At 40.8% G+C, this 288358-nt stretch overlaps 1 protein-coding gene across 1 annotated transcript; it reads right to left on the reverse strand.

The window, feature by feature from the left end:
• Nucleotides 1–9698: 9698 nt before the first annotated feature.
• On the reverse strand, nt 9699–125869 carry RET (ret proto-oncogene). The gene is made up of 20 exons (XM_030570942.1): nt 125540–125869; nt 60987–61238; nt 59638–59931; nt 58281–58522; nt 54561–54762; nt 53192–53391; nt 44625–44883; nt 40867–40992; nt 39812–39922; nt 35730–35843; nt 34183–34439; nt 31821–31968; nt 27597–27704; nt 23472–23686; nt 23228–23350; nt 20523–20593; nt 17633–17770; nt 14504–14603; nt 12667–12814; nt 9699–10731 (listed from the first exon to the last, which is right to left on the reverse strand). The coding sequence occupies exons 1-20, from the start codon at nt 125583–125585 to the stop codon at nt 10574–10576; spliced, it is 3312 nt and encodes a 1103-aa protein (XP_030426802.1). The 5' UTR covers nt 125586–125869; the 3' UTR covers nt 9699–10573.
• Between the last annotated feature and the right edge of the window lie 162489 nt (nt 125870–288358).

The raw sequence follows: 288358 nt of genomic DNA on the forward strand, positions 1-288358 counted from the left end.
AGCATAGACTTCAAGACTACACCAGGAGACTGCTTGTTTCAGTAGTTAAAAGTGCCGAGGATATAGCTGTATTGGCAGAGAGAACAAGTCAAATTTATAACAGGATGATGATGCAACTAACAAGGTTTTTCACTACTGGAAACTTCAAACTGATTTAGAATCTTGAACATACACTTCCTAAAAATAGCATTGTGGTAAAAAGGATTATAGATATGCAAAATATAAAGAGCTCAATAAGAACTCCTGCTTTAGGATGTACATTAAGCTGTTCCCCTGTTGATATCCAGGAGATATTTGACCCCATATAGACCCCACAATTGGCAAGGTGCACTATAGGGTACTTTCCCCCTCTTTTCCTTTCTCTTGAAGCATAAGTTATTGGCCACTGCCAGTGGCAGGGTATGGGCCTACATGAGCCATGTTCTCTTCTTGTATGGCAATAGTTACATTCCTACAGTACTTTAAAAACATACTACAGCAATAAGGCTTGTCCGTAGCTATTCTTCTGAGTGTCAAAAGGGCAGTAAAAGTAACATGTTTAATGTTATATTCTTAATGGTAAGAAACACTACAAATAACTGTCCTAGTTATCCATTTAAAACAGGCACATTTTTCAGTCTTCATAGACAGAGGCAATTGCTTTTGTAAAACAAAGCAAAGTCAGTTGAGCTAATCAAAATGATGTAATAAAATTCATTTCAGTTAATTATCTGTTAATCAAATAATTAACTGCTGTAAAATTAATCCATGAATTTTTTACAGCAAGAATGCATTTTTAAAGGCTTGAAATGTAATTTATTACAAACACATTTGTTTATAAGTGTGAAAAATTGTCTCTCTGTTATGAAAATGTGCTCAGTAATGTTTGTACAAGACCTGCATTATCCTTATTCACTCAAGATTTAACAAATTTGTCACAATTCAGTCTAACACATGGTACTGGGAAGGCAGCTTTCTATTTTTCATAGCAGCATTGGATGAGATTTTCAGGTCTCATTCGTGATAAAAAAATTATAAGTATAAATTAATTTCAATTATCTTTGTTATCCATGAATTAGGCCCCAGAATATCTATTCAGGGAAGCATTTATGCAAGAGCTTAAGTGACTTCTTGAATCAAGATCCAAATCCCTAAAAATTACAGAGGAGAGCCAAATCTCTTCCTTGTGAAATTGTGATTGGCACTGTTACTGAAAGGTCCCTCAAGAGAGCATTGAAATATTTGCTTGTGTCTTTTTGGTTGGTTCTCTGAATCCTTAAAATCTATTCAATTTTAAAACAAAACAATTATCTCACTTCTTAGATATAGTTCTAGTGTGTTTAAACTTTCTGCTTCTTACACTTATCTCTCAGGGATTGATACAAAGCCCACTGGAGTCAATGGGAATCTTTCCATTAGAGCATCCCTTTACTTACCTCTTTGTAGGTTCACTATGATCTCGTTCACCTTCCATGGAGTCAAAATCCTTACCGGCAGCAGTCTGCCAGCAACATACCTACACCAAATCATTTTGTACCTAATCCCACTGACCTCAAAGGGAATCTTTTCCCTGAACTTTGATGGCCCTACGGCTTTTTGTGAGCTCACTCCAAATCTCTTACCTCCTACTGTATTGCTAGTATACTGTATATAAAGTGTGTGAGTATTATTATTCACAGTGAATTGCTGGACACCTAGAGCCATATCTTGAAGCCTTACTGTCTTGATTAATCTTTTCTTGAACCTGTAGTTTCACTGATTTCAATGAGTCCTTAGGCATGTAAGGATTTCACAATCAGACCCTTTATCTTTTAAAAGGGGAGGACAATTTTTCACACCTCCCCAAATAACTTCTTAAAAATTATTCCAAAGTTCAGGTGGCGCATCAAGCTTTTTGGTAAAGCAAACAATTGTATGTAATTATTCAATCAGTTCTGTTTATCAGTTAAAAATATTTCAGGTGTAGTAAATTGTACACAGTGAATTAGAAGAGAACTGTGAAACTGGCACTTATTATGACTGTTAGGAAAAAGAACACAGCAGTGCTAGTCTCATCCTCATTCAGAGGAAGTGTAATGTCAAGGGGAAAGCCCCATTTTTCTATGTCTACATTACAATCACTATAGTGGCACAGTTGCAGCACTGCAGCTATGTCACTGTAGCACAGACACTACAATGACAAAGGATTTTTGTGTCAATGTAGTTAATCCACCTCTCCAAGAGGCAGTACCTAGATTGATGAAAGAATTCTTCCATTGACCTACTTTCCTTACAGTGTGGGAGTTGGGAACCTAACTCTGTCACACGAGGCATGAAGTTTTTCACAGCCCTGAGTGATGCTGTGAGGTCAACCTAAGTTTTAGGTATAAACCAGGCCTGAAACCTAAATGTCTCATTTATAATGCCCCTCCAAAACACAGATAGAATATAACATCTTGACAGTGAAACGATGGAAGGGCCAAAGAAGTAGGGTTTGGGTCTATAGTAGGTTTAGATTGGGATTAAATTTCATAGCCAAATCAGGGCTAAAATCATGGGTTTGAGTATGACAGTCTAAAGTTTCACAAATTGTTCTAATGAGATCTTTACCAACCTGAGCCAAAATCTTTGAGAATACATATCCATTGCATCCAGATGCAAAACCAGGCATCTTCTAGTTGCAGTTCCAAGCCAGAATTACAATCAGAGGTTCAGATCTGGGGAAGCTCTCCTAAAATTCAGAGGATTTCTTTTGGTCTATCAAGAATGTTGCACGGGATCCAAGACAGCTGTGATTTTTCAGAGGTCTATTTCATAAATTGAGACTGGCACGCAGCAAGGACCAAGTCCTATGATGAGTTAAGCACTCTTAACTCATATTGAAATCACTGGGAGGGCACAATGATCTGCCACTTCACAGGAACAGGTCCTTGATGTACAAAATAAGTCAGCTGTTTATTTTATAGGAACACTTTTGGGATGCATAGACATGCTCATCCTATGCATGTGTTTTGGGCCACTGTATCTGTGTAAGTGCACATCTGATGGTCCCTCCCGGGCCCCTAGTGTTCCATTCTGCTCTGCCTGTTTGAGGATCAGACAGCATTACCCTCTTGTTGCACATTAGGGTTGAAATCAGAACCTGAGAACTAAAGCAATGCCTAGGCCTCATGCTCGCCCTCTGCATGGGGAGAATTTTACCATGAGTGTGGAGGTCTTCCTATTTGGATTTCAGTGGGAGCAGAGTTAGGCCAAAACTGAGGGCTTTTGAAAATACCATCCACATTTCGGTCTTTTGTATGTGGGAGCCAATAAAAACCAGAGACATACAGTGTAAGCTTCATTACTTGTATTCAAAATATGTACATCACTCTCTCTCACACACTATTTGTTTAAGCTTCTACAGAGTACTTTTGAAAACATTTTTCTGTAGTATAGAATAAGGAAATGATTTCAAAATATTTATTGTTTGATCTTTCCCTTAACACACTGATGTATGTTTCACCAATTATTTTGGAAAATCACCTATTAGCTACAAATCCATTTCAGCATGGATAGAATTAAGCACTTAGTTTGATACAACAATGCAACAATTGTTACATTAGGTGAGATCACTCCTTTTAAAGGCTTTTATGACTACTCAGACACACATTTAATGGAGAAACTTTGAACATTATTTCCCCAATATCAAAAATACACCTAAAGAATATTTTAAAATGTTCTTACCATTTGTGATTAGCACATCGTTCAAACATGACAGCTGGTAACTCATACAAGCAGGCTGGATTTTTTAAAGAAATGTGCTGTATTAGCCCCACTAAAGGAGCTAAGTACTTCAGGTAAATTCAAGGCAAAGCTTAATTGTTTTAACTTAGCTAATGGATGTGACTGTGCGTAATTGCAGAAGATCATTAATAAATGGAAATGCCACAGCACAAACACACATCTCTTAGCATGAAAAGGTGTTAAATTAGAAAAATCATGTCATGCTACAAAAATAAAGGAATCATGGCCACTGTTAGAAAAATATTCTTACAAAAACATATTTGCTGTTACTGAAAGTCATAGTCTGGGATTCCTCCCCACAAAATTAGTAAATAAGAAATATGAATAAGATACAATTTATATAATGGATACTATATTTGTAAATAATCCAGCTTTACTCAAGTAGTTCTTGATAAGTATTCTTTTCACTTTTGTACATGTACAGTACATTTATCTATGTTCTGTCTCTGTATGTCAGCTGATAAGGATTTATTTTTGGGGTGATAGCAAAATATTTTAGGGCTAGAGATACCTAGATCAAAGCTACTATTTCATAGGTTATCTTTCCTAGCCATATTTTTCATACCTCTTGCCAGGGGAATAAAAATCATTATTTAGGGCATGATCCTGCAAACATTTATGCATGTATCTTCACTCACATGAGTAGTCCCATTGACTTTAATGAGACTGCTTGCATTAGGTAAAGCTATTCACATTGTGTTGTCAGGATTGGGCACTTAGGTTTATTTTTTTATTTAAGCACTCTTCTGTGCTTTTAAGTGAAAGTGATGTTAAGGAGAGTTTTCTGGAAGGGAAGTTTATGATGAAACTGTCATTTTGTGCATCTAATATACAAGGCACGTTGTTTTTGTGGAGCCTTGCCTGGTTTTTAAAGTATGGCTATTGATTAATCCCCTAATCATTAATTGTGAAAACACAGAAAATTAATTTTAAAATGCTCATACATGTATATGCCTGCTGTGTGAAACTACACTGTTCAGGCTTCGATTGTTTGGATGAAAATGTTTATTAGTGGTTAAAAAGCCTAAAACCTGGTGAATGTAAATAATGAACCTTCTCCTAAGTTCATTTGAACTTTGAAAATGTGCTGATATGACAACCACGTGTCTAATCTTTGCAGTTCCAGTTGTAAAGGTGAGTGAGAGTAATAATTAGCAAAATACCATCCAATTAGAAGTCATAAGAATGGCCATGCTGGATCCATCTAGCCTGATCTTCCAAGAGTGGCCAGTGCTAGATGCTTCAGAGAGTAAACAGAACAGGGCAATTTATCAAGTGATCCATCCTCTGCTTCTTGCAGTCAGAGGTTTACGGACACCCAGAACATGAGGTTGCATCTCTGACCATCTTGGCTAATAGTCATTGATGGACCTGTCCTCCGTGAACTTATCTAGTTTTTTTTTTGAACCTGGTTGTACTTTTGGACTTTGCAACACTGCCTGGCAGGAAGTTCCACAGGTTGACTTTGTGTTATATGAAGAAGTACTTCCTTATTTTTGTTTTAAACCTGCTGATTATTAATTTCATTGGGTGACCCCTGGTTCATGTGAAGGGGTAAATAACACTTTGTTAATCATTTTCTCCACACCATTCATGATTTTATGAATCACAACCCTTCCCCACCTCTTTTCTAAGCAGACCAATCCCAGTCTTTTAAATCTCTCCTCTTATGGAAGCTGTTCCAACCTTAATATTTTTGTTGCCCTTCTCTGTGCTTTTTCCAACTCTAATGTACTGTTCTGAGATGGAGCAACCAGAACTGCACACAGTATTTAAGATGTGGGTGTATCATGGATTTAATATAGCAGCATTATGATTATTTATTATCTATCCCTTCCCTAATGCTTTCTAACATTGTTAGCTTTTTTGACTACCACTGCACATTGAGCAGATGTTTTCAGAGAACTCTCCATAATGACGCCAAGATCTCTTTCTTGAGCGGGAACAGCTAATTTAGACCCCACTGTTTTGTATGTCTAGTTGGGCTTACGTTTTCCAATGTGAATTACTTTGCATTTATCAACACTGAATTTCATCTGCCATTTTGTTGCCCAGTCACCTTGTTTTGTGAGACCTTCCTTTGTAACTCTTCACAGTTTGTTTTGGACTTAACTAGGGTGACCAGACATCAAATGTGAAAAATCGGGACAGTGTGTGTGTGTGTGGGGGGGAGGGTTAATAGGAACCTATATAAGAAAAAGACCCAAAAATCGGGACTGTCCCTATAAAATCAGGACATCTGGTCACCCTAGACTAAACAATCCTGAGTAATTTTTTATCATCTGCAAACTTTGCCACCTTCCTGTTTGCCCCTTTTACCTGACCATTTATGAATATGTTGAACAACACTGGTGCCAGTGCAGATCCTTGGGAATTAATTAATTTACCAATTCTCTTTTCTCAAAAAATATATACATTTTAAATTGAGGCCTATAAACATTTTCATACATAGAAAATATCCTTACACATAAAATCTATTGTATTTTGATTAACACCCAATCTTTGCATCATTTCTAACCTTACTAATACATTTTAGCTTAGCAAAATGATCATTAAAACAGTACAATCGTATTTTCAGATAAAAGAAACTTTCCAGTGGTTTTTTGCAATATTCCTATCTTTGCATTGTAGAATATCACAAATACTACTGTAATTGTCAAGGCTTTTTATGGTGATTACTATACTGCATTGTTGACTGGATCTATCATGTAATGCTTACACAGACACAACCTCTCGACTGAATTCAATAGGAATTTGGCCTGAACAGAATCAGGACTAAACATTTGAAGAGTACAGAAGCTGTGTATAAGACACAAGTTGTGTGTATGCGTTTATAGTATCTGTATTTAAGTACACCCAGGTCAACTGTATTTGACATTTAAGTACACCCAGGTCAACTGTATTTGACATAATTGTTCACATTTTATATGATACATTATATCTATATAGATACAAAAACAGAGAGAGACCTATATAGAGAATATCACATATGCACATGTATGCATGCACACTTTCCTACATACTTATTTGGCTGGAATATGGAAAACAAAATTTAGGGTGGATTAAAGTCAGCCAGAATAGACTCACAACCATTTAATGTATCTCCAGAATTCTGAAAAGTATATCAGACAAGTATACTTAAAAAAAGAAAAAAACAGATTAAAGCTAGTATTGTATGACTGGCTAAGCCACAAGGAAGATGGTGATATTATATCAGGGCCTCCTTGCTATTGTACAATTAGGAGTTTCATAGTGTTTTCATTATAAACCCTGTAATAGATTTAAGAATTGTGTGGACTATAATTTTGCATAGAAGATTTTAGAATGTGGGTGTTTTTTTGAATGAAAAAAGGCAAATTAGCTAGCTCATTTTGAAATCATATTTTTTTATATAAAACAATGGTCTATTTTGGAATATTTTAGTGCTTGTATTATTCAAATGTGATTGATTTAAATTTTTTAAATATAGCAAGCAATTGGTACAAAAATGGTCTTATTGTATTGCACTTGAATACTATTTTTAAAAGACAGACCCATAAGCTGTATGTATACACTTTATATTTCCAATTTAATATTTTACCACATACAATGAATAAAACATGATGCCCATCTTGGACCTTTCATGATTTAATGGTAAGAATGCATATTTGTAAAGTTGTCTAAAATATGTGACGGGCTGCAGTCTATTGTATCAGCTGCCATACATTTACATGAAGGATTTTAAGGATCATAGCTAAGAAAAACATTTGCACATAGAAAAGAAATGTACATTAAAATCAATTTCCTGGTGTCTTTATGAAGAGAAAAATGCCTTTGGATTCACCCATTTCCACAGCTGGCCACATCCTACAGAACCCCAAGCGTACAATGTTTATGTGATGTAGTTTTTGTTGACATGTCGGCAGCGGCTGGAAGAATTTTCTGTCACTGTTCCCTCAAATGTATAAATGAGTTCATGTTGGCTCTTCTCATGCTCCTTTTAAGTTTTCTGAAGGAAAGCAAGGACACATAAGTTATTGGGCTCAGTACTTGGGGAACTGGGTGAAATGTTGTGGCCTGCTAGATCATGTAATCACACCTCTCTGTATAAGACTCCTTCTGGCCTTAAAATAAAAATCGATCAAGTTATGAAGTACTTGAGTTTTACTGTCCCTAACATTAGTGGGAACTAAAACTAGAATTTTCATGTGAGTATTCATTCCAGAAGTGTATTTGTTTTCATCCAGTCAGAGAATTGAAATACCTTGCGACATTAATCACAACTAACCAATACGGAACAAATATCAAACGCTCCACGTGAACCTTTCACAATGAATCTATAGTGTGAAAATAAAAAATATCAAAAAATGAATGTATGCAAGGAAGTCACAATCTGCTTCTTACAGATATTCTGGGAACAATAAGGCAGGCTAAATTAGCTGGATTATAAATTGTTCATTGTGAATCAATCATTTAGCTCTGTTTGAGAAAGTGGGCAGGAGGGTAATTATCTATGGCATAAATGTAATTACTTTTTGCTGTTCTATACAGCACCTGTATCAGATGCTTGCATAAGGAAATTAATAATAAATGTGACTGGGAACCCCAGTTTTCATAGGGGTAAATTGAACTAACCAGGGGATGATGCTCGGAGTTTGAAATACAATGATACTCAGTGCTTTCTCCATCAGTTGGTTATTTCAATACCACTTGTCGTCTCACTCACCTGTCTTAGAATGACACTTGTCACAGGTTCTGTCCAATTAGAAACTGGAGTAAAGTACCTCTGCCTGGAGGACTTTTGTTCTAGTTTACATGTCACATACTGCCACTGATGAAAAATCTCCCTGATGCTTCCGGATTGCTTGTGACAAATGAAGAATTCAGATTTCTCACTGTTGAACTGAAATAGTGGGGAAACAGTGTATGGCCAGACTTAATGAGTAACACTGAAAGCTACCACAGCAGCTGTCACTGATTGTAGACCTCCCTTATGTTGTTATGGCATTTGTACTTACTTTCTCTCTCAGTGCCAGTGCAGAAAAAGCCCATTTAATGGGGGTTTAATTTTCCCATTGCATTTATTTTATACTTATTTGACGTGCATTGTTACAATGTATTCAGGGCTATGCCACACCTCCAGAATCATTTGAGAGGCCACTGTTGTATCACAATGAAACTCGTTACACCTTCTCTTCCGAAGCATGTCTGTATCTTTATGCTGTGCACAGAGTACCTAGTGTAGTAGTTAGCTTGCACAAAGAAAAATTCACACTGCTACTGCTCATCTGAAAACAAATACAATATTCTTTTATAAAACAGGGTTTAAATACTAACACGGTGCTTTACAGCTGTACTTCTGTTGTTTGTATGAAGACCTGTGTTAAGTTTTTGGCAATCTGACTCATTTACTTCTGAAATCACAGATTTTAATGGAAACACGTGCTGACACACAAAACAAACACATGAAGATAGCTGAACTGGAATTTAAGAGACAGGAACAAGCTTTGGTAGAATTGGATTATTTAAGAATAGCCATCATACAGGTAACAACGTCACTCTGGGTTAATGCTCCAACCTTTTTAGAACACAAAAAATATTCTCTTCAACTATATTAAATTACAAGTACAAGACAGAAAAGTACTGCCAACCTGTTCATCCCCTTCCATGTAAGCTCTATAAGAGTCAGATCATTCACCTAAATACCACGTCAATATGGTTGCACATCATTTGAATTAAATTTACCCTTAACAAAATCACGTGATTTTTTTTTTCCTGCTTGTAGGAAATAATTAACTAACTAATAATAAAAGCATCACATAAGTTATGCTGAGTAAAAGGGTTGTCTATTTGTGACTTGCAAGGTAGAAGATTTATTTGGAATGGTGTCAGTGGGATATCTTATGTTAGCAGTGTATTGGACTGTAGAATCAGATTTTGAGCTTAGAGGAAGACTCCAACTCATTGAACGTGACTGCAAACAAAATCTCTTTGCTTTAATTTAGTTCAAAATATCCTGTACAGTCTACACTGAACTCAAACAGAATTATGATTGTACAACAGACATTGTAACATTAGTAAAATGGATGTGATGGAAAATAAGTTGTGTCAGGTGAGCACTCTTGATTGACATCAGTCTATATAGTATATCTGGTATCAAATTTATCTCCATTGTGCTAAAGGTAAGAATAGTTTAAACATAATAAAACAAACTCTTTTCTCATTAAGACAAGACATTTTTACAGCTTTTCAAGACTTCAAATGTTGACTCTCAAGTTCCCTACTGAGTTACTTAATGTTTGCTTCGAAACCAAAATACAGGCTTCATTAGTGCCAACATCATGGTAACACTTCGGATTTTATAGCAAGCTCGGTTATTTTGAGCCAAATGTTTTCCCCCACCCCCACATGTACTGTTTGTGCTTCATGCTTAGATCAAGTGGCCTTTTGTTAATAACCAGAAAAGTAGCAGTTCAAGTACAACAACATTTTCCCACCCAAGAAAGCTGTAATGCAGGACAGCTGACCTAAAAAACTGTAAGCATGAAGTGTGCTGCCATTTGCAATAAACAGTTACCAAACTGGACTATTTGCAGAATGGTGGACTAAAAAATAAGTACTGGAACTACAACTTTTATCCAGTTTGATATGTTTCCTGAAAGAGGAAATAATCAATTATAGTCTTGATCATGCGTAAAACCACTTGAGAAACTACCAAAAAAGAGTTTGCCATTTGAGAAATGAATATTGGTTTAACCAGTTTTAATTGTACAAAGAATGAGCCAATAGACTTTCCATTCTTTGCATGTTTGCTCCCCTCATGGGTCCATTACCTTTCACAAAGAAAATTTTAACTATCAAACTTGTCCATAAATTTTGCCGCTGAGGGTGAAACCATCCAGTTAGCATATACACTATCATTTGCATATCTTGAAAACACAGAGTTAGTGCCATCGAATCTTGTGAGTGGAACGGGGCTCTCCTCAGGCCAGTTCGGGTATGACATGCCTAAAAATGAAAACAGATAATTTTTTCTGCACCGAAGAACCATAACTTCATGTGCAGACAGTAAGGCCCTTGGCAAAACTCCGTTCAGTACTTTAAGCCAGACCATTGTTTTTTGTCCCCAATCAATTGATATAAACTGTGTTTCAAAGCCCCAAAGCACAAATTCTGCTGAAGGCAAACACCCGGAACAAATAAAGTGCTGTCTTGATTAAAAAAAAAAGTGTGTATATCATATAATCCAATAAAAGTTAATAATTTTTCTTATGATAGCCTCCAACTTTTCACAATTTTATAGTTTCATGACAATATAATTACAAATCACTTTGTCAGAGAATTTATTGCAACTGGAAGTTCTTGCTGTACATACAATACTCCAAGCAGTAATAAGCCTATTTAAGGCAGGACCCAATGTCCATTCTAGTCAATGAAATATTTCCATTGACATCAATAGGTGTCTCTCCATTGGTTTCAATAGGTTTAGGATGAGACTCATATCACCCATCATGATCTCCCAGTAATACAATGGGCTGCAAGGTTCTGAGCACTCTGGCTCTGATCCAGCTATATATATTTAAATACTGATTTAAAGTTAAGCATTTAAGTTGTCCTATTGACATCAGTATGCTACTCATAAATGTAAATTTAAAGGTCATGCTAACGTATTTTGCTGGACTGGGCCCAGAGTGTACAGCATCTTGCAGATCCAGCACTATATGAAAAAATGTACCAAAGCCAGCGTTTTCAAAAATAGAAGCCTAATTTTGGCACCTAAATAAGTGCTGAGATTTTCAAAAGCATTCAGCAATGGGAACTTCAATGGGAACTGTTGGATGCTTAAGCCCTTTTGAAAATCTGACCACTTATTTAAAATTTCAAATATGTATTTAGGAACCTAACCTTGGGCACCTAGTTTTAAAAATCATGTCTAGGGAGCAGAGGAAAAAGAGACCCAAAGATATTTACTAATTACCAATACACAAAGTAATGAAAAAGCTTCAGCTTTTAAAATAGTTTTACTGCTTGAAGAATGGAAAAAAATATGATCTCTGAAGTTAGTAAAGAGCCAAAAACATGTAGAATATTTAATCAGAAACAAACTATAGGAGTTTTGGCAAGAACCCTTCTTACTGTCCATCTCACCACCACAATATGAAAGCACATGTTTCCTTTCAAAACACTTGCTATATCATTCAATCAGGGCTTAGTGCTGACATTTGCATGATAAACCAAAGGATGTGAAAACAGTTGAAAGTATTTTTATAGTGGCCATCACCAAATCAATTTCCAAAAGACTGTGTAGATACACTCAGTCTCCCCTGTCTTCTGTAAATTATAACCTGATCCCAATCCCATGTCACGTTAAGCAGAAATTTCTGTCCAAGGACTTAAAATATGTGAGCAGCAGCTGAGATTCAGGAATCTGTCTGAATAAACATAAAACTGTAACAAATTGGGCCTCACTATTCAACTGAGCCCCCCAAAAATGTTTAGCAAATTTTTTTTTAAATCCCTATTATTTAAATTAGAGATATAGAATCTAACGTATTTCCCAACTCCACCTCCAACACAAAAGACTATTTTAATTTGATATTCGGTTCATAGCCTTTTAAAATTTCCCCTGAGAGTACTTCCCTGATCTATTTATTTCTCTTTATCATATGATATATAGATATAGATATATATGGTGATTTTACTTATTTTCACATCCTTTTTTAATCTTTTTTTAAACACAGCTGCAAGACGCCTAAAGTATGATCCTGATGCAAAGTTTGACATTTACAAATAAAAAAAGCTTTCCAAGCAAATTTTGATTGGTTTCATTCACACAAGAAACACTCTAATGGGGTTACAGAGTCTGAAGATAGTGCAGAAGAAAAAAACAAAACACTTTTTGTGTGTGTTGCTAGAATCTAGTAAATGCATGTGAAATTCTACCATAGAGTTTGTTTTCAATCCATGTGGAGGGAAGGGTTCGAGGGAGGGGAGCATTATTACAGTCCACGAGTGGTGTCTCCTCTTCTGAGAGCCCGTCATCATAAAGTAAGGAGTCAGAGGGTGTGGAAGCTGCAAGATCTAAGTAGTCCTACCAAATAAATAAATAAAATGCTAGGTTACAATAAGCAACAAAGTCATTCCTCAGTTAGAGTTGCTAACAAATTTCTGGGTTCCCTAGGCAGGGCAACTTCAAACTTGAAATGGGCCCTTCTATAGAGAATACCAACTGCTTAATCTCCTGTTTTCTGCAAGAGTAGTGTCCTTGGCAATGCACTTGTTTGCAGAAACACTAGACATGCTTTGACAGAAACATGCTCAGTTAGTGCTTCTCCTGTTGAACGCTGCTCGCCAATGAGTTAACTCAAAAATCACACTGATAGATAGGTTTTAATTTCAGCTTTCCTCTAAGCCTAAAATTCAACGGGAGGACAGGGTGCTTAACAATACCTGGAAGGTGTTTTCCCCATTTTGTAGCATTTGGCCCACAATTCTGTTCAGGATGCTGGTTGTTTTGTTTTAAACTATGATAACCATTTCAGACAACATTGCCCAGTTCAGTGTTACTGTCCAGTCACTGGGGTTATCCCAGAAATTCTGACTGTCATACAAAGCAGGAACAACTTTTGAGGTTGGAAATTTACTTTTAGTTCAATACACTGCTCTTGTAATAGCCCTTTGGAACCTCAAAAAATAAAACTTCGCTCTTACTTTGCCTTTCACCACCACTAATTTAACTTTGATTTTTAATTTTCCTATAGAGCATAATGGCTCCCTTCTGTTCACTTCTTAATCTGTGCCCAGCAACACATGCCCAAGCCCAGAATGGGTCAGTTCATTTGTTCTCCCTCTGCCAGATTTGTAACAGAGGAACAATATTGTAGGTCTTACCTAGAGAGTAGTTATTGCTGGAGATTTCTAATGTTTTTGTAAAACAGGGATTTTATAACTATATACTGGTAAGTGCATACACACACTTATTTTTAGTCACCAGCCTCCACTTCTGTGTGCACTGATAGAATTTCCATGCCTAAGCCATATAAAATAAGTGCACATACAAATATTAATATTGGAAAATATCCATTTAGGTGGACGTATATTTGCAAGGTACTAGGGACTCAATCCTGCAAGGTACTGATGGAGATACTCATGGGCTTCAAATTAAGAGCATGCATAGGTGTTCTCCTGGATCAGGATGACAGTGCTCAGCAGTGTGCAAGACCAAGTCCTAGATGAGGATGTGTAAAGGCTCCACACTGACAATGAGGTCCTTTGAATTCCCAAGAAAATCCCTTATCAGATTATGCATTTTAAAGTAGACAGATTTGGAATCAAATGGCTTTAATATTTTGTTGCTGTTACCACATCTTTAAGACATCCCAAGTCAGAAATGACACAATACTTGCTTTGCAATATTTTAGTCATTTAATGTGCGGCTTCCTACTGCTTGGTTATTGAGCAATGCAAATTAAAATGAACTCTGCAATAATAAATTTGTTCCTAAGGAAACTAAGTGGTAAAATAATCAACCATACAACATTTCTAGGTCTGAAATCTTCAAAATCACCACACCAAAAAAAAAAAAAAGATGGAACAGCTTTTGGAAAGCTTTCTGCCATCTGGAGGAAATATGGTTTTTGGATGCCTTTAATCCTGATCAAAATAAGAACTTTACTTATCAGAAACTTATTTCTCTGTGCTACAACTAAGCTCTTTGGATTATAAACATTCCTTACTAGTTTTCATTAATTGTGCAAAACTCAGCTTGCAGCAGACTTACCCTACTCTTCACCATCATTTTCTCCAGTTCTTTGCTGATGTCAGCAAATGTTGGCCTCTTATCTGGTTCCTGTTTCCAGCATCGCAGCATCAAGTTATACCTATGAACCAAAGTAACACATAATAAAATCCTGCATTCACAAATGGTTTAGTTTTTCTTTCTGCTCAAATAAATCTACAGTACAGTGATCTGGCCACTGTTGTGAATGCCAGTCAAAGAAATGTCTCCATCTTTCCTTTTTCTTATTTATGTAGCTAAACAATTTCTCCATGGGACGAGGCCCTAATACTGCACTGAGAGTCATATGAGTGTACCTTTACTCCCAGGAGATACTGCATGTAATTAAAGCCCCAGGCATGTAGATCTCTTTGCAGGATTGGTGTCCAGGATTAAGTCTACAACTGCTGCTGGGAGGTGGGATTCCCAGCGTGGGTAGACTCTTGCCCTTGCTCAACTTGGACTCTTGTCCTAAAAAAGGCAGTGTGAACGCTGTGGCACCCCAGTGCCGCAGCCTCCACACTGCTATTTTTAGCATACTAGTTTGAGCTGAGATATGGCGAGTGTCTACTTATGCTGGTAATCAGACCTCCCAGCTGACACCCTTACACTTCTCCCTCCTATGACTTTTGTTTTCTTGGACGGTCACCTAGAAGAACAAAACAACCAGTACAGGGGGAGTTGATAGTGACACCAATGTTTAGGTTGCCTTACACTTCCCATCTGCAAGATTCTTGCAATCTTTCCTTTGAGAAACTTTCACATCTCCATTGTTTGCCTCGGGCCTTTGGTATTTGGCAGAAGAAAAGTCCTTTGGCTACAGAAGTGCTTTTTCTTTATGGTATGAAATTCCATTCAGCTTTTGCTGAGATATAAGCTTTCAAAATAATTTCCCTTCTCCTGCTCTCCTTCCTCAGGAGAATGTTGGCAGCCTGCTAAAATAATAACTGAACACATGAATATTCTAAGGCCAGGCTCCACTGCCACCAAATCAGCAGCACCACCACATTGTTCAGAGAATAGCTAGGAGCAGCTGTAGTGGTGGGGAGGAGAAAAACCTAGACTGGGCTTCCATCCTCTGGATCCAGCACCTGGACCTCATGGCCCATTCTTCCCTCTGGGGACAACAAATAGGGCAAGAGCTCTCCCAACTCCCAAAAGGGAAGAGAAAGAAAGAATTGGGCTAGGCTGAGTTCTCCCATGCCACTCTTTCTGGACTCAGCAGCCCACTCAGATAATGCAGTTAGAGCTATAGCTTAAATGACTTCTGCTGCAGTGCTAAAGGTTCAGAATTCGAACTCTGCTGGTGCTCAGCTGTTCATAAAAGAAAGTGGCTTTACCATTTATCAACACAAACAAAAAAACCATTTTGAATTATATTTAAAGAACCCTACATTATAAGAATTCTGTTTAGGTTGCAAATTCAAGCACCTGAAAGTTAAAAAATGCCAGATTTATGATTGGCTGTACAACCTTAATTCACACCCTCTCTCTTGGGCATATGCATTATGATACTATGTGATCATGTTGTAGAATCATAAATTATCAGGGTTAGAAGGGACCTCAGGAGGTCATCCTATTCAAAGCAGGACCAATCCCCAGACAGATTTTTACCCCAGTTCCCTAAATGGCCCCCTGAAGGATTCAACTCACAACCTTGGGTTTAGCAGGCCAATGCTCAAACCACTGAGCTATCCCTCCCCCCAATCATTAAAGACTATCTCAAAAACACATGTGCATATAGGCTGTCTGAATTAAGTTTGCATAGACAACCATAAATCTGCAATTTCCTAACTTTTTAGCACTTGACTTTACAACCTAAATAAGATTCTTCTAATCTCACTTTTTTTTGATGTATTCTATTAAAGATAGAGTGAACTACTTCAGAAAAGTTTGCATATCTATTAAAAAGGGATAAGGTTATGCATTACCTATTCATTGCTAGACTGGATGATTTGGAGCATGCATAGAAAAATGGGTCTGAAGTATTTCATCTTAACACAGTCTTTAATGTTCTAAGATAAACATCTACCTAGGTTGTCCATCTAAAAGAGAGACAACAACAAAGCCATCAACTGCCCCCACCCCCAACCCCTGCAAAGTTACACAGCATGAGTAACTCAAAAAAGTATAAACAATGGAACATAATTGGGGATGAGGGTGGGGTGTGGGAGAAGACATTTGAAGTGAATGCTTGAGGAAGGGAAGACAGGTGAAAATTTTAAATATTTAATTTTGCTGGGGCAAGTCTGGACCTGAGATCTTTGAATCTAAAGTTCAACAGTGTCTCAGTGGTATCTCTATGTACGTGGTGCACAGAAAAAAATGGCCATACTATTTGTGCTGCTTTTTCTCACAACACATATGGGCAAGGTCATTCCAGGTCACCTGAAGGGATCTCATTCTTGTTCTCCAAAATTCAAATGAGACAATGCAGTCTCATTTGAATATGTGAATATGCTTAATAGAGGCTGATAAACATATTTAAAGCTCTGTTTCATTTTCGGACACCATGGAATATCCAGGAAGATGAGATATTTCTCTCTCATTGAGATTTTCCTGGTTAATTGCCTTTTGTAAATAAGTCAGTTAATAACATATGAACTGTCTTACAGTCACAGATAAACTGAAATGACTCACTAAGTCACAAAATGTTTGTGTTATACAGGTGTTGATTTCTGGGTCAAGGTATCTTCTCTTTAGGGTTCTGTGCACTACCAGGAAAGTCAGACAACTGACAAACCATTTGCAGGAAGTACATGGAGCACGGATATTAAAATAACCACCTTATTTGCAGGAAAGTGCGTTCCTAGTATTTGGATGTGTTTAAACACATCTTGAAGAGGTCAGTCATAACTATGTTAGATGCTTTCCTCTCCCCTCCTCCATGTTCCAAATATTTAACCTACACTTGTTCATTAGCCTGATGAGTACTTCATCCAGTTTTCAGCAAGTACTTTGGCAATTGCTGCGGGTGCTTGAGGACTACATTTCTTTTAGTGCACATTTAACACAGATTGTCACCCCACCTTTCTGCCACTTTATGATGTCATAGTTCTTTACTTTTACTAGTGTTTCCTCCCTTTGTTCAAAGACATTTCTATGAATCCAAACAAAGCAAGAATGACTTACATTTCTTCGCTGCAGTTTTCAGGTCTCTCCATTCTATAGCCAGTTTTCAGGAGGTTAAAGAGTCTTTCAGGAGCAATTCCAGGATAAGGGTTACCTCCCAGGGTTACAATCTCCCATAGCAGAACTCCAAATGACCAACTGAAAAAGGAAGGAAGGAAGGAACCATTCACTTGAATTGCTAGGATTTAAGAGCTTAACATGGCCCCATCCAGCAAATAGTACAGTAGCACTTAAAAGGTTCCAAGATCAAGTTTCCATTATGCTAGGTGTTGTATGAATCCCTGCCCCATCTATTACATTCTAAATAGACAAGACAGACCAAGACGTCAACCACAAATCCATCCTTCTTTGCATGCACGTGTCTAATTTTACCTAAATGACCCCTTTTATTTTAATAGGCTTACTTGTGCTTGTTTAATGAATCAGGGTCTTAATTTTGTTCCTGGCCTAATACAGAAAGCAGCACTGGTCAATTCTATTTGGAAATTTGAAATGCACCAAAAAAATGATGACATTTTGATTTATTTTTAAAAAGGGAAGAAAACGGAGTCAATTTTTCTATCCACTTTCTGACCAGCTCTAGTAGAAAAGGCCCTGACTCAAAGGGTTGGAAATAAGGGTGTGTGTTAACATTCTCCCCTCCCCCCCCCCAAATGGAAGCCCTCTTTCAGAGAGAGAGGCTTGAGCAACCAAAATCTAATCCAGACCCTCATTTCACCATCCCCCAAGATTTGAGTTTTCACAATGCAGGGAGAAGGAAAGCAGGCAACAGTGCATTTTTCCACTTGGGTTTGATGGAATGCCTCTGAGACCAAAATTATGTACAAAGTGCAATAAACATTCACTTTTGCCATCTGATTTTCATGTGAGAGTTCCACCTTTAAAAAGAGACCTAGAGGAGTTAGGCCCCTAAAGTCCACTGAAAGTCAATGAAAGTGATGTGCCCAATTCCCTGAGCTCCCTTGAAAATCCCACCTCAAAATTTTAGCAACAGAAACTGCTCTCCTTCTGACTAGGTTTCACTTGTCTCCTTGTAGTTCTTTAAGTTACTTTTATTTTAAGCAAGGGAAATGGCATTCCCAGGCCAGGACATATTAAGCTCCAAGATGGCTATGCACAGAAAGAAAAACAAAAACCCAACTGCTAGTCTCACATAGCCTTACATGAAACTTTCAAACAGCTTTTTCCTGCAGATATTGCATAAGTTCATTTTTAACCAGTTTATATCTTCCTCAAAGCTCACACATATTTATAACGTTCCATTGTACTTGACTAAGTCTTTCTATTCTTCTTCATGCCCTTTATTGAGCCAATTATTCCGTGCACCCTATCAAGGTATAATTTGACCTGTAAGTAATCCAGAAAGAGTGTGTGGCATTGTGGGGTTTTATGTTTAAGAGTCTTTGTTTAAGTGAATTTTTGGAGGCTCTGTAAGAGGGTGTAGCATGTTGGTAATTTCTCAATTAGCTCCAGCTGTTTGTCAGATTTGTATGTTAGGATATTGTACCTTAGTTTTGTAATTATTATAAAAATTACCAGTAACTAAGTGTGTGAGGAGGGGGAAAATATTTTCCATTGTATAGTCTTTGTGGATGAATAAAAATGTCATCAGAGAGAGGAGGACAGGAAGACTATGGGCACTGGCACAATGTGCGTCTAGGTTCCAGCATAAAAAGCAAAGGTTTTCGCAGCAGGGTTGGAAAAAAAATTATAGAATCTGGCAACTTATACTACTGCTAGATCACTACCAACTATTGACTATATACATGGGTCTTAAAAGGAAGCAGCTGGAAAAAAAGAGAGATAGAATTTATGAGGAAAATCCAGCATTCGGGAATGGATTTTAAGTATATTCATAGATGGTCACTAGAACCATAATTGCATCACCCCAAACAGCATTAAATATTTGTAGATTATATTTGTTAACAAATGTACATTTTTAAAAATCAATTTTCCAATAAAGTAACCCTTTAATTCTTCAATGTAACACTGTTGGAGTAATAGCCTGGAGTATGGGGTGTGTGTATAAAAAGCTGCAGGAAACTAAGCGTCCCCAAATATGGCTGGCGATGCAGGGGGGCAAATGCTACAGATGTGATGCTGGTCACCTCCCCTGGAGGCGCACCGGCCCGCTGCCTTTCGAGCACTGGAAGTGAAGCTCCCTAGAAAGGGGAGGCCCACCAAGGCTCAGACTGGGGCTCCACCCATGCTCTGCCCTCAGGCCCCGCCTTCACCCAGCCTCTTCCCCTGAGGCCCCAGCCATGTTCTACCCTGAGGCCTTGCCCTTGATTGCCTATTCCTCCGAGGACCCCCTCGCCCGCCACTTGCTCCTCTCCTGCCGCTCTACCAGCCTGGGTGAGGAAGGAAGTAGTAATGTGAGAAAGGAAGTGGAAAACAAATCTGCCCATGCAATCACTCTCCAACAACAGGCATAGGTATCACGTGGCTGCAACTTGGTTGCTCATTAAGAGTCTGATCCCGTTCACACTGAAGCCATTTGGAGTTTTGTCATTGGTTTCAGTGGGATGTGACTCAGGCTCTAAATCCTTAGTCTTTTTTGCTGGGTCTGCCAACAAGAGTGCGTTCCGTGGTGTGCACACTAAAAACGGGGCTGAGACCATCAAATCTCATTCCATGCAGGCCAACAAAAGGCAATCAGATTGCAAACCCCTAAAGTCACACATGATCTAGGTTTTAATTTAATGGGTCACCTACAATTTTAAAGTTCCATGTTTATCCCACCATTACTGAGAGACAGTCACCTGGGCTCTCTGATTTTTGTTATCTTCCAGCTCAGAAGCTGTGGCTATTAAATATGTAACCATAGTTCTTTGTGAAACTCTATATAACAGACACAAACTGCATAAGACACACCACAATTTAGACTTACACATCACTTTGTGTTGTATAGATATGATCAAATAGGGATTCTATTGCCATCCATTTAACAGGTATTCGACCCTAAGAGAAAAAACAGCAACACAATTACTAAGTTAGAAGGTTAAATTTAATGTTGGTGCATTTGCTTTCACAACAGTAAGATTTACACTGCACTGTGCCTCTGTGATAATGCTTCAGTCGAATAACCGAAGTGACATTTCATCAAATAAACAGGGAGCAGTACAGGTTAGGGGGCACAGCTATAACCTCTCTTTAATCACCACTGAACTTTACCATTCATTGTAACCCAAGCCACTTAGGAGGACCCAGTTTTGAAGGGACATGCACTCAATGAACAGTGATTTTCAGACATATTACATGGTAAACTCAGACCACTGAACCCTTCTATCTCACTAAACCTATACTTGTCGACATGAAATGCTTGCCACCCATTAGATACACTTCCAGAGCCTAGTGGGGGTTGTGCAGGTGCAAAAGGAGATGCAGAATGAGGCTATAGGAGTGAGATCCATCCGAAGTGAAAGATGAATCGGAACTGATAAACTCAGGTTTTAGGACAGCTTTGGCTTCTGAACTCAAGCTTCACTCAGGCAGTTACACTTGTTCAATGGTTGCTTGACAAGCTGTGCAAACTGCTGCCTTTTGGTCTGAAAGTCACATGGTAAAATCTCAGATCATGGCTGTGCAAAATGCCAAGGTGATTTCCAGGATGCTTCATAACATCCACAATATCATTCTGGATTTGTATTTTCATAAAATTTTCAGGCAATGCACATGTATTTGGAAAATTATTCTAAACATACTGTATTTGAAAGATAATCCATTCTTTCTCCCATTCTTTCCTCCTGTTCTCTCTCTACCCAAGTTATTTTTGACAGCAAACAATTGTTCATGCTGGAAAATTGAATATGCACTCGGAGATACTATGGTGAGGCGGACTATATCAGTATCTGTTAACTTTATGGGGAAAAAATCTATGTATTAGAATAAATTGTTCTCAAATAATTTTTGCACAGAAATAGGTACAAATAGCTAGCATTCCTTCAGTGTAAAGCATACATAATAGAACTGAATGGATATTACACAGTCTCTCCTAATATACTATCTAGTTATATTTTTAATTGTTTTTGTCCATGGTCACTTTTGTATTTGCCTCCTACAAACATCATGCAATTGAGTATTATTGGCTGGAATTGTAGTGGAAAACAAATGTCAAAAAATCACAGTATCTGTGGAAGCCAATATTTGAAATTCTCATGTGTGAGAATTCATGCTGGCAGCACTTTCACACTAACCCACACAGGGAACTGAAGCAGTGTCACAGAAGATTGAATGGTCAACATCAAATAGTATTACTGAATTTCACAAACTGAGCTTGGATACTGGCCTCATTTACATGCAGAAGGCCCACTGATTTCAATAGGAGTTGCATGCATACAGGCTTATGGCAGAATTCAGCTCAGTGTGTTATGACAATATCTGCTATGATAATAAATAACGACAAATCTGAACTCGTTTCATAATCTTAAGGTTATCATAATAGTTCTTTTTAGGGAAAGCCATGATATGACTAAACAATGAAAGGAGCTCTCCTAATACCACAGGAAAGGCTTTCCATCAAATTTCCTTTGCACAATCCTACAGATGAAATGTTACCGTATGCTGAGTTCTGCCATGAGCACTGTGAGCAGACAGAACTATTTCTAGACAGCTGATAATAATTTACTGTGACAGGAAAAATATAATCGCTTTAAAGAATCCAAGGCATTTCAAACTAGCAGATGGGTATCTCTACTGTCTATAGCAGAGATGGGCCCAAGCTCTGGCATTTGGATATGGATTTTGAACCTTGTATATTTTGGAGCTGGGTTTTGGTTCAGATTATCATAGCTATAGTAGAAGCATTCATGAAACTATGATATAGATTTAGATTCCAAGTATGTAGTTTTCAGACAGAACTAGTTCTGATTTAAATGATTGCCAGCTCTTTCTGCCTACTTTTTCTTCAATCCCTTGTTTTGTGAGCTTGGCAGTTATAAAAAGAGAGGGCGAGAGAGACTAATGGCTTTTTTATATAAAGTAGCACGATGAGGCTCTAGATTTTGTACCCTAAGTAACTTACAAACTAACAGCTATAAAAAAAAATTACTATCTGAAAAATACTTGAAAGGAAATAGGATTATATTTGAATATATTTGTCTTTATTATTGATAGATCACACAATATTTTTAAGGCCCCTGTTCATACTATAGCTACAACACAAAGGCGGGAGAAATCGTGGTTACAAGATGCATGGATACATGCTTTCCAAAACCAGTCCAGGGTTTTAATCCACTTACAAGGACACAGGTGGTCCTACTGTATTTATATTATCACCATGTCCTGTGACTGGGTTGCAGATGTGGTGTTGATGAGGCATTACAGTAAAATATAAGGTTATTGCACACAGGCAGAAGAAAGAGCGGACAGAAATTAATATTATCTGCTGATGATATTCCGGTAAATAGTGTAGTCTAGTTACTTATAATGGCCCCAATGATGAAGCTAATTGTTTTGTTTAATCTTTACTTTTTGTTCCTTATTTCCTTATCAGAATTAGCTGTTGTCTTTATTTTTTGTGTTCAGGTGCTTCAGTGTAAACCCATTCCCTGGATTAAGCAAGGATTCCAGCCCTGGTTTTAACATGCACTGTACCTTGCTTCTCTTGACATAGGAATCCTCTTCATAAACATCTCGGGACAAGCCAAAATCAGAAATCTTCATTTTGCGTCCTTCTGCCACCAATACATTTCTGGCTGCTAAATCACGATGAACAAGCTTTTAAAAGAAACCAACAATCTTGGTTATTACTCTTATGGGGTAAGATGCATGGAGAAACTTCCAAATATATTTATGCCTATCACAGAGATATGTTCAGCACACTGCTGTAGCATTGTACCTTCATTTCTGCCAGGTACTGCATCCCCCGAGATATCTGCCATGCAAATGAGATCAGATCTCCCATTGTTAAGGCTCTCTCATCTGGGTTCTCCAAGTAGCTTGAATTTCTGTTGGCATCACTGCCCACATAGCTAGTTCCTACTTTCCGACTTTCCCTGAGGAAACTGCGCAAGGAACCATACTTCGCATATTCCACAATTAAATACAGAGGCCCTGAGGAAAAGAAAGAAAAATACAAATCAGGTTGTTCTGCTCTACTTTTCTAAAGATTTTTCTAGTTAACATCACAGACTGGTTTGTAACAATTACAGGCCCCAACCCTGGAAACATCCTTCCCTCGGCACTGCAACTTGAAGTGGTAGAATTTCTTGTGCATTCAAAAACCCCTAAGAGCTATGCTGGTGGGGGTTTTAACTCCCAATAGGGCCATCAAAGCCAGACAGGGACCCCATGAAAAGCAGTCTACTGGTCCCCTAGGTTGTCATTTGAGAGAGAGACTAACAACTTATCCTTGTAAAAAAGTTAAATTATAGACAAACGATAAGTAGCCATTCTGGCAAACAGCCTAATAGACGAGGGTGGCAGAATTTTCTTTGCGCCCTAACAACATCTGATGGCATGGGAAGGATTCAGATTCAGAATCTTGCAAACAGGCACTTGAGTGGATGTCCTATGGGAATTCTCTCATGCTACAAGCCCATAACTGCTCAGAGCTATAGAGGACATCTAACAACAACTACTAAAGATAAAGTTGTGAAACAATTTCTGTGTTAGCCTTGTGTTTTCACATTAGAACGTTAGGGTGTGTACCCTGTATGACTCTCTACATACCCAAGCAGTGCCTGTTTTTAGGGAAACAATGAGAAGGTACCGGTCAGCATGGCAGGCAGCGGTCTCAGCCCACTAGCTGCCTATCTGTTGTCAGGTTGTTTTGTAGGCATCATGGCACAGAGTTTTAAACAATGTCTTTGCTTGGATATGGGGAGCACGTTTACAAGGAAACAAGGTTTCATTGAACAAAAAAATGTGTGTGATATCTATATCTATATCTATCTATATATGTAAAATTAGATTGAACTAGTTTTATTCGGTCTAGCCATGCACTAAATTTTGGTGTGCTGGCAACAATTATTAAACTATAGATTGGTTCATGTAAAAAAATTAATCCAGTGCATGACACATGCCATCTTAAATACATGGGGTGAAATCCTGGTCCCACTCAAATTTTCCATGATTTCACCTGTGATGTGCCTCATTTTGTGTAGGTTTTGGAGTGAATCATAGAATATTAGGGTTGGAAGGGACCTCAGGAGGTCATCTAGTCCAACCCCCTGCTCAAAGCAGGACCAATTCCCAGATTTTTACCCCAGTTCCCCAAACAGACCCCTCAAGGATTAAACTCACAACCCTGGGTTTAGCAAGCCAATGCTCAAACCGCTGAGCTATCCCTCCCCCCATATGGTATGTTTTATCATTAGCTGTGAATTCATGTGTTTGGTTAGTGACACACTTATTTAATGCTCTTTTTGGTTCTATTGATGGAATCACACACATGTGCATACACACACAAATATTATATATTTAGCAAATATTAGGCCAGATCTTGCTTGCCTGATGCAGGCAAATAGTCTTATTGACTGCAAGAAGATAATACCTTAATAAGGTCAGGAGGATTCAAGAAAGCAAACAGAATACAATTCATTCATGCAATAAGTAGCTGCACAAAGATGTTGGGTCATAATCTGTTCCTCTCAGTCATCTGAGTTTAAATTCAGAATAAATCCACTGACATCAGTAGAATGACTCCAGATTCACACTGATGAAGAAATACTGGCTTGATGAATAGAGCTCTTTAGCTTTCACCTTTTAATTTTCTTTTAAACCTAGCTGAAAAATGAAGCCTGTATAAGGAATTACTTAAGAAACCTGATTTTAAAAAAAATCAAAAATTACTTTCTGGAGCATGTGGTATTTAGCTCACAAAGTATCTTCTCCTTCCAGCACACTAATTAAGGTGCCTTTTCAAAGCACTCAAGTATAGGTTCTCAACAAAAACCCTGACATTTCAATCCATTAGCAAGCTTCTCCTCCCTACCACCCACATGAATAATATCCACTCAGCACTACAATGCTGAGTACATTTGTCAGCTGTATCAAAGCCTCCCCACCCCAATGCATTAATGCATTACCTTCATATTTATGAGAAGCATTCGACTCACAAACAGTTGACAGCACAATGATTTTATCCCCTCTACAAGGTTCATAAAAACCACCCTGAGTTTTTCTTTAAATCTTACTGAATCTCCCAGATGCACAATCCTGAATTCTACGTGCCCCTAGAATGCACGGTTACATCATCAGGAGTTCTGAAAATGCAGGACTAAGCCTTACGAATTTGTGGCCATGTAAATCACTCACGCTCCATAACAACTGAAAGATCAACTTACAGCAGATATTTTATGGCAGAAGATGTTGCCATGCAACTCCATTCAACATTAATGGGAACTGTTCAGATAAATCCTCATGAACTGCACTGAAAGTTTGCCCCTTTGGCTGTTTATAATACATCTTTTTGAAAATTATTTCCCCCATGTATTTGCAGCCAAATACAGTATACAGGTCAGTGAAACCAATTTTTGACAAGTGTAAGCATTCACGTAAGCACCACACAACAGAATCATGCTAGGGCAGAAAAACTGAAAGTAAAATTAACTAGCAACCTAGTCAGGGGCTAGGTAGTGGGTTGTCCCTTACCTACTTGTTCACACAGAACCCTGGCAAAACGATGCCCCAATCTCTGACTTGGGCCTTTAGGGGCTACTAGAATACAAAATAATGATCATATTGAAAATCCAGTTGAGCCAAATTAGAAGAGGCTCCCTGAGAACCAAATTAGTGTTGTCATAAACAGATAGCTAAGGGTTAATGTTCTTTTACCTGGAAAGGAGTAACCTGAAACACCTGACCAGAGGACCAATCAGGAAACAAGACTTTTTCAAATCTAGGTGGAGGGAAGTTTTGTGTGTGGGTTCTTTGTTCTTTGTCTTGTGTCTGTCCCTCTCGGATATGGGAAGGATTTTTCTGTCTCCTGCTTTCTAATCTTCTGTTTCCCAGTTGTAAGTACAGAAAGGATAGTGGTTTATATGTTTTTTTTTTTTTGTAATTACATGTGTGTAGTTGCTGGAGTGTTTTGAATTGTGTTCTTTTTGAATAAGGCTGTTTATTCATATTTCTTTTAAGCAATTGACCCTGTATTTGTCACCTTAATACAGAGAGACCATTTTTATGTATTTTTTCTTTCTTTTTATATAAAGCTTTCTTTTTTAAGACCTGTTGGAGTTTTTCTTTAGTGGGGGACTCCAGGGAATTGAGTCTGTAGCTCACCAGGGAATTGGTGGGAGGAAGAAATCAGGGGGGAAAAGAAAATCTCTGTGTGTTAGATTTACTAGCCTGACTTTGCATTCCTTCTGGAAGAAGGGGAGGGTGGGGGAGAGATTGTCTCTTGGTACTTGTGTTTTCCAGGACTGGAAATAGGGAGGGTGGAGTCCCTCTGTTTAGATTCACGGAGCTTGCTTCTGTATATCTCTCCAGGAACCCAGGGAGGGAACACCTGGAGGGGGGAAGGGAAATGGTTTATTCCCCTTTGTTGTGAGACTCAAGGAATTTGGGTCTTTGGGGTCCCCAGGGAAGGTTTTTGGGGGGACCAGAGTGCCCCAAAACACTCTAATTTTTTGGGTGGTGGCAGCTTTACCAGGTTGAAGCTGGTAACTAAGCTTGGAGGTTTTCATGCTAACACCCGTATTTTGGACGCTAAGGTCCAAATCTGGGAATATGTTATGACAAGTGTAAAAAAATAGAGGCAGAAAAAGAAACTGGTCAGGAAATATTTTAAAATAGCTTTAGAATCAAAATATGTTTGTCTCTGACTATATAGGTTGTATCCATAAGATCTGCCACTAGTTTTGCTGAAATCAGGATTTCCACTTCTCTCACTCATTCTTAACACCACCATTTTTAACCAATAGCAAATTTATAAAAGGTATTTTGCAATTTAAATAGTACTTCAACCCCAAGCTAGATCCATTCCTTGTTTCTCTCTTACTAACTAGTTGCTGACACTTACCATCCTGACTGCATGCTCCATACAGTTTGATGACATGAGGGTGGTTGACCTGTTTCAAGAGATTGAACTCTGACAGCAGATCTCGCAGCTCACTCTGGGAAGCGTTTTCTATAGAAGGCATCAAAACCAGACATCTAGTTAATAAAACACTGCAAAAGGAATGTGCCACCTATAGACTAAGCTGTACATTAGCATGCTGCTACCTGTTTGAAGTATTGAGATGCGCTGGCCAAGTGATTAAGGTGCTCAACTGAATTCCAGAGGTTATGGATTCACTTCTCACTCCATCTCATACTGATGGCTAATTCACCCAGCAGCAAAATTGGCACCTGATCCATAGTGTTAGGGCTGTGAAAGGCGGTCAGCATGAGGCTAGCCACATCACTCCCTTGCGTAGTGTTGGCTATGGAAACTGACATGTGTTAGCCTGTGGCTTGGGGCAGACTTTGACTTATTTTAGGTATTTGCAGGGGACTAATCATTGTAGTATAAAACAGGGACAATCTAAGAATAAGAATTTCAGAATGCTCTTGAAATGAGTATGGAGATGAAAAGCTTCAAGTGCTGTACTATCAGCTTTGTAATGGTTTTCAGAGAAGAGACAGGGCCTTATTCTTCATTGATTTTCAGTCATTCACATCTTTGCCAAGTAGAGATGGGTGAAATTTTTCAGCTAATGGTCTACTCACTGAAAAATGCAGTTTTAGATGACCCCAAACTATTCAGGAATGTGACACAAATAGTTTTGGCCAAAAAAAATATTTTTGGAATTTAGCTATCATTCACAAAACAGCAGGAGGAACTAGAGGTCGTCATGGGCCCTCTTTATAAATTTTAGCCCAGTGATTAGCAAACTCCCCTGGGATGTGGGAGACAAAAGTTAAATTCCCATTCTCACATCCCACATCAGGCAGAAGGCTATTTGAACTTGGGTCTCCCACCTCAGCCCTAACCACAGGGCTATAGAGTCATTCTCACACACACTCCTCTCTTTCCCAGTGACTATTCAAGTGGAATAACTTCAATAGCAGGTATTGAAAGATCCTCACACCAGACTATCCCACAGCCCAATGGTTAATGTGTTTTCTTGCAATATGGGAGGACCAAGTTCTCCATTAGGCAGACGGGGCTGTTGAACCATGGTCTTGTGAGTGTTCTAGTACTGGGCTAAAGCTATAAGGAGATGGGTGGCATGACCCTCTTCCCCTGTTTTGTAAATCTAGCCTTTTCAAAATATCCAAAACAGCATGTTTCAGGTCAGAAAAAATGATTTGTTCAATGCAAAATCATTTTTTTTTTCAATTCGCTGAATTTTGTTCACAATTTTTGGGAACTGCCGGTGAACCACAAAATCGTTATCCATCCAGCTCTACAGCCACCTGAGAGTACAGCACTGCCATCTAACTTAGTAGCATTTTATACTCACTCTGCACTGGTGTATTTGACTAGATAAGCTGCAAGCACTGAAAAATCAAACCCGGAGCCTTTTGTGCCGTGTAACTGTATTGCAATTACTGCATCCCTTTTCCACACTACATACAGTAGACAACATTTAGAGGGCTCAGCACCCAATATAGCAGGAGATCTCCAATAGGCCTAAAGCTAATTTATGTGATGAACCCAATCAGGGTGATCTGAGCTTTGGAAGTTTACATAAGCCAAGCATTTCTCTTGACCAGAACTTTCTTGTTCAAACCAAGCTTACAGACACATCCATGGTTTGCCTCAACCCTCTTTTCCCCCAAAATATTTAATTAAAGATAAAATTCAGTTCTACACTTGTTAATCTTGCAGTACATATCCAGAATTCCAGACTTGGAGCTGAGTAGAGAGTTTCTATTGACATCAATACAAGATACCTTTCCAGACTTCTTTGCTGATGTCAGTGGGATGGGTACTGATTCAGTTATACTATACCTTGGCTGTCTGCCAGCATAAAACTTTTTAGAGAACATTCCAGGGTAGTGATTTTTTTTGTTATTGTTTTATTTTCATTTCTATTTGTTCATAACGAAGTAAAAACAACAGCAACACAAAAATGTTTACCCAAGTAATGGGCAAATGTTTTCCACCATCCAGCTCTCATGGAACATTTGGGGGAGCTATCTGAGAGAGAAATATGCACTGCAAAAGGTATTTATTAGAGTTCGTACTATTATCATAAATGCTTTATGAATTTATTAGAGGAGGGTGCTTAAAATAAAGGGTTACCCTTGACTGCTATCAATTATGCTCCAGACAATAGCTAAGGAAAGTCAAATGGTAAGTCAACTGGAATTAAGAATGTCACTTTTTAACAGCATATTTCGGAATTTTAGCTCAGTTACATATTATCGATGTAAAAAGTCACGAGTACTTGTAAATGTATAAATAAAATTGGCACGCTGTAAAGATTATGGATATTCCATTTATAATACCATGTAAAAGGTTATTTTAGCGTTACATGTAGAGCTATATTAGTCTTTGTCTCTGCAAGACCAAGTTCCAGGGCTCCGTCTGCATGCTCTGTCTTTGATTTCATCTCCACTGAACCCTCGTTATAAGGAAACCTTTTTATAAATGTAGACATACATTTCATAACTCATTTATTTCATCGGTAAATTGATATAATATGCAATTTCCTTGCACTCAGTGAGAGGATGATGGACTTTTTTTTAAGCTTGCACATAATAAAAATGCTAATAAGAAACCCATTATCCTATTGTAATTGTGTTTTCTTATTCACAGCAGCAATTAATGACTGAGGTCATCCAGCCAATGCTTGTTCCCCACCAAAAGAAAGAACTCCTCTACCCAGAAACATTTCTGAATATTTTGTTGCTTCTCTCATATTCCTTGGTATATAGGGACCACACACCATTATGAAGTAGTATCAGATTCTATCACAAAGCAGGGTTACTTCATCTCTGTTCTTTCCATTTCTACATCATCCTTCAGGACGATGCAGTTAAAATTACCTTCTGTCAAAACCACAGGATCAGTGCTAGGTTGTGTGGGGCCTTATGTGATCTAAAGGCCTCCATTTGCCTTCTTTGACCTGTGACCAAGGTCTCCCATTTCAATGATATGGTCCAGACGATGTAGCCATTAGGTGTGAAATGTGGCATAAACCAAAGCCTACCACTGGCTTCACTGGGAGAATATGGTGGTACTTGCTCTGGTATACACAAAGTGCCAACTCATTATTTCATTACTTTGCTCTCCTTTTTAAGGTGGCACATGTAGGAGAAAGGTAGGTATAGCTGGGTTTGAAAAAAGAAGAACATATGGGTCAGTTTCCTTAATGAAAGAAAGTACAATAGGTAGAGATAGATGGATACAGAAGCCCCCTTCTTATCAACCAGAGTTTGTCTAGTGTAAGTTTTCTTCCAACTCTGTAGCCTCAGATTCTTTGAGTTTAAAACTCAACTGGATAAAACAATAGTCTTAAATTAATAATTCTTAACACTTACATAGGGATTTCATGTGAGGTTTTCAGAAGTCGGCTCAGCATCAGCCTACCTTTGCTTCCACTGACTTCAAATGAGAGTTTTTCAAATGGACTTTAATGGTAGCATAATTAGAGCAAGGCTGAGAGCTTTTCAAAATGTCACCCTGTGTATACAAAGTGCTTTACAAACTGCCTATTTGCTTTTTTCTATAGCCGTGTTAGCTGGGTAAGTATTATTACTCACTATTACACAGATTGGAAAATTTAAGTAGAGAAATGAAGTGAATTGACCATGGCCAGCCTACAATTAGAGCTGAAGGCTTCCTGGATTTCCTGCTCCTTGCTCAAAACCAGTAGACTACACCTCTGTCAAGTAAATATATCAGATCAATCCGGCACAGGCAGGGAAGTAGATGAATAGCTTAATAGGTCCGTTCTGTCTCTAGCACAAATGGTCTACTTAAAAATATTTTAATATAAAAAGCTGTGCAAAGTTTTAAAAAGCCCTTGTGATACTTCAATCAATGACAACTTAAATGAGATACATATGCCACAGTAAATCACATTGCCCTTGTTTAGCACAAGCTAGGGCCTTTGGAAATTACTGTTTGCATCAATGTGGCACTCTCCCTTTCGATGGGAATATGTCAGTACGTAAATAGAATACTGGAGGAAATGCTGCCAAGATGCTGGCAGGGCCTGCCCCCAGATGGCCTCCTGCGTGCACACTAGACCCTTGTGAAATAGATTCAAAGGTTCCCAGATAGCTTTCAAATCATTTCAGGGAAATGTACCTTTTAGCATTTTCACTGCCACCGTGGTGTAACCTGCTTTCCCCTTGAGTCTGAACGCTGTTGCCTTGACGACCTTTCCAAATTCTCCTTCTCCTAGGGTCTTGCCTAGAACCAGGTTCTTCCGGGGGAATTCCCATTTGGGGTCCTCCTGTACGAGAAAAAAAAAAGGAATCCTATCAGATAAAATGAAATAGAAGGGGTTATCTTATGAGACAGAAAGGGCCAGCTCCTGACTGGTAACTCAAATCACAAAAGTTTAATACAATATTAGATTTCAGGGAAGACATTATGCTCAGTTATCTGATTAATTTTTGTTTTTGTTCCATTATCAGACAGAAGACCATGACTTTGTTCTTCTACAACAGCCTCTAAAAGCTCTTTCAAGCATTTTTAAATTAGCTAGAAATTTCCTCTAGATAAAAAGGCATTAGGTGCAGCCTATCAATATGGATAACGTTAACAGGCCTACCTGAGATTTTTTTTGTACAAATGAAACACTGACTGAACAAATGCTCACCTTCAAAATAAAGTATGCATATTTGATCTTGCAGTTCTGTTTAACTTGTGGGAGGAGGTTTTCCTTTAAGAGTTCATCACAGACAATAATCCATCTGTTATGAAGTGCTATTGAGCCTTACAGTTACAGAACAGTGACAAAATGTATAAACCAACCAAGAAATAAAAGCAAATAGAGTACAAGCTACTATGAACGCATCAATATCTAACATTCAAATGTATCAGATGCTGCCATATGGGTCAGACAAAAGGACAGTGTTTCACTGCACAGGACTTTTCCAGACACCATCCTGTTTGCCCCAAGTAGAAAATAAATAAAAATGCACAAACTGGCAGGTATCCTACTCACAGTATAATCAAACAACAGAAATTGCATTAAAGGGCTGGTGGGAGGGTGGAGTGGGGAAAGCCTTCCAAAGTATGCAGATAAACCCACCCCAAACTAAACTTTATAAGTGAAATCCTACTATGTAAATTAAAATTTAGTCAATGCACTAATATAAAGTCTTGTGTTCAAGCTCCACAGTACAGCACGTGCAGTCCAATTGAATGCTGGAAGATATTACTAAAACAATGACATAATTTTTACAGTGAAAGTGCAAACTGTACAGCTAGCTGAAAATGGAAGTAGCCAATAATGACAATACTAGGGAACAAAAGTAATTAGCCCCAGACTTTCCAGGGAACTAGTTTATTTGAATCCAATTGTTCATTTCAGTAGAGCAATTATTTAGTTCCATACCCCGGGGCAGAAGCTCACAATCAAACTATTGCACTATAAGAAATGTTATACAAATAAAAGGTACAATAATAGCCTATGCAAAGTTGATATCAGGCTACTGCTCCGTATTTGATAAATAATTAAATACTTTCCATTTGCAGTACATGACAATTTTCACTGAGAATTTGAAATCCTTCAGAAAGTTACCATTGTCTCTCAGATGGGAAAACTAACAGAATGATGGTGTGACTTGCCCAAGAAAATATTACAAGTCAGTAGTTGAGTCAGGAATAGAGCTCAGGTCTTCTCACTCCCAGGTCTGTGCTTAAACCACTAGACAGTGTTACCTTACATTCAAGGGAGGCAGTGTTTCCTAGTGGATAGCAATGGACTAAGACTCAGGAGACTTGAGTTCTTTTTCCCACTCTGCCAATGACCTCCTGCGTGACCTTGTTCATGTCACTTCACTGCTCTGTGCCTCAGTTCCCCCACCTGTAAAATGAGGATAATGTTACTGGCCTCCTTTGCAAAATTGATTTGAAATCTACAAGCAAGGAATGTTTTATAAGCTAGATGCTACTACTATTTATCCTCATGATAGAGATGTTGGTCAGCAAATAGACTGCAAACATTGACAATCAGTTTAACCTCAGTTAGTCTAACCCTGTACTGAAGTCAATGCCAAAAGAAATAAGGGATTAGATTGTGCCTAGAGTATTACATTTCTTTAGACACTAACAGTAAGAGAAAATGTAGTTGGCTTCTGCAGGAAGTTATGATCTAAATAATTACCATGCATTCATTAGAGATCTTTGTCTTATTCCCTCTATGTGGGTGATTTTTGTTTAATTTCATTTGAATCATAGACTGCAACATCTTTGGGGGAAGGCCTCTCTTTTACTAACAGTGAATTTTTAGGCCTGCTTAAGTCAATGGGGCCAGAATTTCAGCTTAAATGTTTATCCAGCATAATGTACCCTCAAATCAAAATGGGGGTTTGGGGCACTACCACCACATATTCAGTAGACAACACACAACTTTCCTTAGAAAGTCCAATTTGTGGCAAAATAAAAAAGCCAAGTCAAATCAGTACACACTTTCAAGGAGTAAAATATAAAATCTTACAGGTATTTTAAAGGTGTCAACAGGCACCTGGTTCTCCATAGAGTCCAGAGATGGCCGACGAACATTTGTAGAAGAGTAACTGATGGGGTAGGACTGGGCTGGGCGCCGAAAGGTCATCTCCGCTGAGGCAATTGGAGGCTTTGGAGAATTCTTGTGGTAACGGTGGATGAAATAAGAAGAGAGCAGCACGGAGATAATGAAGGAGAGAAGAACTGCCCCTGCAATCACGGTCTTGCACATGTCATCACACAGCGGCTCTGTGGGCAGAGGAGGAATTGATTACAGTTCTGCTGGTTTCGTTTTCAATTTTTTCCCATCTCATCTCTTTCCATACACCCCCTTTGGTAGCTCTTTACCATTCACAACAGCATCTACTTAGAGGTTTTGAATTAAATTTACAGTCATTTCATAAGCTATACTAAAACCCTGGATCTAATTCTCAAAGAAGGTAGAAGTGGTGCACTTGCAAATATACCAAGTGCAGCTTCAAAATCCTATATTTTCCCCAAGCTCTGTGGGTAATTGCATGCCTAAATGCCTGTTAAACTGTAACTAAATTTAGTTAGAGTCTCAAAGCCCTTAGTAATGCAGGTACTGACTTCATCTGACTTCATATATTCACTTGCTAGCATCACTGCAGACTCTGGGAACACAATCCCATTGATATCCATGTCAAATCCACTTCTGTACTAACTAACATTTTCCCCAGAAGTGTATGTTATCATAGAATCACAGAAATGTAGGGTTGGATGGAACCTCGAAAGGCCATCTAATCTATCCCCTTGCACTGAGGCGAGATCACGTATAACTTTATTTATGAGTATTCTCAAGTCTCCCTTTCCCCTTTTTCCTGCACGGGAACCCCTCTCTATCTTCACAAGGGGGGTGGGGTGGAGGGTCTTAGTTGTATTATTGCTTTCATTTTGTTTTTTGCTTTTCACTTTATAATATATTGTCAGTGCCACAAGTCCTTCATGGAGAAGGCTCATTAGAAAACAATCACTACTTCCCCTTTTGCAAGTGCTCCCATTCTCCCTTCCTTTGAAAACAGTGCAAGAGGTGTAGTTAGGTAGCAATCCAACCCTCAGGAGAATGGATAAGGTGATTCCAGCACCTTCCACAACTGTCTTTTCCATCTCTGAGTTCTGTAGTTGAGATTTTTAACTCAAGTCCAGTGGAAAGTAATCCTCTAACCACCTTTGAAAATTTCAGACCACGAGTCCATGCTACACTTCCACTGAAATGCAGCCACCTCTGGGGATTGTGGGGCAGCCAACCAGTGTATTGTGCAACACTGGATGGGAGGGGACACTATGAGAAGAACACAGGGACAAAATCCATTGAGAATTCTTAATGTCCAAATCCAGAAGCTCCCTTCTTAATGCTTTGTATGCTGGCAGGCCACGAACGTAAACATTACCCAGCAACATGTAAATGAGTTTAGATGGTTTTATGTATCAAAGACAGGAATATTCTATACAGTAGGAAAGGCTAGTGTCACAAGAGCAAGAAAACTGTAAAAACAGCTAAATAATCTTTAGACTTACCTTTAATATCATCTTTCTCACAGTAACAGTTTTGTCTTGGGAAGCAATAACAAACCCCATGTCCTGATTTAATTCCATGAGCGCCTCTCTCATGACCACCAATGATGTTTCCATCTAATCAAATACAAACACAAGCTCAGATTCTCATGCTGTAGTTAAAAGGTAAAGCTCAACAGCTCTTTCCACTAATGGGTTTTTGTGGACTTACCCTACTAAGTATTTGAAATTTGACAGTGCAGCTCAGATTAAGCAGTAAAAATGTAGATAGGTGAAAAAAATGGACAAAGGATCTCTCGGGGGTTAATGTAAAGAGATTAGGGAACTCAAAGACTGCTTGAATGATAGTTCTGGGCTCACTGATCTGATTAGCAATTATTGCTGGTATAGAAGATCCTGGTTTATAGACTTACATATGGTAGACAAGGTGGGTGTAGGACACAGAGTTTATTTTGGATTATGTCTTTACTTTGTATGTGTGGATACTTCTTCTATTTAAAATGGCCTTTAAATGTTGATAAATGTTGTATATCCATGATTTAATGTTGATTCCCGCTTCCAACTCATCATCTGACATCTGACCTCTCTCTGCCTTGTCAGGTATCCAAAATCTTCCTTGAAAATCTTCTCTTACTTAGTTTAATTTTTCTCTCCCACTGCTCCTCTGTGACTGTTGTGTGCCTTATATACGTAGGACACAGCAGTCTAGTGTTACAGCAGGGAACAGGGGGTTAAGAGACTTCGGTTAGATTCCTGGTTCTGACAAGCATTTGCTCTGATCTTGGACAAATCAGTTAACCGTTCTGCACCTCAGTTTCCCCATCTTCAGATGGAGATGACGATACCCACTTTTGCAAAGTGTTTTGCAATATTCTGTCGAGAGGCACTATATGAAAGCACTAAAAACTCTGTAAATGAATGTTTTATTGTCTAAGATAATCTATTATTTAGCATAAAGACACACTGTATGTAACCACCCTATGTGCAGAGCTAGCCTCATTTTCAATTGGCAAAGTTCCTGCGGAATCAGGCTCTTTTGAAATCATCAGTCGATAATCTATAAAACACACTTCCATACAGAAACTATCAGTAGAAATAATCTTTTTTGTCTGCATAGTGCCTTACATCCCTAAGATTTAATAGGATTCAATCAATTGTGCTCTATAGAAATTTAATCAGGTTCTATAGAGATTACGGGTATTAAAATGGAGAATGAGATCATTTCAATAGTTATATTTTTAAACCATACTATAGAATTCTATACCAAGGATATAACTTTTTATTAAATTCTGCAGGAGGATAAAAAAATCCTCTAGAAAGGTTATGATTTTCTACTAAATCCTATAAGGATTTTCCATAAGGGAATGCAGCTGTCTCTGTGATGGAGGATGGGGGGGTAAAGCAATGTGCTCCAAAATTGGGGAACAGGGTGTTTTGGCCAATGACATGAGGGCAATCCTCTAATTTGTATGGGGAAAGTGCAATGGGAATTCAACATCCTTGCAGAGTATATAGGACCTCAGTCTTAGAGATCTTTCCTCAAGGGTCCACATGTGCTAAACTGCGTGTGATTTAAGGAGAATATGTTAGGTCAACTCCATCAGAGCTGGAACCTGTTCCAGAAAACATAGGTGTTTCCAGACCTGTCATTTGGTTCCCTATGAGACCTAAATTAATTCCCCTAATTATTCCTCTGTCTTGGAGAGGTGAGCACTGATTGCTACCCGATCTTGCAAGCTCATGGCAGTGAGGGAAGATAACGTCAGATAAGTACAACTGCTTCTACTCCAAAAGTTCTTTGTGAGAGTGGAGGATGTGTCTCCTTGCATAGGACAGCAAGAGAAAAAACACTTCCACTCTGGATATAAATGGGGCTTCCCCCATTGGGTCCAATGGAGCTTATTCTAGGTAGAGCACCGTTACTAGGGAAACCCCGGCTGTCCTACAAATTACATCATGTCTCTATGCTCATCCTTTCATTCAATCAGCAGCTGTTTTTACTGCCTGATGGAGGGCAGGGACTTTCTGCCCTGCCTTCAGATCCTATAAACTGGGGCCCTTACCCAGCACCCCTCCCCAAAGCTGAAAGATGTGAGAGTTACCAGCTGGTAGCTCCAGAAGATCAGAAAACAAACACTGCAATTTAGATAGGAGCAGAGAATGTTGGATGCTTACACTACCACTGAACACTAAAGTAAGTAAACAAGATTGAATCTTGTACCCAGATTTTCTTTGAAGTTCCGGATCTGTAGAACCTCATCTAACAGATGAACCTGCAATGATTAGTCCAGTGAAAATCTTTCAGAACCTCTTAATGGGGTTCACATGGCACAGCCAGCCCTGACAAAAAACCCACCACCGTTTAGTATGATCTCCACTATTATATTTAAAGTAATTACATACTGTACTTAGGCATCTACAGAAAGGATGTGGACAAATTGAAGAGAGTCCAGCGGAGGGCAATGAAAATGACTAGGGGGCTGGGGCACATGACTTACAAGGAGAGGCTGAGGGAACTGGGCTTATTTAGTCTGCAGAAGAGAAGAATGAGGGAGGATTTGATAACAGCCTTCAACTACCTGAAAAGGGGCGTTTCCAAAGAGGCTGGAGCTAGGCTGTTCTCAGTGGTGGCAGATGATAGAACCTGAAGCAATGGTCTCAAGTTGCAGTGCGGGAGGTTTAGGTTGGATAATTGGAGGGTGGTGAAGCACTGGAATGGGTTACCTAGGAAGGTGGAGGAATCTTCATCCTTAGATGTTTTTAAGGCCCAGCTTGACAAAGCCCTGGCTGGGATGATTTAGCAGGAGGTTGGACTAGATGGCCTCATGAGGTCTCTTCCAACTCTAATCTTCTATGATTCTATGACCTTATTTAGTACGTAAATAGGTTGCCTGTGCTTGATGGTGACGACAGTAGAACCAATTGTTTTAGCTTTTTTGGAAGGGTCCCATTGCAAGCGGCATATGTAATATGTGCATATGAGTATGCATGTATGTATAATTTTGGGGATTTAAGCACCAAGTGCCACCTATCAAAATGATAGATGAATGATAAAAATAAATATTTTAGCAGCTGTCTTATGTACACAACATACTTGGCATTACAACATTCAGGATTTTATTATATGTTGTTTGCTTTTGCCAAAGAAATGCCTTCTGCCAATAAAAGCTGAGATAAGGGTTCTTGTCAGCACATCTGAACTCTTTAAATACACTAATTTCTCCATCTGGGAACTTATTGGCTGTGAGCACCAACCCTGTGTCCTGAACTGCTAACTCATAACAACATTCTCAATTCATGCATTAACAAGATAGCATACATGACATCTTGAAAGCTTGCGTTACGTGCCTGTTTCTATTGTCGAATAAGATTAATAATAAAAAAAACTCCTTTCAGCCTTCTGTCAAGCAAACTATCTGCCATTACATATGTTGAACATTACAGATTTTAGGGAGGCAGCCTCGAGCTCATCATTTGCTGCTTGTAAACTGACAGCTGATTTCACTTATCACCAGTGAAGATTTTTTCAGATGATAGTAAAATATCTATGATCACTTTAAGCATTTCTGACACTTTAAAGTTTATGTTTTGTTCACAAGCAGAATTAGATTTACCGAGGTCTTGTCTACACTGCGATTTAGCCTGCAATCAGCTGTAAATTCTAATATGCACCACCATGTTGCGCACTAACTGGCCCATGTGGACATTGCTGGAGTGCACTAAAGTTCCTTGGGCCAGTTGCTGTGCAACATGTGGGTGCACATTAGAAGTTGCTCCCCCTGCCCCTCAGCTGATGCAGGCTAAGGCACAGTGTAGACAAATCCAATCTTGCTCTGAGTGAATTCAATTCGGAGTTTGGCTATTGACTCTAAATGGTGGAAGACTGAGCTCATAACTCTGAACTTTGCACAACTCAAACATCAGCTATAACACTGTAATATAGATGTGTGTGTTTAATGTATGCACTGTTTTAAAAAGGATCTGGAAACAAGAAAGCAGAACTTGGACCAAACACAGCTTTAACATACCAATTATTATTTTACAGTATATATTATGTTTGATATTAATGTTAAAACACTCCATACTTGTGCAATCTTGGGGGCACACCGCTGGATCTTTGCTCTCTATAATGTCACAGGTGCCATCTGGACAAGTCCTGATGCTTGGGGTGCAGGTAGAATAATTTGTGGTGATTCCTATAAACATACAAGCACACAACAGTCCAAATACCAAAATGCTTTGAAGAAAAGTTCATTGCACTCTGCTGGTGCATGTTGACACACTGAGGCACAGGGAACACTGTCAATTAAAAAAAAAAAATCAAACTTCTGTCTACAAATTCTTTACCTGCTGTTTTTACAATTAACATGCAAGATGATGATAACTGAATGCGATCAAAAAGTGTGTGAGTTTTCAGTTTATCTACTTGGTGCATTTGACAGCCCTTTGTGCACTGTCAGTTTCAGCTATGGTGATCTTAGGCGTTATTTGCAACAAAGGTAGGTGAAACATCCTGAGTACAAAGTTTGGCTTTTTAAAACGGATGATCTCTCTTTAAATGTATTTTCACAAGCCTGGGATTGAACATAAGTTTACAAATAGTTGGAGGGAAATTGTGATACTTATGGAAGGGCAGGAGTAAAGCATCTAGTTTGCTATGGAATACTTAAGAATATTATCATTTGTCACATAAGCAATGTGTTGTAAGTGTTACAGAGCACACATTCTCAAGTTTTGGATAACAATTTCCAGCTGAGGCCTCTCTTGTACCAGCCAGTATCTACCGGTGAGATTTTGTAGAACTTGTGCTGTTCCAAACTCAGTTTATGATTGCAAGGGGTTACGTTGCATCCCATAGGCCATATTCTTCTCTGCACTCCCAGTGATTGCTAATTTGGTACCTGCAGGTGCTGTGATGGGTAGGCCTCAGGGACTGGATTAATGAAGACTTCCCCTTAACTCTAATCTCCCTTCTGCAGGTTTAATTTGTGTATTATTTATACCATAGGTTCTGAGTGGTTTAATACCCTGGGAAGCTCTTCAGCTGAAACAGATCAGCCCAATTACACCATAACCAATGGAGCTGTGCCAATTTAACATCAGCTGACAAGCTGGCCAATTACGCAGCATAAGTGTGTACCTTTTCCACTTCCCTGTCTCCACTGGCATTTTCCTGTTAGCACTCCTATGCCACCACACTCCTCACATTCAGCATGGTGCTTATTAATGGCACAAGATTCAGGGCAGTCCTCTTCTTTCTTAATAACTGCATGGAACAGAAGCAAGAGAGCGTGAGGCGTCACTAGATGGATTGATAGAGGTGAATACATATGCAAGGCAGCTGGGTTCCAAAATGGAGAAATTCCTTTTTCTAGATTACAAATGAGAGACCCAGGCTATGTATCTTCTTCCTATGTAGTATCAAAGGCGTGGTTGCAGTAGCATCAGGAGCAGCGCCAGAGTTTCTGGTGCCCTAGGCAGAATTCAGGGGGGGCGGCATTTTGTGCGCTCCCCATGGGGCGCGTGGGAGCTTCCGGTTCCACTCCCATCGCGCCGCCAAAGAAAGACCCTCTGCCGAAGTGCCGCAGGTGACAACGGCAGTCATTGAGCTGCTCAATTGCCTGCCACTGTTTTCCGCGGCACGTCGGCAGAAGGTCCTTCTTCGGCAGCGTGAAGGGAGCGGAACCAGAAGCTCCTGTGCACCCAGTAGGGAGCGCACAAAATGCTGCCCACCGAATCCTGGCATCCTAGGCAACCGCCTAGGGTCGCCTAATGGAAGCGCTGGCCCTGAGTAGCATTGCTCTCTCTGATTCCTGGGCATGATGCTTGGAATTACAGAAAAGCAGCATGCTGCACTAACAGACCAATTATAATACAAACAATGGATTCAGAAAAAAACAGCTGGTGAAGGCATGAACCTTGGTGTTTGGGCTGGTGCGACACTGGCCAGCAAACAGCAGGTGGCACAGAGAGGTTCTGATTGCAACTAGCAAAAAATTCTGGCGGCAGGAACAGCACTACTGATCCTCCGTGTCCATTTCCCCAGTCTGCCCCAAAACTTAACTTCTGAGGTCACATTATTACATAACTTAAAGGAATAGGGGCAATCAACTGCTGGGAGTTAACTGTTCTGTACGGACAATTCTCTTAGAGAGTACTGAATGGTTTGGTATAGTCCCAATCGGCTCTTGTGATCCAGGGAGATGTTATGCAGTTTTACTTACACAGATCTTCCCTTTTCTGTGAAGTTTGATCCCTGATGCTTTTGCTACAATGAACCAAGTGTGGTATCATATTAAATACTAGGCAAAGGCTGGGTAAAATGACTAAACCAGCAAAAATAGATACAATACAAATAGTTGTTGTTGATAAACAAGCCCATATGAATTCACACTAATATCTTTGTTCAGCAGAGTCATGGGTTACATGTTCTTAGGCTACTATAAGGACATACACAATTAAATAAATGGAAAGTACAGAAAAAGAAACAAATGGAAGATAACTTATCCCTAATATAGACTACATGTGCTACCATGCTGTCTAGTCCTGTTTTTGTAATGTTCCCTTGCCTGTCTTTAAGCAGCCTGACAATGATTAAAGTATGAACAACAAAATGAGAAAGATCTAACACGGGTTGGGCGAACTTTTTGGCCTGAGGGCCACAGCTGGGTATGGAAATTGTATGGCAGACCATGAATGCTCACAAAATTGGTAATTGGGGTGTGGGAGGGTGAGAGGGCTCTGGCTGGGGGTTTGGACTCTGGGATGGAGCTGGGGATGAGGGGTTGGGGGTGCAGGAGGGTGATCTGGGCTGGAATCGAGGGGTTCAGAAGGTGGGAGGGGGATCAGAGCTGGGACAGGGGGTTGGGGCATGGGAGGGGCTCAGGGAGGCAGACTCCAGGCAGTGCTTACCTCAAGCAGCTCCCAGAAACAGTGGCATGTCCCTCCTCTGGCTCCTATGCTCCTACATGTAGGCGCAGCCAGATGGATCTGCCCACTGCCCTGTCTGCAGGCACCGCCCCTGCAGTTCCCATTGACTGCAGTTCCTGGCCAATGGGAGCTGCTGGGGCAGTGTGCAGAGCCCCCTGGCTGCCCCTACACATAGGAGCCGGAGGAGGGATGTGCCACTGGAGCACCAGAGCTGGGAAAGCCTCAGACCCCACTTCCCAGTGGGAGCTCAAGGGCCAGATGTGGCCCCCAGGCCATAGTTTGCCCACCGCTGATCTAACATAACTTTAGTGCCTCCAGTGTGCATTTTCGAACACTTTGTTGTTTTAAACTTCAGTCCAGGAGAGTGAAGGACTGCAGTGTCTACACTGAATATTATGAGGCTGCTAAATGGCTAATTTACTGCCCTTTGTCAGAGCACGTGTTCAACTGTATGCACAAGCCTAAATCTTTATAACTCATGTTCTGCATGAGTATTTAGAGAAGGAACAAGGAGAAAAGTCTGTCTGACATGGAAGTGCTTTGCAATGACAAAACTGAAGAGGGATACATGTATATCAAATACACTGTCCAGTGTCACCATGGGTCCATGGAGCCAGGTCCATGCTCAGAAGGGGTCCCAGCCTGCTCCGGTTGCACTGCGTCCTGAGACCTCACCAGCCCGCTGAAATCACTTGCTCCTCAGGCCAAGGGCTCCTCTCCATCCCCTGGCCCCACCTGCCAGCTCCTCTAAGGCCCCTAGGTGGACCCAGTGCACCTCCAGCTCCAGGGAGCCTCTGCTTCCCATCACCTATGGCGCCCCACCTGTCTCCCTGGAGCTGAGCCACCTGGGACTGGTGCAGAAGCCTGGCAAGTCTCAGCCAGGTGGGGGTGGGGGAGCAGACAACAGTGTGTGGGGCTTAACTGAGCCCCTCTAGGCAAGTGTGTCTTGAGAGAGCCTGGCTTGGGCAGACCCTGGCTTGGCTGATTGTGCCACTCCCGAGGGGCCGGAGTGATTCCCGGCCTTGGGACCAGATCTGGATGTGCTGCTGACTCAGCCCAGTAGACACAGTCACCTCCCAGCAGGGCCAGTGAGTGCGGCCAGGAGGCAGGCAGTGGGGAGTGGGTTTCTTGGGGGTGCTGGACTGTGAGGTGGCAGGGAAGATCTGTGTGTGTTGAGGCACTAGGGAGTGGAGGTTCTGTGGGGGGTGTTGGGCAGTTGTGATGGGGCTGTGGGCAGGGGGCACTGGGCAAGGGGGGTGGCATGCAGGATGCTGTGCATATGTGGCGGGGGAGGGCGTTCTGTACATAGCAGGTCCGGGGGAGCTCTGGTTACAGGGAATTGGGGGGAGGGGTTCCAGGGCTGGGGGCTGTGTGATGCAGCATGGGCCCGCCCTTGAGAGAAAGGGGCCTGCTGGCAACACAGGGCCATCTGGGCCACTGTGTGTCTGGCAACTGCCAGTTTGTAAATAAAACACAAAGCACATGCTTTTTAGTGACTAAAACTTAATTTAAGAAAGCTACAGCCTTTTTCCTAAGCGACTTCCTCACTTGCAACAATCTATCAGTGGCCCCAGGCTCTTAGGCTGGAGGATCCATCACTCACACAATCAGAGGGTGCTGTTCCCTTTGCATTCCCCCACCCCCAAGTGATGGACGTCAAAATAACTTTTTGCTTCCTAAAACTCCCCAAAGTCAGGATGACCTGCTGAAGTCCTTCTAATCCTTTGCCTTCCCATCCTCTTGTTGATTTTGTCAATGGGGCATCCATTGTTTTGGTTCCACAATGTTTAATTGACATTAGAGACAAGGAGATAGCTGCCTTCCCTCCTGTCTGGAAGAAAACCCGTTTCTTCCTTTATTTGGTCACAGACTTTAAAGAGTAATATCAGTGAGTATCCATAATTCCTGATCCAGTGTTAATATTGACATTTCACAACCTTTTCCCCCCCCTCCACCTCAAGTACTTACTTGTTCCTTCCAGCGTAATAGTGAGCTGGGTTTTGGCATGCTTCTTACTCTGCTTGTCTGAGGCTACAATGGTGTATTGAATTTCTTTACATTCAGGTCTGAGTAGCACAGAGGAGTCATTCACATAAAGGCTTCCATACTTGTCCTCTCGGCCCTGAAGTATCCCTACAGCATAGCAGCTGGCATTGGGAGACAGCAACCTGTAGGTGATGTTTACTCCACAGAACTTCATGCAGTTTTCGATGCAGATTTTACCTATCTAGGCTCAAACAACAACAACAACGAGATCACAAACAACAATAACAAAGTGGTATCATTAATGATACTTTGTGCTCCCTACAAATCTTTCTCAATGATTAAAGCTATTTAAATACATGCAACAGTCAGCATCTCTCTGTCTACCATTCTTACATGGCCCCCATTACAATAGTATGTGAGAGCCTCAAAGCACCCCTGTGAGGTAAGAAGTAGCGTTATCCCAGCTTTACAGACGTGAAACTAACTGACCTGCCCAAGGTCACACAGAATATCTCTGGCAGAGCAGGGATTTGAACCCAAGTCTCCCAAATCCAGGCCTACTGCCCATCATCGTATCCAGTTCCATGCAGCCAAAATATGTTTCTTTCAAAGATCCTCTACAAGGAATTCACTAGAAAACACTGGGATACTAGTTATAATGATGATATCATAGTGTCTATTCACATGTAGAGCCACAAACGTCATACATTTCATCTACACGCAATTCCTATTGACAACAACAGGACTTTTGAGTGGAAAACTATGGCAGCCTCAGGCCCCAATATCTATTTCTCTTCTGAGAATCGACAAAAACAAGTTATTCAGTTTAAAATAGGTATGTTCTTTCTACAGATGAACAGAAGCATACTGCTTGTGCTAGAGTTTCTGGACCAGATCCTGCTCTTGGTTTTGCTGATGAAGTCAATGGGCACATCTCAGAGTGAGTGGGAGGCGAATCGGGCCCTGTCTGTGTTAGAAGCATGATGTGGAAACTAGAATTGATTGAAATTTTTCTAATCTTGAAATTTGAAACATTTTGTAAAGTTTTCCAATTTTTTTTTTCCACAAGCTGTAGAGCTGGTAGAAATATTTCAGGTTCCACAATTCTGACATTTTTATTTTCCTAACTTGGAAATAAACTAATAAACCCCCTAAACAAAACTGTTTTTGAAACTATCACAGATTTCCCCTTTCCCCTCTCTTTATTGCCCAGCCCTAATGGAAATTTCATGGAGACTTTTTTTTTCCCCCATCACAGTACTAAACTGCGATGACTTTATGGATGACTTAAGAATTGAAAGTATAGTGCTCGCTCTCTCTCTCTCTCTCTCTCGCACACACACACACACACACACACACAAAAAATGAAGCAGAATCAGCATAATTATTATAACGTTTTCCAGATGACTTAGTTTTGGTTTAAAAAAACTGCAGTGTGGCCAAAAAAGCAATTTTTTATTCCTTTTCTATTGGGCTTTATAGAAAGGAGCCAAATAAATGAATGTTTGCAATCAGAGCTCCCAGGAGATGTAATGAAGTTTCTATTTCAAAGTCAGACTTGAAAAGTGTCCCTGCTGTATAGCTAAGCAAATAGGTGCATGTGAAAACCCTATACAGGCATGAGGCAACTGTGTAATTAGGTTTAGTGTGCACAAAATGGAGACCCTTTCAAACAGGGCTGTGTGGTCCACTGGATAGAGTATTGGAATGGGAGTCAAAAGACCTGGATTTATTCCCAACTCTGCTTCATGACTAGAGTCAAGTCACTTCATTGCTCTGTTTCCCCTCCCACCTTGTGTTTGCCTGTTTAGATTGCAGGCTTTTTGTCTTGGGGCTGTAAGTGTTTGTAAGGATGCTTTAGAACAAAGGAACTCTGGATCTCCGTATAAATAAAATAATAAATAATAATAATGAAGGTAGGAAGGAAGAGCTAAAAGGCCACATTTTCTACCACTCAGAAGAAAGATTATAATGGATTTAAGTTATCTGACCTCAGGGCAATATATTCATCGGCAGGCGACAAGTAATTTTTTTTATTCTAAGAAAACTCAAAAGTTTCTGAAAGTTATATAACCTCAAACGTCATTCTCAAGAGGTTGAAACTTCAAATTAGACAGTAAAACATTTTTGTGCAACAAGGACAATGCAATTATTAGTCCAAAAACTGAAGAGAGAACATTCTTAATGAAGGAAGACAGAAAGTTAATGGAAAGCAATTACACAAGCACTTTTCTAATGTTCTAATTATTCACTGCTTAGATATGAGTGGCACAATATTATGGTCAGAAGTTTCTGGCCAACAGAAGCATCCCAAAGTCTCTAAAGAAAGAAGGACCTCATCTTTTTCAATTTGCTGGTGGCAGTTAAGCATTGTCATTTAAAATAAAAACAGGGAGAGGATTATTGTTGTTGGAGTTTCTGCCTGAAGTAGTATATACACTCTACATTCTGAAACTACTTATCTAAACAGCACAGGAATGTAAATCCTTATATCCTATCTAATTCATATGGTACCTGATCCAAAACCCATCTAAGTCTTTCCATTGATTTTAATTAGATTTGAATCAGAACCAATACAGCATTTGCTTTGTTTATGGAGAGAACTGTAATGGTAAGGGTGGAGGGAGATTTATGGTGGGTCATCTTAAATTTAAAACACTTTATGATGTGCTTTAAAGTTATGCTAGGTGTGCTTAGCACACACTGATAAATGCTGCTTCTAGCATTTATTTTAAAATAGATCTAAGTAAATCCATTTCCTGAAGTGAAACGTCATTCTTGGATTCAGATTAATGAGAAAGCTCCAGCAGTTCTAGGAGTGTATCTTATTATAGGAAGGTTCCATTTAACTGCTTTTACATTTCTTTATTTCAATTCATGTCACTGGCTGATCACTTAGGGCCATGTGTTTCTTTTTGGCAGAAGAATGCACAAGAGAGGAATAAAACATTCCAAAAGTGAGGCTGCTTATGATGTGGGCTGCCTTCTCTCCTCTACGCCATAGAACTGGCAAGTAAACAAGCAGGGGGTGGAGGTAAAAAGAGTAAAGGCTGAGATTGCTCTCAAATCCCTGGCTGGACACAAGGCAGCTTTAGGCCCCTCCAGTCCCCTTCTAGAACCAAGTCTCTTAGTAATGACAGCACAGCAGATGTCATATTGTACTGCCACTGTCTTAGTTTTTCAATCCCTACCACAGTGGTTCCAGAACTCAGCAGGGGAAAATTAAAGCAGCTCCAAGCAGCATTAACCACAGTTATTATATGGACTCCAGTCTGTGTAGGAGGGGACACTGAGTGTTCCTTGTCTGTTCCTCTCCCATCAAGCCATTCTCACCTTCTCCACACAGCCTGTCAGCCATAGAGATTTCCTGTGAAGGGGATGGGAAATGCTGCACAGATCATTAGGGGATGGAGAAGCACCCTTCACAGCCAGGTTTCCCTCAGTGCAGCCCCACAGCAGCTTTGGTCTCCTCTGTACCATAAAGAAGGGAAGCAATAGAGGGGCTCTCGAGGTACTTTCTCAAAGAAAAAGAAGCTGTTTCTATCTGCATGGTTCTTCCCGTGGTGTTACTGTCCCAGGATTATACCACTATAAAAATTAGTCTAGTGGAAACATTGGTGACCTTAAACATACTGCAGTGCAGCCTCACTAGACTCAGGCAGAAAAACAGACAGCACTTCTGACTTACGGGGAATGCTGCTACCTACTCAGAAAATACTTCAGTAATCGGCAGTAACGTGACCCAATATCAGGGCAGGATTCAGGCAAGGAGGAAGATGGTATTAAAAGAGGAGCCATCAATTAAGACACAAATATATTGGTTTTCAGAAATGATGGGAAGGGAAAAATTAATTTAGAGGGGTACAAGACCAGGTAATCTTAGGAAGGTTTTGGTAATGGATTATGGTGCCCCCTTCCACTGAATTTCAGTGGCAGCGGGTGCCCAACTGCCTTTGAAAATCTCAGCTTATATTTTTCATCATTTGTCTGAGTAAATGAGGACAGGGCTCTAAGTCCTTTGAAGAGCTAAATGCAGTGCACAGGTTATGTCAGGCCATGCTCCTTTAATCCATTCATTTGGCTGCTAAAATGGACAAATGGCATTGGCTGGAAGGTTAACTAACACACACTCATGTTTTCGTTAGAGTGAAAGATTTTTCAGCCTCCATATTCATTTGGCTCTGTACTTTTCCTCACTGCTCAGGCTAACTATAGTTAATTATGCATAATACTTCAATGGCATAGGGTGCCATTCTCTAGGAACTACGCTGCTAGCATCAAGTTGGGCTGATTTCACACCACACTAAACCTTCCAATCCACCTCTCAGAAGTGAGAGGATAATACCTCACTGACTGAGAAAATCATTCCCATTCTTGCTTTGATCCCCCCCCCACTAAACCTCATAACAGAATCTCTTTGGGAATTAGAATTCAGCAAGCACAGACAGACACAGCTTACACACACACACAGCTCAGAACATTTCCCTCTTACTACTGCCATCCAGTGAAACTAGACCGTTACATGTCAGGAAACGAAGCTGCTGAGATTAGAAAGGGGAATTCCATTTAAAATGCAGAATGTTCAATGGTCTCAACACAATGAAAAGTCTGCGGCTTCCACACATTGCCTTTCTGTACTGATTTGTTATGCTTGGGAACAGTGATTTTTAATGGAGATAAGCCCAAGATGGAGCCACAGAAAATAACGTTGCTGGATTTAGGAGTAGCTTGGATCAATATTCAGATACATGTGGCTCAGGTTCATCTCTAGCTATTAAGGGCCAGATTGAGGGCACCTTATTCATATGACTAAGCAGTTATTCCCCTGACTAGCCCCATTGCTTTCAATGGAGCTGCTAGTGAGAGTAAATGCTCATGACCGAGAGTAAGAGGTTCACGATCTGCCACTCCAAAAGCCAATGCAACACTAGAAGGATTGTGCTTCTTTACAAAAAGCACCAAAAGGGCAACAGCATTTGCATGCAAGTTTCTCACGGATCAGAGTCTGAAAGACTAGACCGGAAAATCTCAAGCATCAAACAAAAAGGAACAATCGCCACAAATAAAGACAACCACCACAGTCTGGACCCTGGTTGGCACTCTTTGTAAAGAGCCCAATGACTGAAGTACCCTCTACTTGTTCGGATGATAACTGCAGACCCTGCCTGATGCCCATTAACTATTACTATTATCTGTGTGCGCCTGTTCTGCAGTCTCAAAAGCTGCCAATCCAGCAGCACATTCTGTGAGTATAAAATTTGTATCAAAATGAAATGTAAAGCCAGATAACCTTAGAATTATAGGACTGGAAGGGACCTTGAGAGGTCATCTAGTCCAGTCCCCTGCACTCATGGCAGGACTTAGTATTATCTAGACCATAATATATCTTGCTTTCCTCTTTTATTATTCTCCTTGACTAACCAGAGGCTTAAAGATAAGTAAGGCATCTGATTATTAAGTTCCCTTCACAATGGGAAAACAAAACAAGACAGGTTAGTATCAACACTGCTGTGTTACAACTACACAGGACCTCTTATGTCTCTATTTGTTACAAGGTTTCAGAATATGGAAACATTTCATCTTTCCACAACATTCATTATAATGAGCTAGTTTAGTATTAACATGCATGTTGCACAGGAATTTCATTGTAATTTACCACTGATTAATGTCAATCTGTTTGAAATGTTACTAGAAAGCATTATTAATGGTGAGGATGATGATTAAACCGAAATGATGGTTAAATTAGGAAGCACATTAATTACTGACTAGCCATTATCTAGGGAAAATCCATTAACATATTGCAGTAGCAGTATCTTCTCCACTTGATTTTTTTACCCTTTTCCATTGTCATTCTTTCCTACAATTCACTTTAATTAGGGTCCAAAAGGCTTTGTCCAGTGAACAACCTAGGGAACTATTTGTTTGCTCTATTTATGTTAATATAGGGCCTTTAACAGAAGCAGAGTTGCTACGTCATAATCTATAATAATGTCACAAATACCGACATGTAACAATTTTATGAACACTGTATGTGACTTTCCTGCATGAATGCATTGGTCTAGCTTAATAGAGGACTTTGGGAATGGTGGCTTCCCAATTCAAAACATAGGCATAGTCAAGAAATACAAAGGGTCTGTTTGCTAGCTTCAAATGTCTTTTATCGCCTGTTTTAACTCTTGCTTTGCCTCTGCTAGGAGTTGCCAGCTCAAAGGGCTCAAAGGGCTAGGGGTGTCCAGCGAGCATCAGTGAGCTCTGACAGGCTGAGAAAGAGAGTGGCTCTCTGAAAGAGAGTCTATAGAGAACAGTGCTCCTAGAATGCCCATGCGGAAGATAGTTAAACACCTGGTAAGCTAGAGTGGTGTGTTTAGTTGATTTAAGATCTGTTTTCTCAAATGCTTTTGTTCTAAATAAATAAATCTTTGCTTTAAGGAGCTGTTTGGTCACTGGTTACTATTGTCATTGCCCTGGAGGGAAGACAACTGCAGGGTATAAGCCTAAGTCAGCCCTGCTAGGTAATCGTGATTAGTACCAGGGGACAGCAGCCCAGCATATCAGAGAATCAGGGGATTTCACCCTGAGCCAAGTGATGGCTAGAGGCTGAGACCTGGAAGTGGGTATGTCATAAACAGATAGCTAAGGGTTAATGTCTCTTACACCTGGAAAGAGGTAACTTGAAGCACCTGACCAAAGGACCAATCAGGAAACCAGACTTTTTCAGGTCTGGGTGGAGGGAAGTTTGTGTCTGAGTTCTTTGTCTTGTGCCTATCTCCCTCTCGGCTATGGGAAGGATTTCTCTATTTCCTGCATTCTAATCTTCTGTTTCCCAGTTGTAAGTACAAAAGATCAGATAGAGATTTATATGTTTTTTTGTATTTTACATGTGTGTAGTTGCTGAAGTGTTTTGAATTGTATTCTTTTTGAATAAGGCTGTTTATTCATATTTCTTTTAAGCAATTGACCCTGTATTTGTCACCTGAATACAGAGAGACCATTTTTATGTATTTTTCTTTCTTTTTACATAAAGCTTTCTTTTTAAGACCTGTTGAAGTTTTTCTTTAGTGGGGAACTCCAGGGAATTGAGTCTGTGCTCACCAGGGAATTGGTGGGAGGAAGAAGTCAGGGGGAAATCTGTGTGTGTTAGATTTACTAGCCTGACTTTGCATTCCTTCTGGGTGAGGGGGGAAGAGAGATTAGCTCTCGGTACTTCTGTTTTCCAAGGCTGGAAATGGGGAGGGTGGAATCCCTCTGTTTAGATTCATGGAGTTTGCTTCTGTTTATCTCTCCAGGAACCCAGGGAGGGAATACCTGGAAGGGAGAAGGGAAGGGAAATGGTTTATTCCCCTTTGTTGTGAGACTCAAGGAATTTGGGTCTTGGGGTCCCCAGGGAAGGTTTTTTGGGGGACCAGAGTGCCCCAAAACACTCTCATTTTTTGGGTGGTGGCAGCTTTACCAGGTCCAAGCTGGTAACTAAGCTTGGAGGTTTTCATGCTAACCCCCATATTTTGGATGCTAAGGTCCAAATCTGGGACTAGGTTTATGACATGAGTGTCAGCGTTTAGATTAGGAGACATCAGAGATGCAGTTCACCTAGTAACTGTGACAAGATCATATTTACTTTGTGCATTACAATAGCTCACTTCCATTTAATGTCTGACAAGGCTTTGGTTGGAGCTATGTGTATATTGGAAAACACATCCTTACATCTCTGACTTCTCAAGCCTCCCCTACCCCAAGTGCTAGGGCCATTCGCCAAGGACAAGCGCTTGGCCGATCAACTGGAAATTCTGTCCTATCAGAGCTACGAAGACCAGGAGAAGCCCACCTAGGAGGGGTGGCAATGTCCACCTGATGGGTAGAATCCACCTTTTTGCTTCTGTGGAAAGAAGTGGGAATGCTGACACTATCTGCTGCAAACTCTGGGAAGGAACAGATGCAGTGAGGATGAAGCCAAGCTTGGAAGCATTTTTTAAGACACTGCTCACTTTCAGAAGTGCCATGTTTCATTTCAAAGACTCAGATTTGATAATCATATCAGAATACTCTGCTTCCAAATTACCTGGTGCTAGTTTCTAAAGCCACACAGACTGGATGGTGGCAAAGCAGTAATCATATACAATTGTGACAGTGATCCAGAGGGTCACAATGTTTTGTTATTTAGTTCACAAACTCTTAGAGGCAGACTATCCCTTACTATGTGTTTGTACAGCACCTAGCAAAATGAGGCTCTGTAATATACATCTCAGTAAGCTCTGCTTATCTCCATTTTACAGATGGGGGAAAATGAGGCAAAGAAAGTGAAGTGACTTGCAGGCCAGTAGCAGAATCAATATGACAACCTAGGTTTCCTGAATCCCAGTCCAGGGTTCTAACTTCTAGGTAACATTGCCCCAGAGTCAGAACAGATTTGCAATGCCATCTGGTATTTGTGGACCTTTCTGAAATCCTGGAGGTTATTTATTTTATGTACACATTTCCCTCCAAGCTGTCTCACTTTTACAAGGTTTATCTTCAACAATGCCAAAATCAACAGCAATTAAGACAGTCTTTACCTGTGCAAAACGTTCAGCATTTCTGTTCACTGTGAACTGGTAAGTCATATTAGGAAACTGAATGCTGACGGGAAGAATGGAGACATTGAAGTGGAGCATCACAGATCTTTCAGGGCCATGAAACTCTGTGTCATTCACCAAAACATCCAACTGGAAGGAACGGTTCTCCGTGACTGAAATATTTTTATTCAGCATCAGCTCTGCAAAAGAGAAGATTGGCTTTTCACATGTTGATGCATTTTTAGGCAGCACAAAATCCTAAACTATAAATATCAAATCTATTCTTCAAGAACTGGCTCATGGCCTGCTACTAGGTAAAGGGAGAGATTGAATTAAAACTAAAAATATAGATTTTCTCCCACTCCACACAACAAAAAGAGCCTAAAGATATGTCACAACTAGAGCTGGTTGGGAATGTTTTGACTAAACGGTGCTTTGTAGGAAAATGTGGATTCATCAAAATCAAAATTTTTCACAGGAACGTTTCACATATCTTCTGGTCAATATGAGAGACGCCCACCACAGAATAGCCTGGTGGTTAGGGCTGTCACCTGGGATGTGGTGATATGTCTATGCTGCACAAAAACAAACAAACAAACAAAAAAACGAGACCAGCAGCAGTGACTCTCAGAGCCCAGATCAATGGGCTTGAGCTGAAGAGCTAAAAATAACAGTGTAGACTTTCAGGCTGAGACTGGAGCCTGGGCTCTGAGACCCTCCAAGCTTGCTGGGTTTCAGCACCCAGGCTTCAGCTCAAGCCTGAACATCTACACTGCTATTTTCAGCCCAGCAATGTGATCCTGAGTCAGCTGACCCACTCTGCTGTGGGTTTTGGCATTTCTTTTTTTTTTTTTTGGATGGATAGACATATATTGGGGGACTCAATGAGTGCCCTGCCCATCTGGCCAGTGGCTTTTTTGGAGCAAGTGGATGGGCCTGTCTGTTTTTTCCATGATTTTTTTCAAAATGTCTCAGTTTCTCCCCCTCCCACCCCCGTGAAACTGGAAAATCTTTTTTAAAAAATCTCAAAAATTTGTGTGGTAGAGGAAAACTGTTTGCCATCCAGCTGTAGTCATGAGCTTAGAATCACTTTCTGAAATGCAATACAATCAGAACCTCTCTTGGGTAGTCAACACATAATGCAACTGTCACATTCCTATACAGTCACTCTGTGTTATATATATGTAGGAGGAAAGAATGTAGTATATCAGTCCCCTCTTTCAGTCCCAAATATCTGTTCTGATACTGGGCTTCTCTGTCTAATTTTCCATCTGCCTGGTATTTTTCAGATACATAGAAAAGTCAAATACAATATTGGTCAATTATAAGCAAAGCAATTTCATTCTTTGTTAGAAGGAAGAGACCGTACTGTATTCATGAAGCGTTCCCCTCACTTGGCTGCCATTGGGGCTGAAATAGATTTCGTGGAAGATGTGATCCACCCGAAATGTTTCGCTAATCCATGGATCAGTTGTACTGATGGTGCCTGTGTACTTCTTTTTGCTGCTTTCAATGGGGAAAATAGGGGTGGTGTCTGCATCACACACAGTCAGTGTGGCTAGGACAGTTCCCTAGAAGAAAATCATAGACGATATGAAGAAAAATCAATGATTGCCACAATTCTTTTTTCCAGATTTGTTTTCTGGTTTACTGTCTGAATAAGTGATACAATCTGGAGACCAAAGTCCTGTCTGTATAAAGCTCCCTGACATTCTGTAAAAATCCACTTCCATTCAAAATCTTTGTAGGGCTTTGACAGAAAGGGCAAAGATTGATCATACTACTGTGTGACAAAGTTCCTCCTCTACCTTGGTGGGTCCTGTGCTTACTGGTGGATTTGCTCGCCTCACAGATTCACCATGTGGGTCGGGAAACATCCCAGAGACCTTCCCCTCTGGTAGAAGGCCATAGTCCAGGTCAATTCCTCCTGTGTCTGATCAGGAGTTTGGAGGTTTGGGGGAACCTGGGCCCACCCTCTACTCCGGGTTCCAGCCCAGGGCCCTGTGGACTACAGATGTCTAAAGTGTCTCCTGGTACAACTGCGCGACAGCTACAACTCCCTGGGCTACTTCCCCCATGGCCTTCTCCCAACACCTTCTTTATCCTCACCACAGGACCTTTCTCCTATTGCCTGATAATGCTTGTACTCCTCAGTCTTCCAGCTATATGTCTTCTCATTCTCAGCTCCTCGTACCTCTTTCTCCCAGCTCCTCATATGAATGCCGCAAACTGAAGTGAGGTCCTTTTCAAACTCAGGTTCCTTATTAGCTAGCCTGTCCTAATTGATTCTAGCAATTTCTTAATTGGCTCCAGGTGTCAATTATCCTGCCTGTCTTAATTGGTTCTAGCAGGTTCCTGATTACTCTAGTGAAGCCCCTGCTCTGGTCACTCAGGGAACAGAAAACTACTCTTCCAGTGACCAGTATATTTGCCCTCTACCAGACTCCTGTACCTCACTGGTCTGGGTCTGTCACATACTGCTTACCACCTATTTGGAGATAGATGAGCATTGTAACAGCATTTCATAAAGACCGTTGAGTTGCAAAATTATTGTAGCAGCAGTCAGTTTTGAGACCTATGTAAGGACTGCATATTTGATTCCGGCAATCCCCAACTAGTGGTCTTTGTAGACTAGTAGACTTTGTAGCTAGGATGAACTTTGGGGGAATTTTGCAACTGGGATATATCACTGAATAAACATGAGAATGACAAGCCAAGCAAAAAATATGAGACTGCCAATATCTGCTCAGGTCAGCAAGGCGAGGAGCAGCAGAGCGGATCCTCAGCGAACCAGTTATTGATCCTCATTCTCTAGTTGGCTCTGCACCACCCCCAACCTCACAGAGTTTAGGGCGACTTGAATTCTCAGCTGTGTGAATGGCAAGAAGGGCTGGAACACACAAGAGAATGTGGCCCGTATAGTGCACAGTCTCCCCTCCCTGAGACCTCCAATTCACTCTCCGTTATGCATTGTGGGATTTTTTTAAATTGTTAATCCCATATTTACAGAGAATGGCGGGGATAGCAGAGACATTTTATTCACTTATCCCCTGGGAGAGACTAATTAAGTGGCTGTGCTCAAATGTAATACTGGATGTTTGAAGGCAGAAGTAACAGGATCATACCTTGCTTTCAATCATCAAAATAAAAAATAATCCTCAATATTCTTGTTGCAGGTGAGCAACAAATCCCCATTTAAAAGTCAGGAAAGAAGAAACAGAGGCCACATGACATAACTAAGGCCCCGCAGAGAGTTAGTAACAGAAGCATGATCAGAAATCAGATGTTCTAGGCTCCAGTCTTGTGCTCATTCCACTAGATTGCTCTTTATTGACTCTATATTGGATTTCTGATTACCTTGCAGTAGGCCTCAAACTCATTTTGTACAGTTATTGTTCCATTGGCCATTGAGATTCCTATACAAATCCTCTCTCCTTTAAGTTTGAATATACTAATTATCAGAGGTATTTTGGAAGTTTTCCAAAAGAGTTTTCTGCTGGAAAACACTGAATTAATTAAATCAAAATGTTTCATGAGAATACATTGATTTTGTCAAGGTTTGTTTCAACTATATTATAGTTTTCTGATTATTTCATTGCATGACAAATACTGAGATTTCTACTTTGCATCCTGATTTGAGGGAAGAAACAAAGTTTGAGTGTCTCAGAATTTTCTATGGGAAGAGAATTCCATTTTTCAAGCAGCTCTACTAGCTATGCCCATCGGTATGTCACTGATATATCACGCCTGTAGGTGGCAGCAAACATCCAAAATTGTATGCTCTCTTTCCAGAACAGATTTGCAAAATCCAGTTTCCTTCCAAGGGAAACAAATATAGCTATTAAAGAAATATTACTGGACAGAAATCCCTGGAGGGAAGTGACTGAGTACTTGCTGGAACTTTATGCATAGCTTATGCTGAATGCACATAAGAATGGCTCAGGCATAACAACCATCTAGTAATGCTGTTGTGAGTGTTTCTTCTCCCAGAGAAAGCCCCAGCTGAATGCTATTCTACTAGTTTTATACATATGTATCTTAGTTTTCACCTATAAAGCCAATTGAGATATGGGCTGGGCCTACTTTCAAGCTGGACTCTAATCACTGTAGCAGGAGGGGTGGCATGGAGTAGAGAGAGGGTAGAGGTGATGAAGGTTGCTCATTGACAACCCTTTCACTACAGAATACCCTTGGCCCTAAATACTCTGGCATTGTTGATCTTCAGTGAACACTGCAAGAACCATCATTTTGCCTAGATATCTGAGTAAGGGTGAAGTCTATTAGGGACAACAGTTATGTAGGATGGGAGTGCTGGTGGGGAAAGTTGGTTAGCATTTGAGGTGGAGTTTTCCAGGAAGTTGCTGCTGGTTTTGTTCTGGTTGTATTTGTTTCTTTAAGTAACATCAAAGATGCTCAAGGCAGCAGACAGGTGTTCAAATCCCATTATGAATAAAAAAACCTAAAAGAAAGATCAATTGATATTCATAAGTATACATTATATGAGGAGCTGGTAGCAACCCCCATATTTAGATTATCTAAGACCTTCCATAAGAAAAGATTCCTGAAATCTTTTATTTGAGAAGCTCTCACCTTTCCTTTGTTTGCAGCAGGCCTTTGACATGGTGTATCCTTGTGTGCATGCATTATGGTACAATCTTTAATGACACTTGCTATTGTTTTCCACAGAACCCAGGCCTCAGTCAGTGTACTTGCACGAAGAAGAATCATGGGAAGAATCATAGTTGCATATACAGCTATAAATCTTGCATTTCTCAACTTCTCAGTGATTGACTTTCCCACCTAAATTATATTTTAACACAGCTTTTTGTATGTAATATATAGGCGGATACACACACCCAGTGAAATCTGTCAAATGACCACTCAGATAATTAGCCACTCAAGAGAGGTGGTCATCACATTCTTCATATTATTATTCTTATTATTCAGTCAGAGTTTTCTGGACTGTAGAGTAAATTAGTGCATATGATGCTGGGAGCTGACATACAAGGCCTGACGTTTCCATGTAGGCATGCCTAACCCACAGTGTTTCCACTGAAAATCTGAGAGTCCAAGCAGAAGAGAACTCTACCTCTTTTCTGTTGAACTCCACAACAGCATCCGTCGTACTAGTGCCATTGGGAAGGAAGGGGGCAGAGTCATCTTCATCTAACACATTGACCAGGAAAGGCACCTCGACCTGCATCTCCTTGGAGCCCTCTCTCACTGTACACTTGGCGATCAGTTCATACCTCTCTCTTTCTTCCCGATCCAAACGCTGCACAACACTCACGCCTGTGGTGTTCTCATTGTAACGAAAAGGCAGCCCTTCAACTGAAACAACACATACAGAGCATAAACTGGGATAATCCTTTCCTATTAGTGGTGTTTGATTGTTCTCCTCTTTGACATACTGGTGTGATCCCAATGAATCCATTTGGGTTGCATCAATGTAACAGAGGAAAGAAAGAATTTTACTCTATATTATGAAAATCAATCTAAGAAGAGATATGAAGGAAGGTGGAGAAGCTATATTGGGGTACATTAGGAAGTCTAAAGGACTTGTAACAAGAATGAGGAGTACTTGTGGCACTTTGAAGACTAACAAATTTATTTGAGCATAAGCTTTCATGGGCTAAAACCCACTTCATCGTATGCATGCAGTGGAAGATACAGTAGAAGAATATATATACACAGAGAACATGAAAAAATGGGTGTTGCCATACCAACTGTAATGCCCCTCTGCCATGTACATTGGCCAAACGGGACAGTCTGGACACAGATCAGACATCAAGAATTATAACATTCAAAAACCAGTTGGAGAACACTTCAACCTTGCTGGTCACTCAATTACAGATCTCAAAGTCACAATACTTCAACAAAAAAACAAACAGACTTCAACAAGAAACTGCAGAATCTGAATTAATTTGCAAACTAGACACCATTAAATTAGGCTTGAATAAAGATTGGGACTGGATGGATCATTACACAAAGTAAAACTGTTTTCCCATGCTAATTTTCCCCCTACTGTTACTCACACCTTCTTGTCAACGGTTGGAAATGGGCCATCCTGATTATCACTACAAAATTTTTTTTTCTTCTGCTGATAATAGCTCACCTTAATTAACTACCCTTATTACAGTTGGTATGGCAACACTCATTTTTTCATATTCTCTATGTATATATTTTCCTACTGTATTTTCCACTGCATGCATCTGATGAAGTGGGTTTTAGCCCACAAAAACTTATGCTCAAATAAATGTGTTAGTCTCTAAGGTGCCACAAGTATTCCCTGTTCTTTTTGCTGATACAGACTAACAAGGCTACCACTCTAAAACCCATAAAGTCTTATGTGGAAGCAGAGTAGGATAACCAACAGAGGAGAGATCTACTCTATTAAAAATCTCTTTAATATGACTGGCGACTGAATGGTTTACCTCCAGTTTTACCTGCTAGTAATTTGTAGGAAATGCTGACATTCTGGCACAGGTGATGTATTGGGGGTAACTGGAGCTGATGAAATGTGCCAGGTGGTTTATTCTCCTTGATGTGAAAGGAGAGATCCATTTCTGAGAAACAAAGCTCCCTTGACATCAGAGCATTGCAAGCTGGTACAGTGGCATTGATGATGGAGAGATGCACCAGGGCAGAAGTGGGGGTCTCACATTCCTTCCCTTGGAAGGGCTGGGGTGAAAGGTAGACATGAAATGTCACCTTTGGTAATGACATCCAATTTTTTCCAACTGCAAGAACAGAAACAAAGAAACAGTTGACAAAGAAACAAGCTAACATTCCTCTTAATAGTTTCCTTCCGTCAGCCATTATTCTACAGTAAACCAAGTAGTTCCGTGACAATACCTGATGTTTAGCACCTCTAAAATAAGGCTCTACGTGTTTGAAGTTGGAGCAAGCCACTCAAAAATTACAGGCTAATGTGGACAATATGGCTCTTACAAGTTCTCCTATTGCTTCAGATTACCCACAGTGGAACCCTACCAATCTTTGAAACTGATCCAGATGTAAAGCCTTTTCAGCAGTGCTATGACATTAATTTCTTACACCACTTTCTCCTCCCTCATCTAATGCTACCTAATTTCCTCGGGGATCAAAACCACCAAGATATAGGTTCTGTCTATTGAAAGCAGGAGAATGAAAACAATTTGTTTCTATGGTTCAATGGTACATGGTTCTTACAAGAAAATCTCAATTCAATCCCAAGCAATATAAATAGGCATCACTTAACCCCTTCATCAGAGGATCATTTACTACCCCTTACAAAAAGTGCTCCAGGTATCTGGGTCTTTGTAATTAAAGGTTTTGCTTATATTGGAAAAGTTGCACCAATTTAACTAAAATTAGTCTGTCCGAACTGATGCAGAAATAAAATTTTAACCAACACATAAATGGGTGTAACATGTTGGTAAATTACTAAATAAGGATAAACTTGCGAGGATTAAAATGGTTTAAGTGTGTCTTCTTTTGGGGTCCAGTCTAAGTTTATTATGTTCATTTAGTTAAACTGGTGAAACTTCTCTGATGAAACTCTACCATTTGACAACTAATCCAATTTCTTCTTGGCCTTAGTGTTCATTTTGCCACATGACTTTAATACCATTGTGTCTAACTGAGAGTTCTTTTCAATCCCAAAATTCATTTAATGTAAGTAAACAGTTCTTCCAGTCTGATCCCTAAGTATTCGTTTGCTATTCACATGCTGCTGGATAATTCCCATTAGATATAAGTGCTTAACTTCAATTCTGGACAGTATCACAACTGCAGCTACTCCTCTCAGACTTACACAGGATATCGAAGTCTCCTCTATCCAGACTCTTATTGAGGTAGAGAAGCCCAGTTTTTTCTTTTATTTGAAACCAATGATTTTCATAGGCTCCAACACGATAGATAAAGAGATGCTGGCACAGCTGAAAGTGGGCCACCTCCCCATGTGAATCCCTCAAGGCACGGATGTGCAGTAGCGGCGTACCCGCTGGCTGATCAATGTAGACAGTCTCAGAATAATCCTTCCTAGGGAAGTAGAGACCAAAAGAAGCTGCAAAGGAACACAAACAACAGGAGAAGTGTTAAAGCTGAATGAATTCTGGGTAGATGTTGTAAGAGGTGCATTTCTAAAGAACTGGAAGCTCCATCCAGTAAGTGCATAGGAAGATATAACAGCAGACACAGATCCTAAGCTGGTGTAAATTGGCATAGCTCTACTGAGTTCAATGGTGCTACCTCAATGTATATCAGCTGAGGATTTGACCATAATTTATGTACAAGCAATGAGAATTCCCCCTGGAAGCCAAATTGCTTAGTTGTAAACAAGACCATAGCCACAGCAGAGAGCCTAATGGAGCATTTCTTGTCAAACTTCAGATAAACTCACATCAGCAATTCCCAGCTGCTTTTCCATTCTCACACAAATTGTTTTCTTCTCTGAATAGTATCATTTATGATGAAAGCTTATTGAGGAAATAAATACAGTTAGATGAAAAAACATTAGGAGGTATTGCCCTAAGCTGAATCTCAGTCTTTCAAGTCACACAGTCCAAACACTCAATTTCTATCCAGACAAAAAATGTGTAAGTACATCAAAACTTTTCCCTAGTGTGGACTTCTTTTTAAGTAGCGATTTTTCTTGTGGACACCTCCTCACGCATACAAACCAACCAACCCACCCTACCCCTTTCCTGAAGTAAATGGTACTCCACTCCACTAAATAAATCCATAGATTATCAGGCCAGAAGGAATCAGTCTGACTTTCCTACATAACACAGGTCATGGGACTTCCCTGAATTAACTCCTGTTTGAGCTGGAGCATATCTTGTTTTTTAATTTTGTTTTTAAAATGTTCAGAAATGGAAAAAAAATCTACCCCAGCCCTTCATAAAATTCTTCCAATGATTAATTGCCCTCACTGTTGAAAATTTGCACCTTATTTCTAGGCTGAATTTATCTAGCTTCAGCTTTCAGCCACTGGATCTTGTTTTATCTTTGACCAGTAGATTGAAGAGCCTTCCATTATCAATATTCTGTTCCCCATGGAGGTGCTTAAGTAAATTTACAACTCAAAGATTTTAGGTCTCAGAGAGATAAAAATTCAGGATTGATAACACCAATTAAGGCTAAAGGAATTTACTCTCTCTCTAATGCAATGGATCTGACTGACCCATTGTGCCTCTGTACTGTTTATTTCCTCTCTCTGGTTGTAGACATTTACATTAATTAGGATGCATTCACCTGTGTCAATTCATTTGAGAGCATAGCGATTGTCTGGTTTCACCTCACATAGTTGCCATTAGGGCATTTAGTGCACTGGATGGATACAATACATGTTGTATTAGGCATGTGTAGGACCCCTGGATCTTGAAAGGTGTGTTGTAGTGTGTGTGTGGTGTGGCAGGTGTTGATCATTGTAGCAGAGGAAATATGTCTGCAGTTTTTGCATGTTGTTCTGGCAGGGTCTGGTACAGCTTTGATTTGGCCTGTCCTGGTCTGTGGGAAGCTTGCTTCTGATGATGAGCTTGGGGAGGCTGGGGTCCTCTTTGCAGGCTAGAATTGAGGCATCAGGAAAGATTTCTTTCAGGATGGGGTTCTCATTGGGTATGGCTTGTAGTTGTTTGATACTATGGGTTCCTTGTAGGGGCAGGTGACAACTAGGGGTGTGCGGTTAAAGGAGGTTTTATTTCTGTATTGAAGCAGGTTCTCTTGAGGTATTTGGGCGGGCCGTTCCATGATGTGATCTATTTTTGTGGTGGAGTGTCCTTGTTTGGTGAAGGCTATGTTGAGTGTGTCATGGTGTATATCCTGGACTTTCTCCTCACAGCATTGTGTATGGTATCTGAGTGACTGACAATCACTATGCTCTCAAATGAACACACACAGGAAAATGATAAAAGACAAACACATCACATCACCTATGGGTGAACACTTTTCACAAAGCGATCACCCTATATCTGACCTATGAGTCCTCACAGGAAACTTACACAACACTTTCAAAAGACGAGTCTAGGAGCTTAAATTCATAACTTTGCTGGACACTAAAAATCATGGACTGAACAGACACACTGGATTTATGGCTTATTACAACAATATGTAACCCACTTACAACACTTGCCCCGTAGCTGCTCCCCTCCTCTTCTTTCCCTCCCTGTGACTGGAGGGATATTAATGAGCTTCTTGACCTGGAACGCTAAACAATCTGTTCCACCTTATATTTAGCTGTGACATTCTGAGTTAGTTTCCCAGAGTCAAGGAAGAGCTCAGTGTAAGCTCGAAAGCTAGTCTCTCTCGCCAACAGAAGTTGGTCCAATAAAAGATATTACCTCATCCAGTTTATTGGTGCAAAGCCCTTTTTGCTCAAAACTGGACCCACTTTTAGTGGACATTTTCCCATGATGCCCCAGCAGAAATGAGAAGTAGGCTGCTGTCATAAACAGATAGTTAAGGGTTAATGTCTCTTTTACCTGTAAAGGGTTAACAAGCTCAGTGAACCTGGCTGACACCTGACCAAACGACCAATCGAGAGACAAGATACTTTCAAATCTTGATGGAGGGAAGTCTTTGTTTTGTGCTTTTTGTCCTATTTTTTGTTCTCTTGGGATTAAGAGAAACCAGTCATGTAACCAGATTTCTCCAATCTTACTGAAATAGACTCTCAGGTTCCAGATAGTAAGTAATAGATAGAAAGCGGATTAGATTTGTTTGTTTTCTTTATTTGCAAATGTGTATTTTGCTGGAAGGATATTTCACCTATGTGTGCTGTAACTTATACTTAGGCTTGGAGGGGGAGTCCCTCTGGTCTAGGTGAAGCTGAGACCCTGTAAACATTTTTCCATCTTGATTTTACAGAGATAATTTTTTCCTTTTCTTTCTTTAATTAAAAGCTTTTCTTTTAAGAACATGATTGATTTTTTTATTCCTGTGTAAGACCCAAGGGGACTGGGTCTGAACTCACCAGGAATTGGTGGGGGGAAAGGAGAGAAGGGGGAGGGAAAGGTTAATTTCTCTCTGTATTAAGATCCAAGGAGTTGGGATCAGTGTCTCTCTCTCAGGGAGAGTCTGGGTGGGGGAGGGGGGGGAAGGTGAATTTCCTCTCTGTTTTAAGATTCAAGGAGTTTGAATCACGGTATCTTTCAGGGTAACTCAGGGAGGGGAAAGTCTGGGAGGAGAAAGGAGAGGGGAATGGTTTATTTCCCTTTGTTTTAAGACCCCTGTTTTGGGGGACAGGGAGTGTACCCAAACACTATATTTTGGGTTGGTGGCAGCGTGATAAGATCTAAGCTAGGAATTAAGCTTAGAAGGGAACAGGCAGGTCCCCACTTTCTGGACGCTAAAGTTCAAAGTGGAAAAGAGACCCTGACAGCTGCCAAAGCATCTTCAGAATAGCAATGGGCTAACATTTCCTCAGCTGCACATTACTGAAGGATCCATTTTAAAGAAGGAAAAGGAAGATGGCAAACCCACTGTGAATTAAAGGTCTATGATGTCACTGGAAACACTACACAAGCCACAGTTCTCTCTCTCATGATTACATCAGCATTGCTGCATGGAATTACATCCTCATGTTTTACAGTTGACTGTTACTTTTTAATAAATTAATAAAGCAGGCAAAAACTTACCAAAATAATGTTGAATTAAGAAGGCAGCCAGCTGTAATCTTTTAAAAAGACCATATAATACATTTTTGGTGTGGGAGCGGGAAGCTAAAAACCAGTGACTCCTGACCCTCCATTCCCCAACATCTTTTCTTTCTCCAAAACAGTTTGCATTTGATATTCAGCACTGAGATTTTTGTCAACACACTGTTTAATAAGGACACCTTTAAAGACATACTTTTGGCCCATTCCATCTACTATTGCTTCTAACTGAAGGCCATGCAAACATTATCTCCACACGTCATTGCAACTCAGTATTTTCAGGGATACAAGAATTAAATATGTATAACGTAGCTAAGGAGAGACATACTTGTATCAGAAAGATGCAAAGAGGAGTGAAAAAATTATTTAAGGTGGTACAAGAAGTAACAAAATAGAGGTCAATTAAGGAAGATAAGATTATACAAACCAAAAAAGAAGGCAAGGTCCTTGCCTATGGTCTAAATTTAACCTGAATATTGGGGGAAAACGCCTCTTGGTGAGATCCAAATAAGTTATCCAGTAGCAGGTGGGAGGACTAAATGAGCTAATAGAACCTTTCCATCGCTAATTCCTATGATTCAATTCAAACACACGTTTGCTTTATGTACCTTTTAATCCTGTACTGAATTGATTGTTGATTAAAAATTAAAACATTAAAATACACCTCTGTGCATTTTCAACAGAGACACTATTCCTACTCAGGCCAGTAAAGTTTGTAACAAACAACTGAGCCAAATCTCATTCACCTTACAAGGAGCAGTCCTATCACAAGGAGAAAGCAAACCAGGCTTGCCAAAAAATATTAGCAATTATGATTTCTGTGTTTCAACAAGAGAATTTTACTTAATTTGAATCCTGAGGTCTATAACACTGAAGTGCTTTTCAGAACACTTTGATTACATTTAAGTAATTGAGATCTGTGCAAAAACTAATTAACATCTTTAACTTTATGCATCTGAGCAGTTTCACTGTAAAGTGACTTCTCCTATGCTTGAATTTCATCATCCGCCAGACTTTCAAAAGAGCTCAGAATTTTGGGTGCTGAGCGTTCTTTAGGATCTGGCTCCTTGAAAACCTGGCTCTGAACTCTGCCCCTAAGTGTTTACAGGATCACGGTTTTAAATTGTACAGGGACTAGTAATTCATTGTATATTTAACCTTCCTCTTTTTAAAACAAACAAACCCAAATTGTCATAACTAGCATCCACAGTAGGAACTCACATGCTAGAAAAAGACTGCAATCCAAAATCTAATCTGGCATTGGGTAATATGGAAAATAAAGCTTAGAATTTTGAAAGGGATGTTTAGGGCTCATATATAAAGCAGCATGATCAACTATTGTGAAATGTGTTAAAATATAAATTCACTTGTAAGCTGAACATGATACATTATTGCTAGTAGGAAAGGGTGATTTTTCTTCCTCTCTTCAAAACTAAAAACCCTTGGAATAGAATGTTGGCAGTGTAATTAGCAGCTTTACTGGGTCTTGGCTTTGATTGTGATTCAGGAACACATCCCTGTTTGGGACAGCACTTAAGAATATTCTGAACTTGAAATATATGCTTACCTCTCATTGGAACTTAAACATATGCATAAGTGCTTTCCTCATTTGGGAACATAATTACATTACCTCAGCTGTGGCAAAGCTAGCTACCATTTAATACAATATAGCTTTTCAATACATTAATGTCTCATGGAGATTAGAATGTTTGGAACATTACAGTACTTTATTTAGCTAATTTTCTAAGACTGTTATTTCTGAATTGTTGACCCAATACAATAACATTCGCACTTGTTAATGGTGCAGCTATCACAAAATTACACAACGCTGTTGATGTTAATTACTGGTATTGTAAGCCACCATTTGTGTACTGCTTCTGCTTAATTTAACCCATTGCAAGAGTTGTAGCTGCAACAGGTAGTTCAGGTCACAACTCTACCATAATGATTATAAATACACACACACACACACACACACACACACACACACCTCACTCTATATTTATATGCACAGTCTGTTATATGGAAGGGGAGCTTTCTCCTCATTTCTTCTGATAGGTTACATTCATTCCTTAAATTTTGATAAGTTCAAACCCAACTCAATAAACTATCCATCTGCCATCTATGCTGCAGGAGGGAGAGGCTAAGCTTCCTAAAAAAAAGATAATTCTTTTGCTGTGTTCCAGTTGCAGCATCTTTTTTACTGTCTATAATGAGCAAGAGCAGAATTTGACTTTCTGATCTCAAGTTGAGTTGGCAATGTGCCAGAAGAAACATCTTTTTTTAATTTATAAAATGAGCAAATTTGGTAGGAAATCACAGACACAAATAAACAAGGGATCCCACAAAACATTCACAGTCATCTTTCAGAGTATAACTGCTGTCTTTTGGATAACAGTTAATTGAAAGAGATGTGCTTGAAGATTAATTAAACAAGACAATTGATATCTAAACATGTAGAAAATTTGACAAATCATCACCATCACTGAAAATTCAGTTACATTGCACCCATTACTCTTCTTACTTTGCCGATGGCATTGTGTCTTGAAAGTAGGGTTGGGAGAACCAGTTTCAACAAAGAAAGAAACCCACTTAAAACTTGAAAGTTCATTTCTAAAAAGGAATAAAACAAAACTTGTTTAAGGTCTAATCATTCTGCTAGATACTTCTAGTTTTTGGCCAGGAGCAGAAGTGAGAACGTCATACATTACCACCTATTTTTCTGAGTCCTGACCTGAACGAGAAGCAGTTCAAACATCAAAGGAAAAAATCTAATCTCCAAGGAGCCAGATTTTTTAAAAGATGAGTTTTGCAGATTCAAATTGTTCAGGTCAGATTCAGCTAAGTGTTCAAATGTACAATGGATTATCTGAACCAAAGCCAAATTCCAACGTCTTCCTGCCCTACTCACAGGGTGCACAGGAACTCACTTCATACCGTTGCTTATATAACATGTATTCAACATACTTGTTTTCTCATTTTGGTTGAAAAAGTTGCAACTTGGAAAATTTCAACCAGTTCTATTTTCTCAGGTTCTGTCTTAGCTTGGAAAGCTTTAAGGGACCATTATAATCATATTGTCTAATCCTGCATAACACAGACCGAAGAATAAATCTATGTAACCCAATAATTTCTGCTTCATGCCCATAACTTCTCTTTGAGCTAAAGCATATAGTTTAGAAAGATGTCCAGTCTTCATTTAGAGACTTCAAGTGATGGAGAATCTCCACATCCCTGGGTAAGTTGATCCAATGATTAATTACCCTCACTGTTAAAAATGTGTGCCTTATTTCTTGTCTGAATTCATCTAGCTTCAACTTGCAACCACTGGCTCTGGTTAGCCTTATTCTGCTAGATGTATGAGTAATCTTACCCATCACATTTCATGTGCTGAAATATGAACTGCATTAACAGAGCTTTAATTGGTTTGAAAGTTAAAATAATAGGGAAAATGATTCTCAGCAGCAATATGGAAACTGGAACAAGAGTTGGTTTTCCTTCAACTAATAATATATACATATATGACATAACCAATTTCCTCTAGCAAAATTTACTCAGGCCTTCTCCATATTATTGGGGGTTAGTGTTACAATTTATGAGAAACAAACCTTTCCCTGATGTGGAACAAAATCCATACTGAAGAATTTACTCTATGCCTTACTGAAGTGGGTGTATGATTACATTAATAACATGCCCCTAATCAGTTCTGACTCTAAAGCCAGGACATTTGTAGAGTAGAGGAGAAAATGATATTAGCTGACGAACATGGGAGTCTGCTGTTAATATTCCACCATTTGTGGCACAGCATCAGATTTCAACAATCAGTTAGATGGGGGATTTAGCACTGTGTCCCTATTTTGACTACTGTTTATTGGCCATTATGGTCCAATATAAATATTCATCTACCTGACGTTTGACTTGGAGCATGTGGCAGGGATACACTACCAACATCTGCAATCAAGGGTCTCCCACAAAATTCCTCTCTTCCCACTTAGTCTGCAATAAGCTGTACTTTTCTGGTCCTTGCAGAAGAGAAGATCAAGGAATCTACTTATCTAAACACCAACACTTCTTCATGACCAAAAACCAAGGAAGCCACTTGGCAAGAACACTATATTGTCACATGCTGGAAATGTTTATTCCCTAGTCCCTGAAGGGTATATAGACAGTATAGAACAGAGTTCAATTCATATAGTTTGAAGGAGGGACAAGCGGAGTTAGGACCTTGCGAGAGTTATCTTTCCACAGGAAACTCTTTGAAAATACCTTGTCCATTCCACAAGTATCAAATTGCCCTTCACAAATATTTTGATGAGTCCCAGGGATATGTCATGTCTGACAGGATTGATTTAACAGTAGCCAGAGAGGGGACAAGCTGCATTTCATGCAGGGGAATCAATCTGGTGGCAGAATTTTAAATGAGGGGCTCTTTAGAGAAGCCTTCATCACCTCACTGGTGTTCAGGGGGAAAAAAGAGCAATCTCAAGAATAGAAACAATCTCAGAAATAGTCCTGGTTGAGAATTATTAGGAAATATGGAGTAAGAAGGCAGAATATTAATAGCGATCAAGAGCATATATGCTATTACGTAGACTCTGTACTATAATAATGCACTTTGAAGATACTACTAGAACATCTGTGAATGAATCTAATATACAAAATTTGGTTAAATCATAACTGTTCCATTGGGATAGCTGATATATTACAGTATGTACGTATTACAGTACATATCACTGCAGAGAGATAAATGCTTCCCTTTTTCATTACAACGGTTAGGAAAAGGAAGTTTGTTGATTATCTGTTTAAAAATTTGAAAGCAAAAAAATTCTGAGCTAAAACTTGACCCACTGTAAGGTATTACAAGGAAAATATGCATATTGGATGCTTCGGTATGCTGAGAGTTTGATTCAGCCTATAGTTATGCCGCAATAAACTAGGGCAAAGGGACTGCAGCAGAAGAAATTCTGCCTGGAGAGAGGTTGCAGCAGCTCTAGCCAGAAAGGGGCATGCGCAACACAGTTTAAGGTTTTCTGTAGCCCCAGTGTCAGTTAAAGCTGTCCTCCCCATGAACACCATCAGGGAGTCAATTCCCCCCTTACGCAGAGTAACTCCTCCTGTTGCAGAGTAACTCCTCAAGCCCTGTATGTGGTTATGCCTTGAGCCTAGACAATGTCTTATAAAGTCTTAGCCAATAATTTTTGCTTTATGAGGACCAAAATCAGATTCTGCCATTACTTCACTAAGTGAAGTTTGTGTCGTTATTGCATTAGCAGACCACAGCACCAATGGGAGAATGGGCTCATGCAGCCATGGCTACATTCTATTTTAGCACACTAGCTTGATGAGAGCTAGCCCAAGTACGTCTCCTCAAGCTGGGATTCACCCGCAGCTCCAAGTACAGATGTAGCCTAAGTTTATATCTGAACTTTAGAGAGTTCAGTACTGGTAGCCTGTCACCTGTAGTAAACATGTAAAAATGACGAAGGGATAGTGAGTGATAGACTTTATTGCAATAGCAGCAATGTAAATGGAACACATATGTTTCATGCAATATGATACTTACCATTTCTCAGGAATTTTGAGGAGACAGTGGTAGGCAGAAGCAATCCTAAACTAGAATACATCCAGATCTGTTTCTGGGACACTTTTGTTGAACTGGCCTGGTTTAATTTACTCTAAATGTATCTTTCTCTCTCATTATTATTTGCTTCAGCAGCACTCCACACGCATTCTATTGAGAAAAACCTAGATATTGTGGCTGGAAAAAAAACAACAGCCCTGAAAAAACAAAATTCATGTTAACAGGAATTTGATTTGATAAATTTCCCATTTCAAAAAAAAATTGGGAATAAGTTTCAAAATTATTCAAGTGTCCCATTGTGATATTTTCTGAACAAAGAACTGCAGTTTTTCAGAGCAAAATGACTTTGTTCTGAAATTTATTTTAGTAGTAAAGAACATGTAAAAAATGCAAAAGGTCAAAATTGAAATAAAACATTTCAAAATTACCAAACTGATACTTTTCAATTGGCTTGACCCAAGCAATTTTTTTGGATTCTCAGTTTGCAAAAATTTTGAGATTGACATTTTGTCCCATTTTGGGATGGGAATTTTTTTTTTAATCTCAAAAATTCTCACTGTTTCCTATCCAGCTCTCTTCCAGTCCCAACCTAATAAATATCAGTGAGAGATGAGTGCCTAATTCCCATTTGTTCATTTGAAAAGTTCTCTCTACAATTTGTAGTGAATTAGAGCAATTCTCTGTATTTCTAATTCATTTTAATTGCTATGATGATAGGAGGTGTCCTTTCTCTATTTTAAACTCCACCAAGAGGGCAAGATTGGGATGCCTTGTTGCTGTGAAGCATCACTTTAAAAAACAAGTGTTAGTTAATCTTAATCTTTCTCAATTTATTTTCCCAGAGATTGAGCATATATTTAGAAGTATGCAGTTTGACAGAAAGCAAATGACTATACTAAGTGCAATTTGGCCAACATTGTTTGGATATTTCATATTCCATATCCCACGTGACACTAGTCAATTAGAGAATATTATATATTCTATGGATATTGTGCACACACATGAAAGAGATAGAGATAATAGCTGTAGATTTTGGCAAGTTCTTCAGAAACCCAGATTCCTTCTTTCTTTTGGTACAGGACTATGTGCACCATGTATGAAGTGCTGCTGTAGCCGTGTTGGTCCTGGGTGTTAGAGAGACATGGGTGAGGTAATATCTTTTACTGGACCAACTTCTGTGGATCAGAGAGACAATCTTTCGAGTTTACACAGAGATTTTCAGGTCTGGGAAATTTATTCAGAATACTAAATACAAAGTGGAACAGATTGTTAGCATAAGCAGTTAATACATTCAAGGAGACCATTCACAGTGATGTGGTCTCTTAACACCTCTGCACTCTACGGAAACCATAACCTTTAAGGGCACCCTATTTTTAAAAGGTTAGGAATAATCAAATATAGTTGAACTTTTGGTTAGTAAAGATCTGCAATATAGGACAAGGGAACTGACTGTGGAATACACATTAGCACAAAGTTACATCAATAGAGCAGTTAATGGCATCTAGTCACATCTGGGTCAAATTTATAGCATATGCAAGGCAGCAAAAATCTCAGGATGAAGGTATATAAAAATGAACAATTATGTCCATTCCCATTCAGTTCTATATAGACATAGTTTATTTTGTGCTGCGCAAGTCTGGATCTCCACTGACCTGCATGTGTTTTGTTCTGGTGGCTAACCCTGGGCTGGAAGGTGAAGGGAGAGACAGGAAAAGAAAAAGGCTAGAATTCATTGCAGAAGGCTCCATATCTCCACTCTTTGCTTTGCTAACAACCATTTTCACTGGTGAAAATCATCACTTCAATGAACTTAGGTCTACGTGGAAATGATGTATATTCACTGCCATCTCTTCAGAAAATGTGTAAAGGGTTAAGTTTGCACAATTACTGGACAATACGAGATTTTTTTTTTCCTCAGCCTGATAATACTCTTGAAATCAAGAGGTGAAAGGTAACCTATATTTCTGTGCCTAATGTACAAAACTGACACTGGGAACCTCTCAGCTGACTGATCATCTGCAGGATAATAAAACCAGCACCTGGAAAGAGCAATAGAAATCCTGGTTCACAAATCTATAGGCCAGACCATTATTTCTGGCACTACCTGCTCAGGAAGTACTATCTATATTAGCCATTAGATGCTATTGAGACAATAAAAACTAGAATTAATGATTGCGTTAAATTGTATCCTCATGCATAAACCATGAGAACTCATCTAACATTCATCTGTAGGGTTAAACCTGGCAGCCTATCGACAACTTCAAGCATTGATTTTTTTATTTTTGTATGCAATAACGCAAATAGCTATTTTATAATTGAATTGCACCTATTTTTAGCACTGCAAATGATTTTAATGATTTTAAAATTCTTTTGAAAATAGTTTTACTCACATAAGATCTATTAAGAGCAATGGGAACACATTTGGAAACATGGCCATACTGAGATTAAGTTTCAGAGATTGAGTGATTTGCTTTGAAAATGACCTCTAACTTTGCCTACGGTATTTTCCCTGACAGGTTTGACTGTGTAGGTGACAGAGAGAAAAGTTTATCTTTTTTTTCATATTTACCTGTAGGCACAAAAAGATTTATTTAGCTTTGAGTTAGTGTCTGGCTGAATTTCACTGGGAGGGATGGGACAGGAAGATTTCACTGAGACAATGGATACAGTAATCTTAGTGTGAATGCACAGCTCCAGTCATGGTATCAGACAGTTCTATTTGCCTGGCTCAAGAGTAAGATGTATCTCGTGTAAATCTCTGAGTGGGACATTTTCACAGTGCCTGGAGCACACTCTGCAAAATGCACTGTAGAGGCCAACATTTTCATATCTGGATTTAGGAGTTTAATTTTAGGCACTCACATATAAGTAGAACTGGCTTGATTTTCAGAGATGTCGAACAACTCCAACTGCCAGTGAGGACCAGTATTGCTGGTGTCCCACACCTTCAGAAAAAGTAAATAGAGTGCTTATTTCTGAGCCTAACCAGAGATGTAGATGCTTAATGGTAAGTATTCAGGTTTGAAAGCTTTGGCCAGGCATACTATAGATGCTTCTTAAAAAATAATTTGTGCTTCTGCTGCATAGAATGTGACACCTTTCATCTGAGGATCTCAAAGCTCCACTGACTCTTAAAATATCTGTATGAGACAGGTAAGTATGCTATATATCAGAGTAACAAAGAATTCTTAGCCAATAGGAAGCAGAGATCACAATTCACCATATATCTAGCCATCATCAGGTTACCGTTTTCTGTACGCAACATGGAAAAAGGTGATCCCGAGGAGTGACTTAAAGGAAGTTTAACTCATAATTTTAAGGATTTTGACTATGGTAGAGGGTCTCAGATGAAAGGGGCTGTGTGGAAGAAAACATAACGGTGCTTGAAGTTCTAATTTATTTTATTCAAGAAAGAGTATGTGCTTCTAGACAGAGGACATTTAATAATATTACAAGAGCAATCACCCAAAGGCCAGCCACATTTCAGCCACAACCATCAGCCTTTGGAGACCTTAAATGAAAGTTGGTTAAAAAAGTGACTGCCTAATGGATCAAAATATCAACAGCAGCACTTTATGACAACTTTTTTAGCAAGTGACTGAGGGGTGGGAGTGAGAAGGTTGGTTGGCCAACGCAGCATCTTGACTTGAGCTGGCACTATCTCTGAACACCTCAAAAACTGTAAGCTATCTGGGGGAGAGGGAGTAGATATTATGTCCTTCCTCCCTCTATCAATAAACCAAATTGAAATGAGTTACTCTTACCCTCTGACAACCCTGGTAATTAGGAATGTAATGCAAACTACTATACTAATTTATCTGAATGATTCTTGACTCAGTATGCAATGTTGCAGCCATGCTGGTACCAGAATATTACAGAGACAAGGTGGGTGAGGTAATATTTTATCAGACAAACTTCTGTTAATGAAAGACAGAAGGTTTAAAACTTACACAAAGCTGAAGAAGAGCTCTGGGTCAGCTAAAAAATTTAGTCTCTATGATCAACAGAAATTCATCCAATACAAGATATTACCTCACCCACCATGTCTCTTGAAAGAAGGAGTTTTGAGTCTAGGGAAAACATTTCACTGTATCAGACAAACTGGCTATAAATCTAATCACCTTTCATTGGTTCTTCAAAATACTGCATGATATGTTCACTAAGTCTCATAGATATTGGGGATTAAACAAGGTTTGTTTCCTTACTTGATCATGCAGGGCTGGATGAATAGTAAGAGGCATGATTCTAAGTGGTTTGTGGTCATACCAAAGCGAGACAATGAGAGCGAAAGCCTCTCTCCAGACACAAATATGTTTAATAATAGGAAGTAGGTAGGAAACAGAGAAAGTGCTGATCCTAGGATGTGATCTCACATTCCTTGCGAAAACTTTTGGGAACATCTCCAATTTGTCCCCATCATTGGAACACACATAACCAAGACACAAGATACAATTTCCAAAATCATGGTTTGAACTTATTTCATTAAAGATAAGACACAGAGTGTTCTGCTAATTCTAAGGCCCAATATACTTAAACACACTTATTATTCCAATGGCACTCCTCATAGTAACAAGTCCTATGACCAACCATAAATTTTGCGAAATCAAAACTCATTTTTTAACCTTGTTTACATTTTTTACATTACATTAAAAATTTAATTTAGCCTAAGCAGGAACCTACATTAAAAAGAAGTCTGTATCTGTATAACTGATATTTTGGAAGAATGACGACATACTGGGTAAAATTTTCAAACACACCTAATTCTCTTTTTAAATCACAATTTCCTTGCAATAGACTTAGGCTCTTATGTCCCTTAGGTACTTCTGAAAATTGTACCCAATATCACAATGTTTTTGTGACTTCAGGACATAAAAATATTGGAGAAAGGAAATTACAGATGGTTCAGTATGCCTGAATTTATTTAACTTAGTCTTCTTTCGCCTCTTCTTATTTCTTTTTATCATCTACTTCAACTGCACCACTAAAAAGGATATGAGTTCAGATTTGGTTTGGATTCTAATCTTAAATCATCAGCGCTATTAGATAGGCATTACTGGACTGGAAATACCATGGGAAACAAGGATTGTCTCATTTCATACTTCCTTCTTCTGGTTATGCTTGTTAAAACATAGCCCTAATATTTTGGTACTTGTATACTGATTGGAACTTTGAAATACAGGTGCATGTGAAAACTAATGACAGAAACACTACACCACTTATAAGCAGCTATGAAACTGAAAAAACAATATTAAGTTTGGATTCATTTCAGAGGTGAAGAGGCGTCTTTTCATTCATTCTCCATATCAGTTCTCTCCATTTAGAAATCTGGTGAACTTATTTGTACCGACTGCACAGGTCTGAAAATTTGATGTCTGAGAAGAAGTCAACAAGCACAGATGGATTTATCTTCTTCCTGGTCTGTTACAAAATTGCCAAACTAATTATAAATCTGAAAAACAGAAGATAACTGCCATGTAGTTATGCCTACACTGCAGCTCAAGCTCCTCTTCTATATTGCAATGAGATACAAGCTCTCAATTAATGTTGTACTTTAATGAGCTTTCTCACATATTTCCTCCAAAAAACAAAGGCTAGAATCTGGGTATACATTATAGCAGCACTTAGCAGCGCAAGAAAACAATAGGATAAGTTTCACCAACTTACTGGAAATTGAGCAAGTTCAGTTGATGCACAAAAATTGAAACCACAGGATTGTCTTATCAGTAGGAGTAATGCACACATTTTATGGGATGGACAGATCCCAGGAGGTGAGAACTGGTGAGTGCAAATTATTTATTCCAGTCCTACTGAAATCAATGGCAAAATTAATTCACTTCAACGGGACAAGAATCTGTGTCATTATTTCACTAACACAGTCATGATTCATAAAACAAGAGAATTGGGAGGAAATATCACAACTGCATATTTTCTATAGATTTATAGCAAGATGTGTACATACACATATACCTGGCACAGGGTTGCATTACTATTATATATATAATAGTTTCCCTCTATTTCCCCCACCACAGTATAGTGGGACTGATCCAGCACCTTCAAATTGAATGGGAGTTTTCCCCATGGATTTTATTGAGATTAGGATCAAGCACAGTGTCATTTTCTGATCACCTCAGTGAGACTCTGGTCCAATGATCGCAACCACTTCAAAGTAATTCCTGTTTCAACAGCAGTCTACCAGGGCCAACAAACCTTAGGCTAGTTAGAACAATATTTCTCATATGTAGCTTTCATTTAATGGTTTCTGGGAGCGTGAGCCATTTGCAACCCTGTAGCAAAATGGTAACATTCTATTTTCCAAATTACTACACAATGGCCAAGATTTTCAAAATCTTGAAAAATCTTTAGCAATTTGGGGTCCCTGACTTGAGGCAGCTTACAAAAGGTCTTATTTTTCAGTTTCAGAGGGTGGTTCAGCACTTCTTTAAAATTAGGTTTCTTTTAGGTGTCTCAGTAGCTATCTGTAAAAATCAGTAGCTATCTCTGAAAACCTTAGTCTATATAGTTAGTGCCTATGTGGAGAAACCATGATCCTGTACTTCTATGGAGTGATATGGGAAATAACCCACACCACACTGTATTTTATTCCCACATAGTCTCCCTAGCTCTGTTTTCTCTGATTTGTATAGTTTAGGAAAGGCAGAGACAGCAGTATTATTACTTCCTTACAAGAGGAGGCAATCAATGAAAACTTTCTCTGTTGATGGTTGAAAATTTGCCAGGCAAACGATAATTATATGAATGTGCACCGCTCACAGGAAAGTGCTTTATTATTAAGCGATGCTATTCTTCTTCTAAACACTCAAAGGAGCTGTGAGACCACAGTTCATTTTTCAATGCAGGAAGTGGATACCATTGTAATAGTTTGCCTTTTTTTTTTTCTTTAAGTCGTGTGATTGTAAATCAAGAAAACATCCCACTCTATGTTATTAAATACCAAGTCATCTATGGGGTGAAACACTTGGAAAAGGTTTGGATAGCCTTTATTTGTACTGGTATTATTCCTATTTTAACACCATAGCTACAGGCTGCAAATAAAAAGATTTAAGATCACCTGAAAGAAAGTTTGTATAGATCTGCGTTTGCAACTGTAATATATCAAGATATCGTGGAAGACATACATTCTCTTAAGTGCACTGAAAACAAGAGATCTGGGGCTCCTGTTACTGTTCAATAGAGAACCATTATATTCTATGCCATGGTTAACTATAAATGCTACCAGTGAAGAAAGGAGAATATGTACTAACAAAGTTTGAAAAAGAGGTGATATAATATTAATTGACTAATAGCGTTGTGGCTCAGGGCTTCCCTTTACAACTCTAACAAATTAAAGATCATGTTTTTTCCCTTCCTTTCCACTAGTTAAATCAAACAAGCGAGCAGTTAAAAAAAAATAAATCCTGCACCACCTGTCATAGTAACTTGGACTGGTACATAATGGAGGCAAACTAGCCTCTCCTGCTGCTCATGCTGCTACAGATACTTCATTGTTAGCATGCTAGCCCAATCAGAGCTCACATGGAAATGTCTCTTCAAGCTGGGATTTACACTTCCAGCTCGAAGTGTAGATGTGTCCTAAATAGAGATGGGGTTGGAAAACAAAGTTCACACATGGATACAAACTTTTCAACAGTGTCAAGATCCAGTGCTTTGGTTCAGGCTTCCCCCTCTGATTATAAGCTCAATCACCTCATATAATCTCTCTAAACACACAGGAGTAATCAAATATTGTTTCAGCTAAATTCACTAATATACCCTTTACTGGAGTATTTTCTTTTCCAAATCCCTTCATGTTGGTAGTTCCTGAGTAATTTCATCTAGTGGTCATATTTCTTAATTCACATATCTAAGGAACATCCCATATTCCCTGCCCTCAACCACAATAACATCAATAGGACAAAAGAGACAAGAATGTATCATGCAAGTAGGTGTCATTGGAACGATGGAAACCAAAATATAAGCTCACAAATGTACCTTTAACCCTCCTGTTCACAGACAAGCACACTGAAATGACAAACACAGTGGCATAAACAAAATGTGCTATGGGTTTTATGCCCCAGCTGAGACTCAAACACACTGAGTTTTCCATCAGTGCTTTCCAAGAAATATAGTTCCCTTGAGGTAAGAGTGAATGACTGGCTTCGCTGGTGCTTATTTCCATGATTAAACATGCAATCATTGACTCCTAACACAGCTTGCTTCAGATGTGATTAAATGGAAATGTGCTCTGTTATTAATGGGGATGCCCAAAAAAAGAAAGAAAGAAAGAAAGAAAACAGACCCAGGATACAAACATTTATTCCTTTCGGTTATCTTCCTGTGCTATGGCTTCTGATAAAATGTCTCCCTTTCATGCATCATCTCTGTCAACTGGGACATGATTTAAGATTAGATCTGTAGTTTCTCTAAACTGGTACCAGGAGGAGGACTTGACACACCAGCTTGATTAATTGAACTCTTGGGACTTACATGCCACTGTGTTAAATGCAGGCTGAATTAGAAGTTTCAGGCAGAGGTTGCACCCAAAGTCACATCATCATATTTCATATTTGGGCCATTCATTGTCACAAACAAGCAAAAAACCCACAAACCACTAGTCTCAGTGTTTAACCAGGTTTTGCACCATTAAATTTTCACATGACAGCAGGTTAAATCAGATGACAGCATTCTTGTCTGTCTGAATTTTGGGGTGCAAAATGAAGGATGTAGTAGCTAAAGGAATCCATATAGATCAGCACTGGAGGAAGCATCTGCACTCACATTCAAACTCAATTCTGTGAGCATAAATGATGCTGCAGATGGCTTTAGCCAACCACAATGGGCAGTTTTCACATATCAGTATGCTTTCAGTTTGACAGTGAAATGCAGAGGACATATGCACACCTTTCTAAGGTGTCTGTAGCTTGACGACTGATGGCACAGTTTTGAGGGTCAGTAAAACTGGACACAGCATTTTGTAATGGTAGAAATGTGTCATAGCTTTTACATTGCTCTGTTCTGGAATAATCATCATCTGACAGGTTCTAATAGCAATCTGCGGGAGAGCCCACAAACTGGTTTATATGAATGTAATAAGGCAAGACTGGGGAGAGGGGAACAAAAACCAAAAACCAGATAAACCATTTTATCCCCTTTTTAAACACACTATCAATCTAGTACACACTGATTTCAAGTTATAGGACTGTATTCTGATTTCAGCTACAGTATCTTCAGTGGCAATGCTCTGGATTTACACCAATGCAACAGAAAGGCTGATCCCTCAACTTTTACCATACTCTGGAACAAACGTGGTTCAGCTGGCCCAGTCTGATTTGGTGTCGTATGTGCTGATAGGAATATATAGCTCTTTACTTAGGCAATTGGTTTTCTGCGCATTTTAGATGCTCATGGCTATAACTGACTTGGGGGCAGATACTCAATGTCAGCTGTCATAGCATCACTGAAATCAACGGAGCTATGCCAATTCATGCCAGCTAAGGATCTGCCCCTAAGTCTTAAAGCACCTCTTTGCATACTGCCTTTTAAACCTAAAAGTAGGTTTGTGGACCTGGAGTATTTCACTCTGACATTATGGCTACAACGTGGCAGATGAGATAAACAAGTTCCATTTGACATATCAAAGAGAAATGTTCCCTTTTCCTTCAAGCAAGACATTTTATAAAAGCAATAAGGTATTGCATGTTTTTCGCTCTCCTGCTAGTAATAGCTCACCTTAACTGATCACTCTCATTAGAGTGTGTATGGTAACATCCATTGTTTCATGTTCTCTGTGTGTATATCTATCTTCCTACTGTATTTTCCACTGCATGCATCTGATGAAGTGGGCTGTGGCCCACAAAAGCTTGCGCTCAAATAAATTTATTGGTCTCTAAGGTGCCACCAGTACTCCTGTTCTTTTTGCAGATACAGACTAATATGGCTGCTAATCTGAAACCTATAAACTGAATGAAGCTCCATCATAAGAAGAATGAAAGTCAACTGAAACACGCTGATGCAATCTGGGACTTTCACTCCACTATAAGAGGACTTTTATTATGTTTGGAGTCCACTACATCTAACTGCCAGAGTGTTGACCATAATGGAAATTATACTTCAATGAATGGCACATTGAAGAAGTGGAGAACTGTACCAAGAATGGCTCCAAATAGGCTACAGATACTTTTATCTTTACAAATGTTTAATCAAAAGACACCTGCGTGTTTGGTTATTTAATTGTTACGTACTGTGTGGCTGGAATCCCCTGGTGGAATGTGGCACACAATTTTATAATGTCTTTTTTCTCAGCATGCTGACATCATTCAGTTCCTGAAGAAATGCCTGCATTGTTGGTTTTCTGAAGCAGGTTGTTTTGGAAAGCTATGGCAAGCAGCAAAAGAGTTTGCTCTCTGTCTTAATCTCTCTAATCGGAGTGTACTCTTGAGGCAAAATTTCTCCCTGGGATTGGGGCATTGATGTTTAAGCTGAGATTCCTGAAACAAATTATTGCCTCCACGCTGTTTGTGAGTGCTTCTGTTCTGGGATCGGTACATATAGTGTAAAATAAACAAATTGCATTACGAATATCTGCAGACTCCATGTCACTGATTTCTCCTTTAACAGGACACTAACTTGGAAGGCCCTAGCATCTGTTACCAGGCCAGCAACAATAATTAAGCAATTTGAGGACAGAAAGCAAGTTGTAGATTTATTTACAAGTAACAATAAAAGGACTCCTGTACAAGAGATCTAGAGGTTCTACATTTACTTAATACTGCAACAGCATAATGCACCCAGCAGGATTAAATAGAAACATTCCAAAGGAACAAATCAATTTAACTCACCTCAGCTAGTGAACTGTTGACAAAAGCTGTTTTCCACTCTCACTGTCTCTGGGAACAGGCCCTCAACCTTCCCCTAAAACTCTCTGGAGTATGTAGCTTATGCAGAATGCCAGCATCATGACCAAATTTGGATTGTTTTAGATTAATGTGGGAGGAGCAAATTCCCGAGAAAGATTGAGATTAACTCATAGCATCGAATGTCATTGGGCACAACACTAATCTTCTTAAACCATATAATATGTTTCTCTGCAGTTCAGGTAAATAAAACAAAAAATCACAATAAAAAAATCAACCATGTCTGGTCAGATGCCATTTCCATGTAATTTGAGCCATTTATCATATTAATGATCTTGATCTGCATTAAAATTGCGAAAAATCCCCAATTCTGTATCTTTCAGGGGAACATTGTTTTATAGAAAAAGTCCAAGAACAGTCACTCTACATACATCATTAAAAATGCCATTGTTTATTATTTGCTATTATGTTAAGCACTTTGAAGGTGTGCTGATGTGGCGAGGGATTTCTAAATCTTGCCAACCTCATGACTCCCTGTGGATAGAATTTTGATAAAAGATGACCTTTCAGAAAGGCCACATGGCTTTGGCTCTTGAAGACCACTCTGAAATATCTGCCTTACAAGACAGAATAACTGCATATGTTCTCCATCTTGCATTGCTCTTTATACCCCGGACTAGAAAACTATAGGTAGGGTTTATCATGGCAATGCAATGGTGATTAGCAATATAATTTTAAAATTAGAGTTATTCATTATAGGTTCATTCATTTTTCATTAATAAAGCCAAATCAGTGGCCAAAATATGTGTCTCTTAGCCCGGGGGTAGGGAATGAACCCAGAGAGCAGACCTCTACAGTCATTATTCTAGTCTATGGTCTGGAATATAGTGGCTAATGTACCTGCATGTATTTGTGTAGGGCAATAGGACTCCACCTAAACATACACCCACCTAAATATGGAACTTGTAGTCCTTTCTCCCAATACTGCCCTTCTTGCAAGCATACTGGGGGGCTGGGGTGGAAAACCCCTCTGCAGCGAATGTGTCCATCATGGTATTTTACAGTTAAAATGACTATTAAAATAACTGAATTGCTAGATAAAATCCCCCCTTCCCCCTACACACACACAATCAAGTGTTTGTAGAGGAAAAATAATGACCAACTCACCAAGTATATTTAAAAGGGTTCTTTAGGCTTATTTTCAAAGATTGGACACTATTATTATTATGCTTGTAAGTTGCACTGACTGGTCATTTGGGTCCTGCCCCAACATCCACTGAACTCAGGGAAAAGACACCCATTGATTTCAGTGGGCTTTTGGATCTGTGCTACATCTTTAAATCGCTTAATATAGGCCAAGAAATGTTAAGGCTTGCCTGGGAGCAAGACTCCCACAATGCTCTGCTGCTAAGCACCTTAACCTTCAGCATATTTTTTTAAAAGTTCTGTTACAGATTTTTTTGCAATCTTAACTGCAAAATATGAAGATATATTTTACCATATTAACTGCAAAATGTGTCAGGAAATAACCTAGAGATAAGGAGAAGTAAGTGCAAAAAGGGAGGAAACAGTTAAGAGTTAGAATGATAAACAAGGAGAACAACAAAGGGTACAATTACACTAAAAGATCATAAGGAAATGAGATCATCTACAGGCTGGACACAGACTGTCAGAGAACTGCAGGGAAGATTTTCAACAGCTGTTGGTAACTGTATGCTTCTCTATGTATGTGCTGTCTTTACTAACCAATAACCAGCAAATAAAATCAAATTGACTTATACGAGGTTTATTATTAAACTTATCCAGACTTGAGAGAATCCCTCTCGCTAAACATATAATCACCCTTAACATTTCTATTAATGGTCAGTTATCAATTAATTGGTTATGGATTGACAAATGATTACTTATTAATTATCAAAACATGATTAATACCAAAATTTTCAGATGTGGGTTACCTTTGTAACTGTAAACACCTTGAATGTTCTGCACTTTTGATCCTTTGATCTCAGCCTGTAGGGCCTTATTTTTGAGATATTTGTCCAAGGTTGACAAGATTAGCGAACACTTTTTTCAGCCTTTTATTTTTCAAATGCCATCTTAAATGCCAGAAGCAGAGAGCACTTGCCTGGAAAAGTTTCCTATTCATCACAGTTATTTCAAGTGTGGCTTTTATTAAATAGGCTGATCTCTCTGATAGTAAATACAGTAGCATGGTAACACCAAAATCCTGTCAGAGTTTGGACCACCAGGCTGTGTATTTGATTCTGGGATATTTTAACAATATTAAAACCAAGTATATAGCTGTTTTATTTAAACAGCTGCTGCACAGCAATGTTTAAAAACAATTCTATTTCCAGGATTTTGCCTTTCATTCAACAAATGTTACCCTGGAAAGAAAAGTTACCTCACTAGAAATGTTCTACTATATGTAATCACCCATCCACCAAAGATTTAGTATTATGCTGAATAGGTTAAACGTTACATTTCTTTCATAAAGTTATAGATTTAGTACATATACACACAAATGCATCTATATAAATGAAATTAATACATATCCATATTTTAAAGACAGCATATTCAATATTGCCTAATTACAAGAAACAAAGATTTATTAAATTAGTGCCTTACGCTATGGTCATGTTTCATTTAAAGTGGGTTGGATAATAGCTAAATCTTTTAAAATGTGTAGGACACAATGTTTTCCAACAACAACAATTAATTTACCCTTCACAGCTGATAAATGAAACTGTCAACTGCTTTATAGATGATCAATCAATACCCAGTGCCATACCTGATATACTAAGAATCAAAGGGCAAGACTAAAAATTTATATTTCTAATAATGAAATTCAGTTTGAAACAATTTAAATTACTATACTTAAATGTCGTGTGGGATTACGCACATGCATAAGTGCATACAGTTGTTCAAGAACATAAATTCATCTAGGAATTTCTACCCAAAGAAATACACTAGGAATATCAACAAACAGATGTTGATCTTTTATCTTTGTTAGATAGAATTAAGAAATATTTAATGCAAGTGTTAATACATTACAATGTGTGACAAAGTATGTATTATAAATATATATACATATAAAAATACATAACATGATATAACACACTATTGTGTGTGTGTAGATATTAGTATGGATTTTCTATATATATACACCTGTAATACTTAAATATAATATATAAAACATCAGTGTATAGAAACGGTGTATGACAGTCATATACACCTAACAAACATTCTCTACACTTAGGCCAATAAATGCCCCCCAAAAAAACAAAACAAGCCCACAAACACAAGGGTAAAAATAATGCAGACAGAAGTCCAGCAGCAGAGTACAGGCTGTCCAGTTCCCTGCCTTCTGGGAAAATGCAAGCAGGTCATGGCCCTCAGAAACAGAGTACGGGCTCTTGAGATGACAGTGGCTGAACTGAAGGAGCTAAGGAAGACAGGGAGGTATACAGATGAGATTTTCTGGGACACAGTAGAGCGGCTCCAATCCCAAGTCTGACAGCTGCTGTGCTGCTGACGAGCATCAAAGGGGAAAGGGAACATCAAGCTGGAGCAGAGGGAAAAAAATCCTACAGTTGGGACCCACCTTCCAGATGATGTCACGATATCCTCTCACACTGAGGATACTCTTCCAGGGGAGGGAACCCCTGTTATTAGGAAGAAAGATTATACTCATGGGGGATTGGCTAATTAGAAAGAGAGAAATGCGTTTGTGATGACTGGATGGTGAATTGCCTGCTGAGTGTCAAGATTGCGGATCACTCGAGACATCTAAGAGGCTTATGTACAAAGCTGGGGAAGGGCCAGTGGTTGTGGTACATGTAGATACCAAAGTCTTAGGGAAAAGGAGAGAGGTCCTGAAGGCCAAATTTAGGCTACTAGGTCAGAGCTTAAAGTCCAGGACCCCCATGGTAGCATTCACTGAAATGGTTCCAGTTCCATGCACAGGGCCAGTTAGACAGGCAAAAATGCAACATCTCACTGCGTGGATGAGATACTGAGTTGGGAGGAGGAATTTATGGTTATTAGGAATTGAGGAACTTTTTAGGAAAGGAGGAGCATATACAGGAAGTGATGGGCTCCATCTAAATCAAAACAGAACCAGATTGCTGGCATATCAAATTAAAAAAAAACAACTCAAGGAGTTTCTAAGCCAAGCACTGTGAGAAAGCTGACAGGTACAGAGAAGAACATGGTTCAGGACCGATGGGGATGATTTATTAAAGAGGATATTTATATCCTAGTAAAGAGAAGATGATAGAAAGTGATAAAGTACAGGTAGGAATTGAAGAGAAACAGTCAAACAAAAAAGAGATCCATTCACTTACATCACATGAAGGCAGACAACTAAATATTGAAAATTGTTATAAGTGCTTTTATACAAATGCAAGCAGACTAAATACTAAGATGGGTGAACTTGAGGGCCTGGTATTAAGTGGGAATATTGATATAGATATCACAGAAACTTGGTGGAATAACGATAATCATTGAGTCATGGTAATACAGAGTAGATTGCACTGGGAAGAAGGAAGCATTTTATGTGAAAGAAAGAAGACACAAATGTAGTAAAAATCTTAAATGAATCAAACAGAACCATAGAATCTCTATGGATAGAAATTCCATGATTGAATAATAAGAGCATAGTAGCAGAAATATACTACCATCCACCTGACCAGGATGGTGACAGTGTCAGTGAAACAGTCCGTAGATCAGAGAAGCTATTTAAAAAAACAGAAAACCCAATAATGATGGGGGATTTCAACTATCCCCACATTGACTGGGAGCATGACACCTCAGGATGGGATGCAGAAATTAAATTTCTAGACACCACTAATGAGTGCTACTTGGTGCAGCTAGTCCTATAACTCTACAAGAGGAGAGGTTATTTTTGATTTAGTCCTAAGTGGTACATAGGATCTGGTTCAAGAGGCAAATATAGCTGAGCCACTCAGTAATAGCAACCATAATGTAATTCAATTTAACATCCTTGTAGGGGAGAAAACAACAAGAAAGCCACTCCAGTAGTATTTAACTTCAAAAAGGGAAAGTAGATAAAAATGTGGTGGCTAATTAAATGGAAATCAAAAGCAACAGTCACAATAGTGAAATGTCTGCAAGCTGCATGGAAACTTTTTAAAAACACTAGAACAGAAGCTCAAACTAATTGTATACCCCAAATTTAAAAAAAAAACAAAAAACCACACTAAGAGGACCAAAAAAATGCCACTAGGGCTAAACAGAATAAAAGCAGCAGTTAGAAGCAGATTCTTTTAAAAATTGGAGGTCAAATCCTACTGAGGAAAAGAGCATAAACTCTGGCAAGTCACAAGTAAAAGTATAATTAGGCAGGCCAAAAAAGAATTTGAAGAGCAACTACAAAAGACACAAAAAACTAACAGCATTTTTGTTTTATGTACATCAGAAGCAGGAAGACTGCCAAACAATCAGCGGCCCACTGGACAATTGAGGTGCTAAAGGAGCACTCAGAGAAGACAAGGTTGCTGTGGAGAAGCCAAATGATTGGCTCTGTATTGGTCTTCACTACAGAGGATGCAAGAGAAATTTCCACACTTGATCAATTCTTTTTAGGTGACAAATCTGAGGAACTGTTTCAGATGAAGACATCAACAGAGGAGGTTTTGGAACAAATTGATCAATTAAACAGTAATCAGTCACCAGGACCTGATGATATTCACCCAGGCAATCTGAAGGAACTCAAATATGATACTGCAGAACTACTAATTGAGGTATGTAACTTATTTAAATCAACCTCTGTTCCAGATGACTGGAGGATAGCTAATGTAACACGGATTTTTTTTAAAAAGGCACCAGAGGCAAATCCTGGCAATTACAGGCCAGTAAGCCTAACTTCAGTACCAGGCAAATTGATTGAAACTATAGTAAAAAATAGAATTTTCAGACACATAGATTAACATGATTTGCTGCAAGATCAATGAGGCTTTTCAAGGGAAATCATGCTTCATCAATTTATTAGAGTTCTTTTTTGGGGGGGAGTGTCAAACAAACATGGACAAGGGTGATCCAGTGGATATAGTGTCCTTGGACTTTCAGAAACCCTTTGACATGGTCCCTCACCAAGGCTCTTAAAAGAAGTAAGAAGTCATGGATTAAGAGGGAAGGTCCTCATGAATCAGTAACTGGTTAAAATATAGGAAACAAGGGGTAGGAATAAATGGTCAGTCTTCACACTGGAGAGAGGTAAATAGCAGGGTTCCCCAGGGATCTGTACTGGGACTTACACAGTTCAACATATTCATAAATGATCTGGGGAAAAGGGTAAACAGTGAGGTGGCAAAATTTGTAGATAATACAAAATTACTTAAAGTAGTTAAGCCCAAAGCTGACTGTGAAGAATTACAATTGGATCTCACAAAACTTGGTGATTAGGCAACAAAATGGCAGATAAAATTCAGTGTTGATAAATGCAAAGTAATGTGCATTGGAAAACAATCCCAGCTAGACATATAAAATTAAATTAACTGTTACCACTCAAGAAAGATCTTGGAGCAATTGTGGATAGTTCTCTGAAAACATGTACTCAGACTGCAGTGGCAGTCAAAAAAGCTAACAATCCATTAGGAAAGGGATAGATAATAAGACAGAAAATATCATAATGACACTACATAAATCCATGATACACCCACACCTTGAATACTGCATGCAGTTCTGGATGTCCCATTTCAGAAAAGATATATTAGAATTGGAAAAAGTACAGAGAACATCAACAGAAATAATTAGGGATATGGAACAACTTCAGTATGAAGAGAGATTCAGAAGACTGGGACTGTTCAGCTTAGAAAGAAAGTGACTAAAGGAGGATATGACAGAAGTCTATAAAATCATGACAAGTATAGAGAAAATGAATAAGGAAGCGTTATTAACCCCTTCACACAACACAAGAAGCAGGGATAACCCAATGAAATTAAGAGGGAGCAGGTTTAAAATAAATAAAAAGGAAGCACTTCTTTTCACAAACAAGTGAACCTGTGGAACTTGCTGCCAGGTGATGTTGTGAAGGCCAAAACTATAACTGGGTTCAAAAGAGAATGAAAATTCATGGAGGATAGATCCATCAATGTCTATTAATCAAAATGGTCAGGGATGCAACCCCAGGTCCAGGTGTCCCTAACCCTCTGACTGCCAGAAATTGGGACTGGATGACAGATTGCCCTGTTCTGTTCATTCCCTCTGAAGCATCGGTTTCCAGCCACCACCAGAAGATAGGATTCTGGACTAGATCAGTGGTTCTCAACTAGGGGTCCGGGGCCTCTTGGGGGGGCCATGAGTAGGTTTCAGGGGGTCCACCAAGCAGAGCCAGCACTAGACTTGCTGGGGCTCAGGGCAGAAAGCCAAAGCCCCACCATATGGGGCTGAAGCCCAGAGCTCTGAGCCTTGCCACCTGGGGCTGAAGCTGAAGCTTGAGCAACTTAGATTTGCAGGGCCCGTTGAGGCTTGGGGCCATGGGCAATTGCCCTGCTTGCTACCCCCTAACGCTGGCCCTGGCTTTTATATGCAGAAGAAAAGGTATTGTGGCACAGGTGGGCCATGAAGTTTTTAATAGTGTGTTGGGGGCAGAGGAGGCATTCAGAAAGAAAAAGGTTGAGAACCCCTGGGCTAGATAGACCATTGATCTGACCGAGTATGGTCGGCCTTATATTTATCTATTATATAATGTGTACACGAGACTACGTCCAGCAGACTGGACAAAATTTTAGGCTGAAATTTTCCAATACTAACCACACACTTTAAAGGATACTTCATATTTTGTACAGGCTCTGCTCTAGTGTAAATATTTTGCAAGATGTTCATTCTAATATGATCAGGAACTACTTGTGAGGCTCTGAATCATTTTTCAGAGAGAACTATATATTATATGGGGTTATTATAACTTTGAGCCTTTTCTTATTGTAAGAGCCAAATAAGATTGTTTTCTTCAAACAATAAGACCAGCTCCATAACAGGCATTCACTGTCTTTTACCAAAATGATCATCAGTATATCAGAAATTAAGGTGTCAAAACCTGCTGAAAGCAAAAGACATAAAAGTAGAAGTATTTCAATTTCATAGCAATTCATGTTTTGTTTTGTTTTTTTAACTATAGTATCCAATTTACAGGTAATAGACAGTAATTGCTAGCAAAATTATACTAAGGTATTTATTGTCTATTAAGCAAAAAATGTGTATACGCATCAATTCTCTCTGATGAGCAAAACAGAATTACTCAACTGCCTCATATTGCTAACAGATAAAGGAGAGTCTCCTTTAGCTCAAGTGGTAGGTATCTAGACTTTTGGAAAAGAAGAATGATTTCTCTGTCTGCAGTTACCATAAAAGCGTGTGTGGTCCCAGGACGTTGCACACTGACAACTGTGAAGTTCCTAGAGGGTCATAAATATACTTTATTTACATGCTGGTGCTAACAGAGGAAGGCAATTGAGGAACAGTAAGATTACAATGTAGAAGAGAAAAGTAGCAAATGAAAATAACTCTCCCCAATATGCTTTTCCAAAGCCCAGGAACAGATCAGACCCATATAATGTCTGATCCCTAGGCACTTTATCAAGCTTTCTTCACAGTGAAATTACTGGTGGCCATTCAATAAGTAATTTAAAAGCAAAAGCAAGAATACTGTAAATTCTTACTATAAGTATGTTGATAATGGCTGATTAACATGAACTAGATAAATGTTATTTACTGTACAAGCCACATTACTATCAACATCCTCATATTGGACTCAGACACGATATACTAGATTATATTACATGCATATTTTTTCTTTATAACGAAGACATTTTTATATAGATATTCAAATAATCTTTGGAATGCATTACAAGGAGGAGGAAGAGCATGAGGAAAGAACGACCACACATCCTACAGCCTTCAGAATGAAGGGCAAAAGCCATATCAGCTTGGCTTTACCAGAGCTGCAACAAAAAGCATGCAAGGAGAGAACTAAAAAAATTTTTAAAAACACTCCAGTAGTCCTGACTGCTACGGGGAAAGGGGAGGAAAAACAGGCTACTTGCTTATTAGGATTTGGGTTATTTAACACTCGGAAGCAGTCAGACACTAAGATGATGGGTGCCATCTTATAAGCATAACACCATCATAAGAATGAATGAAGGTTAGATAGGATAAGTGAGTGCTGAGTGCACTAGCTATTTTGGAAACATATCCATGGTTGGGAACAGAACCCAGATTGCCAATAAATGCAGAGAGGGATTTGGGTCAAAGGTTAAAGTTACATTAGCTGGAGCTGTCATTTGTATATTTACTGTAGTCCACAAATGTTATTTCAAATTAAATTCAGAACTTGCCAACACAGCTTCCTCTTGGCTCACTCTCTTTCAATATCTTAGGGCACCAACAATATCAAATACATTCTACCCCATACCATTGGTTTTGCCCTCCTCTGCTGCAATAGTGAAGTGGATTGTGACCCTCAGAAACACAGCTTTGGAAACTTAATTCTGGATGTTGGAACAGCCTCTTGTTACCAGCTGTGGAATACTGCATTTAGGCCAGTTTTGGCTGCCCCCTTCTTATGGTCCAGTTCATAGAATCTAGCTGCCTGGCCCAATGGCTATACAAGTATATGGCAGCTGGGAACTTGGGATAAGTCAGTCCAGCCTTGGGCATCCTAGAAAAGGTTGTGCTTTCTGCTTGATTCATATTTGGTTGACCAGGAGCAAATAATCAAAGAAGGCAGAGCATGAAGACTTCAGGACCTCCCAGCTCTTCCAAAAAACAGCCAGCCAGCCAGCCATGTCCAAGGTGTCCAGAGACAGCCCCTCAAAACTGCCCCTAAAATCCAGGGAAATGGTAAAGAAGGCCCTGCCCCCAATGAAGGGTTTAGAAGGCTCTCCCTGCACTTTCACTAGAGTCTGCATGAAGGAATCAGCTGGAAGCCTAGGACTATAGGAGGACTCCAGTCAGTCCCCACATGAGGACATGAAGTGCACTAAAGAATTAGATATTACAGAGCTGCTGCAAGGCAGAAGTTAATTTGCATCAAATCTTTCACCTCTCTAGATCCCATGCAGCTTCACTATCTCCTGAGCTTGCTTTGGATTGTCATGGGATCAGCATTCAAAGCCTTCCAAGGCTCATGTTAAGCAGAAAGCTCATATTTCCTTCTGTATCAGGCTGCTGGTCATCAACAGACAACAGTGAATGCATGAATGAATGAAAATTTATTATTTCCTAGAATAATTTATGGTAGCTAAGACCTCAAACCTGCAAACATTTACACACAGAGTTTAAACTTTAAGCATACAAGTAGTACCATTGTGGTCTATGCTCCAAGTTAAGCCTGTGCCTAAATATTTTACATGAAATAGCAACTGCAAGACTTCAGTTGGCAAAGTGAAAGTGCACATAAGTCCTGACTGTCAGTCATTAAATAAATAGCAATATTATAATTTAAAAATGATTTATTATGCAGATAGAGTTATTAGTCCATGTGTACTAATAAACTAAATTGGTGCCTTCTAATAAGAACTCTATAGGTAAATTTTGATATCTGCACATATTACAGGGGTGGCCAAACTTACCGACTCTTTGAGCCGCATACCACAATCTTCAGAAATTCGAAAGGTGGGGCGTTCCTGCTCAGGCTTGGGACTTCAGCCTTCTGGTGGAGTAGGGGGCTAAGGGCTTCTGTCATGTGGGGTTGGGTATGGGTGCAGGAGTGAAAGTAGTAATAAATTCTTACTAGTACAAGGGCTGGCTGTAGCGCCTGGAAGGTGCAGAGCCTCGGGCAGAAGGGGCGGAGTGGGGCTGGGGGAGTCAGCCTCCCCCACCCAGCCCATCCGTGTTGCCTGGTCCCCGCCACCTGGGGCTCTGGTGGTGATTTAAAAGGGCCCAGGGCTCTGGCTGCTACCACGGTAGCGGTGAGCGAGCACCCTGGGCCCTTTTAAATCACCAGCCCCAGGGCAGTTGCCCTTTTTCCCCTCCCCCGCCCCAAACCCATATCAGTGACCCGGCTTTAACATCATTGCATCTTTTGCCTCTCCCGTCGGCGGCCCTACTGATAGGGTCCATACCGGCAGGGCCGCCAATAGGGGAGGCAAAAGGGACAGGGAAGTTAAAGTGTTGCCACGGTAGTACTTTAATGTGGGCTGTGTAGGGGCTAGTACCAGCTTCTTACTGGTATGCTGTACTGGCCCAGACCAGCCCACTTTCACCCCTGGGGTTTGGGAGGGGTGTCTCAGGGCTTCAGCCCTGCTCCTACTGAAGCCTCGAGCCTCAGGAGGTGCTTCCCGTGGGGCTGAAGCCTTGAGACCCCTTCCCCTGCAGAAGCCACTAGCCCCTCCACGGAGCATAAGCTCCCCTAAACAGTCTGGTATGTGGAGAATGGTGGGGGGCTCCAAGAGTCACACTTTAACTATAAAAGAGCCACATGTGGCTCATGAGCTGTGGTTTGGCCACCCGTGACATATTACTTTACCACATCTTGCATTCTCTGGGCAAAAGCAGGAAGTGACAGACTGTCAAGCACAAAGCACGTCACTGGTCTATCTTTAAACATTCCCTTGAATACTGGTAAAAGACACACAACATAAGCCCTGTGTAAAAAGTGATAGCTTCTGTTTTCCGACATTTTTCTGTAGGTTTATGATGATTAACTTCCTTACAAATTTGATTTATGTAATTTACTAACTGATTAATCACTTTACTTTCTAGCAGTTCCTTCCTGCTTATTTCCAAAGAAACAGTCAATTAGGACTGTAATTAATTCTCTCTCTCATGACAGAAAAATTTGGAAGGTTGTGACCTGAATGTATGTAGACAGCACTGATGGTTAATTTATAGCCCCTAGCCTGGTGCTTCTAATGCACAAAATTAATCCAAAACAAACCAAAAACACTATCTATGTTGCTAGGGTACATAAAAAGTAATTCATAGAGGAGAAATAATGCTTAATCCAGGCAGCAACACTACAGAAGCCTCTGCTGTTCTCCAATCTCAATGAGAAGGTTAAGGGGTGATTTGATAACCGTCTATAAGTACCTACATGTGTAACAGAGATTTGCTAATAGAGGGTTTGTCAATCTAGGAGACAAAGGTAAAACAAGAAGCTGAAGCTAGAAAAATTCAGACTAGAAATGAGCTGCAAATTTTTACCAGTGAGAGTAATTACATGTGAGAACAATTTACCAAGGGCTGTGGTGGATTCTCCATCACTGCAAAATTTTAATTCAAGATTGGATGTTTTTCTAGAAGTTATGCTCTAAATCAACCACAGCTATTGGACGTGAAGGGGAATCCTATGACCTGCATTATGCAGAAGGTCAGAGTAGATAATCACAATGGTCCCTTCTGGTCTTAATGTGGTAGAGGTAGTGTTGGAAAGGCAGTACTATTAAGTTACACACCAATACCAAGTGATACATTCTAAATCTCCAGCTGAGCAGTGAAAACTAATTTTAAAAATTGCTTTAAGACATTACACAATAAGGGCGAGATTCATCCTTGTGGTGCTCCAGTCATTCTCTAAACCCCATGTAACATGGGAGTAGTGCAGTAAAGTGAATTATTCATACTATGCATTGCAGCATTTTACATATTTTCAATTAAACAAAATGTTAATTACAAATCAATTTACTGATAAATCTTTAAAATAACCACTTCAGAGGAATAATTAAATTTAACTTCCCACTAGTATTTTTTTAAATAACCAAACAGATCTCCCACTGAAATTTGCCATTAGTCTTTCCAGGAGGAGAACAGCCTTGCTTTTTCCAAAAACTTTAATAGAGTTTGTTCTAATTCCTGCTTTCCTGGACAACATTTTTGGAAAATATGGGAAATTGCTTCCTTGAACTAACCTCTTATGGGGAAAATACTACTAAATCCATGTTCTTTGATACTGGAATAACTGACCAACCAGCCACTTCCACCACTTACTAATAAATCATTCTATTCTTTGTTAATCTTAAAACATTTATTACTGTTCAGCCTTAACAGAATTATATCTTGATATGTGCATCAAAGAAATGATAGTTATAGGTGTATATAGACAGAGAGATATGTACTTACAGATATTGTCAAACCATCCATGTTAGCTGCCAAAATGAACAAATGAGCACCTAAAGTGTTAATTGCGACACAGTGCAAAACTGCAATTTTCTATCATTTAAGAAAGAAAATTTTCATCTCCACTGTTACCTGTATATCTTGGAAAAAAAATTATGGTGTGAGTAGTGCTAAACCTTTCCCAATAGCTTTTAAGTTTGATTTCGGAATTAAAGTTGCAGTGAATGTAAATGCAATGTTTGGCAGTTTTCCAGATTAGTTTAACTAGTATGGCTTTTCACTGAAGAAAAAAATTTCCAGCAGAGTTCAGACATTAAGACTTTTTTGTTGTTGTTTTAATGATATATTTTGGGTTACAGTATCCTTCAACTGAGTTGTTTGCTTGCATTTTATCAAGAAAGTGCCAGGTGAAGCAATAAATGTTCTTGTAACAACCTGAAGATCTTGAAAATCAAACCATCCCAGGAAAAACTCACATGTATGCAGGCTGGGAACATAGCAATGGACTCCTGATTTTATCGGCACTTATTGCAATTAAGGAAGTCTATCTCCTGTCAGGAAAGCATTCAAATAAATTGTCCACCGCATTGATCACCGTTCCACACCACTGATCTAACACACAATGCTTCAATAGCTAGGAAAGTACAATGTCAGCTAGGACTGCTGATAACTGCTTGAAAAACATACCTTCTGGGGGAATCTTGGTCTTCTGGATCATACTACAGTCTAGCTTTGCGACTTTAACAAACCTTGGAATTAAAGAGATTGCCAAGGAGTTGGAAATAAGACAAACATTGAGCCTCACAAACAATCTGAGACTCCCACAGAAGCATCCACCATGGGAAGACTACACTATGTTATTTCCTCCTGCAAAAGAAAGACTATTTAAAGATGGATTTAAAACTTATGAAAGAACAACATCTTATGACTTCAGGCTGGTCTTGCTGTAATAAATCATTAGAGCAACCTTGTTCTCATGTCTTGTTCCACAGGGAACACAGACTCAACTCAAAGAAATTATAAACATATCATAGCCCTACAACACATACAATACAAGCATTGTGGAGGTCATGCAATCAATTTCTTAAGATGCAGACATAACAGGTGTACAGCTACATCAGCACCAAAGTGCCCATGAAACCCCATCATATGATGTTTTCAATTCAACCCCACTTCCTACTTCCAGACTTTCCTATATGACCATTATGTGCATGTAGACTGGTTACTCACTCCTAAATTTTGATAGCAGGAGAACAGTAAGATCAATCATGATTTGTCACATTTATTTGTAAATACATTTATGAATGTATATACTGTATTTTGTACAAACAAAAACACATGGCACATTCCATCATTTTTCACTGGCATCTGTCGTTTTCCCAAAATCCCGCTAAATATTCTCGGCCAGATCCTCACCTAGTGTAAATTGTCACAGCTTCACTCAAGTCAATGGAGCTGTGACAACTTATACAAGTTAAAGACCCTTTTTAACCTGCTTTCTTTAAATTGGGGTCAGCAACCTTTCAGAAGAGGTGTGCCGAGTCTTCATTTATTCACTCTAATTTAAGGTTTCGTGTGCTGGTAATACATTTTAACATTTTTAGAAGGTCTCTTTCTATAAGTCTATAATATATTACTAAACTATTGTTGTATATAAAGTAAATAAGGTTTTTAAAATGTTTCAGAATGCGGAGCCTCCCCAGACTGGTGGCCAGGACCCGGGCAGCATGAGTGCCACTGAAAATCAGTTCGCATGCTGCCTTCAGCATGCATGCCATAGGTTGCCTACCCTTGGTTTAAATAAAGGTTTTCTCTACATTTTTATTTAGAACGAAGTACAGTATATGCAAAACTAGATCACTAAAAATTTCTACAGACAAATGTAGAGGATGTCTAAGTTACACTTTCCCGAAGAGTTTAAAATCTAATTTGAAACATGAAGTTCACATAGGATAATGAACAGAAGATCACGAGGTTATAGAGGCTAGCTATTGGACAGCCTGATAACTATTTTGTTTTAAATATTGAGAAGTGTGGTTTGGAATCCATTTATCTTAGGTACTTATATGGCCTTCATTATTGTAGTACCTATCTCTCAGTCATTAACATATAGACTAAGTGACTTATCTAAGTTCATATAGGAAGTCTGTAGCAGAGCAGGGAACTGAACCCAGGTCTCAAGACGCAGCCTAATGCCTGTGCCACTGGACTATCTTTCCAAGATCCTTCTTGTATCTTATAGAAAGTCTTTTAGAAAGGTCTAAATATGAGAGTAGATGGCTAGCTTTTCAAACATTACTCAATACCAGTTATATGATGTTTGAAGGACCAAGTGGTAAGCCACTGCAGCAGTAATAGGTCACCAAATGTGCACATACACTAGAAAGTAACTTTTAGATATTTCAAGTATCCAGCCTACTTTAGAGTCACCCTGTGGTCCAGTTCCTTAATTTGTTCAAATTTGAGTGGTTTATTTCCTCATACATACTAGGACACACATCTGACCTCAGAAATTTCATTGGCTTCCTGTCCATTATAGAATGCTCTGTAACATCTAATCTCAAGATTTACATCAATTCATCATCCAACTGTACTGACCTCATCTCTACCTAGTCTGTAACCCACTCCCTACACTCTTTAATATCGCACTTCCTTGTCTCTTCTCCGATACCTTCACCATTTACAACTCACCTCCTGCTTGAAGCTCCCTGATTATATATAAATGCCATTTCAAGACCTGTCCCTTCTTTCTAGCCTGTGACTTCCAAAATAACAAAAACCAAACCATGCAACTAGCACTTAACACAGTACACAATTTGAAAAATTACAATTAACACACATTAAATGTGTATTTTAGACATTTATGCAAGCGTCAGGGTTGAGATCACCAGAGCAATATTTGGAAGCACATTTATTGGTTAGATAGAGGGATTAGGAGTCCAGATCTATTCCCAGCTCAGTCACTGAATTCCTGACTCCTGATTAAGTAATGCAACCTTTCTGTACCTCAGTTTATCCACAAATTCTTGTATAACACTTAGCTACTCCACAGGGGTGGCTTTTTTAAAAATTTAAGTTTGTAAATAGCCTGTTTGGTCTTTTGAGCTCAGAATTATTAAATGTACAGAGAATCCACACATCACCTACACCTCAACCTCATGACAATTTCATGAGCAGAGTGAAAAATGAAAGAAATCGTGTATTCTTAAAGTTGATGCATGACAATGTTTTCTAAGTATCAAAGGGGTAGCTGTGTTAGGTTGGATCTGTAAAAGCAGCAAAGAGTCCTGTGGCACCTTATAAACTAACAGACGTATTGGAGCATGAGCATGACATGCATCCGACGAAGTGGGTATTCACCCACGAAAACTCATGCTTCAATACGTCTGTTAGTCTATAAGGTGCCACAGGACTCTTTGCTGCTTTTATAGTGTTTTCTAAGCATCTCTATGGCCCTGACCCCAAACCCTATTGACATTAATAGAAATAAACCTATTGAATTCACTGGGCTTGGGGATCAGGTCCTTGGTGTCCATGATTTCCAAGTCTTTAAATAAGTATGGTAGCATTTATCTGCCAAAACAAGAAGCTAATAGAGTGATGCATATATTATCAAATGGCCACCACAAATATCAGAAGCTGTAAACATACAAACTACTGATATGACATTTTTGCCACAGACAGCTAGATAGATACACATCACTTCCATTATTAATATTGTGTATAATGTTCTGCAACCATCTTAGGAGATACTGTACTAAATTGTCATAATATCTAGCTTGAACAGCCGAAGCCATTCTTAAAAAGACAGAAGGAAGCTGTCCAAAATCTGTCACTATATCTCCTGTCAACGTTCTACTCCTGGGAAGAGGACAGCTTTCACTAACAACTTCTAAAGTCTGTACGATGTGAACTCTGCCAAACAAGCGTCTATAGGAGCTCACAACTCTGACACCTTGCATTAAAGGTATAGGGAAGAGCGCCTCAAAAATGTCTGTACAGCCAGTTAGCTTAGCTCTCTACCACAAACTTAAAAGGAAAAAGGGCTGAAATAAAAAGATTCCCAGATCTTTTGGGAGAAAAACTGCTCAAGCAGGACAGTTGGCAGAGTGGATGAAAACAAAATTAACGTTCAGAAGAGAAACCACAGATTCTTTTGTGCACAGAGGCGTCATCAGAAAGAGGAGCATGAGGGGAATGTGGTCAAGGCCTGCCCCTAATTACTCCTAATAGGCCTACACATCACATAAACCAGGAGGAAAAAAAAAAGGAAAAAATATTAATGAATCTCACCCATCAGTTATTGCATGAGAACGCCCATGCAATATAACACTGAAATAATCAAATACATTAATTTAGCACAATTTAACCTCTTATATTTAATAATAGAGGAACAGAAACCATCATTCTTGGCTCCGGCAAATCTTCTGAGTAACAAATGAATTCTAACTAAGCAGGGCCTTCAGGATTTGGCACACCAAACTTACATGCAGTTTCCAAAGTTTACTACAGGTTATTAAATCCCTATGTGCTTATCACATCCAAGTTTTATCAATCAATAACGTCTGACACCAATCCCTGCGGCATCAGAGATCTAGCAGGAAAATCAAGAGGTCTCCTAACTGTAGATTTATCTGCCCATGCAGATGAAGAAAAATGCTAGAAGAAAGGACTTCCTTCTGTCTGGAAGAACCAATACCCCGAGATTGTAATTCTAATTCACTTTAGTCAGATCACAGATAAATAGAGCCTTGTGTGGATATAAATCAATATCTGTGGAACTGCAGAGCTCTCCCAGGAACTGCAGCGGCCAAAGGAGCAGAATGGGGGGCTGCCGCTCCCAGGAGCCAGTGTCCCATGCCAATGGCTCCTCCAGCACGGCTGTATCACCCCCTGCCCTGCCCACTGGGGTGGGCAGCAGCCTCACTGGCAGCTGTCCTTGGTCATGCTTTTGTGTTCAAGGGGAGCACATGCCCCCAGACAGGAGACGCAGACAGCTGCATGGAAGCATTGGGGGGCAGGGATGGGGGCGGTACAGCTGCTCCAGAAGAGCTGCTGGCGCGAGGCACTGGCTCCTGGGAGCAGCAAACCACATTATGCTCCTTCAGCTGCTGCAGTTCCTGGGAGAGCCCTACAGTTCCGTGGATACTGACTTATATCCATGCAGGGCTCTACAGATAAGCAGGACCCATGGAATGTTCTGTCCTGTGTAGAGAAATATACTGGCGCCCTATTTCCAACAGATAAAGGCCCTGCCAAGCCAGTAAGATTCAACTGATTGAGAGCTTGTATAGCATTCTGCTACTATGGTGGTTTGAGTAGTGTTAAAAACCTGGAGGATTAGACTGATATGGAGCTTAAATTGGATCATAAGCAAAAAACACTTCTTATTTACAAAAGGTCTGTGCTTGAGGCACATTTACTTAGATAGGCAGCTGAATCCACAGCAAAATTCCACTTCTTCGCAATATTGTTCAGAGCTCACCCCAGGACAGGAACTTCACAAAGCATGGTGGACAAGAGCAACATGGCAGCTGCAAATCTTACATACCAGAATATTGTACTTTGCACAGGTGAAAATAATGCAAAACAGAGCTCGGATATTGTTTGATTCACTGATAGAGCATGTAAAAGCAACCAATGTACATCAATTACCTCCCCCATATTCAATGACACAAACTGAGAAAGCATCAATGCCAAGACCCATTTAGGAGTGATGAAGACAAAATCTGATCTGAGCTTTTATTATGATATAGCAGTGATACTCAGACCTCAGTGGTTCAGGAGCCAAATTAGCTATCCATATTACTCAGAAGAGCCACAGTTGTATGAAACAATGAATTCACTACTATTTTATATACATATTGTTCTCACAGGAAAATGATGGACCAAGTATTATTATTTTATCAACAGCAATTGGTTAACATAGTAAAAACATGCTGATTGTTTAATAATTAAATCACACAGGTTTAATATCACATGCTGCAAAGAGCCACTGGAGACATATTAAAGAGCCACTTGTGGCTCGCATGCCTCAGTCTGAGTATCACTGTGATATAACACTAAACAAGTCAAAGCAATTTTGGGGATCAATGGGGAAAAGAATCACAGTTAAGTGAATCTGCAATTCCTCTCTGCATCAGATCACACCGAGAAAGCTGCCGTGTTATGAATGATTCCATCCTCAATCCTGCAATGTTATAAGCATATCATAATCAATTCAGAAACAAGCAACAAAAATGCTGGAAGCACACACCAGCCACAGTAACCAACTGCAATTGTCTGAAGGCTGTAAAACAACAAGAAGAGAGAAGAATTGTTACAAATAGGTATGCAGCCAGATGCAAAAGCACAAAAGAAAGCATAGGAAAATTGTTTGTTTTTTTAAATCCTTCCTTCTGGTGCAGTTTATTAGATGGTGGAGTAGCAACTCAAGGGAAGGAAGAGAAGCCCTCATAGTCTGGAACACTGAGAACCAAATTGGCCAAAGCACTGGAAATGCACACTATGGAGCAATTTTTGCAATCAGATGGATCGAATGACCTAATAGGTCTTATCTATCACTACTTTTATGCTTTTATAAATAATAATTCTAGGCTGTTACCCAATTAGATGAAAATCCAAAATACGTTATAGTTACTAATTTTTCATTAAAGACAAATGCAATCTTTTGTTATTGCAAAACTATTTGTAATGGGTGAGCCACAGCAGCGCAAAGAAACAAGATAAAGCAGTCTTATGTCAGAGCTCTCTGAGTGCTTCCGTCTGAGCATTCAGCTCAACAACACAAAGATGGCTATGCTGGCTACAGGAGGACTTCAAATGGCTCTGTCTACTAAAATTACTTTCAGGGACTATTACACATGACATCATCCAACTGTGACTACATTAAGTCAGGGCAATTACTGCTAATCAACTTAGACTATATCTATGTAGTTATTTTTAGAGGCTTTATTGAGGTTTATCCAGAGAGCATACTGTAGCACTCCCTTTGGCAAAGATAGCACGATGTTCAAATATTTCCAAGTAGAATAGCTTCTTCCTTAAGCCTTTTTGTCTTTGGGTTCATGCTTGGCTTTCCCAATCTGTTTTCCTCCTTCCTTCCACTTCCAAAGGTTGGTTTCTTCTGCAGACAGCTACCTATCCACTCACAATGAAAATGCATTAGTACCAGAGACATTTAGTTAAGTGATGAAGTACCAATCGCCAGGTGCAATTGTCCTTCAGGTATGAAGTTCCCCCTTCTCTCTCTCCACTCATTCAATTCTTGAGTAATTTACTCAGAAAATTATGATTGTATACAAACTAGCAATAACCATATTTTCAGGGTCTGCAGCTGTATGCAAGGTATACAGTATATTCACCAGTTACAGGAGATTATATGTTTTACCACCTTCTGGACACCAAGTAGCGAAGCCAGACAAAAGTTTACAGATCCTGCATTACACAGGTGGGCTGGAATTGGCAAATCTCCTCCTGGTCTCATCCCAATGCCTGACTTGCAGTTGTAATCCCAAGCAATATGTAGTGCAGGACCCTGGTGCACTCCAACTGCCAGGAACCCCGGTGCACTCCAACTGCCAAGAACCCCAAGCAGGTGATTGCTTTCCCTGTGGTTAGGGCTGACCCTTCATACCACACAATTAATTTTAGCTTCTGCCAACCATGCTGTTCCAATTAATTTTTTTATTACATTAGGATTTCAAGATGGGATTTTCAAAGAAGTTTTAAAGGAGTTGGGTGCCCATCTTCTATTCAATTTCACTGATGGAATGGAAGATGGGCATCTAACTCCCTTAGGTGTATTTGCCTATCCCAGCCTAAATGTTTTAAGCCGAACAGGGCTTTTACGTGCAACACAGTTGACTTTATTGCGGCTGCAGGCACATGAAAGTAGAGAACTTAACCCATGGACTTCTATCTAGAAACCATCTACACCAAGAATTTATGAGTGAGGGGATATTCTGAATTAACTGGTATCTGGGGGTCTGGATGTTTATCCAGACCATCTCAGAATCTCCTCCCTGAAAGCTAGGTTGAGTATCCCACCACTGCAGGCTTTTTTGAGAGATTTCCAATGCTCCAGGATTTCCAATCCACTCAAACCAAGGAAGAATAACTTTTGCCAAAGTAGATCCAGATTTCAGTTTCTGCCTGCAGCTAGAATGCTCTGAGGTACACAACAATTTATTCAAAAAAGAGTTAACCCCCAAAATCTGGTAGTTTTGGCTCATGTTCAGTTTCGATCCAGACCAGTTCTCTCACCTCTAAACAATGCATATAGTGTGCTAATAAGATGTAGTGAGCAATAATAACTACACACAAAAATCACATTAATGGAAGCAACACTGCTGTGTTATTTACTTCTGTGCTTATAACTGTTGTCACTAATGTGCTTTGCATATACTTCGATTAGTGTTTCATTACAATGATATGAAAAAGGATTTTGTTAGCTTTTCCGTAAGTCTTCTCTAGCATCTCTCTCTCTCTCCTTATTTTAAAAACATCTTCTGTTTAGCTATTCCACATGGGGCCCAATTTTCCTCTCACACCAGAATAAGCCAGGAGTACTTCATTGTTGAAAGTGGATTTAATCTAACATAAGTGGAGAGGAAAATATGGACATTAGAGTAAAGAGAAGTTACAACTCCCATTCTCTACCTTCCATAAATAAATCCTTAGACTAGCTTTTATTATTTGAGCTGTACTTATTTAGGAGTCTCTCTTGCTCTCTGTACACACATGTAACTCCCATTACTGTCAGTGGAAATTATGCCTGTACATCAGTAGCAGACCAGAACCCAGCACATTGAAATCTCTAGGGTCTCTTGTTTAAGGGGAAGAGCCAATGAACTTATTTGGATTTTTTTCCCCTTTAAACAAATATAATGTAACAGATACAGGCACTGGATGATTCTCCAGAACAGGAGTAATACCCAAGAAAGAGCCCTAATCTAATGTATTTAGAACAGTAAAACAGGGAACTAAACAACAGGAACACAGATTTTGTTTCCAGTTCCCACCATGAATTGCACAGACCCACCTGATAAGAGACTTAGGGTATGTCTACACTGCAATGTATGCCCAAGATTAGTGGAACTCCAATCACCTGACCTACATTAGGGAGCCCAGGACTTGAGTGTCGACGTTATATTTTAATCCTAGGTTACCAATTTTCTGACTCATGCTCAAACCTAGGCTCTGGCATCCACACTGCAGTGTGCAGACCCAAGTCAAAGTAATCATATCCCAGAGTCTGCAGCGCCGCTTCCCCCAAAAATGTTGCCACTCTTGCCCTAGCACCATAGTGCATAGTGGGAAAACTTTACTGCCCTCCCTTGCACATTACCAGGGCACAGCTCTCTTTGCATAATAATTGATTGGTTTGCTCTCCATTGAAAACCTATGAGGCTCTGTGATAGCGTGCTTGCAGAGCAGTGATCAGAACAGAATGGATTAACACTGACCTGAGATGCTGCCATTTGCCAAGGGAGGTGGAAGTGCCTCTGAGCTGACTGCAGATTGTTGGGATAGAGAGGACTAAGGAAGTTGTCCAATGGAATTGTGGGATACTTCCAGATGACTCCTGTGACCTGAGTCAACCAGAGCTGTTGCTACACTGCAAAGCAATAGGGCTTGGACCGCAGGTCCTGGCTTGACTTGACTTGGACTCTCCATCCCTGCAGGGTCCTGGGTCCAAGCCCTGTGTTAGCACAATTGCACTGTAGACACAAGGATGGTTAGCCCTGAGGCCGGACTCAAGCATGGAACTACACTGCAGTATAGCCATACCCTTAAAGGTTATAAACAAGAAAAATAAAAACCAACAACTAATGATGACATTTTCCACTAGATTAGATATTTCAACATTCAAAAACCCACACTTAATAAATCTTACTTGTCAGCTTCAAGTGTAAGTATTCCAACCATTTTTTAAAATCAGCTACAATAAGAGTACTCTACTTACATGCACTTTTTCCAGGTACAGAGATCAAAGTGCTTTACAAAAATGGCTATTTAGCCCAGATGAGGAAACAGATGCAGAAAGGTTAAATGGGTTGGTCCAGGTCACACGTGGCAGAGTTGGGAATAGAAACCAGCTCTCCCAATTCTAAGTGCGATACCCTGTCTAGTGGAGCACAATGTGTACAGCCTATTGACTAATCAGTTTAATGTGCCATCACAGTAACATGAATCCTATGGCAACAAATGAGTCATTCACTTCCTTAGAGGGAAACACATGCAAGTGGATGTCTGAAGCACTTATAGTCATTGTCACCCATTAAAAAGCTATCAACATATGCACTATTCTTGCAATCTTGAATAATGGGAGCAAACCTCATGTTATCTCCTTACAAGACTCAATCATTTTTCTCTCTTAAGATATTTTCCAGTACATGGTTCTCACCTGCTTCAATACTTCTACAGCTGCCAGTTATATCTAAATATGGGGCAAATACATCAGAGGCTGCTCAACTACCATTGCACCTCCTATAATCATTGTAGTGAATTTTTGTGGCAATTAAGTACTTTTCCATCCCTCTGTCAGGTATCACAGGTCTTGAATCCTGGTCCACAGGACTCTTAGGAGCTAATAAGCTCCAACTGGCCATGCAGTGACCTGCTAACAGTTGCTAGGGCAGAAGCTGAACCCCGAAGAGGACTCCAGTCCTAGAACCTGATTGGCAGAATGCTTGATGTCAATAGCTTCTATATAAACACAGCACAGGAACAGGAAGTTGTCCATGCAACTGGGATCCACCCTGCTCTGGACTGGTGTTCCTGTTCCCCTGGCTTGACTTCCTGGCATACCAGCCTGGCTTGACTACTGGCGTTTGACTTGTGGGTTTGATCTCTAGCTTGTCTCCTGCCTCGGCGCTCCTGGTATCCCAACTCAGCCTGACTCTGACTCCTGACCTCCACTTTGTTTTCTGCCTTTGACCCCCAGTAACCCGACCTGGTCTGATTTTGGTTATTGATTTGTGGTTCTGCTCTTAAGTTTGTCTCCTGCTTCTGATCTCCCAGTGTCCTGATCCAGCTGACTCTTGACTCCCAACCCGTGACTTTGGACCCTGGCTCTGACTACTAGGTCTAGCTGCCCACGACCTGGCCTGGATCCTCCTTGTGAGTGTCACATCCATTGTTTACATGGCACCTTTGCACTGCTATATCCTCTCTAAGCCAGATTTCACTGTTCTTTTTACACCCTGAGTCTAAATGCAGATATAGGTCATAGAAAGCACCAATCTATATTCTGGGCACATGCACAGATACCATATAAAGACCAACCTGTCATGGTTTCTGAAACTCTATTTAATCACACAAGCCAAGTGAAATGAATGGAAGTTTTGCCATTGACTTTAATTAGGCAAGGATTCACCCAAAGTAATTTAGCTTCTGTGTCTTTGTGGCTTTTACAATGGGAAAATTCATAGTGTTAAACAAACTTCAATCTTCCATTCAATACTTGTTTGGAATGGCAGCCTAGTACTAATAGTCAGTAACAAAATAGATTCAGACACTGCCTCTATAATATCCTTCTTTGATTCCCTCTGCTTCACGTACACCTGCATACACCAAGCTGGCTGGGTTATCTGTTTACCCACACCATTTTCCATGGTAACTTGGATATTTCCTCTACTATGAGTCTCAGGCCTTAAAACTGTTGTCTAAATATCCAGTCCATCTGTTTAACTCATATCTTGGTGATGTTACTGCTTCAGATAGGAAACAAACTGCCACTCAAAAGACCACAGGAAAGTGACATGTGGCGGTATTAATGATCTGAACAGTACAGTATGTTTTTAAGTATGCAAAAATACTACATAGAAAAGCAAGTAAATTTTCCCTAAATAAAATACGTAACCCTTCTGCCAGGTGAAGCCAGCAGCAACAAGGGCCGGGTTCAGTATCTAGGTACAATACAAAACCGGCTCGAGCCCTCACTCAATGACCTGGGACAATTACACACTATCCCTTGGGCGCCTCTAAGAGGCAATACTTCCCCTCTCGCAAACACAGAGTCTGAGTGTAGCAAAAGCTTTTAATAAAAGGAGGGAATTAACTCAGCATTAATTTGGGAAAACACCACAACTAGGGCTCATAAACACAAACCATGAGCAAAAGACCCACCCCCAAGTAAGTTGGGCAGTGTCCTTTTCCCCTCAGGGTCTTAAGTCCAGCAACCCAAAAGTCCCTTTAACTCACCACTAGATCTCAGGGGAGAGCTCATCCAGACTCTGCTTACAAATAAAGGCCCTAAATCCTGGCTACTGAATTACTATTTTATTTCCTGTATCACCCATCACAACAGGGTCTAAGAACTGCTTGATTCCTAAGTAACATTTTTGCTTCATAAGGGCAAAAATAACACGAGGTAATTCAGTCAATTTGGTCAACACTAAGTAATTACATTGGTCAAAAAATTAATTGCGTAAAGCTAAGTCTCTGTCCACCAGACTTTCCTGCCTTCATCATAAAACAAATGTCAGCTTGGAAAATAAATAGTAAGAAAATAAGTACAGCCTTACTAGAACATCATATTACTGGCTGTCCCGTCTTCTCCCAACATCATACCTCTGTTGTGATAAGGTTTTCACCTCAGACTTGTCTATTTCATTAGCATTTGCTAACCCATATTCAATAAATCTCTCTTGCATGTGGTAATAAAAAAGCAGAAACGCTTTAATTAAAAAGCTGCTCTATGCATTATTTGTACAGAGGTTTTTTTCTTGTAATGTTTGCTTTATCTGCTTGATAGAGATGGGCTGTGGAAATAGCCAGCATGTTAAAATGTGTACACAGACACACACGTTAACACATTAAGTACACCTGTCGTCATACACAATGAACATTAACAAAGTTTTAGATACAAGGATCTAGCCGTTTGTGAATAAATCAGATGACCTGATGAAGAAAAAGTGCCACAGGGTGCATTGTCCCCAGGAAATTAAAAACAGCCCGGATACAATGATGATGTATATCTATAGTTGTGAATAATTATAATCACTGCCTAGCAGAAACAATCTTAGGATTTTCTCTAGCACTCATCACTGTCATATCTAAATGTTGCCTAAGTAAATTAGTTCTGCACAGCAAGAAACATACTCGACTAAATGGAAGAGTCTGTTCTTCACACCTCACCAATTCTCGGAAGCCCTGCTGGGTTTAGGTGCCATTAACTTCAAATTTAAAAAAAAATCCTGTATGGACGGAAAGATTTAAGAAGGAGCATTCTGCAGTTTGCTCTAAAAGCAGTTAGTCTTTGGTTGAGCCAAGTCTCCTCAGACAGGTCATTTCATAGTTAAGCCTTCTTAAAAAGAACATTTTTATCCCAAATTCTCACGTGTTTCAGCCTGATTTTTGCAAGATATGTCCTAAAAAAGAGAAGTTATCTTTGGAAGTCAAGAGATACAATTGCTGATATAGCTGGATCCTGTCTCACTGGTAGTGTTGAAAAACAGAAGTAGAGCTGGTGGGGTTTTTTGTTTGAAAAAAATGACAATGCAAAGTAGCTTTTTCCCCCTAAAACTTTGTTGCAGGCATGTTTTTTGGTTTTTCAACAAAGCAGAATCACAAACCAACCCAGGATGATTCAGATTCTGTTGAGAATGTGACAGAACCGGAGAGAGGTGGATGGGAATGCTAGACGAATGGCTCTGATTCTGATCCATCTCTAAAAGAAAAATCACCTCTGTGAAACGACTCAGGAATACAGATTTTAAAATCTAGTTCTATAAGCTTGTTATTGTGTTAGATTTTCCTTGTTCTTTTTGGCAGCTGGTTTTCAGAAAAAAGCAAACAAAGGTGTTTACTCAAGGCTCAGTTCACCTGCTGTTCCACCTGGCCCTTCTGCCTCAGGAGCTGGGGCCGATCTCAGATCAGAGATAACTGTTCTTGCAGGGAGTGAACTTTCAAATCAGACACGCTTTGGGGTCTCTGTTGCTGGAGACAAGGAAACTAGTTCCAGGTAATGCCATACAGCCTCTCACATCACCCTATTGGTTACCAACCCTGTATCCTCATTTAGGCAGACAGTGCTCTTTGGATTAATCCCCTAAATCCTTCAGGCTTCTGAATGCCACGCTGGAATAATATGTGATTTGCTCCCTAGTAATGAGGGTCAGCAGAGTTCAAGGGCACTTGCATCATCCTCTCACAGACAGAATTTATTGAGGCAGAAGAAGGGCGAGAGAGCTTTGAGAGTTTGTTCTGAAATACTGAATCATGAGTTTCAATGGGGCTGATGGATTTCCAGAGGCAGAGTGGAACAATCTGCTTTGAATTAGCCATTATCCTTTATGCTCCCCCATGTTTCCTGTCATCACACAAGATGATGAGTTACCCTTTAACTCACTATAGAATAATCTCCACTACCAGGGAAAGGGCAGTTAAAAAACCCTGAGCTATTGGCAGGGAAGATTTGAAAGTGCAGACTACCCCTGAGCTCAGTTTGCTGTAAGAACCAGAAGAATCATTAAAGTCAGAACAGTTCATTCATCTTGTATATTGAGCACAAGGATGATGGGGTGGGGGGGGAGTGCCACAGCTACTAAATTTAGGGAGATGGGACAATATGATGAGAAACTGTTATTTCTCCTTCCCACTTAGAAAACATACAAAGGTTTGATGGCACTGATAAGTGTCCATCAGAGAAAGCATTAGTCAGCCATCATTACTATTTCATGATTTGTATTGTGGTGCCACCTTCAGTGGCCAGGACATGGGCAGTCATCCCAGTAGTCAGAGCAGGAGTTGGACCAGGATCAGAACTGGTGTTAGAGGCCAGATTCCAGAACCGGATGCCCTGGAGCAAGGCCAGGCAGGAGCAGGGCTGGGTCCAAAGCAGAAACAAAGCAAGGCAGGACTGGAACAAGGTGTGACACAGAGGCCCATTGCTGTCAGCTGGCAAAGGGTTCCGTGTTCTGTAACAATGACTTCCAACAAGCCTGACAAACTCACTACACCTAGCACACTGCTTTCACCATATTTATCCATAAAGAATACCATGTGAGGTCTTAAATGAAAGCCAAGATCTCACTGATCATTAATATCATTGTGAAATTTATGTATAAACACTACATAAAAAGTTATGTATGTCAGATAAAAATACATTCCTAAAGTCTGACTCAAGGCAGGATTAACAAACGAGGTTTCTGCCAGACAAAGGATGGATATTTACCTGTTTGCCTCAGTACACATGTAAATTAAGCATTGTAAACCAACACAGTGGATGTTCTGTTTGCATATAAAGGCACTGTGAAGTCAATACCAGGGAATAAACGTGAGGGTGTCATCCCGAGGCTGTATCTACACTGAAAACGCTGCAGCAGAACAACTGCAGTGCTGTAGCTGAGCTCTTGTAGCTCCTCAGTGTAGACACTCACTACATCAACAGGAGGGATTATCTCATCACTGAAGGTAATCTACCTCTCCTAGCAGTAGCTGGGCCAATGGAAGAATTCTTCTGTTGACCTAGCACTGTCTACGCTAGGGGCTAGGTCGGCGTAACTACATCTCTCAGTTTGGATTTTTCACTCTCCATAGCTATGCCAGTGTAGCTTTTCAGTGTAGATCATCCCTGACTCTAGGGACAAAAAAAAAAAAAAAAAATTGGGGGGGATACAAGGAGAAGGTAAAAGGACACCTATTTATCCTTCACCGAGGAAGCAAAAGGATAGTGCTTTTGCATTAATTAAAGAAGGATCCCTGCCATCTTGGTTGGAAACGCTGGCAGATTGCTTTAAACAAGCCTATTACATTTGCACTTGAGGAAGCATGTTATAATTTTGTTGTACAGGTAACCTTTCCGTTTCCATTATCCTGACCATCTCAAACCTTAATCTTTGATAATAAACTTCTGATGGTTTTCACTATAAATACATCTCAGTCCTGTTATATAAGAGCTGATTCACAATTAAATCCAACAAGCCCCGTGTCTACGCTGTCCAGCACACCTGATATTTTTGTGAGTTTCCAGTGACAGGATATCCCAGGGGAACACTTCAAAAGAGGCTTGGGGAACAGGGTGCATCTTTTGTTAACCTGCAAAGCAAAGAGAAGACTAGTATTGCCCGAAGGAGATCGTCTGGGCGGCTAAGAGCCTGGTGGTGTCAAGGAGCTGACTCCTAGCTAAGCACAAGCAAGTCTTTCTCTTGTTAGAGATGGGAGAGGAGGTTACAAAGTGACTCCCATTTCTGGACACCCTGACAAGTGTCATGAAAGGTTGGGAACAAACAGGTGTAGGCGCTATCGTAGCCATGGAAAAATGCTTTAAGCAGCCCCTGAACTGCTGCTACGCTTAAGAGCCAGTCTGCTGATTCTTCCAATCAATCAGATGGTGTAGGGAATCAGGGACCTACTCCAGGGCAGCTGCATTCATCTGGTTGCCTACAGACTGACACTGCTGCAGGACCAGCTCCCTGGCAGTGCCTGTGGGCCCCAGCCACAGACCAGGAGCCCATTGTTCTAGGTGCTGTACAAACAGAACAGAAAGAGAATATAAGTAAATATGCAGCTGTAAGGCGGCCCTAACACATCTTTACCATTTGGAAGGAGACTCAATTTTGAATTAATTTTAAAGCCATTTGAAAAGTTTTTTTTTAAATGAAGAATTTTTCATTTTCACTGAGATTTTTAAGACGTGTGGTGCATATTTTGCCTTTTTTTACAATGATGCAATAAGCAAGTACACTGCAGTCACTCTGCAATCTGGCTCTTACCAAACATAAGGTTTGTTTGTGGGGAAGAGGAGAGAGTGAGTTAAGTGTTTTGCTTTTCAGATTTCCCTGGCTTTGTATGATTTGTATTTTTAAAGTTATATATTTCAGGTTCTTTTTTGGGAAAGGTAAAAGAAAACTGAAATTTTGAACAGAATGGAGAATTATTTTTAAGCCAAAAAAGAAGTCAATCTAGTAGCACCAGCAAACCAACATTCATAATGCTTAGCAGCTTGGACGATGCTGGGGAAGGAATATGTAAACAAACATAAAAATGTATTGTCTAGTACAATTCCCAGTATCTTTGTTTTGGCCACAGAGGGCATGATCTAAAGCCCATTCAGTCAAATGACTTCTATGAGGGCATAATCCAAAACCAGTTAAAGTACTGACTGATGGATTTGGCATCATGCACCATGAGAATTCATCATTAACAAGAGCTGTTATACCTGGTGCCCTCCACCAGTGTTGAAAGCGAAGGTTTTGGAAACTTACATACAGTGATATGTGTACTCTACATTTGGCAGCAAGGAGTCCAGGTTCTGCTCTTCTGCAGCAGGCTGAATATGCTGCAGCAGAATTGAGCGAAATAATAATGGAGGTTTTATTTAATTAGACATGAAAAACGATATGATCAGAGTAGTCTTTGAGATAGGATTTAATTTTTAATGTACTGGTATTCACTTTATTTTAGACTTCCCTCCACTTTGCCAACAAGCTACAAATATATTGCCAATGCATCAAATATTTTGTGGAAATTCTGGAAGTCTTGATATCTGGGTAGGGGAAAGGTGGAGTTTTGTTACCCAGGAATCAATCGAGGCTTCTGGGATTAGAGAGTTGGATACATATCCAATCCTGCCCAAAATCTGAGGAGAAGGAAGTAACTGGTTTTTGGGAGGGAAAGCCTTGAATTTATTCCCTATTCCAATAATCTTGGGCAGCAATCAACTGCCCCATGCCTTCATTTTTCCACTGTATCCTTCATATTCTAATAGGTAGGTGCTATATCTGGATGGTGCTGCTAAAATGATCAGCAATGCAACAGTTGGCAATGATGACATGAAAATAATCTTTAGACTTAAGAATTATGCCTCACTGAGATAAATGGGAGAGTCCATCTGATTCACAGCTGTACTTCAACTCAACACGGCATTGGTTTACATTTAGTTCCCATTTGGGAAGATTATTGTGGCAGAAGGGATGGGTGAAGCTGTTACAATACAGTTGCTTTCCAGCAAGTACAGCAGCAAATGTAATTTCATTTAAAAAGAGACCACTATTTAAAAAAAGAAAAAAAAATTACACATCTACTATTGTTACAGGTTATCTAAAATCTGGAAGGGACTAGAGTTTTCGTTTATTTATCTTGGAACAGACTGTAACCTTCTTAAACGCATTAGCAGACACTTAGTGAATTTGACCATGTGCTAAGGCCAGATTTCCATGCATTTCCCCAGCATAGTCAGTGACTTTTCTCCTGTATATGTAGGTCTGACACCAGAGAGAGCGAGACACACAGACATGCAGTTTAAGAATAAAAAATGTGATTGCAAATCCCCCAAACTGGTAGGTAGGGTGAACTCCAATTGGTTTAATATTGGAAATTAGTTGTTCAACTCATTCTTTTTTCCTGCTGACTAGATTTCCAAGTTCATAGCTTTAAACAGCCTTAGTGGAGAGTGGTAGAACTTTGGGCTTTTGGTCAACCTAAATTGAGAGCCCATGTTTAAAAAATGGTGTTGTGTGGGCACTCTGCGTGCTAGATTTAAAAATCAATGGTGGGTTTATGTTCCACATTTTGTTTGTGTGCATGTGTGTGTCTGTGTGTGCATGTGTATGTGTAATACCCAGGGCCGGCTTTAGGCCTATTCCACCAATTCCCCCGAATCGGGCCCCGCGCCTAAGAGGGCACCGCACCCAGTGAGAATCCCTTCCCTGGCTAGAGGCGCCTTTTTAATTTTTACTCACCTGGCTGCGCTTCGGGTCTTCGGCGGCACTTTGGTGGCGGATCCTTGGCTTGCTCTGGGTCTTCGGTGGCACTTCAGCAGCGGGTCCTTCAGTGCCACCAAAGACCTGGAGCGAGTGAAGGACCCATCGCTGAAGTGCCGGCGAAGACTCAGAGCACCGCCCAGTGAGTACAAGCTCCACGTGTTTCTTTACATGTGTGTGTTTTGGTTTTTTTAGTCATCCCTGATGGGGCCCCATCGAAACTGTTCGAATTGGGCCCCACACTTCCTAAAGCCGGCCCTGGTAATACCCAGTGATAATTGGAAGCTGTTTTTAAGTATGGGCACATCTTTAGATGAGGAAAATGGTATTCTACAGTATTCCAAGTAAAGTATGCATGAATAGCCCTATTTCCTATCATCTCTTTAATTAATTAAGACCCATGATAGCAACACTTTTGTAAGGCTAGTGGTACCCACGAGCTATGCAACTCTTAAATTTTAAAAAGCATCTTTACAGACAACAGCATGTGCCTAAAAATCAGATATTCTGGCATGTAATGACACAGTCATGTAATGAGAGTGTCTGCACTGAGAAGTGAACATATGAAATTTAATCATACAGCACAGCCCAGGTGCTTAAGCACTTTCACTTTCAATGGCAGTTCCACATGTTTGTGGCTTTCTGTTGTTCTGCTGTAGGAAAAGGTGATGCAACAACAGCTCAGCTTTAAATCAAAATAAAGTAGGATTCCAGTAAGTCCTTGGGAAGAAAAAACAAGAGCCTCTGTTTCTTTCTCAGTGGATTTATTAAATCTGTAGCATTTCCCATATGCTGCCTTCCCCCTACTAATAATTCGGAAGCAGCTCATGCTCAAATACTTGTTATACAGAGCATAGTGCATTTTAAATGAAGTGCTTCCTTCTGGAGTGTCCCGGAATTAGAGGGGAAACTGTATAACGATTAAGTGTATTAGCCTGTGAAACAGACTTCCCAAAGGAAATCTAGAAGCTAGGGAAGTTTAAAACCAGCCGAGCATTGAAAAAAAAAAATACATATACATACACACACACACGAACATCCTGCATTGGTAGGGAACAATTCTGCATTAGCAAGAGGATAAATTACATCAGGGTTCTCAAAACAAGGGGTCACAGAAAGGTGAGCAGAGGATGCGGTATGGAAAGGGTTGAGCGCTATTGACAGACATCCTAAAAGGCTTTTCCTACCGTTGATTTTTTTATGATTTTCAAGATAACAAGAAATTATCTAACATCCAATCAAATGACTGATCTCAGGATGTAGATCTAAATTCTAACTCTCTTCCCTTCCTCAAAGTCTCAGACATGGTATGGCAAGTAAAGAACAGGGCTTCCCAGAGGATTCAGGGGGCCTCGGGCAAAGCAATTTCGGGGGCCCCTTCCATAAAAAAATGTTGCAATACTATCAAATACTATATTCTCGTGGGGGCTCCTATGGGATCCGGGGCCTAGGGCAAATTGCCCCCTCCTCCCCGGGCGGCCCTGGTAAAGAAAGATATTACCAATTAACCGCATCGCACCCTGTCTGTGCATTGTTCTGGGCAGCAAAGCTAAGGAAATATATGGGGAATCTGTCTCATTTACAAGGATTAATGGTAAAGCCCTTCAGCGTTCCCTGCCCTAATGATAAGGACAGTGGGAGAGGCATTGAACTCCGTCAATGCGAAGTTCCAACTCAATGGGTTTTGAGAGTGCTCAGTACGTGACAAGAATTGCTCTCTAGAAAGGCATGGAAGACTATGAAACAAATGTAGTGCAAAGTCCAGTGGTCATTCTGGAAGCTGGAAACTCCAGCAGCTTGGCTCAACATTAAAGGGATGGGGCTCCAGGCTAATTGGCTGTTGATGATTAATTATGTGTACGTATCTATCTGTTTAGATATATAGAACTGTGTCCATCTCAGGCTCTAGGTACTTTATGATCTTTTAAAAAATACAATCAGTTATAAAAGTACAAACCATTAACTAACTTCAGTGGGAACTCCACCCTCTATAGCAACACCATTCACCCAAGCTGGTCAAAGAAGTATTTCAACTTCCCTTAAAAATGCCTTCCCCCGGTCCCAGCACAAACTCAACCCTCCCCAAGAGCCTACTGCAAAAGACAGATTTTGCAATGTGCTCTGAGGGTCAACAAATTCACGATCTTTCAGACCAAGGTAGCAACATGACTTCCAAAGGGCCTGCAAAAAAAATCCCCTACCAGCAGTTCTCTCAGTTATAAATGACGGGGCTTCCAGTCCAAAGACTTTGGCGATCACAACTGTGGCACGAACACAAGAGAGGAGTGCAATGTTAATAAGGAAAGTATTATAATAACCTGTGTCAAAGATCTCTTACTAACAGAGCATTTTACGAACAAGCAAGCCTCAACTCCTTTTGACCTCAAATCACTATTATCCTATGGGTGAACTGCAGCACTGCCAATCCTAAGTATTCAAATATCATGAGTCAGGCCCCCAATAAGTCATGAGTCCAGCTTAAAAATCATTCATTGTTATATCTATCAGGCATCCACAGAGTTTATATTTCAAGGGGTCTTTTTACTAGCTTTCTGTTTTTCAGCCTTTATGGAATACTTGGGCCATCTTTTCTGCATACTCATAAAGGCTAGAATCTATTATTTCAATAAAAAGGAAACAGAGATTCCCACAATCACATGGCTCCGAGAGCCAAGGCATTATGGAAAAAGCCCCACTCAATACTGTGCAAGTTACTGAGGCACACTGAGAGCCCACGGTGACCTGGCTGAGGCAAGGAATAGAATCTAGGAGTCCTGACACTCAGTTACTTTCTTTAATCACCTATCACCTAGATGTAGAACACATCTCAAAACAGAGCATTATTTCAGACCAAAACCTAATACATATAAAAAGCCTGTTCTCCCCCAGCATCATGTGTCTTGGAAACCCCTAGATTATGAACAAAGCCATTATATATGTGGATTTTTGTTCTTGTTGGGATTTTAAGATCCCCTAGCTTGATTCTCTTCAGGTCACGTCATTTGTTGTTGAGTTGGCAACACTTACATTTCACTTACATACATTTTTCAGACTCCATACTGAGAACAAAGGAGTGTTTAAAAACTCTCTGGATGCCTGAAACAGACTCATAACTAAGCAATTTAGGACGAGTCCTGCCATCCTAGCACAGCCAGGCAAGAAGAACTGTTTATGGTACTTTCTGGTTCAGAATGCATCAGGGATGTTAGATTAAAATCTGCAATAAAATTCCACACTAAAATCATTTTCTTTTCCATTACTTGAAAACCCATGCACTCAAAATCAAAACTCAGGTATGCTCTATCCTTGCTATTCCTTCTCCCAAACCAGATTGGCGGGCTAGGTACACAGAAAATAAGCAGCAACAGCTTTTTGTACTGTAGTAGCATCCAGAGGTTGCCCAAATTGTTATAAACTGTCCCTGCCAAGAATAGGTCACAATCAATAAGAGACAATCAGGTTCTTGGTATTTGCATCCAATACTGTTTGCAGAGCTATTCTGGGAATATAACACAGAATATGGTGTGCACTATATAACTCAAATACACCTAAGTAGCGGCACAGATGATGTTAAATAATACAACATTTGCTTTGCACCATAAGTTATAAATATCTCTAGTTCAAAAAAGAACCAGGAGGCTGATACAAAGACCTTGAACCAAATCCTGCCATGTCTTACTTAGAGTGGTCAACTGGGCTTGAGTAAAAACTACCTATTGGAATAGAAGGTGCAATATTAGGTCTATGAGTGAGAGTACTCATCTTTGCTTATGCCTTGGAAACAACAATGGCCATGATTTTAAAGTTGGTCAAACTAGGGCTTGCTTTTCAGATGAGAGTGCTCAGCACTTTGACCTTCCAGCCCCTTTAAGGTGTCTCAGATTGCACTCCCAAAAAAATCACTAGTCACTTTTGAAGACCTTGGCCAATGGCATTAGTTGCACACTTATTTTGTTGCTTAACTAAGATATATTCATGCTGAAGAGCCTGAAACATGCCAATTTCCCCCCGACTCTCCATGCCTTCGTGGAGTAAAAGATTGAAGCATGTTTTTTCAATTCTATGTTTTTTCCCAGGCTGGATGCACTAAACTTGTGTGCCATCTGCCATCCTGTGCCCACTGTGCTTTGTCAGCCTGATCCCCAGAGAGATAAAAAGTGCTGCTTCTGGAACTATTGAATCTCTGTGACCAGTGGGCAGAGAAACTTCAGCAAAGATAGTTTGAGCTGTTTAAATCTTACTTTTTCCACACAAGGTCTTGCCCACTTTGGCAGCAAGGTTATTGAGTGGGATCTGGAATCAGGAATTCAATGCCAGATTCTTTCACTGAGTTTCTTTGTGGTCTTCGAGTGTATCATTTTACCTCCTGGAGTTTTGAACGGACTGATTCAGCAAAAGAGTCCTATTCACCGAAGTACTTAAGGATGCACGTAAATGCTCTGCTGACAAGTAGGACCGGCTCCAGGCACCAGCGCAGGAAGCAGGTGCTTGGAGCGGCCAATGGAGAAGGGCGGCACATCTGGGTCTTCAGCAGCAGGTCCCTCAGTCCCTCTTGGAGAGAAGGACCTGCCACCAAATTGCCGCTGAAGAATGAAGCGGCACGGTAGAGCTGCCACCGAAGTGCCACAGATCTATCTTTGTTTTTTTTCCTTTTTCATCACTTGTGGCGGCAAAAAAGCTGGAGATGGCCCTGTGACTAGGAATAAAGAACATCCTTAAATACCTTCCTGAAATATCTTCTAAGAGTACCTATCACCAAAAAGTGAGAAAGGTTAATTAATTAAAATACTTCACAAATATTCAGATACAAGAGGCGCAACAGAAGTGCCACATATTAGTATTATTAACGGAGTTAGAAGTTTCTTCTGAAAAGATTCTTTTCCCTTTTAGTTCTCACAGTGCAACTGCAGGTAGGTACATCAGACAAGGAGCAAAGAGAACTCCCTTCGTCAAGATCTATTATTTCAGTATACTCCTTAAATTAAAAGTTTTTTAAATTAGCCTGTTCCCCTGCTGGTAGTGACATTACATTCTGAATATGACCTATGCAATTTTATAAACTAGAAAAAAGGACTTTGCTTTATAAAGTGGTTTTCCACCCTCAGTATTTAGACTTCAGGAACTGTGCCCTCCTGTCTTAAAATGCTGTAGACCACATAACAATAGAAATTTCATTTATAAAATAGTTTCAATCAATTTGCCAGTGTCTATTTTTATTCTTTGTGCAAGAAGCCTATTACAGGCCTAGAGCATGCATATTTCTAACCCGCTTCTCCTTTGAAATGACTGACTGTCATAATGCACACATTAATCATTCTATATTGGATACTCCCTATCCAAACATACATAATTCATTTCAAATGGCTCCTGTTGTTTAAGGGCACAGATGGATGTCATGGACTACATTTGAGCACACTGTAGCTTCCCTTTCAAGCCAGAGTTTATGTAATACAGTTGGACATTACATTCTGTTCAGCCAAACTCTGCTCTCAGTTACTTCTGGGCAAAGTCAATGTCTTGGTCCTGGATTTACATCAGTAGAACAAAGAGCATAATTTGGCCCAATGGCTGGCACTGAAAAGAGACATAAGATTACGTTAAAGCCATTTTCAATTACAGCTTTTGCAAATGGATCACTTTTTTGATTCTCATTTCTCTTTGCAATGAGATATTAATAATGCATTACTATGTGGAAGAGGTGACCACTCTACCAGCAGATGCTGAGCAAGGGAACAGGTATACAAGATAGAAAATATTATGTAGCTAGAGGGCTGCTCTCTTTAATATTTGGACACAGCTCCCTGAAGGGAAGAGGTGTCAAGAACAGCAGCGCTCCCAAACTTGTTGGGGTACATTCATCTCTGCACTGGCACTAACACAGGGATGGAATGGAGGTGCCTTGCACCACCCCTACTTAGGGGCTGCTGGGATAGGTTCAGCCCTTGGTACAGGACTGGATAGCCTCTGCTTCAGTGGCTCCTGTGGGCCACTGACAGGATACAATTACTACAGTGCAGGGCTACCCTCTTGCCATGCTTGGGTCTGTGAAACAGAGCTTGGGTAGGAGGCAAAAGGGAGGTGCTCCAGGGCAATGGTGAGTTGAAAATGCACGAGTTGAAAAGCCATTAGATAACCATTAGAAGCACCGTACCCATTTTCTTTGTACAATCGGAGAGAAAGCTGATTTAGTTACTCAGATTCCTAAGGTAATTCAGTTGGACATTATTAAAAAGATTAACTCAGTAAACTTTTTAATTTCCTTGCTGTGTGTGACCACTGTAACTTCCCCTTAAGGCCTCTCATTAAGTTGACTGCTTTTGTGTTCCATTGCAGACGTTCTACTCAGCACCTTTTCCAGATTAAAAGACTTTGAGCCTATTTACAGACCCATTTCAAGAGGAAACTTTTTTTCCTTCCAGGAAAAAAAGATATAAGCACAGCTCAAGAGCAATTGTTTGTATTCAAGTAAAGCCTACTGTCCCCAACTGAGACCCCAGGATATCATGCGCTGCACAGTCCCTGAGTTTACCTTCTAGACAAGATGGATAAATTGAATATTATTTTCCTTTTTTATAGAAGTGAATCTGAGGCACAATAACTCATCCAAAGTCACACAGCAAATCTGTGGCACAGCTGGGTAACTAAACTCAAATCTCTCCAGCCTCAGCCCTGCACAGGAACCACAAAACCATGTTTCTTCTATTGCAAGTACTGTATTTATTCTCGTAGATTCTGGAACCAGGAGTGTGGGAGGTGCTACTGCATCCATGGGCTTGAAGTGGTTTCCATTATATACAGGGTTTACAGTTTGGTTCAATAGCTCTTAGCACTCCCACTATTGTTCCTGCACCCATGTTTATTCTTGACATGCTTCTGATGTTTCCTTTCAGAAATGGAGAGTTTAAAAAGAAGTCAGTTTAGAGAAAACAACTGGACAATAACTTGGTGGATTTTAATGCTCAGAAGCTGCCAAATCAAGAGACAGCAATGAACAAGTACCAAGAAAATTAGAAAATTCCCCCCACAGCATTGCTAATGTATCTCATTCTGAATATGCAACAACCCTTGCTAATAACGACCTTGGTTACTTCAGACCTTGTCTACACTAACACAGCTATGTTGTGCAGCATTATCACCACAATTAAAAATAAACAACATCAGGCAGAGTAACTGTCACCCTCAAAAAACCAAAATCAAATGATTCAGACCCGTCGCCAGAAAATGTCACTGTTGGCCATTCTAGTACTGGAGAACTGAAGGTCAGGATTTGACTACAGAAAGCCTGTGTTACACATTGTGTGCATAGATAGGCTGTAAGTGAACTTTACACAGAAAAGCTCTATGGAGAATACTGGCCTCCTACATTATTGAATTTTCCTAACCCATGAGATACTTTATTTGCTGCTTCAGTTGTAGGTGGAGCAGAGCAGCCAAGGACAAAGGTTTGGGGAGGGGAAGAGAAAGAGTATGAAGTCTTACCTTCAGATTATTTTCACAATATCACATACTACCATTATATATACATATATATCACATACTAATAAAGTTCAAAGAATGTTATTAAGGTTGCAAAAAAATAAATAAATCAAGCAATCAAAGAATTTACCACCCATCCAGCATCTGTGGACCAATCTCAGGCCTTTTCAAAGCCTCCAGTCACAAGTGGCAACAGGGCAGGTTGCAATCTGAACAGAGATGCCAACCATTTAGAGCGCATGGAAAATGAACTAATCTTCTTCACTCCTACAGGAATCCCTCAAGAGAAAGGGTAAGAGGCAGGGTACACTTACACTGTTGCTACCAGAGATGTACCTATTCTTTGAATGAGAGATCTTCAGACCAGCACCTTTAACGAAAAGTATGTTCACTTGAAGGGAAAAAGAAAAGTGAAATTATCTTCCATTGTAATACGACAGATAGAAAATTGGATGCTGACACCATTCACTAATATGCAGATACAAGATCAACGTTGTCATATGAACTGACTACTCATGTTAACGTTCCAAATAGCCTTTCTATTGATCAAAATCCATTGAATGCAGTGTTTAAACATAGAGATATTGTCTTTTTTAAAACCTTCCTATTAATTTCCTTCATGGGAACTTTGCTTGCAGTCATGACAAAACCCATCAATGAAGTGTCATTGCACTGTCAAGCGGGCTCCAAACAGACTAATTGACAGTGCTCGTCAGACTGGTAGGAAGACAATGTCCTTGCCCTGAAGAGTAGCACACTGAGTAGCAAATGTGTGTGCACATGTCCATTTGGGGCAGAAAGCTAGAGAAGAATGGATAGCAATGTGAATGGATTACAAAATTTAAGGTGCAATTTATTAGTCACCCATGTTTTTTTAAATGTGAACACAATTTACAGTGAATTGGGAGAACAAGGAATGGGATGGAATTGGTAGGATTCCTTGCAGAAGTTCATTTTCTTTGGGACTGGAAAGAGGAAAAAGTTGAGGCATGTGAGACCAAAGATGAATGAGGGAGGGAAGAGGTCCAGCTAGATTGGATGGACACAGAGCCCTTTACCTGCTTCCCCCTGAAATTAATGGGAGTTTTGCTTTCTTGATGTATGCCCTGATCCTGCAATGAGCTCTGTGCAAAACGGACCTCTAACATCAATAGAGCTCAAAGATCCATATGTGCAGAGGGCTCTGGGGCTCCACTGGGAGTAACACTGGACCCATGGTGCACTGTAATCACATGGCTTGGGAAGAACCTGGAAGAGGGGAGGGGACAGGGCATGAAAGAGAGTAAGGAAAAAAGTGATGAGATAAGCAGAAGCCAGGCTGTCCTATTAGTGTTGTTATTTCTGGCAATTAGGACCAAGGACATTTTGAACTTTCCTTTTCATTCTCATCTCCTTTTCAAAAAAAAGAATGAATAAGATTTTTTGAAATGACTCTTTTGGGGCCAGATTCCATTTTCTCCTGCCCTATGGTCAGGGTTATAATCTAAACAAATCAGAATGGAAATCACATATTGCCTGAACATCAGACTGCCAAAAAAAGAGAGAAACACACACACACACACACACACAGACATGCAGCCAAATATGCGTCAAGGTCCTTGAGCCACTTGATGATCTGCTCTGTAGTTCGATCTCATTAGCATTTCCTTGAACTGAAGATGTTAATGTATACTGGGTCCTTTTAGAGGAAGCTTACCGATATTCATCTACAGGGAAAACCCATTTTTCCCCTACCAAGAAGTACATATAATATAACCCAAATTACCTGAACTTTGGTTGAAAAAGTGTCACTTCTTTGAGCTGTTGTTTTATGAAGATCTGTCCTCACTCTACAAGTTTGTGCTCAGCAGAATCTACTATAAATTGCAGCCAGTCAAAATAAAGCATTAACAATAAATCTAAGAGCATAAAACAGCACATAAGAATCAATTGAGTATAGCTCAGCCCTTAGCTGAATACCAAAACAATTAAATTCATCTGTAGTTTTATATCATAGTAATCTAAAAAACAAATTATGTTTTAAATGGCTTGTACACAAGAGAACTTTCGTTGTTTCCACCTGTGGTATTCCCATGTCACAGCATTTTTTTCTTTCTATCATGAGGCATGTTTACAATGCAAGGCTTGCACAACTTAATCTGTCTATTGGCAATAAGTATCAAGATGCCCATTTCCTTCTAGAAATAAAAACTATATTCAACACAAGAGAGAACCTGAAGTGGCTAATTATGGTATTAACCCAGAGTATCCTTAGTTGAAGAAAGTCCCATTTTCCCAATTAATCACTTCAAGAGGAACTTTTAGAAACCAATCAAAAAAGCCCAGAGCAACTTGATCATGTAGCGTGCATATGAACATTCTATAGCCTCAAAACAGCTGTGGACTTGTAAAACTTTTGGAAAATATTTACAACGTACACATGAAAAAAATGCCTACTTTTGTCTTATCTGACACTGAAGAAAAACAAGTCCTAATGGGTGGAGAATCATCATCCCTATGCTATTTAATTCTAGGCCATTCAATGTCAATATCAATGCCTGCAAGAGAGTCACACCTTGCCAATTGTTTACTGTGATGCAATTAATAGCAGTTATCCTATCTTTTCTGTTTCAGAACTGCTTTAAACTAGGGTCTTCCATACTTTTCCAAGCCTAGAAACACAGGGGAACCAATCCTAATCTCTTCTGCTAGTAGGACACTCAGATTAGTTAACCCAAGTCACTTGGCAAAATACATTTTTATTCAAATTAAAGAAATATTTGGGTTAACAATTCAAGTGTGCACATGTGTTCACTGAACATCTACAAATTTAAGCTTTCAGACACTCAAAGCTATGGATAACTCAAACATGCACTAAGAGGATTGAGTGAAAGCTTATTTCTTTGTGTTGATAGCCTTGAATTTTTACACAGGTAATAGGAGATGCACTTTCTTCACCACCCATGATAAAAATATAACACTTTATTGTAGAATAGTGTCTGTGCTTATCTTTTCCAACCGAATCTGAGAGAAATTAACCAGTTTTCCACTCCTGCCCCCCAGCACGTGTAAAATTTACACAGCATCATGACAGGGGCATTTCAGCTTCTAAATGGGTTGAGGCTCCCTGTGTTACTTATGAGAAATTTGTTCATACATCCGAGACATAAGTGTTTACCACTATGAACTTAGCTTAAAGTGACATAAATAGGAGTTGATGTCACACTGTTGCACAATGTGAAACAGTGCTTTCGCTCTAGCCATAGACACCCATTTCACACTGCTAATATGCTAGACTTCTTAAGTCACAACGAATATAATTACCCTAAATTGCATTGACAGTTTTTCTGAACAAGAGTCTTCAAAATGCGTCAGTCACCCAAACCTTCCTGGGGTATTTATGAAGGAGCAAAGAACATCAATCAAAACGGAGGGCAAAAACAAACATTAATGTTTGCAATAACAAACCTGACTAAGCTTTCTCTTAATGTACAGGTGGTAACCAGCAATCTATTTTATTCAAATAGGCCAACATAAAAGAATCTGATCACTTACTTCCATGCTATAGATGAGTCCAGAAATTAGTTATTTATGGATTTACTTAAAAAAACAAACCCAAAGGGTGATTTGATATTTAAAGAGGAAATGGTTTTAAACACACATATTTAAAAAAAAATAGGAAAAAAATTGAAGGCAAGAGTAAAATACATGAAGTCACAGAAAAATCTTGAGCACAAAACTTCACAAACATTTGCTATATGTCATCGCAATTTGGTCCACCATCACATTAATGTCAGTGAGTTTATTCATTCAACTTGGATAGAGATCAATAAAAAAACCACTTTCAAATGAATACCTGAACTATACGATCTATTACCCAAAGCACGTACATGGGAAATACCAACAAGACAAAGAAAAGACAGGTTAGAATATTACTAACTTTACCACAAGTGTAAAGAAAATTGATTAGCCAGAACTAACAAAAGCTAAAAGAAAAAAAGATATCATAGATTTAAAATACAACAATGTCTAAATCTTTTCACAGTAAAATGATCTGTCCGGTGCAAGCCATTGCATTTATTTTTAAAAAAATAAAAAGCTACATGAGGTTTTGGACTCTCAGTGAACACATTCCACCCATTTTTTTCCCTCAGAAATCTTCGTTTTTAGGTACTAACAAAACTATAGGAAAAATCTGAAGACATGTAGATGTTTACAATAATGTAGGAAGATAAAAAGGGCAGGGAACAGGGTCAAAGGGTCTTCATGTTAGAGTAAGAAATAGAGAAAAAAGATGCAGCCTTTAAGTCTCTCTGAGAACAATTTAAGATGCTAAGGATGAATTTATCATAATTATTAAATTTAGCTTGATAGCAATAATAAGGAACAAGTGATACATTGGATGGAAATCACAACCACCAAAACATAACACCTCATTTCCTTCTCCTTTAAATCAACCAGTGATCTATTTTTTTTAAAAGGTGTTTTTTTGGCAAATGTGTTCAACTGTGCCCTGGCTCCCTGAGAGCACTGAAGGAGTTCTTTACAAAACAACAACTTTGATGTATTCAAGTAAACATTAGAAACACTTTGGCAAACACGACCATATGGATGGGAAAGAGATATAAGGGATTTTCTGTTTGCCTTTAGAAACTTAACAGCTGTGAAAGCATCAGCTATGTTATGAGCCAATAACTTTTCATCTTTCAATCCTTTTCATTTATCAACCCAAACCCAATTTAATTTGATGATGTAAAAAGCTTGGGGGGGGGGACAGAATGAATAATCTTTCAGAACCTTAAAATAGAAACACTTTAATATTCATTCATCTTTCACATCATAAATTTAGAGAACAAGGAAACAGATCTGCTGTAACTTAGTTTTAGAGCCTAAAACGTGGAGCAAAGATATCAAACTTATTTCTATCTTGTTTATATTTGGGGGCAGGTTGTTTTTTTTTTCCATCCTAATCAGCCACCAGCAGCCCTGATGACCCACCACCACAAACTTCCTGGAGTGATTAGTTCAGAACTACTTACCTTCACAAAGGAGGAGAAAACCTACTATCCACCCAGTGAAAGGCATCTTTGCCCCTCCAATAATCCTATTTTCCCCCCTAGAGTCTAGATGCTGAGAGTACTCCTGGCCAGGCTATTTTCAAATGATTACAATAAGCTTTCCAGTAAATTGAGAAAGTCTTTTTAGCACGTAATTCCTCAGTCGGGCTGACCCATAGTCTGGGGCTTCTCAGCTCTGTGCTCACTCTCTGTTAAGTGCGGTGATATAATGATGCTAGGGAAAGGGAGAGGGAGAGACACAGAGGGAGAGAGAGATTGCAGTGAACCTGCTCAGATGGTGCTGGGCTGTTGTCTCTCAACCTCCCGGTAGTGGTAGCTCTGCTTAACCAGATGCTGCCTGCATTTAGCTGGGCAGATTTTAAAGTCCTGCTGCCAGAGTTGTGTCTTCTCCCCTAACTGGGAGAATTGACAAACTCTGTCTCGTGGTGCCCTGGGCTGCAATGAAGACCTGTCCTGGATCTCCTATTCAGCCACTGACTCAAAGAGAGGACAAGAACCAGGCACTGGTAAGTTTCCTTCCTCCAGGGGGACACGATGAGAAACGGCCACTGATTGTGCTGCCTCTGGATGTCCAGGCTACTGATTCTCCAGAGAGACACTAAACTTTCGGCGAGAGGGTATGGCCTTCAGAACACGATGCTTAACACTCTTCACCGGCTGCGGGATCTTCACCAGTGGCAGGAGATGGCTTTTCTTCTTTGCCAGAGCCCGGCTGGTTGGGGTTTTATTGCGTGCCCATCAGCCGCATGTAGGCGAGTCGGTGCTGGAGGAGCTGCAGCCTGGGGTCGTCTGGGCTGGGTGAGCCGGGATTTCGCAGCTGGAAGTTGCGGAAAGGGTTTGCTTGGTCGTGGTGGTTGGCGGAGCTGCCGATTTCCTAATGAGCCTGCTGGTGCAGGAAGGGGTTCTGCCCCTGGCGGTGGAGCTGTGCATCACTCAGCCCCAGCAGCAAATGGACTGCCTGCTCTTCTCCACCTAACGAATAAATTGCAGCCGGCGGGGAGGAGTGTGAAAGCGACACGGGGGGTTGGGGGGGGGGGGGAAGAGAGATCTCAAGGAGAGGCTGTTTTATCAGATCCACCCACAGCATCCTCTGGGCAGAGGAGAGGAGAGGGGTAGGGTGACCACATGTCCCGATTTTATAGAGAGAGTCCCGATTTTGGGGTTTTTTTTTTTTAATATAGGCACTTATTACACCCCCTCCCGATTTTTCACATTTGCTATCTGGTCATCCTAGAGAGGAGAGGGGGGCTCTGTCTTGCCAAAAAAAGGGGAGGCTGTCAGAGGGGGAAAGTTCTTAGTGACGGAAGCAAACGGAAAAGGGATTGAAAGAGAGGACCCGATAGCTGCAAGGTAAGTAAAGGGGGTTCCAGGGGCTCGCTAGTGCCTGGCGAGTGACAGCTAACCAGCCCCTGGCGGAGTTTGGGCATGGCGGGAGATCATCAAGGAAAGGCACTGCAGGGGTGACTATGAAAGGGGAGGAGGAGAGAACAGGATTGGCGAAGGAAGGAAGGAAGGAAGGAAGAGAAAGCAAAATAAACTAACCAGGTGTGAGACACAAAAGAGGAACAATTCGCCTCACAAGGTAATGAAAATAGTGAATTAAAAGAAACTCCCCCCCCATACATTAAAGGTGTTGAATAATTAATCCTTGGGAGAGGAGATATTTTGCTTGATGGCAGGAGGATGCTGTTAGAAGCGATCTCTACCTGGCAAGCGACCAAAGTAACCCAGAACGCGCTCATCCTGTTTATTAGTGAAAAGCCACTTTTCAACCGCAAGCGAAGACCCTTTAACAACATATTAGCCTGCTCAGCTACTGCAAACAAAACGCCGCACGGAACAGCTGAGCTCCTATATTTGCTGGCTATGTTACTGCCCGACAGCACCGGGGCACCGCGCCCAAGCCCCCGTTGCAGCGATCCCCGGCAGGGGACAGACTGCCAGGACTTCTCCGCTTCAGCCGCTCGCCCCAGAGTGCAGCCCCTCAGTGACCTAGACTCGAGATGTGGGAGACAAGAAACGCAATCTGATTGCAGTCATGGCTAATTTAAAACAATCTTCCCTAGGAAAGGGGTCTCTAAAATCGATTTGCAAACAGCCGCGCTATTTCCACCATCAAAGCAGGGAGGACTTTCTGGCGGTAACAGTTTCAGTAACTTCTGGGCTCCGTTCTGGGGACTGGAGGGGGAAGAGATCGGTGTACACGCGATGGGCAGACACTTGTCCATTTCATGCCAGTACACCCATGAAGCGTTATTCAAAGTCGATTACTTTAATAATGGGGCATTTCCAACATCAAGACTATCCCCAGGTGCCAGTCAGAGAGCCGGCACTACACTTCACCAAGCAGCCGAGAGAGGCGTAATGAGAAGAAACCCACATGTCTCTAACCAGCATCTTACTCCTGGGGGTGGTGTAAATCCAGGAGAATGCTATTAACTGTACTGTTATTAACCATCAGCATCCAGTGCCTTTCAGCCCACGGCTCGAAGATTACCCCGCCGCTCCATTCTCTCTTGGGAAACTTACCTAACCTGCTGTGTTCTCGTGCACCGTATAGCTTGTCAAGAACAATGCCAAGGGACACTGCTGCTGACTCAGAGGTGATGACTACAGAACTGTCTGCCCTACCAGCAAGCTAGCATTTGCTCCAGTAATGCTTTAGCTAGCCAGGCTTCTGCAACAGTTGCTAGTTTCTCATAACCAGCATATCAGTTGGTGATCTGATGTCTATTACCTGCTGCCTTTACAGACACCCGATTCTTCATAAGAAACGTTGTGTTAATATCGCTCCGTTCATTCTTTCTGTACATCAGGGTGGTGAGATAACCGTAGAATATTATGTGGTGGATGGAGCTAGTTCCTTTTCACCAATACTGGTGTGAGAGGCCAGAGATAACTGATTTAATCTGGAATTTTGCCCAGCCACACTTCAAACACCTTCATTTCCCATGACTAAACAGTCAGTAAGATTTCTCTTTGACACTCTAGATAAGAAAAATTGACTTACCCCCTCCCGCAACTCCGGAACTAACAGATTAATGATAGCCCACTCCAATAAGCACCTACATATAAACAATTACAATGAATTTAGCAATGGAATCCTGGTACACAATGGCAAAGGGTGCAGAAATATTACACATTGATCTCACTTGGTAACGAACAAATCGTGACTACTTGTTTTAACATGATCAAGTTTCTTTCATCTGATCTGGCAGGCCATTACAATAATAATATTTCAATGTGCCCCAAAAAATATTCTACCTTTCTCTCAAGTATGGTGTTTTCCCTCCACGGTTGCACTGTTGTGAAGTGTAGGATGGGCAATAGTTAAACCTGGACCTGCAGCAAGATTGAAGAGCTGATACTTCACAACTCTGCAGAACAAGAAATGGGATCTTCCTATCACTGGAAAGGAGAGATTCTCTCTTTTCAGTGAGACCAAACATAGTAGTATAGTACTTTATCGTGTCATTTTTATGTCTAGCAAAACTATTTTCAATTAATGGTCTAAACTGATATTTATCTTCCTTTGATCTCTGCATATATGGATTCAGCAACTAGGGCACCTGACTTTACACAAGAAACTAGTCCAATAAATCAGAGGGGTAGCTGTGTTAGTCTGGATCTGTAAAAGCAGCAAAGAATCCTGTGGCACCTTGTAGACTAACAGCCTTTTTGGAGCATGAGCTTTCGTGGGTGAACACTCACTTCGTCACATGCATCTGACGAAGTGGGTATTCATCCAAGGGAAAGCTCATGCTCCAAAACGTCTGTTAGTCTACAAGGTGCCACAGGATTCTTTGCTGCTAGTCCAATAAAATTAGTGAAAGCATTTCTAGTTGTTCTTTTAAATATATGGTACATGTAGAACATATGACTTCTGGACTGGCATCGAAATCAGACATGAAATAAAAACCAACACAAACCCAGGCTCAGAAAGAGATAATAATGTAGTGGAGATCAACACTAGCCAGTTTTACAAAAGAATTGAGATTGAAGTACGGAGGGAGGGGACTTGATGGACTGTATGAGACTATAAACAAGGGTCAATCGTGCAAAATTTAAGCTTGAGTAACTTTACTCACATGCATAAGTCTGTGAAGAACTGAGTCCTTAGAGTAGCCTGACAGAAGGTAAGAAACAGTGTCTGGGAAGGATACTTGTGATGTATAGAAAACAACAAACAGTTTAGCATTAAATCAATGCTTTGAGGAGAAATATTTTACCTTAAGCTGAGCTTTACCTTAAATCATATTTTTAAAAGCTCACACTAACACAAATCAATTCTGATATCATCTAAAATAAAGCAATATCATCTGCACTGAAAAAATATCAATTACCATCCAGGACACAAAGTGACTTCCTGGAAGAATTTCAATGACTTCAAATTTCTCCTGGCATCTCAACAACTGCAGCCAAATACGCATCCCTGTGCCAGATACAGGCTCCATTTCAAAGCTGGCTGTATTACAATTCATTGCGTAAACTATCTTGATAGTCACCCAAGGGGCAGAGTTAAGGTTGCTGTGAGAATCTTTTCCCTGAATTCCCGATTTTTGAATGATTAAAATCTCATCCTGAACACTGACTCAACATTCAAACCTGTTTTAACAGGGAAATAGGCTGAATGACTTAACAGACTTTGCCCTTCTCTAATTTCTGGTTTATCTCCCACCCCTTGCAATCTAAGATAGAAATACCATCAAGTCCTTTATGAGTAGGTTAAATCACTTCTAGTACAGCCACAGTTAAAACAGGAGACTGACCCATTTTTCTGTGTACCTGATACAATATATTTAATGAAATAATGATATGTTCGAACAATAAATATTTTCAAATGATGTTTAGCACATGTAAGTTTCATGAGTTTTTATTCTAAAACATTGGTTTGCACTGTTGTGTGACCAGTAGGACTTCCTGTAAAAGCCACATAGGTGGTTTTATTACTCAGCATTGCAACACACCAACCAAAAAAGTTATCCCAAAACAAGAAGAGTTAAGGCTTACCATTGGTCCTCTGGAAACAGCTAACAAAAGCATCACATTTTACACTTCCCACAAGGTACAATTGTGAGTATAAGTGAAAGATGTCTGTCTTTCAGAAACTGGCTAAAACCTCAACTCTAAACACCCAATAGTACCTAATTCTGTGTTACTGGAAGGCAAGGGACTCTTTCTTATTTATCATAACATTCTTTTTCCTCCTGGTTGGGCTAAACTCTGCTCTCAGATACTGCAGAGTAAAGCACTGATCCAATTCCCATTAAAGTAAGCAGAGGTCTTTCTATTGATTTCAATGGGCATAGAATTAGGTCAACGACTCACGTTCAGCAAAGCACTTAACCACATGCTTAAGTCCTTCCCTATTCGGCAAAACAAAGGGTCTTAAGTACAGCTTAAGTGCTGTGCTGAAACAGTACTTTGCTAAATGTGACCAATGGAGTTACTCTACATTTACTGAGAGAGAATTTCACACTTCCTTTCAGGTGATTATTTGTAAGAAACACACCGTCCCTGCCATGGGAGATGGAAGCTGCTAGATTGATTAGGATACTCTATTCAATTCCTTCTAAAGAGATGTAGCATTGCAGTAATTCATTTTATGCTAAACAATACATGAGTAGGGAAAAGTACCCACCTTAATGTTCACATCCTAAGTTGAATTTTCAGGGCTGGCAGTTGGAACAACATTCTATTTTTGAGCAAATGGAATAGTAAGGTATGATAAATATGGAGCCCTTTGGTATCATTTTTAGTTACTTTTTCAGAACACAACCCTCCTTTTTCAAAATGCCTGAAAGTATTTTGTTGGTCATATACACATAGACATCAACAGTGGCAAAGGTGGAAAGGAGTATCTTGTATTTGGTTTAATTCTACTATTTCCTTATGAATTCATTCCCCCTTCTCCAAATACACTTACCAAGTTTAGAGCAGGACTCATACCAGTCTCAAGGGAGTGTTTGTTTTAAGAGGGGATGGCCAGCAATGGCTGAATTTACAGAGAAGGTGTTTTCTGCACAACAGCTGCACCTCTGGCTCCATTTGACTGTTTGTCTTTTCTTGTAATGGTAAAATCAGAGATTGGTGGGAGGAATGGATGGAGCGGAGTCAAAAGCCTGACACAAAGGAGGAGTCTGGTAATAAGACCAAGAAAATTAAAGTAATTCCTAGAGGCCATTACTCAGATAGTCATTCAATTATGCACTGAAAAAAGCTACAATGAACAAAGTAACCACTATAATTTTTGTAGTCCTCAGAGGTTGAACCCTCATCCTCAAAATATATCCCCAAAAAAGCCTCTACAGCTAAGGCCTGATGGTACAAAGACTTATGCATATGCTTTACTTTATGCACTGTGGGTAATTCCATTGAAGTCAATGGGACTATTCACAACGTGTAAATTGTTGCATGATCACAGTGTGGCTAAGTTTGCCAGCAGATGTTGCAGAAACAAGGTGGGTGAGGTAATATCTTTTATTGGACTATATTCTGTGGGTGAGAGAGACAAGCTTTCAAGCTATACAGTGTTCTTCTTCAGACCTATGTTTTATCCTCCAATCTGTTTAATATTTAGTGCTCTGTGAATTCTCTCTCAGCCTCTCTCAGTGGTAATGTTAGTAAGTGACCCTAGAAGTACAAAAGCTTTCTAAGTAAGCATCACTTAAACATTTTTGAAGGCGTCATAATAAAGTTATGCCCTTGAATTACTATTTGAGTCACTGTAGTGTCCAAGAAGCCGCATTAAATAATTAAAATATTAACACAAAATAGCTACTGATAAATGTGTGAAGCGAAAGCAAATAGGCCTGTGTGTACCTTCCACTGAACTCCACTGCAGGTTCTACATTTAAGAACCACAAAATTAACCACGAAGGACCATTTGAGGCACACCTGTACTTTTAACTTTGTTTTGGCAAAATGTTGCAGCACAAATATTTTATCAGGTTAGAAACAAAACTAGTGTTATCTTAAAACTATAATTGATGTTCTAGAACTTCATGTTACAAGCAGCATCTAGCATTCTAAATAACACAGCACTTCAGCAGCGTCACATGAAAGCCCTCAGTTTATTTCACTTCTTGGTCATTAATTTGTGCATTTCAGTGTCAGCACTCATTGAAACCAGCACTGTCTCTCTGATGTAAAGAATGGTTACTAACCTTTCCAGAACTACAGTTGTTCTAGATGTGTTGAACGTGTCCATTCCAATGTAGATGCGTGTGCACCCAGAGCATAGTTGCCAGAATTTTTTCCCTCAGTGGTATCCATTGCATCAGCTCCTGTGCCTTCTGGTGTCATGCATCAGTATATAGGGCACCGCCAACCCCACACCCCCTCAGTTCTTTCTTTCCAGCAAACTTTGATAAGAAAGGTAGGAGGGTGGATGTTAAAATGGATATGTACAACACATCTTGAAGAACAGTTACGGAAAGGTTAGTAAGTGTTATTTCTTCCAATGACTGCATGAGTCCATTCCAATGTAGGTGACTCCCAAGCAGTTGTACAGGTGGAGGGCTTGGATTTACTGACATGCTGACTGCAGCATAGCTTGGTGAAAATCGACATCATCCCTAGCCTGCTGAGGGTTGGCGTAATGAGAAGCAAACGTGTACCGATGACCAAGTTGCTACTCTACAAATGTCCTGAATAGGCATCTTTGCTAGAAACGCAGCTGAAGATGCTTGTGCCCTTGTGGAATGAGCAGTTAGGACAGACTGGATGGGAACACGCACCAGCTCGTAACACTTGCTGATACACAATGTGATCCATGATGAAATTATCTGAGCTGAGATGGGGAGACCTTTCAGCCTGCCTGCAACAACTATGACCTATGAGCTGGAGCTATTGGATGACCCGTGCCCGACCCTGCTTAAACTTCAGTAGGACTTTGTTCATGAGCAGAATAAGAAGGAATGCATAATACAGGTGATCTGTCCATGGAAGAAGGAAAGCGTCCATGAGGGACCCAGAGCTGTGACCTAGATGGAAGAACTGGTAACACTTCCTGTTGTACTGGCTCATGAACAGGTCTACCTGGGGAGTCCCCCACCACTGGAAAATGAGCTTTGCGACATCTGGGTGAATGGACCACTCATGGTGATCATAGAAGGATCTCCTGATGTGATCTACTAGCTTGTTTTGCAATCCTGGCTGTAGGAAGCCACAAGACAAACCGAGTGGGCTATGCAAAATTCCTACAACTGAACTGCTGGGGCCTCTATAGTGCTTTCTCGAAGGTTCTGGGGTATATAAGAGCCTAGGGATTTCAGAGTATCCCTGGAATCTTTGAGGCCATGGAGCTTGGCATCTGTTTGCTCTGAGAAGAGTGAAGTGCCCTCAAAGCAAAAGTCCTGGAGGATCTGCTGAACTTCATGTGAGGAGGCTGAGGATTGGAGCCAGGAACTTCTGTTCATAACTACTGCAGAGGACATGGACCTGACCACTGACTCTGCAGCATCCAGGGCTGCTTGTAGGGATGGCCTCACTACTGACTTCCCCAGGATGGCCCTTCGTGGAGGACGGGGTTGGGGAACATGCTTTCTCAGCTGACTTCTTCTGTTTTTCCTTTTGCACCAAAGATGGTCAACTGCACCGAAGTTCTCATAAGGCACCATGAGCACTCCTCACCAATATCAAGGTGCTCAGTCCTGAGTCTGAATGACCCAGTTCCAAGGGAGGTCTGATCACCGCTTCCATTAAGATGGACTTCAGCCTAGCATTCCTCTACTTTTTGGTACAGGGCTTGAAATCCCTGCAAATCTTGCAGTGTTCCTGAATGTGAGCTTCTGCAAGCACTTAAGACAGCTGGAGTGCGGGTCACTCAGAGGCATAAATTTGCTACAGGAGGAACAAGGCTTGAAGCCTGGCGACTGACGCATGCCTCAGTACTGCGAGTGGAGGAAACTCTGCTAAAAATGGAGAAAACTAATAACTAGAAAAAGAAGATTTAACCAACTATGAACCCAACTACGAACCCAACTACATACAAAAACAGAGAGAACAAAATCCACTGACGAAAACTTGCAAAAGCAATGATAGAGCAGTTTTAGCAACCATCACAGGCAGTAAGAAGGAACTGAGGGGGTGTGGGGCTGGCAGTGCCCTATATACCAGAGCCAGAGAAAAATTTCTTGTGACTGTGCTCAGGGTGCACACATACCTACATTGGAATGGACATGTGCAATCACTCAAAGAACTATCTATACCTGAAAATATACAGAACCACAGTCCAGTGCCTACTTCTGTAATGATTAGTGCATCTGAATAAATACATTATCTTTTTTAGAAAGAAACCTTAAGAGAAAAGGAGGGAGGGAGGATCATAATCCAGGTTATGCATTTGGCTCCTGACAATCTAAACCAAAGCCCTGACTCCTGCTAATCTAGTTCATTTATTAGGTATTTTAGAGTTTCTCAAATTTTCTCCTGCTGTGGACTACATTTTAATAGAGAGTTTAATGACTATCTGCATTCCTACTCATGATCACAAAACGTCCCTGTGGCAAATGAGTAATTATTTCCAAGAAATAAAGTCTTTGGGAAAGTATTTAAGGAGCTATTTCATGTAGGTTTGTAGCACGAAATAAGAAGAAGCCAGTGCTAGATGTCCTGTTTGACAATTTTAGGCTTATTCTGCACGCCAGCCTGGGTCAGGAACCCTTATGTGATTAACTACAGAACTAAGAACATATCAAATATTCGCATTCTCTGCTCACAAGCATGTGTCAGGTGTGCATTTAAAGAACAATTGCAAATAAAATGCCAAGAGAAGCATAATATAACTAGTTAAAATTGGATTCCTGACACCTTAGTCTGTCTCCCATTCTTCCTGAAAGATAGATAAGGTAATATCTTTTATTGGACCAACTTCTGTTGGTGGAAGGGACAAGCTTTTGAGCTTCACAGAGCTCTTCTTCAGAAGATATCCAGAGAGTCCAAGCTAACCACAAGGTAGTACAGATTGTGAAGTAGAAGAGATGCACACATGCTGTAGGAAACCACTTAAAATGAACTGGGCAGTTAAGAATTATCAGGCAGTTGTGTGTATTACAAATTAATGTATTGAGCCATAAAACCAGTGTCTCTATTAAATCCATGGTTTTTAATGTCCAGCAGAGTTATGAATTTAAGTTCCCAGGCTTGTCTTTTGAAGGTGTTCTGCAGATTTCCTTTGAGGATGAAGACAGAGAGATCAAATATGAAGTGATCACTTTGTGAAAATTGCCCACTTCATTTTACAGCACTTTAATCTTTTATACTTAATCTAGCCTACCTCGCATTTAACTTGGATGCTCCGGTTACCTTCCCCAGACCTGAAGAAAAGCTCTGTGTAAGCTCAAAAGCTTGTGTCTCTCACCAATAGAAGTTGGTTTCATAAAAAATATTACCTAACCCACCCTCTCATATCCTAGGACCAACATAACTACAACAATGCTGTGTACTGCAGACATAGCAGTCATATCATCTGTGGAACAGGTAGGATAGTTGCCATCTTGGAGGACACAAGGATTGAACCAGTCACTTCCAACACTGAAAATAATAGCCTCCACAGCCTGAGCTACAAAGCTAGACTCTGTAACAAAGACCTATAAAACTGATAAATTTTTTAAAAGTGATATATATCTGTGGATCAGACAAAGAGGGAGACATGTAAGCCACACAGCGCAGTGGGTTACACAGGCTTAAGGAGCGATATGTAATACACACCTGACAGGGTTTTGTTTTGTAAAAGAGAAATATTTTGTCCTGGTGCGATCTGTCAAAAATGTAATGCAGGGACATCACTATACTCACACTACAAGCAACTTGAGAAATATGGTGTTTCTTCCATCGGTGTTTTCTGCCCACAGGAATCATAGAGCTGTGCTCCAGGCAAACTATGGCCCTACTCGTATACACATGGGCCCCTGAATAGGGATAGTTGAATATTTTCAGCCTGGCTTTCAATGGAAAAATGGATTTTCTTCTGAACAAATGTTTTTATGGTGTTTGCTTTCCATGGCGTATGTGTGTGTGGTTGCGGGGGGGAGGTTAAGAAAACAAAATATTTTTATTCTGAAATATTGCAGTACCTCATGCACCCATTCATCTCTGTGAGCTGGGGTCTCCAGATGGACTTCATCTTCTATGATGCACTGCCTCGCCTCATCAAGAATTGTTATCATGGTGCATGATGGGAGATGTAGTCCAAGCAGGGAATCCAGCCTACATAGGAGAATGTAGGCACCCAAACTACTCCCATGAGGCACCACAGAAGCATTTCAAAATCTAAATATTTCAGGTTTTGATTTTTTTTTACCCAAAAAATTGGCCCTGGTGGTGCTGGAGGGAAAGAGGAGAGGATTCAGACCAGCCCTAACTCTGTATCTATGTGGCATCTCACTGTATTGAGGGGTGGGGGGGTCTGCCATTGTGTTTATTACAACCCAATCCCCTGACTTCCTTCTAGTAGATCATCTCTACCATAATGCACATGAAATGCAAAATACAACTTATGCTGTTCTTGATGTCCTTAAAAAACTGAAGACCTTTTAAAAACTATTAAGAAAGTCAGTGCCCTTAAATGCAGGGAAAACAGCTGTCCTTTGTTTTCTCCACAAGCACATGTGCCATAATGTTTTCCATCACTCTCCCACCAAAAATAATTAGGATAAAAATTGACACTTTCCTGCAGGCTGGTATGATTATTCAACTATAGCTTATTACTCATTTATTTCTGCTTTGCTTTGAGTCATTAGTTCGGCACTGCAGAGTGAATTAAATTATTGTATCATTACTTTGTAAAGGCACCCTGAGATGTCTTGATACGATAATGCCCCTTATAAAGCTGAAGCTGGTGATAAGAGATCTCCTAGTTTATCAGAGATCTTATGCTATGGTAGGTCTGCAGCAGGACAATGCATTCAGAGACTCTTACTTGTCTCTATTGTTTTAAATGAACATTTACAAAATATATCAGTCATCAGGAGACGTTTCCTTTCAGAAGGTGGAGATTGAAATCTGATTCTTGATCAGCTGAGGATTTTTCATTTTAATTATATCACACATTATATACACATTGTAGGGTCACATGACTATGCTGCTGCCATTTGTAATGTGCTTTGGGAGGAAAAACTGTGTTTAAAAAATACAAACAGTGTGTATAGGGCCAAATTCTGCTGTGTGTTTGTGTCAGTTTATACAGTCTTACAAATCAGTTACATCAGTCTCACATGCAATTACATTGAGGGTTCCATCAGTGAAATGGAGAAGAAACTACCCCAAGACTTGACAACAGATACCAATGGAAAGAGAGGCTGGTCAAATTTTGGTCCTGACCACCGGTGACCCCATATGTACAGACACTGTGATCTCCAACTAAGCTATTAACATACATTATAGAGAATACGTTAGACCCAGTCTTCCTGTCACTCATGGCAAGATCATTACAAATTCATTGTTAATGTGGCGGTCTGAGATATCTGACATCCAACAGAGGGCACTGATGTCATTGCCAGTATAATACATAACTTTGAAAATGTGTGTTCAGCTGCAACAATAAAATCTCAACTTCTGACCACAGGATTTCTCAGTTTCACTGAATCATAAAATAATGGCCAACAGTCAGCCTTGAGAAAACAAGCCTTCACGTTCAATGCTATCACAAACTGTTCGCAAAATAGTGATTATTTTATTGCTTTATCAGACACTATTGCACCTACTTTGACTTCACTGCTGCAAGTTGATATGAGCAGCAAAGATGGCAATGTCATGCAATTTCAAAGTAAACACATGGGCACAAGTTCTAACTCTTTACAACAGAGAGCCCTTTCCTACTCCTGTCCCACAAAGCAGCTGTGGTTGAATTACACCATACCCCATAACATGACCAAACTGATGTATTTCAGAGCGCTCCCTTGTGCTAAGAGATGGTATTGCAGGGTTGGTTCCACCCATGTGTCCCCCTGTTGTCCGGTGTTCTAGCTTTATTGAAGTCTGTGACTTCTGAGTTCCAGGTCACATTTAAAACTCAAGTGCAGCCCTCAGTCCCTCTCAAAGATTTTTTTAGTCTTTGCCTCTCTGTTCTGATGCTCATACACTCTCATTTATTAGGGATGCTGTATGGAAGTGTTTTTCAATCTTTTTTTCCTTTGCAGACCTCTAAAAAATTTCAGATGGAGGTGTATACCTCTTTGGAAATATAAGACATAGTTTGCGGACCTCCAGTGGTCCACGGACCACTGATGTAAAGGAATCCAGGCCCATGCACTTCTAGAGGGTTCCAACTCAAAGACCCTGTATTGGGCCGTTAAGTACTTCTCTTGCCAATCCCTTGCCACCTCCCTGGGCTGCTCCTACTTTTCCTTGTTCATCCTTGTGTCCCCATGACTGAAAATTCTGTGGCTCATGCTCTGTAATTTTATCACCTCACATGACTTCTTATCAGCTAGCTACTGAGTCACTTCTGATCAATCCCAGTCTTTCTGACCACTGGGTTGTGCTATATGGAATTACCCAGTCTCTATTCAGACAGGTGTTCCCAGCCCTCTCTCCTGAAGCTATACTCCAGGCTGTTAGTAATCCTGAAGACATCCTGGAGCTGGGGTTGTAGTTTGGGTCTGCTGCAGGGCCTCAGGCAGTTTCTCCTTCAGCTGGGCTCTTTTCCCCAGTCAGTCCTCTAGCTTAGAGGGTTCAGCAGACCAGCCTTCCCCAAAAGCATCTCTCTGCTACGAGGGAGAAGGCAACATACATGCCAGTTCCCTTTCCAAAATTCATTCCAATGGGCTGGGACAGAGAGGAGTCTTGCCCCACCCACTCTGTGAGGCTCCTTGTCTCAAGTGCTCCAAAGAGCAGTAACAGATTTCTCTCCACCCAAGTATTACTTACCCATGGGATTGCATCCTCTTCACATGTCTCCTACTTCCCAGATCCTTACCTACATAAGAGGCTGGGGAAGTCTAAAAGGGCCATGACTACAGGGTGCAGTGAGCTGACAAGTAGGCCTTACTACGCATAAGGGGCAACCTAACCCCATCACAGGTCATTTTAGCTCTGCAAATTGGTATGGTAAAATATTTTCAATTTTTATATTATCCTAGTAAAAAGTTAGTCTTGCATTCAGCATACTTGTTTTGATGAATCAGTTACAGAGTACAAACACAAAAGGCAGTTGTAGTGTGACTGTGCCCCTAAGGACATGCTGACAGTCTACTGCAATGCACTGGGTAGTGTCTGTTTCAAAATCAAGCCTGGAACCTAGATCCGAATGTTGTGGCTTAGGTCTATTTGTGCAACAGTAAAACATACACCTTGTCTAGACTAAGGTTTTTAGCCACTGGCACAGTTATAACAATATAGCTGCAATGTTGCAAAACCCTAGTGTAGATGAGGTTCAAAGCAGTGTAAGTTGCACAGGTATCAGCTGCCATGGTCTATACCAGTGTGCAGGACATCTATAGTAGGGGGTTGACCCCGTGCAGATACCCTGGTGGCTAGAAACCCAGTATGGGCAAGGCCTTAGGAATCAATGGGTGGAATAGAGGCCATATATGTATGTTTCACTAAGTTCACATTTTCACATGGGGTCTTTCTGCCTGGAACCACACTGCAAATAGTCCCAACAGCTCTAACCCAGAGCCACCTTGGCTTTGAGGCTCAGAATTTAGTCAGGTGATATTAGTTTCCCTGACATATTAACAGGCAATGTCAACTACATTAAAACAATACTTCTCCCCCAATCTGTAGTAGATCCCAGATATTAAAGTTCTTCCTACCTTTGACACCTCAGTTTTTCCATCTTCTAATTAAACAATTACAAAACTTGACTGGAATGCCAGGACTTTGTTTTATTCTTATCTCCCAATGGGAGTTTAAGTAGCTGAGGAGTGGGGTTGGGGAGCGTTTTTCCTCCAGAAATGACAGTACAATTGCTTACAGAAATATGTTAAAGCAGGCAGCTGATATATTAAAACCAGCTGACAAAATATAAGGCATCTTAAGGAGATTTTTTTCCCTTGTCCATTTCCAGCAGATAACATAGTAGTGTAGAATCCTGGTGATGAAAAAGTTACATTTTCTCTTTTAGGGGATAGGTGCCAGTCTGACAGCCCTGGAGTGTGACATCCTCTATCTACAGAGGAGCCAGGACCATGCCAATGCTAGCTCCCTGCCACACTGCCCCAAGCAATGCGCCTCAATACTAAGATGGAGGAACCACCTCGAGGGGGTTGAGGAGTGGGTTGCAGAGGACAATTCAGTTCAATGCACATCAAATCTGCCCACACAGGCCCACCTATTGTAAATTGTGCACTGTGTATGCAACTCACTAGGACCCTGAGGGCTGAGCCCAACTGAAAAAGGAAATATAAAACAGCATTTTTGGCGTTTTTCTTAAATCCCCTTCTCCTGGAGTTATGTAAATAAATGAAAATCTCAGTTTTCATTTATAAAAAAAATACCCAAAAGGCAAGTTTGTAGCTCTCATTGTTGCAAAGACCTGAAAGTGTAACTACAGCATACCCAGCCTCAGAAACCAGAAAGCAAATAAAAAGAACCCCAATCAAAAAAAAACAAAACAAAAACCAAACACCATGTTTGTTAAGCCATTAGCATAATTTTGAGAAAGGATAGGGGGCGGACTCATGAATCTTGAATGCTTCAGGCTGGCAGTACTGAAACTCCTACCATAGTAAATGCAAAAAGCTCATAGCCGCTTGGACATGTATCTTGCTTAAATGGTCAATGTAAAATTCTTGCTGTTTAAGCTCAACAAACCCTTAAATCAGAGCAGCTTTGTTCTGACCCTGCAGTAACTGGGAAGGGGTGACTATGGGCTCTGTTTGGGGCTGGAGCAGAGGAGCAGAATGGGCTAGAAAAGCCTACAGACAGAGACAGGGCCTTCCAGCTAGAGGTGCTGTCCAGCCACATTGCTTCTCCCTGGCAGTATGTCTCCAGCATGACCCATAATGCCTTTTACAGAATCCCCTGCATCCTCTTAATAACAGCCATGCCTGGGACTCTGCAAGAGTCTGAGGCAGCATTAATTCCTGATGGGATATCCCTGGAGATGATGCACATGAAAGTTGGCCTTCTCCAAGCCCCAAATCCTATGCAGAGTGCTGCCAGGAAGGAGCTTTCATGGAAGCAGGGAATGAAGGGTGGTGATACTATAGTTGGAGAAGTTTGTCCCTTCCATGCCCTCCCCGCCATTCCCAGTCTACCAGATTTTTTGTGCTCTCCACCTGTAGAGGCAAAGGAGGAACAATTTGGCCCTTTCTGACTCAGTCAATGTCAGGTTTGACACCTGTCATGACCTCTCTAGTGACAGTTCCATGATGGTGGATGTGTCGGATTCCCCCGAGGGGTGCCACCTGGAACTGGGGTACTACCGAGTCCCCCCAACCCCTCTGGGCTCCCTTTACACTGTATTGCTGTGAACAGCCTGCCGAGCTCTCTGCCAAGCTCCAGCACACATACAGGTAGGGACACACCCAGCTGGAGTACATACACACTATGTGATCGGCTCTGCATGGGGAGGCTACAGCTAAGGACCTGCCAGCTGCTCAAGTGCACCTCTTCCCCCAAGAGTATAAACCAAAAATTATACTGTCTTGCGCTGCACAGATGTCTCATGAAATTCACCCTCTCCCTCAATGTGGAGCTTTCTGCCCCAGGTTATGATTTCCACACATACTAGTTTCAGACAAAGCAAAAACAAGTTTATTAACTATAAAAGACAGACTTTTAAGTGATTATAAGGGATAGCAAACAGATCAAAACAGACTACCTAGCAAATAAACAAAACATGGAAACTAAGACTAAAAGAGACTGGATATGAGTAGCATATTCTCACCCTAATTATGAGTCAAGCAGGCCACAGAGATTCTTGATGGGCCAGCTGCATCAGCTTACAGCTTAGAACCCCCAGGTATTCCTTTCACAGGCTAAAAATCCCTTCAGCCTGGGTCCAGCACTTACTCCTAGTTCAGCCTCTATTCCTCAATTGTTTCCCAGAGTCTCTTTCGGGTGGGGAGTCAGTGAAGAACAACAATGATATCACTCCCCAACCTTAAATAGCTTTTGCATATGGCAGGAAGCCTTTGTTTCAAAGTTTGGAAACACTGGTATTCCAAGATGCAGTCCAGCACCAGGTGACCTGGTCACATGACCCTATAGTGTCATAGCTCCCATGAGTCAGAGGCTGTTTATGGCATCATAAGGCCTATTGTTTTCTCCTAATAGCTCATCAACCTAAATGGGCCCTTCCCAGCCAGTCATCTAGACTGAGTGTCTTTTGCCTAGTGGGCATTCCCCCGGTATAAACACATTTTTAATGCAGATACATAGTCAATATTCCTAACTTCAGATACAAAAATGATACATGCATATAAATAGGATAATCGTAGTCAGTAAATCATGTTTCCAGTGATGTCACATGACTTATCTTGCATAAAATACATTAGGATTATGCCATAATCATATCCTAATAATGTTTCTATTTAGAATATGGGATGCAATGTCACTATGGACACCAGTCCACTAGAAACTGGGCTGCAAACCCCAAACCATTTCATGCTGTGCACAAACAGCCAATGTTAACAGAGGTTTTAACTCCTCCCTAGCCCATTACCACTCCCCTGCAACATCTAGTCCTCCAAAGTCCTTCCTTTTAGGAAGGGGCCTGACTAGCCAAAAGTGTACACATATGGCAGTATTCCCATTTCCATGAAAGTCCTTCCTACTGCTTACAAAACACAATACAGTACCCGCAAGTTGTTTCTAGTGCAATGAGAGGGGCAAATTAGCTGGTATAAATTGTGATAGGGCCAAAATAGAGCTATGACAATTTACACCAGCTGTGGATTGCCACAGAAGCTTGTGGGGAGGGAGGAGAAATGGCTTGACAATCTTTCATGTCCTCATTGTGAGTGAAATCTGAGAAAGAAGAGCTGACAAACTAATCATCATTATTCAGTCATGGACATAAAGAAGGGAGATATATTAAAGTTAATAAAGGAAAAATCACATTCAGTAAAATAAAAATTAATTTGGTCACTATAGGAATTAGCATAAAAATATCAGATTCAGGACTTACAAGGGACTTCACCTATAAGTTAACCCACACTGGGTTAAGTGATCTATGCAACCTGATTTACATTCAGCACCATATGTTTCAAAATCCTAATCAATAGATTTGGAAATATGATCCTGGCCTCGTTTAAGATATCTGCATCCAGATTAAAAATGTGCCTTGAAATATATGGAGTCCTGATCATAAAAGCAAATACTTACAGTCAGGTCACACTTCTCCTTTGACATTTTATATGTGAACATCAGAACTCTGGATTCTGTTGGTATAAGAGTGTGTGTATGTATAGCTGTGGGTTGGGCAAAATGTCATTGAAGCTGAAGGGTTTAATTGCTACCCTTCACTTAGGATAGCTGTAAAACAAAAACAAAAGCCAGACAAGCTCCTTTATAGCAGCCCCACATGAAAAGAGGCATATGCAGGTCTATACTGGGATTAGAACTAGGCAGGTGGAAGGCTTCACTCTGTAACATTTTGGTAAGCATGTGAGTGCACACACATGTGGTGTGTCAGGCATTAGGGCCCGCAGCACAGCTAGTCTCCAGGCAACCAAAAGAGTAAAGCTGGCCTACAGCAGGCTTCCTGATCGGCGATGCCAGCATACCAGCTGGAAGGGCCAACAGACAGGCTCTTAAACCAGCAGCAGCTCAGTAGCTACTCAATGCCCATGCCCATCACTGTGACTGCCCCACCTTGCCTCAGGGCCACCCAAAGGATTCAGGGGAGCTTGGGTCTTTAGCAGTGGGGGCCCCCCTGCCACTGAATTGCTGCCGAAGACCTGTCATTTTGGCAGTGGGTCCCGGGGCGGAAGGATTCCCCGCCACCGAATTGCTGCCAAAGACCTGGAGTGGAAGAAGCTCCGAGGCCCCGACCCCGTGAGAGTTTTCTGGGGCCCCAGGAGCGAGTGAAGGATCCTGCTCCAGGGGCCCTGAAAAACTCTCGTGGGGGCCCCTGCGGGGCCCAGGGCCTGGGGCAAATTGCCTCACTTGCCCCCCCTCTGGGCGGCCCTGCCTTGCATCAGCTCTGTCCCTGCTTGAGACCCACCTTGGCCTTTAACCCTGCTTCGTTCTTGTGATTCTTACTCTGACCCTTGACCCTAGTTCCTACCTCCAGCTCTGACTCTAGTACCTGGTTCTTGACCCCCGGTTTGACCCATGGATCTGGCTCCTGACTACTGCCTCTGCCTCTGCCCCTAGGCCCTGCTTCCTGATGCCTGCTCCAGCCAATAGGCATGATGTTTATTCCATCCACTGGGCTAGACTACCCACATTCCAGTCACCTGACAGGGTTGGGAGAAGGGGACACACAGAAGCAGACTCCAAGAGAGAAGGAGCAGAAAGACACACAGCATGGGCAAGCACACTGTGTGACCCTAAAAGAAGTCTAGCAAGAGAGAGCTTTTGGGCTAAGCACTAGCTCAAAGATTTGGGGCTGTGAACAAGGAAACCATCTTGCGTTGGTTTGATTCCTCTCATGTTCAGGAAAATAGGTCTTGGTTCATTCTTTGTAGATAAATAAGATTTCATCTAATGGACGTACAATGAACAATTTCTCCTCCTAACTGGCACAACCTGAGAGCTCCTCAAATTTTTGACTAGCCATTTAAGCCACACCCACATTAAGTACCTAAATTTGAAAAACATTACATTTAGAAAGTCAAGCACTCAAAAATTAGAATTGCCTGAAGAAAAGATGCCCATGCAACTACAATTCTGATGCCTTCTACATAAATATTATGATAGAGTTTTGCCAATCATCACTTTGAAGGCCTGTGGAGGTACAGTAACAGAACAGTAATCTAGTCCACTCCCCACTTGGTACCCCCTTGTGGTCAGGAGTGGCATCCCAGCTCTCTCACTAGGCTAGGGCCCCCTGCCAATGACTTCTTTGGTGCTGTGGTGGTTTCTTTGCCTAGTAGCTCATCCATGACTCAGCCCTCTGGCCAGGTCACAGTCTTGAGTCCACCCCTTCCAGGTCACAGTTATTTAAACTAGAAGTCCAAAACTGTCTAACAGAAACAAAAATCCTTCCACCTTCTCTGGGACTTTTCCTCAACCAGTCCTCAGTTCACCCTGCTGAGCCCATTCTGGGCTTGACCACCACTGAATGCCCGCTCCTTGGGGCTGGTAGGGGGAACACAGTCCCATCACCCTCTATTCTGGGTTCTGGCCGAGGGCCCTATACTGCACAGCTAGGTCAGCTCCTTTACTCCTATTGCAGTTTTCCCTGGAGCACTTCCTACCTCATCTATTTACTTCCCCCTTTGGATCTCCCACGTTCTTCCCCATTGGCTCAGGGTGCCTCCCTGCATGAAGGGCTTTCCTTACTCGCTTTCTTCCCTGCAGCTTCTTTTCCTGCACTGAGTTTTAACTTGCAGTCTCTACAGACACAGCTGCAGTCTCCTTTTATGCAGGAATCACCTGATTCCTCTCAGGTAGGGCCCATCCAATAATCCATGTGGTCCTATTCCCAGGCTCTCCAAACAACCTGCCAAGATACCCTGTTACAAGAACCCAACTCTTCCTGGGTTCCAGTCCAGTGGCATACCCACAAGATAACATCTTTGTGCTTCTTACAAATCTCTACTATCCATTCTGTACACTGAAGGCAGGAGTCCTATAAAACAGGTTGTATGCAGTCTGTAATTAAAGACTATATCATGATGCAAACGCAAAAGGAGTCGAATTAAGGTTGGACAGGTAAACTTATTTCTGCCATTTTTAAACTTTAGAGCACTTGACTTTGCAACCTTCATGTTATTTCAATGTAGACTTTTTGCATATAATTTCCTTTTTTTAAAAAAATTAAAACCTTTAAACAAAAATCCATAATGTGGAACCCTATTGATCCCTGCATTGGTTATCAGCTGTAAATCCACAGTACAGACCTCTACTTGAGCTAAAGGGGTAACTGATAACAATACTATGCTGTTATTCTCTATCTGGACCAGGGGGACCAGGGCAGGGAAACTGTGACCCAGGGACTTCTTGATGCCAACTTGCAGAGTGACTGCACATAATTTTAACCCTGTGTCAGATATATGCCCCATAATTCACTAAAGAATGGCATGTGAGATCTCTAGGGAAAGCCAGTAGGCTACCGGTCATCATTATCATGGTGAAACATAGGTATGGATATTTAAGTCAGGTATCTACACTGGAAATTATATTCTTAAAACCTTGAACTTAAGGTGACATGCCTCAAATAGGTTCCTTTCAGGTAGGGGATAACAGACACATCTCTGTTCATTCATTGTGTGTCTTAAAATGCCAGTCTATTTACATACTAAGTCACTAGCTAATCAAGACTGCAAAAATTAACAAGAGATCACAAAAATCTACAGGACAGAACAAACAGCAAGAGAGGGCCCTCTTTATGAATAAAGATCAAAGGATTGTTTTAATATATCTGGGCCTGCAAAGAAGCACCCAGGATCCTTGCCTAGGAGATCAACTAGCAGTGTGTTTTGTCTCATTGTAACAGGGCCTCCTTAGTCCTGTTTCTGTCTTGTTCTACAAACTATGCAAAGAAAGACCCTTGTGCTGGTCCAACACCTTGTGCAGTTTATTTACAAATAGAGTCCCACCACCTTCACAACATATACAGCTCCTGTAAAAAGCAGGGGAGAGCAATTTCTCTCCCTTTACTGTCTGCTTCCCCCTCTTTCCACTTCCCTGCTGTGCCTATTTGTGGGTTCTGCCTAATGGCTTAATTAGCATTACTGACCTGCCCCACCCACATTAGGCACAGATCTGCTTAGTCAGCTCCATTCTGCCTTGCTTGATTGGAGCTGCAGTGAATAGAGTGCTGACTCAGCCTTTCTTGCCTGGCACTCTGTCACGCTCATGTGAAAAGGATCACAGCCAGGCCTGGCTGAAAAATGCTGGAAGGACTTTGGGGTGGGCTTTGCACTATAAGACAGGAATGTATCTAGTTAAATAAGTCTAGATTCTAGAATGCATGTTTTGATTTTATATGTAAGCATTGTTTTCAGTGCTTCAACTTGAATCTCTATACTTCGTTAAAGTACTTTGTACTTGTTTTTACTATAAACATAGCTAAGTTCTGTGTGTTAGGCAGAACGGTGATCAGAGGTAGATCAGGGCTGGACACTCCAGGGAGATGCCTGGTGGTCTTGGAGCGTGTCTATCGCTAACCTGCAGAGAGAGAGAGCATGGATGGAGCCTTTGTGCGCCTAGAGGGGAGTGCTTGTGTTGCCTGTGGTTCATGAAGTTGAGGAGCTGACCCACAATCAAGCACAGATAAGGCTCCCTCATGCTAACAGAAGGTGGTAGCAATGTGACTCACAATCGTCAGTGTCCCCAGGAAGCATCACAGGGCCATGACATACTTTGCCAATGACTTACACAAATGTTTGCTAGACAGCAATGAATAGCAAAAGCAAGAATTGTTGGGTTCTAGTCCTTCTTCTGAAGAGGAGTTGAGTCTAACGGTTACAGACAAGAAACAAGCACACAGGTTTGGCGCATTCTTTCTGAAAGGCAGTGTGGTTGTGGATGTGACACAAGTCAGCCATTTTATAGACCTGTATTCTATTTCCAAAATGGGGTGGCGGATGATACTTATCTGCCTTCTAATGTAGTGATCTGATATAAATACTCAATAATAAGAACTGTTAAATGAACAAAATTATTAGTTACAAAGGGATCTCACAAAGCTGCATACTGGGCAACAAAATGGCAGATGAAATTCAATGCTGATAAGTAATGCCCATTGGAAAATGTATTCCCAACTAAACATACAAAATGATGGGTTATAAATTAGCTGTTGCTACATAAGAAAGATCTTAGAATCATTGTGGATAGTTCTCTGAAAACATCTTCTCGATGTTCAGCAACAGTCAAAAAAGCTAATAGAATGTTAGGAGCTATTAGAAAAAGATAATCAGACTATCATAATGCCACTATATAACTCCATGGCACAGCCACACCTTGAATACTGCATGCACTCCTGGTTATCCCATCTCACAGGAGATATATTAGAACTGGAAAAAGTACAGAGAAGGGCAATAAAAATGATTAAGGGTATGAAAGAGCTTCCATATGAGGTGAGATTAAAAAGACTGGGACTCTTCAGCTTGGAGGAGACGTGACTAAAGGGGAGGTGGGGATAGGAGAGAGGTGTATAAAATCCATGAATGGTGTGGAGAAAGTAAGTGTTATTTATCTTTTTGAAAAACACAAAAACTAGGAGTCATCCAAAGACATTAATAGGCAACAGGTTTAAAACAAATATACGGAAGTACTTCATCACAAAACAGTCAACCTTTGGAACGGGTTATCAGGAGTTGTTGTGAAGGCCTAAAATAAAATTTTAAAAAAATTAGGTAAATTCATGGTGGATTGGTCTATCAATGGCTATTAGCTAAGATGGTCAGGGATGCAACCCTATGTTGCAGGTATCCCTAAACCTCTGACGGACAGACCTGGGGACTGATCGACATGGGATGGACAACTCAATAGTTGCCATATTCTGTTGAATTCCCTTTGAAGCATCTAGCACTATGCTGTCTTCCAACAGTAGCCACTGAAGTAGATGGACCATTGGTCTGACCTAATATGACCATTCTTATGTTCTAATTAATACTAATAAATAGACGGGTCTAAAAGTCATGGCCTCATCCTAGTTCCCAGACAAGCACTCAGTTATCCCTGAGCCAAAAGCAAAGTTGTTGGAGCTCAAGCTGGGAGCACATTCAGTGCAGATGGAACATTTGTGGATTTTTAGCAGCAAGCCAACAAAAATCTCTGGTAGTTTGCAAATAGCTAGTTTCAGAGGCTTATGACTTGCCCAAATGGGGGTGGATTTTAATGGAAACAGCAAAATGCACCTCTATGACCCCAGCACTACCTACCCACTCCTCTACTAAGTTTCAAGTCCCTGCTCCAAACCCCAGAGCCATAGTGGTGCCTTAAAGAAATGGTTAGGAAAAAAATTAACAGCAGCAAAACTACCTATTTACAATTCAGTTGCACATTTTGTGAGACAAGGACTCTCTCTGTGTTATGTTTGTACGGGTGTCTAGCAAAATGGCACTCTGATGCATGCCTGAAGGTCCTAGGTGCTACCGTAAAAAACAAACGGTAATAGGCAATTTTAATAGGCTCTGCCTACAATAATATGTACATTAAAAACAAAATAATATAGATTATTCATCCTTTTGTTTTAGAGTAACAAAACTGAATTACATGGAGGGGGGCCATTTCCTAGTTTAAAACTTACTGTTCCTGCTTTCATATATGTTTTTCTGCAGTGAGATCCGCTCATCCACCTCTCTTCCCCACCCCAAAATATAAAAATGTTGGAGTTCATTGCCTACATTCCTTTGGACTGTGACTTTCATGAACTTGAAGAATAGAGCAAGGACCCAAGAGAGAAAGACAAGGGGAACATTAAACGCCTACAGCAGATAACACAAAAGTAGGTTACAGCTGTATTCTGTGTCTTCATAGATTCTAATGTACATAGATAGCCACGTCTTCACCTCTCACCACTAATGGTTGATGGAAATATTTTATAAAAGTTAATGCATCATGCAGTTAAACTATAGTCACTGATTTCCTTATATTGTAGCTTAGACAAACCTACCTTGCTTAGATTCTTATGTAGCATTCATACTGATGAAACAACTTCTTGTGTATCAGTGGTGATTGTGCAACAGCTCACCATTAACTCAGGGCAGTTCTTTGCTTCAGTTTCTATAGAATGAACAGCAAGGCTTAATTAAACCAAAAAAACCACCCCTGAATAAACACATGAACAAATATGTCCACCTACTGTGTGCCCCAAAACAGGTTTAGGAAGGGAAACAATGGTGGTTCAGGCATATTGCTCATTCTCAGCACTGAGAATTTGACTTTTGGTTGTTCTTTATAAGACCCTGTGCTATATAATTTAATTGATAAATGAATATTCACCACAATAGACAATGAAATATGACCTGAAATAATTTTTCTGCCTTAGGCTAACTATATTAGAATGTGACTCCACGAGGACCCTGAAAAAACTGGTTTGACTGTCCCAGGTAACCAAAGAGCAGGTAAATCACTACTCTGTCAACATACAATCAGCACTTTTACAACACTAATATTTCTAAGTTAACCAGGCCTTTTCAGTCTTCCTATAATACCTCCCATGTAAACTAGACACAGCTGGTCTCTGCACTAACAAATCAGCTGCTGACAGAGTAACAAAATATATACAGCAAAGTTAGGGGAATAAAAAGTTGTGATTGAAAGGGAAAATGTGCAGCGAAATCAAGAAGTCAATTTAGAGACTCTTGACAAATTTTATCAGCATTTACCTACAAAGTGCTCCCATGAGGAAGGTAGCGTTTGTCTTCATTTTTAATTCTGGTTTGTGATGTGATGCCTTGCATAAGGCATCGATGAGCCAGAGACGTATGTGGTTAATAAAAGCCCGTGGCCTCTTTAAGTGAACACAAGGCCTGTAAAGATCTTAACTTTGGATTGCAAGAGATCTTATCCATAATAGGATGTTAACATCTTCTGTGATCATTGCCATGAGAGGATGCCAGCCCATCTGGCCACAGCCTCACCTCAGAGTGGTGGTGGGTTCTTGCTGGGGCTGCCTGCACAACACCACACTGACTATGTCTTTCCCACTCACCCTTCAATTCCACTTCCACCATCTCGTGAGGTACCCTCCTTCCTCTCCCCATGCTCTACTATATATCCTTGGTCCCTTCCATCCCCTTCCAAACTGTCCTGTCTCCTAGTGCCGTGTACATACACCTTGACTTCTGTCTTTCCACAATCCCTCTTCTCCCCCAGTATCCTGCTCCTCCTTTCATCCCCTGACCCACTGCATGTTTCCCACTCTCTCTCTGTTCATACAGTCACAACATCTTCTCTGCCTGTGGCTCCCCTGTGATCCTCAACCTCCTCTCACATTCCCCTGGCACCAGGTATACACACCCTCTTGCCTCGCCTGACCTTGGTCCTCATATATATCCATGGGCCTCCTACACCCCTGTTCATCCCTCTCTCCGTGCCCTCACCCCACCTTGTATGCCATCCTCTTGTCTTTCCCAGAACTCCCAGTTCCTATACTGATACATCCATCTACTTCCATGTCTCACCTGCTGTCAGGGTTCCTTCCCTACTCTGAACTCTAGCGTACAGATGTGGGGATCCGCATGAAAGCCCCCTAAACTTATTTGTACCAGCTTAGGTTAAAACCTGGTACGTTGCCACCACCAAGTGATTTAACAAGAAACAGGGAAAGGACCACTTGGAGTTCCTCTTTCCCCAAAATATCCCCCCAAGCCCTTACACCCCCTTTCCTGGGGAGGCTTGAGAATAATATCCTAACCAATTGGTTACAAAGTGATCAAAGACCCAACTCCCTCGGTCTGTGGACAATGGAATAATCAGTCAGGTTCTTAAAAGAAGGATTTTATTTTTAAAAAAAGGGTAAAAATCATCTCTGTAAAATCAGGATGGAAAATAACTTTACAGGATAGTCAGATTTAAAGAGCCTAGAGGAAACCCCTCTAGCTTTAGTTTCAAAGCTACAGCAAAACAGGAATCCCTTCCTCTAGCAAAGGGAACATTCACAAGCGGAGAAAAACAAAGATAAAGTAATAAGCCTTGCCTAGCTATTACTTACAAGTTTGAAATATGAGATACTTGTTCAGAGAGATTTGGAGAACATGGATTGATGTCCGATCCCTCTTAGTCCCAAGAGAGAACATCCACCAAAACAAAGAGCACAAACACCACCCCCGCCCCCCAGATTTGAAAGTATCTTGTCTCCTTATTGGTCCTTTGGGTCAGGTGTCAGCCAGGTTACCTGAGCTTCTTAACCCTTTACAGGTAAAAGGATTTTTGGGTGTCCCTGGCCAGGAGGGATTTTATACTATTGTACACAGGAGGGTTGTTAGCCTTCCTTTTATAGTTATGACACCTGCCCCTGCTCCCATTCTTCATACCCCTCCTAGGATCTGTCCTGCTGTCTTTCATGCCAGTCTTACACCTCCCAGGCTGTGATTTAGCTCAGAAGCTACTCTAGCATTAAAGTGGTGTGTGTATGTAAACTGTCTCTTGATATCATTTTAAGCCTCACATCCAATTTTCCCAAAAATACCCAGGATGCATTTCTCCTCAGCAAGATCAGCAGATCTAATCATCTTATTGTTACATGGCATTTCCTTCAGTTTATTTTTCACATCTAACCATTATCTTTTGTCTCATACTTCAGTTGTAAGCTGAGGGACAGGAATAGTTCAGTGGTTTGAGCATTGGCCTGCTAAACCCAGGGTTGTGAGTTCAGTCCTTGAGGGGGCAATTTGGGGATTGATCCTGCTTTGAGCAGGGAGTTGGACTAAATGATCTCCTGAGGTCCCTTCCAACCCTTATGATCATAATTTTCCTTGTGTGTGTGAACAGTTCCTAGCACAAAGGAGTTTTGGACCCTGACTAGGGCCCCTATGTGCTACATAATACAAGTAATTAATAACTATAACACAATAGTTTTGGAGTTTTAGGGACCACTTTTATGATAGAAGCCTGGCTAGAATTCAGGGGCCCAAAAAGTAACCTAAAGCCACTTTTGTTGTCCACTCCTACTGTATGCTGCACTTCCCAAGTGGCACCACTTAGAAGTGGGACCACACTGCTTTAAATCTGCTGAGGCAGGGACACCCCTGCAGCATGCCCTTGTAACCCAATGGAGCACTATTCACCCTGTCATAGTTGTGACAGGTTGGATCACAGAAACCCCCCTGGGAACTGCCAACTAATGTGCCAAGACTACTCCTGCCTCTGCTTTCCTGCCCTGGCAGTTTGGAACTTCAGTGCCCTGCCTGGTTTGAACCAGACCCACTAGCCTGCTCCAAACCCAGACCCAGGTCTGAACCACATCCCCTAACAGCTGTAAGTTTAATTTAAAGCATCTTAAGAAGTGTTCCTGTGTTTAACACTCAGATGGCCAACTCCAAATGGGGTCCAAACCCCAAATAAATATTTTTACCCTGTATAAAGCTTTTTGTTGTTTGCTCTCTATAACACTGATAGAGAGATATGCACAGGTGTTTGCCCCTCCCCCCGCTATTAATACATACTCTTCGTTAATTAATAAGTAAAAAGTGATTTTATTAAATACAGAAAGTGGGATTTAAGTGGTTACAAGTAGTAATAGACAGAACAAAGCGAATCACAGAGCAAAATAAAACAAAAACACGCAAGTCTATGCCTAATACAGTAAGAAAACTGAATACAGATAAAACCTTACCCTCAGAGATGTTCCAGTAAGTTTCCTTTTATAGACTAGTCTCCTTCTGGTCTAGGTTCAGCAATCACATACACCCTCTGTAGTTAATGTCCTTTGTTCCAGTTTCTTTCAGGTACCCTTGGGGGTAGAGAGGCTCTCTCTTGAGCCAGCTGAAGACAAAATGGAGAGGTCTTCCATGGGATTAAATAGACTTTTTCTTGTGAGTGGAGACCCGCTCTCCTCTCTCCTATGCAAAGTCCAACCCCAAGATGGCGTTTTGGAGTACATAGGCAAGTCACATGTCCATGCATGACTCAGTTTTTACAGGCAGCAGCCATTGCCCACGTTCTATCTTGAATGTCTTCAGGAAGACTTCTAATGAGGATTAGAGCCTTCCAAGATCCATTGTTTATTAAGTGTCTCTTGATTGGGGACTTAATTTGCACATTCCTTTCTCAAGAAGCTGACCAAATGCTTTACTAAGGCTTTACTTAAAAATCAAGCAAGTACACAGCCAATATTCATAACTTTGAATACAAACATGATACATGCATACAAATAGGATGAATAGATTCAGTAGAGCACAATCTTTACAGAGATATGTTACATGGTGTATGTAGCATAAAACATATTACAGTTATGTCATATATACATTCATAAGCATACTTCCATAAAGCCTTAGGGCAGGGGTTCTCAAACTAGGGGTCAGTACCCCTCAGGGAGTCACAAGGTTATTTCATGGGAGTTGCGAGCTGTCAGCCTCCACCCCAAGTCCCACTTTGCCTCCAGCATTCATAACGATGTTAAATATATAAATAAGCATTTTTAATTTATAAGGGCAGAAGGCCTCACTCAGAGGCTTGCTATGTGAAAGGGGTCACCAGTACAATAGTTTGAGAACCACTGCCTTAAGGGGTGCACCATCACAATGGTATCTGGGACAGTCACCCCATAGGGAGTCTGGGCTTTAGCTCCTCAGCTAGCTGTCCATCCCCTTGCAGGATATTAAAATCCAAAGGAATGCTAAGAACTCAAAACAGGAGGTCTGCTCTCCTTCCTGGCTAACCTCAAACTGAGCTGGGCCTTCTTCTTTTAACTCCCTGTAATGGCATGGCACCCACCTCTCATGAGCCCATCTGGTTAGGAGTGTCTCTGGCCTTTAAACAGTCCCAGCCCTGGTACGAGCCATACACCCAGGGCTTCTTCTCTGAAGGCAATGGTTTTGCACTCTTGGTCTGTTCTGGCATCCATTCTCCAGCTGGACCTCTTAACAGTTCAGTTCCCCTTCTAGAGATTTATCACTCTCCAATTTTAGGCCACCTCCCCAGTGGCCTATGTGGGGGGGGGTGAGGGGGGGAGGTGGCCTACAATCAGCAAAACTTCCTTCAGTTCCCTAGGCCACTTCCCTGCAGCCCCAGCCTTCACCAGTGCCTCACCCTTAGCTCAGGGCTCTTCTAAGTTCAGGCCCAGCAGCCAGCCAGGAGCTCTTCCTCACTCCCCTGTTCCCAGCACTGAGCTGTCCATGGTGCTGCAATTCTCCTTGGCCAACCAGGAGCACCATGTGTACTCCTCTGACTCCCACAAGGAACTGACTGTCTCTGGCTCTGCAGCTCCTTTTTATATGGACCTCCTGGGCCCTGACTGGCTGCTCCCTGCAGCCTTTCTGATTGGATGCTCTAGCTTGCTTGGAGGGCCTCTCTATTTCTCCTTTCCTGGGATGGGTGTGGCAGAACCCTGAGGCCTCCAACCTCTGGCCCTAGTCCACCCCATCACGCACCCCTTTCCATACCTGACATCTGCTGCAGGAGGACCCAGTTGGGGCCATAGGCCCCTGTTATCCCCCTTCCTTCCTAGTGTTGACACCATATGCCCCATCATGTCTGCCTTTGTTTCAAAAGGCTTTTGAAGCTTAAATCCTTCAAACTGAATATTGAATTATGAAAATTATGTCTTTGTTTTAAGAACATGAATGAGACATTAATGACACTCAAAGAGGTGAGTCACATCACTGATATCAAGAGAACTGCTTGTAGAGTCAGGCTCTTTTGAGAGCTTAAACAAGGGAATCTCCCATCAACTTCAATGGTAATGAGTAACAGCATCAGACCCCGTCTCCCCTGAGCTGAATACAACTTTCATAAACAACGAAGAGCAAGTCATAGAAACGAAAGCTCATGCTCCAAAACGTCTGTTAGTTTATAAGGTGCCACAGGATTCTTTGCTGCTAGTCCATCCCCGTGCACTGAGGCAGGATCAAGTATATTCGGACTATCCCTGACAGGTTGTTCAACTTGTTCTTAAAACCTTTAATGATGGGGATTCCACAACCTTCCCTGGAAACCTATTCTAGCGCTTAACTATCCATATAGTTAGGAAAAACTTTCTGCTACCCAACAAATTTCCCTTGCTGCAGATTAAGCCAGTTACCTCTTGTCCTACCCTCAGTGGATATGGAGAACTATTGATCACCATCCTCTTTATAACATATTTGAAAACTTATCAGTTCCCCCTACAGTCTTCCTTTCTCAAGACTAATTGTGATCAGTTTTTTTAAATCATCCCTCAGAGATCAGGTTTTCTAAATCTTTTTTTCATTTTTGCTGCTCTTTCTCTGAATTCTCCCCAATTTGTCCACATCCTGCCTAAAAGTATGGCACACAGAACTGGACACAAATACTCCAGCTGAAGTCTCCCCAGTGCAGTAATACATTTTAATAGGAAAGATTTCCTAGTTACTTTTCCCACTGGATGATCTTCAGGTGATCTTTAGAGGGGAGTGATAGCTCAGTGGTTTGAGCATTGGCCTGTTAAACCCAGGGTTGTGAGTTCAATCCTTGAGGGGGCCACTTAGGGATCTGGGGCAAAAATTGGTACTGCTAGTGAAGGCAGGGGGCTGGACTTGATGACCTTACAAGGTCCCTTCCAGTTCTAGGAGATTGGTATATCTCCAATTATAATTATTATAACCAGAAACAACCTTGATTCCAAGAGCAGAGAAAAGTAGGCAAAATGTACCTGCAGCAGCAAAACAAAGCCTTTTTTCTGGGGCATGAAACTGTTTCTAATTCAATATGAAGATGCAAACTTTTCTCATAATCACCAGAAAGTTGTCATTCTCGCTAAAATAAACACACACGTAATACAATGGTGTAAACAGAATGGTGCTCACTCGTTTCCAAATTCCTGCCAGCATTTTAAGAAGCAAACCTCAAAATAAAAAGCAAACTTGGTGCAAATATGGTACTTAGTGAACAAATGGGCCAGCTCCTTAGCTGGTGTAAATCTGTGTACTGTGGAGCTATGCTGATTTACACCAGCTGAGGATCTCGCTGATTGATTATATATTTAAGTTACAATAAGTTAGCAGGCTTTTGTGGGGAGGTTATCCACTATAAAAAACAAATATATCTTAAGAAAGCTTCTTCCTTACATAGGTGCTATCATAGATTTGAAGAGTTTGTCACCAGCTAAACAGTGGCCAGGGGGATGTGGGATTTGTCATTCATGACGACGACTCCAGAACATGAACTAAAGCACCTGCAGGGTGGTGAGTCATGATTTTAAAACATCAACTTAATTTTGAAAAAAAATTCTGCTTTCTGCTCTGCTTGGTGGATTGAGAGTTCAATATTCTGCTCTCCCTGAATGAGTCTCCCATTACCATTAGCTAATTCACTCCTCAGGAAATAGCTGGAAAACAGAAGGATAAAGTAAAGGAACTTCAATTATTATTAGAAATATAGCATTGCTTGATAATGATAACAGAGCCTAGGAAGCCAATTACATCCTGGTGCAAAGTCCTGCACAAAGACGAATTATAAATGGCTACTTTATGATCAATATGTGCACTGAAATTCACCCTCTTGACTTCATTCCTTTTTGAATTTGCATCCATCTCCCTGAACTTTCTAAAATCTTTCTCATCTGATTGCCTGTCCCTTCTTGCATTTCTCCAGGTAATTTTCCTGTTCAGTTAACGGCCATCCAATCTCCTTTGCCACACTTGGGTGACTCATGTATACTATTGACTTTATTCCAGATCACATTTCAATTGACCAAAGTTAGAATAAGTAGAATTTTAAAGAGGACTTAGCACCAGCCTTCCGCAGACTGATCTCCTGTGTGTGGGTGGGTCTTACCCTTCTGTATCATTATTCCACTGTTGGTGAGAATCAGTGCAACTATTATTACTAATTTCTAGTACAGTAGCAACTAGAGGCCCCAACTGAGACTGGTGGCTCATTGCACTAGAAACTGTTCTAACACACTGTACAAATCCTGTCCTGAAAAGCTCACAATCCAAATATACAAACAAACAAAGAGTTACACAAGGTAGAGAGAGGGGAAATGACTTGCTCTAGGTGACAGATCAAGCCAGTTACAGAACTAGGAATAGTATCCAGGTCTTCTGAATCCTAGTCCAGTGCCCTATCTATTAGACCACACTGCCTGCCTAGCAGTAGGAAGCCTAGAGCTGGATATTGAGTGAAGTCTTGTAGATCAGAGTATTCATGGGAGGAACAATGGGCTTGTAGTGAAGGCACCAGACATGGAGTCTGTAGGTTTGTTTCACAGGCAGTATGCAACCTCGTACAAATCACATAACCTGTCACAGTTACCCCCACTCTTCATGCACCCACCTCACAGAGGTTGGGCAAGGTTAACCGAATGTATGGTGAGTGCTTTAGATCCGGGGATGGAAGGAAGAGAAGGGTTCTCTCTGCATGAAATGATACTTCCAGCCAGACCTCAGAAATTATAGTTTCCCTTTAATTCATCTTGTTCTTTCAGGGGCAACTCTAACTCCTATGCCCATATGTGATCAAGAACCTCCAAAGATTTACACTACACTATTGCTGTCCTGGATCATTGGTCCAGTCCAATGGGCCTCTCTGGAATGAGCCTGTCACTGAAGCAAACAGCCTGGGTCATGGCATGGGCCAGCCCCCAAGAGGAATGGGCATGCTGGCAGCATAGGGCTGGGCAGGCCACTGTGCACCTGGCAACTGCCAGTTTGTAAATAGTGCCCTCACAATGGTCGGAGCGAGACCACCTCTGCCATGCTATGCCCCATTGCCTCTGGCTGGCCCCTCAGCCAAGGGACTGACCTCCCCATCGCCATGCTCCATTGCATCCATGGGGACCCACAAGTACCTTTGGCACCAGGCCAACAAAAGGTTAATCTGGTCCAGTGTGAGTACTCTTTGTGGGTGGGGAGTTGTTCCTCTTCCATTGTCCTCATAAGTCTGTTAACCCTTTCCTTCCTGGCCAGGGATGGATGTATATTATAGCTGGACAAATAAGATTTTTCTGCATGTTGGCAATTTCAGAAAAAAAAATCCATTCAGATTTAACCAAACCAATCATTTTTTATATTTGAGTGGACTGAAAAGTTTTAGAAAAATTGTAGGTAGAACAAAACATTTTGTTTGACAGGATAGAAAAAGTTTCATTTCATTGTGAACATTTTAAAAATATTTTTGAAATAAAATTAAAAGAAATTTTGAAATGAAAGTTCTTTTGAAGTGGAAAAAAATCAATATTTTTGTTTCAAAGAGTCAAATTTTGCCCAGTTCTGGGGTTACCTCCTCAGAGACGCATGCTGGTAGACAAGATTCCAATAAAATGCCCTGGCTGTGTTAAGAATCAAGATCATATGGGTGTAACTCAGTGCCATAATTAACTTATTTCTTTTGCCTTTAGAAGAAATTGACTCAGGTCCACAATTAGTAAATTCACATAAAAACAAGTACAAATGGAAATGTGGTTATTCAAAAGAGGAGAGAATGGGTATACAGGTATAGCCATGTCTGCTAATCAAGGTGCCATATAACCAAATAAACTGTCATGTAAATGACTCTTTCCAATTTAATAATCTCTTTAAAGCTCACTTTTCTTACCACTTATCCTGTGACTAGTTCTGTGACACATATCTGGAAGAAGTGCACCTAGTCATTTATTATTGAATGCATATAGCCACAATCAAAACACACAAAAGCTTAAGTGCTAGTTTTGAGTGTACGAGCTACTGACAACATGAACAGCATGTTTATTAAACTCAAAAAACCTGGGAGAAGTGCTCATAAGAGCCCCCCCAAACATACATAAAGAAAAGTATCCACTAGAGGCAGATGACAATAGTATTTCAAAATCAATTCCTTTGTGCTTGCACATTATTTCATTGAGCCTCTAACATCTTATCATCAAGTTTATGCTGGTGAGGGGGTCTCTTAAATGTGCTGGAATCATACCCTTGAATATCTTCCTTCTTGACAATAGCTTTGTTGAGTTCTGTACTCCCCGCCACCCTTACTGTCGCTCTCTCTCTCAAAATATAAACCCACATTTCAGTAATAAAATATTCAGTTTAAATGAAAAATTGCCTCATAATAAAGCAGGCGTTAGCCACATCAAAAAAATCAATTAGTCACTGGGGATTTTTATTAGTCAATCATGTATGTAATTAAAACCATTGATTGATAGCAGACAACACTACCACAGTCCTTTCACTCATGTCCTGGCAAAATGGTCTGCCTACATCACAGCATCAGATAAATGGCAGGGGATAAACTGATAAACAGTTATTTTGGAACTGCTTTTTATTCAGTTAATAGTGGCTTTTCCCCAACACAGCAGTTTTGATAGATCACTGCTCTGGATCTGAGATGTTTATGAACCATCTGTGTTGGTCACAAATGCAAATTTATATTTTACCCTTACTTCCCTCCCTGCAGCACGGTAGATCCAATGTATTCTGAGCACTCCTGGATTATCACTATTAACCTGTAAGAAATTCCAGCGAATGGATCCTGTGTAATAGCAAATGACCTCAAACAATTAATATTTTTCAAGTGGTTTTATCTGATTTTAGGCCAAGACACATAAATCATCATTCCAACTTTCCTTTTCCTGGCAGTGCACTTAGACATGCTGGGTCTTAAAATGACAACATCACCATCCCGTGATCCTTTGTTTTAAGTAATTAAAGTAATAATGTACCTTTATTCATGCAGTAGCAGTCAAGCAGACTTGCTCATAAGCAACCTCTCTCAGGGATAGTGCCTCAGGTGAATAAAGGGAGCAGAGGAGACAATGGATTTTGATGCACCATTGGTTTCAAGTGAATGTATTGCTTTTGAAAGGATACTGAATGTTGACATGCATGGGGACTGAATTCTCTTATTAATCCATATAGATACTGCATGATCAGCTTCCCTGCCAATGTACAGTACCTACCTACATCCTGCCAAGGCAGGAGGAAGAGGATAGTTCAATCTCTGTGCCCATTTCACACTTTGGCTCTTCTGCTGAGAAAACGAACAAGGGTGTCAAGTAGTGACAGCTGTGATTTTGTGATGTGAATAACTGCACTTGGAACTGGACTTAGACCCCAGCCCACTCCACAAAGGCTATTAAGCCATCAGATGAGTGTTCTGATTCACTATCAAACTGAACTTGATCTGAATCAGTGATCCAGACAGTATATCCCAATAGCACAGCTCACATCATATAGTACAGTTAAAAGAAATTTCCTTTGTCAATTTCACACTATTTTAACAATATAATCCCTTAAAAAAACAACAGCAATGAATCTTCTAAACACATATTACCTTTTTTTTCTGTTCAGTAAAAATACCATAATACAGGATAAGGCAGTTGACCAAGGTGTTGATACAGGTTGCTGCAACAGCAAATGAACAAGGGCTCTAATGCCACTCTAATGTACCTTGCTCACCAGTCCCTATTAATATTTCACCTCTATCCTAATTCTGCAAACTGCTCTGTGTGGGCAGATCCCTGTGGAGTCCCAGTGGGGCTGTAGTAGCTTGTAAGATCAGAGCGTTACTCTCTTTACTGCAGCCTTGTTTACACTGCAGTTTGTGTTGAAATCTCTCATTGCTGCACCACGCCAGATGCAGTTCTATTAATGGTAGCGACAGTGAGCTTGCTAGTGAAGACAAAGCTCAAGTGGCTGGTGGCTTTTGACTAGTGTTATTTAGACCTGCTCTGAGGAGGTTTAGGTGACAGTAGTAAGAATGCCAGCCCTGTCTACACACAAGCCCTGTCTACACTAGCACACCACACCATCGCAAGCAGAGTGGAAATAGTGGGAGTTAAAAAAAATAAAAAAATAAAAAAGTGCAGGCAGGAGTGTGGACAGAGCCCACTTGGTGTATAATGAGACACTGTCAGGATAAAAAAAATGTTCCTTACCTGATAAGGTGTTCTCAAAGAAGCAGGGAATTGCAGGTTCCAGTAAAATACTTTTATTTAATTAGTACAGCTACAATTTAACAGATACAATTGGATTCAGTGTCCTAGAGAATCTCTGTGGGTTAGATCGTTAGCTGTGGTGTATCAGAAAGGTGCCAGACACTTCATTGGCTATGCTGATTTACGCCACCTGTGGAACTGGCCTAGCATGTCTTCACGTCTGTCTAGCCTACTTCCTCCTGCCTCTGCACTTCCTGAGTCCACAAGATGGCACTATTCCACACCTGTGTTATTAAACGTTTACAATATTGCTTACTGAAAAAAGTGGGAAACTGTAACTTACCTTTTACCATCAAGGTTTTATGCTCATTTAATTTACCTTCACTCCATTTAGATAACAAAAGTAGATGCGAACCTCAGAGGATAGGCAGGATGGGCTGGATCGACATTTTTGGATGCACAGTCACTCTGTGGAAGTAGCCAAACGCAAATGTCTCCAGTTTTTTCCTCTCCTTAGCTGAAAATGTTAACTATAGTTTAGAGGCCCTAAAAACCAAACAAGCACCCTCCCCCGAACCCCGCCCCCCCAGAAAAAAACAGATGCTGTTCCACCTAATGAAATATGAAGAAATCCACTTGGACGTTGTCTGTCACACAGTCTTTGTGGACTGGTCATGATCCTGCCATCCTTATTTATTTTGCAAATGCATACAAGCAAGATTTGTGGCTAAAGTATTTTAAGAGCAAAAAAATAATTAAGTGATATACAAGAACTAAATAGTGGATATTTTTCAGTTAGGAGTATCTACCACAGTATTATCATATGAACAATATTTATCCATGGGGACAAAGGGTCATTTGGGATTTAAATGATCATAATGAGAATTTTTAATGGCAGGTATTAATTTCTAGATGTCTTTCATTGTTGATATCCAATGCCTACCTAGAAAACGGAGTATTTTCATAGGTGGTTATATTTCCTGAATACGTGGAGGAAAAGTTTTGCTCAAGAATGTTCTACTATTGCTGTCCAATAACAGAGATTCATTATTTATCTTGTCCACATTATGCTTAACCAAACCAAACCAAAACACCTTTTCCAACATTTGCAATATTTCTGAATTATACATACAATTATTTTCTTTTGCCTTTATGGTGAGGTTAAAGATCTGATTCTTGCATTTAATCTAGTCCATCTACCCAATAACACACATTATAAGAGAAGCCTAATTTTGGACAGTTGTGGGCCTCAGAGTGAGCTCACGGCTGTAGGAAACACATGCATAGATCATATTTAATATACATTTTCCTAATTATAGTCCCAATCCATTTTCTCTGTGTGTGTGAGGGACATGAATAAAAGGTGGGTTGATATTTCTTTGCTTCAACGTTCAGTTACAGATATGGTTTATTTGTTCAGACTCACTGACATTTCCATGGTCTTTTATTAAAGACCTGACTAACCTGCAGAAAGAGCATCATGTTTGTACAAAGCTTATGTGCTCCAGGCCCACTGCACGCCCACACATTGCCTTCTGCTAAGGGAACATTGGTAATGTCAGGATTTCATATCATATAACACCACCTTCAGAGAATTGGCCCTGTTTGTAAACAGTGTAATCTACAAAGTCAAGAAAACTGGATGCAACTAAAATCAGAAAATGTTCCTATGAGCCTTCAGTCAGCACTAGCATCACTGGTATGTTCTGGGCATGTGTGGTTCTTCCTGATATACTAGAACTAGTAAGATAATGGAGCTCTCCTGATTATATAACTGTCTACTACTAGTGCTCTGCCGCAGGGGCAAGTTAAAAGCAGTACTGCAGTGCTAGTGTGATGTAATAGCCACCATCCCTTTCCACAGTAAGATCAAAAATTCTGTTTTCCAACCTGCACACATGGTAAATTTAGCTTACAATTTCCCTACAGTTTTCAACATATCCACAACATACCACTTTCTACAAATCTCCCTCTTACATACATTACTTGTTTCCCCAGGTTTCCCACCTCTTTGTCCTACGTATGGTCTCATTGTACCGTGTGCACTGAGGGGGCTGCTGTACTGGATTCCACCAGGATGAATGCATCCAAGTCAATTACAGTTATGTAAGTAATGAAATGGGACTAGTGTTGACCTTACACCAGAGCAAAGGCCTTGTTGATCTTCTGCCTCAGATCACAAGTGAAATGAAATGTGTTAATCACATCTCACTCCTCACTTTCATCTCCATGTAACCACCAGAAAGCACGGCACAATCAAAGTGATATGCAGCAACTTCCACTCTAGTAAGAGCTAGGAGTGCAATAGCAAGGAATTCTTAGTTCAAGATGAAGGTATTACTTTACAATATCCCTAAGTTTAAAAGGCACATTACAATGCAGATAAAACCACACAATCACAATACAGAAGACATGACCCTTCCCCCAAAGTGTAATAAACTAATTTTAGCCATGATACAATGAAGGGCCAGAGAAGTACACAAAAAAGGTGGAAGGGGTTAAAATAGGGAAGCTGGGCCAACAAAATTATACAGTTACTCAGCCAAATACAGTAGCAAAACTGGACTGATGAAGCTTTATGTATGACCCTTTCCTACATTTTGTATGGCTTGAACCACGACTAATATGCACTACAAAATTTAAGGAACTATTTTGTAATCAGAGCATTCTGTTTCTCAAAGTTCTTGATGTGCATATCACTGGGTGGGGAAAAACATCTAAAACCTACATTTTTATATTATTTCCTGAGGTTCTCAATTTTCTGTAAGTGCAGATGTACAAATACAGTCAGTCCCCGGTAAGCTCATATTTTCAAATACACAAAATACCAGTTTTACACATCTGTATTCATTTTTACATCTCTGTTTATACATGTACAGAATTAAATACTCACAATTTTAGTCATGCATGAAAGGTAAGCTTGGACTTGCATGTCTGCAAACGTGCACTAAAGCAGAGACTGGAGATTAGATCCTGTATATGCATCCTGTGCAAGCCTTTTTAGTATATTAAAGAAGGATCTGAGTTGGCTGATCAATAATACATAGATGGATAACAGATAAAGGCATGTTGTATAGTAACTAAGAAGCATGGCAAAGGTTCTACATGATAGAAACGAAGTAGAAAAAAATGCATCATGCCATTCCTGTGGTTTCCATGTGCATAACTGTAACATTTGAAACTTGTTCATATTACCACAACGTACACTACCGTAGAGTCTGCTATCCTTTCTGTTTTCTCTGTGACCCAGCACCTCAGTTCATCTTCCATCTGAGTGAAGTGCTAACTGAGCCACAGAATGCAGAAGGAGACAGCAGTTTACAGAGGCCAAGATATATACTGACAACAGGAAAATGTTCCAAGCGTGAAGTTTCTATGTATGGAAAATACTATGGCAGATGGAATAAGGTTTTCTTCAAGGGTCATTAGGATAGCACCCTCCATTACCTCCTAACTGTTTAAGGATTGGTGAGTGCAAGAAAATTTAGATTTTAACAATATGTAGTACCACAGAAGTAAGAGGTGGAAATAATGTATTAGCTCTTTCAGTATGTCCCCCCCCAACCCCAAAATGTAGGATTGAGGATGCATCAGATATTAAACTGATGCTAAACTTGATCTTAGCCAAAAGGGCACTTGTCTGTACTCAGTTCTGAATAATATCAACATCAGATTTACAGTCATAGCCCATATAATGACCTTTTTAGAATTCATTGTTAACATTTTGGTTTAATGTAAGCAGGGGGAAAGATGCAGTCTTCCAAGGAGGGCTTTGATATTGTGCACAAGGAAGCAGCATACATGCACTTTCAACCAAAACTGTTACCAATGTTAAAATTAGGGGGGTTAATCTTACTTTAATCTTACAAACACTATACAGTGAGAATTTGTTCTTCTCATATATATTTACCATCAGGATGAAGGTTGGAGATGTGTTAGGGCTTCGTAGTATGCTGTACTTTGGAGTGTCCAAAAAGTGATCTGATGCACAGGTTTGTCTGAGATGATCTGTTTGGGTAAACCCCAAAGCCCACTCTGTTGCTATTATAACCAGCACCCATACTGTTGTATTTGCTACTGTTGGCTAGACCTTGTAGTAACAGTATTTGTTTATTTCCAAAATGGGTAGTTCAGGGCATTATGGATGGTAGTTGTATTGTTTTTAAAGACTTTTAATGATCACAAATCCAAAATCCTACAGAACTTCAGCATTTTGGAAAAGAACAATGATTGAATCAATTTAATCTTTGATCCATTCTCTCTGCAATTACTATATCCTTTGTTGGTTCAGGGAAATGGATGTTATCGTCCAATATGGCTTTTTCCATTTCTAAATTCTGTGAAGTATAGCTACAAAACAGCAATGTGTTCTACCAGCTCAATCAGCAAATGAGACTGAAAGACGTGCAGCACCAGGTCTCCAGAGGGTGAATAATAAAAGCTACACCTACATTTTTGTCTGATGCACCTGTTAGACTGTTATATAAAAGGGACTGCTGTTTAAACACTCAATGGAATAGAAAAGTTCTCCTGAACATGCCCTCAGCCGTAGCTCCAGGGTACAGCAAACAACATAAAAAACATCTGTAGGCTTGTTATGCACTAATGCAGTTTTAGGAATCTAAGCTACTAGGATTAGCCCAGGTTTGGACTCTACAAAAATAGGCTTATTATCATCTTCAAGTACCCATATCAGCTAAGGAAGTTTCCCCTTCATCACTCCTGTGTCTGTATGGAATGACAACCATGCATCTTAATAAGACAATGGTGTAAGTGAGAAAGCAGTTCAGTTACTGTGTCTCATGCTGCAGCATCACTAGTTGCTAAAAAAATCTAATTCTCAGGCAACAGTCCTTGCCCCCGATAATGCAGGCATAAAGCATAGGGCCAGAAGGTGAAGTGGGTGCACTACTAATGCTTGAGGCCTGCTGCACCATCATGTTGCTGAAATGCCTTATTCCACCTGATAGTTATCATTTGCACTAAATGCAATTGATTTATTATTTGTTTTAAGCTTTCATTAAATAACAGATTGTCATGTAATAATTAATTTAATAACTTCCAGCTGTACAGTCCTAGAGATCCAAATCTCAGCCCAGGGAGAGCTGGGAAGAGAAGTATCAAGAAAAGAAGATTTCCCCCTCCCACAGACCATTAAACCAAAGAAAGGAATTTTTATATTAATTGGCAGCAAGTCCATGTCTAGTCTAACTGCTGACACAGCCATAATAATAAAAAACACCTTTGCAGGAAGTGGAAATGCAGTTTGAATTTTAATATCTGCCTTCATTTTCTGTCCTCTGATTGATTAACCTGAACAAGATTCAAAGCAGTGATGTCCCTTTATCAACTATTTGTCAGTCAGGAAAACTGCAGGCACTGAGTAACATAAGAGTCATTCATGAACCAATAGTTGCACAAAGCAGATCATTTTGGAAAAACGTAATGATGAATTAGGTGAAAAGTCATTACAGAACCACTTTCAACTCATGAACTCTATAGTAATTACATTTACAATTACAGAGCCTTCCTTCCACCTATCCTCAAATGCCTCACAATACTCTGCAGTAGGGGCTCTATTATTCCCATTTTAGAATGGAGAAACCAAGGCAGAGAGATTAAGTGGCTTGGCCAAATTCACGCAACAGTCAAAGAATGCAGAAGCATTGAGTTCTATTTGTTTTTCTATGTAACCATAAACCAACCCACATTCTCTCAAAATTTTGCCCACATTTGCCAAAAAGTTCATGAACCAACAATGGCAAACCAAGCCTGAACTTTGAGTTTCTATTTTGATATGTAAATTTTGTGCTCCTCTTATCAATACTTACCAAGTATTTAGACTGAGATTTTCAAAGCAGTCAAGGGGCTTTGGAGATGCATCTTTCATTATTAAAATGAATGTTTCTAAATCACTCCTTTGAAAACCTCAACCTCAGTCTTTTCCACATAATGTAAAATACATGGCTCTCTGAAGTTCTTTCCGAAGTTCAGAGTTAATTTTTGTTTCATGCATTTGTTGAAGACTCTTAGGTCTCAGAGTTCTTGTTAATGTGGACTAAGAGACGTGGCTGATCTCACCAGTCCGTAACTCCCTGTTTCATGAAATCACAAGAATCATTGTTCCCAAATATACATGCATCTTATCAAACATCATTCCCAGCACAGTCTACAGGACAAAAACATCATTGTTCTGTTTTAAACAGTTATATGGTTCATCAAGAATTTCTTTTTATAGACAGGGCAAGCAAAGAAAACCTCAAGAGATGTGCCCAGGAGGTCCTGGAAGAGATGATCAGCAATTAAAAGGGAAGTAGCTGTCCAGCAGCGAGTGCATGATGTAGACAATGATAGAGCTTAACCCTGAATAAAGCCATGAAAAGAAACCATTTCATACTCTCCCAGGATAAACATTATCTATAATAAATACTACACATGTAAAAACCTCATGCAGATCAAAAAGTGGAATCCAATCCTGGAAACAGAAGTTCATTGGAGATGACATTTGGTCATACTAAGAGGAAACGGACACATCTTTGTGTGCGGAGACTGATCTTCCAAAGTCAGTGGGACTCTGGAAGCATGACAAGGAGTGCTGGCTGTGATGATTTATTTATTTTTGACAAAAGATGTTTTTTTCCATCAGAAAATGCCAGTTCATCCAAACAAACTTTTACCGGGACAGGCTCAGTTTTGACAAAAAACTTTCATTAGGCAGATGTCTAAGATCCAGGATGACATTTCTGCTCAAAACCAGAAAGAAAGAAAGAATGAATATCAGGCAGAGAGGGACTTGAACCTGCTTCTATACATCTCCCACATCCCAGGTGAGTGCCACCACTATTGGCTATTCTGGGTTTTTCCACATTCCCCACTTGTGTCCTAATGAAAAAAAAATTTCAAAAGCTCTCAGGTTTATCCTGATATGGAATAGGAATATTTTAAATCTCAAAAATTTTTATGGGACAGAAAAATCATTTTCTACTCTAAAGACAAGCCTCCAAATGGAAAATGGGGGATTAGGAGAAGACTAAAGGAGTAGAAGAACCACTGTGTTATATCATTTTCCTTGCCAATATCATCTGGGACATCAGACACAATATTATTCTGGGGACTCGGTGATGATAGCAAAAGACTATAAACTCAGAGACCTGAGTTATGACCTATTATAGACATAGCCCATTTGGCATTACAGCTTCATAAATTATAAACCAATATCCCCGAACAAACACATAATTAAGTAGAGTTTTTTCCAAATGGCTCCAGATGAGACTTAAGATTAAGCAAAATGTTGAGTGATTTATCCCTGACTTCCACTGGATACAGTCGCTCCATTTTCAAAGTGGTGTCAGTCGCACATTTTAATAAGCACTTAAATGCATCACAGAACAGCCTTTCCATTTAGTTGGAATAGATCTTATGCAATTTTTAGACAAGCAACGGATGGTTTATCCACTATGCAGTTACTGGCTGGTAACCCAAACAGACTGTGCACAAACTCAGATTTCTCATCACCAAATTCCTCTTGCTGGTATTTCTCCTGCCGCAGGATGGAACTAAGTCAGTGCTAATTCCTACCTGGAAAATTAAGGGGTGGGCACCACACCAGTTTTTCTCACAACAACGTAGAACATTAGTCCTAGCAGGATGAAAGAGAAACAACTCAGCACAGTAATAGAGACCTAGCAAACACAGAGAACAGTCACACTGATCACCTAGAAAGTTAACTGTAAATGTTAAGAGCCTTGCTAACATTGCTGTACATCTTTTTTCCGTAGGACATGTAAAAAGTAATTTTAGCTAACCAATCATCAATAGAGATATAACACTAGGAGTCAGAACTTCAAGTGGTGTAACTCAGAATTCCATTCAAGCCCATACAGCTACATTTAATTTGTATTTGCTGAGATTCTGCCCCCAGATCTGAACACATCACATCTTTGGGTGAATCCACATAAAGATGAGGCCCACTGATAGTTTTTAATCCTTCCTGATAGAACTTAATCTGGTTCTAGCCCAGCTATCAGTGTGAGGCAAACCTGAGTGCTAGAAAGCACCTAATGAGGAGCTAATTGAGTGGTGAAGACAATGGGACTTGTGCTTGCCATCCCATCACTGTACTACTATGCAATCTTCAATGTATTTATCCTCAAGACCTTTGTGATGTAGGGAAGTACTATTATCCCCATTTTACAGATGGGGAGCTGAGGCCTAGGGAAACTGAGTGCTTAAGTCACACAGGAGGTTTATGGCAGAGCAGAAATTGAACCCACGTCTCAGAGCCCAGGACAACACGCTAGCCACTGGACAATTCTTCCTCTTAGCAAACATTACAGAATCGGAATGTTGTGATAATGTTTAGAAAAGCATCTCCCCTTTTCGGTGTCTATTCAAACTGTACCAAATCCTTCAGAGTTTGGCCATCCCTGCATTTTACAACCCTCTGAAAACAGAAAGAGTTTTTAAATGAAAATCCTTAGAGACTGTGACTCAGAGGTCCATTGGTGGCTCATTGTTCTGTGTCAGCAACTCGTCAGCCCTGACATACTCATATGCCAAACACACTGTTGTCATGATCTATACCCAAAAGGTGATGTGGAAGATATCACTGGAAAACTTGTAACTCACTGATTAGTAATAGTCTTGTGTGTATGTACAGGGTGTATATGAATAGTTATAACCATGTGCTAGAATCATGTTCTTAAAATGTATTTGACAAGTAGTGCCTAAGCCACGCCTAAGAAATGTGATTCCACCTGTCTGAATGAATCCCCAGTGTAAATTAGACAAGCTGTGACCAAAGACAAAGCTAAGCACATTTACATGGAAGGTAAACAAAGCCACCAGCAGAGCAAGTAGAAAAAGATGACTACTTAATTTGGATGGTGGATGGCACCCCCAAAAAGCCTTCTTGCCTCTGGAAGCTGGGCCAAAGTACTCTGGGTAGACAGCATGGCTTCTGTGCCTCAGTGGGAGAGAGATGCTTGATCTGGGCTTACTTTTCAAAAGAATAAACTGCAAAGTGTACTGGGCTATACAGACAGGAGGTGTAACCTCAAATGAAAAGCAATCGAATCAACAGATTGTATATAATATTACTGTGCTATAAAAGTGTCTTGAATAAAGTGTTTTGTCAAAGCCTGCAATGCACTGGTGATTAATATCATTGTGAAATGTCTGTATTAATTTACACTGGGGACAGGTATCACTGATTATATGCTTTAAAGTCTGTGACCAAACACAGGGAGAAACAGGTTTTCTCCTGGACAGGAGGGAAGGCAGCTATCTACCTGTCTCCAATGTAAATTAAGCATTATGAATTAAAACAATGGAAGCTCAATTTACATATAAATTAGCAGTGGGATAGGAAGTCCACAGGAAGGAAAAAACAGCAGGAAGTTTTCTTGTCTCTTGTAACAAGGTCAATGAACTTTTGGAGAGAGAAGAAACAGAAAGCCACTTTGGTGTCCACCACTTTGAGGATTCAAGGGTACAGAGCTCTTCAAATCACAGCATGTTGAATCCTTCATCCAAGGAGGTTGAAGTCTCTGGGAACTGAGTTTATGTGAGAAACCAGCCTAGGCAATTATTGTAACTTTCTGAAATTAAATTTTAGATTTACAAATGTATTTTTGCTTTTGTTCTCTTATAAGAAATAAAGATAGAAAGGATTACACTTGGCATCAATTAATCCTATGCCCTTCTGTTAAATAAACTTGTTTTATTTTTATTATAAACCAATTCAGTTAAATTAATGAGCTGTATTATCTTGTCTCTAAGGAAGCAACAAACTTAACTTACCTAGGTGTTCAGTAAGAGGGCTGGACACTACACAGGCAGATGGTATGCAGGAAATTTAGGACTAGGGTGTTGGGGTCACCCTGAAAAAATTAACTAGACAGTGAAAGCCAGAGTGTGACCTGCAGGCTTGTCGTGGCTGTTGGTCTGCTGCATAAGCTTTAAGGCACCCAAGATTATAAGGCAAATGGTAACACAATCCCCTACTGGTCTGGGTTGAACCCCGAAGTGTCAGAGACTCTTAAAAACAGCAGTGCTAGAAAGGGCAGCTTTGACAGCTTGATATTAATTTCCTTCAATGCCATACCAAAGACAGTACATTTAATTGGATAAGTATTGCTGTGCCAGACAAAATCATTTTTCAGAAGACATCTTTGGAACTTGTAACTAGCAATTTTTGTACTTTGTCACAGCACAAAGTTGTCTCTCTTAAAACATGTATTATTCACACTGGTAGACATTTTGGGTCAGGGCTTGTTAAGGGACTGAATGGTAGAAATTCACAGGAAACAGCTCGTCTCCCCTGCAACTCCCAAGATGCATCAGAATAGGATTCCCTCCTAGGAACCGTACAAAGTACTCATTCATTAGCCTTCTCTAATCCTTTCACACTTTACAAGGTCTGCAGGCACTGAGCCAAGAGTCTGTGTGGATCCTTAGCTTTGAACCTGTGCACCTTACAAATTAGCAGTAGCCCTCTTTTACCCTTACATACCTTCCCTTCGGTTTTCATTTTGGAACCAGTTTAGCCATGCCCACATGTACAATGCAGCCTTCCTGAGCTACACACTTCAGAAGTTTATAGAAACTCCTGTGAAAATTATACTATGGAACAGATTTTCAGAAGACATGATCTCCATCTTTGGAGATATTTAAGTGTAGGTTAGATAAATGTCTATCAGAGATGGTCTAGATGGTATTTGGTCCTGTCATGAGGGCAGGGGACTGGACTTGATGATCTCTCGAGGTCCCTTCCAGTCCTAGAATCTATGAATCTATATATTTCAGCACCAAAGTAAGGGTCAGATATTCAGAAGAGCTCAGCACATTGGACACTGAGTTTTTCTGTAGATCTGGCTCTCAATGTCACAATGGGAATGGCTGAGTGCTATGCTATTTTGAAAATCTGGCCTTAAACGTGCATGCTAAAAAGCTGAAGATCTAGTTCTGGGCTCTTTTGAAAATCTGACTCCACATGACTACAGCATGGGATAGTCAAAGTGTCATACCTTGGTCAAATAAAAACCAATTTGCACCAGAAGACTCAGAATCACTTCACACTAATGAGGGCAATTTGCATACTGAACGTACAAGTCTCTGGCACAAACTATAGCATTTTTCTGAAAAAAAAAACAACAGATTTTTATTTTTTTTATAAGGGGAGTGTGTTTCATTTTCCACCAACTGCCCCTGATCTCAATAATGAGCATGCTATTTTTGTTCAAACTTTCCAAAGATATTCATTTTGGGGCAAAGACCAAACCTGGAAAATTTCATCTTGAAAGGTGAAATTTTTAGAAAGTTACAGTTGACTGAAAACAGAGTATTAGAATTCAAGCTGTTATGAAACCTTAACTATTGTTGTTGCTATTGCTCACACTATAATCAAGTGCCATTTCTCCCATGCTGGTTTTCATTAAATAATGAAATTCAATTCAGTTTTTCTATGACAAATTGTCACTATAACCATGACTAAAATGAGGAAGTAGAGTAAAAAAGAGTAAAGTTATTCTGTCGTTAAATATTTATAAATATAGAAATATTTACCTGTTCTGCTTATAATGAATCTAGCTCTGTCATAAACAGATAGCTAAGGGTTAATGTCTCTTTCACCTGAAACACCTGACCAGAGAACCAATCAGGAAACCGGATTTTTTCAACCTTGGGTGGAGGGAAGTGTGTCTCTGAGTCTTTTGTCTGTCTGCCTGTTTCCTCTGAGCTTTGGAGAAGTAGTTCTATTTTCTAGTCTTCTGTTTCTAAGTGTAAGGACAAAGAGATCAGATAGTAAGTTCTATGGTTTCTTTTCTTTGGTATTTGCATGAATATAAGTGCTGGAAATGTTTTGATTTGTATTCTTTTTGAATAAGGCTGTTTATTCAATATTCTTTTAAGCAATTGACCCTGTGTTGTATCATCTTAATACAGAGAGAACATTTGTATTTTTTCTTTCTTTTTTATATAAAGTTTTCTTTTAAGACCTGTTGGAGTTTTTCTTTACTTCAGGGAAATTAAGTCTGTACTCACCAGGGAGTTGGTGGGAGGAAGAAATCAAGGGGAGAGCTGTGTGTTGGATTGCTAGCCTGATTTTGCATTTCCTCTGGGTGAAGAGGAAAGTGCTTTTGTTCCAGGATTGGGAACGGAGAGGGGGACTCACTCTGCGTAGTTTCACAGAGCTTGTGTCTGTGTATCTCTCCAGGAGCACCTGGAGGGGGGAAGGGAATCAGGATTATTTCCCTTTGTTGTGAGACTCAAGGGATTTGGGTCTTGTGGTCCCCAGGGAAGGTTTTTCAGGGGGACCAGAGTGCCCCAAAACACTCTAATTTTTTGGGTGGTGGCAGCAGTACCAGGTCCAAGCTGGTAACTAAGCTTGGAGGTTTTCATGCTAACCCCCAAATTTTGGACGCTAAGGTCCAGAATCTGGGAATAAGGTTATAACATGAGTGGCAGCTGGTGGGAGATAGACAGAATCCAGAAGCCAGTACGAATATTATATTTTTCTTTTCTCTGGTAAGGGCTTTTTAGCAGAGAGAAACAGTTTGGTTTTAAAAGGGAACCAGAGAGAATTTTTTTTTTCTGCTCTCTCTAGCAGTTTGTGGTTTGCATGTTAAGCGAGAAGCCATTAAGAGACTGTTGAGGGTCTTTTGTCATGCAATAGCCCTAGGAGGCAAGTACCAGCACTTATATGCATGCAAATAAAGTGGTTTTTCTGGTTTCCCTTCATTGAACATTAGCTAGAGAGAGAAAGGGAAAAAAGCACTGTTGCTAGGCAGACTCCAGGAGGGAACAGAGCCTGCAGTTCAGAAGATAAACATCGGAGGGCACTCCAACACAAGAAAACAGGAACCATGACTTCTAAGGCAAGGATTGACGCCGAAGAACAAATCAAAGACGCTGAACACAGGCGACAGATGGAGATGAAAGAAAAGGAAGAAAGCCTCAAACTGGCAGCCTTCCAAAGAAAACAGGCAGCCCAAGAGGCAGCACACAAAAGAAAACTAGAAGAAGAAGAGGTGGCCTACCGAAGGAAACAAGCAGAAGATGAGGCAGCCCACCGCCGAGAAATGGAAAAGCACCAAAAAGAAATGGAAAAGCACCAAAAAGAAATGGAAAAGCACCAAAAAGAAATGGAAAAGCACCAAAAAGAAATGGAAAAACAACAAAAAGAAAATGAAGAGAAGGAAAAACAGAGAAAACATGAACTGGAGATGGCAAAAGCTGGGCTGCATGTGCCAGCCAACCCTAACAACCCGGCGCCAATTATTGCTCCCCAGCACAGGAAATTTCCCACCTACAAGGCAGGTGATGACACCGAGGCCTTCTTGGAAAATTTTGAAAGAGCCTGTCTTGGGTACAGCATCCCCGAAGACCAGTACATGGTAGAATTAAGGCCATACCTCAGTGGACCTTTAGCAGAGGTGGCAGCTGAAATGCCCAAGCCGCAAATGAATGACTATAAACTTTTTCAAACCAAGGCCAGATACAGGATGGGGATAACCCCAGATCATGCCCGTCGGCGCTTCAGAACCCAAAAATGGAAACCAGAGGTGTCATTTCCCAAACACGCCTACTACATTGCAAAAAACTATGAGGCCTGGTTAACAGGAAACAACATTCAAACCTTGGAAGAAGTGAACCTCCTCATACAAATGGAGCAGTTCTTGGATGGTGTTCCTGAAGACATCACACGGTACATACAAGATAGAAATCCCAAAACTATCGCTGAGGCGGGGGAGATTGGAGCCAAATGGATGGAACTGGCAGAAAGCAAAAAAGCTACTGTCAAGGGGAACGATTACCCCAGGGGGCACACAGACCATAAACCCTACAACCGAGGACAGCCAAAGACCCTCCATACCACCCAAGTAAAGCCACAGATACCTTACTCTTCAACCTCACCAGTCTCCAGTAACTCACCTCGGCCCAGTGAACCATCAGATGGAAGATGCTTTAAGTGTAATGAACCGGGACATATCAAGGCCAACTGTCCCAAGAACACCATGCGAGTGCAATTCATTACACCACCATCACACCAAAGATCCCCAGGCCCGGATGCCTCTCAAATACCCTTGGAGCGAAGGGAAAATTTGAGAGTGGGCGGAAAGAAGGTTACTGCGTGAAGAGACACGGGGGCACAAGTGTCAGCTATCCACCAATCCTTCGTTGACCCCAAATTCATCAACCCAAAGGCCAAAGTTACAATTTACCCCTTCATGTCACAAGCTGTAGACTTGCCTACAGCTCAACTGCCTGTCCAGTACAAAGGCTGGTCAGGAATGTGGACTTTTGCAGTCTATGACAATTATCCTATCCCCATGCTACTGGGGGAAGACTTGGCCAACCAGGTGAGGCGGGCCAAGAGAGTGGGAATGGTTACCCGTAGCCAAACCAGGCAAGCTTCCAGACCCATTCCTGTTCCTGAGCCGTCCACAGAAGCCCCGTCTGTGTTACCAGAGACCCAGACAGAGGCAGTGGACCCGGATTCCATGCCTACCACTGAAACAGCCACAGCATCTCCAGTCCCAGGCCCGGAACTGGAACAGCAACCAGCACCAGCAAGTGCAACCACATCTTCAAACTCAACGCCAGAGGGCGCCAGCGAGCCAAAACTGGCAGAAGCAAAAAACAGCCATACCCAAAAGGCTCAGCCAGAGCCTGAAATACCCTCAGGTGCACCAGCGGAGAGCGGTTCACCAGCAACGGAAACAACCCCATCACCTACATCGCTTCCAGAGGGACCAAGCCCAAGTCCACAGTCTGAGGAAGAACTGGTGACCCCAGCCTCAAGGGAACAGTTCCAGGCTGAGCAGGAAGCAGATGACAGCCTTCAGAAAGCGTGGGCGGCGGCACGGAGCACCCCACCGCCTCTCAGCTCTTCTAATCGATCCCGGTTTGTTATAGACCAAGGACTTTTATACAAGGAAATTCTTTCTGGTGGACACCGGGAAGAATGGCAGCCGCAAAAACAGTTGGTGGTTCCAACTAAGTACCGGGGGAAGCTCTTAAGCTTAGCCCATGATCATCCCAGTGGCCATGCTGGGGTGAACCGAACCAAGGACCGGTTGGGGAAGTCCTTCCACTGGGAGGGGATGGGCAAGGACGTTGCCAAGTATGTCCGGTCTTGTGAGGTATGCCAAAGAGTGGGAAAGCCTCAAGACCAGGTCAAGGCCCCTCTCCAGCCACTCCCCATAATTGAGGTCCCATTTCAGCGAGTAGCTGTGGATATTCTGGGCCCTTTCCCAAAAAAGACGCCCAGAGGAAAGCAGTACGTACTGACTTTAGTGGACTTTGCTACCCGATGGCCAGAAGCAGTAGCTCTAGGCAACACCAGGGCTAACACTGTGTGCCTGGCCCTAACAGACATCTTTGCCAGGGTAGGTTGGCCCTCTGACATCCTTACAGATTCAGGGTCTAATTTCCTGGCAGGGACCATGGAAAAAACTGTGGGAAACTCATGGGGTGAATCACTTGGTTGCCACCCCGTACCACCATCAAACCAATGGCCTGGTGGAAAGGTTCAATGGAACTTTGGGGGCCATGATAAGAAAATTCATCAACGAATTCTCCAATAATTGGGACCTAGTGTTGCAGCAGTTGCTGTTTGCCTACAGGGCTGTACCACATCCCAGTTTAGGGTTTTCACCATTTGAACTTGTGTATGGTCACGAGGTTAAGGGGCCATTACAGTTGGTGAAGCAGCAATGGGAGGGGTTTACGCCTTCTCCAGGAACTAACATTCTGGACTTTGTAAGCAACCTACAAAGCACCCTCCGACACTCTTTAGCCCTTGCTAGAGAGAACCTAAAGGATGCTCAAGAAGAGCAAAAGGCCTGGTATGACAGACATGCCAGAGAACGTTCCTTCAAGGTAGGAGACCAGGTTATGGTCTTGAAGGCGCAACAGGCCCATAAGATGGAAGCATCATGGGAAGGGCCATTCACGGTCCAAGAGCGCCTGGGAGCTGTAAACTACCTCATAGCATTTCCCAATTCCTCACTAAAGCCTAAAGTGTACCATGTTAATTCTCTCAAGCCTTTCTATTCCAGAGACTTACAGGTTTGTCAGTTTACAGTCCAGGGAGATGATGCTGAGTGGCCTGACGGTGTCTACTACGACGGGAAAAAAGACGGTGGCGTGGAAGAGGTGAACCTCTCAACCACCCTGGAACGTCTGCAGCGGCAACAAATCAAGGAGCTGTGCACTAGCTTCGCCCCATTGTTCTCAGCCACCCCAGGACGGACTGAACGGGCATACCACTCCATTGATACAGGTAATGCTCACCCAATCAGAACCCCACCCTACCGGGTGTCTCCTCATGCCCAAGCTGCTATAGAACGGGAGATCCAGAACATGCTACAGATGGGTATAATCCGCTCATCTACCAGTGCATGGGCATCTCCAGTGGTTCTGGTACCCAAACCAGATGGGGAAATACGCTTTTGCGTGGACTACCGTAAGCTAAATGCGGTAACTCGTCCGGACAACTATCCAATGCCACGCACTGATGAGCTATTGGAGAAGTTGGGACGTGCCCAGTTCATCTCTACAATAGACTTAACCAAGGGGTACTGGCAAGTACCGCTAGATGAACCCGCCAAGGAGAGGTCAGCATTCGTCACCCATGCGGGGGTGTATGAATTCAATGTCCTTCCTTTCGGCCTTCGAAATGCGCCCGCCACCTTCCAGAGGCTGGTAGATGGTCTACTAGCTGGACTGGGAGAATTCGCAGTTGCCTACCTCGATGATGTGGCCATTTTTTCAGACTCCTGGCCAGAACACCTACTACACCTGGAAAAGGTCTTTGAGCGCATCAGGCAGGCAGGACTAACTGTTAAGGCCAAAAAGTGTCAAATAGGCCAAAACAGAGTGACTTACCTGGGGCACCAGGTGGGTCGAGGAACCATAAACCCCCTACAGGCCAAGGTGCATGCTATCCAAAAGTGGCCTGTCCCAAGGTCAAAAAAACAGGTCCAATCCTTCTTAGGCTTGGCCGGATACTACAGGCGATTTGTACCACACTACAGCCAAATCGCTGCCCCATTGACCGACCTAACCAAAAAGACCCAGCCAAATGCCGTTAAGTGGACTAATGAGTGTCAAAAAGCCTTTACCCAGCTTAAGGCAACGCTCATGTCTGACCCTGTACTCAGGGCCCCGGACTTTGACAAGCCATTCCTAGTAACCACGGATGCATCTGAGCGTGGTATAGGAGCAGTACTCATGCAGGAAGCAACAGATCACAACTTCCATCCTGTCGTGTTCCTCAGCAAGAAACTGTCTGAGAGGGAAAGTCACTGGTCAGTCAGTGAAAAGGAATGCTATGCCATTGTGTACGCCCTGGAAAAGCTACGCCCATATGTTTGGGGACGGCGGTTCCAACTACAAACTGACCATGCTGCACTAAAGTGGCTTCATACTGCCAAGGGGAACAACAAGAAACTTCTTCGGTGGAGTTTAGCTCTCCAAGATTTTGATTTTGAAATTCAACACATCACAGGAGCTTCTAACAAAGTTGCTGATGCACTCTCCCGTGAGAGTTTCCCAGAATCCAGTAGTTAAAAAGTGTTCTTAAAATGTAAAAGTCTGTTAGTTATATACTTAGTAGTATATGTAAAGGTGCATGTGTTGTATTAATCTGTTTATTTTCAAGTTCTAGAAGGAAATTGCCGCCAGTGAGCTTCCCCACTGTCTGCAATTTGGGGGGCGTGTCATAAACAGATAGCTAAGGGTTAATGTCTCTTTCACCTGAAACACCTGACCAGAGAACCAATCAGGAAACCGGATTTTTTCAACCTTGGGTGGAGGGAAGTGTGTCTCTGAGTCTTTTGTCTGTCTGCCTGTTTCCTCTGAGCTTTGGAGAAGTAGTTCTATTTTCTAGTCTTCTGTTTCTAAGTGTAAGGACAAAGAGATCAGATAGTAAGTTCTATGGTTTCTTTTCTTTGGTATTTGCATGAATATAAGTGCTGGAAATGTTTTGATTTGTATTCTTTTTGAATAAGGCTGTTTATTCAATATTCTTTAAGCAATTGACCCTGTGTTGTATCATCTTAATACAGAGAGAACATTTGTATTTTTTCTTTCTTTTTTATATAAAGTTTTCTTTTAAGACCTGTTGGAGTTTTTCTTTACTTCAGGGAAATTAAGTCTGTACTCACCAGGGAGTTGGTGGGAGGAAGAAATCAAGGGGAGAGCTGTGTGTTGGATTGCTAGCCTGATTTTGCATTTCCTCTGGGTGAAGAGGAAAGTGCTTTTGTTCCAGGATTGGGAACGGAGAGGGGGACTCACTCTGCGTAGTTTCACAGAGCTTGTGTCTGTGTATCTCTCCAGGAGCACCTGGAGGGGGGAAGGGAATCAGGATTATTTCCCTTTGTTGTGAGACTCAAGGGATTTGGGTCTTGTGGTCCCCAGGGAAAGTTTTTCAGGGGGACCAGAGTGCCCCAAAACACTCTAATTTTTTGGGTGGTGGCAGCAGTACCAGGTCCAAGCTGGTAACTAAGCTTGGAGGTTTTCATGCTAACCCCCAAATTTTGGACGCTAAGGTCCAGAATCTGGGAATAAGGTTATGTCAAGCTCACAATCTGGAAAGCACGTTTTCTCTCTTGGGATCAGTGATACTTTAGGGATCTTAAGCCAGCAGTCTGGATACTCTCCAAACCATTGCTGGATGTCATCTCATATGTTCATGCCTTTTGCTTTGTTTTATGTCCATAATTCGCTCTCTCTTTTTCTTGGCTTTTGCAACAATCTGTCGGGAACTAGAATGATGAGGTGTTAAAAGCACTAGGATTTCCTGTGATGTAGCTGAATTTGTGATGTTATTAGCGATGGCCAATTCTTTGTCTGATCTTGACAGCAGAATTGAAGAATAGAACACTGCTATTTACTTACATGTGCTACAATGGTAAGAGAATTAGGAGTATGGGAAAATTCTGGTTATGGAGAGATCAGGGAGGTTTCCGATTGCTGGTTGTGCATCCTATACTGTTTTGCTTCTACTGACTGTGCAAGTTTTTAAAAATAAAATAAACATACCACTCTATGCTAGTGATGGGAGTACCTTAAAGAAGAGACTTCCAGGGCTACAAAGAAGAACCTAAAAGTCTGCAGACATTTCCAAACCTTCCAAATCCAGCAATTAGGCTGGATAGGATTTCTTGAGACATGTCCAGGAGTCCCTTATTCCAGTTAGGCCAGAATTTCCATAGGAGCAGACTTTCTTTTGGTATAAGGAAACACTTGTCTGGTCCTGATCAGAACTTGGAAGAGTTTATGGGACATATTTTAATCCATGCTCCATTATCTTTGAACTGTGCAATGGAGAAGGAAACCTAGGGAAACAGACAGCTTTATGGCTAGTTGATTTTTAGAGGAAAAAATATTAAAGCTATTTTGCTCAGAGGTTTGGTATGTGAAAAGTAACCCCAGTAGAGATGGATTAGCCAGCAGAGTGCAGGTAAGGTGGTCAAAAGTGAGTTTATTATACAGATATTACTGTCACATGCATGGGGTGTGTGTGTTCCTGATTGCAGAGATGGTTAGATACATTAATGTAATGGCATATGGTGCCACAAAATTAAAATGCCATGAGCTTGGGATGGCCATAACCCAAGTGGAGGGATTCAATCCCTAGTCCTGCAGGATCCCTTTGACTAGGAGAGGCCATGGACACACTTACCATCCAGTCCCACCCACCACTAGCATAGTGGGTATTCTGCAGGTGGGAAAGGCTGTGATCAGAGCATGTTGCCATGAGAAAAGCTATTATATTGAACATTTAGAATTATTTTTAAGATTACTTTTTTCTCTTCTAAGGCCTTGACTAATGGTCATTGATACGTCTGACTGGTATTATGAAGCCAGAACCCTATAAGATGTTTCTAAAACAGCTTTCATACACAGCATACATAGCGTATTCAAAATACATAAATGCTTACCTTTTCCAAACTGACTAGTAATTTTAGATGGCCATTCTGAGATGCCTCAAAGGGCCTGATTATCAGCGAATAATCAGCACTTTTGAATATCAGGCCCCTTTAAGGTGTTTCAAGTTGGGTGCAAAAAACTGATGCACTCAAAATGACAGATTACTTTGGAATATTTAGGCCAAAATTTGTATACCTTACCACACTGTTCTTTACATACAGTTATGATAACCTAGAACTATGGGCTTGTTTACACTTGAAATACTACTGCAGCTGTGCTACTGTAATGCTTCAGGATAGACACTACCTACGTTGATGGGAGGATTTCTCTTGATGGTACGGGTAATCCACCTCCCTGACAGGCAGAAGCTAGGTCAACAGAAGAACTCTTCAGTCGAACGTTCACTGTCTATACAGGGACTTAGGTCACCTTAACTACATCACTTAGGGGTGTCACTCTAATTTTCTCATGTAGATCAGCCCTAATTAATGGCTTCATTAATGCAGCCATCCCAGATGATTGCCAATAAGATCTTTGTACCCCACACATACAATATATTGCTTATACAGAATACATAAAAACTGACACAGTTGTACTTATAATATATATAAAACTCATTCACAGAGCAGCTTTCCACATGCATATCTGATAGTTAACAAAAAGATTTCTTATCTTTTAAGTACACTTTAGAAATGAAAACACTTAAGCCTTTGCCGAAACAAAACTAATGCTTTGGACAAGAGGATGTAAGTACATCACATGTTTAGGCCATGTCAGTTCCTGTGCACATTTCATTAAAGCACTCAGTGGTGCTAAGGATCTTGCATCCAATGCACGTGAACACTGCTAAATGACTCCAGTGGTTTCTTGTCAGCACACATTAACACCTTTCCCTCTTTGCTTATTATAAGAGGAGTTCTCTTTTTTTCCTTCAGTACTTGTGCTAAGGCTCATTCTTCTACATGTTGTATTGATGTTACAGTTCAGCCTTAGCAAGGCTGATCATCTCTAAACTGCAATGCTCTGAGTAGTTGCTAATTGACTTCAGCTTCTCCTTTAAAACTTCCAAGTGCTTCTTCCAATATTACTTATAGGAACACAGTGCAAAATACTGTAGATAATGAGCAGACTTGTTTGAAACCCTGAAGAGGTTCAAAACTAGTCAACTCTCCATTAATAGGTATTACCCTTCTTTATGCTTCATGGAGAACATGAAAGAAGTGCAGCATGTTTGGTGAATTCCCATTGAGTTAATTAAAAAAAATCCAAAAGGACATTTGTGAGCTAAAATATCAAGCACTAATCATTGTTTTATCAAAATACAAGTCAAAATAATCTCATGTTTAGGAAACTCATGAGAGTACAGTAGTTTCCACTATAATTGTCATTTAACTGTATTACAGGTGTGGCAAATTGCTAGCACTATTATGAAGAGTCCCGTGCCTTCTCCTCTTGAGGGGGTTCAGGGTACCATTTCTCACCCCTGAACAGGGGTATCAACTGTCTCACTAGTGTCCCAGCCCAGGGGCCCTAGGGATAGCAGTGAACCACTTGAACTAGTGATTCCTTCCCCTGGACTACTTCCTTTCTGCAGGACAGGCGCTAGGGGTTTTAGCGCCCTAGGCGTACGGCAATTTCGTTGCCCCGCGCTCTGGTCCCGTGGCTGTGGTGGAGCTGCCACAGTGGTGCCTGCGGAGGGTCCGCTGGTCCACGGCTCCAGTGGAGCTGCCGCAGTTGTGCAGGCGGTCCACCAGAGCTACGGACCAGCAGACCCTCCGCAGGCACCACTGCGGCAGCTCCACTGGAGCCACCTGCCGCCCCCTCCGGCAAAATGCCACCCACCAATAATCCTGGCGTCCTAGGCGATTGTCTAGGCCGCCTAAATGGAAGCGCCAGCCCTGCCTCTCTGGCCCTTCAGCTTGTGGGGCTTCCTGCCTTCTCTCTGCTTGGGCCAAGTTTCTCTTGTGTCTGTAGAGTCTCTCTGCTCTGACAAGCCTGGTTTCCCTTTACCTAGAGTCTTGGTCTTATGGCCCGCCACAGCACTTCTCCAAACTGCTCTCCGCTCCAGCACCAAACCACTCTGCTTCAACTCCTTCAAACTGCTCTCCTCCAAACTGTTCTTGGCACCAACAACAAACCACTCTGCTTCCACTACTCCAACTGTCTGATTGAAGCGGGGGGGGGGGGGGGGGGGGTTACCAGATGACTGACTTCAGGTGCTCTAAATGGCTTAATTGGTTTCAGGTGCTCTAATTAATCTGTAGCAGCCCCTCTTCCCTCTATAGGGAATAAGGCTCTCATCATCCTGGGGCTTACATATCTCCCATCTATCATTCTCCTGCTGCCCTCTGACCATGCTATATCATACAGGGAACAGGCTAGCTCCTTTATTCAGTTATGTGAAACGCAGGTGGTAGAATTTGTAGAGAGACCTTTCTAGGATGGCAATTAAGATACATTACATGCAGGTTCCCAGAGTCCTATCAGATATCTTAGATGGAGATGATTTCTATGAGGGAATGCATGTAGTATTGTGTTCATTTTTCAGATCCTATTGATCTGTTTCAAAGTGTCCAAATCCTGTAAGGGACAAGCTATTCTGGCTTCCAGAGTGCTGTGATTTTATTAGAAAGTGGAGCTTAAAAAATGGAAGTGTGACTCTTAGCAGACAGCAATCTCAGAGAATTACTCTTTTTTTTAAAAAAAAAATGCTGATCTCAGTTCTGATCAAAAAGACTTGGACATTTAGGCACATGTACTCCAGTCTTTATGGCTTTGGCTAATTCTCTGGAGTTAGTATTTGTCCAGCGCATATCAACCAAAATCTTTTAGGGGGCTTATTATCAACACCAGCTTTATTTCTGATTTTGCACATTCTTCATGCTCTGAAAGATGGGATGTTTCTTTTTATGATGAGAAGACTGGAGGAGCAGATATGGGGAGATGTGACCAGGAGACTCCGAAGGGTGGGAGTGGTTGGATGTAGAGAGGCACAACAGTGAGAGAGGAGTAGATTGGCTAATTTCCACCTTCATTTTCTAGATGGACCCAAAATTTGGAAAAAGTTCTGAACTAGGTGGCTCCAGTTGCCATTCATTTGAATGCAAAAGCAAGTGATGAGAGCCCCAGTGAGTCAAAACAGAACCAAAGGTTGCACAGCCCCCTGAAGACTGAAACTGCCAAGCGTTTCAAAGGCCTGGTCCACACTACGCTGTTAAACCAATTTTAATAGAGTTAAATCGATTTAACGCTGCACCCGTCCACACTACACTGCTCTTTATATCGATTTAAAGGGCTCTTTAAATGGATTTCTGTACTCCTCCCCAACGCAAGGAGTAATGCTAAAATCAATATTACTATATCGATTTAGGGTTAGTGTGGACACAAATCGACGTTATTGGCCTCATTCTTTTACAGTAGCTACCCACAGTGCACCGCTCAGAAATCGACGCTAGCCTCGGACCACGGACGCACACCACCGAATTAATGTGCCTAGTGTAGATGCGCACAATCGACTTTATAATATCTGTTTTATAAAATCGGTTTAAGCTAATTCAAATTTATCCTGTAGTGTAGACATACTCATAGTCATAACATTGAACAGCCACATTACAGCAAGTGGTGTAACTTCTGTAGTTAAACAAAACATTTTCTATGGTATTCCCTATAAAAACCAAGTCACATGCACATTTTAACAGGACTCCTAGTTGGATTTGAAAGCACTTACCAGTATTTATTGACAGGAATGAATCCCTCATTTTATGTACACTTGTTTAAGATGGCCGAGATAATCCCCTTAGGGAGAGAAATCAGAGAATAGGTCAGTAACTGGCAATAACATATCAAGCTCAAGAATCACAGAAAGGGGGGGAAAAAAGGGTGGGGTGGGGGAAGGGACAGCTGTCCATGCCAAACTCTAAGTGTTTCCATTGATTGGATAATCTAAAGATGTATTGCCTAACAAGAAGAGCAGCCTTGCTCCATAACAGTGGTTGTGAGCTGACTTTGATTTGAGAATGTGGTTCTTTTATATTATCAGATTTACTAAAACATAACTTTTTCCAGAAATTGTATTAGCACAGGTCAATGAACCACAGTAATGCATAAAGCAAAGCTAATGCAGTGATGGCATAGATTTGTACAGGGAGTCTTGGAGATCTGGCAAGGTTATGCACAAAGATAGATCTTTGATGCAATTTAATCTTAGCACATTATTCAATGTCAGGGCTGGAATGCACTCACACTTCCCAGATCAGACCTTTGTAGGGTACCTGCACAACGTTTTCAAAAGGCCAGAGTGACTTAGGAGACAAAGTCCCATTGCCTTTAACTGATATTTAGGCTCCTATATGACTTTTGAAAATTGGACATAGTCTCCTGAGTTACTTGGGAGTGAACCTCCCACGCCAGGTAAACAGACTCACGAGGCTAGCGAGGTTTGAGCTAATGTGCTAGAAATAGAGTATGGATGATGAAGCTCAGGCAGCAGCTCCAGCTTTCAAGTGTACCCGGGTCCCCTGGCTGTGAGTTTGGGTGGCTAGCTGGAGTTTCTGTTGGAGCCACAATGTACACACTAGCTTGGGTCCGACTAAGACTCCCCAATGCAGAGTAAACATACTTTTAGGCCATTTCTCCAGCCCTCCAGATGATAGCGAATATGATGTTTTACAGGTAGTTATCTGACCTATATTAAGTCACCAGTATTCTTGTGAATTTGATTGTATGAATCTGCAGTTGGATTCTGGGTTCACAATCACAAATCTCACACTGTGGAAGTGAAAATTTTTACATTACCATGGTTTCCTTCATCTTGATTTTTATGTAGATTTATGAAATAAGAAGTAACAACAATTTTCAGTAATATGGTTTTCATCAGAGAAGCTCTAATTTCTACATGTCAGGAGGGGTCATTTTATGGTTAAGCTAAATTATCAGAAAGGTTTCTCTCAACTGGTCTCATTTTTTATAAATGAATATTATGTTTTAAATAAGTTCAATGTTTGGGGAAAACCAATAAAATATAAACTAGAAAACAAAACATTATTTAGTAACATTAAACACACTGAAAGGATTCCCACATCTCTCTGTCTTTGCAAACAGGGGCGGCTCTAGCCATTTCGCCGCCCCAAGCATGGTGGCATGCCACAGGGGGTGCTCTGCCAGTCGCCGGGAGAGCGGCAGGCAGCTCCGGTGGACCTCCCGCAGATGTGCCTGCAGAGGATCCGCTGGTCCCATGGCTCTGGTGGACCTCCTGCAGGCGTGCCTGCGGATGCTCCACCAAAGCCGCGGGACAAGCGGACCCTCCGCAGGCACGCCTGCGGGAGGTCCACTGGAGCCGCCTGCCACCCTCCCGGCAACCGGCAGAGCACCCCCCACAGCATGCCGCCCCAAGCACGCGCTTGGCGTGCTGGGGCCTGGAGCTGCCCCTGTTTGCAAAGCACAATAGAATATTCAGGAGCACTGAAAACTAGCTAAAAGTTGCTTGGGGAGTGTCAATGAGTAGACTAACTATTCCTCTGTTATCTTATAACAAGTATTTGACCCTCTCTCCAGCAACTCACTTTTTCTCTTGAGATATTCTGAAATAAGTGTGATGCTGGCAAACCAATTCAGGTTAAAATTAACAGGCCAGTTCACCTGTGTGTACCCTTTAAGGGCAGGTCAAAAGGAACTGCAACATAATCAGGCCAATTCAATTGTGTGAGAGTATCAAAGGGATATTAAATGGGCTTGCAGACACCAGCTCCTTCACTTGTGTTGATAAGAAATCAAGGAAAATGTTGTTTGTATGTTTACATCTGTCTATATCCTGGACTCAGCTAGCCTTAAGATCAAAGATACGTATACACTGCATGGAACTAATGAATATTCCCTGTATTGCCCTCATGTATTTGTCCATGTTTTAATGAATGGTGAACAATTGCTTAATGTAAATCAGTGTAACTGACCTATTTCTGTATGCATGGAAGGTAGGCAGTTAACTTCAAAGTAGGGGTGGTTGGTTTAACAATGCAGACTCACAAACTCTCTGTACTACCTATTTTTCATCAGAGGAAAATCCAAGCTATGCCAGTAACCCTCAACAAGCTGCATTCAACTACAAATGCTGGACCATGGGAATGATCTTGCTATCTCTGATTCATATCTGGACTGCTTGAAGTCTATGAGTATTAGCTTGATATTTTAAATTAATTCATTTAAGCTGTGTTTGCTAGCATTTGCTGAAGAAACTGACTTTTAAGCAGAACATTAGTGGAAAGCAAATACTGACTGTGACTGCCTCAAACTAGATTCTAAGAGTTACATTGACCCACTTAGGGAGCAGAATCAAAGCATGTGACCTATCTGTCCAATCAAAACAGCTTAAATTTGGAATGTTATAGAGATGCTACTTCCTTTCTCCCACCTTTGATGTCTCATCTATTTAGTCAGTAAACTGTTCAGGACTGCAAGTGTCTCTTACTATGTGGATATACAGCTGCTATAGGAATGGGTCATCAGTCTCAGCTGGGGCCACTAAGAAATACTACAGTACACATACATTGTGCTAACAATAATGATAATTCCTATAAAATGGCAACCACATCTGAACTTTTACCAGAAAATCTCTTTCTGCTTTTGATCCAACATGGCACCAAACCATGAGATGAGTCTGCATTACTATTACTTATATTTCAGTGGCCTCTAGGGACCTCACCTGTTGTGCCAGAGGCTGAACAGAAGAAAAGTCTCAGTCTCAGTTTATAATGTAATGCTAGGTCTACACTAGGCATGCTTTGGTAGTATGGGAATAACAGTATATGATACCAGCAAAGCCCTCTTAAGGGCTTGTCTACACTGGCAATTTACAGCACTGCAACTTTCTTGCTTGATGTGTGAAAAAACACCCACCTGAGCGCAGCAAGTTTCAGCGCTGTAAAGTGCCAATGTAGACAGTGCACCAGCACTGAGAGCTAAGCCCTGGTGGAGGTGGGTTTTTAGAGCACTGAGACAGCTTTCTCCCAGAGCTGTGCCGTGACCACACAAGCCACATTAAAGCATTGGCAGTGCTTTAGCATTGCCAGGGTAGACTAGCTCTAATGGGTGGACACAGCTACGTCAGTGAAGCAGCACTTTAATAGCTGCACTATTATAAAACCACCCTCCTCAGCAGCAAAACAAATGATACCAGTAAAAGCACAGCTTTTCTGCAATAGCTGCATCTACACAACAGACTTCTTCTGGCATTGGTATGTGGAGCAGATATCACACCTCTTCACCCCCATGCCATGACTCACATCAGAATGCCAGCAGTAGTCTGTAGACATTGCCTAAGGTTATCTCTAAGGTAATCTTAGTTTACAGTCTAAATCAATGAGGGTCTGTACAGGTATGGCCATCTTTCTGCAGGAAACAAGTTGCAGGATGGAAGCCTAAATAATCTGGGTGATTCAACTTTGAATAGACTCCAACTTCTGAATTCAGAGTTCATATGTGAGGCTCTGGTTTTGGCCATCTCCAGTATCTACTGAGTGTGTTTATATCTCAGTAGCAGCTGAAGCTGTTGTGTCCCAGCTTTGTATTTCTTGCCGTGTACCATACCAGATCATTTTTGGCAGTGAGAAGTAATACTGTGAGCTGCTGATCAATTGTCTTATTACTAGCATTATAATAAGAAGCTAAACTAGCCAGTTCCGCTCAACAGCAGCATCGCTACTTCTAAACCTCGTCAGCTTTCAGTCTGATCATCTTATTTCCACTCTGTCTCTTTGGCTTCAGCTCAAGAAAGAATAAGGGAGGACACAGAGGATTCTTAAAATAAATCTTAGCTGGTGTGGTGGCTGAAGGAAAAATTTCACCACTTTATCACGCACCCTTTGTACAATGTTAAACCTAAATTAATTAAATAAATCAGTTGATGAAATCACCCTATGAATGTGACAGCACACCATAATTCACTGCAGCTGCCAGAGCAGGGAGCAGATGGAAGACGCTGGATTTTCCTCTGTGCTACAAGTGCCATTTTGTTGGTCCCATTCTGTTTCATTTCAGATTAAACCAAGGGCACACGTAGGGCCTTATTTTGCAGCTGCACCTCGCAGAGAGCTCCCACAGTTAGGGGGATTTCCCCAAGAGCAGAGCAGCTGTATGCAACATGAATGTGCAGAGACTAAATCCTATTCTGGGTTACACTGGTGTAACTGAGGGCAAATCTGGCTGTAGGCACAACTGGCATGTGGAAAGATCCTCCCCTTTTGTCCTCTCATCATGCACTGTACACTAAACAGAGTACTTTTAACAAGGGTAATTGCATCCTCTCTACCACACACAAAGTTCAAGCCTTATTGTAAACAGGGGATGCATTTGGTGGAGCACAGGCAGCATTCTGAACATGACAGTGACCTTCTGCACTCTGGCTGGGAATAAAAGTTATCAGTTGGCCTATACACAACACAAACACCCCCGGGGGAGAATGCAAAGAGAAGGCATTTGGAGTGGCCACTGCATCACAAATGAAAACAGATTAGTGAAAAAGATTTAAGCACCTCACTACTTAATGCAGAAACTTCCTACGTGGTGCAGAGGTGAGGGGAGATGCAAATCTGCTGAGCTGCATAGTACAATGAAAGTGCACTGTTCTAGGCATGGCATATGAACACTTGTGCTGCACCCCCTTCTACAGGGAACAGGGTATGATGAGAGGCAGGGACTGAGTTTACTTGATGCTGTGGTCCTGAGGCCTCATATGTGCTGTGGGAATGACATGCTCAGCAGCCACTGACTTAGAAAACTGTTCCAGGGAGCAGGACTACAGTCAATGCAAGTCTGTCACTGGATTGCGAGTAGTGCCATACAGAGATTAGCCATGACCCCAACTCTTGTATTGCATCTCCCTTAAGGTGGACAAAAGCAGCAGCCAGCCAACTCCGCTGAAGAGTTAAAAAGCAAGAAGTCCTTAGAGTCCTTAATAATAAATGGTTCAAACAGCCCTCAGGGTCCCCCAGATAAAATCCATAACTGTAACACAAAAGTTCATTATAGAGAATTACCTGATTCAATGCAGGTGTGCCATTTTAGTAATCAGGTTTGGATAGTCCTACTAGGTACTCCAGCCCTTAAGGGCAAGCCTGTTGCATGTACCAAATGCTGCACATTTTACTTGGAATCCAATGATGAGCTGCCTTCTAGGATATGAGATATCTCTTCTGTTCTCTTTCCTTGGGTGAAATGACCCCTCTATGTCCATTACTCACCCATCACAAGGTAAGGATTGTTTAGTTAATGTGGGTGGAACAGCTTGAGATTGTCAAATAAAATGAGGGATCAAACTGGGTTTATTTGCAATAACTAAAGTCCTGACCCAAAGTTTTTTCTGAAGCCAGTGGGAGTCTTTATATTGACTTCAACTCACTGGATCAGACCCTGGGTAACCCAGTACTTTTTCTTGGACACGACCATTTTGTGCTGCAGAACCTAAACACTGTCATTACAAATGTCTCTAGCCCATATGTGTGCCAAAGATAATATGTGAAATGTGACCCAAATGGGAAAAAAATGCCGTGATATGCTTGAGTCTTCTGAGAGCCTGAAACAGTGGTTTTGAGAAGAATTTAAACTGCTCCTGATCATCTCAGTACGGTGCTAAATCTCCCTCCCTCCTTCCCCTAAAATTAGCATGTTAAGGGGTCTTAATGTTGAGTTTCAATGGTGACAATTTAAACATCAGGAATGTGAACGATTTCACTGCTACCCATGGCAAGCATGAAAACAAGAGGTACAAATATATTAATGAAGATCTCCACAATCTACTGAGAATGGCCTCTGATTCTGGTGTTGCATTTGGGCAGAGTTGTGGGCAGAGTTGTGGGGATAGTCTGGGAGAGGGCCAGCTAGTCACTTTTTTTCCCCAGTCTGACCTGTGGCAATAATTATACCTACTGTTCATACAGTTCACATTTCAAAAGCTCTGTACAGGAGTTAATTAAAGAAGCTGCATAACATCCTCATTGTTTACATATGGAAAAGCAGGCACAGAGATAAAGTGGCTTTTCTAACATCACAGTCAGTGTCAGAAGGGATTTCAAAATGTAGGAGATATTGGCTCCCAGTCCTATACTGTACTCTGTTCATTAGAACATGTTGCCTTTAGGAAGTCACTATGGAAGCAGTGAAAAAAGTGTCATGAGATTTCTCTGCCTTTATATTTCATTTTTCCTACTATACACTTTAATTTGATTCAGTAAGTTTTAGGTGTGTCAATTGATGTTACATCTAGCACTCATTAGAACTTTGCTTTTTCCCATTATTCCTTTATATGCTATACAGTTTTCTTTGCGTGTCTAGATTTATGAGACAATCGTCTGCAAAAACAAAAAGATTAGAACTGAATGTTAATTGACAGTAGTACTGCATGCTCAGAACCACAAAGCAGAGGTCTGTTATGTTTGCTTTTATATTGCTTTCCTGAACTTGGACAATTTACTGGACGAGGTTATTACAGCAGGCTCACTAGCCTATTCATGCTGAAATTCAGAACATTTATATCTTGTATTTCTACTGAATCCTGGTAGGCAACAGCTTATGTATCATGCTCAAGTTCAAACAGTAGTACAAGCAAAAAGAAAATGGAGCTTCTTAACTAAGCATCTGATATAAGTAGATGGGCTCTATAGAATAGCTTAATGACTAGACTCTAGAATAATTCCAAGCATTTAATTTACACATAGAAAATGCAGTAAATATTTTGCCCCACCTCTCCCCGCCTCTGCCCCAATTTTTTTATTTGTATCAACAGCCTGGAAATGTCATAGGTTTGTGGTTAAAACTCCTGACACCGACCTGATGAAATGTTCAACTTTCATGTTCTATGAAAGGTTGCAAAGGTTTGAAATCAAACCAGGGGGTGGGAGGGAGAGGAAAGAAAACAAATGCCCTGTAACTTAGAGATTGAACAGAAATAACTGTTCCTGACAGCACTTCTCAATTGCAGCCAATAACCTACAACAGAGAAAGCCATGTGAAAGTGAACTAGAAGACGACTAATTTTATGGCAGGTTTAAAATAATTTTTTTTTTAAAAAGCCTTATAATTTTTAGTTTCTGTTAAACTATAATACTGTGTTGGGAAAGCTCATTATAAATGTCTGTTATCAGGGAAATGCAAAGCAGATTCAAATAACCCATATATAGTATTCAATATAATGTGCTGTTAGCTTGCAGGTAATATAGTAATTATAAACTAAGCATTTAAAACATGGAGCAATGTTCTGTTCTTAGTTACAGAATTTTACATCTGAAGTTACTCCATTAGTTTAAACGGAATTACTCCAGATTTACATCAGAGCAGAATTTGGTCCATGCTACTTTTATTCTGACATTAACTCTTGTAGCGTCTGGGGGCATGGCTCTTAGATTCTTGACCAGACCAAAGACTCTTTCCCAGGTGTTCAGGAAGTGCTGTGTGAATGCCTAAGCTGTGTACACATGCTTGCTAAAGCTCAAACTTATGTACAGTATCTCTTTATCAAGCCTCAACGCTTTGATTTAAAAAAAATCTCCAGTTAATGTAACAGATTTTAAATTGTAAATATGAAAAAACATCTACAAAATTGATGAGTTTATATTAGAGATGGGCCCAAGCTGCCAAATTGGATCTGAGTTCAAGACTAGATTTCAAAGCCTGCCCAAAGTGCAAGTGTTTTGGGGATTTAGGTTTCTGGTTCATGCCTGTCTCTAGTTTACTTAGTTATTGCTGGAGAATTGGGGAGTAAAATGTTACAACAAGCTATTCTGAGTTCCTCTCTCTGGAATTGTCATAAAAAAAATAGCTAACAAGCAGATTTGACTGTGGCCTAGGGGCCCTGGACACTGCTGGCAGCGCAGCAGGGCTAAGGGACACTTCCTTCCCGCCCTTGCTCCGTGCCACTCCCTGCAACCACGGGGGAGTGAAGAAGGTCTCTGCGCACTGCCCATGCCCTCAGCACCGACTTTGCAGCTCCCATTGGCTGGGAACTGCAGCTCCCATTGGCTGGGAACTGCGGCCAATGTGAGGTGCAAGGGCTGTGCCTGCGAACAGCTGCATGCAGAGACCCCTCTAGGCCCCCTGCCAAGGAGCCGCTGCCAGAGGGGTGTGCCAGTCACTTTCTGGAGCCCCCCAAGGTAAGCGCTGACCCCTCCTGCACCTCAACCCCTGCCCCAGCTGAGAGCACGCATCCCACACCCAAACTCCCTCCCAGAGCCCACACCATTCACCCCTTCCCACACCCAAACTGTCCCTCCCAGAGTGCAACCCCGCACCCCCTCCCACAGCCAAACATCTTCCTAGAATCCGCACCCCCTCACCCCCCCTACATCCCAACCCCCTGCTCCAACCTAGTGAAAGCAAGTGAGGGGGAAGAGTGAGTGACAGAGGGAGGAGGGATGGAGTGAGCAGGGAGCAGGGCCTCAGAGACGGGGTGGGACAGGGGCAAGGTCTATAGGAAGGGATGGGGGAGGGGGCAGGCCAATGGTCTTTGGGTTTGGGTGATTAGACAGTTGGCAACCCTACCGAGCGGGCATGTGGAAGCCCTGGCCCTGCCAGAAGAGCGCACCCAGCCGCACAGCTGGCAGCACTGCTGGGCACCAGCCAGTGCAGGAGCAGCCCCACTCAAATGTCAGACAGACCACGTCCATGTGGTGCGGTTTGTGCATGCATGGGAGTCCATTGACTGTTCTGCCCTGGGGCCCGGAATTGCTGTTGGCGGGCCTGGTGACACACTGGGAGGTTACGCGGCAGGGATCTTGGGAGTAATAGTTCATTTCAGCTCTCCCCCACAGTCAGGCCTTGTCTATGCTATGAAAAATGTCCCTTGCTGACAATGGGTATCCACAATGCAACGGTGCAGCTGAATTGCTGCTGCCAGAGTAAGAACGGGTAAACAGTGTTCAGCACCTTTCAGTCACCATTGCTAAAATCCCAGTGTCACCAAAAGTACACTGAAAGCATTTCTGTCCCTTCTCTATACCTACTGTTAAACTTTGTACTGCACTAGTTCACCTGCAATAGGTACTTGTTCACAGTATAATTACTCTGATGTAAGGCACTGTGGATATTTTCAAAATCATTTGAGTAATAAGTAGCTTATGTCCCATAGACTTTTAATGGGACTCTTGCTCTTAAGTTTTGCAGTCCCACCCTGTAACTATTCCTTCTCTCTGGGGTGGTTTTGTTTTATTCATAAATCTAAAAATGCAATATAATATGATCAGTAACCGGGGTTTGGATTCTTAATGGTTCCATGATCAAATCCTAAGTCATTTAAAGCATTTGGGGCTCATGCTCATCTGTAGGGACTGAAGCTATGACCTTTGCATCTAAAATGATAAGCATTTTCTGTCTGAACTAAAGGACCAGGTCCACTGAAATTTTTAATGGAAAAAATTTGTCATGTCTGACAAAAGATGGCACTTCAAACAGCATAGCATCACCTCACCCCAAGCATCATTTTAATACTGATATAGAAAAAATAGTGCCAACTACTCAATCACCAACATTAGTTCCTTGGATATTCTCCCACTAATTTCTCTTACCTATGAAGTGACTTTTGCTTAGCTGGAGGTATCCGACAAAACTGGATTGCAATATCCTTATGGTTTCCAAAAGTACAACAACTTACACGGGAAACATTCTAATTGTGCAAATATCCACTGTTCAATACAAAATCAAAGGGGCAGGTTCTCCTAGATGCTTTGGCCACCTTGTGCAGTGACACAAAGCAGACACAAAACAGTCACAACCACCCACAGCAGCTTTGTGTCACCAGAGCGGCAAAAATAACTGAAGCATACTGGTGAATCTGGCACACAGTTTTATGAAGTGTTCATTGTATTTCAGAGACATCTTTCCATTATCATGAAGGAAAAGCTTGAGATATGCTTTTTCGCAGCCCATGAAACTGAGGGTTTTTTTAAACACATAAACCAACGTCTCCAAGTTAAACATCTGAAGAATACTGTATGCAATTTGGAGACTGACTTAACAGGATACCAAATTCCGCGTATCTTCACCAGCCTATTTTAACGTCAGCTTTCAGCTTTATGCAATGCAGCTTGACTCCTCTGTCACTTATAACGGCCAGAGATGGTGACTATCTTATTATCACATGCATCTACCCATCGTTATGGCAGAAAAACAATTTAATCATGTTTACACCAAAAGTCACAGCTGTCCCTTACAAAATGAAATTAGGTTTGATTTTGTGTCAATGTCATCACAGTGTTCATTAGTGACATCTATTTTAGGAGGGCATGATGGCAGGCCCGTAAATGCAATGGCACAAAAGCAGTGCCTCAGTGAGGGACAGGATACCTTCTCCATCTGACTTCTCACATGAAAAGCAACTACTGCATGTGAATGGGATGCATAACCAGGTTAATTTGCTGTACAGAATGTATATTGTCACTGGAATCCGACTCATTCCGCCCTGCTCATGAGATGTGAATGTAATAAAAGACAGCACACTAATTAACAAACAAAGGCTAGATGGGCTATAATGACCACCTGAATGACTGTAAATGCTACCCAGACAGAAAATAAGACACAAGCTAACAAAGGCCACAAAACCTGTAGGCAACACCTCCATACTTCCCCACAATTTTGCACACCGATTTATTGGAATTTGAAGATAACTATCCTCTCATTAAAATCTAACTCTGAGTTGGCTCTCAGCAGTCCTTTTCCTCCCCCAGACTGAATTTATGTTTATGAGAAAAGTAAATGTAGTACCACAACTGTTCTAAATGTTTTTCCTTAGAAGTCTAATTTCAGCACTTTGAGAACAGGTATCCTACCCTAGGTGAAGTTACTTAGATTACAAAGTCTTTGGAGCAGGGACTGATCTTCCTACATATCTGTAAAGAACCTGACATAATACTTTTGGGAAGTACGTATATAAAAATGAAATCGGACCACTTTTTTTTTTAAACTTATGCACAGGTTTGACACATTTGAAAAAAAATAGGACAAAGGAATTTATCTACACGAGGGTACTGCTACCACAGTAACTTGATTTATCAGCTGGGTAAGTCATACTCTGTAGGCCCTGTCATAGTATTCTATCCCCAATCTGAACCTTAGAGTCCAAAAATTTGGGGTACCAGCCTGATTTCCTCTAAGCTTAATTACCAGCTCAGATCTGATACACTGCCACCACCCAAAAATATATAGTGTTTTGGGGCACTCTGGTCCCCCCAAAAACCTTCCCTGGGGACCCCAAGACCCAAATTCCTTGAGTCTTACAACATGGGAATAAACCATTTCCCTCCCCTGCTCTTCCCCTCCAGGTGTTCCCTCCCTGGGCTCCTGGAGAGAGAGACAGATTCAAGCTCCGTGAATCTAAACAAAGGGATTCCCCCTTCTTCCCCTTCCCTGTTAAGTACAGACTGAATTCCCTTGAGCCTCAACAAGGGGAAAAAATCAAACAGGTCTTAAAAACAAAACTTTTAATAAAAAAGAAAGAAAAAGGTAAAAGTTATCTCTGTAATTTAGATGGTAAAAGTTACAGGGTCTGTCAGCTTATAGACGCTAGAAAGAAGCCTCCCCCCCCCCCAGCTAAAATACAATTTAAAATACTTCCAGCAAACTATACATTTGCAAATACAGAAAACAATCAAAAGACTATAACCGCCTTCTCTACTAAATACTCACTATTCTGAATATATAATAGACTGTAGCAGGGAGATTGGCAAGAAACCTGGTTGCACATTTAGTCCCTTCCAGGACCCAGAGAGAACAAAGCCAAACCCAATAAACACAAACAAAGTCTTCCCTCCACAGAGATTTGAAAGTATCTGTTTCCTGATTGGTCCTCTGGTCAGGTGTCCGGTTCACTGTTTGTTAACCCTTTACAGGTAAGAGAGACATTAACCCTTAACTATCTGTTTATGATGCCCTGATTTATACTGGGAATTAGCATGGGGGTAGCTAGAGTGGAAGAGAGAGGAATGAGGACAAAGCAAACACTAATAAGAACATTCAAGGACATTGGCCAGAGATGCATACAGCTAGATGGTCAAGTACTTCTAAGAAAAATAATTAATGATTAGAGCTAAACAAATAAGTAATTAAGATAAATATAGGAATCCTTGATGGCCACCTACCAGGCTTTCTACTGCCATCATGATACAGATGGTCTTGTAGAGGGATATGAAGGTACAAAAATCCTTAATGGAAGCAGGAGAGCTGGTTAAAAAAACTAAAATAAAAGGGAAGAAATTTCATGGACTATTTTTCCAATGTCTTTTCCCTTTTGGTGAACATTTGAAATTTCAAACCTCAAACTTCAAAAAATAAAATAAAATAAAAAATGCTGACCAGCTCAAATGCAGAACCTTTTCTGAGAAAAGTCCTTGAAATCTTTCCTGATTTATTTTTTAATTTTGAAAATTTAGCTTCAATGGAAATGCTGACATTTGAAATATTTTCACCGGCTCTAGCAGACAAGCCCTAAGGGCTGATTTCTACACCACTGAAGTCAACAAGCACTGAATGGTTAACTTCACATAGCAACAATTTTCTTGTCTTTTCTAGGCAATGGACGAGCTCCTGTGAGTAAGGAGTTCTTGCATGAATACAGATTATAAGCAATCAAAAGTAAAGACATGCATAAAATAAGGTTAAAAAGACAGCCTTCACTCTGCCCCCATGTGGAAATGCCTTCTGATACAGTCTTTAATTCTAGAATCACAGTCTATTTCTCAAATATTCTAGATACACACGCACGCACACGTATATTTGTCGAAGGATACAATTTCTTTCCAATATGAAATGATTCACTAAACAATCATAGTAACCTGGGATCATAATTTTTTTTCCCTTACCACCTGAGGTACAAGTGCGGGATCTTGCAATAGTCTTTCATTCTTGTATCGGTATACTAATTTCACTGCCGTACTGTAATAGTCTGATATATCTTAATGGACTTTTCACTGTCTGTAGAATTTTTTTTTCTTTTTAACATATAGTAGGTACTTTAATAATTATGTCAGTACCAATGCTTTGTACATTTAACAGCATAGTTTTCTTTTCTTTTGAAGACAGCCCTCTAAACAGTAATTTATTATTATAGTATTTAACAAGGTGTGTCTCAGAATCTGATACACTGCTGTGTAACTTCAGTTTTATGATGAGAAAGAGAAATTTTTGAGCTTTGTACACAAAAGGCTTGGTTCAAGACAGGCACCAGTATACAGTCAACAAGGATTTTTCACAGTGAAAAGACCGCACACATTAAAGTACAATCTCTGTTTGAACAGTCATCACTTCCTCCTGACCTCAGCTCAGTCTGTGATGACATAACATACACTCTGGATAGATAATGGGCACTTCACATTTCATACAAGAGAAACTTCATGCAGAAGGTAATAGAAACTGCTATTCCTCACTAGGAGTGGAAGGACTAAGAAGGAAGGTAACTATTTTGAAAAGTCATGTTGTCAGAATCTACCTAATATTTTCCTCATATTCCATTCTGGCAAATGAGACTCAAAATATTTTTTGAAAGAAGCTATTTCACAGGGGTACCATGATAGACTCAAACAAAGTTTAAAGAGGTACAGTTTTACCTGCTAGAGTTCAGTTTGAGGCCACTACAAACACAGGCCAAAAACCAGAGTGCGATTATAGGAGAGGAATATATGGGAGTTAGGAGACTTTGGTCCAGTTTTTCCATGTACATAAGTGCAAATCAGGCATAACTCCAATGAAGTGTATATGAGTGTAAAACCAGAATAAATGGAAAAAGAATAAGGCCTCTTATTTTTAATCCTGATCTTGGAAAATCTCTTAAAATTTCTCTCTTCTGCTTTCCCATCTTCAAACTAAGTATGCCAGTACTTCCCAACTTTTATCAAGCCCTTAAGCAGCTTGGATGCAAAGTGCCATGCAAAGTACATCTCACCAAAGTAATACTATGAGTTTTGCATTTCTGATCTGAAATGCAAGCCTTGCTCTTTTGCAGCAACATGACAAATATCCATTCATGGTTAAATGAAGAGATATTGGGTGTATGAACTATTGTATCATGGCTATGAGATTAATAAAGATTAGTTTATGATTAGAACAGGTCTGAAAATTATTAATGACCATATTAATATCCACGTGAACAATCTATAATTGTAGGATAACCACAAAAATTAATAAACCCTCAATCTTAATAAGATTTAAGAGGTAGAAAAGAGCTAAGCCAATTTCACAGACCTTTGTGAGGCTTATGGATAAGGACTAATAACAGGTCAATTAAACTGAAGTAATTTGGCAGGTGCAAATACTATCTGACAGGTATGGGCAAAAATAAGGTACTGAAACTAGAGGAATTCCAAGATGGAAAAGAGTCCTATGTATAAAAAATGCACGGTTGGAGTTCTGCTGCTTATAGGAAGATGGTGACATCTGCTATATGTGACAAAATTTCCCTTACAGGTCAGAGTTACTTGTTGAAACAGTTTCATGCTTTCTACCCATAAGGAGTGGTTGTGGTGTACACATAGGTAACCAATGGCAGCATAGCTCCTGAGTGGCCTAGAAGGCCCAGGAAGCTTCATGCAGTGGTGATTGGGTCACCAGGTGAATATCACTTGTGTGCTGCATTTCCCATAAAATCTCATGGTAGATTAGAAGACCATGCCTTCCACCATTTCTGTGCACTTACAAACTGCTCCCCTGGGCAGGGACAGTGACTTGGTGCTTGGAAATGTAACATATGTCTGATTCTATGAGATTGGGGAAGGTTTCACTCCAGAATTATAAAATGAACATTCTTTGTGCAAGCTTCCCCACCAATTAATCTCTCTCTCCACACACACAACACACACACACACACACACACACACCCCTACCTACGTATTATAAAAGAGGATTTTCTTTTTGAAATCCATCAACCGAAGCAAACTGTCCCAGGAATTTGTACATCATTTCAAGGACAGGAAGGAAGTTTCCTGTTAAGCGAGGACTAAGTTTCTTTTGGAGACAGTTTAAAATGTATTGTTAACTTCCTCTGACAGGCTTCATTTTGGGTTTTGTGAAGCCTTGGATCAATGGCTTGGAAATTTTCCTGCTCACTGCAGTCAATTGTGCCTTCCAGGCTTGTTATACCATGGCTGGGCAAGCATCCAATTTCCAGCTTGTCACCTAGGAGAGTGCCCCCTTCCCTGTCAGATGCGGTTTTGTGTTGATGAGCTTCTAAATAAAATTCCAGATTCGGTGCAGCGTGATAGTGACCATCTCAGCCAAGATCAGTATGAGAGAGTGAAAAATCACAAAAGAAATCTGGAGGCAGATAAAAAACAGTCATGACATCCAGTGAAATTCAGAAGCCTTATTCTTGTTAATAGAATCTGGTTCCTCTTTCTGGAGTAGGTGTAAATAGCTACAGCAAGTAAAAACATTCACCTTACTAAGGCAGAGCAGTAGGATTAATTGTAAAATCAATGGATGACCCAGACTCCATGTGAGCTATGTAATACACCCAAAGGACAATTAAAGTAGGAGAGAATTTCAAAAGAAGATACACAACTCCTTACCATTTTTCTCCTTAAACTCTCATTCTCATGAGTGAATGGAAGGGGCAGAGGGTGATACAGTAGAATGTTAGAGTGCTAAATAAGGGAAAACTCCCTTACTATCCCCTCCACTCTAACAGTAATGCATCCATCGCCAATTTGTCAATTTCTCTCACAAGCATCTTTGCACTTTCTTCCATGCTGCTCCTTACAGTGTGTGCACATAGAATCATAGGACTGGAAAGGACCTTGAGAGGTCATCTAGTCCAGTACCCTGCACTCATGGCAGGACTAAGTATTATCTTGACCGTCCTGACAGGTGTTTGCCTAAACTATTCTTTAAAATCTCCAATTATGAAGATTTCACAGCCTCCCTAGGCAATTTATTCCAGTGCTTAACCACCCTGATAGTTAGGAAGTTTTTCCTAATGTCCAGCCTAAACCTCCCTGGCTGAAAATTAACACCATTGCTTTTGTGTTATCATCAGAGGTTAAGAAAAACCATTTTTCTCTCTCCTCCTTGTAACCTCCTTTTAGGTACTTGAAAACTGTTATGTCCCCCCTCAGTCTTGTCTTTGCCAGACTAAACAAATCCAATTTTTTCAATCTTCCCTCATAGATCATGTTTTCTAGATCTTGAATCATTTTTGTCACTCTTCTCTGGACTCTCCAATTTGTCCACATCCTTCCTGAAACGTGGTGCCCAGAATTGTACACTATTGAGGCCTAATCAGCACAGCTACTCCATGAAGAATTACTTCTCGTGTCTTGCTTACAACACTCCTGCTAATACATCCCAGAATGATGTTCACTTTTTTGCAACTAATAAAGAGTAGCATTGCACTGTTGACTCATTTAGCTTGTGGTCCACTCTGACCCCCTGTCCGACCTCTTTCCGAAGTACTTCTTCCTAGGCGGTCATTTCCCATTTTGGATGTGTGCAACTGCTTGTTCCTTCCTAAGTAGAGTGCTCTGCATTTGTCCTCACTGAATTTCATCCTATTTACTTCAGACCATTTCTCCAGTTTGTCCAGATCATTTGAATTTTAATCCTATCCTCTAAGTCACTTGCAACCCCTCCCAGCTTGGTATCATCCGCAAACTTTATAAGTGTACTCTCTATGCCATTATCTAAATCATTGATGAAGATATTGAACAGAACTGGACCCAGAATTGATCCCTATGGGACCCCACTCATTATGTCCTTCCAGCATGACTGTGCACCACTGATGATTACTCTCTGGGAACTATTTTCCAACCAGTTTTGCACTCACCTTACAGTAGCTCTATCCAGGTTGCTTTTCCCTAGTTTGTTTATGAGAAGGTCATGAGAGACAGTATCAAAAGCTTCCCCCCATCCACAGGGCTTGTTACCCTGTCAAAGAACACTATCAGGTTGGTTTGACACGATTTGTTCTTGACAAATCCATGCTGACTATTACTTATCACCTTATTTTCTTCTAGATATTTGCAAATTGATTGCTCAATTATTTGTTCCATTATCTTTCCAGGTGCAGAAGTTAAGCTGACTGGTCTGTAATTCACTGGGTTGTCCTCCTTTCCCTTTTTATAGATTGGCACTATATTAAGGACCTCTGTCATTTCCATATTTTCTATTATTGTTTTTCCCGCTTCATTGGGTTATGGGCCTACCCTATCCTTGGTCTTCCTCTTGCTTCTAATATATCTGTAGAATGTTTTCTTGTTACCCTTCATGTTTCTGGCTAGTTTGATCTCGTTTTGTGCCTCGGCCTTTCTGATTTTGTCCCTACATACTTGTGTGTGGGAGAGTTATATTTATCCTTTGTAATTTGACCTAATTCCCACTTTTTGTAGGACGCTTTTTTGATTTTTACATCATTGAAGATCTCCTGGTTAAGCCAGGGTGGTCTCTTGCCATACTTCCTATCTTTTCTATGCAGTGGGATAGTTGCTCTTGCACCCTTAATAATGTCTCTTTGAAAAACTGCCAATTATCTTTCCCCTTAGACTTGCTTCCTGTGGGATCCTACCTACCAACTCCCTGAGAACTCTACCATTTCATGATCACTTTCACCCAAGTTGTATTCCATGTTTAAATTCTCAACCAGTTCCTCCCTATTTATCAAAAACAAATCTAGAACTGTCTCTCCCCCTAGTAGCTTTCTCCACCTTCTGAAATTAAAAAAACGGTCTCCAGTACATTGCAAGAACCTGTTGGATAATCTGTGCCCTGCTGTGTTATTTTCCCAACAGATGTCTGAGTAGTTGAAGTCCCCCATTACCACCAAGTCTGTGCTTGGCCGATTTTGTAGTTTAAAAAAAAAAAAGCCTCAGCCACCTCTTCTTCTTGGTTAGGTAGTCTGTAATAGACCCCTACCATGACATCACTCTTGTTTTTTTACCTTTATTCTAACCTAGAGGCTTTCAACAAATCTGTCTCCTATTTCCATTTCAACCTCAGCCCAAGTGTGTACATTTTTAACATATAAGGCATCATTGCCTCCATTTTTTCCATGTCTTTCCTTCCTGAGTAACCTGTACCCTTCTATACCAATATTCCATTCGTGTATTATCCCACAAGGTGTCTCTGATGCCAACGATGTCATAGTTGTGTTTATTTACCAGCATTTCAAGTTCTTCCTGCTTATTCCCCATACTTCTCACATTAGTATACAAACATCTAAGATACTGATTTGATTCCTCCCTCCCCCAGTTCTGTCTTTCTCTCCTTTATCCCTGCTATAACAGCCCATGCTCCTCCCAAATTCCAAACCTTCTCCCAAGTCTCCATGTTCTTGACTTACCTGTGGGCTTTGGTCACCTGCCCCATTCAAACCTAGTTTAAAGGCCTCCTCACTAGATTAGCCAGTCTGTATCCAAATATGCTCTTCCCCTTCCTTGATAGGTGGACCCCATCTCTGCATAGCAGTCCTTCTTTCTGGAACAGCATCCTGTGATCAGAGAAGCCAAAGCCCTCCTGGCAACATCATCTTCACAGCCAGGCATTCACCTCCAGGATGCATCTGTCTCTGCCTGGGCCCCTACCCTTGACTGGAATGATCGAAGAACATCACCAGTGCTCCCAACTCCTTCACTCTTACTCTCATAGCTCTGTAGTCACTTCTTATCTGCTGAGGGTGATACCTTGCTGTATCATTAGTGCCCACACGGATAAGTAGCATGGGGTAGTAGTCAGAGGGCCAGATGAGCCTCGACAATCCCTCCATAACTTCCTGGATACAGGCTCTGGGAAGGCAGAGCAGTAGGATTAATTGTAAAAGCTGGGCTCCCCCAGATAGCTGGGCTCCCCAGGGCACAGCCCCTGCCTCCTCCCCTGGGCTCTCGGGCCCAGGCAGGGCCTGAGCCAGCACTGGTGGGAAGGTGCTGCACACGGCACACCCTCTCACTCCCTTCACCCGCCCCAGCCCCACCATTATTCGAATGCTGAGGCTGGGGAACACCATGGGGGTTCTGGACCATGCTGGGCAGGAGGCGGCAACGGCACCCAGTGTATGGATACTCTGACCACTGGGTGCTCCTTGCCCCAGGTAAGCCCCGTTGGTGTGGGCCCCGCAGAGCAAGTGGTGTCCCTTCGCCCCATCCCCCTACCAATGCCCCTTGTCTAGGGAGGGATGTGGGTCAGGTCCAGTTCATTTTGGGGAGGGATGTGGGTCTGGTTCAGTTTGGAGGGGTGGTCTGGTCTTTTGGGAGCACAGCTGGTCCTGAGCCTAGTCTCTGTGCCTCCCTGACGGGGGGAAGGACTAGCAAGACTAGTATGAATAATGACACTGTAAATAAAATGTACTGAAGTTTTTCATATTTTTTAAACTTTTAAAGCAGTTTTTAAATTTGCCCCAATTTCATACAAAAATGTAATTCAAGCCCTGGTAATTCCTATGAGAAATGTCAAGGATGAGAGAATGTGATGGTTCCCTTTTAGTGGGAGAAGCACATGGCTGGTGTTTTGGCCAGCTTTGGCTTTTGTTAGCTGTTTTTACCTCCATACTCCTTCACACACACAGTCTCCCTCAAACAGTTCCCCCAACACAGACACCAGGGCTTCCTGCATCCATGTAACTTTCGCCACCTGGGCTGTGCTGTGGGGCATCAGGAACTGCTGCTCTCACGCCCTCTCTTTAGGCCTCCCAGTTGAGGAAAGTCACCTGGATGTAGGGAGCCCTGACATCACTCCTCTCTCCCCACCACTCACCACCCAAAGGGGTGTGCGGGGCAGAGGAGCAGCAGTTGGGGGGCGGGAGGGGAACGAGCAGCAATGCCAGCTGTTTTGCGCATCCAGGTCAGTTTCCCAACATGGATGCAGGAGAGGGATGCAGGGATTAGGAGTGATGGGGGTACAGGGATTAAGGGCACAGGAAGGAGAGCAGGCCTTTGGGGTGAAGGAAGGGTGGAGAGCATGGGGAGTCCACGAGGCCAGGGGCACCAAAATGCAAGTTCACCCAGGGTGCCATTTTCCCTAAGGCCAGCCCTGGACTCGTGTCTATCTTCATGCATCCTGCCTATGACTGCAAAGTGCAAATGGGACCTGTATAGTTCAAAATCAACATTTCTATGAGAATCTCTCCTTGGCTAAGCCACTGAATGTTCTGAGTTGGTCTGTGCTAGACACTTGTATAGAGTACTATTAAAGATGAGAGATAAAGATAGCAGATGTTTGTAAAAAGGTCACTATTATAGCTCAAGCAACTATAGCAAAAGAAAGATCTCTGCAGGAAACCTGTCCCGTTAAAGCTTTATCCTTTGGTCCTCTTGGAAAAATCACATTAGGTTTTTGAAAACCCCTGATAACTGCCAACTTTTTTTTTTTTTTTTTAAGGGGCTGCAGCTTTCTTTTTCTTCTTGACAGGCTAGTGGCTGAATATCAAATGCTAGCCTTGATTAAGTTTATAAAAATGGAGTCCCTCATCTACTAATCAATAATTTGTTGTACAGTGATACTATAAATTTTCTAGGCAATTTGCTTTCTTCAGATTGCCATAGGAACTAGCACTTCTCCCACTGTTAGCAGTTATGAATTTAACCCTTCCCTACATTAGAATGATCTATTATCCGAATCCTTAGAATGCTCTATTGTATAATAGATGCCCAAGTACTTTACTTATATATACACAAAAGCATATGAATGGATAAAAACCCTGAAATTCTTCTGAAGTTCATCGCACTGAAACTAAACAGTCCTTAATCCTGCAACGAATGTTGACCCTTTAATTAACCTGAAACTCAAATGGACATGTAAAAGTCTATTTAAGTTTTTCTTCCAACATGAGGATACTCTCAAAGTCCCTTAAGCATCTCAGAAACTGCAAAAACAGCACAAGCAATAGAATGGGTAAACATTCATGGCTTTTAAACCACTGTGATTTAATTTGCATTGGTTTTCTTTTTATTTTATTAACTGTTTCTAGTGGGTTTTCCATGCAGAATGTAGAGCATAAATGCATTAAACTTGATGGTATTGCCTGTTTGTGCCACCACTGCATCATGTGAGTTTTCATATGTAGATGTAGATAGAGGTAGATGTGGACCCGTGTGTTCATCTGACTGCGTCTGATAGCAGTCAGTGAGCACTGACATGTTATTGCTGAGCAGGTGGAGATTGAGGAGTGAGAGGGCAACAAGAGAGAGTAAACTGTGTGCCTGGTCTTGTTTACAGTGGAGTAAAACCAATTCTAACACTGGTTCAGTTGATTTGGTATTAAAGACAGTGGGAGACTGTAAGAAAGGCTTCCAAGAATGAACCTATTTTTACCGTTGTGTTAGATAAGCCTAATTTTCAAAGGTGTCAGCAGATATGGGTTCTATTGCCAGATCTGCTACTGATTGCAACTCACCTAACATCTTTTTGTCTCAGCTTTCTCTATCTGTGAAACTGGGAACATTATATTTACTCTCCTTCATTAAGTGATTTGAGATATTTGGATGAAAAGCAATGGAGAATGGCTAAATATTACTACTCTGGCTGTTAGATGATTGAGAATGAGGAGAAATTCAACTCAAAAGACAACCAGATGAGCTGTTTATGTCCGGTCTGGCTACAGTCACCGATAATTTTACTGCAGGTCAAGTACAGGGCCATCTCCAACTTTTATGACAATATTAAGACTTCAGTAATAAGACTTGTCCATTTCATTGTTGCACAGGCTATCTATTAGCTAAAGAAATAGCTGGGAAAGAACACTGCCTTTCACATTCTTAGATTAAGAAAAACAACCCATGTTCATGTGAAGTGTCTATGGTTAACAACATAATAAGAAATCTCTGATCGATAGGCTAACAACAATGCAATGGAATAAGCTGTCAAAACAAATATTTTCAGCAGTAGTATCATTTTCCTTCACTTTAACAGAGACAAGTTCACATACCCAGCTTAGTGCTGCTGTTTAACAGCACCTCAGGGGAATGACACACAGAAGACATGAATGTTGTGACAAACCCCAGAAACTCTATAGAACTCATTTGCCATGAAAGTCATTCTACATCTCATCAGTTACATGAATAAGGAATCTGGAAGCTAAGCTTATGGAACATACTTCAAGTCAGTATTAACACACACAGATAATCAGAGACATGAAGGGCTGAAGTCCATGCACCCTTTAATTGATCATGTGGAAAACACTCACCCAGTCATTGCTTAACTCTCAAAGTGAAAATCCTCCAAGGACTTTACCAATATGGCCTTAGGGAAAAATCCTAACTTCAGATTCAGCAATCATTTCTAATTTGTGCATGTGAATAAGGACAGCAAGAGTTAAGCATCGAACTCCATTAATATCCTAAGATAGTATTGATCCGCTGGAAAGATGTTCAAGCCCCATATCTTTACAGAAATATTCATGTATATGAGACATTCCCTGACCTATTTATTGAGGCAAAATTCCAAAGCAAGTTAGGAGGAGTATGGTCTTGGGTAAGGAACCTAGGATCAGGCCCATTATTACATTTGAGTAGGTTTTCAAAAGTGCTCAACATTGGCCTAACTCTGCTCCTATTTATTTAAGTCAATAGTGATAATACTCATGCCTGGAATTTTTTTGAATATGTGCCCAAATTCAGCCTTCAGCACTCAATTTTTTTTATATACCTTTTCCTCAGTCCTGGACTGTGTATCGTAACCTAGCATAGCTGTATGAAATGTACAATACAGCATACTGCATTTCTGAAAACATAGGAAACATTCACCTGACTGAGACAGAAATCATGATCAACTCATATTGATGATATATGTTTAGTTCAGCACTTTTCTTTATTCAATGCTTCATTTTCATAATGGAATACTGAGCACTAAGATTAATTTGTACCCAAGTAATTATTTTCTGTGCCACAAAGTATATTAGTTTTATCACCTCAGGAAATTCTATAACTCATATTCTAAACACAAAGTGTGACTGCAAAATGATATTCTTTGGAAAAAAAATCCAAAGCCTAAATACTCAAAAAAAAAAAAGAAGTAATTTAATTTAACTTTTGTTATTTAGCCCATGAGCCTTATGCACATGAGTAGCAACATTGAAGTTGAGACCTAAAAGTGTACGTTGGCATGGGAAGAGTTAATTCAGACACTAGACAGCAGGAGTCGCTACTGTAAGGAATTTTTTGAACTATCTAGGAAGGCATCTGATTATAAAACCCTAAATATATTCAGCAGGAAGGATCAGGAATATAAACCCCGGTCCCATGTGCTAAACTTTTACATACTGTGAGCAGTCCCATTGACTTCTAAGTTCCCAAAGTTGCTTTTGATGTTTTGGGATGAAAAACGTAAATATTTAGAGGACTGTATGGTCTAGTGGTCAGAGTAGATGACTGCAGGTCAGGACTTTTGGATGCTATCTCCAGCTCTTCCACTAAAGTGTTTTTATGGACTTGGCAAATCACTCAGGATGGGATTTTTAAAGGAGCCTAAGAGAGCTAGGTGTGGAAATCCCACTCAAATTAAGTGAGTTGGGTACCTGACTCCCATAGGTTCCTTTGAATATTGTCACAATTTAGTACGCAATCATGTAATTAAAGACTGTATCATAATGCATGTGCACAAGGGAGCTGAATCAAGGTAGCATGGATAAACCTAATTCCAACATTTCCCAACATCTGAGTGCTTAGCTTTGCTACCTAACATTCTTTTCATGTAGATTTTTTTGTGCAATATAAAATGGGATTCCCATTAAATTATTATAAAGCTTTCTTTCAAACTATACATACATATGTACAATATGAAAGAGAGCTTTATAATATTTTAATATGGTTACTTGCACTTACTTATAATCCCATTACACTGCTGGTCAATTTAGCTTCATGCTCTTAAATACTCTTACATCCTTTCATGAGGGCACCACTCTGACAGTGTTATAAGTAATTGCAACTGACCTTATAGTATATACAAGAGGGCATTATCTGAGTCAAGTGAAACAACAGACAAAGTGGTATTTCAACGTGAAAACACACAGGCTGTACTTACAGTACATTAGTTAAGAGAGCATGCACAATTGTAGTCGAGAAACACCAGTAAAGGGAGTGGGGGCGGGAGGGGGGAGTGAAGAAAACATCTACTAAGCTGCTATTGTTAGAGCCAAACTAGAACAGCCAGATACTCTGCTTTGCTAATGGAAATAAGACTTAGGTGAGAGATGGAAGTCACCTCCATTTTGGTTCTCACAAGTTTCACCTCATCAAGAAACAAATTATATAGGCCCTTCTTTGCACAGATGCATGGTGGTAGGGACAGGACAAAGGCGCTTTCCCCATTTGTGTGGTTCACAGAAGGGTTATATACAACTGTGTGCTCTGGACCACAGGGACTCATCCTCATGTCTCCTGAGGGTGTGCGGTGCTGGCCAAAGAAGCCAAGCATATTCTCTTTGGATTCTGGATATCTCTGGGAGGCCTTCAGTTTCCTGGTGAGCCTCTCAAGGCCACACAGAGCCACAGGACTCTATCATAAATACTGAACTGAGTCCCATAAAACAACATCCATACTTGGGTCGATTAAATCAGTCGAAGCTTTGCATGAGACTCCTAAATGATTCTTCGCTAAAAGCAGCTGGATGGAGAGGATTTTGCTGCTTGTGGCAGGCCTCACGTGTAATGAGAAGGGGATTCTTTTGTGTTCCGCAATTGATGATGTTAAACATTTGGCACGCACCACTACAATTTTTCCCCAGTGATACACAGAAAACTGCCTGCATTTTGGCAAAGATCTACCTGAAGGTAGAGCAGTTTGTATAACAGTGCACATAACTTATTGGAGGAGTGTAAGACAGGGAATGTGAAGGTGAAACTTGCAGCTGTTTGGCCAAATGCTTAAATCTACAGTGAAGTAAAACATTTTGATAACCAGATATGATATATGATCAGACAGGGCAGGCATTAGAATTATTTTTAAATGAAAGGTATGGATCCAGAGCCAAATTTGATTAAAACAAAATAGAAAGTGGAATGTATGGAAAGATACAGAACAGTCTGTACCCTTGCTGGGCTCATGCTTCAAAATTGACCTTGATGCAGCAAAGTTATGCTTTTTTCCAATAATACCCTTCATTTGTTGACCTCAGAAAGAAGCCACTCTATTTATATGGATGGAAATAACATCCATTGCGCTTGGAATTCTCTTGCTGTCATAGAGCAGTACAGATTAGGAATATGTCCAGATTCAAACACTCCTGCATTATGGAAAAATCTGGAACTGGATCCAAGTTTTGAAGCACAAGTTCATCCCTGGTACAGATGTCTATCTCCCCAGTTAGAAACTTGTCTTGCATATTTAACTGCTGGCTGGAACCCTGCTGTATATCAATGCTATCAATCCTAATCAAAGCAGGCTTTACCTTTTTTTATTTATTACTGAGCTACTGTATGTGTATTAATATGAGTTAAGTGCAGGGCTGCAAGCATTAAGGAAGCTCTGGATCTTGCCAATGCATGTATCTCTAATGCCGAGGGGTCCTTAATAAAGCCCAGCTTAAAGTAGGTGAAGTTTTCATGATTTCCTAGAAGGTGAGGCCCCTGCTTGGATCTGTGCAGGCCTTGAAAGAAAGAGACTGACCACTTGTGAGCTAAATTCTACTCTTGTTTTTATCACCTTAAATGCAGCGTGCCTCACTGACAGAACTTTTTAACGTGGGAGAAATGGGGATGAATGGAAGAAACAGACACCAGGTGACCAGGAGGGAAGAATCGTAGCAGCCCTCATGGCAGATGCAGATGAAGGAAGAGCAGCCACCAAAGGATGGGACATGTGTCTTCCTCTAGGAAGAATTCATTTTGCAGGTGGTAAGAAGCACAGAAAGGGATTCAAAAGGACTAGACTCAGCACTCTTCCTATTCCTCCACATAGCATCTCTGTGCATGACTATCAGAAGACAGATAAGCAAGTAATTTGCTGGTTATTAGAGGCACATATCTCAAGTGAAAATAATGGTTAGATTGCTACCAGAACAAAACTCAAATCCAACATCAGCTCTAATTTGCAAAACCTACCTCAGACACATTGCTTTACTTATTAAAAAAAAATCTTTAGTAATAAAGCACAATGCATTGAACCATTGTAAATGCATACATAGATTTAACCTAAACTGCACTGGATTGCTTCATTTTAAAACTGCATTTGATGGAGAATAATTTGAAATATTGAGATTAAAATGAAACCAGCTAACTAGAAGAATGATAATAGGCTAATAATAATGAGTCGATCTGACTTTGATGAATGGACCAAAATGTGAGCTGCAAAAGGAAGGTAATTAGATTTTGAACTATCCACATTTCCTATCATAGTTTTATTCTGGCCTTGCTGGGTGTCAGGACATTTGTTCAATTAGAATATTACACAAAAATCAGTAGATTGCACATAACCCTCCACAGGTTTTGACAGAAACAAACACTTGTACGCTTTGGATGATTGTAAACACACAGGGATTCTTTTTCTTTACCAAATTACATGTAGTATGTGAGCAGCAGTCTGAGTAATTAAAAATAATGAGGCCTGCTAGCTCCACTAATTGTATTATCTTTATAGCATCAGGCTTCGAGCAACTCACTAGCAAAACAGCCCAGATGAGAAATCTCTTTAGAACACTCAGCAGTTGTTTATGGCACATGAGGATAATCTTTCCAGCCTAAAAATCAGAAAAACAAAATGAAAAACAGACATTAGTAGACAGGGCTCAGGAGAAAGCAACCGCTGGTTGGTTGATAACCAACAAAAAGCTGTTTTCCCCCCCAAGGGAAAGAAGGAACAACTAAGAAAAAGTTACACTCTTTATCACTCCTTTCTCTGCTAAAAGCCTTTGGTCCAGCATAGAGAAAGAGAGAGTAACATTTAGAATACTTTGAATTCTTGTCTATTCTTTTAGGTCATGAAGTTGAAAGAGACATTGCGCTGAACACGCTCAGCTACCATCAGCTTCAAATGGGAGTTGATGACAGGGGTGGCAGGTTATATGGGCTCGAGGTGCCCGAGCGCCAGGAATATTCAAGGCTGGGGGCTGTGCTCCACCAATATTTGGAGCTGGGTTTCTCCCCTGGCCCTGCCTGGAGTGCCCCCCCTTCTCTCCCACCTCGGAGCTTCCCTGCCTGAAAAAAAAAAACAGCCCGTGTCTCTCTCCCTTGCCTGTGCTGCCAGCTGCCTGTTGAGAGCACCTCAGGAGGGGGCTATAGAGAGCATCAGCTGGCAGACTGTTGGAGCACCTCAGGAGGGGGCAGGGGGAGAGGGAGAGAGGAGGCTCGCATGTGCTTGGGAGCCCTCTCTCCCGTCCCTGGCATCCACCTAAAGGAGACACCAAGGGGACTTCTGGCCAGGAGATGGACATCTGGAGTGGACCTCACTCACCTGAGCAGCTGCTGGGGCTTTGGTGGGGTTTGACCCTGTGATCCCCCCACAGCCCCCACTCCTGCCCAATGCTGGGCAAGGGGAAGCCCCATCCCCAGTGAGGCTAGGGTGAGGGGCAGCAGGGGAGGAAGGAAGCCACATGTGATGGCAGTCCCCCCCACAGCACCCACCCACCCACCACAGGGGAGATGGGGGAGGGGGACCTCCTAGACCTGAGCAGCTGGGGCTTAGGTGAATTTTGTGACATCCTACCTCCCACCCCAGCCACCACCCTGCAGTCCCCACTTCTACCCCATGCTGGGCCAGGGGCAGCCCCATCCCCAGTGAGGCTATGGCAGGGGGCAGCAGCAGGGGAGGCCACAAGTGATGGCAACCCTCCCCCCGGGTACCCACCATAGGGGAGGCAAGTGGGCTTTTTGGACCTGAGAGAGGCCCTAGGAGCATGTGCAGTGACCATGGTGCAGAGTTAGTGTGCTGCGGGGGGGGGGGGGGGAGAAGAGGAGGGATCCCTCCCCTGGAGCTTGCTGCTGCCAGTGGGGGGTGGGGAGTCCTCTCTGACCCTAGCCCTAGGGCAGCCTGTCTGAACCCCAAGTTCCTTATCCCCAGCCATGCCCAACCCCAGAGCCTGTGCTCCCAGCTACCCAACCCTGAGCACCCTCCTGCACTCTGAACCCCTCATCCCCAGCTCCACCCCAGAGCCCTCACCTGAGGGGAAAAACGTGCACCTTAAATCTGATGGTCCGTTTGGAGTATCATTGCGTTTAGCACAATACTTGATTACTTTACACCCTTTAAAGTATATAACTAGTTGTATACAGGTGTTATGAAGTGGGAATGTTCTTAATGTTTTCTCTGAATACTGTGTGGGTGCCTCAGTTTCCCCTATGCATTTCTCAAGGATCTAGATGGTGGGATAAGGGGGTGTGATTGTTGTAGAGCCCTAGAGTGCCAGTGTGATGCCGTCTGCACAGAGAATGGCCGAAACCCTGTCTCCGGGCAACTGATGGCCTGGGCCGCTCTCCTGCAAGGTGCCAACTGAAGGTGTTGGAGAACAAAGAGATCAGGTGGCCTCCTAATGCCTGGAAAAGAGACAAAGGCCAGAGGAGGGAGTGTCAGTGCCTGTGCGGATTTCCAGGAAGCGCATGGTGTGGAAGGGGATGCTAGGATGCTTTGGAACTACTCCATGCAAAGCCAGTTAGGACTCTGGGGGAGCCTCCTCTCTCTGAGCATACTGTCTCCAGGGCAAGACGCTTACACCTTCCTGGGTCTGACCTCGGAGCATTCAGCATGCCCTTCCACACCATGCGCTCTCTGCAGTGAGTCTGCCCAGGCAGGTCCTGGTGCAACCAGAGGTCCCTGCACCCCAACTCTGCAGTCAGATGTGACTCTCAGCCAGCCGGTAAAACAGAAGTTTTATTAGACGACAGGAACATAGTCTAAAACAGAGCTTGTAGGTACAGAAAACAGGACCCCTCAGTCAGGTCCATCTTTGGGGGTGGGGATCCCAGACCCAAGTTCTGGGCCTCTCCCCATTTCCCCAGCCAACTCCAACTGACACTCCCTCCTCTGATCTTTGTCCCTCTTCTGGACAAGGAGGCCACCTGATCTCTTTGTCCCCAACACCTTCAGCTGGCACCTTGCAGGGGAAACTGAGGCATCCAGACAGTATTCAGAGAAAACATTAAGAACATTCCCCCTTTGTCACAACAAGTGCAACAAAATATAATACCGTATACTGAAGCAGGCAAGTGTTCCTTCTGACTTTCCACTTTTAATTGACCCTTGTAATCTTGTGGTGCCGACGCACTGTAGCTTCATTGTATATCGGCTTACAGGGCAGGAGCGGGGGGTGGGACCACCATTTTGGGCACCACCAAAAATTATATAAACCTGCCGCCTATGGTTGATGACACTCAAGGTAGGTCCACATCACAATCAGAAATGTGATTGCAGCACATCACATGCAGACATACCTGAGCTAGTGAAGCTGCAGCAGTGGGGGCTAGATGTCCAAGTCCTAAGCGGACTTGTACAGCCCATGTTGAAGTCCCTGCTGTCGTTTTCTTCTGTACCAGATATGGACTGGCTACAGAGCTTGCTTATAAACACCAGATGTGTTCATCATAAGATCCTTTAATGCAGATATGACTTAGATTAGCTAAAATAAGGCATTTTATACATGATACCACCCATTGGTGAAAAGTATAATACAATGTAGCATTCCATTACATCTCCCCCTTTAAATTCTACATTCCTACCATTTACAATATTTACATTATCACACTGTCTTTGAAGTTCAGTACATATATCAGTCTGTTGAGTGTCTCTAAATAATACTAGCTTTCTAATTACACAACCCAAACACAAAATAACTTGATTATCTGGCTGTCCATTAGTTGCAATGATTGGCTGTGGTTGGTCCAGAATCCTTGAGTCTTCCTCTTGTTCTGTATCCACCATCTGAAGAGTTTGCTCTCTCTGAAGAATAAAAGGTATATGTCTACGGTTTCTGTGGAAAACTGCCCACTGTCTGTCTCGATCACATATGATCTGCATGCTGAATTCTTTTTCTTTACAACAGCTGGAGTTGTCCATGCTTTTTCTCCCTCCAATTTGGCATGAACACAGTCACCAGGTTCTAGACCCAGCAGTTCTCTGAGTGGCATATGTTGTAAAAGTGTTTGTAGGCTCTTTTAGCCTTTTTATCTGATATGGAAACTCTCTTCATGTCTGGCCACTTTCACAATAGATTCTTTTCCAAAGTTGGAACAGTAGTTCTAAGATATCTTCTCATTTGGAGTTGTGCTGGATTATATCCAGTAGCTGCTATAGGTGTTGAGCTGTAACTCAGAAGAGCAAGGAATGGATCTTCCTGCTGTAGACTTTTCTTGGCTGTCTGTACAGCTCTCTCATTCTCTCCATTCACTTGTGGGTAATGCGGGCTGCTAGTAATATGATCAAAATCATATTTCATTTGGAATGAAATTCTGCTGCTGTGAATGGTGGTCCATTGTCCATCACTAGTTGTTCTGGAATACCCAAGTGAGCAAAAGTGCACTTCAGTTTCCCAACAACACTGAATGTTACCTCTTTTATTGCATTATATCTATATACCACCTGCAAAAACAGTTCACAATGCTGAGGTAATGATGTCCTCTGACCTTGCATAAATTTGCAGCTAGCTTCTTCCAAGGTCTCTCTGGCAGAGGTGCTATTATTAAAGGTTCTTTGTGTTGTGTTTGTCTGTTAGTTCTGCAATGTTCACATGCAGAAACTTTATTCTATATGTTTTTGCTGATGCATGACCACCACACTGACTGGTTGGCCAGTCCTGGCATTTAGTGAATATCAATGTCCTTCATGGAAGAAGTTTAGGATTTCCCCTCTCATTTCATTTAGAATTATGATGCAATTTTCTTTGGACCTCGCTTAATTGCCCACATAAGTAGTCTCTTATCACTTTATTAGTGTCCTTTAGATACCTAGGCCAGCCACCTCTAATGTAATTTAGAACTTCCTGAAGTTGCATGTCTCTTGAAGTTGTTTTTTCTAGCTGGTGTAGTCTCTTTTCTGACACTGGTCTGCATGTATCCACAGCACTCACATACGCCTTTACATCATCTCCAAGCTCACAGGTAGGTGAGTGTGACGCTGTGCGCCATGAAAAACTGTGTTAGGCAATTGATGAGTCTGCTACTTCCAGAATTTTTCTGGGAACATATCTAGCACTTGAGTTAAATCACTTTAACCTTAGCAATAGATGATGGTATCTCAGTAGCGCTTGATCCAGATCTTTTCTGTTAATGAGGGTTACAAGCAGTTTATGGTCTGTTATTAAAGTAATTGATTCCAATCTACACAGATATCTGTAAAAGTTCTCACAGGCCCATACGCTTGCCAGGCACTGTTTTACAACCTGTGCATATCATTTTTCTGCTTCTGGGAGTGTGTGAGAAGAAAATGCAACTGGCTTCTGCTCAGAACCATGTTGCTGCAACAATACACCACATAGCCCATAGCTGCTTGCATTTGCATGGACCATTGCGGGTTTGTTCACATCGTACTACATGAGAACTGGAGCTGTTGAGATAATGGCTTTTTACCTTTTGGAAAGTAATTTCTTGATTTGGCCCCATAGCCAAGATGTGATGACTTAAACAGTTCATTCAGTGGTTTGATCACTTAGGAAGGTCTTTTAGCTATCTACCAAGATAATTTACCACCCTCAATATACATCTTAGTTATGGTATATTAGCTGGTGTATTCAATTCTCAAATGGTTTTTACTTTCTCAGGACTAGGACTGATTCCATCTTTGTTTACGGTCTGCCTCAAAAGCTTCAGTCCAGACTGATTAAGTGTAGGACTTTGTTGTGTTCTTCCATTGAAAATCCATAACATAGAATATCAGCCTTGGAAGGGACCTCAGAAGGTCACCTAGTCCAACCCTGTGCTCAAAGCAGGACCAATCCCCAGACAGATTTTTGCCCCAGATCCCTAAATGGCCCCCTCAAGGATTGAACTCACAACCCTGGGTTTAGCAGGCCAATGCTCAAACCACTGAGCTATCCCTCCCCCGCCATATAACAAAAAATTCCACATGAAAACTACAATTCCATTTGTGTTTGTTAACGGTTCTGCCAACTGCCTTTGGAAAATTTCAGGTGCACTGGAAAATTAGAGTAATCTTCAAGAGCAAAATCTTCCAAAGGACGTGTTAAATGTAATTAATTTAGCACTTTCCTTGTCTAAAGGAATATGCCAGAATCCTCTCAGGGCATCCAGCTTGGAAAATACTGTAGCTCCTTTCCCTTTGGGGAGGAATTCATCCAGCATTGGGAGGACACATTTTTCTCTCATAACTTCTTCATTAAGTTTTTAAAGATCCACAGCCATTCACATTTTTCCTTTATATTATATATATATATATATATATTATAACTGATACGACAGGGGCACACCATGCTATTGGCTCAGATATTTTTCTCTATTATACCAATCTGCTCCATTTTCTTTAACTCAGTTTCCACTTTATGAAGTAATAGGACAGGAATCCTGGGAGGTGTATGTACACTGTATGGCTCAGCATTATTTGTACTGGATTATTTAAGGTTATTTTTACTGGATCTCTCTTCTAAAGTCCAGTCTCACCAAATATTCCACCAAGTTCTTTCACCTTTCTCACTAGGCCCATTCTTCCTGCCACGCTGCAGCTGAGAAGGATGTTGGTCTGTGGTCCTGTGATCACACACAAAGATAAAAGATATGCATTCAGAGTGTATGGCCCATGCAGTTCAGAATATCTCCAGGGCTAGTCAGAGCTGTGTCAGGTGACTTCAGCTCTGGGAGGGGTGGAAGGTGATTTTAAGTCCCTTCTGAGAGGACTGTACTCTAGAAATGGGGATTTTATGGTTTGTTTTTATTTTGTTTTGAGAACCTTTTTCTTCCAGTTTTTTTAAAAGTATGACAGCCAATGCAGAGTCAAAATGCTCGAGAGAATGAATCAACTCTGAGACAGGGATGGAAGACTATTATTTTTCAGGGACAAATTGTATGTCCTTGCTCAGACAAAACTCCAGCTGAAATCAATGGGAGCTTTGCCTCATTAGCCACTTAGTAAAGATGGCATGACTGACTTGTTAGCATCATATTATTTATAACCTGCTAACAAGGAAGGTGACAGAAACAAAGGGTTAAGGAAAACTGGAAGATAAGTTTTATATGAAAGAGAAGAGATGGCAACATATGCTTAATAATATAATTTAAGGAAGGCAGGATCTCAGTTTTGCCAATGTTTGTTTCTTTTCTTCAACTCCTACAGCAACAGTGGTCTCCAAACGAAGAACGGCAAGCAGCTGATGTTTATGTCAGCAGATAACACTTAGCCAGAGTGACTTGACTTGCCTTTTTCTCCTGGTTTCCTAATGTATTTTATAGGAACTTTAGGCACAGTTTCTAGGATCCCTGTAGGATTCTTCTATAAGATTCTGTGAAGTTCTAGGGTCTGTCAATTTATGTTTTACAGTAAGAGACATGTAAAAGAAAAATTTAAATCTCAGATATCTCTGTGTGCAACAGAGAGAGAGGATGCAGCAGAAGGGTGCAAGCTAATCTCTAAAGAAAGGAACCATGCACAGACTTGGCTAGCTTAGTTTATTAAAAGGGCAAATTTAGATGTATTAAGCCAAGTGTTCATTTTGATTTAATTGGATAGTATCTTTATTTTTAATAAATATTGCATTTTCTAAGATTACTGCTGAATGGTTCAGAGAACCCGCAAGAGGTGCTGAGGTGTAAAGAGTCTCTGTAATGTACATATCCCCATCAGTCTCGATGAAGGGACATGGAAAAAGCTGCCCTCTCACTGAGTCATACTGCCATCAGGTTGAAGCATGTGATGCGAACTCAAGGGGAAGCTAAAAAACATATCAGGAAAAGAAGGGTGGCAGGTCACAGCTCCTACCACAGACATGTGTACAATTTACTTGGGGCTCAATTCTGCCATACTTACTCACACTGAATAGTACCTTACTCCATGCTTCCCCCACTGCTTTCGCACAAAGTAAGGTATGCGATTCAGCATGAAGAGTCAGTCCTTTGAGATGTAGCACCTAATCATGAGAGATCTGAGTACTTCTTGTTAGATGGAATTAATGGCAGTTGAGGACACCCTGCAGGAGATGCTCAGTAACACACAGAACTCAACAAAAATATTTTCATAAGAGTCCTCCCTCTCTCATTTTGGGAGTGACAATTTCTGCTCCTCTGGGCCTCCACTAGTGGTTCTCCAGTCCTTCTCCCATATGCTGTATGCAGTGTGAACAGATGGGGCTTCAGGTTGTTATCTGATAAGGTTCTGAGTACCCGAAAGAACCTCTTCAAAAGAGAACATTTAATTAAAAGGACTGCAGTGTAATAACTTCATTAAAGTAAGGCCCAATTCAATTTATTTTCTGCCCCCATTTTGCAATCCAGGAAAAGTAGGTTGATTTTGATCTTAGGTGCAAAACTGTGCAGTCACTTTAGTATCTCAGATATTAAGTGTCTTTACAGATCCAGCCAGCTACCAAAGTCTCAAAAGTCAGAATTTACATAAATATTGGGGAGCCAGTCCAGAAGTACTTACATAAGTAAAACTCCCATTGACTTCACAGGGAGCTTTTCTGAATAAACATTTCAGATTAGGCCCTTTGTATATTGGTTTAATTATACACAGATAATTTCCACTTCTCTAAAACAGCATTCTCCACCAGCTCATTTTCTAATCCATACTCCTCCCCATCCCACCCCACCCCCAACTCTGATATCCTGCTCATAAAGCTTCTAATTACTGGGGATTAGAGAGTGTCAATCTGTGGACCAAGAAAGGAAATGGAAAGGAAGGGAGGAGTGTCTCAGATAATTACACTAGCCAGCATTTGTTAGAGTCAAAGATAGTGCTGGCAGAGAAATGCTGTAAGGAAACATGAAATTACTTTGCAGCCCAACCTTGGAGGGTTGGTGAGTTGCTATATGAAAATCACAGGGAAGACACTCAGGAAAATAAATCATATAATACATTCCAAAGAGGTACTGATTCCTCAGGTCATATCTATGGACTCAGGATTGAGTTACAGAGTCCAAAATGATTAACTCTTTAAAGGAAAACTGCAACTGTTATAGCAGATGAGTAAATCATGAAACAAGGTCATAAGCAATTTCAATAGACTAAACATGAATAATTAGAAATCAGTCAGGAAGCCACCATCTTGAAGGTAGGTTAAGATGAAAAAAAATGTAGCTCACCAGTGAAATGCATGGGCAAGGCATGAGACTAAATGTGTGAAATCCTGACCCAACATTGTCAATGACAAACTGCATCTTCTTTGTCAAACTACTGTACATTAACAGAATGGTCAAGCTGCTGAGAAATAGGAGCTCCTACAGACAGAAGAGATCAGCTTTATTAGTTGTGAAAATAGCGAAGAAGTAGCCTTTTTGAGAATTAATTTCTAAGTTATGTCCTTAGTAGATATCAGTTTAGCTAAGTGACTGATCCTTCTCACAGACAAAACTCCCTAAAACGCGAGGGAGAAGCTGGTTCTGTGAGCTCACAGCAGTGAGAGGTTTTTTCCAACACCAATAACCACATTAAGAAACATGACTGAATCACTCACATCTATGTTTCCCACTGTAACTTCACCACAAACTTAGCTTATTAAACCAGTGGGCAACTCCCAAGAGTGGAAGGAAAAGAAGGTGTCTCAGACTTGTGCAAAAAGCTCCCCACAAGGAAACGGGGTATGGCAATGGTTAGTCAAAAACAATGGATGCATTTCTCAGTTAAACCTCAGTGAAAGGTTTCCTCTGCCCACCTTCTTTTCAGTGAAACAAATAGATTAATTAATAGGTTCAAACATATTTAGTTAATGGCACTACAGAAGAGCTATTCTCATAGTTTAACATCAGGGCCGGCTTTAGGCCGATTCCTCCGGTCCGGGTCTTCAGCAGCATTTTAGCGGTGGGTCCTTCAGTGCCGCGAAAGACGCAGAGCAAGTGAAGGACCCGCCGCCGAAGTGCCACCGAAGACCTGGACTGCCGCTGGGTATCTGAATCTGACCTCGCACTTCCTAAAGCCGGCCCTGGTTAACATGCATAAACTAGCAGCCATCACTATGCTGGGGAGTGAACTAAACATGCCACTAAATGGCCATAAAGATCCCAATTTTTATTACATTGTTTCTGAGGAATGGTAAAATATTGTATCATAATTGCTTATTGATTTTCACACTAAAATTAAAAATAAAAATTAAAAAAAGATTTTCTTTAATGGTAATGGAATCCCAAGTATTGGTAGCAATTTGTTTATAGCCTATCCCATTCATCAATTATCAACTGCAAACAGCCATGGGCTTCTTTTGTTTTGTTTTAAGCCATGGTGGTTTTCAACTACATCAACCAGAACTCCTTTGTAGCCAGTTTCTGGGTTTTTTTTAGTAGACAGTTTCACTAGCTGATGTGGGATTCCCTAATATTTCTTTAAAAAACAACAGATGATTTTATGATGAAGTTTGCCAAATGCTATAGCAATGGATGCCTTAGAAGTACGTGCAGTTATAGTAAAATAATGGCACCTAGGAACAACAATGATCTGAAGAGTCCCACTGAAGGTGTATAGACTAGTCACTAGAAAAGGATACTGGAGGAAAGACTCCTGCATTCTGTACTCAGCATTGCCTGACAAAGTGCTCGATTCAGCTCCAAGTCAGTCAGTAGAACTCGTTCTTTTGACCTTAATGGGAACTGGAGGGGCCCGTCAATACATTACACTGGTTAAGTTACTTTCTCTCTCTCTGTACCTCAGTTTAACCTCCGTAAAATGAGGACAAATACTTGGCTCCTTCCTTTCTGTGAGTATGCTAATTTTAATTAATTCAGATTTATAAGAAAATCAGATGCTAGAAATGGCCACCTCCAATCTCAGGGCACCTGATACTGATATCTATAAAACTGTTTATACTTTGCCCTCACATGAATGCTTTCTGTGCCCAACAGCTGTACTATTTTGCTTTGGAAATAAATCTGTGCTGTTTCAGTAATTTTCTGATTTTACCCAAAACAGGGGTTTGATCAAGGGGATGTTTAATTCTACCTTGGGCTTTCCACGTTCTATATTAGACATGAAAAACTGAGCTAACATTTTCTGTCTTTGCCATGTTTGTAACTGTCACAGAATCTTAGGAGACCCAAAGCTGAGAAAAATAAGACAACCATTGCTTGCAGTTGCATGTTGATAGTGTGCTACAGTGGCAAATAGTAGCAGGCTGGAGTGGTAGAGGGAGAATGTTTCAGAGGTGAAATCAATAGATTAATCACCAGAGTTAGGGATCAGCCTGAGCCTTGGAAGAGCTTTTTCTCTTGGATGTATCAGTCAAGGCCACAAGCAGGGCAGCTAGGGATATCTGTCTATTCTTCCAAGGTGAACAATGTTGCTAGGGAGTTTAATGGGAAGGCAGAGTGAGGGGAAAAAAATAACAGGTGGGGGGGGGAAGATACATCAAAACATTTCAGTCTAGAGTATCAGAGTGTACTGTAGACATAATAAAATTAGCATTAATCCAGTACACACATTGGAAGAGCAGCTTACTCCTGCATGGTCCTTATGATGTCTAACTACAAAATTACCATGTAAGAGAAAAGCAGGTATGAAAAGTAGCCAAGTGGGAACTTCTGAGAGGGGTAAAGAAAAATGTTTTGCTGATGTTTGCTGGCAAAGATAAAGATGCTTGCTTAGCGTTGTGATCCAATTGCTGAAATACAGGACGTTCAGCATGGGTTCAGATACGATAAAAAGACACACAAAAGAAAGTTAGCGGTAAAAGAAAGAAGTCTGGTTGGTTGATTGTGGAAAAGAAGATGGCTGTGTGCACCTGGGTGGAGAAGATACAGGGCAGGGGTGACACAGCTACTCACTAGCCTGTGTTGAACCCTGGATATGTCACACAAGGATCTCAAAATTCTTTAAAAACAATGGGCCAGATCCTCCATTGGTGTAAATCCCCAAATTACACCAGCTGAGAAACTGTCCCATTGATTAGATAATCCTCACCATCCTTGTGAGATTGGTGGCATTATCCCCATTTTACAGCCACATGACCTGATTTTTAAAAGTACTTTGGTGCTCAAAAATGCAGGTCAACAGGCCAGATCCCACTGAAATCAGTGGTAGTTAGGCCCCAGGCACTTGTGAAAATCCCCATAGCCATCTATCTGCATCTCCCTAGGCACACAAATACCTTTATAAATATGAGCTTTGGAAACAGAGGCACAAAAAAGTTAAAGGACTTGCCTCAATCAGTGGCAGAGCAGATAACAGACCCTAGGGTGAAATTCTGGCCCCACTCAAGTCAATGACAAAGCTCTCATTGACATCAGCAGGGTCGGGATTTCATCCAGAAAGCAAATCCTTAGCAGGTTATGAAAGTGAGCTCTTTCAGAGATCGCATCTCCAAAGCTGAAGCAGTTTCCATATACATTTAAAACTCTTCAAATCACAGAGTCATCACCTGACATCAAATGAGATTTTTGCCACGTAGTAGACTGAGCTGAGACCTGACAATGGACCAATAGAGAAGTGAGAACTACCTGATGCATTTGCATAGAAAGAGATGTTCATTGAAAAACACATCCTCTGGTAGAAAGTGGATGCTAGTTTATGGCTCTGTTCCACACCACTCTTTGAGTAGGAAGCAATCCAGGAAGATAAGCATAAAACTTCACCATTGTTACTGAAATGTTGCCAAGTAGAGCCATTAGTGCAAACAGAATAAATTAGTTGAAAGCAAAGCAATTTTTTAAAACAAACTTATTTCTTACTAGCAATTTTTGTTAATATTCTCTAAAGCCCTGACCCTGCACCAAGTGATAGATCATCTTGCCATGCAGAGTCCCACCGACTGTTTACTAAACATGGTCAGTGGTGCAGGATTGAATATGGCTCATACTGCTTCTCAAACCAGGGAAATTTTAAGGGGAAATAATGAAATGTTTCTCTGATTTATTTTTTTAAATATCCACAGCAAGAAGTTATGAGGTGAAATGGATTATTGGGCAGATACAGGTGATGCAGTCAAAAGTGTATAATAAATCCAATGCATCATCTCTCTCTTCAGTGGTGACAGGCTTCAGTAGCCATGTTAGTCTGTACCTAGACTTAATTTCCCCAATACTAATTTCTCCCTACTGATACTCACACCTTCTTGTCAACTGTCTGTAATGAGCCACTCTCTTACCACTTCAAAAGATCCTCCCTTGGTATCCTGCTGTTAGTTGATTCATCTCATTAGATTGACCTCACAATTGGTAAAGCAGCCCCCATCCTTTCATTTATTTATACCTGCTCCTGAATTTTTCACTTCATACATCTGATGAAGTGGGTTCTAGCCCATGAAAGCTTATGCCCAAATAAATTTGTTCGTCTCTAAGGTGCCACAAGGATTCCTCATTTTTTTTCTCTCTCTTCAACATATTGTATGAGTATGACTACCACACCTAGTTGTGTACCACATGTTAGAGAGCATGAAAGAGAGAAAGCATGTATGTGTACATAAGTACGTTGGCATGTAAGACACTATAACATGTACATTACTGTAATTGGTATTGTATTTGTGTCCTGTGTCATGGATCATTGAAATAACATGGAAAAAAGTACCCAGAAAAGGAAAAGGCAAGAAGTAGTAATACCAATAGATCAGGATATTAAATCACAAGATGGAATGATAGACTTAGATGATCAGACCTGAAGAATAGCGCTGTGTATCTCAAAAGCTTGTCTCTGTCCCAAACAGAAGTTGGTCTAATAAAAGATATTACCTCAAACACCTTGTCTCTCCATTATCCTGGGACCAACATGGTTACAACAACATTGCAAACACGACTGGATGATATCAGTGTACCGTCCATTTCTTGATATAATGCAGTGATAACGTACATATTAGAAACTAATTAAGATAATCTAATATCTATATTATGGTCTCATCTACAGGATAAGCAGGTCAGGGTCCCATGGTGTTAGGGGTTGCACAAATGTATTATAAAGGCCAAAGAGTTTACATTTTTGCATTTTGAAAGACAATACATACAAAACCTGGGAATAAGACATACAAGCAACTCACGGTGGGGATTGGAGCCAGGTTAATTCAACTATCAGGATGTACACAATTCTTGGCCAATCAGCAGCAGTGATAACAACCCACCTCCTGCCTAGCTATTAACATAAGGTGGTTTTCTGTATGCATCATAGAAGAGATAACATGGTGGTCTTGTTTTGGTTGATAATACTGGATCAACTTTAGAGGTACTTGATGAGTTTTTACTCAGATGAACTAATGGACTGAGCAAAAAAAAAAAAAAAAAGTCAACAATCTCAATTTTGGCCCTGCTTTGCTGTGTGGATAATCTTGGACATGGAAAGAGGGGAAACAAACTACGTTTTCTAATGGAAAGCTTGTGATATTAGCTTACAGGAGAGCTCATGGCCCTGAAATCATGCAGTGTGATTTTTCAATCCCATGGTACATCTTTAAATACCCAGTGTGAAAGTTTAAAAAATAAAGTAAAATCAGCAGCTGACACAAAAAGGTTCAGAATTCTGGGAAAGTGTACATAGAGCTCAGCCAGGCTAGACTCTTGTGTCACTCACCTCTGCACAGCACTCAACAACCTGGGTCATGCAGCTTACCCTCTAATATTGCAGAGAGCATGAAGTCCAGCCTGTCATTATGCACTGCAAATCTTGTAAGAGTCAGTCTCAAAATCGTCAATCAGTGGGAGCCTCCTGGCTCTTTGGGAAGTTTCAGCAAGAACCTAAAACAGCCGTTAGTCATTTTTAACAGGCTTGTTAATGCAAGTGTGCTGAATGACAAATTTCAGCCTACCCCTCCCCTTGTCTCCTAAAGAAAAGGACAGATGCAGGACAGAAAATCCAGTTAAAGACAACACCTGGTAGGTGATGTCACACCATTGACATCAAGGGAGCTTCACAGTGATGTGGCTGGTTGTCACCCACGGGAATAAAAAAAGCAGTTTGTAGTCATGGAAAAACACTGCAGAGAGAGAGAGTTTGTACAAAACAAAAGAGCAATCTCCCCTCCCCAGCCCCCGCCCCACACACACTCCCCCAGTAACTTGGGTCATCTTCAGATTTCAGCATATTTTGAATTCTTTTCCAAGAAACCACCACATTAAATTGTTCAGCAGCAAAGCAAGGGTGCACCTGCAGTGACAGCTTGCTTTTGCTTTAAAGAAACAGCAAGAGCTCAGAACACACAGTTCCTTTCTGCTTTTAAGCCTTCATGTGCAGGCCTGCTCTAAAAAGTGACTCTGGAAAAATGACATTATGAAATTTCGGGTCTGCTGTTCCACAACTATTTCCATATGAAATGTGGTCTCTTCACAATTAAAAAGGTTCCCCTCCCCACCTAACTGCCAATTATACAAACTTTGATAGCAATCAAAAAGACAACCTGGGCTTGCTCTTTCTATATATCTGTGATGGGTTGGATCACAGAACCCCCCTTGGGACCTGCCACCCAATGTGCCAAGACTACTTCTGCTCCTGCTTTCCCTGCCAGCTTGGGACTCTAGCACCCTGTCTTGCTGAGCCAGACACTCCCATCTGCTCCAACAAAGATCCAAGGTCTGAATTACATGCTCCAAAGCAGCAGGTTTACCTGAAAGCAGCTAACAGAAGTGTTCTTGTCTTTAACACTCAGATGCCCAACTCCCAGTGGGGTCTAAACCCAAATGAATCCATTTTACCCTGTATAAAGCTTATATAGGGTAATTCTCATAAATTGTTCACCCTCTGTAACACTGATAGAGAGATATGCACAGCTGTTTGGCCACCCAGGTATTAACACATACTCTGAGTTAATTAATAAGTAAAAAGTGATTTTACTGAATACAGAAAGTAGGATTTAAGTGGGTCCAAGTAGTAACAGACAGAACAAAGTAAGTCACCAAGCAAAATAAAATAAAATGCACAAATCTACGTCTAATCAAACTGAATACAGATAATCTCACCCTCAGAGATGCTTCAGTAAGTTCTTTCCTCAGACTGGACACCTTCCAGGCCTGGGCACAATTCTTTCCCCTTGGTACAGCTCTTGTTCCAGCTCAGGTGGTAGCTAGGGGATTCTTCATGATGGCTCCTCTCGCTTTGTTCTGTTCCACCCCTTTATATATCTTTTGCATAAGGCGGGAATCCTTTGTCCCTCTCTGGGTTCCCACCCTCTCCTTCTCAACGGAAAGACACTAGGGGCTTGTCTACATCAGAAAGTTGCAGCGCTGGTGAGGGAGTTACAGCGCTGCAACTTAGGAGGTGTACACATCTGCAGGGCACCACCAGCGCTGCAACTCCCTGTTTGCAGCGCTGGCCCTACTCCCGTTTTGTCTCGGGTGTAGAGGATCCAGCGCTGGTGATCCAGCGCTGGTAATCAAGTATAGACACTTACCAGCGCTTTTCTTGACCTCCGTGGAATAAGCAGGTATCCCAGCATACCTGAGGAAGCCTCTGGTAATCAAGCTGGTCTCCTTCCCCGGCTTGCTCTCGCGTTCCCCGAACCCCGAGCAAGCAGGTCTCCTTCCCTGCGGTTTGCAGGGTGGTTCGGGGAACGCGAGAGCAAACCGCAGCGAAGCTGGTCTCCTTTCCCGGTTTGCTCTCTCGTTCCCCGAACCCCGAGCAAGCAGGTCTCCTTCCCTGCGGTTTGCAGGGTGGTTCGGGGAATTTTAGATGTAGACATGGCCTAGGTTAAAGATGGATTCCAGTTCAGGTGACATGATTACATGTCACTGCAAGACTTCAGTGCCCACTTGCCAGCGCACACATATACAGGAAGACTTACAGGTAAAACAGCCATCTGCAGTTAATTGTCCTGGTTAATGGGAGTCATCAAGATTCCAAACCACCATTAATGGCCCACACTTTGCATAATTACAATAGGCCCTCAGAGTTATATTTCATATTTCTAGTTTCAGATACAAGAGTGGTGCATTCATACAAATAGAATGATCACATTCAGTAGATTATAAGTTTTGTAATGAGACCTTACAAGAGACCTTTTGCATGAAGCATATTCCAGTTACATTATATTCACTCATTAGCATATTTTTATAAAACCATATAGACTGCAATGTCACAGTATCCATCACCAGCAAGAGAGACACTTTACTTCGTTCACATGTTCACCCCAGTTAGTGGCACAGCAGTCAGCAAACAGAGTTGTAAACGGGAGTTTCAGTGGGGCTGCTGTTGGAGGAGCAGGTTTTTGTATTTTGTATATTGTATTTTGCAGTTTGTATGTGTGGAGGCTGGTAGGGGCAGGGTGCTGGGAGACAAGCTGAGCCCTGCTTAGGGGGCGGGGCTTCTCTGCTTATCCTATAAAGGCAGCCAGCCAGACAGGCAGTGGCAAGACAGCTGCAGTGGCATAGCAGCCAGCCAACAGAGCTGTAAACAGGGGAGTTTCAGTGGGAGTTTACAGAGGGAGGTTGCGGGGGAGACGTAGAGACCTAGGCAGAGGAACCGACAGGCTAATGAAGGGAGCGGGTGGTGGTCTGCCAGTGTTCTGGTGCCTGTTGGAGGTTTGTTTTGGTTTGTGTTTCCTGGACTAACAGGTTTTAGGTGGGAAGGCTATGATTGATACAGAGGCAGCAGTGAAAGACACAATGAGGATGACTGGTTGTGGAAGCGGCAGCACGTACATGATCCTGGAGGAGGTACCTGAAAAGAGTTTTGTCTGCATGAAGTGCTGCCTCATAGAGCTGATGGAAAAAAAGATCCGAGCACTGGAGATGCAGGTGGAAACTGATTGAGTTTAGAAGGAGGTTCAAGCAGATGATGGAGCAAAAACCATGAAGAGGCTGAAGGGACAAGCTCAGACTTGCAGATGGAAGCAGGACCAAAGAATTGTGAGGGGAGACTGCTGGGTGAGGAAAATGGACGGTGGTAGCATGTGACTAAGAGAACCAGACAGAGGAAAAGACGGGCCAGTGAAGGAGAAAGAGCTCAGGAACAGGTTTGCGGAGTTGGAAAATGAAGAAGGGGCACAGCGGGTGGTTGCTGAAGGTGAGAGGGCAAGGAAAAAGAGAAGAGCAGCTAGTCCTACAGAAAGAGGAGAAGAGTCAATGGAGACAACACCAAATATGAGCCCCAGGAGGATACAGGATGGTTTGAGGAGGATTGCAAGTGTGAATAGGAATCGAGAGGACTTGCAGCCAGTGGGAGCAGGTGATAGACAGCAGAATCACACTGTCACCAGGAAAAGGAAGGTCTATGTGATTGAGGACTCCTTACTGAGAAGAATAGACAGGCCTGTAACTAGAGCTGATCCGGAGAACAGAAGGGTGTGCTGTCTGCCAGGTGCTAAGATACAGGATGGAGACCTGAGGCTGAAAAGGATCCTAACAGGAGTGGGAAAGAATCCGTTGATTGTCCTTCATGTGGGAACAAATGATATGACTAGATTCTCGCTGGAACGTATCAAGGGAGACTATGCCAGACTGGGGAAGAGGCTTAAGGAAATGGAGGCTCAGGTGATCTTCAGTGGGATTTTGTCTGTTCCTAGAGAAGGGCAACAAAGGTGTGACAAGATTATGGTGATCAACAGATGGCTCAGGCAGTGGTGCTATAAGGAGGGCCTTGGTATGTACAGTCACTGGGAAGCATTCAAGGACAGAGGACTGTTCTCTTGGAATGGACTTCACCTGTTCTCTTGGAATGGACTTCACCTGAGTAAGGAGGGAAATACGCTTCTAGCATGGAGGCTGGCACAACTGATTAAGAGAGCTTTAAACTAGAAATCGGGGGAAGATGGTTGGGAGATGTCCAGGTCATCGCCATGCTGGAATTCAACACTGAGAGGGAAGAAAACAAAGTAAGACAGGATACAGCCATGGGCAGAAGAATGGACATAAGGAGGAAGGGTAGTGTAGACACCAGTCTAATAGGTGATACTGGTGGTAGAATGTCTGTGCCTAACCGGGTAAAGAATGTCAGTGAAGCCAAACGGCAAAAATTTAGATGTCTGTACACTAATGCGAGGAGCCTAGGGAACAAAATGAAGGAACTAGAGCTACTGGTGCAGGAAGTGAAACCGGATATTATAGGGATAACAGAAACATGGTGGAATAGTAGTCATGACTGGAGTACAGGTATTGAAGGCTATGTGCTGTTTAGGAAAGACAGAAATAAAGGCAAAGGTGATGGAATAGCATTGTATGTCAATGATGAGGTTAACTGTAAAGAAATAAGAAGTGATGGAATGGATAAGACAGAGTCTGTCTGGGCAAAAATCACATTGGGAAAGAAAGCTACTAGAGCCTCCCCTGAGATAGTGCTTGGGATGTGCTACAGACCGCTGGGATCTGATTTGGATATAGACAGACCTCTTTAATGTTTTTAATGAAGTAAACACTAATGGGAATTGTGTGATCATGGGAGACTGACTTCCCAGATATAGACTGGAGGACAAGGGCTAGCAGTAAGAATAGGGCTCAGATTTTTCTGGATATGATAGCTGATGGATTTCTTTACCATGTAGTTGAAGAACCAACAAGAGGGGATGCCATTTTAGATTTGGTTTTGGTGAGTAGTGAGGACCTCATAGAAGAAAAGGTTGTGGGGGACAACTTTGGTTCAAGTGATCATGAGCTAATTCAGTTCAAACTAGATGGAACAAAAACAGGGACTAGGGTGTTGATTTCAAAAGGGCTAACTTTAAAGAATTAAGGAAATTAGTTAGGGAAGTGGATTGAACTGAAGAACTCGTGGATCTAAAGGCGGAGGAGGCCTGGAATTACTTCAAGTCAAAGCTGCAAAAACTTTCAGAAGCCTGCATCCCAAGAAAGGGGGGGAAAAAATCACAGGCTGGAGTTGTAGACCAAGCTGGAGGAGCAAGCATCTCAGAGAGGTGATTAAGAAAAAGCAGAAAGCCTACAAAGAGTGGAAGATGGGCAGGATTAGCAAGGAAAGCTAACTTATTGAGGTCAGAACATGTAGGGATGAAGTGAGAAAGGCTAAAAGCCATGTAGAGTTGGACCTTGCAAAGGAAATTAAAAGCAATAGTAAAAGGTTCTATAGCCATATAAATAAGAAAACAAAGAAAGAAGAAGTGGGACCGCTAAACACTGAGGATGGAACACAAACAGCTTAATGGGACAAAATTGGAGGGCCCAGATAATCTTCCTCCAAGAATATTAAAGGAACTGGCACATGAAATTGCAAGTCCATTAGCAAGAATTTTTAAAGAATCAGTAAACTCAGGGGTTGTACCATACGACTGGAGAATTGCTAACATAGTTCCTATTTTTAAGAAAGGGAAAAAAAGTAATCCAAGTAACTATAGGCCTGTTAGTTTGACATCTGTCGCATGCAAGGTCTTGTGAAAAATTTTGAAGGAGAAAGTAGTTATGAACATTGAGGTCAATGGTAACTGGGACAAAATACAACATGGTTTTACAAAAGATAGATCGTGCCAAACCAACCTGATCTCCTTCTTTGAGAAGGAAAGAGATTTTCTAGACAAAGGAAATGCAGTGGATCTAATTTATCTCGATTTCAGTTAGGCATTTGACATGGTTCCACATGGGGAATTATTAGTTAAATTGGAAAAGATGGGGATCAATATGAAAACTGAAAGGTGGATAAGGAACTGGTTAAAGGCGAGACTATAACGGGTCATACTGGAAGGTGAACTGTCAGGCTTTAAGGAGGTTACTAGTGGAGTTCCTCAGAGATCAGTTTTGGGGCCAATCTTATTTAACCTTTTTATTAATGACCTTGGCACAAAAAGCAGGAACATGCTAATAAAGTCTGCAGATGATACAAAGCTAGGAGGTATTGCTAACACAGAGAAGGACTGGGATATCATACAGGAAGATCTGGATGACCTTGTATACTGGAGTAATAGTAATAGGACGAAATTTAATAGTGAAAAGTGCAAGATCATGCATTTACATGCATTAACAACAAGAATTTTAGTTATAAATTGGGGACGCATCAGTTGGAAGTAACAGAGGAGGAGAAGGACCTTGGAGTATTGGTTGATCACAGGATGACTGTAAGTCGTCAATGTGATATGGCCATTAAAAAAGCTAATGCAGTTTTAGGATGCATCAAGTGAGGTATTTCCAGCAAACATAAGGAGGTGTTAGTACCGTTATACAAGGCACTGGTGAGACCTCATCTGAAATATTGTGTGCAGTTCTAGTCTCTCATGTTTAAGAAGGATTAATTCAAACTGGAACAGGTTCAGAGACGGGTTACTAGGATGATTCGAGGAATGGAAAACCTGTCTTATGAAAGGAGACTCAAAGAGCTTGGCTTGTTTAGCCTAACCAAAAGAAGGCTGAGGAGGGATATGATGGCTCTTTATAAATATATCAGAGGGATTAATATTAGTGAGGGAGAGGAATTATTTAAGCTCAGTACCAATGTGGACACAAGAACAAATGGATATAAACTGCCCATCAGGAAGTTTCGACTTGAAATTAGATGAAGGTTTCTAACCATCAGAGGAGAGAAGTTCTGGAGCAGCCTTCCAAGGGGAGTAGTGGGGGCAAAAGACACATCTGGCTTTAAGACTAAGCTTGATAAGTTTATGGAGGGATGGTAGGAGGGGACAGCCTAATTTTGGCAATTGATCAAAGATCAGTTGCCAAATTATCAGCAGGTAAGTATGCCCAGTGTTCTGTGATGGGATGGGATCTGAGTTACTACAGAGAATTCTTTCCTGGGTGCTGGCTGGTGAGTCTTGCCCACATCCTCAGGGTTTACTTGATCACCATATTTGGGTTCGGGAAGGAATTTTCCTCCAGGGCAGATTGGCAGAGGTCCTGGAGGTTTTTCGCCTTCCTCTGCAGCATGGGGCATGGGTCACTTGCTGGAGGATTCTCTGCAGCTTGAGGTCTTCAAACCATAATCTGAGGACTTCAGTAACTCAGACATAGGTTAGATGTTTGTTATAGAAGTGGATGGGTGAGATTGTATGGCCTGCATTGTGCAGGAGGTCAGACTACATGATCATAATGGTCCCTTCTGACCTTAAAGTCTATGATTCTATGAAAGGGATATAACTGAGGGCATAATATGCCTTATGTAATTTTCCGTGTGGCCTAACCTTAATTTTGAAATACAACTTTCTGCGGAAAATAATCACACAATTGCATTGCTAATTTCCAGATGCAGTTATCAAATTTGTAAAGACATCAAATACACACACAAAAGCATCTAATTAATCATTTGTGTACAGTCACAGTAAGTGAGAATGAAAATCAGCCCCATTTTTGAACGTGTCTATATACATATATGTCATAGATTCCAAGGCCAGAAGAACCACTCTGATCATCTAGTGTTATCTCCTTAACAATACAGGGCATAGAGCTTCCTGAAAATAATTCCTAGGGAGTATCTTTTAGAAATACAGCCAATTGTGATTTAACAATTGTTGGGGCTGGAGAATCCACCAGGTCCCATGATCAATTATTCCAGCGGTTAATTACCCTCACCATTAAAAATGTATGCCTTATTTCCAGTCTGAATTTGTCTAACTTTAACTTTCAGCTATTGGATCATGCTATATTTTTCTCTGCTAGACTGAAGAGACCATTATCAAGTATTTGAAGGATGATTATATAAAGAATAGTCATGCAAGTTCATTTAAAGAAAGTAGAGGGCAATTAGTTTTAAACAAATAAAGGATATATTACTTTCTGGAATATATATAAACCTCTGAAATGCACTGCTCCAGAACCTAGACACAAACAGCAGACACAAACTACAACCTAACAGAATGACAAGTGTCATGGAGGCCGCAGACAGGCCAGAAACACCAAGATACAGCAGTGGACCCTCCCACTCTCCATGTACCTTTGGGAAGGTTAGTGTCTTACGGTAGAATAGCTTCACTGCCCCAAATGAAGGACTTAACCTCTCAGGCACAGGCACGCCCTTGCTAAAGCAACATGCACATTTATGGTACTTCATACTAATGTTTAATGATAAATAATACCCTTTAAAGCAAACTTCCTGCAAAAGGCTGCACAAAGAGAGAGAGGTGGGATTCAGCAGGGAAGTACATGAATGCATACCATGTGCAGATTTTAAAGTTAAACTTTTAGAGATTTGGGGAAGGAAGGGTTGGTGAAACCATGACATTCTCCAAAAGAAAGCAGTAGGAAAATTGCAGCTTTCTCTGTGGCATATTCAGTGGTAATATCATATTCTTGATAACATGCAGACAAGCCAAGAAAGAGAGTCAAAGACAAACATGAAGAAGTAGAGCATAGTTACTTCAGAGCTAAGCTTCAGAGGTGAAATATTTAGACAGTCAGAAAACCAGTGCCTGTCATTGGAGACTGATGATTGTCCCACCATAAATGAGACAGAAACATACTGGTAAAATGATTAAAGAAACCCAAAACATCCTGTTGACTAACACTTTGCACTTAGGCAAATGTCAAATGTCAAAATGAAAAGGTTCATCAATTTATAATAAATGCCACAAAGACAATGCACTATTGAACACACTATTATAAATAAAACCAATGGAAAACAACAACTAAGGTTAAATTTATTTTGACACCAAGCTTTGCACACCATTTAGCAACACACAACCAGAGACTGGAAATTTTGTCTGGATAATTTTTTAAAAACTGACAGTGAGTTTTCTAACTCAAACAAATGTAAATATCATCCGCCCAATTAATTATATCAAATTTTATTTTTTATATTCAAACTAATTAATACAATGTGCAGTTGTTTGGAAAATCATTGGGAGTTTTAAAAACATTGATCTCATCATAAGTTTATCATTTTGTGAGATTAAAACATTAATCTTCAGTCCGTTAAACCTTTAAATCATAAGCAGCTGTTGTAGATCCAGTTCAAAATGACAGATTCATTAATATATTTTTAAAAATATTCTGTGAACACTAACATATGCTCACAGGAGTAAAGACCTACATGTGTAAAATCTGGAGACGTTAAACATTTCCTGTGCTAAGGAATAAAAATGTGTCTGGAGCATTATGATACTTTGTTGCAGGAGGGGGGAGGGGAGTTAATTTTGAAGAAAGCATTAAGGGTCCAAATCAGCAAAGCACTTAAGCATGTGCTTAAAAGTTAAGCACATGCTTTCATATTTTGCTTAATCAAGACTATTTTTTAAAATCTTTCTGCTTCTATAATATGAGGAAATATTCTCCTTATCTGTTTCAACTACACAAATTTTCAGACAAATTGTTTCATTATATCAAAAGCTAGAAAGGCTTAAATATAGGAGGTCTGGAGTACACTTTAAGTCTTGAGTAGCGCTAGTTGGAAAAAGGTGGGAAATTCTTTACAAAAGAAGTTTGAAAATGTTCCATGAACAAAATCTGTCAAATTTTCAAAAATTTTAACCAGCTCCGACCTGACTCACTACGGTACCCCATAGCCAGCGTAATGTTTACAAAATAGCAATAACTAAATAAAGGCTCTCTTAAAATGTTGAAAGCTTGTTGGGCACATCCTCATCTGGATCTATCCAGGGAAGTGTTACAGTTTGTACCAGCCAAACACCTGCCCTATTTTGAGGAACTACTGGAGCTGGTCAAAATATTTTTAATTAAATTTTTCCATCAAAAATTCCATTTAATCAAAACGTAAATGTTTTGTGGAAACATATCAGTTCTGACAAAAAATGTGTTGGGAAGGTTTCTGGTCCAACATGGGTAGTGGGAGACCCAAACGACCCAATAGCCTGGTATCTAGGGCACTCACCTGGAACATGGGTTCACTCCTGCTCTACCTGATTCAGGGACAAACTTGTATCCCCCACATTCCAGTTGAGCGCCCTAACCACCAGGCTACTGACTATCCCAGGATCCCAGATCCCATTCCCACTTTTTTTTTTAAAGCAAGTCTTGTTTTCATTCTGAATTAGAAAAAAAACCAATTTTAAAAATTGCAAAAATATATTGTGAAACAGAATTGTTATATTCCATTCAGTCCTAGAAACTATGTTGATTAAACATTTTAAGATAAAGCAAAGTTTATAACTAGCTACACTATTAAGAAGCCTAGCCAGCTTTTAAGGAAATTTCTTTTCAGCACAAACTCTGCAAACCATTTCTGGAACTATTCTCTGTTTTTATTTGAAAAATCAGGTAAGTATAAGAATCTCAGTTCAGAAAGGACCATCAGTCTTTTTTCCCTCTATATCTGCTGCTTCTTTTTAAATTTGATACCTAAGTCTGTGTAGATGAGGAAAGAATTTTGTGCACAAATTTTATTTGACATAGTCATGTTGACCAAGCTGTTTTACAATCAGAGATGGGTGAATCCCACAAAATTCAGAGGCTGGGATCCATTTGGGTAAGCAGCCACAAGTGTGGTTTATTCAATATGCTTGGGTCTGCAAATTGAGAAAGAAATTTAGAGAGAGACGACTTAGAGAGTTCCAGTACTACTTTCTTCTAGCTAAACCTCCCTCCTCTCATGGTATCTCATCACTTCCTGTCCCTGAGAGGATGAGGAAGAACAGCGGGACATGAAAGTGGGGAAAAAAAAAATAGGAGGGAGTGTTCAAAGGGCTCCATTTGAATTTGGGTTAAGGATACCAAAATTAGTTCCCATTACAACTGATGACCCAGGACATGATTCAAAACTCACTGAAGTTAATGGAGAGACTCTCATTAAACTTAGTAGGTATTGGATCAAGCTCAAAAGTCCCATTCTCTTTGATTGAACAATATCAGGTCCAAATTTGGTGAGTGGCTGGGTGGTAATGAGTAGTTTTATTTTATCCAAACTGGTTTCTCTCCCTCTGTTTGATACTCTGTTAACTTAGAATAGTGTCATTTGGTAGGTTAAAAAGAAAAACTCTGAACACAATAGCCTTGGTTTTTGGTACCTATGGAAAACAAGAAAAAAAAAGTGTGTTTAGCTGGTAACAATAAAAATGCTTAAAAGTCACAAACATATATGATATAACAACAGTGCAATGTTTCTGTAATAATCTAGGGCTAAACACTGAAAGTGTTGAGTAGTCCCAGCTATCATTGATTTCAGTGGGAGCTTGGCAGGTACTGAACAATGTTCAAGATTTGGCCATCAGGATTTATCCAACTCATCTGGAAAACATTTCACTTGTTTGCAATTATGGCATTTGTCTCTCTGACTTGTAAAGTTTTTTTTTTTTTATATAGCCAACAGGATCTGCTCCTGGTGTGTCCTGAAATACAGATGTCCTTAGGTGCAGACTGTGTTAGTCCAATTTGTCTGGTTCGTGGCTGTTACCTAAATAGCTTTTATTGCATTTCCTCTGTCTTAACAATGGCAATGCAGCTAATAAGTCCAGATGTAGAGAAGCCAGAAAGAGAGTGGTTCATATGGATATCCCAGATTTCAGTTGGGATATATCTGCTTACATCAATGCAGCTATAACAGTTTACGCCAGCTGAGGATCTGGCCCAAAGTGTTCAAAAATTGAACTGTAGAATAAAGCATCTCAATTTATTTTTCATTATTTTCTTCTTCTATTGCATTGTACAGAAGTTTGGCTCAGTTCCTATCTTAATGTAGAAGGAGTAGAATTTTGGACACACCTTTTAGGGGAATGCACTTTCCTCTACAGTCAGAAAGTGCCCTGCTCTGGCCCTCCATTCACTTCCCTCAATCTGTGGGGACACTTGTAAATGAGTACATTTGATATAAAAATGATTGGAAACAAAACAAAACATAGATCCCATTTCATTGTCATTTTTTAAGTCAAGTTTCAGAGCAGTACCACACTAAATGTGTGGAACCAGGACAGGGAAATGAGCCACTGGCTTTGATTTTGCAGGGTTGCCTTGAATTTGGGTCCCAATGCATCCAAACAGGTAGAGTTCAAGGTATTTTGACCTGTTCCTAGACTTGAGTAGAGATGGACGTCAATGGACAACAGATGGTTTGGCTCTGTAAAAACGTACTGGTCAGGCTTTTATTCTGTACCTATGATAGTGGTTTTATGATGGATCTCTTCGCAAACAAACTCTGAGGAAAATCTATTGAGTTTCAATCATTGATTTCAGTGTTCCTCTGCTATGAATTTGAATTGTATTAAGTCAATATTAAATACTAAAATGTTACTACTTGCTCAAAAAGCTATCCGTGAGCAAAAAAGGCATGTTCCCCAGGCTAAGATTCATAAAAAACAATTTTCAGAACATAAATGTATGCATATTACAGCTTTCAGGCCATAATTACAATCTTCCTCTAAATAAAATTAGTAGTCTAACTTTGAGTCAAGAATGCTTCAAAGTCATTTTAAAGAGGGATAAAGTTAGTTATAAAGGCATGTGCCAGATTTCTTGTTTGTTACCATCCTTGTGCAAAGGGCAGAGAATGGCTAATGAAATTTCTGACTGAAGAGATGAATGAATAGCATTAAAGTTGCTACAAGTAATATGGTTTATCATTTCCACTTTCCAAGCCAGTGCGCTTTTATCTTGATTTAGAAAATGTTTTTTATTTTCCTGCCAAAGGAAAAAGGATGGATGATGTTGGCAGGTTGCTTTCAACCAAACACAGCCATGGTTTCCTCTGCATTAAGTTTTAAATGATTTCAATAAATGAAATCAAGATAAACTGAAGACATCACATTAAAAGGAGAGAGAAAGAGAGAGAGGATGAGACTGTGGACTGCTACCTCAAAGCTCTTTAAAATTCAGCTTTAAGGCTGCCCATAGTTAATTTGTCCAATTAACCTCATACATGGCATTGTCCTTTGCTGGTAAGGTAAATGTTCAGCGTCCTTGAAGGAAGCATGAAGACAAACAAACATGGGATATTTAAACAATAAGGCATGACAAGCAGTGGATTTCTAGATGACTAGCACTGCCATTGTTGCTAAGGGGTTGGGTTCCATTCATTTTTCCTTGGCAATGATTAATATAAAGGGTGAGGTGGGGACATTTTTTGCTTTCAAAATCTGCCATTCATGTTCACAAATAATTTTGAGACCCAACAAAACAATTTTTATAAACATTTCTGGGGCCTGAAAAAATGGTATTCAGTTTTCCCGTTACAAAGGAAATGTTTTACACACATCTGAGCAGAATTTGCACTAATAATGTATCTTTTAAATGGCTTATAACTCATTTATTTTAATGCAGGCCGGGCTGAACTTTTAAATACAAGTTCCCTATTGGGGTGCAGTTTTTTTCTCTCCACAAAAATAACTTAAGATCAGTCAAGAAGCTTTTAAAAAATAGAAGAAAATAGAGATGTTAGGAAACTTTTATTCATGTTGATCCTCTTTACCTTGGCTTTACATACATAGCTAGGCTGTGTACACACACACACACACACACACAAGAAATCCTATCATCACTGATTTCAATGGAGCTAGGATTTCACCCACAATAAACTGGTAGTGACTGACCCTCAGTCTGATCTCTCTGGAATAGAACCTTCTGCCCATTTGTGAACTGAAAAAGCTTCTCAAAAGGAAAAAAAGGGATCATTTTATGCCATGGGATATACTCCATCAGCTGTCACGTCTGAATCCAACAGTCATTAGGAATTTTGATGGTAGAGAGATTAAACCACACCCACTTCCCAACTGCTCCTGCTGTTAACCCTATAGGGTTTATGACAATTAAGCAGTTCTAAATTTCCTCCAGGGCAGTGGTACATGTGCTAGCTCATTATATACTTGCAATACGCAAACGAGTACACTGATATATATATATATTATATATGATATGCTATAGTCTAGTGTAACAGATATTTATATAGTCTAGTGTAACAGATATTTATATGTTGTTTAGGCTTATCCAAAAGAAATATCTTTAGAAGTCCCTAAACTGATTTAACCTTGCTCAAACAATATCTTGCAAGAGTGACTAAAACACTAAAATGGTTAAAAGCAAAGAGCTAATACCCTGTAAGATTCAAATTCATCTCAGCAAATTACACAGCAAATGTCTGTGGGGATTTCTAGTCTACACCATGATGTCACACAGCAGCTGTACTGGAGGAGTGCTCTGCTGAAAGGCCACTGACAACAAATGAGAAACATTGGGGAAAATATTCATTCTGACTTGCTTTCTAATCCTCCCTCTCACAGCTGACAGACCTGACACCTCATACAAGTCTGAGAATTAACTGCAGTTATAAAATTAGTGAACAAGAGTCCCATAAAATTTAACAGGCTTTATGTTTAAAAATTCTACTGTTAACTAATTTATAAGCAAGGGAGTCATACAACCTTTTTTTTAAAAGGAGGCTTTTCCAAGAATTAGAATAATGTCCCATTTCAGAAAACTTTTTAAACAAAACAAAGTTTTCTTTGTCTTTTGCTTCAAATTTTCAGGACACAGGTCATCTGTTAAGCAGCTTACGTCCTTAAAAATGCTAGAAAGCAGAAATAATAGACAGATGCTTTTTTGTTTAAAAAAAGCCCTCTCAATACATTTTAAGGTTACCTACATTATGCTTGTATTTCCCAATTCTCAAAAACCACCTTTGCAAACGATCTTAATAGGAGTTCAAGGCAACAGGCCAAGTGGGCATGAGGCCACATAAAATCATCTTGCTGATGCTTGTGGGTATTCTGCTATAGAACAAAAGCTGCTCAAGCTGTGAAATAAATGAGCTTTCATAAACTGCCTGAAAGACATCTCTTAGGTAAGCCAGGGTACAGAAAAGAGGGTGTCATTTAATGAACCATAACAATATGAAAGGTAGAAATGGAAAAAGATATATTAGATCAATCCCCCATCCTCAAAGCAGTTCAGGATTGTTCCCTAGAGTACATTTTCTGACATTTTTCTCAGCAAGTTTTAAGTGTCTCAACCTTAAGGGCTCCCACCACTTCCCTTGGGAGTCGATTTCACAGTCTAATAAAATTCCCTGTCAGGAATCTTTTCTTGATATTTAAGCTATTTTTTTTCTTTTCTCAATATCATCCCATTACTCCTGGTTCTAACCCTATGTTTTTTTGTAAGAAAGAAAAGTTACTCTCCATTCTTGCTGTTTAAATATTTGTAGGCAGTTATGTTCCTAGTTTATTGATATTTGGCCAACTTGTACAAACTCAGGTCTCCTATTCTTTCCTCATAAATCAGTTCCTCCCGTTTCTTAATCATTTCCCTGAAATTTGATTTCATCTTTCTGGTACTGAAGGGCCCAGAATTGAAAAAAAAACAAGAACTGCCCCGAAGTGTACGTATTAGTACTTGATGTATAGTACAGTGTAGTCCTCTCTAAAGCTGAAGATTTGGGCCCCAATCTTGCAGAGACAGATGCACACATTTAACTTAATTTATTCTGAGTTGTCCCATTGACTGCAATAGAACCACTCACAGCATCCCAAGTTAAGCACGTGCTTAAGTCTTGGCAACACCAGGGCCCTGGGAAAGTCCACTCCACATCAAAGACAATGAAATTTCTTTCAGGACTGCTCTTGCTCCTTTGGGTATATCTACACCACAATTAAAAACCTGCAGCTGGCTGTAGGCATTCAGGCTCCTGCAGCAGTCCAAGCTTGATCATCTACACTGCAGTTAAATAGCCCTTTTGCCTGAGCTTTGTGAGCCCAAGTCAGCTGGCACAGGCCAATTGCGTGTGTCTAACTGCAGTGCAGACATGGAGTAAATTTTATGAGTGCATTTTTTTTTAAACACAGTTCACATATTTATACATTTATTATTTACAGGTACGCGTTCAAATACAAGTGATAGTCCAATGCTTTGTTTAATAGCCTAATTCACCTAATAATCTCTGCACTCTGAAGGGGCACCGGCATGAGTATTAGCCATACTGAGACAGCCAAAGGAAGGGTCGGCCTTACTGATTTTTCTAAGTTGCAGAATTATTTGGCTGTGCAGCCTTCACTGGGAATCCTGTTTGGAGCAGCATCCTACATTATAATCTTTCATGCATATTGGTATTTCCAAACTGGAAAATGTAACATCTTCTGGAAAGTGTGCAGTTTTTTTTAAATAGAAAAACAACTTAGACAAAAATCATTCGATAAGTTAATCAGGCATGAGTGAAAGAGAGATTACAGGTGATTATGAAGCTGTTTATCAAGCCTTTTTACCTGCCTTTACCTTGTTTATTTCTGAAAATTCTAAACCACTTAAAATTTCCATGAAAGTTGCTGGATAAGCTTTCAATTCTTAAGCTGTTTTTCCACTGATAATGAATGGGAACGTTGTTTCTAGAGAGTTATGAGCTATTGTGGCACACAGTTTTCACATTGTTTTTCTCATTTCTTCTCAAATGTCCAATGAGGATCTACACAAATGGAGTACTTAAAAAAATTGCATGCATTTATCAAGGTTGCTCAGTAACAGCTACACAGAAGACCAACAGTCACAAATTTGGAATAAGTTTGGACCAGCTGGGATTGGGCAGGAATCTTCTGCCTAAGATAAATTATTGCATAATTCACCAGGTGCATTGTGGGGCTTTGCCTTCCCTTTAAGCATGTATTATAGCCCACTATACAAGCAAGACACTTAACTATTGGTATTCTCCAATAGGAGAATTTCTATGGTTTTGTTTCAGAACTTCAATTTATTTCCCATTTATTTCAAACTAGCCTTAAAATGTAGTTTCATATTGGATGTCAGACTGTAAAAATATATACCGGACATTACTCAAATGTAAATGGGCTTTATTCTTTATAATTGTGAAACAGGTTTTAAATAGTATTTAAAATTAGTAATCTGTTGCTTGAATTTACCTGAAGGCCAAAGAAAGCCACCACCACTGAGTTGATTGTATCTAAAACACCTTCAGGATCAAAAAGCTAGATAGTTTTGTATAGTTCTTGCAATAAAAGGAGAAAAGAACATGTTGGTATTAAGCTAAGAGCTTTTAGACTAGAAAAAGGGGGGGAAACAGATAGCAAATGTTCATGTGTGTGAATAGTTTATTCTTTTCTTTTCTTGCAAATCGGCAAGTGAAAACTTTTTAAAACTGTGACATTTCTATACACAGTTTTAAGACCATGGAATAAGTTAAATATGTCAGTTATAAAGAGTATAGGTTATCATTTACACTGGTTACATTGTTAAACTAGGGTAGGCATCTGTTACATCCATTCTGTGCAGATTTGTAATAAAAAAATCTAAACGCGACCATTAGACATTAAATAAAAAAGTTGTGCTTCATCTCAAAACTGGCCATAGAAATTTGTATAAATTCATGCACTGAAATGTAGCTGTGTAATTCCAAATGACCTGCAAAGGTTTGCTATATATTGTATAATCACTACAATGTACTTGTGTTACACAAAACACAAAATGAAGAGTTAAGTGTAAATTATACTTTATTTAAAACTGTGCAAGGGGCAAGGGAGGGTTGTTTGGTTATGAGGAGAAGGTGAATGGGATTTGGAAAAAGGCTATGATGCCACCAATAGGCTGATGGCAGTCAGCTCTGTGATTCCATCTCAGCAGACCAGAACACAGCCATTTCCTGCTCTGGCTATATACAGCAGAGCGAGAGGGCTCTAGGTAAGTCAGAGGGGATGCTAATTGGCAAAGGAAAGCATTTTGAAAGCTGGCTAAAATAGGGGGCCAAATGTATCTACTTATCTCAGAATCCTGCTAGATTCCTCTCTGCTGCTGGATTTCCAGAGAGCAGCGGACAGTGATGCTTTCATTTAGCTTCTGCTGACAGAGAGACTGAACTCATTCCTTGTGCCCCTCTGTGATGAATGAAGTCAGAAAGAGCACTCCAGATAAATGCCCCAAGAGTGAAGCTTGTGAGATCCAGGAGCAGAGCAGGCCCTTGCCTCTGAAATGCCAATGTACAAGACACATGTCTGATCCTGAATCTGGTGCTTTTAGATTAGTATAGCTGACATCTCACTTTATTCAACCTTTTTCTTTCGACACTCAGTCTATAGGTTGCTATCCACTATTATGGATCACCTAGGGAACTATGGATCACCTAATCACAGCTTCTGTGGAAAGCTGAAAATCAACTGTGCAGGGTATTCTTTGCTTCCTACCCTAAACTGTCATGGAGTGTTGCTGTGCATTGCTAAAAAGCTACTGGCTAGGGCTGTTCAGAAACCATTTCCATATTGTGAAAAACGTTAAGGATTCAAAACTGGTCTTTGGTCCAGAAAACAAAAACAAAAATGTGGGGGGTGGGGAGAGAGACAGAGACTGCAGGACAGCCAATAGCCTGGTGGTTATGCCCCCACCCCCTAGAGATGTAGAAGACCAGGGTTCAAGTTGCTGCTCCAAATCAGATGAGTGAGTTTCTCTCTCTGTTGGAGAGAAACCAGATATTCCATCCTGGACCTCAGCAACCTTCCTGTTGAAACTTTCATCAAAGCCAGCACATTTGCAAAAAGCATTTAGATTTCAACAGGCAACTTTCATTGTAAAATTTTCAACCACTTCTACAACTGGCCACAATTTTTCACTTCATGGGTGGCCGGTACTAGTTTGGGCCTGATCCAAAGCCCACTGAGCTCTGTGGGAGTCTTTCCATTGACTTTAATTGCCATTTAATTAGGCTTACATCCCAGGCTTGTTGGAGAGGGGAGTCATGGGACTTAGTTAATTTATATGACATGCTCTGAAATCCCTGAGTGGAATATACATTACTTACTTACTACTATTATTCACCACACAAGGCAGTATGAAAGCCTGAAAAGGAGAGCAGTATAACAATAGTATCCCAAAAACAATTTACGAGGGTGAGTAACACCACAAGTAGAGGCCCAAATCTGAGTGCCCATACTCTTAATTTCACGTATTTATCCTAATTGGGATCACTTTAATGCTAACATTCAATCTAAAATAAAAGGAAAATTAAATTTTAAAAAACACATTAATGCAATGTTACATTTGTTTAATTAAAATAAAAATAAAAGTCAGAATATGAACATTAAAGTTTCAGGGTTGCACATACTGGTATATAGTATTTTCTAATCCTTTTTGTTGATAAATTAGATTAATATATTACTATGTATATAAAATCTGCACCTAATGTGATCATATTAATACTGCTGATGAAACCTCTGTATTCTCTGATTAATTATTTTTAATTCTGCAATTTAACCAGTGCAGGGTTCAGAGAAGAAATAGAGAGACAAGCAAGTGGTAGATGGGAAACTAAGTCTACATTGACTGTTTGTAACTATCCTGCTCAATGATCCAAAGGAAAGTGAAAAACTCCAATATACCCTTGGATAAATATTCCTTCCTGAACTCAAGTGTGCGCAAACATTCAAGTACGTCTATGAGAAAATACTTTTACATTTAAGTTCATTTTTTTTCTATCCTGAGATACCACTATAACTTCATCCTACACTCACTGAAGTCAGTGTCCACACTCACTGATTGTAAAGGTCCAGGATGTGGGTCTTGTTGTCCAAGTAATGGCCTACTTCCCCCCCTAAAAACCTACTAAGGGGTTAAGAAATTAAGTAGGACTGGACAGCCTTGAAGTCTTCTGTTTTCCCACAAAACATGTCACTCATGTGACCTACTAATGTGCCTCAAGACAGAGATCAGTGCTAATGTTGAGAGAACAGTTTAGTCTGTATGGTCCAGGCAAACCTTGGCAGGTCAACAGTTTCCATTATCAACAATAAGGAGAGCAGATTCTATGGTGTGGATCCCGGGCATTATCAACTGGATGGAGGCTACCAGTTGATTTTATACAGGCTATCAGAGAGCCATTAGATAATAACTTGTACTCTCTACTGAGCTGAATTCGCATCCCACAGTAAGTCCACTCACTCAGATAGCCAGTCATTCAAATCTTTTTACAAAAAATAAAGACTGTTTCCCTGATGTCAGTTTCTCATAATTGGCAAACACCTGTTAGTTTATTCCTGGAATTATCCCTATGTTAAGTACAGTGGGTGGATTTGCTTCTGAGAAATGTGTTTTGATAGGAGTTTAAGATGCATGAGCTAAGATAATAAACACAGAAGTCTCACTTTAAACCATCTTCCAGTTTAATTACTTTAAATAATTGGATTACAACTGTAGTCCATGTTCTAAATCTGATGTGGGCAAACTATGGCCCGCGGGACCATCCTGCCTGGCCCCTGAGTTCCTGTCCCCTCCCCCGCTGTCTCCTCTCCCCCTCAGCCACACCAGAGCACGGGCCACACTCTGCCCTGTCGCTCCCGCTGGGGAACGCAGCTGACTGAGGTCAGGTGTCACGGCTGTGATCTCCTGCTGCTAGTAAGAGGGTGGGGAGCAGGGGGGTTGGGTAGGAGAGCGGGAGTTCTGAGGGGCCTGTCAGGGGGTGGGGATGTGGTTTGGGGTTGGGAGGGCAGTCAGGGGGCAGGGAGCGGGGGGGTTGGATCCCAGGTGGCAGTTAGGGGCAGGGTGGTCTCAGGAGGGGATGGTCAGGGGATGACGAGCGGAGGGCAGTTGGATGGGGGTGGGAGTCCTGGGGGGGACTATCAGGGGGCGGGGGTATGGACAGAGGTCAGGGCAGTGAGGGAACAGGGAGTGGGAGGGGGCTGGATAGGGGCAGGGGTCCTGGGAGGGGGCAGTCAGAAGACAAGGATCAGGTTGGATGGGTGGGGGGGGCAGTCAGGGAGTGGGAAGTGGGAGGGGGCGGATAAGGGGCAGGGCCAGGCTGTTTGCAGAGGCACAGCCTTCCCTACCCGGCCCTCCATACAGTTGCACAACCGCAATGTGGCCCTTGGGCCAAAAAGTTTGCCTACCCCTGTTCTAGACATTTAACCTTTGGACTGCAACTTCCTCATGTGTCTCAGCCATGCGTAGTAAATGGGAGGCTAAATTGTCATTTTCCTGGTTGCTGTGGGGCCACTTGGGGAAGCCATACTACATTCAAGGGTGAAATTAACATTAAGCACTTCTGGTACAGGGGCTGGCTCTGGCCCCCAGAAGGGGCGGCGCCTTGGGCAGAAGGGATGGGGCTGGGGGGGGTCAGCATCCCCCAGCTACCCCATCCACACTGCCTGGTCTGCACCGCCCAGAGCTCCAGTGGCGATTTAAAGGGCCCAGAGCTCTGGCCTCTGCCACAGTAGCAGCGGCTGGAGCCCCGGTAGGGTGACCAGATGTCCCGATTTTATAAGGACAGTCCCAATGTTTGGGTCTTTTTCTTATATAGGCTCCTATTAGCCGCCACTACCTGTCCCAATTTTTCACATTTGCTATCTGGTCACCCTAAGCCCCAGGCCCTTTTAAATCACAGCCCTGCGGCAGCCACTCCTTTTGCCCCCCCCCCCACATCGGCAGCCCAGTGGGGGGGTGGGGAGGGGGGGCAAAAGGGGCAATGACCCAGCAGGGCCGCCGGGGGGTGGAGGGGCACAAAAGGGACAATGACCTTCAAGTGCAGCAGCTTTAACATCAGCTGACTATGGCTGGTACCGGCTTACTTTCATCCAACTACATTCCTGACATTTGTCTGAAATCAGAAGCTGTTTTTCATGATTCCATGCAATATTTCTCAAAGCTAAAACCATAAGAAAGAAGCAGAAGAAAAAACTGAGGAAAAGATGGTCACAAAATCAGATCATCTTACAAAACACAGGACAGCATGTTCTAAATCAACCTAATAGAAATGCATTCTCCTAAGCAGTAAGAAGTCAGATATGTTGAGTGCAATCTTATAAATTAAATATTTACAATGGTCAACAAACATGCCATTCCTCATGCATAGCACTGGATTGGAAAGTAACTAAGAGAGCCTTTCATTTTTTTATGATTATGTGAAACTGGGCCAAATTCATCCTTGGTGAAACTCCATAGACTTCAGCTCCATTGACAATGGAGTTTCACCATGGATGAATTTAATCCAATTTCTTTTAGAGTCCCTCAAGATCCCTCATTTCTCCAAAATATGCTGCTAGGAGGGTGAAGACAAGAAGATATCAGGGTGAGCCAATTGACAGGGTGAGCAAAATGCCCAAGCAGATCCCATTATTCCCATGACTCGGGCCTCAATCTGGAAAGGAGAATCACATGGACACAGAGTTGTCCATACATTTGTTCTTGCAAAATCAAAGCCTCAAAGAGCACAAGTAGATTATTGTGATTCAGCCCTGGATCTTCGGTAAGAGCTGCCATAGCAACCCAAGAAGTTTTTATCTTAATTCTGATGGTACTGGGCCTACACAACTCTATCTGACCATAATTCATTCTCAGAATGAAATTAAATCCATAATTTATTTGGCCCTTAGACTTTTCCAACTGCACACATCAGCTGCTATCCTGGTTTCTCTCCCCACTTTCAAGGATATACTATTATAGGGCATGTCGATCGTGCAGGTATCTTGCAATGCACAGCAAGGACAACAGTGTGGATATTCCAATAAAAAGGCATAGGAGTGTATGCAATGGAGACTGCAAACAAGGACGGATGTAAAAAAACCCACTGTCTGGTGGATTTTAGATACCATAGAAGAGTGGTTTGATTTTTACATCTCAACGATGCTTACCAAACAAGTTCAGTTTAAAGAAAAACCATAAACAGGACTTTCAAAATTATAAACATTTACACTTTAAAGGCCTAGAGATTGAGCCTGTCCATTCAGGACACAGATTACATTTTGAGATGATCCCAGATTTAAGAAATCGAAAGTTTTGAGGAAACCTAGCATTCTAATCTGCTTCAGTTTTGGATAGAGTATGGGCTCCATGTCTTGTTAGCAGCTGGTATCAAGCGGAGTGCCCCAAGGGTCGGTCCCGGGGCCAGTTTTATTCAATAACTTCATTAACGATCTGGAGGATGGCATGGATTGCACCCTCAGCAAGTTTGCAGATGACACTAAACTGGAGGGAGTAGTAGATATGCTGGAGGGTAGGGATAGGATGCAGAGGGACCTAGACAAATTAGAGGATTGGGCCAAAAGAAATCTGATGAGTTTCAACAAGGACAAGTGCCGAGTCCTGCACTTAGGACAGAAGAATCCCATGCACTGCTACAGACAAGGGACCGAGTGGCTAGGCAGCAGTTCTGCAGAAAAGGACCTTCGAGTTACAGTGGATGAGAAGCTGGATATGAGCTGACAGTGTGCCCCTGTTGCCAAGAAAGCTAATGGAATTTTGGGCTGTATAAGTAGGGGCATTGCCAGCAGATCGAGGGACGTGATCATTCTCCTTTATTTGGCATTGGTGAGGTCTCATCTGGAGTACTATGTCCAGTTTTGGGCCCCACACTACAAGGAGGACATGGAAAAATTGGAGAGAGTCCAGCATAGGGCAACAAAAATGATTAGGGGGCTGGAGCACATGACTTATGAGAAGAGGCTGAGGGAACTGGGATTATTTAGTCTGCAGAAGAGAAGAATGAGGGAGGATTTGATAGCTGCTTTCAACTACCTAAAAGAGTGTTCCAAAGAGGATGGATCTAGACTGTTCTCAGTGGTAGCAGATGACAGAACAAGGAGTAATGGTCTCAAGTTGCAGTTGGGGAGGTTTAGTTTGGATATTAGGAAAAAGTCTTTCACTAGGAGGGTGGTGAAGCACTGGAATGGGTTACCTAGGGAGGTGGTGGAATTTCCTTCCTTAGAGGTTTTTAAGGTCAGGCTTGACAAAGCCCTGGCTGGGATTATTTAGTTAAGCAGAGGGTGGGACTAGATGACCTCCTGAGGTCCCTTCCAGTCCTGATATTCTATGATTCTAAATGAATTTTCTTCAAACTTGACTTGTTTTATAAATCTGAGAGACATATCAAACTAACTGTGAAGAGCACTGAGACAGTATACAAATTAAAAGCAAATCTAATTTATTTGACATAGTTTTCCCTTAAGAATTTCTTCATAATGCAACACACACTGACCTGCACAAACAAGCAATCTAACATAGACAGACAAAGCCTCTAAGAACTAATTACATTATTTCTTCTTCAGGCTGAGAAGGAACAAATAAATTGTTACTGTCAATTCTATTTTTAAATATTTGGGAGGCATTCAGTAATGGGGCCTGTATATGCACCAAGATAATTTGTTAATTACTTGTTTTTTATTATATATGAGGTGCAAACCTGGCTCCACTGAATTCAATGGGAAATTTGCTAATAACTTTGATGGAGCCCAAGATTTTACCCATTATATTTAACAGTTTTTAATTAAGTCAAGAGAGACAGGTATGTTAAGTCATAAGAAAACAGAGTCAGAGTTAAGGTTATGAAAATATCTCTACATTTCCTCATTTCTCAGCCTGAACAGTGTTATTGGTACTATTTTTGTACTCACTAAGTAAACAGACATAGTAAGCCATTGTTACAATAATGATTCAAAATATTCTCTTTGATTTACTGTACCTGGCTAATTCCTGGTGAGAAGAAAGAAACATTCATTAGACGATGAGACCAGCAACACAATTATCTCCAAAGCTATAGGCAAAATGATTCACATATTTCAAGGGTTTCAACTAGAGAAATCCTTCAATATTGATTATCTTATACGCAGAGTAGTGGTAGATATGGTCTTCTCCAAGCAGGCACTTATCAATATATCCTGTTGTGCCACCTGTGGAGATGGGGTATTTTCCATCATCTCATGTCCCTCCAGGATCCAAATAACCTCTGTGGATACCAAATATTAAATTAATTCCAACCATCCTGTTTCCAGCTGTCAGAACTGATTTTTTGTTTTTGCAAGACCTGACTGCTATTATAGTGGGACATTTTTTTTAATTAAATATGTGGGCTTGTTTTCAATTCATGGTCAGGGTTTATTATATGCATATTAGTGTATTGTGCAATATTTAGACTGATGGTTAAAGAACCAGAAAAATCCTGTAGATTCTGGAATCCACAGTTTTGTTTGTTTTGTCTGTCTGTGATCTTCCACTGGAACTGAATTCAATTTAAAACTGTATTATAATATTATTATAATAAGCCAAACAGAAAATATGTTTCTCTAATTGAGATGTACCATCTGCTGCTGCAATATCAGCAAAACACATCTCAAGTCATTTGGATATTTGATGTACTTTTTTTTCTGACAAACAACAGAAAGTATGATCATGATTAGAATACAAAGTCATTTATATCTTAGCAATATATTTTCTAAAAATGCATTCAATAAAGCTACTTTTGGTTAAACCAGTTCATATTTTTCAAATAAAATATATGTTGAAAAGATATTGCTCTCTTTATTCATTAATGTTTTCATAAGGCAATCCTAACAAACTGAAATTAACATCAGTCTGTTTGGACTCAGTGGGCTCTCCTAACTCTCGCTAGAGATGGGCTTTCAGCTTAGGAAATGCGTGAGCTGAATATCTGAACAGTGAGGAATCTGCAAGGGTTGAAGAGTGACATCTGAGACAGATTTAGTGTCACTCCAAGCTCAGGCAAATGGAGTTCCCCTTTTCTCACCAACCTGACGGACTCCTACTGCCTGTATGAGTTGGCTGTGGAACAAGTTCTGCCCTTGCTCTGAAACAGTCAGGGATGAGGAGCACTTGTGGCAGCCTAGAGACTAACAAATTTATTCGAGCATAAGCTTTCGTGAGCTAAAACCCACTTCATTGGATGCATGCAGTGGAAAATACAGTAGAAAGATGGAAAAATGGGTGTTGCCATACCAACTATAATGAGAGTAATCAATTATGGTGGGCTATTATCAGCAGGCAGAAAAAAAACTTTTGTTGTGATAATCAGGATGGCCCATTTCCAACAGTTGACAAGAAAGTGTGAGTAACAGTAGAGGAAAAAATTAGCATGAGGAAATAGTTTTTACTTTGTGTAATGACCCATCCACTTCCAGTCTTTATTCAAGCATAATTTAATGGTGCCCAGTTTGCAAATTAATTCCAACTCTGTAGTTTCTCATTGGAATCTGTTTTTGAAGTTTTTTTATTGGAATATTGCGACTTTGAGGTCTGTACTTGAGTGACCAGGGAGGTTGAAGTGTTCTCTGACTGGTTTTTGAATGTTATAATTCTTGACATCTGATTTGTGTCCATTTATTCTTTTGCGTAGAGACTGTCCAGTTTGGCCAATGTACATGGCAGAGGGGTACTGCTGGCACATGATAGCATATATCACATACATCTATCAGTGTGATTCCAGGCCCATCCTGAAGGGCTGGCAACCCTAGTTGAGAGGCAAATAAAAAGTGTTGTAAGGGTTCCCCATCTTTCATCTTCTAGACTTAGTGAAGAGGAAATAGGACTTCAGGGCTTTGATTTTCACCCCTCTTCATCTCTGCCAAAACTGGACTTTAATTTGTTTTTAAAAAATCCACGGTGAAATTTAACATTGCTCTTATTTAAAGATACATATTGAAAACATGAATAAAGCTGGGAGAGGAGGCTTCATTTTTGGCCTTTTAACTTCTTTATATTTCTGGTGATAATAAATACCTAGCTGTTTGTACGGTTGGCTTAGCTGACATGAGCAGGCCCAAGTTAAGACAAGACATGCCTGAACAAGTAACTGCTGAACAAGCCCGAACAAGTAATTGCACAAACAACTAACTATTGTATCAAGTATCAGAGGGTAGCCGTGTTAGTCTGGATCTGTAAAAGCAGGAAAGAATCCTGTGGCACCTTATAGACTAACAGACGTTTTGGAGCATGAGCTTTCGTGGGTGAATACCCACTTCCTCAGATGCATGTAATGGAAATATCCAGGGGCAGGTATATATATGTGTGCTAGCAAGCAAGCTAGAGATAACGAGGTCAGTTCAATCAGGGAGGATGAGGCCCTGTTCTAGCAGTTGAGGTGTGAAAACCAAGAGAGGAGAAACTGGTTCTGTAATTGGCAAGCCATTCACAGTCTTTGTTCAATCCTGAGCTGATGGTGTCAAATTTGCAGATGAACTGAAGCTCAGCAGTTTCTCTTTGAAGTCTGGTCCTGAAGTTTTTTTGCTGCAGGATGGCCACCTTAAGGTCTGCTATAGTGTGGCCAGGGAGGTTGAAGTGCTCTCCTACAGGTTTTTGTATATTGCCATTCCTAATGTCTGATTTGTGTCCATTTATCCTTTTCCGTAGAGACTGTCCAGTTTGGCCGATGTACATAGCAGAGGGGCATTGCTGGCATATGATGGCGTATATTACATTGGTGGATGTGCAGGTGAATGAACCAGTGATGGTGTGGCTGATCTGGTTAGGTCCTGTGATGGTGTCGCTGGTGTAGATATGTGGGCAGAGTTGGCATCGAGGTTTGTTGCATGGATTGGTTCCTGAGCTAGAGTTATTATGGTGTGGTGTGCAGTTACTGGTGAGAATATGTTTCAGGTTGGCAGGTTGTCTGTGGGCAAGGATTGGCCTGCCACCCAAGGCCTGTGAAAGCGTGGGATCATTGTCCAGGATGGGTTGTAGATCCTTGATGATGCGTTGGAGGGGTTTTAGCTGGGGGCTGTATGTGATGGCCAGTGGAGTCCTGTTGGTTTCTCTCTTGGGTTTGTCTTGCAGTAGGAGGCTTCTGGGTACACGTCTGGCTCTGTTGATCTGTTTCCTTATTTCCTCATGCGGGTATTGTAGTTTTGAGAATGCTTGGTGGAGATTTTGTAGGTGTTGGTCTCTGTCTGAGGGGTTAGAGCAGATGCGGTTGTACCTCAGTGCTTGGCTGTAGACAATGGATCGTGTGATGTGCCCGGGATGGAAGCTGGAGGCATGAAGGTAGGCATAGCGGTCGGTGGGTTTTCGATATAGGGTGGTGTTAATGTGACCATCACTTATTTGCACCGTGGTGTCAAGAAAGTGGACCTCCCGTGTAGATTGGTCCAGGCTGAGGTTGATGGTGGGGTGGAAGCTGTTGAAATCATGGTGGAATTTTTCCAGAGTCTCCTTCCCATGGGTCCAGATGATGAAGATGTCATCAATGTAGCGTAGATAGAGAAGGGGTGTGAGTGGACGATCCATTACATGCATCTGAGGAAGTGGGTATTCACCCACGAAAGCTCATGCTCCAAAACGTCTGTTAGTCTATAAGGTGCCACAGGATTCTTTGCTGCTTTTACAGATCCAGACTAACACGGCTACCCTCTGATACTTCAAAAGCTCAGTTTTTCACAAAACAGAATTCTTGTTTTCTGGCTAACCCTACTTGTTAGCTTATTCACTGATGCAGTACCATGGCCAGCAGTTTTCACAGGACTGCCTTTATTTAAAAAAATTATATATGTATTCACACAATCTCAAAGCCTGTTGCCAACACTGATGTGCAGGCTCATCTAAGGTATAACAAAGCTGTTTCACCTTACATTAGGCAAATGCATGGTAGGCCAGGGCAAATGCACAATAGCTTCCAGTTATTGCTTACAAATACCAAAGCATAGCAGAGGCAGCAATTTACTTGAGGACTCATTTCCATTATCAATGAATCATCTCTTTTTTTATTAGATGAGAAATAGGCAGGCATGCCAAGTCCCAGTGCTGTAGCACATTAGAAAAAACTTCTAATAAAGACGTGTACTTAATGGAAAATGTGATGAGAAGCAAGATTTTGTGCATTTATTCTCATGGTTCACTGTTACCTATATCTATATCAGGGTATTGTCCTGGAACCCCTGAGGGTAATATCTGAGTACCTCGCTGGCATAGAAAGGTTCTTAGTTGTTGTTGCTCTGAAATATGGAATCACAGTCTTAAACAGAGGAGGCATTTATTAAAGAAAAAACCTACTAATTACAGCCAAGCAAATAGGCTTCCCCATACAACTTGAGTTCCATATAGGTATCCTTTGTTTACCAGGGATCTCCCTGTCTGGAACTATCTACAGAAACTAAATAAGCTAAATGATGAAGTTCATGTAAACATATGAGCTCTTTTATATATTTCAGTAGCAAATAGAGGTGCCTGCAAAATGAAGATACATTTACAGCTGGTTATGTCCAGTGGCAACTAGGGATGAAGACATCACATTTAATAGCATAGTTTTGCTCACTTTCACAATAAAGATATCCATGCCACCTCAGAGTGGTATCTCATCTGATCTCACAATCTATACACAGGATTGAATATAGTTAATACTTGGATGGGAGACCTCCAGAGAACATGGTGATTTACTGGTGACAGTCATTCATTTGAGTAAGCATTGCACCAATGCCCTTGCATAAGGAGAAAGTGAGCTTTGCTGCTGTAGGTACTGTCTTTGAGATGACACCTAAAGCTTGAAGTCCTTACCACTCAGGGGAGAGTAGTGACTCTTGAATGAGCACATAGCCCCTTAAAAATGAGAGAGACTTCCACTCTTAGCAAAGAGCAATAAAGAGTCCTGTGGCACCTTATAGACTAACAGATGTATTGGAGCATGAGCTTTTGTGGGTGAATGCCCACTTCATCAGATGCATGCTTATGCTCCAATACATCTGTTAATCTATAAGGTGCCACAGGACTTTTTGTTGCTTTTTACAGATCCAGACTAACATGGCTACCCCTCTGATACTCTTAGCAAATTAAGTAGAGTGATCCTAATGTTAGATGACAGCTGGGGATAATAGAAGGTCTGAGTTCAGTCCAGGAATGGTACAAGAAACAGGGAGAACACAACATCCACCAATTGGAGTACTGTGATTCATTGATGTCTTGGAGCACTGTTCCTTCCATGCATAAAAGACCTGTTATGGTCATGACTGTCAGTGTGTGAGATGGTGTTTTTGTAAGTGTACTAGATTAAATGCAGAAGTTGGCATGACCTCATTTTATATGAGTAGGAAGATGGCCTGCATCAGGGGAAGTGACCTTGTGCTCTGGTAAATAGTTCTGCTTGTCTAAGTCTTTTCAATTTGTTCTCAGATTTAGACATAGGTTAATTTCTCAGCTTCTTGGGTTGTAAAGTGTGAGGAAGGGTGTTTCAACTGGAGATATTTATGGAATTCTGACCTCAGCAATGAAACAGCAATGTAATGCCCTGTGGCCTTTCCTGTCAGGACTTGGAATGTGAAGCCATGAATGGCATCTTGCAAGGTCAGGCTATGTTTGTGCTATGTGCCTTCCCACCTTTTCCACTGCTCTCTGGGACCATACAAAAGATAGAAAGAAGGGAGTGGTAAGCCATCCAAATGACTTGGATGTATATATTCATGCCTCACTAATACATGCCTACGTGTTCTATGAGGGGTGCAATCTACCTGGGAAAATCTACAGCACAGTAATGAAATATGATAATCTGATCATGAGTCCACCATTTGATGGAACAGGTGGGGTTTTCAAGATTATCTAGCGTTGGCCAAACTTTGGTTCCATTAAAATAAAATTTGAAAATTCCATTCAACAAGTTCTCCACAATTTCTCAAGAGTTGTTCTCATGAAAGCTGAAATACTTTATTTTCCTCTTTACAGCCGTGACACTGGGCATCATGCTGATGAGACAACATGTGGCCTCTCCCCAGATTATTTTTACTAATTTCTTTGTTGTACTCTTTGGGCATTACAGGTGTTTGGGTGTTTTTGGAAGCCAAGCACTGCCATGTGTTACTGCTATTTGATTTAATAACACACTGCTTCCCATCATTGCTGATGTACTATTATAAAATGTACCAGCTTTTACCTTGCCTGGCTGACTGTTTTCCAAAGTTGCTTGGCTCAGATTATTTCTGGGAATGCTGAGTAAATTGCTGACTAAAGCTCACATGAACCTCATACAGAGAAGTTGTAGTTTCCCTGTTACCAGATAAGTATACATTGCCTCACTAATACATTCTGCCATAATGTGTAGTCATCACAGTTTTTACACCAGTGAGTTTATTGCAACAAGTGTATCCAGTTCCAAATCTTGAAACTCTTGAAGTGGGAGCAAATTCTGCCCCTTTCATGGACATCGAGGGGCTGAAGAGTGATAGAATCAGTGAGATTCTGCTGCATGAGAGCAGTGCTTGAGGGAGCACAAGGCTCCTGCCCTGACCGTTGAAAAACATGGCATGCTCCCAGTGCCCCTAAACAGAGAGGCATTTTGAGGGCAGGGCAGTGTATCCATGTCAACATGGGTTCACCAGCTCTGCCCCTGCTGGAAGGATAGAGGCTGTTAATGGTTTTGGAGGTACCTAGAAGAGGAGGAGTTGTTCTTTCCTTGGACCCCACAGTAATTAGTGGCAGTGACTTCATTGAGACAGATTGTGTGAGTAACAGAGACTTCGTGCTCATAGTGACAGTGCAAGAGCTCACAATCTGCTCATAACTGAAATCAGCAAGAATTTTAGATGAGGCAGAGTTTTAGATCTATTCTGTATGGGTGTGGGGAGACAAGAACAGGGTACTTATCTTAAATGTTGTGTAGATATAGTTAAAAGAATTCTTTAAAGAACACTTACAGTGCTAATAAAAATGACATCACAGAACAGTGATTTATAAAATATTTGCTAGACAGAATTTTTCCTGTATTTTTTTTTTTAAATCAATCCTAGGACTTTGTTTTAAAGTGAAAGCAATGGCACAATTAATGCAAAGACTTCCTTTAACCCTGATCTATCTCATCTCTGTACAAATTAGCATAGATGCCACCCTCCCTACAGGACTCTATGTGATATATGGGTACTCTGTTCCTTGACCTTCCAACTGTGGTGTGCTATGTTGCATAATAAATAGAACAACCTCAACTGAAAAATACAGGACTTCTTTATAACACTCCAAGAGCTCTGTTGTCAAGGGCTATATTTAAAGTAAATATAAATGTGCTGTATTTGCTATTACTGGTCCTTCTTTTGGAGGCCCTGGGAATCTTTTCTCCTTTCTTTCAGGCAGTATGATTTCAGTAGGTATGCCAACTAAGAAAGTAAAGGTGATCACTACAGTGCTTCATTGTATCAATTGATTATCTGGGCAGGTCACAAAGGACTCTGAACAACACCCTGTAATTGACCAGATCTCTTATGGAGGTTGGTGTGTTGAGGATGTTGCTGCCCTCAGCTTTCCCCTATTTGAGTGAACTTTGAAGTGTTCCTTTGAAAAGAAGTGTCCAAAAAAAGTAGCAACCTTCTGCTATACAAATTGCCCGCCAAAACAAATTTCTAATAACCCACATACTGACACTTGATTTCAACTAAAGAAGATTCTACTCTGTGGCTGTAAGAATTCTGTAGCCTTACCAAAAGCATTGAAAGTTCCTCATCAGCCATTTCTTCTGCACAGGCAAGCAGCTCTCATCATTTCTTGAACTCACTCTGTGGTTTCTCTCATAAAAAAAATTACATAACATACTTTAAAATAAACTTCAGGCCACCTTGTCAATGGTATAGAACAATTTAGGATTTTAACCCAGGGTGTAGAGTTCAGCTCACCAGTGGCAACTCATGTTTTATGCATTATCTTGACAACTGCAGATCTTATGGCCTTTGACCTTCATGGGGAAGTCTCATTGACCCTGCAATGGTTTCTATTATTGAATATAGGAGATGAAATTAGTGAAAAGTCACATTTCAGAAGAGCTGGATTCACCAGAAATAGATAGAAGCTGAATAAATTGACTCACCTAGATCAGTTCCTCTAGATTGCAAAGCTAAAATCATTTGAAATGACCAAACAGTTTAGAAAGGTCAGATTTTCATAAATATCTCCAGTTGAAACACCCTTCCTCACACTTCACAATCCAAGAAGCTGAGAAATTAACCAATGTATAGATCTGCGAACAAATTGAAGAGACTTAGAAAAGCAGAACTATCTACCAGAGCACAAGGTCACTTCCCCTGATGTAGGCCATCTTCCTACTCATATAAAATGAAGTTATGCCAATTTCTGCATTTAGACTAGTACACTGGTTTGGTTGCTTGCTGTGTGTTAACCAAATGATTAATTGCACCAAACCCAGCTCCTCAAGTGAGTAACTCTGGGCAGTTAAGCCTGATTCTGATGTAACTTACACAAGTGTAATGCTATTGGTTTCCACAGAGCAACTCCAGATGCACCCTGGTGTGTGAGATAAGAATTTCCCTGTTCACATTATTTATCTGTATCATTTTATGCATACTCTGTGGGCCTTCCAATATGCAGCCCCTTGAAACACAAATTAAATGGTTGTAAAATGGAAGTATGTATTTTGAAACTGCATAACTAGTCTATGAAACTGCATCCAGTCTATGACTGTTCAGGCCTATCCCAGGTGGCAGTAACCCAATCTCCATGGAATTAAAACATTTCAGCTGAGAACCTCAGTGTGGTGAAAAAGTACCTATGTTACACTTTGGTAACAGCTTTGACATTGTGTAGGATCAAATCAGTGGCCTTAAAGACAGAATGAGCTCTCATACTTGATTGCCCTTTATTTGAAGCAGCCATGTTAGTTAATATTATAACGGTAAGGACTTGGACAAGTTTCCCTATGGCGTAGCAATGGATTTAAACATAATCAATTCCTCCCTTTTTCTACCTCACCTCCTCCCTCCCTGGAATAAAATCCCACTGTGAGTAATAAACTGGAGTAATTACATGCTCCAGCTGTATACTTCTCCCCTCCCTCAGTGATCCCAGGTCATGGTGATTTATTTTAAATCAAAATAATTTTGAACTTCCTCTTATCCCCAGCTGTAGAGTCCTACCCTGATTACCAGTTAACAATCTGATTGATCTGAAATAAATAAAATACCTTCCTTCAACAGCTGCAGAGGCTTTTGTGCAAAATTCTATATATGTGTGCTCTTGATCTGTGATAGTCTGTTTTTCTGTGAGATTGGCTGAGTTCTTCTTCCTATCTTAGGTTTTTATGTAGGCTCTAAGTTTTCTATTATGTGTATAACTGTCCCAGCAGCTCATAAAGCAATTTACAGAATAATTAGACATTTGATAGGCTCTAGTAATTGATTTTGCTTTTAGGTTGGTTTGGGCTAGTGGTTAAAACATGGAACTCCTAGGCTGTATTCTTGACTCTGGCATTGACTCATTATGTGACTTAGAGCAAGACGTTTAAGGTAGGGCATCAAACAAAGACTCTTCTGCCACTGGTTTGCTGGGTGAACTTGGGCAAGTCACTTCCCTTTGTTGTGCCTTAGTTTCCTTGCTTGTAAAATAGAGCTTATGATACTGACCTCCTGAAAAGTGCTAGAAAAGAGTGAGGTAGTTTCATTATGTGCCTCTGTTTCCCAATTTTTCAAATAGGAATAATACCTACCTCACAGGGTCATTATAAGCTGAATATTTCTCAACATCTTTGAAGCCCTTGAGTGAAAGGTGTTGTAGAAGTGTAAATTATTAGTTTGTCATTATGGCATATATCATTCTTTATGGCTGGAATTTGAAAAGGTGCCTAGGGGGGTTAGGCACCCAGTCCCCATTAAAATTCAATAGCAATTGGATACCTAGCTCCCATAGGCTCTTTTTGAAGGTCACTGCCTAGGAATTTTCTTATATCAAATTTTATCTAATGCAAGGCATCAAGATGGAAGAAATGGGAGAGAGAGGTCTTTTCTATATAAGCAAAGGTGCATTGGTTTAACTAAAGGTATGATGCCAAACTGATTTAGTTAAATTGGTGAAGTTTTAGATGTGGGTATTCATACATTGGTTTAAACCTACTTGATATGAGTTTAGCTTTCACCTGCTAAATCACGCACACACACACACAGAGAGAGAGAGATGGAAATACTAAATAAGAATAAGAGAGAATCAGCCATGAATTTGTTCTCTCAATGGGCTCCAACTGTTCTCAGCTCTGTCTTTGGGGTTTTTGTGTCATAGAATCATAGAATATCAGGGTTGGAAGGGACCTCAGGAGGTCATCTAGTCCAACCTCCTGCTCAAAGCAGGACCAATCCCCAACTAAATCATCCCATCCCATCCCATCATCATCCTGAACTTAATAATCTCTAAGGAAGGAGATTCCACCACTTCTCTAGTTGTAACCCATTCCAGTGCTTCACCGCCCTCGTAGTAAAAAAGTTTTTCCTAATATCCAACCTAAACCTCCCCCACTGCAACTTGAGACCATTATTCCTTGTTCTGTCATCTGCTACCACTGAGAACAGTTTAGATCCCTCCTCTTTGGATCCCGCTTTCAGGTAGTTGAAAGCAGCTATCAAATCCCCCCCTCATTCTTCTCTTCTGCTGATTAAACAATCCCAGTTTCCCTAGCCTCTCCTCATAAATCACGTGCTCCAGCCCCCTAATCATTTTTGTTGCCCTCCGCTAGACTCCAATTTTTCCACATCCTTCTTGTAGTGTGGGGCCCAAAACTGGACACAGTACTCCAGATGAGGCTTCACCAATGTCAAATAGAGCGGAATGATCAGGTCCCTTGATCTGCTGGTAGTGCCCCTATTTATTCAGCCCAAAATGCCGTTGGCCTCTTGGCAACAAGGGCACATTGTTGACTCATATCCAGCTTTTCATCCACTGTAACCCCTAGGTCCTTTTCTGCAGAACTGTTGCCTAGCTACTCAGTGCATGGGATTCTTCTGTCCTAAGCGCAGGACTCTGCATCAGTGGTTTTATTCCCCCCCCCATTCAGCAATTTGAGAATTCTAAAGCAAATTAGGAGAAGAGCTTACAATAATCATAATTAAACACGAGACAAGATGAGGAGCTCCTTAATTCCCTTGGAATTAGGGAAAAAAATGAAGAAAACAGATTAATTTCCTGAAGATTTTTTTCCATCAATCCACCTAACCTCTGCTAATCTGCCTCCTATTCCCATATGCTGTTCTCCTGCAGCTAGCACATCTGCAGATGTACACTGTTACTGTCAAGTGTTAGAGCTCAGTGCACCTTCAGCTGCTGCATCTACTCTAGCTTGCCCAGCTTAATGATCTCCACCTGCAGAAGGCTAATAATAAGCAGGTTGCCAGAACTTTTCAAGGAAACTGCAGCAAATATCTTAATGCAACTGCCAGTCTACACATGTACTGTAGGAGTGCACTCAATCCCACTCTCTCATAGCCCGAAGCTTAAAAGCACTCTTCTTTGCCAAGGAAGAGGCAGCTATCTTCAATCTGGCATCTGAAAATGACAAAGAGATCTATCAAACAGAATTAGGAGTACAGATCCTTCCTGTTCTGTTTAGCTTTGTAATTCAATATGAGTCAAACCAGAGGCCTGGCCTGGGGAAAGGCACTTCTTCAAATCTAATGAAGTGCCCCAGCTCCATTTTACCATCATACAAACATTAACATATAAACTTCCTATATATAAAACAAGATATAAGGGCATATTGTACACAAAAGGAGAAATTTATCAATGTACTTTGGACTTTTGAGGGTCTGCTTCTAATAGACTGTACTTACTAGGTACGATGATACAGTTTCACAACCAACTTTCTTCTGTTGTTTTCTATCCGCTCCGGAACTCTTAATAGAATTTCTGCCCTATGCTTAGGAATAGTCTTGAAATGTGATTTATTAAGTTTCACAGAGTGTCTCAGGCTGTTCTGGGATGTCTATAATAAAAGGGGCTTCAAAAGTTTATTTAAAGTTTTATTAATTTTTTGGCCTCTTTATATTATTTCACTTATGTCACCCACCCAATCCATCCTATAGCAGCTGAATGTAGCATGTGAAAAGACTGCTCTGAGATTCTGCTTTTCTCTCTTCTTTGATGCGTAGCCTGTTTGTGTAAGAACAATGACTACAGAACTATTCCAATTTTACATCAGCGGAGGGTCTAACCCAGTCTGTCCAGAGGAAGAATTAAAACCCCCCACCTCACCACAGCACATTTTCCTACCACTTCTTGTTCATCACCTGTCTGGAAAATTTGCTGTAATCATTTGTGGTAAAGCAGATTTCAATCTTGGCATGGTCAATATGATTCAGAACAAGCTTATACTAGACATTTGAAACAGTTTCAAGAATCTTTTGAGACTAAAGGACATGTTTTACTAGCAATCTTGCTGGCAAAGAGCACCCCAACAGGTGCTTATCAGATGCTTCCTTAACCAGGCCCCTGAGATAATCATGACAAAGACACTTTTTCTTCTGTCCTAGGTTATTTTACTTGTTGTTGTTGTCCTCCTCCCATCCACCCTTGTTTGTCTGTTGTGTCCTGTCTGACACCTACCTTGTAAGTTCTCTGGCAGGAACTGTCCTTGTCACTGATCTATATAGCCCTGAGCACAATGGACTCTGTTCTATTTGGGTTCCTAGGTGCTTCTAGTAGTAGTAATAATTAATAAATAAATTATTTCCAAGGATGCATCTCAGCTTTTGAAAACTCTGGAATGAGATGGAGTTTATTGTCCAGGGAAGTCTGTTAACTGAGGACAGTTAAAAAAGCAGTCTCTGAAAGCAAGAACTTTTATTTGTTTACATTTCAGGATCCCAAACCTGCAGAAAGCACAAAGACAGAAATAGAGAGGCCCGAGCATAGACTATTTCTTTTCCGGGACACATGCAGAGGGCAAAACTTTCTACCATGGCATGGGTGGCTTGTCTTTTTGTTTGCTACTAAAAGAGATGCAGAAATGGATTCCTTGAAAGAAATCCCCGTAAGTGTTCTCTCAGATAATTTTGCAAATGATCATATAAACCAGCAATCATTTGGCCTAGTGATAGAATAGCTTTTCTGTTTGCTGTTGCACATTCCTCGTATATCCGTCATTTTGTTGTATGCTTCTTCTCCAGAATCAAATAGAGACTCATCCCACAAGTAGATTTGGAAAAAAAACCAAACAAATTTTGGGAAGGCTCAGATTCAGATCCAAACTTTGCAACTGAGGCCCATCTCTACCCAAATGAAGCTCAAGATGCATTAAACGAGGCATATATTCCATTAGTTATTTTAACTTCTGATTGCCAATTTCTAATATTTAAATGGAAATTTCCATTTTGAAAGCCAGACAGTGGACAATAGCAGAAGTAGTAAATAGCAGCATATTAACACATCCATGCAGCGCAGACCTTTCATGTTGATGTTGCTCACCTGGTGGCTGCCTGCAGTAACTTTATTTTCTCTTGTAACGTAAGAACTAGTGAAAAGTCTTGATGCACAACTAAGGTTGTGAATTACCCAATTTCTTTAACTGCTGTTAGAAAGCACAAATTACAGTGAAATATTCTGCATTGTCTGCGTCAGATGTGGGGCAAATTCTGAGACTCTGCCTGCATGCCTATAAGCTTTTTATCTTAGTAATTTTCCAGTAATTCAAGAGCTGGCAGCAGTGTGGAGCTGCAGCAACATAGTACTCTTATCAGTTGAATGACTCCAGCATAGGCAGCAGGCCAGCGAAGGCCAACTGCATTGCGAAAGTGACCTGATTGCTCTCCTGAAGGGGAAACACAAGCCTGCTTTTCCTATACAGATTATTAGCATGTGCTGCTGTGATATACAAAACATTACACATTCTTTCGTATCACTGTCTTACATGCTACATATTCTTGAGACACGTGCCAGGAAGCCATCCAGAAGCTTGGGTGCATTCTGTAATGCACTGAATTTCTGTCGGATTAATTTGCACAGTCCTCCTGACTAGGCCTATCTCTTGTATCTGCCAACCTGTTTCCAGTTTGCAAACCATAAGGGAAAGAGATCTGAACACTGTTTAAGCCTTTTTTAACTTGTGTAAGCCTGTTTTCCTACTGCGAAGGAAATGTTAGTGACAAAGTCATGTCATAGAACTTGCTACTTATGGGTCAGAGTTGATGCTTACTGGCTATATAAATCCCAGAGTAGTTTTAACTGACTAGCACAGAGGGCAGAGCAGGCTACCTGTTGTCCTGCAACCTATCTATCAAGATACCTCACTGCACTGAGAGTTAGGAGATGTGGATTCTGTTCCCAGCGTTTTAAGTCTTTTTTTTTCTGTGTCTCTGTTTCCCCTTACACTTTGTCTTATCTGTCTATTTCAATATAAAGATCTTTGGGGCTGGGGCTGTATGTGCATGTATATACAGCACCTGTCACCTTGAGCCTCAGCCCCAGTTGGGGCCTAGGAGCTTTGTGGTACAAATAATAAATAGTCCTTACAATCTGGGTGGTACTTGGCAGGCCCATCATCCTACTACCTGCTTTTGATGTGCATCTGGGCTAGCTAGGGTGACCAGATGTCCCGATTATAGGGTCTTTTTCTTATATAGGCTCCTATTACCCCCCACCTTCTGTCCTGATTTTTCATACTTGCTGTCTGGTCACCTTAGGGCTAGCTGGACAGCCCTGCTCTTATTTCCTCTGTGGCATTTTCTGAGGAGTGAAATCAGAATGTTTCTCACCAGATCTTTGGTTACTTTCATTTCAGGTTACAGTGATATCAGGAAGGGCACAGGTGCAAAACTGGAAAAAAATATTTATAAAAGCTCATTGAACTTTTCTGACCTTCAGAAAAGTTCATCGGGATTTGGACAAAGATGTAGGTTAGTTCTTCTTTTATCCAAGCCAACTCACTTTTGCCTCTGAGATATCCAGACCCCAGTTTGAAAGAAATATGTTGTTACTTCAGCAGTCTGCTGGTCTCCATCAGTTAACCTAATCAATGCCCTTACCAACGTCATGAGGGAGAATCATTTAAACATCTCCTTGCCTGTAGCAGGTGCCTGAAACCAAGGCTGTACATGGTTTTAATGGAAATTCCAGCTGAAAAGTCATCTGATTTCTACTAGTTTCAATTGGCAATTCAATTGGAACCCAGTGAAGGAGGTCTATTTGTCAGTTGTTTTCTGAGGCTGCAGATCCTCCAGCAAAAATCAACAAAGCCTAATAGAAATCAGTAAAGACCATTAGGAGTAGTCTGATGGATTTTCTAGCGGTGAGAAATATGCAAACATGGCTATATAGGTCTCCACTCTTTCTGAGTCCTGCATCACACACACAATATCCTACTCCTCTAGAGTCCTATTCCTGATTTCTCTCTGTGGTTCTGAGTAGATAATAAATTTCCTTAACTGCCCTCTTCACCTAGAAAGTAGCCTGTTGGCTCCACTCCTGGTTTCCAGTGCCATGTTGATGTTCCATCAGAGGCCGCACATCCAGGGGAAGGGTGGTGCTGCCACACACTGAGTGAGAATTGCAATCATGGATACACAGAAAGAGGTATGCAATGGGGAGAGAAGGTGTGGATGCAGTTGGTTATAGACTGAGAAGCTGGATGTGTCTCATGTGTTACTTTGCACAGGGTCATGCAAAAGCTAGGGCTAGCCTTGAATACAGTACGTTGAAAATACTATTGAAAATGTGGTCCATTAAAAAAATTATCAAACTCATTTCCTAATTGTAGCTCACTTAGCTGCAGGTAATGACATATTCTGGACAAGCAGCATGGCCTAATGGGTAGGGCACAGGAGTGGGTACCAAGAGACCTGGGTTGTATTTGTGGCTCTGCCAGTGACCTGCTGAGTAACCTGGGGCATGTCACTTCACCTCTCTGTGTTCTGTTTCCCCTCCTGTTCTTTGTCTGTCGTGTCTATTTAGACTGTAAACTCTTTGGAGCACGGATTATCTCTTATTAAGTGTTTTTACAGTGTCTAGCACAATGGGACCTCTAGGTGTTGTTGTAATATAAATGCTAAATGACACAAACATAAGGTCATTATGTTAAACAAGCATTAGTAAGTTTGCAAAATCAAGCACCCAAAAGTTAAGAAATGCCAGATGTAAAGTTGCTTATGCAATCTTAATTTGGCCCTCTTACATATATGTATTATGATTAGAACTGGGCAAATAATAAATAATGAAAAGTAAATTCACCAAAAACTGCACCAAAGCTATTCATAAATTCAGGTCAAATTCAGCAAAAGTTTTGGTGGCAAAAATGGGGAGGGTGGAATTTGAAATGTCAAAACATTTTGACATTTTTTAAATGAAATGTTTCAAAATGGCATTTCATTTCAGAAATGTCTATTTGAATAAACAGTCAAAAAGTTTCGTCTGACAATTTTTTTTTCAGTTTTTCATTGCGATATGAAAAACAAAAATCACTTTGGTTTGGAAAGAACCAGATTTTTTGTTTGACCACTAAATCAAAAACTCAGTTATTGGCTCAGTTCTAATTACGATACAGTCTTTAACTGTATAATCACATAGTATTTTTTCCATAGTAGCCTTGCATCATTCAGTGCATGGGGGGGGGAGAGGGTGGAGACAGTGCTTACTTAATGAGCAGCTATTCAATATTTTGTTTTCTCATCATTTTTCAGAATGTGACCCCAGGCCTTATTTACTGTGCGCTATTCAAACCCTGCTCTGAAGACAGAATTATTAATTTCCTCACAGGCTTTTTTTTTCTATTGCGGTCATCACTATAATGTCTGAATGCTTCACAAATCTTAATGAATTAATTTTCACAACACCCCTGTGAGGTCGGAGTGATGTTACCCCCGTTATACAGATGGGGCATTGAGGTATAGAGATTAGGATAAGAAGTTTCCACTAATTTTGGGTGTCCAAACTGAGACAATTGATTTTTCAGGGTACTTAGCATTATATATCCCTTTTTTTATGTTAGAGCAAATCTCCCATTGACTTCAGCTGCAGCTGTCTGGGTGCCAGCATTGACAGGTCAGGAATCATTGAGGGCACAGGAGAGTGAGTCTCCTGGTTCTCTATTCCTGTGCCTGGCCCACAGGTCAGGTGCAACCATTTAGGTGACCTAGGCGATCGCCTAGGGCACTAGGGTTTGGGGGGGGCGGCATTTTCTTTGGCAGCGACTGTGGCGACTGCAGGGGGGGTGCCCAGGGGGGAGGGGGGAGCTGCTGTGTGTGGGGGCGCCTCTGGGTGGGGGCTCGGGGACAGGGAAGGGTGCAAGGTGGAAGTTTCGCCTAGGGCGCGAAACATCCTTGCACCTGACCTCCTGGCCTGGAGGCAGCCAGGAGAAGGCCTTACAGGGTAAGTCTAGCTTTGTCTGTGTAGTCTATGCTCAGTCACTCTGCAGGGATAGCATACATGCAATCTGGTCATATGTAGGATCACTCTGTGGGGATGGTGCATGTGCAGTCAGTTTAGCACCAGGAGCTGTGAAAGGCTCAAGCATGCTGATGGAGGACAGAATCTTGAAGGTTTAGTTGACAATTGAAGTCTCTACTATGTGCACATTGTGATTTTTTCAGAGTCTGATGACAGCTTGAGCAAATTTGGGTGGATTTTCATGTGGATGGCAATAGGTACATCCCTGACAAATGTCAAGTCCCTGCTCCAAGTCATGGCTCTCAAAGACAAGGTTGCCAGAATTTTTTTTTAACATGGGGGAAAATAGTACGTTCTCAGAAACAGCTGAACCATTTTGGCTGAAATTTTCCAAAAACATTAAGACTGAGGCAATCAAACAGCATGGAAAATACCAGCCCAAATGGTTAAGTTATGGCAAAATTATAAACAACTTTGAAAAGGTCTATAGTGGGAAGTGTCAGGCAACCCCAGTAAGGCAAGGCTACCAGCCCTGCCTATAATAGTAACAGATACCTGCATTCAACATCACCTAAACCAATAAAGAATAAGTAGTTCACCATCTTTTCATTACTGATGTGTCTGTACTTTTATTTTAAGACTAGCATTGGAGAAAAGGCTGGTTAGGCTATTAGATTTTTTTTTTCGTAATCAATGGTGCTTTACAAATTGACCATTTTCTGCTGATCAAACAACTGAAAATCTTGTCTTAATACATTTGTAGTACAGTAATTGAAACAGCTGGAAAAAGATCCCCAAAATAATCAAAATATTCTAGTGACTATTCTGCACCCTTTTTGTAGGTATTGAGAGAGAGAAAAAGTAAGATTTGCTTCAAAATCATATGAGCCGGGGGGAGGGAAAGGCTTTAGGTTTTGCTTTTGCACATATACATCCACTGTCAGTTTTATTAAGCAGAATGAGCTTCTTTCACTAGCTGGCAGAAGGGGTTCTGTGTACATTAAGTAGCCCCACATCCTTCCGATCAGAAACCAAGCTCTGGAGCAAGAGCAGTTCACAGCAGTGAATTGGGTGCACTGGGCAAAGAATGCACAAAACACAAATGCATTAAGAGTCTGATCCAGAGAGGTGCTGAGCTCTGCTATGCTATCTTTGGTAGAACATAAGAACGGCCATACTGGGTCAGACCCAAGGTCCATCTAGCCCAGTATCCTGTCTACCGACAGTGGCCAATGCCAGGTGCCCCAGAGGGAGTGAACCTAACAGGTAATGATCAAGTGATCTCTCTCCTGCCATCCATCTCCACCCTCTGACAAACAGAGGCTAGGGACACCATTCCTTACCCCAGGAGTAGGAGTTGTGGATGCTTGTCTTTTTCTGGATGAGGCTTTAGAGGAAGACTGTAGCATCCTAAAAGAAGAAGAGCAATAAAACTCAACCATTGAAGACCCTGAAGACATGCAATGTTAATTTATTCCAAGGAAATGTTTCCATTAAAATGCAGATACTGGGACATAACTGCAGAATGGCAAGCTAACAGTGCAACTATGTAAAATTTCAGTCATTGCAAGAGAATAAACAGGAAGAGACATGCACATATATCTGCTCTACAATGATAATTTGTGCCTAAAGCAATTACTTTTGAATTTTATTAGTAGACTGATTTGTTTTTTCAGTCCTATTGTTGTAGAAGACTCTTACGCAGGAAAGCTGATAAGGGCAATTTGAAAGCAAAAATCAGATTCTTAAGTCATTGATTTAAGATTCCCAGGGAAATGAAAGGAACAACTGTAAAATTATAATAGAATTTTAAATTTAAGTCCCTCCAGTGAATAATCAGTTTGTCAGAAATTATACTTCTTAAATGGAGAACATTGTGGAGAGTTAAAATATTTATTTGGAACTTCTTGTGAAATACAGAGAAACAATGAATAGAGATTTAACAAAGGAAGGCACAGAAAAGAAATGTATACGTATAATGAAAGAATAGAGAGGAAATTTACCATATAAGTCTTCAATCTTGCAAATGCTAATGCATGTGCTTAATTTTAAACACATGACTAGCCTCACTGGTGTCACTCTGGATAAACCTGGATTCTTTCTCTCTCCGTATATCCATACACTATTTACCTTTTAACTAGTTAAATTTGAATTAGTTTATTTAATGTTTTTTAAAAATAAACCAGTAGAAATAGCACCCCTCAGAACCCTTTTTAACTCTAGCAGAAAAAGAAATGAGCAAATAAACAATCAATTAATAGTTATAACCATTAGTGGCAGGTTAAACTTCAACTGCTCTTCAAGATATGGGCTGGGATTTCCCTACTGAAAAGAACCACTAGACTCCTCCTGATGTCCTGTCAAGTCTGTTGTTGCATAAAGTGAAATTCATAAGTAACCATCTTTCAGTTGTGCAGGGCTGTTATTGTTTTTGAAGATACAGGATTTGTACTGTTAAATTTACAGTCTCATATCATTCTTTCCCTTAGGTGGAGCCCAGCCCCCCACTCTCCATGTCCCTGTTAAATAGCAACTAAAAGGAAACCTACATAATGAAAAGGCATAGAGGTCATGAGCTGGTTATGAGGCAATTTAGGCCTCTCCTGCAGGCCTGCTGGGTCAATGGAGATATGAGCCTGCTTTGGATAGGAACAATGAGCTTCTATTGTAAAATAGGAAGCAAAAGAAAACTGATTTAGGACAGTCTACTGCATGAGTGAGACTTAATTGGATTTTATTGGCTGTATACGGCATGCTGTTCCAGGACAGGATGTGTAGGGTTGGCCCTGTCACCACTGAAGTACTATAATTGGGAGATACAATAGCATCCTATTTGAAAATAATATCTGAATAAACATTTACTCAAGCAGGAAATGAGGCTCTAGGAAATATTTTGTTCTAAGCATAGGAGCAACTCACAACTTGATTGTATGATTAGAGAAAGACTTAGGAGGGTTACCTCTTGACCAGCAAGTCAGTTAGGTTTTGTGTTCTTACACATGATAGACAGTTATGGACAGTAGTGGTTACTGCTCTTAAAAATGTATTCTCCTCTTCCTCCTACCCATCCCGCTTTCTCCCTTGTTTTGAGGTTCACTAAGTTGGTATGAACAAACTGGAAAGCACAAAGCAAAGCTCTCTTGAATACCCTGGGAGCTGAGTGAAACTCATAGGGCCTGATTCTCATTTACACAAAGGCCACTTTACTCTGGCAGTGGAAGGAGGCCTTAAAGCAGGAATAAGTTTTTTAATTTCACTCACTTTAAGGGGCCTTTACACTGCCAGAGAGGTATAAACAGAGCTTAGTGTAAACGAGAATTTGCACATAGAATTCTTAGTCTTCCATTTCCTGGGGAGCACCAGCATATGTTGTAGGGTAGGGGGAACTTAATGAACTGGGAAACTTCATGAACTGGGAAACTTCTGGGCAGGAGGCAGAGCCGGCACCAGCCCAGCAAACAGGTGCTTGGGGCAGCCAAAGGGAAGGGGCGGCACGTCGGGCAATTTGGCGGCAGGTCCATCAGTCCCTCTTGGAGGGAAGGACCTGCCGCCGAATTGTGGCCGAAGAAGAAAGCAGGGTGGTGAAGCTGCCACTGACCACGTTTTTTTTTCTTTTTCCCGCCACTTGGGGCAACAAAAACCCTGGAGCCAGCCCTGGCAGGAGATCATTCTTTAGCTCTGTGCTGAAACTCCTGGTGTCTGTGTATTCTAGAACTGGTCAGGAATTTTTCAACAAAACTTTTTTTTTAACTAAAAAATGCTGATTCATTGGAACTGATTAGTCTCCTGGACCTGAAAAATGTTTGGAAATAAAATTGTCAAAATGTGACATTTAAGTCTTTTTGAACTAGAATGTTTCAATTTTTTGAGTCAAAATAACTTTTCATTTTGACATTTTAGTAAACTAAAACTTAAAAAAAGTTAAAGAAAAAAGGTCAGAATGAAAACAAAACTTTTTAAAATAGTTGAAATGTTCAAATGACCTAAATTAAGAGGTTTTCTTTGGTTTGTCTGCAAAAATTTTTGAGACTTTGACTTTTCATCCTAATTTGGAATGGGAAAATTTTTCAGAATCGGAACAAACCCCAAGCATCACTTGATTTCTTTTCTAAACCATAATCTGACCCAGGTTGAGTTCTTACCAGGATCAGGTGGTGTGTTTCCTTGTGCCCTCTGATCTCCAAGTGTGATTAGACACAGAGCTGATATGTCTCCATATACAAACTAACTACTAACCAAAGGTAGTGTGGTGAGAGAGAACCACACTGACTATTGCAGTTGTATGTAAAAGTACTCCTCTGAGGCACATATTTTCAGTACTCCACATGCAAAGAAGGGAAGATGAGCGGTTGATATTTCTAAGGCAGTGGACGGGGGGCAGAGTTAAGAGCAAATGCGTGGATTTTATTTAAGGTTAACTTTCATTTGCTGTCTTTTCAATGGCTTTTTTTTTTTAAATGATTACAGTGTTAAGCTTTTGACTCTTAAGTTACTGTTGTTTACCCCTGTTTTGAGAGAGATTTTTGTCTGTTTTATGATAAAAACATCCAATATGTCACACCCTGAGTTACTGTTTTAAAACCAAAGGATCAATATATTTGCTTTTTTATTAAAATTATCTTAACACAATTACCTGGTAATCCAGGGCCATGGCAGAGTCAGTTAAATCAATGTGAGTCTTTCTGTCGCCTTCAGTGCCTATTGGATCAGGCCCATAGCACCCAGCTTTTTTTTTTAAAAGCTTAAAAATGAATCATGTTAGACTGTGCATTTCTATTCTGAAGCATGTTATAACACCACACCGTACAGTGCATTAATTGCTAACACTTTTGTAAAATCTCCTTTAAAATCTAACTTGTAATGGTCTTCCCAGGGAAGTGGCACACCCGTGCAAAACTCGGACACTTTCATTCTTTTCCACTTTTGAGTTATAGTAATAAGAGAGATGACTAGTTCGCCTGCCAGATATCATCTCACTTATGTAATGAAAATCTATTATTCCCAGTGTCATTGTCGAGCACTACATATTTGTGTCATTCACTACAGCTGTTGTTCTCTACACTAGTGCTGTATGGTACTATTATGAATGCAAGTGCTAGGAATGATATTTTATAGTGGTCTGGTGCCAACATGACTGGTGGTTCCATCTACTCTTCTTGTCCCAGGGTTGAATCCTCTGTTTTTCCTTTTCCCTGTCCTGGCCTCAGTTGCCTTTTCCTTGAATCTGTTTCCATTTCCCCACAAACTGCCCTTTTCTTTCTTGTTTCACAAACCATTTTGGTCCGAGGTTTGTGCAACTGCCCAAGTTTCTCTCTTGTAACAATACCGTAAAACCCATGTGTTTTACCCAGCTAAAATAATAGATAGCAGATGTAACAGACAACATGCCTTTACTGCTGACTTCCTCTTACATATACCATCACTTTATAAGGCTCCTCTCTCCTATGACAGTGACCTTACAGACTAATATACTAGATCTTCCTCGGCACATACTTCATATAGTTCAGTGCTCAACATTATTAACATTTCTGAACTAAACTCCAGTAGTAAGATTTTCCATCAATATATTGGATATCCAAAATGATATGATATCCTTAAAGTCAAGCTTAAAGTGAAGTATCATGTAAATTTTTGGTTTACACCATACATAGGACCTAGTCTCGCTTCCAGTGGAGTTTGTGGCATTTGTGTATGCATGTAAGCAATATGGCCAAAAGATGATTAGTAGTGTAAACCACAATTCAGAATTTTCTGGCCATGGTACATTGACCTGGCTTGTGCCATTGTTAGAATTCTGAGCACCAAAATATCTGAAAATGATCAGTGAAAATACTGTTTTTTCCATTCTCTAACATGAATGGCCAAAACAAATTTTAGCCCATTATTCCCCTGCCAAAAAAAATAAAAATAAAATAAAATATATGTATCTGAGGGCTGATTAGAATAAAAATTGTATCTCAAGGGTAATTTTTGAACTCTTCTAGGGGCCAGATCCAAATCAGTTCTGAGCTTCAGAATTCAGCATCTTCTAATATTGGGCTCTATGAGCTTGCAAATAGATGCTTATAGTTGAAGTGCTTACTCAGCTGCCAACTAACAGCATTGCTAGAATGAGGCAATAATAAAGTCAATCAACTCTGACTTCCACCTCTCTAACTTGTTGAACCACCCTGAGGACTGGACTGATATTATTTAAGCTTCATAGCATATGAATCTTAGGCTGTTGACATGTCATGTGATATGTATGCCAAGACTCATTAATGTTTTAACTTTTCTGCATAGGATGCACTTAGCAACATATAGTTTATCTACACATATTAATCTTTTCTTGTGGGTCAAATGTCATTGGTCTATGGCAGGTAATGAATCATGAATCATGATTTATTACTTGATTTAATGCAGCTTCATAAAGTAAAAAGGAACAGTGATTGTGTAAGCAGCTAATATGACTTGGGATAGCATTATCCCGAGTTGTGATGTCCCAACTGTCCTGAATTTTAATATATTCCCCTTACATCTTCTGTATGGAGACTCCTTTGATCTGTTTCTCATTTAATTAACATCTAAATTCTCTTACAGGTGCAGGATTTGTTTTGATGTGTTCTCTTAATCTTGACCGATATCTAAATAATTGAGGATTGGGTAGGATTGAGCTAATCATTGTACATTCAAACCTATTAGAGTCAATCTGTTTGATTCCCACTGGGGCTGGAATAACCGTTATCTGTGTCAAAATCATCAAGAAGACAATCGTTACTTGTAACTAGAAGCTATGCAATCTTTTCTTTCTTTCCTGGAAACCCATTTCAGAAATGATATTCTGAGGAAGAAGCAGCATGCAATTAATGCTGAGTGCAACGATCAGAGTTGCCAATGATCAGTCAATTTTTGATGATTCTCTGTGGAAGGGCAATAGAAGCTGGCACAAACATATATGGCAAAACAATTTAGAAGAGAATATTTTTCCTTGATATGGTTTAAATTTCCATTCTGTGGGTCTAATTGTGCAATTGTTACATGCACAGAACTCCCATTGATTAAAATGGGAGTTCTGCATAGGTCGGAGGGAGTTCCTTATGTATGACTGGGGGCAGAATTTCATTCCTGGAGTGGCTACAGAATCAGTTCCTATATTAATATGTAAATATGAAACCTGGGTTTGTGGCTTATTCATTGTTAACATGGATGGTTCTGCATATATCTGTATCTCTATATAATATAATTTTAAAAATAGCACAAGTAATCACAAGCAGAACTTGTACATATTCTTGCTTTGAAAAAATTATTTTGTTGAAAAGTATGCTTGATCCAGCAGCACATACATGCAAATTACTAATTGACTTAATGGGAAATTGGCATAATTAAGAACTTCATGTTCCATCCCTTTAGGTCTGATTCCTTCCAAAACAGTTAATTGGAATTGGCTTTGATGGAGGTTAGATTGGGCCATATAATAATACTGTTTAATATAGGAGTTGGAAATGATAAATGTTTTGGACTAGCAGGCAAGAGGGCAATTTAAACTTCTTCATTTTTGTGTCACTGAAAAATATGTGGAAGTGTTAGTAGAGCTATAGTCCTGCCAATAAGGCACTGACAATCAGGAAATAAAGAGTTAAGGTAAAACAGAATTTTTTCTGGGTCATCAACTTGGCTTGAGCCCCATTGGTAGATTCACCCAAATAAATTTTCAAATATTGCTATCCCCAAAAATTTGACGTCACATGATTTTATTTTTCTGGTGCAGGGGATTGTTATCTCTCAGAACTCCACTGTAACAGTGACCTCAAATCTGCAACAGTAACCCCACTCTGAGCCTCCAAGAGGCTCAGCAATTGTCAAGACACTTCAAGTAAAATGGGCTGTTAAACAATAAGCTTGTCTCAACCTTAAGTATAGTTCCCCACAATAGCATTTTGGAGCCCACAGCTAGAATCAGACTTCTTCATGTCACAGTGTTCTTTCCAGCAGATCCTGAGGTCTAGCTGGAATGCCCCCCCTTCCCCTGCTGTTCAGCTTATTCCCATTTATGGGTGTTTACCTATAATCCCTCTTCTGGATGAGTGAAAAGCTCCCTTTTTTTATGCCTTTTTAATAAAAATACTCACACATGCAAAGTAACCAGGTAACTCACCATCTCATTTAAATACACACTTGCTATGTAGTTTATCCATGGAAGCTGGAAAAACAGAAAACATGATTTATGACGTTGTAAAATGGGTCTTTCGCAGCATGACTCAAAGCTGGGGGCTGGGAGGGAGGAGGTTTAGTAAAACAGGCATTTGTATAATAGGGTCTTTTGGTTTGGTTTTTAAATAGTATGCTGATCACTAATGAGTTAATTAGTTAAAGTGGTTTGTCATATGTCTATTGTTGATGCAAATAGAGAGGATTTAAACGTTAGTATTTGATTGACTTTTTATGGGAGAAGTAACTGTGTAATATACACGCCAAACTGTGTATGTGTGTGTGTTGTGTGTGTGATAAATATATATTTATGTATGTATCTATATAAAATTAATATGCACAATAGATTGTATGCAGCTTCCAAATTCAGACACAGACTTCTGCCAGTAACCTTAAACCACATGTGACTAGATCAAATTTATTAACTGATATTGGGTCATTTAGCCTCCATTCTAATTTATTCCTTGTCCATTGCCATGCAGAGACTGCCAAATACTGCATCTCAGACTTTGAATGGTGAGAACATATGTATTACCAGGGACTGCCTGCCAAATCTATTTCATGTAAGGCTTTGGGTTGAATTCAAACTCATGATCTGAAAATGGGGTAAAGTCCATTAGCTTCATCCTTTCCTTTGATGGTCTTTACCTTTTGTATTTTGTTTCCCTAATTTATTAAATGAAATCTGAGGTTCCCAATAATATCACGAGGACAACTTTCTTCATATTCTAACCATTGATAAGGCATCGCCAAGAGTAAAATGGACCTTTTACAGCCTCATACTTCTGGAAGGAAATGAATGAATCTCACTGGAACTACATAAAACAGACTGTCATCCCTACTGCATGTCTTATAAATGTGTGGGATTATTTATTTTGCATTAACTGCTTCTGGTTATTAATGTTCTTCTAAGTGATCTTTGGTTTGTGCAGCAAAAAGCAAATAGAAAAATCTGAAATCTAAATGCTGACAACCAAAACACTGAAAAAGAACAAATAAGAGAGTAGTCACTTATATTTGTATTAACTTTAAAGGCATATACAAGTGGTGGCAGTGAAAATCCCTCCAGCAAATTATATTTATCTTCTCTGGAGGAATAAAATTATAGCATTCTCCTACTTCCTACTCCCCACTCTGGTCTCTATCCCCCCCTCTCCCAATAAAGCTAAAATTTTCAACAATGCTGCAACTACATGGCATTGGACTGGACATTAGAGAATCTGTCCCCAATTCTCCTCCCAGTTATAGCCCCTTTGTACCCCCATTGCTGATGAATTCACCAAAAATCCGCTAGGTAGATTTGTTCTTTATTTCCTGAAGGCCTGAACAGGCAGGCTGGCTTGTAAATATCACATTGGTGCTCCAGATAATTTGGAGAGAATTTAAAGCCCCTGTATTTATTCAGTTCAGGGGAAAAGGAACAGAATAACAATAACCAACCAACCAAAACACACAACATTAACGCCCTGAATAGTTAGCACTTACTAACTAACTCCCTTGCTCCTCACTGACTTCTCTTTTCCTCTTTACCTGAAGTATACAATTTCTCCTTACCCTGATAGGATAACCCACTGCAGCTTGAGATGTTTGTTAATGGTTCTTAGCAGCAGCTGCTGCTGCTGCTGCTTCTCTGATTCATGTCTTTTGGCCCAAACCTGTAAACTGAACCCTGCAGGGAAGATAGAAAAGGAAGCAACCCATGCAGCCTCCCAAGGTACTTGACTGCTGTGCCACAATCACATTACTGAATTAAACTTAAACAAAAATACAAGTCAAGGGTACCTTGCAAAGGAGCCAGAGGTAGTCATGTTAGTCTGTATGAGCAAAAACAACGAGGAATCCTTGCAGCACCTTAGAGACTAACAAATTTATTTGGGCATAAAGTTTGTGGGCTAAAACCCACTTCATCAGATGCATGGAGTGAAGAACACAGAAAGCAGTATAAATATTACAGCACATGAAAAGATGGGAGTTGCCTTACCAAGTGTGGGGGGGGTCTGTCCTAATGAGGCTAATTCAAGGGGGAAGTGGCCTATTCTCAACAGTTGACAAGAATGGGTGAATATCAAAGGAGGAAAATTACTTTTGTAGTGCTAATGAGGCCAATGCAATCAGGGTGGATGTCCGTCCATTTCCAACAATTGACAAGACGTGAGAATCAGCAGAGAGGAAAATTACTTTTTGTAGTGACCCATCAACTCCCAGTCTTTATTCAGGCCTAATTTGATGGTGTCTAGTTTGCAAATTAATTCCAGCCTTGCAGTTTCTCATTGGAGTCAGTTTTTGAAGTATTTTGGTGAAGAATGGCCACTTTAAAGTCTGTTATTGAGTGTCCAGGGAGATTGAAATGTTCTCCTACTGTTTTTTGGATGTTACAATTCTTGATGTCTGATTTGTGTCCATTTATTCTTTTGTGTAGAGACTGTCTGGTTTGGCCAATGTACGTAGCAGAAGGGCATTTCTGGCATGTGATGGCATATATCACATTGGTAGATGTGCAGGTGAATGAGCCCCTGATGGTGTGGCTGTTGTCATTAGGTTCTATGATGGTATCCCTTGAATAGGTATGTGGATGGAGTTGGCAATGGGGTTTGTTACAGGGACTGGTTCGTGGCTTACTGTTTTTGTTGTGTGGTGTGTAGTTGCTGGTGAGTATTTGCTTCAGGCTGGGGGGCTGTCTGTTGCTTACAGACCTACCTTGAGATTTCTCAAAGATGCTGGCCTACGAAGGGGCACTGAGAAGTTGATCCTGTCCACACAGATGATCTTGCTACTCTTATTCTAACAGAGCAGTGGTGCTGCGTTCATCACATCAGGCTAGTGAGATAGAAAAGACAATGCACATGGCTTGTGGGAGAAATATTGTCTGATGGTCAGAGGAGTCAGCTACTGGGATTAATTCCTGGCTCCGGTACTGAGCTTAATGTGTGTCTTTGGGCAAGTCATTTAAGCTTTGATCTCTATGTAGGCTTTGACTTCAGTGAGGCTCCATGTGGGCCAAGAGGTCTATCCATGGAGAGCTCTTTGCATTTGCAGGATCAGGGTCTTCAGCTCTTTGTGTGTCTGTTTACCCATCTGTCTAATTGGAATAATGAGTAACCTGCCTGATAGGAGTGATATTGTATTAATTAATGAATGTAAAGCATTTAAAGATCTTTCGAAGACAGGCAATATGATGAAAAGTGGGTTATTTTTATGATGTTTGTGTCTTTAGTTGGTCCCCTTTCCCATGGGGCTGCTCTGTGTTGGATGGTAAGTGGAAAGTACATAGATATAAACAAAGGCTTCAAGTAGCCTTAATGTTAAAATGAAATCTAAACCTCTGAAGAATAATAAATCATTTTGTTTTCTGATGTAACGGATGCTTTTGGGGGACCAAGTGTATGAATCGGATCACCCATTCTGACATCTTGATTAGAATTCCCATCAAGAACCAATTTTATGTGGACAAAGAATCTGCAAGAGTTGTGACAGCCCTGGTCTATGTTACATCATATATCGAGATAGAAATGCTGATGTATTTGGAAATCTCTCCCAGCCACCTGTGGCATTTCAGTCATCTGTGAGCTTATTACTGTTTCCCTCTTTCTGAAAGCTGGTGATGAAAGTGTACTCAATAGATCTCTTACCAATATCCAGTCTGGTTCCTGTGATCATCTTAAAAGAGTAGAGGAGAATTTCTGACTGGGAAATTAATCTTAGGGTTAATGCAGTCTATCTTATCTCAGATCCCACTGGGAGAATAAGCTTTCTGTAATTCAACTGCAGGTTATCCCTTCTACATGCAGACAAGATGGATGGGGAGGTGGAACTACTCATTTAAAAAAAATGACTGGGGTGGGATGTCTGAAGACAGGAAAGAAATTGATTTCTGTTGGACACATAAGAACCAAAAGCTCTGATGCAATAAATGGGACATTTTCAGAAATGATTGCTTTTTATTTAAAGTAATAGATGGAGGGAAATATGGAGTCCACATTAATGAAAGTGATATAACCACATTGTCAGGGAGTGAATGTAAAACAAGGTTCCGCCTCATCCTCCAGTCATTACATCTGTTAGCTATCTCCTGATTAAATAAAATCTCTTTTAGATTTAGTAACTTTGCTCTGGATATTGTGGCATCACTGTGCATGTAATGGTTTTAATAAATTTCATTTATAGAAACTAAACAGAAAAGCAATCACTGGTGGAGCTGGCTAGGGCTGCAGTATGTTAATTCTTTGGAAATGCATCTGCAGAAAGGCATAAATATTGAGCCTCAGCAAATAGCTTGAAATGATCCAGGGATCTGGAAATGATTCATGTGATTTTTAATGTGAATGTGTAGAGCTATCACACCTGTTCATGAACAATTCTGCTTTCGTTTCCCTTGCGGCATGGTGGGGAGAGGTGATAATTTTTAATTAGGGTAGTCTGCTTTTAGGGGAAGAAAGTTTATAGGAAACTTTAAATCCAAATGCAAGATAGATCTGATTTCCCTGAAACATTCTTAGGAAAAGGAGTCTCAGCATAAAAAGTTTGGAAAGGCTTGCTACCATGTTTTGATTTAACCCTTTAATGAGATGGGGCACCTGCAAACTTGGGGTCCAAATCCAAGCTTCACTGAAATTCAGAGATATTTAACTCAGGGTTCTGGTTTGGGACCTATCATTCTTTTATGCAATATTTGCTGTAAATACATATGTATAGATGAAGAGTGCTATGTGTGTGAGCATGTGGAACAAATATATATATGTGGAGAACGCATGGGGCCAAATTCTCTGTTGTTGTGAATGGCTGCAGGTCCGTCAACTTCAGGGGAGCTGCACCAGTTTACACCAAAGGAGAATGCCAAAATCTAAACTTAAGATCTAAGAAAAAAATCTTTGTAGGCCCCCATTCCAGAGGCACTCCCTGCAATCAGCAACAGAATCAGAAACAGAACTGGGCCTATGTTGTGTACTTCAATAAAGCAACTGTAGCATACACATATCTCAGTATTTCTTTTGGAGGCTTTGAGACCAGCTAAAAGATTTATAGAGGATCGGAAGAGAAACAGTTTTAAATTATACAGATTGTTTTTTAAAAAAAAGGTGCAAAAATCTCCTCTCAGAACTGCACAGTAGATCTTAACTCTCATATTCCCTTCTCTCAACATAAACAAAGCTCCCTTTTCCCATGTCAGCATGAGTGCTGTGTGTGGACGGAGAACAGAATACTTAAACTGTGAGATACTGGGTGAATCTGAGAGGAGAACTCTTCTCTAAAATTGTGTGTGCCCATATACAATGACAAAGTTAATTGTTTTGGAGCCAGTTCTGAAGTCCTTACTCAGTCAAAACTGTGTGTAATGTTGGGTTAGCGTGGAATCATAATGCAGTAATAAAGTGATAAATAATGCATAGTAATGCCATTGGCAGTGATGGTAATGACACAGTAACTTTCATTAACTCCTGTATTGTGGCCTCATTACAGATAATTGCACTGTTTATAACCAATACGTTACTAGCGTGTTCTGGTGAGATGATAGGATTACAATGACAGGGCTGTACTGTATGCAGTGTTGTTGTAGCCATGTCAGTGCCAGGTTATTAGATAGACAAGGTGGATGAGGTAATTTCGTTTATTGGACCAACTTCTGTTGATGAGAGAGACAAGCTTTTGAGCTTACACAGAGTTCTTCAGGTCTGGGAAACTTACTTGTTCACAGTTAAATATAAGGTGGAAGAGATTGTTTAGCAAAAATAGCTAACACATATTTCAAGGGACCGTTCAAGATGAACTATCATAGTTTCAGGGTAACTGCACCTGAATTCTCTCTGAATGGTCCTTCGAAGGGACCCTCTTAAGGTATTTGGCTCCCAGTCATCACCTCTCTTGGGTGAAAATCTGTATCTCACTCCCTCCTGACTGGTGATTTAAGACTGCACAGGTCCCTCACACTGTGATATACCCAGCACTCCAGAGTGCCTAAACAGGCCAGCACCTGTGCTTTGCCTTCTTTCTGGGGCTATGAACAGTGTATTGACAGAAATTACAAGTTACCATGCAGCTTTTTCTAAGCAAGCACATTTATTCTTAAGGTAAAATCATTTAAGAGAAAACATCATAAAAACAATAAACAGATTTAAACACACACTAAACATACCAGGAATCATCCATCAGTCTAATGGAGCCCCGGTCAGCCAAAGTCTTTCCCATCCTTCTTAAAGGGATGAGCTTCCTCTTGGTCAGACGGTCCCTGGATGTTTGCTGGATCAAAGAGAAGGCCCTGAGTCAGTTCAAGCTCATCTTTTTATACCAAAAGCCCTTTTTTTGTCTCTAGAAAAACCATCTTGAACTACTCTATGCAAACCAGTCCAGGCTGTAGTACCTCTCTACAGTTGTTTAGACTCAGTGACTCACCTTTTTAGTTTTTAGTTTCTGGAAGAGCAGTGGTAACCCTCCCCCCATGGAGTAGAACACAGTTATACATAACTATTCAAAAATTTGATACAAGGCCCCCAAATATGCTGCATGGGGTTCCAATATTGGTCACATCTACCATGAGTGTTTATTTCTTGTTAAACTGTGCTGGTGGTCTTCTCTCAGTGGGAACTGTATTCCTTAAATGGGTTCTATTCCTCAGGAATTGTTTTTAATGAGTTGCCTACAATTTTGCTTACTTTATGCATCATGGTTGCAGAAGGAAATGCAATAGGACCTGATACAAAGCCCATTGAAATGAATGGGAATCTTTCTATTGACTTCTGCGAGCTCTGGATCAGCCTGTACAGTAGTAGTGATTGAATAAGTTACCACAAGACAGATATTTTCATGTTGATCTATATATCAAGAGAATTAGCCCTGCGCTTAGGAAGGAAGAATCCCATTCACGACTACAGGCTGGGGACTGACTGGTTAAGCAGCAGTTCTGCAGAAAATGATCTGGGGATTACAGTGGATGAGAAGCTGGATATGAGTCAGAAGTGTGCCTTTGTTGCCAAGAAGGCCAATGGCATATTGGGCTGTATTAGTGGGATCACTGCCAGCAGATTGAGGGAAGTGATTATTCTCCTCTATTTGGCATTGGTGAGGCCATACCTGGAGTATTCGTCCAGTTTTGGCCCCCCCACTACAGACGGAATGTGGACAAAGTGGAGAGATTCCAGCAGAGGGCAGTGAAAATGATTAGGGAGCTCTGGCACATGATTTATGAGGAGAGGCTAAGGGAACTGGGGTTATTTAGTGTGCAGAAGAGAAGAGTTAGAGGGCATTTGATATCAGTCTTCAATTACCTGAAGGGGGGTTCCAAAGAGGATGGAGCTCAGCTGTTCTCAGTGGTGGCAGATGACAGAACAAGAAGCAATGGTGTCAAGCTGCAGCGGAGGAGGTCTAGGTTGGATATTCTGAAACACTATTTCACTAGGAGGGTGATGAAGCACTGGAATGGGTTACCTAGGGAGAAGGTGCAATCTCCTTCCTTAGAGGTTTTTAAGGCCTGGCTTGATAGAGCTTTGGCTGGGCTGATTTAGTTGGTGTTGGTCCTGCTTTGAGCAGGGGATTAGACTAGATGACCTCCTGAGGTCTCTTCCAACCCTGATATTCTATGATTCTTTCTCTGGAAGGAGATAAGAGGAAAACAGTAATAATAGTGGTCTAGATGATCCTCTGTGTGATATTATCCAACATAGGGGAATGGAAACTATGAAAATTCTCTTTGAGTTACCACGGCATTATTCCCTGGAGGACATCGTGATTTCTTCTCCTACCACCATGAAGAATTGGATTGGCCTTCCCAAACTATCAGGCCTGACTGTATATTAGACTACCTGCCCCCTTTGGCCTCATGAAAGAATGGTTACAATGGCAAGAATTCAGCCTGACAGCTGATGCCCTTGTAACCTCCCCCTTGCCCCTTAAATGGGGAGTTGGGTTTATGAAACATGGAGGGGAAATGCCAACTTTAATGCTGCTTCAAAGGCTATTCTTGTTCCTTGTGTTAATCCCATCAAATGGTGTCCGCTCTGAGCCCTCTCCCTCCGAAGTGCTCTGATCAATACCATATCCTCTATCACATCGCATACTAACATTTCTTCCTTTATGACGTGCCATCACCACTATCTGGGTTGACTTCTCTGTCTTTTGCCTTCTGTCTTGATTTGTTGGCCTTTTTACCCACATAGCTGTCAGATTTGCATCTGAGCATGCATTCCCTCCTTTTTTCACTTATTGGTTTTACTTCGACCATGTCACTAACATACACATTCTTCATGTGGTCTTTCTTGCTTATACCACACATCCATCTAATCTTTCGCATTTCAATGGAACAGATAATTTTTTCATGTTTCTTCTTTCTTGCCCAGAACTGAGCACAACACACGAATACTGGATGAACCACCATTTTATAGACTTTCCCTTTTAATCTTACTTGTATCTTCCTGACACATACTACCCTACTTATCTCTCTCCATTTGAGCCAATCATTTATTATCCTAGCTTTTATTTTGCTCTTCATTTTCCTGTATTCTGGAACCCAGATATTGAAACATTTTGTTTTTGGTATTGTCTGCCCATCTTGTTTCAAGGATAATTCCTCAGTGGTCACATTATTGAAACTACCCACCATATACTCTGTTTTTTCTCTGCTTCTTTTGAGCCTTTTGTCTCTCCAACACATCTCTCCATTTATCAAGATCCTCTTCTAAACTGTTTTTCTCCTCACTGAATAGAATGATATCAAAGACTGCCTCAAATGCTCCTATAAGATGTAATTGTCTCAGGTCTGTAAATCCCCTTTAGGTCCCTGAGTGCAGGGAGACTTGGAAAATTCCCTTGGATATGTTCCAGCTTCAGATCATGGAGCAAGATGTGAACAAATACTGAAGATGGGAAAGCAGTTCCCAAGGACAACTACTTTATGGAATCACTTCTGTTATATAAGAACATAAGAATGGCCTTGCTTGGTTGGACCAATGGTCCTTTCAGCCCAGTATCCTGTCTTCCGACAGTGGCCAGTGCCAGGTGCTTTAGAGGGAATGAACAGAACAGGGTAATTATTGAGTGAGCCACCCCCTGTTGTCCAGACCCAGCATCTGGCAGTCAAATGTTTAGAGGCATCCAGATTATGGAACTGCATCCCTGACCATCTTTGCTAATAGCCATTGATGAACCTATAAATATATCTAATTCTTTTTGGGGTTCCAATATTGGTCACATCTACCATGAGAGACTATTTCTTGTTGAACTGCTCTGGGAGTTTTCTTTATACTTTTGGCCTTCACCATAGCCCCTGGCAATGAGTTCCGACAGGGTGACTGTATGTTGCATGAAGAAGTACTTCCTTAGGTTTGTTTAAACCTGCTGCCTATTAATTTCACTGGGTGACCCCTGGTTCATGTGTTATGTTAAGGGAGTAAATAACACCTCCTTATTCACTTTCTCCACACCATTCATGATTTTATATGCTCTATCATATTCCACCCCGTCTTGGTCATCTCTTTTTAAAGATAAGTAGCCCTACTCTTTTTAATGCCTCCTTATATAGAAGCTGTTTCAGACCCCTAATAATTTTTGTTGCCGTCTCTGTACCTTTTCCAATTCTAATATATCTTTTTTGAGTTGAGATGACCAGAAATGTAACAGTATTCAAAATGTGGGCGTACCAGGGATTTATATAGTGGCATTATATTTTCTGTCTTCTTATCTATCCCTTTCCTAATGTTTCCTAACATTTTGTTAGCTTTTTTGACTGACACTGCACATCTAGCAGGAACTAGCCACAATGACTTCAAAATCTCTTTCTTGAGTGGTAACAGCTAATTTAGACCCTATTATTTTGTATATATAGCTGGGATTATGTTTTCCACTGTGCATTACTTTGCACTTATCAACACTGTATTTCATCTGCCATTTTGTTGCCCAGTCACCCAGTTTTGTGAGATCCCTTTGTAATTCTTTGCAGTCAGCTTTTGGACTTGAGTAATCATCTGCAAATTTTGCCACCTTACTGTACCCCTTTTTCCAGATCATTTATGAGTATGTTAAACAGTACTGGTCCAAGTACAGATCCTTGGGTGACCCTCATTTTTTGCCTCTTTCCATTCTGAAGACCGACTGTTTATTCCTTATCTTTGTTCCCTATCTTTTAACCAGTTACTGATTCATGAGTGGACCTTCCATTTTATGCCATGATTGCTTACTTTACTTAAGAGCCTTAGGTATGGGACCTTGACAAAGGCCTTCTGAAAGTCCAACAACAATACATCAACTGGCTCACATGCTTGTTGTCACCCTCAAGTAATTTTAATAGATTGGTGAGGCACCATTTCCCTCTACAAAAACCGTGTGGACTCTTCTCCAACATATTGTGTTTATGTATGTGTCTGATAATTCTGTACTTTACTATAGTTTCAACCAGTGTGCCTGGGACTGAAGTTAGGCTTATCAGCCTGTAATTGCCAGGATGACCTTTGGAGCCTTTCAAAAAAAATTGACGTTACATTAGCTATCCTGTAGTCATGGTACGGAGGCTGATTTAAGCAACAGATTACATACCACAAGTGGTAATCCACAGTTTCATATTTGAGTTCCTTCAGAACTCTTGGATGAATACTATTGGGTCCTGTTGAATTATTACTGTTTAATTTATCAACTTGTTCCAAAACCACTTGTTTTGAACCTCCATTTGGGACAGTTTCTCAGATTTGTCACTGGAAAAGAATGGCTCAGTGTGGCAATCTTTCCCATCCTCTGCAGTGAAGACTCATGCAAAGAATTAATTTAGTTTCTCAGCAATAGCCTTGTCTTCCTTGAGTTCTTCTTTAGAACCTCAACTGTCCAGTGGCCCCACTGATTGTTTTGCAGGTTTCCTGCTTCTGATGTACTTAAAAAGTGTTTGCTGTTAGTTTTTGTGTATTGTGCTAGTTGCTCTTCAATTTCTTTTTTGGCCTGCCTAATTATACTATTACATTTGATTTTCCAGAGTTTATGCTCCTTTCTATTTTCCTCAGTAAGATTTGATTTCCAATTATTAAAGGATGTCTTTTTGCCTCTAACTGGTCCATAGCACAGGGCCACATAAATGGTTTTCCGACCAGATGGTCGTTTGCCAATATGGTGTTGCAGGGAACAAATGAGAGGCTTCATGAGTAGGGTTGCCAGGTGTCTGATTTTTGACGGGAACACCCAGTCTGGCTGTGGCACAGTGGGGCTGTCAGGTTCCCCTGCCTGGCTCCGAGCAGCTCCCGGAAGCGGCAACATGTCTGGTTTCTAGATGGGGGGCCAGCCATGGGGGCTCCGCGTACTGCCCCCGAGTGGCCAGTGGGAGCTGTGGGGGCGGCGCTGGTGGGTGGGGGTAGCAACGTGGCACCTCCCTGGCCATGTCTCCGCCTCGGAGAAAGACATGATTCCACTTCTGGGAGCTGCCTGAAGTAAGCGCTGCCTGGAGCCTGAACTCCTCACCCTTTCCCGCACCCAAACTCCCTCCCTGAGCCCACATCTGCTCTTCCACCCCAACCCCTGCCCCAGACCAGGGTCCCCTTCCACACCTTGAACTCCTCATTTCTGGCCCCACCCTGGAGCCCACACTCCCAGCCCAGAGACCGTACTCCCTCCTTCACCCCAAGCCCCTGCTCCAGCCTCGAGCCC

Source organism: Gopherus evgoodei, chromosome 7, assembly GCF_007399415.2.
Source record: "Gopherus evgoodei ecotype Sinaloan lineage chromosome 7, rGopEvg1_v1.p, whole genome shotgun sequence".
Lineage (NCBI taxonomy): Eukaryota > Metazoa > Chordata > Testudines > Testudinidae > Gopherus > Gopherus evgoodei.

Coding starts and splice junctions, on each gene's coding strand:
- RET (XM_030570942.1), bottom strand. CDS start 125,585: ATGCCTTTCACTGGGTGGATAGTAGGTTTTCTCCTCCTTTGTGAAG. Junction 58,523..59,637: donor TTCCTACAAATTACTAGCAG/GTAAAACTGGAG, acceptor GTGTTGTTTCAG/TTGAAGGGCTGCCTTTTCGT. Junction 31,969..34,182: donor TTGACACCTTTAAAATACCT/GTAAGATTTTAT, acceptor TTTCTCGTACAG/GAGGACCCCAAATGGGAATT.